Here is a 288,358-nt window from a genome sequence, read left to right on the forward strand (position 1 = left end):
AGAAGTGGCAACATAAGTCGCAAGGTCCGACGTCTACTACAGCGGCCATGTGAAGGTGCGCAAATTCGGTGTTTGATTTGTTGTGGGAGAGAGACTTCATCGCGTAGTACTGTCGTTCACTCCGGTGAACGAGCGTCCCGCAAAATTCACACCAAAGTGCAATTCTTCAACATCTCGCTCATTTGCGCAAACGCCCCTACGGAAGAGAAATACGATGCGACCAAAGATTTCTTCTAAGAGCACATGGAACGTTCCTATGAGCGCTGCCTCCGCGCCGACATGAAAATCGTACTGAGGACTTGAATGCCGGGATGGGCAGCTACATAACGCTGCGTAGCTGTCTCCTGATCGAAAAACACTAAACCAGACCGATCATGTTGTGATAGACGGAAGACACGCTTCTAGTGTTTAGATGTACTTACGATCCGGGGCTCAACATCGACTTGGATCACTACCTTGTTGCAGCTAAACTACGCACACGCCTCTATGCAGCAAAAAAAACGTACATCTACTTACGCAAAGAATTTTCGGTATCGAAAAGCTGCAATCACAACAGACAGCCAGAAGATTCACAATTCGACTCTCACTCCTGCTCTCAGAGAGTACTGCCTAACAATCCGGCTTGCACGAGCAATGGAGCAACATTTCGCACTTTCTTCGAACCACCGCCGAAGAAGAAATCGGGTTCCGGCGAGCCCGAAAAAACAGTTGGTACGACGAGGAATGTCAGCAAGGTTTCAGACAGAGTTACTCGGCGATGCTGGAAAAGATCGTGCGAGCCGCAGAACTTAATCACTCAGGCTGATTTTTTTTTAAAGTGTACAATTGTTGACGTATGCCGATAATATTGGCATCATCGGCCATAACAACCGCGCTGTTAGTTCTGACTTTCCAAAACTGTATAAAGAGGCAAAGCGAATGGGTCTGGTGGTGAACGAGGACAAAACGAAGTCCTGTCATCAAACAAACAGTCAGCGCATCGGTACCTACGTTACTGTTTACAGTTATGATTTTGAGGTTGTAGAAGACTTAGTTTATTTAGGGACCTGCATTAACACCGATAACAATGAAATCCATCGTAGAATCTCTCTTGTCAACAAGAGGGATTTTTTGGACTAAGTAGGCAATTGAGTAATTAAGTCATCTCTCGACGAACAAAACTAACACTTTATAAGGTTCATATCATCCCCGTCCTAACGTATGACGCTGAATCTTGAACGATGACAACATCCGATGAAGCGACCCTTGGAGTGCTTGAGGTTCCGCGGAAGATTTTTGCACCTTTGCAGTTTACGTAGGCAAGTATCGTAGACGATGGAACGGGATGAGTTGTATGATCTTTATGACGACATAGACATAGCGCAGTGAATAAAGATGCAGCGGCAACGCTGGCTGGCTCATGTCGTCCGAATGGATACAAACGCTCCGGCTCTGAAAGTATTACCAGCTGGTGGTAGTAGAGGAAGAGAAAGGCCTCCTCTGCGTTGGAAAATCAGGTAGAGAAGGACTTGGCTTCACTTGGTATGTCAAACTGGCGCCGATTAGCATGAGGAAGGAACGACTGGCGCGTTTTGTTAAACTCGGCCAAAATCGCGTAAGCCGTTATCACGCCAATCAAGGAGAAGAAGAATAATATATTCAATATAATCTGTAGTCACCACCATTAGTTCTAATGGCTTCACATCTTCGAGTTACACTTTATGTTAATTTCTGCGCAAGATGTGGCGATAATCGGTGGGTTCAAGTTGCGCTGGTTAGTGCAAGAAGAAACGCGTTTTGTTACCGCGCCAATCACGTAGAAGAAGAATATCAAATAAATTATATTAGTTTTTATTACAGTTTCGACTATTAGATAAAATAAATCCATACATGTTTATATTTTCTTTAAAAATTTATTTTATAGCTTCAAATCATTATTGTAATATATCATTAACAAAATTGTCTGTGTATTTTAGTAAAGTGTAAACATACATACATACTAGGTACATGTAATTTATTAAAAAAAAAAATTTATAGAGTAGTTGATGTAAATGGAAGACTAAAATTACATAGCCATACATATTTATGTAGATATAAAATGGAATATATTTACAGCGAATGCATTATTGCGTTTATAACAATTAGATTCCAAAGATATCCGTGGAAGTTGTTTTTTTTCTCTTATAGAGACTAGAAGCTAGTTATTGTAGGCAATATTCGTGTAATAAAATTGACAATAAAAGGAAGCACAAAGTAGAAAAAAAGCTTTGTTAGATCTGCCGCTACCAAGAACCGACATATTTTGTTCTACACCTATTCAATGGTATTAGTACTATGACGTAATAGTTAAAAGTAAAGGCTTTATATGAAATGTGTTTAAAATATTAAAAATATTGTGTTATTGCAGCATCTTATAATTTGTGTTAAAAGAGTTTTACATTAAACTATACATTTGTATTTCTTAGTTTGCTACTTTCACGTATATTTTTGTCTGTGTCAAGAGAAGTGTGCGATGCAGAAATTTTTTTTAGCAGGCTCTACCTGCTATAGGAGTGGAAAAGTGTTTTCACGCTATATACATTTTTCATTCATTCAAAAAATCGAATACGACCTAACTAAAATTAATTGCAAATTTAACAGAAGTTTACTTGATTCATTGAAATGCTTATTTTATTTAATTATTTTTTTAATTAAAGGTCCTAAGACTGCAAAATGTGCCAAAACATCGCCGAGCTTCGACGGATGTCTGTGGAACAACTAATACCAGGAGCTCGAGAATGTTGACTTTGAGCTCAGAAAGTAAAGAGGTATTAACAGGTGCATCCCAAGGCATGCCGATAAATAGATATAGCAATTCTTTAATAGAAATCCGACAGTGTTGCTGAGGGTCGTTATGGTGAAATTGGCGCAAAAAGAAAATAAGGAGTCTATAAATGTCATCCGAAACCAAAGTGACCGAATCAATTTAAAAAATCTAAGCACAATTCACTAATCTCTGCTAACAGAAAGTCAGATAGAAAAATGAGCGCCACTAGCACAGGTGATTATCGATCGAAATTGGGTGGCGAGAGCGGTCAAGGTCAATGCGTGCGACTGCTACCACTTGTATGTTAAATGACGAAAACCTCGGCTCAATTCTGAAAATAAGGATGTTTAGGTCGTATGAAATTGTATTGTTGCAGAGTGCGGACCTTTGCACGTTGGCAACGGCGAATATCGCAGGCGATGGAACGATGAGCTGTATGAGTTTTACGACGACATAGACATAGCATAGCGAATAAAGATCCAGCGGCTACGTTGCCTGGGTCATGCCGTCCGAATGGATACAAACGCTCCGGCACTGAAAGTATTCGATACGGTACCATCTGGTGGTAGCAGAGGAAGAGGAAGGCCTCCTCTGCGTTGGAAAGATCAGGTGGAGAAGGACTTGGCCTCACTTGGTGTGTCCAACTGGTGCCGATTAGCAGGAGAAAGAAACGACTGACGCGCTTTGTTAAACTCGACCAAAATCGCGTAAGCGGTTATCGCTCCCATTAAGAAGAAGAGAGTACCGAAAAACTCGTTTGGGTGGGGTGGCCGGCTGTATATTTTATATCCGTCAGGGACTAACCATCATAGAGTTTCGAGGCTAATCCAGTCGAAAATGGGAAGTGTATGGGGCGTTAATGAGGCTAAAACTTGAGATATACAAATTTTAATAAAAAAACAACAACAAAAAAATTAAAAAAAAAAAATCTTAAATCAAAATGTATTAAAAATTAAAACATTTGCCAGCTGATCCACCTCGTAAAGTCATAGTCAAAGAAAACACGCAGAAACTGTCTGAAAGTTGCGTCAAGTGAAGCTGGGCCCAAATTTATGAAGTTGGCGGGTGGACAATATTTGAACAATTTTTTGTTTTTTTTTATTATATATATAGTATATATAATTGGCGCGTACACCCGTTTTGGGTGTTTGGCCGACCTCTTCTTCCTATTTGTGGTCTACGTTTTGATGTTGTTCCACAAATGGAGGGACCTACAGTTTTAAGCCGACTCAGTTATAATTTTTATGAGATATTTTTTATGAGGAGCTTTTTCTTGCTTGCTTGAGGCTTGCCATTGGCTGCCGAGGGGCGACCACTATTAGAAAAATGTTTTCTTAATTTGGTTCACCGAGATTCGAACCTACGTTCTCTCTGTGAATTCCGAATGGTAGTCACGCACCAACGCATTCGGCTACGGCTGCCGCTTTTTTTTATTAAAGTATTCTTGTTTTGTTAATTATTTTAATTTTAACATTTAGATATTAAAAGAAACGCAACTTAGATATAACTGATTTACTGCATACGAATACTAGACCGTACAATTCTTTTGGACAGACTTACTGCACTTACTGTACTTAATATAGTAAATTTACGATTTTTATAATACATTTTTATTGTCTTTCATTACAGTAATTTTCTATTTATTATGTTATTTGTTTCCCTACTACACTTACACATACATACATACATAGTTTTTTACATCTTAAACTACATCACAGTTTTGAGTTTTAGTTACAAAACTTATGCCAGCGCAATTTTGCTGGAGACTTTTTTCTTATGTTATTCTTTTAAATACAGCAGGTCGGTAAATATTTTACAAAATAAAGAAAACAACATTTTTTATAAATTCTTTAAGCGAGTTTATCATCTTGGTGGACAAAAGCTGAAGTAAGGAAAGAGCTTGCAGTGCAGCGAATAGAAACGCCTCGGATCCGTTGCCAGATCGAAGCCATCCACCTTTACGACATTCCATTGATTTCGCATATGCGCATAACTAAATGAAACTTGGTCTGGGAAAGTTTCAGGACGTATGTGCTCCATGGGCTCCAAATGCGAATGGAAATTCTCCACAATGCGCAATGGCACTTTGAGCAGATGCTCTGAAAGTAGGCAAGAGAAAGCATACGTTTAAAATTATTACAAATGCGAATGTTTATAAGTGTGTGTGTGTGTGTGCAAACTCACCAATTATGAAACCCATAGTGACGTCATCGGGGAAACGTATTTTACGTCCAATACTAATAAATTTTCCACCACCGGCTATTGGCAACATTTTCATAGTCAGCGCGCGACTTAGGCAAAAACCAGCACCCCCAGTTGCAAACCAGAAAGAAATCTTCTCTGCCGTTGTTTTATTTTTGTGTGTCATTGGCGCATACTGTTATGGAAGACGATTGAGATAATAAAATATATATTTTTTTGTTTTAATAGCATTTGGTACTTACGCTTTCGAGATGTATTTCCAATGGTGAGAATATGCTAGGCTTGCCCAGATACCAATCAACTGAAGGGCTGTACTCGTCCAAGAGTTTGACCAGCCGTGGAACATTGACATAGTTGTCATCATCGAAATGGCAAAACCATCTGAAAAAGGTGTAAAAAAATAGATTTTAGAGATAATTTGAGACGAAATGCGTACATACATACTATATAACATTTGCAATATGAAAAGGGATTTTTGAATTATAAAAGTACTCATAAGTATTTACTTATTTCAAAAAGTCAATATACTACAAAGGTTGTTGTTGTAGTGGTTGAGTATTATTACTGAAACAATCCTAATAAGCGACTAGCGTTACTGTCGTGTGAGGTCGTGGTGTTTTATCTTTATTTTATTTATTTTTTGTTTGTTTTTGTTTTCTGAGTCAGATCCATTTCCAAGTATACAAGGTAAACTTTTTATATCTCTGTCTAAAATTTCATAAATTTGCTGTAGCAAAGGCTTACCGAAAAAGCAAAGCCTTGCTTTAAGTAAACCTGGGCATTCGCATAAATAGTGTAAACGACTTTCTTTCACCCCCTCCGCCCGACAGCTTCTGTAGATGGGATTAAAAGGAAGGTTAAATCTGGCTGCATGATGCCTTCTATCTTCCAGTAACCAGCAAGGGTTGCAGTGAAACGTTAGCTGCTTGGGCGAGAGTATCCTAACAGATAATTCGTGCTCTGGATGTTGTACAAAGGCCATATTTTTGTTGTGGTGCACGTAGTTAATTGCTTCCACCTCCTTTCGACTAAAGCTTGAGTAGAGTGAAGCAATGGATGTTTTTACTGTGTTTAAAAAAGTAGCAACCGCCACCGCCTCTGTTATGTCTAGTGACGAACCTTTTCTTGCTAGCTCATACGCAATCTCGATACCTTCTATACTCCCATGACTGGGAACCCATATCTCAAGGAGCCACAGTTTAGTGATGAAGGTTTGTTCTTGTGAAAAGGTGAGCGCGAATCTCTAGCATCGACATTAGAAAAATTCGATTTGAAAAAATCGTCAAATAAATTGGCAACATCTAAAAGTGAGTATGTAAATATATGTAACGGTATCTAGTAGCTATGCAAATACACATTCAAAGAAAATTGTAACAAGTAGTTGCATAAAACTAAATGCGGAAATAATGTATGCTTGCCTGCAGCTACTCCACTCCATCAGCAAATTGCCTCATTCACATGCCACATACCACATCAAATTATTGTACAATTGCCAGTTCATTTACAAATATGTGCCTATCTATGAATTTGATACTTGTGCGATTGCGGCTGGCGCATAGTACTCACTCGTCTAATGGTGGTACAACCTTCCATATTGCTTAAGAGCTTCAACGGTTGCAATATTCGATTGGTAGTGTAAAGAGAAGAAAGAGCAGAGCTTGCAGACATCCAAAATACTGCGGTTTACGGCACTTAATGTCTTGCTGGGCTCAAGCCGCTTAGATTGGCAATGACTAACTCAATGCGCCTCCAAAAATATCGGCAACACAGTGGCCCTATATAAGAAGAACCGGATGTGAGCACGAGGAAAAGCTCTGAAACTGCATTTAGGATATCGAGTCATGATATGCAAACCTCTCATTGCTTTACAAGTTGAAAAGAAATCCAGAGTAGCTATTGGATACTTTCAGATTATTGCGTTAACTTTAGACATCACTCGAAGAACGAAGAACGAACATTTGACCAAAATTTGTATTACAAATAATACTTGATTTTTATAATTTAATATTTTGTTTGTAGGACTTTTAAATTGTAATCCGGAATTAAAGTAGAATCAATTGGAATTCCTCAGCCTTTTTGGGATGTTAATGAATTATTTATCAAGAAACAAACTCATCCTCTTTTTTATCTAACTATATTTCGGAATGGTTCAGAGATATGTAGCGATAGGTATAGAAAAGTTTTCTTCCGGGCATAGCAATGGATTTGTGTGACCACTGATTGATCTCTTGATAGGAATAAGACATCTGACCTGACCGAATTTCGTAAATAAAGTCACCTCAGATATGTTTTATGAACTGGCAATTCTAAAAAGACTGACGCCGTAACCGGATGGGTTGGTGTATGACGACCATTCGGCAGTGCCTGGCTTCAAGAACACGGGCATGAAGCACCAATTGATAGTAAACATTTTTTCCAAACCTTTTTCTCTAAGCGGTCAAATGATAATGGCGAATTCATAGATTTACAAGATTTCCTCTTTATATATCATGAAAAAGAAAATTGTGAGGGAAACTTCGGCTATCACGTTGCTTGGGAGATTCGGCAGTCGAATTCTGCACCATCATTGCACGTGTATTCACACACTCGTCCAATCAGTCGTTATTCAGATTGCAACGAAGTGTTATTGATTGATTTTTTTCGTATATCACCCACACATCCCTAGTGACGTCAGTTCATCAGCTGATTCTGTCAAATTCACTCAGAGCCGAATAACGATCTGTTAAAGACCACACCTCTAAAAATCTTTTCACCATGCATGAAAATCTTTTGAAAAAAAAACCATCTACCATTCGGAGATGTCACAAAACTGTAGGTCCTTCTGTTCGTGGAAAAACAGCAAGGCGCACACCACAAATTGTTGAAGCTCGGCCAAGCATTAATCAAAGGGATGCTAATACGGTATTCAACGTTTACATTTTCATAAAAGGGAAGTTAAAGAACGAGCCAAGTTTGGAAATCGCTTTGTCTGTGGACTTCATAGCCGTTGATGGTTAGTTGGTGCGCCCTATGTCTGTTAGATTATGGTGGTAGTCGGTCTGTACGACCAATTATCTTAAACCTTACAGGTTCATTGTAATACCACTGTGCGACACGGGAACCTTATTTATTTTTCTTCGTGGAATCATTTTGTGGCTCTTATGAAGCGCAAGATTGGTCCCATCCCCATGCCAGATAATTCTGTAAGAGAATTGAAAAAGTGTTTACCTGGACAACCCGCTCTGATAAGGCTAAGGCTGAACAATTGAAAAATAAAATGAAAGAAAACTCCTAATGTCAAGGAATATCTGCCAAATAATCAAAGACCGTATACAGAAGCCCCGCCCTTCGAGATATCCTCCCTTCAAAGGCTAAGCATTCCTTTGTCTTTTTTGTTATTTATTTGCGGCCAGAGTAGCGTAGCTGTTACACAGGCGCCTTCATCTTTTCATGACCTATTGAAATATAAATCAATTATTAATTTGCTCGTGGCCACAGAAATCCCAATGGTACTTCTATCACTGAGCAGCTGAAGATTACTACCTTTCCTGGATAGCGTCGGCTTTACAATTTTCCTCAATAACTCTGTGCCCCGAAACTTATTTGGGTATGGCTGCCCTTGAATACGACACTAATATCATTTAGGGCTGTCCAGCATTCCTGTGCAACCTTTGATCTTAGTATAGCCGCATGCATTGGATTACTGGCTGCCTGGTTATCCGAGAATATATTTCTCCTGCGGCATGCATATTTAGATATGTAGCCACGGCTTTTATTTCTAGAACTTCTGCCTGATAGACGCTGCAGTAGTCTAATAGCTCCAGTCCTAATTCCTTCGAAAATACTCCATAGCCGACCTTATCGTCTAGCTCAGAATCATCTGTATAAAATTTTAATTCCCACCTTCTCCATAGTCTCGTGTCTTTCTTGACGGTGTGCTCGTTTTAAAGACTCTGTCGAAGGTGATTCGAGAAATAGAGTGGTCCATTTCTTGTTTGTGACTACTCAAAGATAAGATGTTTGTGCTTAAGTTGAAAGTAAAATGAAATGAATTCTATTCTTCTTCTTAACAAAGGTTAAAAAAGCGCGGTAGTCGTTTCTTTCTCGTGCTAACCGGCGCCAATTGTACACACCAAGTGAAGCCAAGTCCTTCTCCACCTGAACTTTCCAACGCAAAGGAGGCCTTCCTCTGCTGCATCGAATACTTTTACAGCCGGAGCGTTTGTATCCATTAGGGCGACATGACCCAGCCAACGTAGCCGCTGGATCATAATTCGCTTCAATATGTCTATGTCATCCTAAAGCTCATATAGCTGATAGTTCCATCTCTTGCGATATACGCCGTTGCCTACATGCAAAGGTCCAAAAATCTTGCGCATAATATTTCTCTCAAACACTCCAAGCGTCGCTTCATCGGATGTTGACATCGTTCAAGCTTCTGCGCAATACGTTAGGAAAGGTACCACGAGAGCCTTGTAGAGTAGTAGTTTTGTTCGTCGAGATTACCTATTTAGTCCAAAGTAGCAAGAGAGATTATCCGACGGATTTTCAGGGAGTGTGCCGATTGTTTGTTTGATGACAGGAGGTACTTCGTTTGTCCTTGTTTACCATCAGATTCACTCGTTTTGCTTTTTTATCCAGTTTGGAAAAGTCATAACGAGGATGTTATTGTCAATCGGCATACGCTCTTATAAAATATTGTGCCTGAGCGATTAAGTTCTGTGGCTCATACGATCTTTGCAACATCTGGTTAAAGAAGTCTCACAACAGTGAGTCACCCTGTCTGAAATCTCGGTTGGTATCAAACGGCTCGGAGAGGACCTCTTCAACTCTGATGGCGCTGCTGGTATTGAGCAACGTAATCTTGCATAGCCGTAATAGTTTTGCGGGGATACCAAATGAAATTAATTAAGGGAGGTAAAAACCCCAAATGGTTTTGCTATTTTGGAAATCGAGCCAGTTTCTCGCGATACGACTTCGAACTCAGCAGCATCAGAAACCTTCAAAATCAAAGTTTGAGGATTTTGGTAACATTTTTGAGACTTTATCTCAATGTGCATCGGTGAAAAATAAAGCAGACTGCAGACATTTTTTTATGGAGCAAATTCGAAACATCATCAAGGCTGAAAGTGCTCAAAAATCAACGAAAATTTTGAGCGACTTCAAGCTTGCACTTTTCTATACTAAAATTTAACTGCATACTCAAATTTTATTTAGAAATCCTTTTTAAACATTTTGAGATTTCAGTGATGATTTAACGATTTGTTTTTTTAATTTACAGAGTTTGATTACTTAGATTATTATAGTGCTTGTTATAGAATGAACTATATTAAAAAAAGACATGATAATTCAAATAAAAAAAAAAATAGGTAAAAAGTAATAATTTGTCAATATGTGGAGCCTTTAAAATAATTTCGGGGAGTAACCACAACTCAACGGAAACTCAGCATTTTTTAACCGCTTTTAATTAATTACAAAGTACTGCGTTTACGCTGAACTCTTCAACTGAAAAAATCAAGTTACTAAGTGCATGTCTTGAATTGACGACGCTGTCTCGCACTCTTCCACCGGCGACGGGTTTTTCATGTGGCGTGATAAAAAAAATATTCCAGCATAAAGTCGTTATTGAAAAGCACACATTATACATACACATATTTACATATACATACATTTTGAATATGAATTCGAAAGTTAAATTAAACTTTCTCAATAAAATTTGCAAAATTTTAGGTCCTAAAAACGAGTGCATACATACTTATAATATTACGTACATGCATAGCCCAAATGGAAATCTTGCCCACACGCACTATGTAGAAAGCTGGGTAAGGGTCTGAAATGCCAATACCAAAATAGCAACAAAAAAAAAATAAATGTGAAGGTTTAGTCTTTAATGGGATTTGGCGGTTTTGTACTAGAAATTGTTTTTCACTTAGTTTCTCGGCTCTTTCGTGCAGAGTATATACGGCTAACTTATTGCCGTAGCATAAGCATAGAGGATGTCGTTGTAATGACGAGTAACGGTTAAGAGATACAAATTGGAAAACCATTGCTAATATTTACAGAGAAACTTTTTGCACGAGACATTTAGTTGCGTCGCATAATACGAGAAGTACGTACGTGTATATATGTACATATGAATGTAGATCCAAATATATGTATGTAAGTTTTATGTAGCCAGTGTGCGAGAGCACGCAACTTTCAGTGCCTATCACTGGTATCACGGACGGCAGGCACCCAACCAACCAACCAACCAACCAACCATACAGTTGAACGTAATCACATACAGCTTCATGTTTGTATGTACATATATATGTATGTAATATTTTACTGCCACATTCTTATTCTATTCATCTTCTTGTCGTCCCTAAAGTACCAAAGCTTCCGAAGTGAACATAATAAAAATTGATTGACAGCAGGCTATCAAGAGGATACATATGCTAGTACACAGACATACTACACACACACCCCCATATATATATATACGTGTTTATATACACTTAACATGAGACCTGGACAACCCTGCAGGGAAAAGCCAAAACTAGTATGGAGACATTCGTGTTCAGGGCCAGTAGTAAAATGAAGAGTAGTGCGTAAATTAGTTGATTTTTTTAGACACGAAACTTTAGGACTCGTCTATAGGCGCACCAATGCATCGCGATGATTAGAGGATTATGTATCAGAAGATACACTTACAGTGAACCAAAGAGAAACTGGAACACCAAAATTCAAAAAATTCAAATTTTATATACCAGGACGTTCAATAATGTGTGTGACTGACACATAGATGGCGGCACTAGTACTAAATCAATATTTTTTTCGAAAGTTGGCAACCTTTTTAGGCTTACTGTCAAAATCATATGTTAATCCGACCATTTGTTTACAAGTTACAGTGCTTTAAGTGACGCTACTTTTGAGTTTTTAAAAAAAATGAATTCAAAGCAATTCCGTGTGCTGATTTATCATTGTTTTTTAATGAAAAAAAAAATACTGTTCAATGCCAGGAATGGCTTGAAAAACATTATTCGGGCTCTGCTCCATCAAAAAGAAGCATTTGTTATTGGTATGCCGAATTCAAACGTGGTCGTACAGACACCGATGACATTCCATCTACTGGAAGGCCAAATGACGCTGCTCCGGAACACGTTGAAAAAACACTGAAAATCATTATGTCCGACCGTAAAGTGAAAGTGAGGGAGATTGCTGACATTCTAAAGATATCAGCAGGCAGTGTACACACCATAATACACGAACATTTGGGTATGAAAAAGGTGTTTTCCAAATGGGTGCCGCGTTTGCTCACACCGAATCGATGATTCAAAGAGCTGTTTGGACATGTTTTCGCGCAATAAGTCGGAGTTTTTGCGTCGGTATATCACAATGGATGAAACATGGATCCACCATTTCACTCCAGAGTCAAATCGGCAGTCTGCTGAGTGGCATGCAGCCGGTGAAAGCCGCCCAAAGCGACCAAAGACGCAGCAGTCGGCTGGCAAGATTATGGTGTCTGTATTTTGGGATGCGCATGGAATAATATTCATCGACTATCTCCAGAAGGGGCAGACCATCAACAGCGACTATTATATAGCGTTATTGGAGCGTTTGAAAGACGAAATCGCAAAGAAACGGCCTCATATGGCGAAGAAAAAAGTGTTGTTCCACCAAGACAATGCACCGTGTCACAAATCAATGAAAACGATGGCAAAATTGAACGAATTGGGCTTCGAATTGCTTCCCCATCCACAGTATTCTCCAGATTTGGCCCCCAGCGCCTACTGGCTCTTCGCAGACCTGAAAAAGATGCTCCTTGGTAAGAGATTTAGCTCAAATGATGAAGTAATCGCCGAAACTGAGGCCTACTTTGAAGGCAAAGAAAAATCGTTTTACAAAGGCGGTATCGAAAGATTGGAAAAGCGTTGGCATGATTGTATCATCCTATGTTGATGAATAAAAACGAATTTTGGCAAAAAATGTGTTTTAATTAATTAGTCACACACATTATTGAACGAAGGTAAGTAAAAAAAATGTATAAATAAGCAAACATCGAGTGATTTAAGAATATAGTGAAATAGCGCTCCGAAGGGAAAAGGGGGCACCAAATCTCTAAAATTTTGAAAAAACCAAATTAAGTCGACAGTATTTATTATATTGAAAAATTATGAAAAAACCACTCTTTTCCGAGAAAAAGGGGTACTGAAAGAGTTTCCAAAATTATCCCAAATGTAAAACAGTGTAGAATAAACACCTTCAATAAACGAGAAAATTTCTGCAGTAAATATTACCCAAGCACTCAAAAATTCGTCAATGTGGAAATGTTCAAAATGTTCTGCACAATAACGAATAAAGAGACTATGCTCCTAGGGAAAAATGCCTTCCATCAAGGAATAATATGAGTTGAAAGAAATAAGGAGTTGAAATATTAGCAAGCCGAATTATTTTTGGAGCAAACTTATTTTCTCCGACGAGTCGAAATTCAGCTTTAGGGTTTTCCAATAAGAGGTGTTATTTTGATATTCAAAGAAGAATTCCTATTTTCGAATATAAATGATCGGATGTTTATTTCATTATAAAGATAATTGTAGGCCTTTAATAGTGGAAAATAACATCAGGCAAATGACCACTACGACCACGCTTACAGGACAATATCCTTTTCGTGAAATTTTCCATAACCGAATTGCAAAGTGGCTGCCCTATGTCCTCGATAGCCTCACGAAATCCATCTTTGAGGTCTTGAATCGGTCCTGGGCTGTTGGCGTAGACCTTCTCTTTCAAGTGGCCCCAAAGGAAAAAGTCGCAAGGTGTTAAATCACAAGATCTCGGTGGCCCATTGTAATCACCTCTTCAAGAGATAACACGCTCCGGAAACTTTTCCCATAAAAGATCACCTGTTATTGGAAAACCCTTTATTTAGCGACAGTTCTACATGAGAAAGAAAGTGCAGCGCTGAATGCGTCTAAAGTGGGCTGGTTTTTTGTTTTTTTGAAGGCACTATGACTAAGATGAGATATCTAAAAATATTGAAGGAGCATCTTCCCAAAACTCTGAAAATATAAGAGTTACCAGCAAGTCTCACCTTCATACACCATAACTATCCCAAGCATACTGCGCTGATTGTAAGGGAATGGTTGCCTTACCACGTAAAAAAAGTGTTGCCCCATCCTCCTCAGAGCCGAGAGGTGACTACCATTGACTACTTGTATTGACTACTTGTGGGACAACATTAAAAGAGAATTGCGTAAATAGCAGATTAGTGGAAAAGTTCCCTGAAATCAGCTATTCAAGAGATATGGAAATACATTCCAAGAGATGTCGCCATAACTCTTTCACACTCCATGCAACGATGTCTACAAGCAGTAATTAGTGCAAAATTAATGGAAAGGAATAGATTAGGTTAGGTTGAAGTGGTTGTCCACTGTGGGACACACTCAGAATCATAGCCTATTGTAATCCCGCGTAGACAACTTGTCTCCTAAAACCAGTGCGTACTTTACAGAATTTTTATTAAGATCCTTGATTTCGACAGAACTTACTTAGATCTTCCAATTCTGTAAAGAATTGTCTACTTTAGATGGTAAGTATACCTCTGGATAAAGCAGGACAGTAGCACAAAAGGTGCGGAATCGATCGCTCTGCCTCATGTAGATACTTTCTGCAAAAGTCGTGTGTTTGCACACCGAGCCTCTGGGCGTGCCTGCCGATTAGGCAATGCTCCGTTTTAACTGAAATGTGCCTATCTCGTCTTAGTAGAGATTCTGCGCTTCTAGCATTGAGAGTTGGCCACAGTTGTCGGGCGAAATTTAACTAAGCATAAGTAGAATTAATATTCTTTCGCATTTAAACATTTTTTTTCTTCAATGTTTTTTTAAAGAGTACATTTTAATTTTTTAGATTTACCTACAGAGCAAGCTCGAACTAATTGTTGAATGTTTAACGGTGGTGCCTGTGCCTGTACGAAGTTTTACTTAATTTTATGAAAAACGATATTCTGTAGCGACTTTTAGTATCAAAAAGAATAGTTTAAAACGTTGGAATGGAATGGGATGGAGTATTTTTTTTATATTTTAGGGTAGTAAAAACAGTCTTTTAACTGGTATTTTGAATGATGCATAGCCGGACAATTGACATTTCGTAGAATATCACCATGTTAATTGGCGCGTGCACCCATTTTTTAGGGTGTTTGGTCAAGCTCCTCCTCTTATTTGTGGTGTGCGTCTTGATGTTGGTCCTCAATTGGACAGTTTAAGTCGACTCCGAAAGCAGATATTTTTTTTGAGGAGCTTTTTCATGGCAGAAATACACTCGGAGGTTTGCCATTGCCTGCCGAGGGGCGACAGCTATTAGAAAAAACGTTTTCTTCATTTTGGTGTTTCACTGAGTTTTGAGAAAATAAAAATACCCTCTGCTAAAAATACCCTTTGGAAAAAAGATGCAACACAAACTGGTGAAAAGTGCACTGGTAGTATTCTATTTAGTTCGCAGCTACTATTTTTCCCTGCAGGCAACCTTCAAGTGCATACGTATGTATGTGTGCTCAGGTTTAATATGTGTAAGCTGACGAGGGCTTTGAATTCTTGTTGCCGTTGCTCCATTATATTTTGCAAATAGAGGTTTGCTGTTAAAAGCTTTCGGAATTGTTTGCACAACCACACGCAAGAAAATAAAGATGAAGACGAAGGCTGCAGATTCGAACGAAAAAAAAGTGAACTGAGTAACGATAAATTGGTTACACGTCACACAGTGTGGTTATGACAGGCGCACCAACAACAACAGTAGCGGTTATGGTAGCAACAAAAGCGTTTTAAGATGACCACAAAGCGATAAGTGGTGCATTGGTTGGCAGTGTGCAATTTTGGCAGCATTTCTTTTCGGATTGATTTGACAACAGCACAAACCACTAAACGAAAAAAAAAAACAATAAACAATGAGGGAAAATACTTTGACCACAAACCAGTCAGGAGACACATACATACGTATACATACAAATAAATCGTACATACACACATACACACATTGGTAATACTTCAATTAGGCCACTGAACTGTTTGTTTGCTTCGGCAGCCGTCGAACGGAGTAGCTGAGTTGTTGATAGTTAGCAGACGATGTACGATATTTTAGACAACATCAGTCGCGGCATTGGCGTTATCAGCTCACAGCAATCGGACAATCGGATAATGATGATGTATCTCGCACTCTCATCTTTTTTAAGTGGGTGAAGTTCAATGCATTCGAGCGCATTAGTGAAAAAATTCAGATGGAATGGAATGGGAAAAGATGCAATTTGATGAGCTGCAGTCGACAAGGACACGGTGTACAAGCCTCATATTATATTTCGATTGTAAAGCAAAAGGCTGCGTGAAGAGATACTGAATGAATTTAAGTTTTTAGCACCAGCTAAATGCTATAAAATGTTATTGTACTTAACAAGCATTTACTGCGAAAGCGCCAATTGTGATTGGATTGAAACCTGAATTGAATAAACTGATATATTTTTTTGTACCAGAAAATAAAATTTTGTGAGTTGCCAATATTGGCTGCCATCTTGCTGATACTCACAAAGCGATATTCGACTATAATTTTCTCAACTTTCTCCACGGTAGGTTTTCGCAATATTATAAACTCTTTAAAACTTGACTCACTGTTATTTGTTAACACAAAGAGCTGAAGGCACTGCAGCCATGCTTTGCTTAGGGGGACAGATATCTGTAAAATTTCGAAAAAAAAATAAAGGTTTGTTCATAAAAGGTTAATATAATCCTTTAACAATGTGTCAAAAAAATTTTAGAACATAAATTTAAGTATTTCTTATATTATAGATCGTCAACCGTGACGACTCTATTCTTTGCGTTCGAGCGCTGGGAGAGGTATAGTTACGTTGTATTCAAGCTTTAGACGCGTTTTTCTCCAAACTATATTTTTTGAATTGGCGTACACGATAACTCGGAAAGTTATTGACCGATCTCCCTGAAATGTTGCACACATATTTTTCATGATATTACTTTCTATGTGAATTTCCAAGTTTTCAAACATTTTTCGAAATAATTATTTTTTCGAAGCAAAAATAATAAAAAAATTCGTCCCAAAATAAATTTTTTTTAAACATTTTATTCCGCGATTTTTTTTTCCATTTGTTTTAAATTTATATAGAAATTATGCCATTAATAAACAAAAGGCCTTTTAGGTTATTGTATTCGAATCCCTAACGCCGATGCTTCAATGCCAGCCGATTGAGAAGCCCCGCTGCGACCTTCCTGGAAGAATTGAGTGTACATCCGCCATTTTAAATGATTAAAAACATTAAAAAAAATTTATATTATTTTAACGTATAAATAAACTGTATGCCAATTTTGAAAAAAATATATTGACTTCTTCATTTTAAAAATTTTTAATGAAAATCAGGGAGAATATGGCCGTTTACAGGTGTCTGTCCCCTTAAAACAGGACAATGATAATATTTCGTTCTTCTTAACTCACTGTTCGATGATGTGCTTCGAAAGACGTATCGTAAGGAAAATATATGGTCCGGTTGCAACAATAGATGGCAGCTACCGCATGTAAATGTAATACGTTTTATCAAAACCCAACGAAATAGATGGATTGGGAACGTACTGCGCATGCCGAAAGAGCGAAATGCTAGGAAAGCTTTTATTTTAACACCCATTGGAGGAAGAAAAAGAGGACGCCCACGAAAGCGATGACGTCGAATCAGATCTTAAGCAAATGAACGTACACAACTGGAGAGATGTAGCCATGGATAGCATAAAGTGGAGAAAAATTGTTGATGAAGCTATGGTCCACCACGGATTGTGAAGCTAAGAAGAAGAAGAACTCACTGTTCAGACACACTCACACTATCAGACACATTCCGGCTCATTGTAATACCACAAGGGAGATTTGTCCTGATCTCCCGACAATCAATGTGAACTTTTAGGAGATACCTGAGCTCCACATTGCTGAGATCTTCTAGCTCATTAGGTATACAATTTTGCATTGCTGAGGTCTTCCAACTCGTTAAAAAATGTTCTACGTCTGCGTAGAGCAGGACAGTAGCACAGAAGGTGCGAGATCGTCTCTTCCTCTTTTTCGCTCAGACAACTTCTGTAGAATTCATGCGACTGCACGCCTAATCTCTGAGCGTGACTGCCTATAAGACAGTGCCCCATTATAATAGCAATTAGTGTACTAAGGATATGCTTATTTTGATTTGGTAGGGATGTTGTGTCTTTAGCATTGAGAGTCGGCCATAGTTGTAGGAAGATTCCGGGGTGGGTTCGTTACGACATCTCTTATTCATGCTTCTGAAAAATTGACGCAAAACTAAAAATGTTACATGTTTATAGGGATAAACCAATATTAGTTTCAATATTTTCGTTAGGAAGCGTAGCTTCTTCATCGGCCCTACAATTTCCCTCGATGTCGCAATGGGCAGACACGGCCATCTTGTTGAAAGATATGCAGCATTTCATTGCTACCTTAGATGTTGTCGATTGCGTTGTGAGAGATTTTATTGCCGACTGGCTGTCAATGAAAATTTAGATATCATTTCTTAATATCGCTTGACACTGTATCAGTGTCATGGTTTTGATTATTGAATGAATAACTAAATAATCACAAACTTTCAGACAGATTTTTCGCTCCTTAAATTCGACATAGCGAAATTCGTTGAAAACGCCAAGCAACGGCTTGCTCACAAAGCTTTTGGGTGCACACTTTCGAACGAATTGCTCTCAAAAGTGATTTGCGACATGTGATAACTGACTTAAAAAGAAAGCGTTTGAGTATATACCATTTGGGAAACAAATTGGAGTCTCCAGTAACAGTCAGGCTGCACTAATGGCTCTGGAGAACGTAAAGCAAACTTCAAAGATTGTTCAAGAATATAAAAGGAAAAGCTGAATTCTGTTACAAGACAGAAAAGCTTGTACTTATATGAGTTGCAGGACACTGCGGTGTTCAAGGAAATGAAATTGCCGATGAATTCCCAACTGTGGGTCAGCGGTTATCCAAGCAGAGGACAGAGCCAATAACCGAAATCGGTTTTGCAGGAATCATGAATCGGATCAGCGATTATGTCCTGGCTAGAGCGATGCTGCAGTAGTGCAAAGAGTTTTGTGGCAAGCCCGAACAGAAAACTGTCAAACTTTCATCTAAAACTTGGTAGAAAAGACGTTCGGTTGATGGTCGGTATCAATACAAGAGGTCTGCATATGACCACTATTGGAATCATTGAGGGGCCGAATTGCCTGTCTTAGAGGAGGCGGATAGCACTGATGATTTTCTCTGTGAGTGTCCTGCATTTGCTGGAGCAAGGCTTCGAATTTGGGGTTCCGATGTCATGAGAACGAGTAATACTCGGAGAATATTTTCAGATTTGCCAAAGAATCTGGAAAATTCTCACAGGTTTAACTATCTCTGTTTCCGTCTCTATTCTATCTTATGTCTTCTTTCTGTTGCTTCTCCCCTTTCCTCCTTGATTATCTACCCTTTCACTCGCCAGAGCTTTAAATACAATGGACTTTTTAGCCTGAGTGCTTTAGGAGTTCCCCAATCTTTCGGTGCTTCTTGGCTCGACTTTGCAAATTTCAACCCTCGGAGGAGCTTGTAACCTCTAGAGCGCGTGAATAGGAGAGCACTGTAGCTCGACTTTTTTCAAGTTTCAGATTCATATCTCATTTAACCCTCCGTATCTCATTTAAAACTTTCGGTTGGGCCCTCGGGTCTGGCCTTTTTTCGTCCTGTTCAGGGATCCCTTTTAAAGGGTTGTATCCATAAATCGACAGGCGATTAAATTAAAGTCTGGTCAGACCCGGGTGCCCAGCGGAGGGTTTCGACTATAGTTTTAGTTGGAAAAATATATTTTAGTATGTTTTTCTTGGTCCTATATTCACAGAATTCACATAGATTGATAGATCCTGACAACTGTGGCATATAACATTGACCGGAGCAGGTAGCTGTAAATTTTGACCCTGTTTTTTTTCGTGCGTTTATTTGCGGCCTTTAAAATCAAATCATCTAATTTAAATTAGGGTTGAAAATTTAAAATTTTTTTTTCAATAAGAACATCATTATGCTATTTCTTAAAAAAAATAGCAAACATATTGTGAAACTAGGATGTACTTAAAAAAAAATGTTAGTAACTAATACAGAAAATGGAATATAATTTCACTCTAAACAATTGTTATCGCTTATGTTTTTGAAATAGAAAAACAACAATTTTTGAAACTTTTTAAGTTCATTTAAAAATTCGAAATACTAACTAAAGTTTAAAAAGCAAATGCTCTAATTGTTGAACTACAGAAAAAATTTTTTCCCTAAATAGGAAAAATTTTCAGTCGGTCGAGTTCTCTGAATACCTGTTTGAGTTCCTTTTTTTAATTTTTTTTTATTTTTTATTTTTTATTCCTTTGAGTTTTCTTCTTGAGTGACTCTCAAGCTTATTGCTACTACTGTCCTTTGAATAATAAAAATAACAAGTTCAAAAACAGATTGCAAAAATTTCATTGTTGCAACATCGCAGTTGAAAGTGCCAATTTTGCTCGTACCGTGAACATTGACGGCCAGCTGCAAGAAACACTCCACAATGGATTGGTTAATTCTATGACTAACTCTCTCTAACTGACTGGCTAATAGCGCCACTGGTTAGTTATTTATCCGATTGGAAAAAACAGCAAATATTCCTGCATGCCGCTGGCAGTAACAGTAACACTCGCTGGAAATGTTGTGCAACTAGTGCTGTAGCAGTGAGGCAATTAGTGCAATGTGAAAGGCAATAGCACCAATTACAAAAAATAAACAAAAAAATAAAAAAAAACAAGCAAAAAACTGGTGTTGGAGCATAATAAAAAGTTGCATTCCCGAAGCACACACACATATGCACACATACATGCACGCTGTTGATGCTTTTTGTTGGAGTTGCTGTTAATGATGCCGCTCCAGTTGCTGTCGCTTAATTTCCTGTTTGCCATTTTCCGTTTGCTTCCATGATATTCATTTTTTTTTATTGTCCCAACAAAGTGTTGCGTTGGCTTTCAGCTGATTAAACGCATTAAGCTGGGCGTTAAATGGTTTAATGCCTCTGAGTTTGTGAGTGAGAATGCCAACAAATATACACAAATATACATCTGCATGCATGCATGTTCTCACAAAGGTGCCTACAAGCATATATGCATCTGTTGCCTGCTGTCTGCTGCAACATTTAACTTATGCAGTTACAGCTTTTTTCAACCTTTGTAATTTTTGTAACTACTCAATTTAATTACTTTTTCATAAATTCATTTAAATGCGAGTATTTATGTTATTATGGTAGCCATGCGAACAAAAAAAAAAACTTTTCCAATAAGTGGTCAATAATTAAGAATTGGTTATGAGCCAATTAAATGTGTTGTAATTGTAAACCAATAATACTCACACCCACACAAACATATGAAATTACGTATGTGCTACTTATATATGCATATGTCATAAAGGGTATTTCAAAAGTGACGCCTAGATGTCTTCTCTTCTTCTTAATTGGCGCTATAACCGCTTACGCGATTTTGGCCGAGTTTAGCAAAGCGCGCCAGTCGTTTCTTTCTCGTGCTAACCGGCGCCAGTTGGACACACCAAGTGAAGCCAAGTCCTTCTCCACCTGATCTTTCCAACGCAGAGGAGGCCGCCCTCTTCCTCTGCCACCAGCTGGTACCGCATCGAATACTTTCAAAGCCGGAGCGTTTGTATCCAATCGGACGACATGACCCAGCCAACGTAGCCGCTGGATCTTTATTCGCTGCGCTATGTCTATGTCGTCGTAAAGCTCGTACAGCTCATCGTTCCATAGTCTGCGATATTCGCCATTGCCAACGTGCAAAGGTCCAAAAATCTTACGCAGAATCTTTCTCTCGAACACTCCAAGCGTCGCTTCATCGGATGTTGTCATCGTCCAAGCTTCTGCGCCATACGTTAGGACGGGCATGATGAGAGTCTTGTAGAGTGTTGCTCAGTTGCCTACTTAGTCCAAAGTAGCACTTGTTGGCAAGAGAGATTCTACGTTGGATTTCAAGGCTGACATTGTTATCGGTGTTAATGCTGGTTCCTAAATAGACGAATAGACTAATTCGACGCCTAGATGTCAGCAGTGAATAATCCCCAGACGTTAATTTTTGTTGATGTCTTCGGTGACATTTGTCAAGTAGACAGATGTGCAATTTTACACAATGGAACAACGTGTAAGTTTCTAGTGAACGTATTGAGCGAAATACTAAAACCAGCTCACTGATTGGACCTTATCACTGGGGTTTTAGACCTAGAAAACCTACCAGATCTTCGCATTACGCCAAATCCCGGAAAACCCCCCTGAAAAAGATAACCACATAAATCATCTCTTTGTCGATTATGAGGCTGCTTTCGATAGGAATCGTCTATACGCCATAACATCTGATAAGCTCAGTATTCCCGCAAAACTGATTCGACTGTGCAAATTTACATTCAGCAACACTCCAGCTTTGTCAAGGCAGGAAAAGACCTCTTCGAACTTTTCAATATCGAGTGAGGTTTCAGACAAGGGGATCCACGGTTGTGCAATCTCTTCAACTTCCTCCAGGAAGCAGTACTGCGTACAACCGGTGTTCAGCGAAATGGCATTATTTTCATCAAAAGTATGCAGCTCCTTGCATAGACTGATGACATTGACATCAGAGCGAACTGCAAGCGAGATTTTGCCGCAGCATTTTCCATTATTAAAAGAGAGTCAACTAGAGTGTGTCTGACGGTTAACGAGGGCAAGACGAAGTAGATGCTGTGCACTAGAAAATATACACGGGGTATTGGATCCAACATTTTAACGGACTAATATGCTTTTGAGATGGTCAAGTAATTGATATATCTTGGCACTGCCGTCAGAACAACAAACGATGTCAGCCTGGAGATAAACCCACGAATCTCGCTTGCTAATAGGTGTTACTATTGTTTCAGTAGGCTTATGTGTAGCATAGACCTCTCTCGTTCGACAAAACTAACACTCTACCAGACGCTCACCTTACCCGTTGTACTCTATAGCGCTGAAGCACGGGTTGTATCGCAGACTGATGCAGCCGCTCTTGGGGTATTCGAGACCAAAATCTTTTGGAAAATCTGCAGTTCTGTTCGCGTTGGCGATAACTACTACCGCCGAACGAATCACGAGCTGTATGAGCTCTACGACGATGTGGACTTAGTTAAGCTCATCAATATTAAGCGCTTGCGCTGGCTGGGCTACGTCGAGCGTATGGATGCAGAAACGCCAGCAAAGAATGGGGTTCGGATGGCTAGTTAGAGGACCATACCTCCGATGAAAGGACCAAGTCGAGGGTACCCTATCACCGCTTGTTGTAACAAATTAGAGAAGGCGCGCATAGAGTCGCCTGGCGAGACTTGTTGCAGTCGGTCTAAATCCGGTAACGGGTTGTGATCCTTGATCAGATTTTATAAGTCGTTCTTACTTACTTATTACAATAAATATTGCAAAATTCGTGATCTTTTTGATGGAAATAATCGTCCGAATGAGTCGTCCAAAGATTGGTGATAAAATTTGAAGGAACTGGTTCTCTTCAAGATAAAAAAAAGGACGGACAGACCAACAACTCAACGTTTTTATGCTGCTGTCGCGCAAAATGTTGCTGAACATTCGAAAGCTCGACGAATTCAACAATTAGGCATTCATGAGCCGAACCGTTTGGTGTATTTTACCTGGTCGAATTTAAAGGATATAATTTTCCACATATAATTCTTGAGAGCCATATTTTGAAAAAAAAAATAATGAAACCTAAATGAATCTAAATTTTTACACGTTTTATTTGAAAACAACATCTAGCCGCGCCTTTTGAAAGTCTCTTTTTTTTTATACATATATTTACAAGTAAAGTGCCACAAATCTATCATTAAAAGAGTGTTGTTGTGTTTGCTTAAAAAATAATGAGTATTTATGTTGCTTTATACCCATGAATTTTAATTGAATGAGTTATGCACAATCGGTATTTTTATTTGAAAATATTTTTAATAATATAATAATTATTTTTAGTAAATTTCAATTTTCCTATCCATCCCACTCTATTACAGATTTTTCCTACCACATCTGTAGCAAGTAAAGCACGAAGATAAATAGGTGTAAACAGGTCCTAATATATAGCCAACTTCCAAGTGGAAAGCACTTTTTCCTTTATTCTCTCGTTGACTTTGTATTCGTAAGTGAAGATTGTATTCAGGCAACATTTTTAGGATTTAATATATAAAAAATTAGCATTACGTTGAACGGTATGCCAGGTCAGACAATCAAAGATTCAATGGCATTCAAACATAGTCAAGTTAAAGCCGCCTCAAAACTTTATTTTAAAGTGTACTTTGCCCTTGCCATACTCGCTTCCACCAGTACACGCTATTCGATTTCCAAGCTCGTAGCTATATTTAACGGTCTTTGGGTAATCGGCACACACGCAGAAAACCTAGGTTTACCATATAATCCCCATTGCAGAAGCTGTGGGACACTTCAGAGACGGAGACTGTTGAGCACTTTTTCTGAAAATGTCCAGATTTAGCAGCTAGACAGTTAAGGTGACTGGGTATTACTTTTTTCGACCGCCAATCTAAATCTCATCAATCTTCCTCATTACATCAACAGCTTTGGCTGGCTGTAGATATACATATGTGCCTGTTGGAGGTCTTAGATTCGTATCAAATCGGCGCTTTAGTGCTACTTGACGAGTGCCAGACTGGCACTTCAACCATTTCAACTACCTACCTACTTACGCTTCTACCAAAACTAAACCCTGGGTTTGCTGGTTATAGGTTTCAAAGAAATACTGTTTGTAGCAGTTTAAACGAGTTCCGAAGGAATTTTTGCCTCAAGTCGTCACACACCAGAAACTAAGCATCAATCAAAACAATGTATTTCTCCCGGTGAATCTGCTCCAAAGAAGACGAAGACAGTCCTATCAGACGTAAAGGTCATGGTGACGATTTTCTGGAATGCGAACGTTCACTGAACAATACTACAATGAGTTATCATACTGCTTTCACAAAAAATTTAGGTAGGCACGGCCGCATTTGACGAAAAAGAAGATGATGTTTGACCACGAGAACTCACCAGCACATTCCTACAGAGCTGTCGCCGCCAAACTGTATGGATTGCGTTATGAATTGCTGCCGCACCCCTCGTATTCAACCGATCTGGCTCCCTGCGACTTTTTCCTGTTCACTGACATGAAGACGTCGATTCGTACTTACGATCTCGCGAACAGACTGCAGAACTATCATAGGTATGCTGACAGGTCATAATCTATTGGCTGCACATGCGTACAAGATAGGGATTGCTAGCAACGACAAATGCAGGAAGTGCAGAGAGGATGTTGAGGAAACTTTAGAACACCTTCTGTGCGTTTGTTCGAAATTATTAAAAACGCGAATAAGATGCCTGGGAGCCCCACTGTTTGAGGGACGCGCTGATATCCCACATGATGACTACTTTAGGTTTTCATAGAGGTCGGTCTCCATCAGGTATCGCTAGGGACCAAAAGGTCTATGCGTGGCTTAATGCCAACCAGGCTAACCTAACCTAACCTAGCATGAAGATATAAGGCAGAGGAAGCAAGCAAAAGAATACTGTTCCTTTTTTTTTGCAACGTAGCAAACAAAATCACCATAAAATTGCGTTCCGCGTTGTCTCTGCAAATTTTCATAGAAAGGCAATAAGCCACTTCCCTCCGCTAAGCAATACCTAACAGTAATTCCACGCGCAAAGGGAATTGGAGAAGGGGTCGGTTGTCCGAAAGGAAATGAAAAAACGACACCATAAAAAAATCGAGAGAAGCAGATTTTTTTAACAATCACTTCTTAGAACATAAGTAAATTATAGACAAAAATAATATTATAGTTGAAGGCTCTGGAACGAAAATTGGCAGAAAAACTAAAGGTCTTATATTTAGCCTTAATCCAGTGAGAAGGAGTGTATTACAATTATAAAGCACGATGTCACAAGAGTGGTTGAATGGGGCAGCTCAACTTTATATCTACAGAGACTCGAATTCTTGCGATGGAGAGAATTTAAGGGGTTATATACCTTGTGAGCCCGAAAAAATGGACGATTATCATAATTTTTTTTAAATATGTTTTAGAACTTTTATTCAAATGAGGCATATATCATACTGAAGGGTAACTCTCGAAGAATACATTTTGGTGTTTTTATTTTATTAAATGTTATTATTTATTGTTGATATCGCCCCTCCCCCGAGACGCCGTTTTTTAGAAAAGGCTTGCGGTGATCACGGTAGCGCATGAGCAGCTCAACTGAAATCAAAAAAATTAAATGATTATTGTAGAAAAATGTTTTTTAGTGAATCTGAACGGATTATTTACCCAAAAAAAAATGTTTTCGATATGAAAGCCACTTTGCACCAAAAAACGATTTTTGAGGGGTTGAAAAATTAAAAAAAAAAATAATTCCAGCGAACTATGCAAATAATTATAAAATTCAGAAAATTCAAAATTTATATTTGGTTCAGATTCACGAGGTTGTAACTTCGAATAACTAAAAAAAAAAGTTTATGCAAATCTGTCAAGGAGTTTTTGATAAATAATGATCACCGCGACGGTAATTTTCAAAAAACACGACTTCGAGATAATCGCGTCTAAAGCTTTGCGTGCACTTCTCGTTCCAACAAAGGTCACGCGCTACCACGGTCTGTAACTTTTGTTCTAGAGCTCCGATCTTTATGAGTTTTTGAATTTATATTTTTAAGATGATGTACTTTTAGAATATGCCATAAAAAAATGTCTCGATTTTTTCCAACACAAGGTACATATATAACCCCTTAAGAAAAATTTGCTGAAAAGAAGCAAGGAAACGTAATCATTTTTCGATCCCACGACAGTCGGTTCTACGTACCCGCAACGATCCGGATTTATATCGGACCACGGACTGTCATTTCAGCAGCATTACCCGTATATGCATGGGGAATGTTTAGGCTGTTACAGCACCGAAATGATTTTTTTGTTTTTTTATTTTACATTTTTTTTTATTAGTTTTTATGATTTTATATATTTTTTTTAATTATTATATATATTTTTAGTCATTTATATATTTTTTATTTTAAGCGTCTAAATGATTTTATTTGACTCGTTGCGATTTCGCCTTAAAATGTTTTCATTAGAAAATATGTTTTTGGGTCTCATCATTAATTTTTGTTTTAAACAACAAGAGAACTCTCGCGCTTCTATTCAATTTTTTCAAATTATTCTGCTCCTTCAAGAATCTATTTCGAAAAAAATAAGAAAAATACATATAAAGTATTGACTGATTCTGAATATGGGCTGTAAATACCACCAATTGATTTTTTATGTTTTTTATGTACTATGCACAATTACCAATGCGTTTGTGTAGCAATTTAAAAAATTAATTTGAAAATAAATTACGCTATTTATAGCCAGTTAAGCGAATGATTAATCTACTTGCTAAACACCTGGGCACACTGCAACACACTTCAACACGCCACCGCAAACCTCTTACTGTGCGTAGAAAGCAGTTGAACAATGCACACATACATACACACATGTATGAGTGATTGGTTGTGTGCGTAGAATTACAGAAAAAATGTACGTGAAATTATTCACTTCATGTAGACTTCATTATGTTTACAATGTATTTTTAATGACGCCCTTCGATTGACACAAGCTTTTGAACCGCTAAAGTACAAGAAGAATAGGCGAGGAGATACCAAATTTGTTAAAGATGCCCGCCCGCACATTTCATACATACAAACAAATGTATTTATTATTTAAGCGCTTCCCTATTCAAATAACAATCAATCATCATCAGCGTAATCACCAGCACTGCGCCTCAACAGTGAAGATTAACACCAGATTGTCCGGATTCTCCAAATACATACACACAGACGAACTTATGTTTGTACATAAATGGACGCAGACCACAAAACATCAAACAGCAATCATCAAACAGACAACAGACAACAGAGAGCACTAAACATTTTGGGCGAAGGCGAAGAAAGCAAATGAGTAATCTTTAAGAGAGCAACAGCAAATGAAACAAAAAAAAACATTTAAATGTGCCGTATCTAATGATGAGCTTAGAATGTAAAAGGAGGTATTTATACACATTCATATATATTATATGTATGTATATATGTGTGTATGTGTGTTGTGCTGTTGTTCTTTTTTTTATTTCGGTTGAACCTATGTGTGTTTGTTTGCGTATTTCATATTGGAATCCCACTGGGTCGAATAATATTTCTTTTAGTATTTTTTGTTTTGGTTTTTTTTTTATTTGATTGAATATAAAACAAATTGGAGAAACACAAATTAAAGCGTAAGAGGGTGTCGCTTCGGGAAGTCTGAGTACAAGATTTATTTTTGTGGCCTTAGTCACATATATACATATACATATATATGTATATGTGTGTGTGTGCATATGAGTTTTAATTCGGCTTTGTTTTTACCGCAAAAAGAAAAACGAAAATGTGAAATGATAAAATATTGATGTGATGCCTTTAAATATGAATAAATTAAAAGCAAAAAAGAACGAAATGAAAAATTACTCAGCCACACCTTTTGGAGGCAAATCTTTAAATTGGAATGTCCATTTAATCCGCTCACAGAATGAGTTATTTAAAAAAGGAAAAAGCGAAAGGTTACGGGTAAAACTGAGTTATGGTTTAATTCGTTAGCTGTAGCACTTTTCAATTCTCTACATATTTGATTTGTGTTTTTTTTCATTTTTTTTGCTTTCGTACAATAATTCAAAATAGCTTAGGCAGCTGAGAGCTGAGAAGTACCAAGAAGGTTGGCTGCTTCAACAGAAATTTGTATAATTAAAATATTTTTTAACTTTAACACCAGTAGCGGAGAAATATTATACATTTGTATGTAAATACAGTTTGTCTCATAATTCTTTTCACAATTTAATGTATATTAGAATGGTATATTTTAATGTAAAAGTAAAGTAAAAGTAAATACTAATAGAAAGACAACATAATCCAACCATGCAAGTGATGTAAATAGTAACTTTAGCGTGTATGGATCAGTAAGTCTTAACCAAAGCATCGAATAATGGCAAATAAAGAATGTCACTTAGAAGTTGTACAATTCAAATTACTAAGAAGTAAAAATTTAGAATACAAATTTGCATCTATGTAGCTCCTTTATGCATAGCGGTGAGATGCGATTCCTTAATTAAATATGTGGTAGCAAATAAGTGCTTAGACTTAGAAAAAAGTTATGAAAGTATTTTCCACACCTTAGGTGAAGGCGATTTTTATTCTTACTAGATTTTCAAAGGACAAAACGAAGTACCTACTGTCATCAAACAAACAGTCGGCGCACTCGCGTAAGGCATCCACGTCACTGTTGACAGTTATAATTTCGAGGTTGTAAAGGACTTCGTATATTTAGGAACCAGCATTAACACCGAAAACAATGTCAGCTTTGAAATCCAACGTAGAATCTCTCTTGCCAACAAGTGCTACTTTAGACTAAGTAGGTAGTTGAGTAGTGAAGTCCTCTCTCCACGAACAAAGCTAACACTCTACAAGACTCTCATCATGCCCGTCCTAACGTATGGCGCAGAAGCGTGAACGACGACAGCATCCGATGAAGCGACGCTTGGAGTGTTTGAGAAAAACATTCTGCGCAAGATTTTTGGATCTTTGCTCGTTGGCAATGGCGAATATCGCAGGCGATGGAACGATGAGCTGTATGAGCTTTACGACGACATAGACATAGCACACCGAATAAAGATCCAGCGGCTACGCTGGCTGGGTCATGTCGTCTGAATGGATACAAACGCTCCGGCTTTGAAAGTATTTAATGCGGTACCAGCTGGTGGTAGTAGAGGAAGAGGAAGGACTCCTTTGCGTTGGAAAGATCAGGTGGAGAAGGACTTGGCTTCACTTGGTGTGCCAATTGGCGCCGGTTAGCACGAGAAGGAAACGACTGGCACGCTTTGTTAAACACGGCCAAAATCGCGTAAGCGGTTATAGCGCCAATTAAGAAGGAGAAGAATTGAATTGAATTAAACTTAAGGGGGACAGCTACTCCAGTCAACCATTTTTTGCGAAAAACTGAAAGTATTTATCATCTTAAAATAAATTTCATATTAATATTGCTGCTTAAATTAATATAAAATTTTTTTTTTAATAACAAGCGGCTCAAACGTGGCTTCTTTAATTTGCGCCATGGAATGAAGAGTCTCTTGTAATCAATTAAAATGAAAAATGTTTCATTACAAAAAAATAAATCCGTTTTTCACACAGGGAAAAAAGAAAATTTCAAGTGGAAAAGAAAAAAAATACACTTTTTTTATAAATAAATTGATCAAAACAATATTTTTAGTGATAATTAATAAAAAATTTGAGGAACATGCAAAGACCCAGAATATCCCAGTAATTTTTTAAGTTGATATCTTTATTACTTTTTGAGCTATATTCGACAGCGTGGAAAATAACGCATTTCGAGAAAAACGCGATTAAGGTTTTCGTTCTTATTCAAATTTCGTGCGACGCTCATCACTTTACTGACTGTATAGGGACTTTTTAGACTTTCTATTAAGCTTAAAACATTGAAAAGATATTCTTTAGATTCTAAATGAATTTCTAAAGCAAAACACAAAATATGCCAAATTTCAAAGTGCTGAAGGAGCTGCCCCTTAAACACTTAATTGAAGTTGATTGAGAATCACATATTCTGAAAGCCCTAACAAAAACACATTATTGAGGCTATTAATGATTGAAATTTTGAGTCTAAAAATATGACGAGTGTAAGAAATTGAACCAAAAAAAAATTTACGGCAAAAGTAACATAGTTTGCGGTTTTTGATTAAGATAAATAAAAATAAAATATTATGATGAATTATGGCAAAATTTTCTAGATGTATTTAAATTTAACAGCCTTATTAAAAACTCCTTTTAAATTATTCTTCGATCTACAATCAAAATTTACATATCATCATAATGGAGGTACTTTTTGCAATAAGTTTTTTTGAAATTAATTATTTAATTTAATAATTTTTTTCAGTATTTATTGGCATCTCATCATGGAAAGACTTACGCCTCAACAACGTTTACAAATCGTACAATTTTATTACGAAAATCGACGTTCTGTGAAAAGTGTTCATCGCGCGCTCAAGCCAACTTATGATGACTAGTGATGAGGCGCATTTTTGGCTTAATGGCTTAGTGCTGCGGGAAGAAATTGTGTCTCCACATTGCACCTATTCGATAGATTCCCTGAATTTAAGTGGCGTCGTTAAGAAATGGGTTAACGAATAGCAAAATCGTCAAAATTGTGGTTAAGGGAAGATAACATGGCGAATACAGTTAAAATATGATAGTGAATCGAGCTACAGATCTAGACAGCTGTGGACAGACAAGCAATGGCGCGTGTAAAGCTCTAATAAAAATTTTCATCATTCAAAGTAGATTTTTTTATTTCGTAAAGATGTTATTCAAAAACAAAATTCGGTGATTAATTCTGCGGCACCTTGTAAGAGCTTTTATTAGATTAATATTAATTACAAGTGTCTACTTATAATGAAAACTTTCTAAAATCTTATGCACCTAGCCACATACATACATATGTAGCTCCACATACAAATACGTTTATTTTCTTGTGCACAATGCCAATGTATGTAAATTTGGTGACATATGCATATTTAATGACTGTAATTCTAATGACTGCATTTTTAATCAGCGGCAGAGCAGTGCAGAGCATGCAGTTGCCTATATGTGTGTGCCCATGCTCATGTCTGCGAATTCGTATACGCGGCTGTGTGCAGTGTATTTAGGCACAAGTGGTAATTGTTTCAAATTGTTTCAGTACAGGCGTCCACCCGCAAAAGCATACTCAAATCTACATACATACCTCTAAATGTGGAGCACATATTAAGAGGCAGAACGGATGTTGTGCCAACAACAATAGCTATAATAACCACATTCGCATACATACATACACTTAAATGCATAGATGCATACAAAAGTACGTGTGTGTGTGTGTTTTGTGTTCTCATGTTTGATTGCCAGTCTGACTTTCTGAATTACGTGTGGTTCTCTCCTCCAACCGAATCATTTGCCGGCAGCTGCTATATTTCTGCTACTCGTACTTCAGCTTCAGCCACTCGCTTGCTTGCAGCACCATAATGCAATCTTCAAACATCATTGTTGTCAACATTAGCGGCATCATTGAATGCTCCAACGCCCGCTTTATCAACAACAACACAGCATGAAATATAGCAGACTAATTTCGTAATCATGTGGTGACATTGATGCTGTAGGAGATTCGCCGAACATTGTACACGAGAGCCCGCATACGAGCGCTTGTATAGGTGTGTGTGTGTGTGCGTGTGATATTGCTTGTTGATGAGCCAAACGAACTGTCGTTGCCGACCTTACCGCCACTTATTTAATTCAACTATTTATTATTGATGCACGGCAACGGTTAGTGTTGTTGTTTCAATTACCACTGCAACTGTGCAACGTTGCTGGAATATTTTCACTGATGCACGAGTAGTAGCTGGTGGGGGGTTTTGTTGTCATTGTTGCTATTACTGTTGCTGTGATAGCTTTATTTGTCAACAATAGCATACATACATTCATACATGCAAGTGTGCATGTGCTCTTAGGCTGACTGAGTATTACGCATGGATGAGTGTGCATGTGTATGTGTCTATGCTTATGTTGCGATGTATAATAGCATCCGCTTTATATGCGCATACGTACGTACTTGCTCTTCTGTGTGAAATTGCCACCACGTAAAGCCGCAGCGACGCTCTTATATACAAACATACATACATACACTCATCAGTGTCATAAGTGTCCATAAGTGCAAATCCACCAACCAGGCGCTTGAGTTTGTGAGACAAAACGGAAGACACACTGCCAAATGCCGCGAAATAGATACAGATACTGTTAGACCAACATACTTGAAAATGTATGTGTGTATGTGTAAGTTTGTAAGTGGGTTTGAATGCACTTATGGTATAATATGCGCGTGTAACAGCGTTAGACGACAATCGACTACTTGCATGGGAATGGGTGATGTTATAGCTGTGAGAACTATGCGATGGGAACCGATATAAAATCATTCACCATTGCTCATAAGTGACCATTTAGAAATATAATCGAGCAATTAAAACCGCATTTTTTATCTATTTGAAATGCATACCACCTAACCATTACACTAATGGCAATACCCAGCCCAAGAGCTGTAGTGACAAATAATGGAAATAGTCAGATGCTAGAAGGGAGAGAAAAGTTGTAAGAGAGAAAAAATCTGGGGTACTCATTGATGGCATTATGGCCGAAACATACATACAGAACGGTAAATTTCATTAAGCTAAATTGTTAATATCTAACCCACGCATAGTCATTATTCACTGGAACGAAAGCCTTTTTAAAAGTAGACCGCGGTATTGTCAACATTTGAGTTTCAAAAAGCACTCAATTTTTATAAATCGAAAATTTTTTTATTTTTTTTTTTCATAGAAAAAAATTAAAATATAAACATACAATATAATATACATACATACATTAAAAAAATTGTGGAAAAATTTGAAATTATTGAAAATTTGAAATTACTGAAAATTTCTTTAAAATATTGAGTAAAGGTGGCATAAATTTGGTCAACCTGTATGTACGTTTTAACTCACAAATCTCCGATACCTCGGATAAGAAATAGGCTAAATATACTTATATAAAATCGCCATACAGACACAAATGTTATACCAATTTCAAACTTAATGCAGAGAAAATTTACTTTGTAACGAATTCTTTGAATAATAGTCTCTTTTTTTCACCGACATTAAATTATGTTGAGAGATATGTGTGTTTATTTTTCATGTTTTTGTTTTCATTTATTTGCTTTGTTTTTTTATATTCTTTTTTTTTTTTTAATTGTTTTATTTTTTTAACTTTTTTATTTTTTTATTTTATATTTTTTTTTTTGTTTTCATTTTTAGTTTTTGTGTTTGTTATTTCAATATTTTCGACTTACATTCTGTCAAAAAAGTACCGAGAATTGGGCAATAAAATGCAAAATAATTGTTTAATCATCAAAATTTATTTTGTCGCCTTCAAAGCATGCTCCATTCAAAGCAATACACATATGCCAACGCTTCGTCCAGTATCAAAGCACCTCTCAAACGCGTTTGAAAAGATCTTCTTCAGCTCCTTCAGCGAATTCCCCTTAATAGCCTCTATCGACTCAAAGCGGCGTCCGCGGAGTGGGAATATAACTTTTGGGAAAAGGTTAAAGCGGCAGGGCGCTAAATCCGGTGAATGTAGTATTTGTTAGATGATATTTGTCGAGTTTTTGGTCAAAAATGTGTTCACAATATGAGCCTTGTGAGACGGTGCAAGATCCATGAGTTTTCTTTCCACAAATTGGGCCGTTTCTAACACACAATCTCTCTCAAACGTAGCACAACTTCCAAATAATACTATTTATTTACCGTAGAACCATTTGGAATGAATTCCGAGTGCAGAACATAATGGTAATTAAAGAAAACGAGTAGCATGACTTTCACTTTAGACCGACTTTGGTTTGGCTTTTTGGGTTTCGGCTCTTGTGGATAGCGCCATTCAGTCGTATCAGCCGCCTGTTGACTGATTTGCATGTCAAACTTATATACCCACGTCTCTTCACCTGTTATGATGCGCTGAATAAACGTTGGAACCGAATTCACTTGCTCAAGCATGTCTTCAGCCACCTTCTTCCGATGAATTTTTAGAAAGAAATTCAATTTTCTTGGAACGAGTCGAGTGGCCACGCGTCTCATGCCGAATTGATGGAGCAAAACGTTGCAAATTGATTCGTAAGACACGCTAAGAACACGAGCTACCTCCCTCAAACTTAAATGATGGTTTTCCAGCACCATTCCCTTGACTTTATCGCCGTTTTCATCCGTTGAAGACATTGATGGGCCACCAGATCGGGGCAAATATTCCACGACTTCTCGGCCCTCTGCAAAAGCCTTATACCACTCGTGGACCCGTGTTTTTGATAAAACACACTCACCATAGCCTTCCTGCAACATTTTTAATGATTTGGCACTCGAAATCCTCTTCAAAACACAAAATTTAAGACAAATTCTTGGTGCGATATTTTTATCCATATTTAAAATCGCAGAACAACCTGCGGTTGACTGATTAATTAAATGCCAAAAACAAGATAATTGACAGATCAAGCTCAAACTCTGCGACACTATAGAGGACAGTTGTACCAACATTCCAGCAAAAAAAAAAAATTTGACATATGTGCAACGCGCGCTTTTTAAATGAACAGTTCCCGATATTTTTTTGACAGAATGTAAATAAAAATTAACCCTACTTTCGGCAAAAATTGCAACACATTTAGAAGTATTTGATTAGTTTGTGGCAACTCCTGGTAGTAATCGTAACAACCGATTTTTTATTTTTTACAAACGGCAGCGGTTCATATTGTGCTCCCACTGTTACTTTTACCACGCCGTTTTTTTTTCATTCCAACAAAATATTTCTTCTGCGTTGAAATAAAAGTTCAAAATTATTCAATAGTTACACATATAAAATTGCGTACTTGTATTGTGAGCATCAATAAATAATTGAAATTAATATAGGGAACCGCGTTATTATTCACGCACCAAAATTGGTGGGCCGCATTAGAACATCTTATTAAAAATGCGTTAGTTGATAGTGCATGATATCAAAATGCCCCACTACGAGGAGCTCTCAACAGAGATTGAATCGCTTGAAATGCAATTAAACGAGGCATTGGCAATCAGCGCACAACTCAACTCAATCTACTTCTAGCCGAATAAAATCGAGCTCGAAAGCCAAATTCGCGCAGTTTTACGAAAACGACCCGGAACTTTGATTTTTCATCGTAGAGTCACACTTTGAGGCACGAAAAACAACCTCAAACAAATCGAAGTACTGGCACACTGCTGCAAACCTATCAAGCAAAGTCGCATTGCACGTAAGAGAATTGCTTCTACAGCCAGTCTGCGATAAAAAGTATGACAAATTGAAGCAACAACTCAATATAAATTTACTCCGAGCCTGCGAATACTAAATTTGAGAAGTTGATTTCAAACGAACCGCTAATTGATATGAAGCCTTCTCAGGCATTACACAAAATAAAGCCACCTAGCCACTACACAGCTTCGAAGGATGTTGGAGGCGGTTGCATCAAGAACTTATGACTAAAAGCATTGCCGCAAACAACGAGAACAGTCCTGGCCGCATTAAGAGATAGACTAGATGATTTAGCTCAAATTTCCGACCGAATGTGCGAAGTTTCGGATAAAGTGTACTATATATCTCCAGTGTGGAAAAAACTGCTCCGTTGAAACGGACGCTGGAAGCAATACAACAAAAATTGGACAAATATGTAATCGAAACCGGCCGAGAAATAAGACCAGACCGATAGCGTGGCCGCTTATTCAGTACCACGCGAAACGACAAAAAAAGCAACGATGACAATGATTTGTGTTGATATCACCAATAATTCGGAGATCGCGCCAAAAAATGTCGTTCTCCTTTGTTAAGGGGGAAGTCTACTGTGACAAGGGAAAAAACAGGCTTATTTTCCGGATTTTATTTCTAACAAAATATTGCTCGTACATAAAATCTATTTAAACTCTTATCTTTATTATATATTTAAGTTTTTGAAAAAAAAATTTTAAGTCAAAATATTCAAAATGGCCGCTGTGGCACTTCTGCAAGCGCAGGTCCGCTTTTCTTAGGTGCCTAAACGGTGTACATGAAATCTTATGTTTCGGTGATCTAAAACAAAAAAACAAAATATTGTTATCATGTACATAGTATTGACTCTCGTCTGACGTAGGATTATGTCGATAAAAAATTTTGGCGTTGAAAAAAAAATTCTTGAAATTTTTTTCTTTTTTTTTGCCTAAAATTGATGTTACTATTGTTTATAACAATTTAACAAATAACGATATCAAAAAAATCCTATGTCAGACGAGAGACACTATTACAGAGAATATATAATTAAATTTTTAAGCTGATTCATTTATCAGAACTCGAGATATCGTGTACACCGTATACAAAAACTTAGTTTCGAGAAAAATGCGTTTAAAGTTTCAGTTTTCAGCGTTTAAAGCTTTGGAGCGCTTCGGGAAAAGGTCGAAATTTCAACGAAGAAAAATTTAGCCAGCTGTAACACATATTGTACCTTATTTAAGAGGGTTCAAAGTATTTTTTAAGCTAATAAAAAAAAAATCGATTTTTTGAAAAATTCACAGTAGACTTCCCCCTTAATTCAACCTACAATCAAAGATCTAAATCGTGCGTTGTCAACTCAGGCGTCGACACTATTCACATCTTCACCAAAAGCCTCTAGAGCATGCGCATTTCAGAATGGCGTTTACAACATTTTTTAATGTGGAAATCAAATATTTGATTTGGTTTTCCTTTCCCTCTGTCTGATATTCTATCTGTCTTTTACCAATAGCAATTTTATATAAGTGAAAAATATATCTATATATATATATATAATTGGCGCGTACACCCTTTTTGCGTGTTTGGCCGAGCTCCTCCTCCTATTTGTGGTGTGCGTCTTGATGTTGTTCCACAAATGGAGGTTCCTACAGTTTTAAGCCGACTCCGAACGGCAGATATTTTTATGAGGAGCTTTTTCATGGCAGAAATACACTCGGAGGTTTGCCATTGCCTGCCGAGGGGCGACCGCTATTAGAAAAATGTTTTTCTTAATTTTGGTGTTTCACCGAGATTCGAACCGACGTTCTCTCTGTGAATTGCGATTGGTAGTCACGCACGAACGGTAGTCGGCTACTGTGCTCTAAAAGACAAGGCAACTAATCATTTTTATGTATTTACTGCTGACAACTAAACCGCTCTTTGTTGTCATCTCAAAGTGCTCAGTACAAATAATCAAACTACTCATTTTTGTTATCATCAAGTCCTCAGCACTAATAATTATAATCAAACTACACACAAAATTAATTGTTTGTCATATTTTGTTCAACATTTGTTATTTTAATTAAATAATATATGATTTTACAGCGAACTTTTTTCATTTGGAAACGAATGATGTGCTTTGCGGGGTTATTGTTTTAAAATACGTTCGTAATTACGTGCAGTCGCTGTTTTGTACCAGAAACCATGAATATACAAAACTGTCATAAGACCTAAACTCACATACGGGTGTGTAGTCTGGGTGCTGAAATCAAATGAATCCACTCAAATAAGTTGTATTGAAAGAAAAATTCTAAGAAAAATAAAGAGTGGTAAAGCTTCAAAGCCGGTGTTGATTTTGAACTAAATACAATTTTTTTAAGAAATTATTATCATTTCTCTTTACTACGATAATACTAGTACGGCTCAATTACTTATGGAGCAATATATTGGTCAAATGGCAGCCGCGGTCTCGGCGGCACACCACCATTCGATGGTCCAAATTTTCGATGACGCTGAGGCATAATTGAGGTTTATGCCGTTAATGTGCCCTTTAGCTCTTGAATTGTTGCTGGCATATCGACGTACACCTTTTCTTTCAAATAACCCCGAAGAAAAAAGTCCAACGGTGTCAAATCACATGATCTTGGCGGCCAATTGACATCGCCGCGACTTGAGATTATTCGCCCATTAAATTTTTCGCGCAAAAGTGCAATTGTTTCGTTAGCTGAGTGATAAGTGGCACCGTCCTGTTGAAACCACATATCGTCCACATCCATATCTTCCGATTCGGGCCATAAAAAGTTCGTTATCATCTCACGATAGCGAACACTATTCACAGTAACTTCCTGACCGGCCTCATTTTGGAAAACATACAGCCCAATAATGCCGCCGACCCATAAACCGCACCAACCAACAGTCACTCTTTGTGGGTGCATTGGTTTTTCGGCAATCACTCTTGGATTATCATTCGCCCAAATGCGGCAATTCCGCTTATTGACGAATCCACTGAGGTGAAAATGTGCCTCATCACTGAAGATGATTTTCTTCGAAAATTGGTCATTTGACGGCTCTTCAACCACAATATCGCGAACAGCAGGAATATTTTCTGCAGTACGAGTTGTACGAGCATGCACTGGTATTTTCACATATCCTACAGACCCGGTTTGCCCAAACTTTTGCACAATTTTTTCGATTGTACGCACATTTGGACGATTAAATTGACCGAAAAAACACGAAGTGCTCGATAAGCATTTTGATTTGAACGCCTGTTTTCATAATAGGCCTGCTCGATTGTGTATCTTTCCATGGTTCAAATTGAATTAGTCTGAGATTGAAAAATGTCAAGTGAAATGTAGAAAAAAGCTTAACGTTTAGGTGTGGTTCACATTCAACATCGGCCCTTGAAATTTAGCCACACTTTATATGGACGACTTGAAAACGGTACTTATCAGGGTAGCAAATGTAATCAGGTACATAAAAGCGCAAAGTGTGAGATAGTACGGTCATATTCTACGAATAAGCAATGGTAGAACTATAAAACATATCTTCAAAACAAATCCAAAAGCGACAGAAGAAGAGGCCTGCCGAGAAAACGATGGAGAGATGACATCGAAGGCCACTTTGGAGCTATGGGTATATCTGATATCAAACGAAAAGCTGATGACCGAGTGACGTGAAAGCGAATTGAAACGAAACCAATGGCTCTCACCTCGAAATGAGATGGTCTGGTTTTTTCGATTTTTTTTTGTATTTTTAATTTTCTATTTGCCTTAATGCCAGCTCATTTTTTGGCAATTAACTAAATGTACTATTAATTTCTGGCTCAAGCTCATTTTTTTTTTCGATGTGCACACTTCAAGCATGAACACAAAATAAGATAATTGTTTTTGTTGCCAATGTAATGTTCGCGCATTACAAACGAAGAAAAGGTGCGCGAGCCGCTCGCTGAAAATCAAAAATTTGCCAAAAAACGGGCGCCTACAATAGCAAATGGTTTGGCAGATGCGCTTTTCGAAAGTTCTGCTCAACTAAAAGACCATTCGATACAAATTTAATCTACAAATAACAGTGAGAATTAGCCATCATTCAATGGATAATTTGAAACGCAATAAAAATGTGTGGTACGAGCCAATCGCCCAAATACAAAAACAATAAAAATTCACGTAGGTAACTACACTCAAATTCACTGTGAATCGTGAATGAGCTTTTCATTCTCTTGCCGCTTGCGGTTGGAGACGTCAGTCCTCATATACATACATGCATACATACACGGATGTGTGTATGTCAAAGCAAGTGATCTTTGTTAGCGGTACGAGCGCGATGCCGTTCTTTGCATACAAAAAAGCGAGCCCAACTTGCAGCCGACGTCTGACTGACAATAATTCACAAGATAGTTTAGTATGTCACCAATTAGAGAAACGTGATGCCGCCAAATAAACGCAACTAAACACAAAAGTTTACATGTTGATTTGAGCAGAATGCATGTGTGTATGAATGTATGTATGTATGGATGTGCGAGGCTACACAATTATTATTGTAAGCCAACGCAAATGTCGACAGCATATCGATCATCGGTGAGGCTGATAATGACCAATAGTAGTATTGTACATATATACACACATACAAATATATGGACGTATACGCGGCTGGTATTGACGATGCATGCAACATGACTTTCGGATGCTATAGAACGCGAGCAATGAGTACTCACTTTATTGAGTGCCTGTGTGGGCGTGTGTCTAACACATTGCACGCGCTTCAATTGTTCGGTGTCCATTTGTTTCATTGTCAACACCCGATTGCCGTTGGTTTGCGTCGGTGCGGATGTCAATTGTTGTACAATAATTGTATCATTTGTTTATTTTGAGACCAGCAAACGTGCCCCAACGCCATTTCAAAGTCGTACGTATTTATTTATCTTTTGTCTGGATTTTATTTAGAAATTCAAATATGCTGTATGTTTTTGAAAAGTTGGTCAATGGAAAAACAAAAATTGTTTTGAAAACAGCAACTCACCGCTGACATACAAATTTGCCTCAGTGCTCGCAGCAACACTATGTGACGTTCGGTTGCCACTGAATAATTACTATTTATATAATGTTATTAAAAAGAACAACAACACCTTGCCGCACAAGGCATCACACTTTGTTTCGTGAATGCACACACACATACACATATGTACGAGCGTATTCTGATCATTCATCTCACTTCTTATCTGCCCCTTTTTGCGCTTGCCTGTACGAGTTTATCTTGTACGAGACTTTTTGTATGCATATTCGTTTCTCCTGGCTGGCTGTTTTAATAGGATGGCTCAGGCAAAGACAGCAACGTTGAAAGCCAATGTCGTACATTAATCAGGATTGAGAGCAATGTGCCAAACCCAACTTTTTCGAGTTTATGAGCAAAACACGTTTTTAAAGATAATAAAGGCAATGTGTGCAATTGAGAAAGTCCCCGGTAGGGAAATTTGCTTGTTCCCTAAAGGAGATATCCCACTGTGCCTCGATGGTGCCGAATTATCTCTACTGCGTGTGTCTGCATACACACATATAATAATTACACTTGGAACCTTTTCTTCATTTAAAAAAAAAAGAAATTAATATATAAAAAATATTTATTTTACCGCTAATGCGCTCAGAAAAATCAAAACGAAATGTCTTCGGTGCGAAGTGGTGGCAGCTGTGTGGCTCAATTGTGTGAGCTACGTGAATAACGAGGAGTACTGGATCAAAACCAAAAACGTGCATAAGTTAAGAAAATCAAGAAAAGGCATCGAAAAAACAACTTATTACCCGAATGGGTGGGTGCGTGACTAACATTCCGAAGTGCGTAGATGTAAATATCCGTGCAGGAAATACCAAAAAAATAGAAGAAAGTTTTTGCTAATAGCGGTCGCCCCTCGGCAGGCAATGGCAAAGCTTCGAGTGTATTTCTGCCATGAAAAAGTTCTTCATAAAAAACCATTTGTCATTTGGAGTCGGCTTAAAAAACTAGGCTCTCCCATTTGTGTAATAATTTCAGACGCCCGCCACAAATAGGAGGGGGAGCTCGGTATATCCCCTAACAGAAGTGTACGCGCCAATTATATATTTTATTTGATTTACTTTAGGAACATCACAAAAAAAGGTAAAGGTAGGTGCCTGAAAGGCCAAAATAATTGCAAAAAGAGAAGGTGAAATGAGATAAGTAGATAATCAAAAGCAGGCTAGATGTTTTAAGCAGCGCAAAGCGTATCATGAAGAAGCGCAGCTTCATTTATAAAAACATGTTTTTTTATTTTAATAAAGCTGATACACCTAAAATTAGTTACTCGGAAGTTCTGGTTTTTAAAAGTCTTCATTTCTCTAAAAGAAACTTCTCTGAACTTCCATTTTTATCTACCCACAAATTTCTCAAAAAAACAAAATGAATTGGATTTAGCTGCAACTATCATATTAGAATACCTTTAACCCTCCATTGCACACCTTTTTTAAAACCTTCGAAGATCCTTTTTAAAGGTTATATCCATAAAGGGATAGAAAATTTATTTTCGGGAAGCTACCTGGAAACTCAAGTCGTTAGCTATAACAGAAATATATTAAATTCATGTCCAAGTTTGAAAAAGTCTGGCCAGATTTGGACGCCCAAGGGAGGGTTAATAAAACTGGCAGACTCGAGAACTCAATATTCTCTTATAGCGGGTGTTTTTTCAGCCGCATGTTAACTATCGACATCGATAATTATCGGTTAATTCTGGTTTGACAGCTGAGAATGGCAAACTGTGTTGACATTTCTGTTTAGTAAGGTTTGAATCGCTTGATGCTAGAGCAAAGTTTCCAAAGTGTGCAAATTTTCTTTGAAAAAAAAACTATTCGTGAAGTTCAAAGCACGAAGTATTGAAGAAGTAATTCAGCGTCACCTTCGTTTGCGTCGCATTTTTGCTGATTTGGCTTATTAAGATTTCTTATTTAGATTTATTGGAAAAAGCAGCAAAAAATTGGGCATATCAAATAGGTCATGTAACGCGCAGCCGCTTTGGGCATGCGTCGAATATTAAATTCACAAAAAAAACCCATGAAATTATCTACCAGATTATAATAAAAAAATATCGTTTCAAAAATATTTCGTTTTTTTTTATTAAAACTTTAAGTTATCAATCTCTAAACGTTCTTTAAAATATGGCGCAAAATTAATTACCCTATCGGAATACTTATAATTTTGTATTTGACGCTTGTGAACTAAAAGCTGCTTTATACAGGGTGAGCCAAATAAGGCCTACTACTACTACGCAGCAGGCCCATAGTTTGCCTAGCAGTATGCGCAGTTGCTGCATCTTGTTGAAACCACAAATAAGGATACTGCTCCGCCATTGGCCGCAAAAAGTTTTCAATCAATGTTCTGTAAGAAGCTCCTGAAATCGATTCCGGCGTTTCATCCTCATTTTCGAAGAAATATGGACCGATAACTCTAGTGGCCATAAAACGGCCCCAAACAGTACATTTATAAGGGTGCAACTGATGTTGGTGTGTTGCCCTTTGATTTTCAGAGCCCCACAATCTACAGTTTTGATTGTTCACATAACCATTTAAATGGAAATGCGCTTCATCCGACATCAAAACATTATTTAAAAAATCAATTTTGTGTGGCTAAGTGTGTAAAACGAATAGCGTATTGTAGTCGTTGTTGGTGGTCTTGCGGTAGGGTTCGATAATAAATTTCCAACAATTCAATTATAACCTACAAAAGGAGAAAAATAAATATGTAAAAAAATGAAGAAGTTATTTGTGCTTAACATTAGTAGGTCTTATTTGGTCCACCCTGTATAAACAGACAAGCAATGGAGCGCGTAAAGTTCAAAATATTTCCATCACTCAACATCATTTTGCTTTATGTAGCAAAAAAGTTATTCAATAACAAGTCGGGTGATTAATTTTGTGCCACCTTATATGTTCATAGCACGTGAAATACATTTGATATTTGATTTAACTGCAAAAAAAATTGTTTAAAGAGTGTTTTGATATTCGACCAGAGGTAAATAGGTCTGTATTCTCAAGTACATACATATATATCGAGAATTTAGAGTTATAGCTATCATTTATTTAACTCTCACTTTTTTAACTTTGAAAGCTGAAATGGCATACGTACTGTATAAAATATTTAGTTTATGCTTACAAAATTCAAGCATTTTGCTTGTACAGAGCTAGAAATTAAAAATAAAAATGACTTCGAAAATTGTTAAAAATCGAATAATCAACTCAAGCATGAAATTAAAATGAGATAAGTGCCGAACTCCGAAGATTTGATGTCAAAATCCACTATTTTAAAGTGAAAGAAAGGCATTGTCTTTTAGTTAAAGCCAAATCACAATTTCAACGCTAAACCCACTAAGTAACCTATATTTATTCTCAGTAGCAAAATTATAAAAGCACCACGTTTTACAGGTTTTGACTATTTATTACTTTCTTTTTTAATTTAAATGAGTTTTTTTTTTACATATAGCAAACACCAAAATCTGTGCTAGATTTATAAAAATTGAAAAAATGTTCATACAAACTTCAAAGTTTTTAATCGGAATTAAAAAAAAACTCTTCGAATACGCATTTTTATAGCCCGTTAATTTTTAGTACAATAAAGCGCAAGTTTCAATTAGTTAAACATTCTCGTTGATTTTTTATATTTCCCCCCAAACCAACCCCCCACCCACCGATGCATATCAGCAAATTAATTGGTTTCTAATTCACCAAATCTCTTTTTTTAAGTTAAATCAAAGCTTCGTTTGTGCTTAGTATCCGCATAAATATAATTTTTTTTTTAGTTTCCGGTGAATATTCTATGCTTGACCATAAACTAACCTTCAAGCTGTCCTTGCAGGGACAAACGGATAACAAATTCAGGTTTAGCAACACCAGAAACGTAAACCTAAATTTTTTGAAAATTTTTCGGTGAATATTCTATGCTTGACTTTGAACTGGCCTTCAATTTGACCCCACAAGGACACACGGACAACGAATTCATATTGGGCATAATACTCCGAGGGTACTAGTGCCATGAAAAAGCTTGTCATAAAAAACATTCGGCGCTCGGATTGGCATAGGGCCCACCATTTGTGGTACAACATTAAGACACACGACACAAATGGGAGGAGGAGCTCGGCCAAACACTCAACATATATGTGTGTGAATATTTTCGTCTCCTATTAACTTCCCTAAATCCAAATGGTGCATCCTACTGTAAAACTCTGAGACATTTTTTGGTATATGATTCAAAATTGTGCAATAGATAAAGGGTTTTCCAATAACAGGTGTCATTTTGAATAGGATTGCGCGCTATCGAGAGATGATGAACGAGTTTTTAAGGCCGCAATTGGATTGTATTGATCTGGACAACGTTTATTTTCAACAAGACGGCGCTACGTGCTACATAAGCAACGAAACCATTGATATTATATTTTACGGGAAAAGTTTCCGGACCGCGTGTTATCTCTCGAAGAGGTGATCACAATTGGCCACCGAAATCTTGTGATTTAACACCTTAGGACTTTTTTCTTTCGGGCCACTTGAAAGAGAAGGTCTACGCGAACAGCCCAGGGTCGATTCAAGACCTCAAAGATGGAATTCGTGAGGCTATCCAGGACATAGGGCAGTCACTTTGCAATTCGGTTATGGAAAATTTCATGAAAAGGATATTGTCCTCTAAGCGTGGTCGTGGTGGTCATTTGCCTGATGTTACTTTCCACTACTAACGGCATACCTTCCCCTTTATAATGAAATAAACATCCGATCATTTATATATAAAAATAGTATTTTTCTTTGACCAGTGTGACCAATAGTTTCCAGGCTGACGGAAATGTTTTTACTTATTCTGGTTTTACTTTATTAAATTTACATGGCACATAGAATTGAAAAATTATCTAATATTGAATGTGTAAAAACTATATTATGTTGATTTATCAGAGCACTCTTGAAAAGAAAACTGCTGTTACAACCAACATTTTCATTAAAAATATTCTTAAAGTTCATATTTTCGTCAAAGTTTATTGCCGCATACTTCCCCATATTTGCTCCCCTAAGTTTCTTAACTGAATGGACTGGAGAATTTCGCCCTGTAGCTAAGAGGTATTTGCACCATACATACAAACCGGCGTAGATATGTATTTGAAAAAGCAAACACTTCTGATGGTCAGTGGCACCAGCGCCAACGAAGGAAGGCGTGAAGGAAAGCAGCAATAGTTCAGAGTCGTCGAGTCTACTGTAGCTGTGGTTGTAATTGCAAGTTGCTCTGGTCTCCCTGCTGCTGCCGCTGATGTCCGCTTGTTGCAACAAGACGTAATTACTACCTTCGTACCAGCTAATTAACCTCTTTTTCTTGCCATACACCGTTGTTGTTGTTGCTGCTACTACTTGAGCAACAGCTTCTTGCTCGGCGCGCATAAGGAAGGTATACGAGCAGGGTCCTCTAGGGTTCGCAAATGTGTATAGGTGCTACACTTTTGCGCGTTGTTTAAGTTGAACGTCACTTGATGCCACATGAAATGAGTGCAACAAAAACCAGAATTCACCTGCAGTGGCAATTGCTGAACGCACAAGTACTGCCTGGTGCTACAAGACCCGCAACAACTCTGTCCACATACATATGCACATACTCACATATTTGTTGGAGTGCTTGTTGTACTGCACTCCAGTATGCTGGTCTCAAGTTGTTATGTGTAGGTACGTTTGGCAGTTGGCGCACGGCTGGGCACACTTGCCGCCACAACAGCACTAACCACAATACCTCAAAGCTTTATAGGCTGTGTAGTCGCTATTTGACCGTCACGTCAGCTTTGCCGATATAAAAAAGTGCGCTCGCGAAAGAAATACAAATCGCACACCTGTTTTGCTGCTGTATTTTCGATTTTGTTCATCACCACCTACCCTGCCACATTTCCCCTACTCCTCCTCTTGCTCCGCCTAAACGCAATCAGAACTCGCATGTTGCACAGGCTGCATTAAGTGCCTTTAATGATGGCGTCCATCAGTCAACTGTTCCAGAGCTAATTTCTCAAGCGCGCATTAGCCAAGTTATGGACTCTGGGCGATTTCATACACAACCATACATACATACATATATATGTACTTATGCAGCTAAATACTGGTGCATGTATGCTTTTTCAGCTAAACAACAACAAAATAGGCTGTTACTGCAACGTTGCGCGCTCAATGCAGCGCAACATAATGGCAAATTGTCAACAACTTTAAGTCACCAAGCCTCTAAGCGGACCAACGCTGCGATCGGGAGGCGTAGCAGGAATAGCAGGAATAGCTGGATTTTTTAGTTGCAAGCAAACGTTTTGTGCTGTACTTACGGCAGCTAATTGCAGTGTTCGGTTACCAATCTAGCGACGCTGCTCAATGGCCAGTTGCATGCCACACCATATTCAGTGCATTAGTGCACATATTAATTTGCCTTACGTAGAACGCGCAATTTCAGTTGCCACGCTGACACCGTTATGATAGCAATAACAGAGCAAATCCACGTCGACCATACTAAACGCAGTATCTGCCAATTACAATTTTATGATTTCCGTCGGCACCCAACATTAAGTTCTCCCTCCCCTTCTTTACTCTTTTCGATTCACGCTAATTTTTCTTCTTTCGGTGCTGTATCGTTTCAACCCCTTCCCCACTTCCATTTTTTCCAGCTAGCAACTGAAGCAACCAAGCATACTAAAGCGCACCGCAAGCTACGCTGCCACTAGGTGCTGTGCTGCATAGATGACGGTGGCAATGATGGTGACCCCGACGGCGACGGCGACGGCAACTATAGCGGTAACTCCGATGGTATTCACATTTTATGAAGCAATTTTTCTTCTGCCTCTGACACTGCCAGCTGTAGTGGTTCTTGTTGAATTACGTGTTTTTGCGTCTACTAGTGCCACTATTACTTTGCTGCCTGATTCTCACGCACCGACTCTCAGAACTGGAGCAGCGATAGTGGCCACAAAGTTGCATTCGCATTCAATGTCGGAATGCAAGCAATGGAGCTGATGAAGTTGATGGAACTGCATTTACTTATTTATTTAGAAACATGGTTGTGTTGCTTGATTTGATGGTCGCTGCTTCCGGTTGACATTTGTAGTAATTGAAAAACATAAAAACTTCGCACAGTGGATGTTGTCAAAGAAAGGGGTGCGCAACGGCACAAATGCTCTTCAATTTAACGCTTTTATGTGTATGTAAATATGTATAAATATTACATGCATAAGTATGTGTGCTGAAATGAATCAAATGTGCTGGCGTAAAACCGCTTAAAGATTAGAGATAAATACTCTTTATAACTACTGTTTCCGCTTGAACTTTTTGCTCATGGGAATACGTTGGCTTAGAAATATTAAACAAATAGTGCGCAAAAAAATAATGCCAGTATCAGTGCGACTAGCAAAATATTATTGAAATTTTTCAAATGGAAATTGCTTTCCAAATGTTTGCTTTTTCAGCAGGAAATCTCTGAAACCATCACCATCAGGTAACGTTACGGCTCGGGGTGAGCTTAAGCTCACAATTTTCTTCCAGGCGTCTCGTTTTTTTGCTGTTTCCCTCCCTGCAGTTGTTTACGTGCATCTTTTTCAGGTCAATGATGACTTGGCCTAGCCAGTGCACTTTTGGGTGTCTCGTGATTTTGAAACTAGAGGATTATAGGTGGTCAAGGCTTATTGCGGGCGGTCATTGTTCAGGCGTTCAATATGACCCAGCCAACGCATTTTTTGAGATTTAGTGTATTTACTAACATCTTCACCCTTGCATAACCAGAAAAGAGGGGAGAGCACACCACCTTAAGGTGTTCCTCTACTAACTTTTTCCCGAATCTTTGAGTTTTCACGTTTAAATATAAAAAAAATCAAAATATCCGACATGAATCAACAAGAAAACAAAGCATCGAAGACCTAATATCATTGTTTTTTTTTTGTGTTTTTTTGATTTTTGTGTTTTTTTGCTTTGTCGGGACAAACTAGTAAGTACAGCACTCAGACAAACTTAAGTTCATTGTTCTGCACTCGAGTTCCCGTTTTAAATTTCTTTCAATCTACTCGACCTCCAAAGAAATCTGAGTAGATCTTGTTGTACCAAGGAGCCAAGGTGGGCGCTTCTTAACACATCAGTGCCAAAGGTCTTAAGGGGGTATTCTAGTCTAAAGGCCCGAACTTCGAGCATCTTTTGACGGTGAATGAAAAAAAAGCTATTGATATTTTTACTATCCATTTTTTTATCATTTATATATTTATATATTAAGAGCACACAAAATGAATTAAAAAAATAAATAAATTCATGGAATTATGCGTCCTTGAAGTGGAAGAGGAAAACAAAAGGCAGTGTCCTCGTCGTCATGGTTTCTACCCTTGTGGTCATCTGAATAAAAAAAAGATGACAAATTCCTAATTAATATGAATGTCATTATTGCATGACGCAGAAAAAAAAGGACACATTTTTTTCCCCCATAAAATGGCGGCTACTCAAGAATTGAGGTCGATTTTTCCCTAATTTCTAAGCTTTCTCGAATTGTTTACACATATTAAAAAATTGAAATTTCCAGTTTTTCGTACTTCATCAGAAATATATTTAAAGAATATTCATGATAAACTTCAAGCAAATCAGTTGATGAGAACTTGAGATATCGTGCCGACCATATCGAAAGAAGTAGCTTCGAGTAAAACTCGTTTAAAGTTCGCCGTCCGCTCAAACCAGTCTAGCTGTAGCGTCACTAAATTAGTTGTAACTTCGAAAATAATTCGAATTTTGAAAAAATCTTTTAGGGAGATATTTTTTAATACTTAAACTATCGAATTTTGAAAAAAAAAAATTTCTCGATTTTTTCAAATTTCTAGAATACCCCCTTAAGTCTGATTCGAGCGAAGGCCAAACAGACGCACAAAAAGTGGTTCGCCGTCTCATCCTCTCCTCCACATGCTGGGCAGAGTGAACTGTCTGAGAAGCCTACCTTTTCTATGTGCTTTGCCCATAGAAAACGGCCCGTCATCAGTCCAACCAGCTACCTACAGTCCCTTCTGCTTAATGACAGGGGGATCTGCGACAGTCGGTCGGACCTGACAGGTAACATCAGTTCAGTCCATCTGCAGCCCCTCTCAACACGCCAAGCTGACCTCACGAAGCAAGGTATTCCGTGAAGGTCGTTTAAAATTAGCTGTTGTGCCAGAAAACATCGATGCTGTGGCATCCTTGGATGGGTTGACGAACTTGATAATGGCATGAGAAAACTCAAAAGTAAACAACTGGAAGGAATTAACGAAAGACCGAGTTAAATGGAAACAATTTGTACAGCGCGCTCGCATGGAGCTGTAGCGCCGAGCGACGCTTTCAGCAGTAGCATTTTTTGTAACTAATACCAAACTTGTAATGCAACGAAAAATGTAAGCAGACCAGTTGTCTGAAGTAGAGCCAGTTCGAAGTACGAGAAATTCGACTGAGCTTCTTGTATCGATATTTAAAACAAAGTATCTTTTAATAAGAGCTTTCATAAAATCGCAGCTGAGGAAGCGACTCTTGAAATAGTGAAAAAACTGTTCAATATTTTTCAATGCTAATATCCGGGACTGGTTTCCATATAACACAAGGGCAGTGATAAACAACAATCTCATAATCGTTATAAACGGCATCTGAACTGTTTTGGCATTCATTTTAATTTGTTTTAAGTCCCTTTGATCCCAAAAAAATAAATCCAAGTAAATTATCATAGGATCGTCTCTCAACATATTGGAAAAAAAATACCAGCAAAGCACTCACCACTATACCAGTAGCAGTCGAATAGGGTAGCCTATGCCAGCTTATCTTCAAATAAGTAAAATGTTGTCAGTCAATGAAAACATATGACACTTATGAAACGAATGGCTAGCTGGCATGCAGTGTGTGTAAATAACTTAGTAGCAACGTCTATGCCTCCAGTTGCCATATGTGATTGCGCTTAGCTTGGTTCATATCACACCACAGCTCAAATATAGCTCACGAAATGTATATTGGCTATACGTACACACATACATAGACGTAGTAAATAGACGTTTTCACGTTCCTTGCAACATTTTCACTGGCAAAACATTTCTCCAGCACGTACTTTCATCTTTTTTTTTCAATTGACCTCAACCGTGACTTCAATCGCATTGGCAACACATCCAGCTTTATCAATGGTAAATCAAGCAAAGAAAAGCTGTTGCAACTGATCCAAAGAGTCAAGACAAGAACAGTCATGGTTGCACCAACAATTCCACGCCAATTACTAACATTCATGCAGTAATATACCTATTAGGGTGGGTAAATTTTTTTCCGGCCCTCCGAGTGGGGCGTCATAGGAACGTAAACGAGTTCTAAGAGTTATTTGTGAAGAAATATACCGATGTGTTGAGTGGAGTGGCAATGAGAACTATATTCAATCAGCATTTTCATTTTCTAGTATTTTGTTTAGAAAACTAAAAAGTATGTATAAAAAACAAATTAAATGAGAATGTTCAGATGATAGCCTTGTCGCATAAAGATACATCTGAAAAACATAGTCGCAAACGCAAAACCACCGGAAAAGACGATCGACATATATGAAGTACTCCGAGTCTCTTAGTTTACAGAAAGGGACGTAGCAGCACATTTAAAATTTGCCAAAGAACACGTGAATTCACCAGAGAAAAAATGGAGAACTATTTTGCGGACGGATGAAACTAAGGTGGTTCTATTTGGAAGAACTGGGTCTAGGCAGTATATCCGTCATCCGCGAAATGCTGGATATAAACCCCAATAGACGGTCAAGGCAGTCAAACATGGCGGTGCAAAAGTGATGGTATGAGGAAGTTGTTCTTAAAGTGGCGTTGGACCAATGCACTTGATGAAAGAAACAATGGACCAGTAGCTGTATGTGGGAATTTTAGTAAATGTAATGTTGTCATACGCTGAATGGAATATACCATTGAAGTGGTTGTTCCAGCAAGATAACGACGCAAATTACACATGTAATGTAAGGAGTGGTTTCGGATCAAGGGAGTTGAGGTCATATCGTGGCCTGCTCAGTCGTCTGACCCCAACCCGAAAGAAAATCCATGGACGGATATAAAAATAGTTTTGCCGATCGCACGCCATCAAATTCCACAGATCTATGAAACACAGTCCAGGAGGCAAGGAAGCAAATCCCGCTAAAAAGGTGTCACGCAGACGCATAGCTGTAATAAAAAACCGTGGTTATTCAAGCAACGCAAAATAGCTTGTGTTACACTTCTATTATTTTTGGCAATCAGTTGTTGCGTTTTTGTATTCAAGTATTTGTTTTTCTTATGTTTCTTAATATTCAACAACAAATTTTAAATATATGGAGAGACTTTTAGAAATGAACAATTTGTGGTAAAAAAATTATTGAATACAATTTAATTTTTCTTTCAATAAATAAAACTTTTTCTATTCTTTACACTCTTTGTTGAGTGCTTGGCCGAGCTCCTCCTCCTATTTGTGGTGTGCGTCTTCATGTTGTTCCACAAATGGAGGGACCTACACTTTCATGCTACCTCCAAACGGCAGATGGTTTTTTTATAAGGACTTTTTTCATGGCAGAAATACAATCAGAGGGCTACTAGTGTCTGCCGAGGACCGATTGCTATTAGAAAAACTTTGTGTATCAATTTAATCACCTGGTTACGGCGGCTGCCAAGAAACCATAAGTCAAACAATTTCAGGTGGGAAATTGATGGATTTCTGAACAAATAAATAAATAAACAAATTTCTTGTTTACTCAATCGGGAAAGTAGTAGTATTTCCTTAGCAACGTTTTAAATTGCTATAGAGCCGTAAGCAATTAAAAGACAAGTATTAAATATTTTTAAGAAATCATTTTGTTATGTGCTTGACTGTACCGGGAATAATGTTCTAGACTTCCCTTTTTCCTCAGGCAACCGCCAAGGAGCGCAACAGTAAACAATTCTCATATTTCTCTACATTTAAATAAAAATAAAAAAAACTATTTATTTCGATTTATTATTCATAAATGAAAATTAAATTGAATTTATTATAACAAACACATTTTTTTACACTTCCCCATTTCACTCCTTTCCCTACACTCTTAGCCAAAAAGAACATCTCATACCAATTTACCCACCCTAATACTATATCTGTGCATGCCTATATGACTGTTCATATGTATTGGCATTGTACGAGTTCATACATATGCATGTATGTATGTATATATGAAGATTTATGAGCGCTCGAGTGACCAGCGTGCGCTTCCTCATAGCCACCGCCGTTTCGCTCGATTGACGGGCTGACCACAAATGTAAACTAATGCAATAATTTGCCATGAAATTATTATTTTGAAAGGTGATGTTCATGGAACTTGTTGCACATAAACACACAGATCCGCGCATGCAGTTTGTTTACATTATTCGTTTTTTATTCTTGCATCACCATGTTTACTGTTGTTTCTACGAGTATAGGCAATTATTTTTTTCTATTGCTTTGCAATGTTCTCAAGGTGGATCAGAAAGCAACGGTGCTGGCTCATACTCATTCGGGTTTTGACACGACGTATGCCAAGGCGACACAAAGCGCAGAAGGCAAAAAATCAAGGGCACAGGCCGCAGCATGCCACACGATGAATTGAGAGAATATTTTCATGGCCAAGAGAGAAATTTATAACAAAACAGGTAAGGAATCGAAGCATTATATAGATAACAGTCTTAAATTTTTTAAAACTTTCAAAGGGTCACATAATTTTATTTCGTATACCAGCTCGGATAATTGTTTTCTTATTTTCATTTTCACAATGGCTTAGAGACCACATACCGCGACTAACATTTCTAACCAGCTGGTGTTAGCAGAGAAAGACCCCCTCTACGTTAGAAAGATCAGCTGGAAAAGGACTTGGCTTCACTTGGAGGGTGCAACTGGCGCCGGTGAACCGAGATAGAATTAACTGCCGAGCTTTATTAAATTCGGCCAAAATCGCGTATGCGGTTATCGCGCCAATCAAGAAGAACGAAAAGTATATGTCTTTCTATTGGCGAAAAATTTACATACAAATTATTAGGTGCGCAATTAAGTTCTCGCTGTTTTTTTTATGAAAATACAACTCTATTCTGAAAAAATGGTTACAAGTGAATCATTGACAGTATTGCCCATCGCTGGTTACAACTTTTCCACATATTTCGCGTAGATCTCGTATACCGTCGCCATAAAACTGTCCATCTTTTGAGGCTATCCACGGATCAAACCATTTTTTGATGTCTTCATATGAATGGAACTGCTGGTCAGCTAGACCGTGTGCCATCGATCGGAGCAGGTGATAATGGGACGGCGCAATATCTGAAGAATATGGCGGGTGAGGTAGGATTTCCCATTTCAGTGTTTCCAGGTAGGTTTTAATGGGTTTCGCTACGTGAGACCGAGCGTTGTCATGCTGTAGAATCACTTTTTCATGCCTCTCCTCGTATTGCGGCCGCTTCTCGCGCAGTGCTCGGCTCAATCGCATCAATTAGAGTCGATACCGATCCCCAGTGATGGTTTCGCTTGGTTTTAACAATTCATAATAAATAATACTAACTTGATCCCACCAAATACATAGCATAACCTTCGCAGCGTGAATATTCGGCCGAGGCGACGACGTAGAAGCATGATCGGGTAGTCCCCATGATTTTCTTTTCTTTGGATTGCTGTAATGAATCCATTTTTCATCACCCGTCAAGATGCGATGAAGAAAAACCTTCTTTTTTTTTGCCGCTGGAGCAGTTGTTCACAGGCGAAAAAACGACGTTCAACATCCCTCGGTTTTTACTCATGATCCAGGTCCTCTGTTTCTGAATCATTCCAAAGCATGCAATCGCTTGGAAATGGATTGGCGGGTTACTCCTAATACTGAAGCAAGCTCTTCATGCGTTTAGCACGGATCTTTATTGAGCAATACCTCCAGTTCAGCGTCTTCGGTGGTTTTTGGCCTTCCTTCAAGCGGACGGTCGTCAACATTAAAATCACCGTCTTTGAAGCGACGGAACCAATCTGGGCACGTTGTTTCACTTAAAGCAGCATCTCCATAAACTTTTTGTAGCTCTCGATGCGCTTAAGCCGCCGTTTTTTTCGAATGAAAGAGGAAAATCAACACTTCCCGCAAATGGCCATTATTCGGCACAGAATCAGACATCTTCACAAAACCAAAAATATATGACAGCAAAACAAAATCACTAAGTGTCGAAGCAATTTCTTTGTTTATCATACGTCTCAGCTTGGTTTATGACGTTTAGGTTATGTTAAAATCGACTACCACATACTGGTGGCTTCATCTATTGACAAATAGCGGGAACTTAGTTGCGCGCCTAATAAAAAAATTAAATTTTACAAAATTTTAGCAATTTCTTACGTGAGTTACTATATAGAATAACATTTCATGACCTTATCATCTGGTGGACTACTTTCATGGGCATAATTCTGGAGATAATTTCTGATTAATCAGAATAAATGACGTGATGACCCGAAATTGGGATATTTGATTTTAAAGATTATTAAATAAATAAAAATCGTCTTCGATTTTCCATTACTTTGTTTCGACTGTTAAAAGTTCTGTTAAGTTGTAATTTCCATTCTTTTTCTGTTTACCAACAGATTTAGTCAAATAACAAAATTATTTTCTTGCCTTTGATGTACTCATTGATGGAGCCAGAGGACTTCGAAGTCCCCTTTTAAAATGAGGCCGTGAATGGTTTTTGAAAAACAATAAAAATTAGTGCAACGGCGATGATGTGCAAACATCATTTAAGAAAATTAGTATTGAATTACTCTCGATTACCGCAGCAGCGCAAGTGAAAAAAATTGCATGGGGCTCAAGTGGCAGTGGCCCATTAGCTAGCTATAAAATAAAATAAAATCGGTAACAAAATAAAAACTGGCATACACAAACATATATATATATACATATACATACATATATATACATATACTTACAAAGCATTTACACATAGGAAAAATTTTAATTTTCCTGCCACACCGAACATTTCGAAAAAAGAAACCTTTATTCTGTATAGACTGCAATCGCAGTCTCGTATTTACGTATACATGCATCCATACCCACAAACATATCATTTACTAGGTATCACTATGCACTATTTAAGCTAGGTTGAAACAATCAATTTAGCTTTAAGCAATGGCAAAGGAATTTTCACTGAAATCACAACACAATCAATTTAAAAGAAACGGGAATTCTTGTCGTACATTTTGGGAGGCCAAAGTGCCAAAAGCACGAACTCAACCCAAAAAACATGTCAACCACATAGCTTGCAGAAAGAACACAATGAGCAGATGAAAAAACATCGCAACGAGTGGACGGACATACTCTTACATAGCCATAGGTAAGCAGTTATGTAGTAGCAGAAGTGTTGGCTGGACCGCAAATCACTTTCAAGCGATTGCTCATGGGCAAAACGCCACCTTCTCCGCTTGCCTCTTGCTGCTTGCTTTCAATCTAAATTGTAACCGAGTCGCACCTGGGTCCAGAGTCGACACTGGGGCATTTCGAGTGACACCTGGGTATTGTTTGTGTACTTAGTCTCTCCCCCTACTTGCCTACTCGCCTACTTGTCTACTTGTTTACTATTTTGCTTTTTCTTTTTCCAATTAGTTTTGAGCTGCTTTTTTGCTTTGATTTTTCCACACCTCCAATGCCTCTGCTGCCATTTAGCCACTAGCTGGTACAGGCGAGCCGCAGTCGAACTGTCGAATCAACTCCAATTACGGCTCTTACGGATTTATCGTTGTTGTCGTTCAACGTTAGACATGCCACACCAGCAGCGGCGACAACAGCAACCAAAACATGCAATCGCAAAAAATCGCAAATGGAAAAAGAACACACAATCTCGTTGGAATAACTAAAGCTCAACGGTGACAGCTGGCCAACCTCAGTCTCAACTGGAGAGTCGAGTGCGACACAGCTGCAGTGAAAGTTGTAGTCACGCTTTGACCAGTATAATGGGCCAACACCCAATATAGAGCGCATTCAGCCCCACAACAAATGCAAAAAAAAAATTAAAAACAAGCAGAAAAAAAAACAAAAACAAAATAAAAAAAGTTGACACGCAAAGCAAAACAAACTCGTTCAAAGTGCAATAAAATTCATCGATCGCGTCCTTCAGCAAACGCTAATCAATCGCTCATTTAAAATGGTGCAAGCTTTTAGTGTTAGCATGTAATATTGTAGTTGTTGTTGCCTTAATGGCTGCCAACAGTTGGCATTACAAACGCTATAATATTTGCTCAGATACACGTAAATCAGTTAGCGAGTGCTCGTTTTTCCTATGTTGCATGCAAACTAAGCAGTGCCGGCGATACCAATCAACTACACAGTGGGAAAAACTGTATAGATTTCAAGTAAATAGTTTATATCTGTGGCCGTAGGCAATAGTAGCTGAACTCGATTTGGGATAAGAATGGAATTGTTCTCTTAGTAGCACTCTCAAGCTTAGCCGTTCGCATAATTTTCTAATTTTTATTCACTCTTTTCATTTCTTTTTAAATGTATAGAAAAAATAATGTCAAGTTTGTTTACTCGCAAAAGCTAGCAAAAAATTAAACAAAGGTGGCTATTTGCCCAAAATTTTATTTCCATTTAGGCTTCTATAGGCCTCTTCTATTCGCCACACATTTGCCCGCTATCTCTCTGCTCACCTCAGTACGCTTATACCTCATGAAACTGGCATAACTCACTATTTTACAAACAAATATTATATAATTTTACGTAGGTCTATTCCTGCAGTCCCAAGACAAGTTTATTTATACCAGTTGCTTCATCTATTCTCCACTCGCTAACGCTTGGCGAAAAGAAGAGGCCTCATGTCAAACGAACACAGATATGCACTTATAAAGAGTGATCAGATTGGATGTGCTTTTTCCATACAGCGCGCTTAGCAAGCGATTGGTTGCAATATTCAAGCCATCATTGGCGTCATACAGCCTGATCGAATGGACCAATTAACTCATAGCCGCGGCGGATATCCCCTGGATATGATATACAAAAAATAAATGCCTTGAAATTATCTACCAGATTACAGTACATAAAATTCATTCCAACAATGCTTCTGTTTTCTATTATCATTTTAAGCCATCAAGCACTTAAAAAATACCCGATACAACACGAAATAATTATTGCTAAATCCATCTGTAGCGGCCGCCATTACCATTCGGAATTCACAGAGAGAACGTAGGTTCGAGTCTCGGTGAAACAGAAAAACATTTTTCTAATAGCGGTCGCCCCCGGCAGGCAATGGCAAACCTTCGAGTGTATTTCTGTCATGAAAAATCTCCTCATAAAAATATCTGCCGTTCGGAGTCGGCTTGAAACTGTAAGTCCCTCCATTTGTGAAACAACCCAAAAAGGGTGTGCACGCCAATTATACGTCGCCGAGGGGCGACCGCTATTAGAAAACACGTTTTCTTAATTTTGGTGTTTCGCCGAGACTCGATCCTACGTTCTCTCAGTGAATTCCGAATGGTACACACGCACCAACACATTCGACTACGGCGGCTGCCAAACTCCAAGTATTCCAGAGAAAAATGTTGAGGCTTATTTTCGTTGCAGTCAAAGACAACGGCAAGTGGCTTTTTAAGATGGAACCATGCATTGAACCAACTTATAAGAGGTGAAAATTATGTCCTGTTCACGGCTGAGGCATGCTATGAGAATGGACCCCACGAGAGCTCAACAAAAACTAATTGACGCAAAAACATTTGCAACGAAAACAAGAGGCAGACCCAGATCAAAATGGATTAACGAACTAGAAGACGATATGGGGGAAACTCAATGCCAATAAGTGGGAGGAATCAACCAAGAATCGGGGCATATGTATACTTTTCTAAATATTGGCGCGTTTTTGCAGATCGGCTGTTTTGGTTGTTTGCGCTGTGAACAGTGCACAAAAGATGAAGGAGTTCTTAAAAAGGTCAGTTGACAACTTTTGTATACATTTAAGCATCAATGGGACACTATGAAGCTTAAAATACTCATTATTTCAGAATCTCTACTGTCAGCACCTCTGCTATACTTCCCCCTTCTGCCAAAAACCGCTACAAAAACTGCCTATCCTGAATTCAAGATATGTTGCAAAAAATTTTGAATTTTTGTATTTTTTCATTAAATAAAAGAATTTCAAAAATTAAAAAATATGTTTCACATTTTATAAATCTACTACTTTTTCTAAAAATCTGCTACCCCTTTTTTATAATTCTATTAACTTAAAAAATTTCAGCTGTTGTAAAAATTGTGATTTTGTCGTTAAATAAAAGAATTACAAGAAATTAAAAAAATTTCCACTTTATATAAATCTACTACCTTTTTTAAAAATATGCCACTTTTTTAATAATTCTATCAACTTAAAAAGTTTCACCTCTCGTAAAAAAATTGCGATTCTTTTCATTAAATAAATGAATTTAAAAAATTAAAAAATATGTTTCACTTTTTTATATAAATCCACTCTCTTTTTTAAAAATCTTCCACTTTTTCTTTAATAATTCTATTAACTTAGAAAAATTCACCTGTGGAAAAAATGGTGATATTTTCATTAAATAAAAGAATTTTAGAAATTAAAAAAATGTTTTACTTTTTATAGAAATCTACTCCCTTTTTTAAAAATCTGCTACACTTTTCTTATAATTTTATCAGCTTAGAAACTTTCACCTGTTGTAAAAAATTGTGATTTTTTGATTCAATAAATGAATTTAAACATTTTAACAAAAATGGTCCTTTTTTTATAGAAATCCGCTCCCTTTTTTAAAAATCTTTCACTTTTTCTTTTACAATTCTATCAACTTAGAAAATTTCACCTGTGGAAAAAATGGTGATATTTTCATTAACTAAAATAATTTTAAAAATTAAGGAAATGTTTCCCTTTTTATAGAAATTCACTCCCTTTTTAAAGAATCTGCCACTCTTGCTTTATAATTCCACCAACTTAAAAAATTTCACCTCTTATAAAAAATTGTAATTTTTTCATTAAATAAATGAATTTAAACATTTTAACAAAATGGTTTACTTTTTATAGATCGACTAATTTTTTTAAGAGTCTGCCATTCTTGTTTTATAACTAGTTCCACCAACTTAAAGAATTTCATAAGTGAAAAAATGGTGATATTTTTGTTAAATAAAATTAAAATAATGTTTCACTTTTTCTACTCCCTTTTCCAAAAATCTGCTACTCTTTTTTTTACAATTCCATCAACTTAAAACATTTCATCTGTTGTAAAAAATTGTGGTTTTTCATTAAATAAATTAACTTAAAAAATTAGAAAAAGTTCCACTTTTTATAGAAATCCACTCCTTTTTTTAATCTGCCACTTTTTTTGATTCGATCAACTTAAACAATGTCACTTGCTATAAAAAATTGAATTTAAAAAATTAAAAATCTGTCACTCCTTTTTCATAATACTATCATCTTAAAAAATTTTATTTGTTATAAAAATTATGATTTTTCCATTAAATAAATGAATTAAATATTGTATACCATAAAAATTAGTTAACTTGCTTAAACTATCGAAAACGTTTAATTGATCCGTAATCGCGTAGAAACTAAGCTAAGGTCACATGATTTTTAATATAGTTCGCTCAAAGGAAATATATATATGCAAAATAGTCAGTTTAATTGTTATTTTTAAATGCTCTACTAGAAGTACAAATAGTTTCGCAATGTGCACACAATTAATTTATTGCTTTCCATGCGGCCAAGGTTCTGAACCGGCTGCACTACTTCTGATCTCACAACTAAAACTATAAATAACGACCAACATACAAATAGGTGTGGCTTAATGTGTTGCAACAACACAAATACCCAGTTGAAATCCAATGCAAGCAAAACGTCAGTAGTTATAATGTCAATTTTATCAGACCAAATCTGCGTTATGAAAATCTGAATAGTTTAGCAGCCAAGTCATGAACCAGTATTTGCCTTTTTATTGTTTGATTTTTTTAGTATATTTTGCAAACTGTGCAATAGATTTGCCTGTACTGCTGCCCGTGCCCACCTGAAAATCATAATTTGAATATACATAAATACTCGCAAATCAGTAAATCAATCTCTTTGCCAACTACAAGAAATGCGCAACAAAAAGCAATATTTCGCTACAAAGCGCAACTCCAAAGACAGCCAACTCCTTCACTCTTTATTTATTCGCAGTATGCCAAGTATGTGTGCATACATATAAGTATTTCTGCATGCATATGTATGTATGTAGGGTATACATACAATTCAAAATATAATATAATGATTTTTGCGTTCTTTTTCGTATTTGAAAGAGTTGGTCACGTGCACTGTTTGCAGGCAACACGTGCAGAAACCACATACGAAGGCATTCAAAAGCGAATGCCGTCGTTTCGGGATTTTAAAATAGTGATCATGAAATCCCGGAATTTTTCGAGGCATTTCATAATATTATTTTTCAAAAGGACATTAACTAGGTTTGGAATGTCAAAATCAGTAAAAAAGATATTGGCAGTTTAGTGTAACTTAAAAAATATGACAATTAAGAGTCCAAATAAATAAGAAATATTTGAAATAGCAATGTTAGCCTTGCTTTTCAAGTAATATTCAACTGCAAAAATTCGCTTTCATTTTCAACTACAGGGGAGTCATGATTCAATTATAAAAAGTTTGCTCACTTGTGACATTAGAATTCTGACACTCCGTACAAAAGGTCGCATTTAAGAAGGGCGAAGAAAGTGGAAAAATTAAATACCGTTTTGGTAAAAATGGTACCAAACAATGGATTGTTTTTACTTAAATTATAAATGGTACAAACAAAAATTGCCAGGAATGATATTAAAAAATAAGGTTATTAAGTTAAACCCAAATTGATATTTTGTGAATTAATTTTCAAATTGAAAACTGATCATGAAGTTGGGAAGTTTTGCCCATGTGATGTTATCCTACTACTTAAATATTATAGCCCTGATGAAAGCGTTTCAGAGGAGAAGCGAACTCATCATAAATTTAGTTGACTAACAACAAGCTGTGAACATACTCACGCCTTGCTTTACTATCCTATGCCCACGTAAGTTTGGAGTTTTGACCCCCAAGTCGCTATTATTCTTACATTCCTTACTACTTGACAAACTACCCTGGGTATGAAACACAAAATGTTAGAAAATGTTGTTTGTAATAGCGAAGGCTTCTCTACAGGCAATGGTACACTTGCGAGTGTATTTCTGCCATGAACAAATTCATCACAAAAAACCATCTGCCATCAGGAGGCTCTGATTAGTTACATATTACTAAATGAGCTCTTGTTGGTAGCGTATGTATCTTTAAAGTAACCTAGTAAGTACTCCCCCAACCTGTATTTGAAAGGCATCGGATCCAAATTGTCAAAACGTCCATATTTCACATTCATTGCCCCAAAAATATTATATATTCTATGATATCCTGATTTAAGCTGTATGTCCGGATGTTCTCCATATCGTTTTGGTTATGGACATACCGAGCAAGTGCTTATACCCCCTTTTGAAAACGAAATGTTTCTCCTACAAATTTTACTTTTCTTCCATTTTTGCTAAAAATTTGTAGAGTTAGCAACCCAGTGTCTTGCTAAGGGAGCCGATTTGTCAAGAGGGAATGAGAAAGCTGCTTACTGAACAAAGCTTTTATTATTGAATCAGGCAGGGGAGTTGGAAAGGCAATAAGGCAGTAAAGTTTATAACTGGTATCCCACATATCCTCAGCATACGTCTCTTTAGACTTCGTGCGTGCCCCATGAATGGAGTTACGTGGGCTTGAGAATTAGACCGGCATGATTGGTTGCTTGATTAAAGCAGTGATTCATCCAGAATCCAGTGCTTCCGCACCATTTTGTTGCCACATATTCGCCTCCAACTGAATGTCAATGCCAATATTTTACGCAATTTAACTGTGACATACCGACGAACGGCGTCAGCCTATGGCGAAAGTTTATTGTATAGTTGGTAATGGAAGAATCTTTGTGTCTTTATTTTTCTCAATTGTTTTGAAGTGTTATAACATATTCATTTCTATTTGAATAAATAACATATTCATTTCTATTTGAATAAATGAGTGCTATTATAGTCCAGTCTGTGCGGTTAAATACAGTTGTTCGAGAATATCGATCAATGGTTCACCCAGGGTCGACAGTCTCCCCTTTCATGTGTCAGGGAAATCACAGAGAAAATGGGAAATCGTTTCCTTTCTTTCAGGTTGTTTACAACTATTATAGTGTGTGTTGTGAAGGATGCCCATTTTGGCTCCTATTCCCCGATAGACCAGAAGCCAGATATAGCTGTCGTGGGTCCGCAGGCGTCCCGTCGTTTCAGGGTTATCCAAGTTAACGTTAGCTTGAGGTTGTAGGTGGGCCATAACGCTCTACTAATTTTGCTCTTCGTATGGTCTCTCCATCTACAATTCGCAATTCGGAGGTATTTTAGGGAAATTGTATTCTTGACTGCTCGTAATGGTGTGAATACTGATTCTACAAGAACGTTATTCATGACAGATCACCCTCTTGCCAGTTCATCTGCTTTTTCGTTAAATTCCATGTTCCGATGTCCTAGGAACCGGATTAAGGTAACTTTATGATTTTCACTCAAGGTGGAAAGGCTATTCCTACTTTGTTCCATCGCCATAAAGGTTGTTGTAGCTGAATCCAGTGCTTGGATTGCAGTGCTTGGATTGCAGCTTGGCTATGCGATAGAATGGCGATAATGCCCTTAAAAGAGAAATCTGCGATTAGTATCCTACAAGCTTCCCCAATTGCAAGTACTTCCGCCTGCAAGACACTGTAGGTATTAAGAAGGCGCGCAGATTTTTTATTTCTAAGTCTGTGAGTATATATACCAGCTCTAGCACCACAACCCACTTTAAAGCCATCTGTATAGACTGCAGAAGTTGTTTAGTGAGAGTGCCTTACTCCAATTCCCTGAGAGGGAAAGAGAGTGGCAAAATTCCTATTGTATGCAGACGTCCTGCCGGGGCGATGTAGTCAGTCCTCTCCGAGGCATACTGAGCTTGTCGCAATAATAGACTGGCATCACATTACGTTTTTTCCCCCCAGCGACTCACTTTATTTAACCTAAATGCACTAATGGTTGCCATTTTCTTGGTATGTAGATCTCGTGGAATAACGAGTATCCGTGCATCTTGATATGTATATAGATCTACCGGAATGACGTGTGTCAGTGCATTAGGAGCCTCTTTAGGACAAGTTCTGATGGCACCTACCTAAAAACCTTTTTTTTTAATTAAAAATATAGAAATTAAGACGAAAAATTTACTTTCGCTTAAAAATATACGAAAACGGGAAAAAAAATACGAAACCCGGGATCCCAACGGGATAAATCCGGAAGGTGAGATATTCGAAAAAGACACGAGAATTAAATGCCCTAATACATATTTACATACACTCACACATACAGTTGTATATCAGGAATGCCGAAAGGTAACATGCTTGCATGCTTACATACATTAGTACGTTATTTTTCCAATGTGTATGTATGTAAATATGCTATGTTATGTGCATCTATGTATGTAAGTAAACATTTCTGCTGCTTTCGTTATGCAAACATTGCTACACCACTTCGAGTTCTTGGGCATGTTTGCAAAAATATTGGCCACTCGTTGCGGAGCTGCAGTTGCAAACAGTTTGCTTTTATTTATTTGAGTTTGCATTTTGCAGTTATATAAATCTACATATGTATGAGTAGCTCCAGCTACGATATTTTGGCAATATAAAAAATATTATTGAAAACGATTTGCTTACGAAAAATAAACTGCTAAAGCGAAAACTTGTGCAAGATTTCATCGGTCATATTAAAGAAGAAAACCAAATACTTTCGTATTAAACATGTAAAGAAAATTTTCATTGGCCTATAAAATAACAATTCAAGACAACTTGGAGAGGATACGCTCATATAGCACCGTGGACAAAAAGTTCCTATAATTTCCCAGAAATAATCAGAAATTTAAAAATTCAAGTTAATTCCTCAAAAGTGATATGATCGCAGTCAAAGTACACCCCCTTCAATTATTGGACTTACGCCAGCGTTTGATACTGCTTTCGAAAGATTTTTAGAACTTTATTTCCGATATAGATTTTTCCATTATTTGATTTCGGCAATAATTAATCAACTTTTTTCACTTAACTGATGTTTTCACTTGTTTTCGATGTCGACTGCCTGACACTACATTCGTCATCCGAACGATCGAAGGGGCACACGATATCAAGCGTTCTTTAGAAAATCATTACCGAAACAGCTTCGCAATATTTTTAAGGTGTCCGCACCAAAAAGGGATTCTTTTTAACGCAAAATTTAATACAAAATCGTTGCTGCAAGCTCAAATCCATTTCTAAAACTGTGAAAAATTGAATACACGCAGAGGTAGACGGCGTAACTTTTACAAATGTCAGGAAATCGCAATACAATTTGTGAAGAAATGTTAACCACAGATGTGGCAACCTAACAAAAAGAAAAACAGAACTCAAACGAGTTGGTTTAGAGCGTTACCTGGCAGTTGTTCTGAGAACTTTGGTATTTCAGATACTTTTTTCATTACATCTAGCAGGAATTTCAACTCTAGAAGCAGTAAACTTGATATCCTACTAGCCATGGAAGAAATGGCAATATCAGATTCGTGGATTGTCTTGTGTAATTTTGGGTATCAAAGTATTGAGAATTATATTCAAGCTTAAAAAAATGCTATTTCTTAACAAATATATGAATGCATGTTCAGTGCCTACTGATTTTGGAAGGTTAGGTTGGGTTTAACTTGGTTGACCCACTAGATGGCGCATAGACCAGAAATTGATCCATAATGATGTCAAGTGTTAGTATGCAGAGTTTATTTCATATTTTTTCTTTAATACACAGTCCGAATAATTTAAGTAGGCTACTTTTTTCTTTGATCTGGCACATTTTCTAATGCTGAAAATGGTGCAGAACCTAAGCAATTTATTCGTGTTTTGCTAAGTGCAAGGCAGTGTCAGAATAGGTCTTTCAGGGTTCCTCTTCGTCCCCCAGAGTTGACTGCGTTACATATTGTGCATGTATTGTTCTTCACTAGCTTCAATTTGGATTTGATGATTTTGGAAACTATAAATTCAATAACAAATAAACACTAGGATTTCAACCGAAAAATAGATTATTAAATTTCTGCACCCTTTCCAATAACTTTTCTTGCTTTTAAGAGAAATAATGTGTACTAACTTTAGACATTTTCTTGTGGAGATTTGTAATTTTTTAGTTCATCATTATAAAGGGCCCTTCCACAGACGCGCCCAGATGTTATTTCAAAATTATTAAATTTCTGCACCCTTTCCAATAACTTTTCTTGCTTTTAAGAGAAATAATGTGTACTAACTTTAGACATTTTATTGTGCAGATTTGTAATTTTTTAGTTCATCATTATAAAGGGTCCTTCCACAGACGCGCCCAGATGTTATTTCAAAATAAAACATGAAAAAATTAAGATTCTTTCAGGTTTCGCCATTTAAAATATATCATTGAAATGTCCACAACGAGCACTTCTACAAGTAAAATTCGCCAAATAGTCGATTCCTGAACGACGAACGAATTCTTGAGAACGTCGAAATATGGTGGTTGCAGTTCGTGCACCTACACTGTGCGCTACAGCAACAAAAAATCAAGAATTTCGCAATATCCCTTGCGATGTCCTTAAGGATCGACAATTTTTATAAGTTTTAATAATTTTAACGAGTAACTTGGCAAGTATTTACTTGAGTGTTTGCGGCCAAGGTTCTCCGCCTATTTGTGGCGCGCGTCTTGTTGTTGTCCCACAAATGGAGGACCTACAGTTTTAAGCAGACTCCGCAGGGCAAATGATTTTTATGAGGAGCTTTTTCATGGCAGAAATACACTCGGAGGTTTGCCAATGCCTGCCGAGCGACAGCCATTGGAAATAAACGTTTTCTTAGTTTTGGTGTTTCACCGAGATTCGAGCCTAAGTTCTCTCTGAATTCCGAATGGTAGTCATTTTGAAATACCCTTTATAAATACGCCACATTGAAATATTTAAACCCCTTTTTTGAATACACCTGATTTGCAAAAAATAGTTTCCTCTAGAGCAGAAATGTTAGCCCCGATATATAGGGGGCGTGCCATCTGACATATAGGACAAAACGTGAAAACCAATTTATTTTTAAAACCAATTGAGTTAGGGAACGAAAACTTGGCACAAATGCATAAAGTGTATATGGCAAAAGTGATAAAAATTTAAAAAGGGGGCGTAGCCCCTCCTATGTAAACATACAAGCTTAAACCTCATGTCGCGTATGCGAAATAAGTGGATCAGCGGAAATTTAAAAATCTTAACCAATTCCCTCGTTCACCTCCAGACGGACTCGCCTCGCTTCTCTTTCCAGATTGGAAAAAATAGAACTAACAGAGTCGTTCTCGATATCATCGGCATATGCAAGTAATTGTCCGCTCGAGAGAACTGCAAGTGCAAGTATCGGTTCAGATATTAACAGAAGATAATGGAATGCAGACATTCTTTGGAGTGCATCTGGGATGCAAATAGAACAATAACTAAATACATCCAGTTTATTACGAAATTCCTAGTCAGATTTGCAGACCGAGAATATTTGGTGAATGAAGTGCTAACCTTTGCATCAAAACGGACGAAGGTGTTGCCACATGTATACTCGTACATTCATGAATCTGGAAATAACTTTTTATTACGATGGATGTAGGGCCGTCTTACTCTCTATTACCTTTGTGTATATACCTTATATGTATTGTCAGCCAAGCCAATGCATCGTGACAGCTTAGAGAGGATTTTTGAGCAGTCGTATCATTGGCTCATGAGCAACCCTACCACACAACCCCTGCCGCAATCAAAGGCGATGTCAATTGGATACCTCGGAGCTGCGATTTGATGTCGTTGGACCTCTTTGGGGTGCTGTGACGGGATCCTTAAAGTTAATATCTAGTAAGCCATTTGTGAGAAATTGTCACCAACTCGGAAAACTAGATTAATAGTATGTGCTGCCACGAAGCCAATCGAGCTAACTTGAATCAAATCGTATTTCATAAATAATGGGAATGCTTGCTCTCTCGAGTATACCAGGTTGTTCAACAAGTTTTGCGGTTTGATAAGAAGGACATTGCTACTAACCAACATTTTTTTTTGTTATGTTAAATGTAGAAAGTGTATTAGGACCTTTCGCCATCACTTAGTACAATAAAAAGATGGGTTGCTGAATTTAAAGGTAGTCGTACAAGCCCTAAAGACGATCCACGTCAATGACTTCCAAAAACAGCAACAAAATCTCGCTGCAACTCATTAGGCAGGGTAAGCAATATTTTGACTGAAGTATTGGGTTTCAGAAAGCTGTGGAACAAAAACACATTCTAATTCGACTTTCTCAGCAACAGTTTGAGTGTTTTCGAAAGGATAAAGTGGATTTTTTGCATCTATTCATCACTATGGATGAGATTTGGGTCTATCGCCATGATCCTAAATCAAAAAAGGAGGCTAAAGAGTGGAGTGAACGTGGTACTTCGGCTTCGAAATGGGTTCGTGTCCAGAAATGGGTCAAGAATGTACAAGCATCAGTGTTTTGTGATGCGAAGAGAATTTCGATTATAGATTACTTTAAGATTGGTAAAGCAATACATTTTGGAGACCCAGTTTGCAAAAGAAAAAAATTCTTTCTCATAAGGAGAATGCACAGTGCCACAAGAGCATTTTGACTGTGGCTAAAACTCATGAAATAAGTTCGAATTGGTGGAGCATACACCGCATTCGAAAGACTTGGCCCTTGTGATTTCCATTTGTATCCAAACCTAGAAAAATGCAAGCGTGGAAAGCGTTTTTTCATCAAATGATGAGGTCATAACAGCTGTGGAAGCGTATTTTGCAGCTCTTCCAGATTCTCACTTCAGGAATAGAATTCATAAATTGGAATCTCGTTGGAAGGTGTGCATTGATTATCAGGGGACGGAGTGTGTTTCAAGTCAAAATTATGTTTTTTTTATCGAGCCGCAAAACTTATTGAACAACCTAGTGTGCCGTAAAAAATTGAAATTTGAAATTCGAAAATTGCATATATTGACGTTGGCCATAGTTGATCTAGAGTGAGGTCAGAAAAACACGACAGTCATTCGAAAAAGTTCCTCTGGCAAATTCAGTGGGAAATAATCGACGATTTTCATTGTAATGTCTTCAGCTGCTTTTTCCAAATATGCACATGAACACAACATTTCTGTATCTTAACTTCCCATAATTTAAAGGAATTTCTCTGCACTGAAGCCTCTGCCACCAACACATTTGAATGAACTGAACTAAAGTCATTAAATCCTGAGCAAATAGTAAGAATCGATTTTTTTGTCCTTCAATAGCGTTGGTTGATTGCTCGATGAACCAAAGCAACACTAAAATTACATTGCCAGTCGTTACTTTATATCTGTGTCTTCTTTATAGAGCAAACACATACAGGGATATGCGCATATACATAGACATATATATGTGTGTGTATGTAGGTATGTGCAGTACATGGAAGACTTTTGTTATGCATAGACTTCCTCTGGGATTTTCGCATAATTACCTAAGTAGGCACCTGATGCTGCTGAAGTTGATTCAATGGATCGCTTGTTAAGTTAATAGTTAGAAAAGAAGCGTGAATCACCGTAATTATGGAGCCACATGGCTTTGAGCTCGTTAAAGTTGGCAACTGCAATAATTTCGCCATCAATTTCATTAGACAAAGTACGCTATTCTACTCCAAGGAGCACCAATTCAATGGTACCAACGTTGAGTGACGCTGACTGACGCTGACTTGGCGATGCTATCGAATTTGTGGTGGCGATAATGACACGGCGATGGCGACGGCTGCAGTTGTAATCGCAACGAAGGTGTCAATACAATACAAGTGCATTTTTATATACTTACATATATAGGTGTATATATGTATACTAGTGTGTGTTAACGACCCATTCAACTATTTAGTGCAACGCGCCAGCAACAACGATCATAATTTAAATCATTCCGACTTTTGTGGGTGTCTCAAGTAGACTGAAGCATAAATTTGCACTTGAAATTGGAATTGAATAGGAGGTTAATTTTACATTATGCAATTATGCAAATGTCAACTGCATTTGTATACAGCACACCTACTTACACTACCTACACAAGTGCCTATAAGCAAGATTACGCATAGTCAGTGGATACGTCGAATTATGGCATCTCTGTCAAGTGACAAATCGCCTCCAACAGCGGCTGCCTCCATCAACTCGCACTTCCGCAGCGCTTTCAAGCTCATGAACTTTGACTTGCGACACATGTCACAAGCAACTCAAATGTAAATTTGCAACATGCCACAAATGTGCGAACATGCTTGGGTACGTATAAATATGATGGCATGTTTGCCCCATACCTACGTATGTATGTACATGCTTACATGTGTGTGTATGTGTATGCTTAGATGTGTGTGTATGCTGTAAGCCGGTAATTATGCGATCGATCAAATGCAAATCTCCACCACAGGCACTACCAACACTGAAAAGCCAATGAACCAGGGTCTGCCCTGGCTGCCATTATTACACTCGCATGCAACAAGCGCGTCAGCAGTAATGGCTGTGTGCGCTGGGGCGACTAGCTACCTCCTAGTATCTGCAAAGCATTGCCCTGTTTCACTGCCGCTCCAGCATCAATGCCGGTTGTTGCTCTCAATGCAGCTGCTCCAGCTGCTCTAACTAACTATGCAATCCCAATCGCTGCCGCAATTCAATCGATGCTCGAGCCACTTTATCTATTCATAGGTTTTGTGTACTATTCGTATACTGTTGATGGTGATGGTAATTTTATATGCAGATGCGGTCAACAGTTTAGCCGCAATGTTGCGCAAAAAGTTGTTGTTGTGGCTGCTATTGTTGTTGCGGTTGCATCCGTAATGTCTGGGACGCAGTCGAGGGAGCCGCTAATGCTAGCGCTGCCACTGGCGTTGGTGTTGGCCATGGCATAACACAATGGCATTGCGAATGCACAGAGCTGCTAAACATTGCTGGAGGGTTGCTGTGTCGCTGCCGCTGCGGCTGCTGCAATATTTATCCGGCTTTTGTTTGCACTTGTACACAACAAGCCAGAGGATAAAGGCGAAACATCTATCTAGTTTGCGATGATTTAACTTTAAAACAGGGCAGTTACTGTAGGAATATACTTACATTGTTTGCGTATATTTATTGGGTAGGAGATATTGTTTACCAATTTTGACGCAGACTTCACATGAATGAGCACCAAGAGGAAGCTGTTTATTAATTTGACTTTTCCGCATTTATTAGTAAAAGTTACCGGTGACTCCGCTTGCAAAGTGTTCCTCATTTAGCAGAGCCATTTTCTTCACTTATCCAATAACACAACAACGCACTTTGTCGCACCCCAGCCACTCTGGGTGGAGATAAATGGTAGAGCGGATGAGTGTGCAAGGAAATGATCTGAGCCTGACCCTCAGCGAGTGGTAGAGGACATAAGTACTTCTCTAAATGAATTATACACTGTCATTGACCTGAGTGTCATCGTCCAAACCAATAGAAAGTGATCTCTGACTCCTAACTGTAATGTCTCCAAAGCGCTCTGGGCAAAACTGCATCTTAAAAGGACAAAATGTTTGCTTGAGTTCAACAGATAAACTACTAGTGTCCTCACAGGTGCTATAACAGGGCACAGCGCTATTGGCACATTAGCCAGTAGAATGGGTGTACCTCAGAATGACTTCTGCAGGAGTTATGAAGATGAAGAAGAAGATATTAAGTCAGTACAACCCCTCCTCTGTGAATGTCCTGCACTTAAAAGAAGTTGTGTTTTTGAAAGCTTGGGGAATTTGCAAAATGTCTCCCTGGAGTGACTAGTGACCTTTTTAAAGCGATCTAAGTGGTTCCAGCAACTTAGTTAGTGCCCGCTATTAGAAAACCGCTTTTTCTTCATTCTGGTATTTCACCGAGTTTCGAATCTACGTTCGTTCTGAATTCCGAATGGTTTTCACGCACCTACGCATTCCACTACGGCGGACTTGTTACACCTTCTATATATACATCCATATGTACATATATCGTTAACATTTCCCTTCTCATATCATATAGCGACTCCGAATGAGCATGAAAGTGGCAAAGTGTTGAAGTTGTTTGTGGTATTCTTGAGCTTTCACAAATTGGACTAATAGCACTATATCTATAGATATCTACCATAGGGCGTGAGACAAACGCGGCTAAATATGAATAAAATAAAATTTTTAAGAATGCAACTCAAATCGGATGATAACATCAATTTTGCGAGAAATATCTCGATCACAATTTCTTAGTCGATAGAGCTTTGCCAACTAGTGATTCTAGTTTTGTGCACAAAATTTAGTTTTAAACCTTAAAGTTTAATCTTCGTCGATTTGACTAATACTCTTGCCCTTTTTCTAATTTTCTTCGATTCGCTTGCCATATTGGACTCTCTTTTTCTTTGTTAAGGCTTATTGCCATCAAAGGTCGTGTGACAAATTTGTAGCCAAAAATTGAAATTAAAATGGACTGCGGTATATCTTCAAATATGTAAAACAACGTTACCCTTTAAGGGCTAAGTAGATAAGACACATTCCGAGCACAAACTAAATCATGTCTCAGAAGTATGACTGCTTATAATATTTCGAGTCTACGTTCCTCAAGAATATTTCTCTTTTTTTAATTAATATCAGCTCCGAGTAAGAACCAAATCGCACCCTATTTACAATTTTTCGAAATGAATCGACAACAGCGCCCTCTGCTCCCATTTAGATTTTCCAAAATCACTTCAAACAAGCAAAAAAAACATATGTAGGTATTTTGTGTATCCTACCCTCTTGAAGATTATCGGTATGGCATGACGACCGTCGTAGCTGATTGGGTTGGTGTGTGACTACGGAAGTACGTAAAGGGTTTTCCAAAAACAGGTGTTATTGGTGAATGCATTGCGCTATAGAGAGATGATTAACGATTTTTTATGGTCGGAATCGGATGGTATTGATCTGGACAACGTTTATTTTCAACAAGGCGGCGCTACGTGCCACACAAGCAACGAAACCATTGATCTTTTATGGGCAAAGTTTCCGGTCCGTGTTATCTCTCGAAGAGGTGATCACAATTGGCCACCGAGATCTTGTGATTTAACACCTTGTGACTTTTTTCTTTGGGGCCACGTGAAAGAGAAGGTCTACGCCAACAGCCCAGGGTCGGTTCAAAACCTCAAAGATGCAATTCGTGAGGCTATCGAGGACATAGGGCAGCCACTTTGCAATTCGGTTATGGAAAATTTCACGAAAAGAATATTGTCCTGTAAGTGTGGTCGTGCTGGTCATTTGCCTGATGTTATTTTCCACTATTAACGGCATACCTTTCTCTTTATAATGAAATAAACATCCGATCATTTATATTAAAGAATATCATTTTTCTTTGAATATCAAAATAACACCTCTGTTTGGAAAACCCATTAGGTTCGACTCTCCGTACAGTAAACACCAAAATGATTGAAAAAGTGTTTTTCAAGTAGCAGTCACCCCTCGGCAGGCAACGGCAATCCTCCGAGTGAATTTCAGCCATGAAAAAGCTTCTCACAAAAAATATCTGCCGCTCGGAGTCGGCTTGAAACTGTAGGACTCTATGTTTGCACATTTGCCACGTTGTTTCCAGTTGCTGCATTTACTTATATTATAAAATAAGTTCCATAAAACTTCACCACCATTTATATTCAAAAATAAATAAATAAAAAATATGCGTTTCAAACTTACTTCTTGCCACTGGCCAGGAAGACATCCAACTCCGCCGACATTTTGCAGCACAAAGCCTCCTGAAAGTGCCCCTGTGAGCAATTCGTATTAATGAGATGTCCCTCTGTAAATACAAAAATACGAAATAAGAATTTAATGATTAAAGAAACATCGGGAATATCACCGAAAATCAGTTTAATTAGTGATAAATTCTCTAGCAACGGAATATAAGAGCAAAAACACAACGCGAAACAAAAATTTCGGATAAGCGGCAAAAACGGTAGCTAATACCATGGCGCATGCGCGCAGAAACAGACATCCAGGCAAACAAAGCCGTAACTAGAAGTACACAATGCAGAAAGTTCCCAGGATGCCAAGAACGTACCAAGCATGGAGCTTATCTGTGTGGCTTGACTGCGTCCGATACGAAAAACCCGCCGCACAGAAAACATACTTTTAATAGTATGCGCACTCATACCGAAAGTGCGTTCGCCGATCGTTCGCCATATTACGAGTATACACCTTAATTGGACGAAAATTGTTGAAATATTTAAAATCGCCTGTTGGCACAATCCACATGCGTTGCTCAGCTCCTCTGTGGCAACACTTATTAAAAAGCGAAAACGTTTGCTTTGACGAAGATTTACGCACATTAGCGCAATGCGATCGACTGCAAATATAGTGGAAAAAAGAGCCAAACACAAACGTACACTCTAGCCACGTAAGTATGTGTGAAGGTGTGTATGTATGCGAACATTCAAGGGAATGAAATGGCGCAAGCAGCGCTCTATGCGACAGCGCGGCTTCGCAAGTCATCAACAAAGTCAAGGAGCTAGAAGGGAACGCTCACAGGAGGATACACACATTTTCAAAATCCAACGCGCGTTTAACAAAAATTCAGTGGGCATGTTGTAGTCCTAATCAAAATTCCATTTGAATGCTTGAATGTGATGCGGCTGCCGCGAACACTCGTTCATCTCTTGACTGCAACCACAACCACACCTACTGCACGCCGCTGCTTCCAAAAGCCTACACTTCGGACGACTATCTTCCCGATCAGTCAGTCGACTGGCCGACTGGTTAGTTGGCTGGCTGGCTGGCTGGCTGGCTTGCGTTGACTCGCGTTGCGACGCGGTTTGGTGCGAGTCACTTCAAAGAATGCGATAAACGATATTTCGGTAATGACACAAGAGTTGCCGAAACCAGATCCCCTTTGCTGATTTTTAATTTATTATGCGAAACTCAACAATAACTCGAAGGTTGTATGTAGCACCACAGCCAGCTGACAAGGGCAATGAAGCCCGTTGAAGGTTCCTCATTAGTCCGTTCATAATGGTGTATTAATCAAAATGCCACAATATAACAACTACGAATACTACAACAACATAACAGAAATCAAGCGAATTCTGCAGCTTTTCGGGCGGATTGCGGGGTAAGGAAAGTCGATCATTCGAATTGCGTTAAGACGAATATTTTAACTCCGTTAATTTAGCAGGAAGACGTTTTAGTACGACTCGATTTACGAAGTTTCCTTCAAATATTTAACTATCATTCGCTAAGGTTTTAAATGGGAATATAGAATTAATTAATAAAGCAACTTTCAATTTAACGGGTACCAGGCCAAGTTATACATATTTAAGGCTTGTTAGGTTAGCTAAGATGATCAGCCACAAATTGACATAAACTACAGAACACTTCTGAAATATTTTTAAGATATCCTTCGGTGGAGCGTCCATTATTAATATTATACAGTTAACAAATTGGGCTACTTATTATATACCAGCAAGCGTAAACTTCAGCAGACTGATTCAAGCACATTTTCCTTTCAGAATGGAATGAGTCGTCGATAAATAAGCCACGTCTCTATACACTGGCATGTCAATACCACAATGTTGGTACAAGGGTATATAAGGCGAGGTTAGAAGCTCTTCTGTAATAACTCACATCGGTCGGGAAACTGGGAAATGCTTTCACACAAATCCCCAGAGGAAGTCTTTGACCTCGGAAGAAAATAGTGGTTAGATAATTAAGCATGTAGAAAAGTATGCCCGAAGTAATACAAGCAAAAGAAAACAGATCCGCTATATATTAGATTGGGGAAAAATACAATAAATACATTATTTTCTCGGTAGATGGTTAGACTCACCGATTCACCGTTGCTGTTAAGGAAGCAACTCGCACAGGCAGGCCCGTTGTTGACAATGTCGATAAAATCACGGAAATAATCGAAATTGATCGGTATGTTAGTAGTCGTAGTCTCCCCAAGAGTTTAAGATCGACCCTAAAACAGTTTTAAACCGTTTGCTCAAAGCTGGATTCAAAAAGAAGCTCGATGTTTGGGTGATACACCAACTTACACCAAAAAATGTTTATCCAGATTGAATTTCCATTCCAAATGGAATGAAATCGACCTATTTCTTTAATGAATGGTCACTGGCGATAAAAAACGAGTTACACACGACAATATTATGGAAAATGATCGTGTTCAAAGCGTAATGAAGCAACTTGAAAGATGGCCAAACCAGGATCAATGGCCAGGAAGATTCCACTGTGTGTTCGGTAGGACTTGAAAGGAATCATTTATTATGAGATGCTTCCGTATGACCAAACACTAACCTCAGATCTCTACTGTCAACAACTGGATTGTTTGAAGCTAGCGATTGACCAGATCGGCCAGAATTGGCCCACTGAAGAGGTGCTGTTCTCCATCAGAACAACGCAAGGCCATAAACGTCTGTAGTGACCCACCAAAACTTCGGGAGCTTGGTTGGGAAGTTTAAATGTATCTACCATATAGTTCGAAACTGGCTCCAAGCGATTAATACCTTTTTCTCGCATTGCCAAACTTTCTGAGTAATAAGAAACTGGCATCAAGAGAACATTCTGAAAGTCTATTACTGAGCGTCAATAAAGATCAAGACTTCTACGAGGATGGCAACAAATTATACAACAAAACGTTGCATATTTGACCCCAATCGGACAACGTCCGATGTTTTTTTACGTGAGTACTTGCCGGCGACGGTCTAGGCACAGGCGCTCAAAAGCACAACGGATACATTATATTATTGATCAGAACCCAAGATATTTATTTCATTTATTTTTGTATCTAAGTAATTAGAAGTCTTGATACCAATTGGCTGTGTGGCATGGACACATTAACCACTTTGGTAGGACTCAAGACCCTTCTAAACCTTTGCCGTTCTATGGGTCCCGGCACTCGGTTACAATGCAACTCCACATTAACCAGAAAAGATTTATCCGCGTTTTAAGTATTAACCACAGCCACCACGAAAAACCTCCCCAAAGAGTCGTTCTCAAGAACAGGTCAGATTGAACTCTGAGAGCTCCTGCTCTACGCGGTACCGAGATTAAATCTCCGGTCGCACCTTGTACCTGAAGACACTAACAGTTAAGCTTCTATACTGCTCAGGGACTGGTAACCCTAGATTTTAGTCGCCTTTCGCGGTAGACCTCGGGCAAATTCTAACCCCTGACCCACTAGAGGGGCAATCCGAAACACCTTAAATAAAGTGTTGAATATTACCAGGTGTATAAGCTTAAATCTGCTGTTTTTTAGTAAAAAAAAAAAAACATTTTTTTTTATAGAAAGCAAAAAAATAATTTATTCAAAGTATTTGCCCTCGCTAGCTATACATTTTTCCCATCTCTCGGGCACTTTGTGTATACCACGCCAAAAGAATTCTTCATCTTTCGAGACGAACCACTCGTCAAGCCATTTCCGGACGTCTTCGTCCGAATCGAAGTGCTGTTCGGCGAGCGCGTGACCCATCGATGAAAACAGATGATAGTCCGAAGGGGCCAGGTCTGGTGAATAAGCGGGATGAGGTAGCACCTCCCAATTGATTGTCTCCAAGTAGTTTTGGACCATTCTTGACGTGTGCGATGGGGCGTTGTCGTGGAGGAAAATCAGCTTCTCATGTCTTTGTTCATAACGAGGCCTTTTTTCACGCAAAGCACGGCGCAATTTGATGAGTTGTTGGTGGTAGCGATGAGAATTAACAGTTTCACCAGGTTTCAACAGCTCATAGTAAACGACACCCTGCTGATCCCACCAAACGCACAGCATCGTCTTGCGTCCAAAGCGATTAGGTCTTGATGAAGAAGTTGATGGTTGGCCGGGATCGACCCATGATTTTTTTCGTTTAGGATTCTCAAAGTATATCCACTTTTCATCGCTAGTCACCACAAGATGCAGGAACGACTTTCTTTTATGCCTAGCCAGCAAGATTTCGCATGTGTTTTGGCGTCGCTCCATCTGTCTATCGTTCAATTCATGGGGTGCCCATTTTCCGACTTTTTGGACCTTTCCCATGGCACGTAAACGCATGGAAATGGCTGGTTGAGTGACACCTAACTGCTCGGCAAGCATTTTTTGCGATTGGGTATCGTCCTCATCCAAAAGAGCCTGCAATTCATGGTCCTCAACTTTTCTGGGCCGATTTTCACGCTTCTTGTCACTCAAGTCAAAATGGCCGTCTTTGAACCGACGAAACCAGTCTCTGCAAGTTGTTTCCGATAATGCACTGTCACCATAGGCCTCCACAAGCATTCGATGCGATTCGGCAGCCGATTTCTTCAAATTAAAGCAAAAAAGTAGAGCTTCCCGCATATGCTCTTTTTTTGGCACAAAATTAGACATGATTACGCAAGGAAAAAAGTGTGTTGCTGTATGAAATCACTGATGATGTGCAGTGATTGATGTAAACAGGTGTCGAACTCATGCAAAAAAAAATATGGCATTTCTATGGTAACTTGATATGCTCACTAACGCCATCTACGAGCAATCAGCGTATATATATATATATATAATATATAATATATAATATGTCAGATATTTTCGTAAGTTCTAACCAGTTCTGTTGTATGCAGTACAGTGTACTCTTATGTATACATATATACTCCAATAAACATTACGTATCTATAATAACGCATCAAAACACGTCCTTATTCCCATTTAGCGTAAGTTATACCTACATACCAAATTAGTAAAAAAAAAAAAAAAATCTTAAAACTCACACAACTCTATTAATTTTAATTCAATTGCAGTCAAATATAGCTCATTCGACGCAAAATTAAATTTACTATAACAGTGGTGTACTAAAAAAAATCCTCACTAACGGATAATATCGTAAAAATTATGTCAAAGTTGAAAAAATAGAGAAAAAATAAAAAAATTCCAAATACTTTCGTCTACAGTGTCGTCAGTTGTCATTTCAGAAAAATTTTCAACATACTGTCAAAAAGGTTTGTTTTTGTTCTTTCGAATTAAAAAAACAAATTCGAAATCGGATGGAAATTGGCGAAGTTAGGAATGATTCTTCACATCAACCTACTGAAAAACGGTTTTATGGCCATAAAATGAGATTTTGGGGGTGTATTGGAAATTTCTCCTATACCATTTTTCTTAGTTTTTCAAAACCAACAAGTTGTACTAGGTCTCCATAAAAGTATAATTTCACTGTCGCACAGTGTAATTTCAACGACTGATTCAAAATTCTGTTAAAAATGCATAAACTTCGATGCCACTATAGCAATAAAATTACTCAAGTTCAAATTTAACGGAACACGTAATTACATACATATATGACTTTTTTATAATGCTCTGCTGCTGCTCTTTAAACATAGATTTACCTTAACTTAAGTGAGAAAAATTATTTCTGAACATTTTCAAGTTTGCTGCCACCTTCACCAAAAGCTGTAAGTCAATTATGGAAAACTAGGCAGTGGTGCTTAAGCTGCCTAATCAATGTCACGTCTTTCAAGCTGAAATTGCAATAATGCCAAGTAGCCATAATCCAATACGAGCCTTTGCTATGTAATAGAGTAATGGCATTAAACGCCAGAAATCCCTAAGCAGCCTATCTGACCAATGAGCAACGAGTGTTGCATACACAGTTAAGGACTAAAGTCTACAAACAGCACATACAGTGTGTTTAATAACTATAGTACAGGGCATTATTGAAAAATTCTGAAAATTCATTTGATATTTTATTTATATTTGCTCACTTACTTATTCCTATATTTGTTACTTATAAAGGAAAGATACAATGGGTTACTTATAAAAAATCTGCAAAGTTGCTTTGTTACAAAGGCAGGCGACGGATCCTTTGCGGTCTTTAGTGATGCTCTTCAAGTGCTGAGTGGTGTTCAACAAGGTTTCATTCTGTCCCCAACGCTGTTTGGCCTCGGCATCGAAAACGTCCTGAGTGCAGCTTTCAGCACCGAAAATCAACAGAGAGGCATTTAGTGACAGATAAATAATTCCCTTCTCAGGCTACGCCGGTGACATACTCGTATGCTTGGTTGTAGACAAGCTTTTCGACCTGAAGTTAGTAACTCCAGCCATGCAGTAGAAATTGAAAACAACCGGCCTCAAAGTCAATATTGAGGAAGTAAAAAGTATCGGAGACGTTGGTAGCGGATGTACCTCCTGCAACTCGTCTTCACATGGACAAAGGACGCAGGCACACAGGCTCTACTAAACCCATTTTAATGAAACAAAATATAAATGACTTAGAAATGATGGCGTTATCGTGTGAATTACGAACAGTCGCACAAAAACATTTTTTTTTTTTGTGGAAAAAATTTTTGTTTTTTAACAATGGATAAAAAAATAAAATACTCAAAGCAAAAATATTTTTTTTTCGTTTTAGTTTAGAAACACCCAAGAAACATCATTTCAAAAAAGGTGTGGGCGTTAATAATTCACAATCAACAGCTCTCTAAGCTTCTTACGGCGGGGGTAATCATTTATGCATATTTTTCATTTCGCAGGTTGCTCTTAAGTTGGTTAAGTTACATTAAAGTCTACAGTAATTGCACTATAAATAGGAAACAAATAAATTACCAAAACTTGTCGATAACTTCCTGTGCTATAGTAATGAAACGCGCTGTATGTAGACTTTAATCCTTGACTGCATCTATGCACTAGATAACTCAGAAAGATTTGCTCGTGGTGAGCAGTTAATGAAATTACTTAACTACTATTACCGATTATTTCGTCACCTACTCGCCGCCGCCGTAGTTGACTGGCTTTGTGCATGACTACCATTCGGTTGGTTTCAGCTGCGAAACCCACAGGCTTAGAAACGATTCTGCTTATGCCAACTTGACTAAGTTTGAAGTTTAATGTTAGCTAAAAAATTCAGTTGAACTAAACCTGCTTAAAAAATATTAAATCTTAAAATTACTCAAACTTTAGCTACATATATCCCTACCCTAACCAATAGTCAACCACGAGTCTGCAGGTGGGTTAACAACAAAATATCAAAAGTTAGACAAATACAAAATGAGAAGAGTCGATGGCTTGAATTAATCATTGGATGCTTGACCTCTTTTCGATTGCGTATTCTTGTTACAATTTTCTATTTTTATTGTTTCACACAAATGTGGGAAGTATTTATAGTCCACATGTGGCACATAACCGACAACAGCGAGGTATTGGAAAAGAAAACAGAAAAATAAATCATATATCACCTAAATCGGAAACTGATGTGATGACATTTGTAACAAATTCCGCAAAGCATAGAGGTTAGAGGAGAAATGAAGCGTTATTGGTTGACCACTGAACCGAAAGTGCGCTAATGCTGAAGCATGAATCAAACAAACCTGCATACATGCACATGCATACATGTTTGTAAATATGTGTATGTGTATTTCATTACTCTATTCATGTAAAGGGTCATCCAAAAGCCATACGTAGATGTGATATAAAATGACTGTTTGAAATAAAAAATTTAGATTCTTTCAGGTTTCACTACTTTTGAAACTCTCTCTTGCCAGTTCAACTGCTTTTTCGTTACCTTCCATGTTCTGATGTCTCGAGACCCAGATTAAGGTAGCTTTATGGTTTTCACTCAAAGTGGTACGTCTATTCCTTTCTTGTTCCACCAGTTTAGCGGTTGTTGCAGCCGAATCTAGTGCAGCTTAGCTATCCGGAGGAATGGCTAAATTAGCATTAAAAGAGAAATCTGTGATTAGTAACCTACAAGCCTCCCCAATCGCCAGTACTTCCGCATGGAAGATCCTGCAGGCATTAGGAAGAGGTACATATTTTTCAATTCTGTGAGACACAATCTATTTTAGAGCTATCTGTGTAGACTGTAGTGTCGAAGTTGTTTAATAAGAATCCCTTTTTCCATTCTTCCTGAGCTGGAAAGAGGGTGGCGAGCTTCCTATTGTATGCAGACGTCCTGTCGGGATGGTGTAGTAGGTCCTCTCCGAGGTATACTGAGCTTTCCGCAATAATGGACTGGCATAACCTTACGTTTTTTCCCTCCAGCGACCCGCTTCATTTAACCTACGTGCACTCATGGTTGTCATCTTCTTAATATGTAGATCTATCGGAATGACGTATGTCAGTGGGAGCTTCTTTAGGACAAGATCTGATTGCACCGACCATTGCGACACAGGCTGATCTTTGTATTCTGCCAAGTAAATTGATATTGCGTTCTCTCTCTAGAGCTTTCTACCAAATCACTGAGCTTTGTATGCGATATACAACCAATAGGCTGCCATACGAGAATTCAAATTTTCAAGCACTCGCTCACACATTCTCGCATTGAGTTCAGTAATCTCGATCCGAATGTTGTGTTTCTGCTCTGGAATCGTTGTTGGCTTATTCACATAGGCTTTACTTTTCCAATAAAAACATTAAGCGCAAGAAGCTTAAAAAGGACGCAAACAAAACTGCACATTCGGCCTTGGAATGGAACCCAACCGGTACAAAGAGCAGAGGACAGCCGAAAACTACGTGGAGGCGTACAGTTAACAATGAAACATCCAAATCTTTAGCGAATTACGATACATGGCTCGTAATCGAGTGGGCTGAAAATATTTAATTAAGTTCTTAATTTTATAATGTAAATTATGTTTCATTAGGACACGCCAATAATAACAATTTACTTAAAAAAAAAACCCCCTATCTGGTCTGCAAGTCCTTTTTCTATCGTCCAAAGTACCAGTTTTTTGAAACTTTTTCAAGCGCCCGCCATCTATCGTTACGGATTTGAACTAGGTATTATTTGAAGAATGGTAACACTTAGCTGTCATCTGACTTCTGATATTTCTGGCAAAAAAATTACGAATTTTGTAATATTTTGTGCTTAAAAATGTTTGCATTTTTATAATTTTTAGTTTTAATAATTTTTACGAATTCTTCTATCGTGTAAAATTGTGTATCTGTTTACATGTCGAATGTCTGAAAGTCCTTTTTCTATCGTCGAGAGAACCAGTTCCTTGAAATTTTGTCACACACCTTTGAATTGTCGACCCATTCGGACGATTATTTCAAACAAAAAATCACTAATTTTGCGATATTTTGTTCATAAAGATCGACCATTTTCATAATATATTAAGTTTCCCGTTGTTCAATCGTATAAAATTATTCATCTGTCTACTTGACAAATGTCAGACATAAAATATGATACATGAAAAAGCTACCGTCTAGGAATTATTCACTACATCTGACATCTAAGCGTCACTTTAGAAATACCCTTTATAATATATGATAATACAAATCAAAAAACAAAACAAACAGCAACACATTGGCGATAAACAGACGACAGAATTGATGAATGCACACCTGAGTGACATTCGGGCGACTTTTCGTGAATAAGTGAGTGAGTGAGTGATTGAACGAGTGCGTTAGTGATTGACAGCGGTCACCTATCCTTTTTTGGTAAGATTTTATAGGCAATAATCGAAAAATTACCGAGGGATGTCGGTGGTCGTTAAATTCACATATGCAATCACAAAAGTATATACATAAATGCTTATGCGCGATGCTAGAGCAGTCCAACCCAAGTATGTATACGGTAAATGTATGTATGTATGCACGCATGTAATATAAGCCTGTCTGAACTGAATTGCTTCGGATTGCTGTTAGAGCGAACGTCAAATGCGCGCGCACCTCGTAAATCATTGCAATTAAAGAAGTAAATTAAAAAATCCTAAATCGAATTTAACAACCCCCAACATAGTGAACCGTCATTTAAAGCGACATAAAATTCAAATTCAGCTAAACTCGTACTCTTAAAGGCGTTCAAATTCAAGCAGGTATAAAAATAACTGTGGAAATACGAGTAGTTTAGCAGCCGTTGGTGAGCGAACTGGCCAGTTGATTGATGTGTGAGTGGCTTAAAATTGTCGCGTCAACTTATATGACTGTGTTCGTAATGGATCAGCGCCACGCCTTTTGAAAGGCATTCACTTGAGTCATAGGTACGAGTATATCTACTCGAAGTACAGCGAATCGATAAGCTAATGACGTCTATCGATGCCAATCTGAGAGCAGCTAAGATGATTTAACAACATTTTGATTTGAATTTCATGGGATAAGTATTAGTTTAGAAAGTGGTAGTGAAATAATGTACGAGTTTATAATCGCAAATTCTGATGATCAACAAGTTTACGACTTTTCTACCACGTCACCTTTTACTCGTACTCGACATAAATGCAAGCAGATTTACCTCTAACAACCTCTCTTTTATATCTTTATCGAAATCATTTGTGCATTTATATGTGTACTAAAATACATAAACACCATAAATATCGCTGCTAGTCAATGCTGCTGCTTAATGGTTCATTGATTGGTTAACTTAGAGAAACTAAGAAATTAAAACTGAGCACAGGTGCAAGAAATGCAAGAAGCTGCTTCAAAGTATTACTATAATAAATGATACCCTCGTGCACAAGTGCGTGGGTATAAAAGTTAATAAAGAGCTTAAAGAAGTTAAAGAAGTCAGTAACGGGTAAATATATTATTATATTTTATACACTTCTTTGAGAGAAATTGAAGTAAACGATAAATAACTTCTTTAAGGAAAAAAATGAGTCAAATGAGTTCTAACGGGTGATTTTTTAAGATCTATAGGAAAGCTTTTCAAAAAAACACACGTAAAATTCAGAAAAATGCATGTAATTTTTATTTAATATAAATCGATAGTACAGTCCATATAATTTAATGCTTGAAGATTATTTCATGCAAATGTTGACCGCGACTGCGCTTCAAATGGTCCATCTGCTTAGTCCAATTTTGGCATACTCTTTCTAATGTTTTGTCCGGTATCTCACATATAAATGCTTTAATATTGTCTTCCAATGTGTTATTTGAAGCAGGCTTGTCTCCCAGAGACATGAGCTTTAACATAGCCCCACAAAAAATAATCTAAAGGCGTTATATCGCACGATCTGGGTGGCCAATTGACAGGTCCCGAACGTGAAATAAAATGTTCACCGAACTCGCCTCTCAACAAGTCCATTGTTACGCGTGCTGTGTGGCATGTGGCACCAACTTGTTGAAACCACATGTCATGCAAGTCAAGGTCTTGCATTTTGGGCAAAAAAAAAAGTTGGATATCATTTCACGGTAGCGCTCACCCTTCACAGTTACGATACGATTCGCAGTATCTTTGAAGAAGTACGGTCCAATGATATCTCCAGCCCATAAACCGCACCAAACTATGACCTTTTCTGGATACATTGGTAGCTCTTGCAATTCTTCTGACTGATCTTCACTCCAAATCGACAATTCTGCTCATTTACGTACCCATTGATCCAAAAATGAGCTTCATCGCTGAACATAATTTTTCGACTTTAAACTTTCTTAACAGAACACGCATTTTTATATTGTAATAAAATTCAATGATTTGCAAGCGTTGTTCGTTTGTAAGCCTACTCATGGTTAAATGATAGACCAAACCGAAGATGTTTGACAGTGAAACAAAACACGAAACGTGCGTCAGCTGTGTAAAAAAAACTGTTTAAAAAGATAATAGTTAAAGAATCCCTACCAGTATAGATATACACCCAGCTCATAAAGTCGGCGCTCACCCTACAAATATTTTTAAGTTTATTAAAAAGACAATAAAAATTTATAGTTCAAAACAAAGTTTATTTATTTATTTCTCCATTGGATTCTTAAGTCACAAAAGCCAAATAAAAAATAGGTTATTTCACTTCATTTCTGAAATGAAACTTCTTAGGCGTCGATGGACGCACGAGAATGGAGAATAAAATTTCAAGGCTATGGAACGTTTTGGATATTTTCGTTCCACGAGAGAGACAAAAGATATAACTTGTTGTAACAAATGTTGTGAATTTATTTAGATATATATTCTTTCTCTCTCTCTCTCTTTCTCTCTCTCATTCTCTCCCGGGTCTATCCCTCTTTCTTTGACTGCCTTGAAAGTTTCACTTCTGTTATGTGTACTACACTACACGCACTTTTTTTACATAACGGTAATTAATTGAAACACATGTAAGTATAGCAACCAGAAAGTCTGCGTGCAGTTTGTTCTTTGCTAGGTATTTTTCTCGTTTTTGCTCACTTCTCAAACTTTGTTAGTATAATTAACCAGCCAGCGAACTGAGTAGACATTTTATTTAAAAGTGGTAAAAATATGAAAACATGGAAACCAAAGGGGGGGAAAATAGTGTGTCAGAAAGAAACATAATAATAAAATTTGGGAAAGATGGAAAGAGTTTCCAAATATTCTTAGAGATATTAGGAAAATGTCTTCCTCTGTTCAACGCGTAGGAAACAATCACAAGCAAACCGGAAAAAACGTGCAGCAAACATCTAAAAACAGGACTTGTGAAAGAAAATATTTGCATAAAGCTGGATATCATAGGCGAGTCGCTCGAAGAAAGTCGTTTATTCCACTTTTATTTTCACGTGAACAGAAGAAAGCGCATTGAATTTGATAATAATTATATAAATACACCTCCAGAGTTTTTGGAACAAGCAATTTTTTCAGACGAAAGAAAATTATTTATTTATGGGATAAGAGGTCGTCAAATCGTTTGACGCAAATCAGAAATTACTCATGAGAAACAAAATCTTGCTGGATCTCAATCCTACTAAGCATCTGTAACATAGAATTGGACAAGACCAACACTTTTGAATTTGGTTCCATATTTTTTCACTATTTGATGCTTTGAAAGGTCCGATTATCTTTTTCAGTTCTACCCAGAGATGCTCAATTGGATTTAAGTCGAGAAACTGCGGCGGTCATTCCAAATATACATCTTTTCCTTTTTAAACTCGTTTGCTAATTTTGATAAATGCTATGGGAGATTTTCCAGCAACTCCTATCTTAGCGGCATTTCTTCTTTTGCATAGAGAATAGTAACCGTTTACAATATTTTCACATAGTCCACTGCACATATGTATTTTACATTTTATCCAAAATACTTGACCTACTCCTTCCTCCGAAGAGCATCCGACCGCCATTATCGATTTGCCACCTAGTGGTGTCTTCAAGACCGAATCGCAGTATCCTGGAACCCATATAAATAAAATTTCGTTACGTCTTGAAACATTATTAGGCTTCTTCTTACACTCTTGAACAATCTTTGAGGTTTGCACTACTTTCTCCAGGGTTACTTTCAGAATGGCAAAAATTTCCGTTTGAAAAACAGTTGGCATATCTCCTATAGCGTAATGATACTTATTACTGTTAAGTATCAACCGGCACTAGAACCTATTTCATTCTTGAACCTATCGGTGAAGAAAGATTTGTGTAAAACTTAGTCCTAAAATTCAATAGCTTCCTTAATTCCTTGGTGGACTAAGATTGCCGCCACTGAGTGGGTTTGAACCTGACTACCATTCAAATAACATCAATTACCACAGCATCCAGTGCAAGTAGTCACTGATCGGATCGGGTTCGAAATGCCTGGGCACCACCGAATGGTAGTCAGCTCATTCAGCTACGGGGCGAGATCAGTCAAGTAATCATAAGATATTTGAATATGACTACAACACCCCGAAACAAAGTGGTGTTGTTAGTGGTTTTTTCGTATATATACAATGAAATGTTGTACTTGTTTGTTGTATTGTTTTTTGTCAGATCTAATTCTATTTAATTTTTTTAATCTGTTCATAGCATTTTCAAAGCTGTTAATTCTTCCAGTCTCGACCGCAAGAGGTGTTTTCTTGCAAATTGAAACCTTTTTGTGTTCTTCTGTAAACTCTACCAATGGTGAAATCGAAATTTGAAAAAAGATCCAGCCAAGGAGCACCGGAGATTTGGTGGCTCCAAAACACTCAGGCTAAATAGCCCATTGTATTTAAAGCTCAGGAAATAGGGTAGATAGTCAAGGAGGAAAGGAGAAAAGTATCAGAGAAAGAGATAGGAAAGAATAGAGACAGAGATAGAGATAGTTAGTTCTGTGAGAATTTTCCAGATTCTTTGTCAAATCTGTAAATATCCTCCAGCTTTAGAAAACGAATATTACACATCCTCATGACATCGGAACCCAAAAATTGTTGCCGAGCTCTAGCAAAGGCAGGACACTCACAGAAAAAGTGCTCAGTGCTATCCGCCTTCTCCAAGCATGACAAGCACACTGGGTCCTCAATTATTCCAATGGTGGTCGTATGCTGACCCCATGGGTCTTTCCTTCTAAGTTTTAGTAGAAAGTTTGACAGTTTTCTGTTCGGACTTGTCACAAAACACTTTACAGTTCTGCAGCGTTCTAGACCGGACCATTGCTCTTTATGTAGATTGCATACATAATCGCTGATCCAATTCATGATTCCTGCAGAACTGATTCCGATTATTGGCTCTGGAACTTGAAAACCGGAGTGTCCCGGAATCCATATAAGTACAAGCCTGTTTTGTCTTGCGACAGAATTAAGCCTTTTCTTACATTCTTGAACAATCCTTGAGGTTTACTTCGCGTTCTCCAAAGCCTTCAGTGCAGCCTGACTGTCACTGAAAACTCCAATCTGTTTCCCGCTCCATCTCCTCTCGATTATCCAATCGGCTACTTTCAGGATGGCAAAAACTTCTACCAATGGTACTTTTCTGAGTGTTCTAATCTTGAAAAGTTGGAAAAGGAAAATAATGTAATACAAAAATTTTACAATGAAATATGCAACTATTCGAGAATTTACACATCAACGAATTACTAAAAAATAGCTTTGTTCCGTGCACTGGTTTATACTAAACTTGGGAGAATATTTCTGTAAATCAAAATTACCCTTGAGCTCTAAGCCAATACTCTTTAATTGCATAATCACCAGACCAAAATATCTTATTTTGTAAGAGTTTTGCTACCCATCAATTCGAACTATGCCTAGCAGCACTGGCTTCCCCTTGCCGCTAAGGAGGGTCAAACATTTTGCTAATAACCGGAAACTATTTTTTACACTGAGGTAAGTACACAGCAAAATGAAATAAATTGGCGATTTCTGAACTATGCCGGGGTTCAAACTGCAAAATGCAATTTTCAATAATAATTTGCACATTTGGCTCGACTCAATTTTCATAAAATTCTACTTAAAACTGTCAAGAACTGATTGATAGTTCACTCAAACCAGCCATGACTAAAGACGCGACCAGACAAATGAACAAACGCAGCATGGAGGATGCTTTTGATGGACACTTGAATGGCCCAAAATGAAAGGATGAAAAGAGATAAAAAAGAAAAAAAAAAACAAAGAGGAGTGTACTTGTTTGTAGGTGTCTGAATGCTGACTAGTCTGCTTGTTAGTTGGTATGAATTACTTGTAGACTAACAGATAGGCGGCCAAACAAATATATAGGCAGATAAATACGCATACAAACCTACAGACCCGTACCCGTAATATGCATATTTTGGCTGTACATTCAATGGAATACAAAGAAATTTACGTATAGAAACGCGAAAAAAATGTTCACAAGCATTTGCGTGCTTACGGCTATACGGGTATGTATGTAATTTAAGATGGCCTAAAAATCTACGTTAAATTAAAACAGTTTTAAAAATTTAATTTTCCGGGTTCGTATCCAAAAGGTTTTGAATATTTTCTTTTAAATAAAGCAAAGGCTTTAATTGTTTAGATATTTGTGAAGAGAAAATAAAAGAGGAGATTAAATATGGAACCCAACTTTTATAGCAAATTTACGGAAAAATGCAGTTTTATCATGGAAATACTACGGTAAATTTAATGTTCTTTTCATCAATGATATCAGCTCAAGTGGCCAAACCAATCGCGATTTGGCGGAAAAAATTAACTGCGATCATTCTCAATCACCTTCATTTAATGGGATTTACCGAAAAATTGGGAGCCTAGGTGCCTCCAGAAGAAAGTCGCCATCAAATTGCTTCTCAGCATTTCGCCCGCCATCGAGCAACACGCGGTCATAAACATCGAATCGTCACGGAAGATGAGAAATGGTGCCTATACATCAATATGAAACAAAGAAAGGAGTGGGTGGCTCCAGGAGATACGCCAAGGCCGAGAGTTAAGCCGGATATTCATCCAAAGAAAATCATGATATAAAGGGTTTTTCAATAAGGGCGGGTAGATGTTGAAATGGAATAAAATGGCGTTTGCTGTGTGGCACGTAGCGCCGTCCTGCTGGAACCACATGTCGTCTAGGTCCATATGGTTCAATATGGGCCATAAGGAATTGGAAGGGCCACCACGTCTACCAAAAATGGGCGCAATGCGCGCGCCGTTTGCGTTAATGAACACTCATTTTGATAATAAAGTTTTATCATTTAAACGTGCTGTTCAATCGTGTAACTTGCCATGATGATTTGGCATAAACAACTGAATAATAAACAAAAGATTTGACAGATGTCACCAAAACCAAATGGCTGCCACAGGGCACCAATATCGACCCGCGCCAATTGAAAAACCCTTTATATTTGGTGAGACTGGGAAGGGAATGGTGTTCTGGGAAATACTCGAAAAGAATGCCACGGTCACCAAGAAGCTCTATATTGCCCAGCGTGAATGGGGCTATTCGACTGAAAAGATCTGATCAACATGGCCCGGACTCATTTTGCCCAGTCGTCAAAGCTACACTCCAAGAGCTTGAATGGGAGGTCTTTCGGCATTCGCCGTATTCTCCGGATCTTCCACCGACCGATTACCACATTCTCCGCTCACTGTCAAACCATATGACGGGCGTTACCTTCCGTAACAAAGATGCCCTTAAAAACTGGCTCAACTACTTCTTTGGCACCACTCTAGACAATTTTTTGGCAGAACGGCATCAACGAATTGATCGAGAGGTGGAAAGACGTTACAAGCAGCAATAGCGTCTTTATAATTGATTAACTTATTGATGTAATTATTATTTTTTATTTAAATAAAATTCTTTGGTAAAATGCTACAAACTTATTCCCCAACCCAATAATACTTAGAACAAATTCAGCATCAAGCAAAACAAATTTTTTTTGGGCCTTCCTAATGTGCACGTTTATGCATACGAATGAGAGGGAAGGTATTGAAGAAATGCATTGAATTCAATGGGAAACAAAAAACACATTATGAAAACTGAGTAGTTGGTTGATTTAAAATTAGAATTAAAGACTGCGTGGTTGCGTGCCAAAAGCCTTTTCAGCTGGTATCGGAATTTATTTGGAATTGAAGCATGTCCGAATAGAAATTAAAAAAAAATATGGAGTAAGAGTATGGAATTAAAAGGTATCAAAGACTCTTTATATTTCTTAAGTTATTTTATCACTTCAACTATAGAAACTATGAAATAATCTGAAAACACAGAAAAATCAAAAAAAAATTTTTCAATGGGTTTTATAACTGCATACTCAAAACCTTTCTATAAATGCTATTAAAAAAGTGTGAAGATTTGATGAACATTTTCTTACATTTTTTAAATTTTCACAAAGTTTGAAACTTTGATATATAATATACAATATAATTTTGGTAGGATAACGAACTATAATTTTTTATAAAAAAATTACTAAAATTATATAAGAAACAAAAAACATTGTCAAATCTAATGAATAAGGTGGTGGTGGAGGTTTTGCCTGAGTGATACAGCCCAGAGCCAATTGGCAAAATATGTACATGCAAAATGATTGTTATACGGCCACTCCATCTTGCTGCTATGGTCTTCCAAAGGCCAGTGACCAGTTATTGTTGATGTAATTCTGAATATATCTGCTTTCTTAGCAACTTGTCAGTACAGGATTTGTTGAAATTGGGTCACGTTAGTAGTGTTATTTTCCGGGTAGCCGACCTGTGTTAGTCCAACTGTCATCGGCCTGCTGCTGGAATAACGCGAAGATCTCCCTTTTGCCTCACGCCGTGGAGGCAGCCTACTTCTACCGCTTCGGATGCGTCATAGGATGCATCATGCCGTACCCGTTCATCAGCTTTCTCATTTCCTTCTTGTTTCTAAGGCCAGGTACCCAGGTGGGAGTGATGTCTGTTGCGTGCGTTAAAGTATTTAGTTCCCCTTTGCATTGTCTGACGATTTTTGAATGGGTTGTTGGTGACTTTACAGCTAAGATGGTTGCTTGACTAACTGAGAAAATGCATACTTCTTATATGTAGATGTTGCGGATGTTTTTTAATTATCCTGTAAGCTTCTCTTATTCCGAGAACTTCTGCTTGGAAAATACTATTCCGATTCCCCAGGCGAAAGGGCTTAGAAGTTTCTGTGAACAAATTTTTGTTTGCTTAAATATCAAACATCGATAAAGCCTTCAATCAGTGCTTGAATCCGAATCCGTTGTTGCAAATCTAATTTGCACTAAACATTTAAATAAAATTGTTATCAAACTATCGGTAAATGTCGCAGAACGCAGCAACATAAAAAACATAAAAACGAAGACTAATTGTCATGTAAGAGTTTCGTAACAACGTCACAAAACAAAAAAAGAAAAAGAAAAAAACAATCACCACAAAATGCAGCCGCAGTTCGTTCTACCTAATCCAGTAAAAGTATTGTTATGCTCACATACATACATTGTTATTGCGCACATCCATCCATTCACATCGGTACGACTTCTGCTCTTCCGCACTGGCGCATGCGTGCGCGTTCTTCATGCAACTTCGTGGCCAAAGGCTTACTACACACTTCCTTTTCTTCATTTTTTGCAATAAAAAATCTGTTAAAATATCATTTTTACATTTAAAATTTAATCAGTTTTGCCGATAATGTTGTTTGTGTAAAAAAATGCTCCAGCAACAAAATAATAATAAGTATTTGGTTGTTTCCACACAAAAGCGCGTGTGGAGGGAGGTAACGCTGCCGTGCATACGCATAGAAAGCATACCAAGCATACAATAATAGCAACAACAAGAAAGGCACGTACGTATGTATGTATGTATTTGCGCACAGGGGCAGCACTTGTGGTAGCACTTAGGAGTTGAATACTCGACAGACAGTGGCCAAAATTAGGCGGTCAAGTAGGCGGACCAGATTGATGTGAAACTAAATTGGGATTTTACTCAGTTTCCTTTTACCCATCTTTCCTTCACATGCATATCTACATATACATGTATTTATGCATACGCATTTAAGCACGCACATATTAACATACAACCTTACGACGGCATGAAGCTCAAAAAAGTGTTTTGAATGTGTTGAAAGACTTTCGAGCAGATTGTTTTCGAAAAGCAATCTCTGCGGCTTTAGTGGTTTTTTGATAAATTTCATTAACAAACACCGACCGAATTCGTTGGTAGTAGTAATAAATGGCAGGGGGGAGACCAAGCGAACAGGCACTGACTGGCAAACCCCAATGAACAGACAATAAAATGCAAAATACGATAATACAACAAGTTTTTTGCTTAATGCATTTTGGCAGCTGAACGGAGTGGAGTTGAGTGGTTGGCACACATAAAAGGATGCCAACGTAATTCTGAAAGCATTTTACTTTTATTTTGATTTATGATTGAAATTTATTGCATTCGCTTAAATTGTATTTCAATCACCGCCACTTTTAGATCCTACAGAGAAACAGCTTTTTTCTTAGTACTTTAATGCGCACAAGAAAAATTCAGTCTTTAATGCAGGCGAAAATAAACTGAAATAATGCAAATTTCGTAAAACAATAATAATAAAATAAAATTCGCAACAAAAGAAATTAAAAGAGTTTTGAAATTAGCTGCCAAACTGCCAGACAGACTACCTTCGCTTAATCGACGATCTCAGAAGAGTTCATATGAACACTACTTTTGTAATTGTCCAGCCTTAGCTAGGAGTACTATGCGCGAGGAATGCATGCTGTGAGACTTGGAATTACCTCGAGTCCTTTTTGCGCTGTATGTATAGAGGATGAGGTGTAATCAATTCCTTAGCTGCCTTGTTCTGGCGGTGCTAAGATCCAGGCGTCTTGGCTCTCACTTCTTTGCTACGCCTGCTGATATAGCTGGCGTTGACATTAAAAATCTCATGAATTTCATCAGCAGCACAAAGCGGGTGACGCAAACGCAGCACACTCATCGTTCGTAATCCACACACTCTAAACCCACCCTCCTAACCATCCCAGCATCACCTCTCCTGGCCCTCTCCCTGCATCCCATCGGTCTTTCTCTTTCACCGAACCTCCTTCATGATGGCATCACAAAGGACGAATCCGTTTCTTTTCGTCCAAGTGTGCTCATTCCTTGGGCAACCATACCAACCTAACCTAGCTAGGAGTAGAGCAATGTTGTTGGGAAAAATACCATTTTGACTCTCTTACGGAACTATCCGGTGCTGTGATAAAACCTATCCTACGCTTCATAAGAGCGTCTAATTGGCTCCATGAAAACTAACAGTAAGCTTCCCGCGTTACACAGTGGTACCACAACGGACCTACATGGTCTAAGTGAGTTTAGCTACTCTAAGCCGACTGCCACAAAAGCCTAACGTAATCTAAGTAACCTAATTTGCTTGCATTTTACTGGCGAATTCCTGCAACTTAATTGCCACACTTCGTTTGCTTTATTTTCATTACTCAAGAGCACGCGCTTACAATTATGTCGCACAACATGTACTGCATGCTACGAACTACGTCGACTTTGGCTCCCGAAACTCGCTTTTATGTAATCTAATACCAAAGCACAGGCTCATCAGACTTGTGAAAATTGACGCTAGAAACGATGACTGGCTGAGTAGCCAAGTGTGTTTCAGCGCATCCATATAAAAATCAATCGCCTTAGACTATAATAATGCATCACTTTGATAGCTTGATGTTAAATTTCTGCATTACAAATATGATTATGATTTTAAAATTTTAATCACTTTGCACAAGTAGAAGCTTGCTTCCCCCTCTCATATTTGTATACTAAATTATAAAAATACTATATTAAATAATCTAAAGCGTTTCACATTACTTTCCACTTACTTGTCTTCTCCTGGTAATATGGATCATCGGTGTCAGTGAAGAACCAAGTCTGAAAAATATAGATAAAAAATACTAGAGAATTCGGTATAATTAAATAGAAAAAAATCAAAGAAAATGTACTTAGTTGCTTTGCTAAATTAAATACCGACGAGGAGCCGCGATGGCGTAAGTAATTGTGGGAAGCCCGCTGCGTGATAAATATTCATGCTCGCTGACTTCAAAAGGTAAAGAAAAAAATTTGAATTCATACATTTGTATGAATTAGGGTGGTACTTAAATGTTGGAAGAAAATTTTTGCAACAAAGTTCACAAGCCTCAACCCCTACTGTGGTGGAAGATAACATACATATCGGGTATTTTTTAAGAGCTTGGAAACTTAAAATGATAATACAAAACAGAAATATTGTTGGAATTGATTTTTTTATTATAATTCGAATATGATATTCGGCATATGCCCATCTGAGTTATATGACTACCTTTTTTAGACTACTTCTTCCAATAAATCTGGCTGTAAGGCGCCAATGGTGACTTGAATATCAATCAATCGCTTGCTAAGCACGCTGTATGGCAAGTTGCGTCATCTTTTTGGAACCAAATGTCGTCGATGTTTAGCTGATGAATTTTTGAAAACAAAAATTTTGTCAGCATAGCTTGGCAGTGCTCGCTATTCATCGTAACGGCAGCTTCTTCCTCATTTTCAAACAAATAAAGATCGAAGGTGCCACCAGTGCTGTATGAACTTCGCGGACAAATAATTTGTTTTTTTTTTTCAAAGTAAATTCCCACACTTTTAAAGCCTTGTTCTGGCGTTAACGATTCATAATGCCTTGCCAAACCTTGCTGAACATAAATGTTAACATGGTTTGCCATTCTCAGCTGTAAAACCAAAGTTATCGATATCGACAGTTTTCAAGCAGCTAGAAAACACCAGATACATTTTTGTCTCGACTAGAGCCTACTAAGGCCTGTGGCAGAGCGGGTAAGTTTTAGATTCATCTAAGCTGACTCAAAAAAAGTCAATTAATTATCACGTAAAATAAATGAATATAAAATGATTATTAAATTACTTAAGGTCAAAAAAGTCCTGGTAAATTACTTAGTTTAAATACTAAGGTGGTAAAGCGGAAGAATATTATAAAATTATCTGTTTAATATATATATTATTAAAGTTTTATTTATTTTCAAACAGTTTTAATTTTTTGAATCTCTCGGAAGGAATCTGAACTCTGATCCTTATGCGATACCCCTTAACCGTCTTTAATCAGAACCAAAATTTATTAGTATTTGTCATATCTTTGACCGTTCCATTACCAATTAAGAGAATGAGACCGGAAAAAAGGTCATTTGATATTTTCTAAGGATCCCCCTAATGCACTCCCATTTCTGTAGAACTATTGCTATATGTTTACTTATGTACAGTTATATATGTACACATATAACTACAGATATTCGTTTTCTACTTGTGACGAAAAGTCATTTGCAAGACGCCTGAATTTTTCTTATTTTTTCCTTATAAGAAATTCAACAAATCAGATAAGAAAAATTTCCCACACACACAGCCTACTTGTATTGTGGGAAATGTAAAGAATACCTACATGAAAGTAACGCATCGCTGGCTGCTCTGTGTAACAAGCAATACTTCCTTCCAACCAAATTTAAATTTATGCGTTTTCTTCAAAATATGTAGTTTATGTTGGAGTTGATGTAGTGGCGGTGGTGGCGTGGCGGTTGGCTCAATTGGTTTGTTTGACTTGAAGTTGTAAAATTTAGTTGAAACTTACAATATAAATAGGGATTTAGGGGTGGAATATGTTTAAAATTGCATTTTGTGCTTAATTAATACGAATTGGAAACCAAACAATGCAGAGAGTGGGAATTGGTAAATGAGGAGGAAAATGTTTCTGACTAAATATTTGAATGTGTATTAGTAGACATAAACAAGACCTTGGGAATGCACTGAACTTATATATAATATTATCTATTATACTATAAAATATATGTATCACAGTAATTGTCGCGTGCATCCTTCATTAGGTGTTTGGCAAAGTTTCTTCTCCAACTATTGATATTTCCTTATAAATGGAAGGGCCTACAGTTACACACCGCCTTCGAAATGTAGCATATGGTTTTTATAAGTCGATTTTTCGTAGCAGAAATACACTCGAAGGGTTACTATGGCCTTAAGGCCTGCTTCAAAAGTGCCTTTCTACGCGAGCAGGAACAACGAGGCCTGATTGATTATTAGAGAGCCCAATCTGGCATGCGGCAATCGAAAAGGCTCATAGATCCAGAACGGGTAAAGGCAGAAGCAATCCTTAACCTAAGCAGAAAGGACATGAAACTTTACACTGAACTACTAACACTGAACAGAACACTGTAAACTTAATTATCACATGAAAAAGATAGATGTGATAGAAAACGTTTCTTGTTGACTCTGCAAAGAGGCACAAGAAATAGCTGAACACGTTCTAAGCGACTGCCCAGCAATGGCACGCCGCAAACTACCATAAATTACCTGGGAAATGGGGCTATAAAACGAAACCTCCTGGTAGAAATTAAGCCTATAGCAGCTTTAGAATTTATTAATAGCCTAAAACTGTTCGAGGTGGCTACAAGGCTGCACAATACATATATTCAGGTCGCAGTGCACGAACAGCCAATCAATAATAATAATAATAATGGCCTTAAGAAAGGCGGCCGCTATTAGAAAAACCACAGTGGATTTTGCACCCGGGGTGACCGAATGAGAGTCCCGCGCAAGTTACTCAGCTACGGCGGCCGGCAAAACACATATCGCTAAAGCATAATATCTTTATAAAAATTTGAGTTGGAAAATGTGCTGGAAATTTCACAAAAAATTTGCTATATTCTTTTGTATCCGGATTGCAAAAGAACACGCGAGATCGGTTATATTTTACATGTAATTACAGTTGCTCCATTTTTATCTTTTTATTTTTGATATTTAATTGGAATTTCTCAACTACTTTCCAGTGACCCATACACAGAATTAACTTTTGGTACCCTACAATATTAAGCCTCTTATTTCGAGAAGCATTAGCAAGTGGCGAACAGATGAAGCAGCTGGTATAAATGCACATATCTTGGGAGCGCTGAAATAGAGCTGCCTAAAATTACATTTGTTTGTAACATAATGAGTTACACCAGTATTATGAGGTATAACCGTACTCGCTGGCGACGAATCTTGTTCGATAACTTTGTCATTGCTTTCAGATCAGGTTAGCCAAGCAGGGAGATAGCGAGCAGAGAAGTGATGAATATAAGAGGCTTACTATTAAACAAGTCGTGTCTACTTATCCGCTATCAACTCAAACCGGTTATATCAAGGCGCATCTATTAAAAGTGGCACACACTCGTTGTCAATATAGAAAAGGCCCTAAATCAAAAAGAAATAGCCCTATGTTCCTTTATGAACATAGAGGGAGCCTTCGACAACGCAAATTACAAATCCATGGAAACAGCACTCGAAAAAAGAGGTGCAAACCCAATATTAACACACTGGATAAGCCAAATGCTTAATCAGAGGACTATTAAAGCCTCGTTAGGCCAAGCTGAACTTAATGTCACAACAGTAAAGGGATGTCCGCAAGGAGGAGTTCTTTCTCCACTGCTATGGTCCCTACTAGTTGATGACTTGGTGCAGCACCTAAACAATAAGGGATTTATAACCATTGGTTATGCAGATGACATATCTGTTATAATAAAAGGCAACCATGAAAGGACACTAACAGACTTAATGCAAAATGCCTTGAGCGCAACATGGGAATGGTGTAAAAAGGAGGGGCTGTCGATCAACCCTAACAAAACCACAATAATCCCCTTCACAAGAAAAAGAAAGTTAGAGTTTCCTGCATTGAAAATAAATGAAACAGTGATAGAACTAAAGGAAGACCAATCATACTGTATGGGGCACTAGTATGGTGGAGCAAATCTATCCAACAAACAGCGATAACCAAACTGGGAAAAGTACAAAGGCTTGCTTGCCTATGCATCACAGGGGCTATGAGAACTACCCCAACAGCTGGCATAGAAGCACTCCTTAATCTCCCACCACTTCATATAGCAATCCAAGAGGAAGCAGCTACGCAAGCACTCATGCTACACATGAAAGTAAATTTCAAATTGGGCAACCTCACCGGTCACCTAAATATCCTAAATAAAATCAAAAACACCATAAGCATGGCTCAAGTTTCAGACCACATTGACCCAACCCTCTGTTTCACAAAAGGATACACAGTTACCTTTCCTGAGAGGATCGAGTGGAAAACAAACCCGAAATGGATGAATGATGATTCACAAAAACGGTACACTGATGGATCAAAAACACCTTATGGTGTAGGAGCAGGTGTAGTGGGGCCCAGAATCCACAAATCATACACTCTCACCAGGGACACCACTATCTTCCAAGCGGAACTATACGCAATAATGGAAGCAGTAAACATCATGCAACGCAGAAACCACAAGAGAGTAAAGATTAAAATACTCTCGGACAGCCAATCAGTTCTAAAAGCTTTAGATAGCTATACATACAACTCAAAAACCCTCTTAGAATGCCACAAGGCACTCAATAATCTGGCATCCAAAAACAATGTTTCATTAATTTGGGTACCGGGACATGAGGGATATGACGGCAACGAAAAGGCAGACTTTCAAGCCAAAAAAGGGGCAGATGAAAACTTCATCGGACCTAGTCCTATGTTCGGATTCAACAAAAACAACCTAAAACAAAAAGTAAAATACTAGGCCAAAACTCTACTAAATCAGCATTGGAACAATGTAGAGGGTCTTAGACACTCCAAAAAGTTCCTAAGTTTCAACGCTAAAAGAGCCAACATGGCCCTCACGTTAAACAAAAAGAGCATTCGCACTCTCACAGGCGCCCTCACGGGTCACTTCACCTGCAAAAAACACTTACATAAATTAGGCATAACTAACACCAGCACCTGCAGATTCTGCTGCGAAGATGAGGAGTCTATGGAACATCTCATTATCGAATGTCCGGGTTTGGCACATAGAAGGAAAAGGTTTTTAAACAAGTTCATGCTTACAGATGAAGACCTTCAATCACTCCCTCAGAAGGAGCTGGTACAATTCATAAGCATACTTAACAGTCAATAGACAGCATAGGGTGCACAATAGATCAATATGGTCGCAGTGCTAAAGGGCCCCACCTTAACCCTTTACAACCATTAACCATTAAAAGTGGCAGCGCTAGGTCAACAGCAATGTTTTGTACCATACGTTTGATTGTCAAGGCAAAGTATTTGCAAAGTAGAAACCAAAGAATGAATTCGCTTTGCTCCATTTGGGCCGAAAGGAAACACACAAATACGCTGATTTACCGATATCACTTGTAATAGATTGAGTTTGAGTTATATCAACTCAATTAGGATATTTTGAGTAGTTGCTTTCTATGTAATTCGCCAAACTCCCTAGTGTTCTTTTGCAGGTCGGATAAAAAAGAACACTGCTATTATATACTTATTACTTGTTGCACTTTTTCTTACTTAATTTTGTATGTTTCAGTTCGCGTCGTTTTTTTCGCGGGGACAAATAAATTTGTTTAGAGCTTCTTGTGTTTCACTTTATTTACACTCCGTTTTTGACGTTGAGACAATTCTGACATTTTCAGGTTGCTGACAAGTTGTCACGCGAAAACAATGGGTGTTGTAAAGGCAGTTGTCAACATTCGCTGGCAACATCATTTATTTTCACGTGAACAGGAGTAATTGTCAAAAATAAGCAAATCAAAATGAAAAAAATTAAAACAGGAAAATTTTTAATTTAAAAAATTTCCTTATTGAAAGAAGCTGCTCGCATAATGGGTGCAGAAATCATGACATTATTGACTGAGGTGATGAAACCCATCTCCTTTCTCTTATTGGAGTTCTTGGGATTTCTATTATTTACCCATTCCTCCATTAATTCTAGGAATTGTGTCACTTTTCACGAAATTTGAAATAAGAAAATGTAATATAAGCATCGGTGAAAAAATGTTGCTAGCATCATGTTGGCAGCATGTTGCGAGCTTTTTCACAGGCTGAAGAGAGTACAACTTTGTTATGAAATTATGTTTCAATTTCACTCATATTTCACGACCAAGAATTTCATTTCAACTTTGACAGCCATTAGCGTTTTAAGGCTAGTATTGATTTCACAGTCGTGAAGTTTCGCCAGCAATGCATTTGGCTTGCCGTGAATTGTTGCTAGCAACATTGATTGTCAAATAGGAAGAAACGTGAAATGTATGCGCATCACTCCAGAAGATATTGGAAAATTTTGGTAAGAAGAGTTTTTAAAAATATTAACAAATAAATTGATTTGAATTGAATATTCTGAAAAAAATATATATTACAAAAAAATCATTTTAAAGAAGATTTACTTGCACTCTTTGCGAAGACGTTTCGTTTAAAAATGCACTTAAGGCACTTCACACGCCAGTTTTTGTCCAATTTTAAATGACATTTGACAATACGAATAGGCGTGAAAAAATGTTGCTAGCGTCATGTTGCTGGCATCATGCTGCTAGTATGTTGCGCGGTGTTTTAATGGTGTGAATTGAGTACTACATTGCCGTGTAATACATACGAAATTTCATGCATATTTCACGGCAATGTAATTGTGTCGTTTTTGACAGCCATTTCACGTGCAACGCGAGCTTAGTACGCGAACTTTCGTTGAAAAAAAGTTGCCTTTTTTGGTATATTATATTGAAAGAAAACTATTTTGAGATAGGTTTGGTCAAAAATTACAAAACGACTGGATTTTTGTACGAGCATATTGGTCTTTGATTTCACAGCGGAGAACACAGGGCAACGCTTAAGGAAAAGTAAATATGTTTTCCATAAAGACCAAAAACATTCGAATTCAAAATATGATATGAATAGATATAATATGATAGATAATAGATACATTTTTTTTAAATAATCAGTAATAAGTTAGTTGTCTCTGTAGGAATACATATACACGCACGTGACTGTATACACAAATATATTCACCCATACGTACGTATTTAGCTAACAGATATATCCATTGCAGACAGAGTATTACTCAGCAACGACAAATTTTACTTCAGTTGAGTGGAATATTGAATTAAGAAATTGTTGCCAAAACAAGAAAAACTGCAATCGCAGACGACGGGCAAACGTCGTCAACTGACTGACCAACAGAAATAGATTTTAGAGTAGTCGGGCACATACGATTTTTTTTGGTTTTCGGCATGCATGAAACTGCACATCGATACGAGTAAGAGCGCTGCGGTGCATAACATACGTACGTACATATGTGGGTATACAATTTCGAGCAAAAATGGGAGTTCAAAATGCAGCTGTGCAGGCAAAAGCCAAGTAAGCATTCGCCAACCATCAGGCAACAAGTTTGTGGCTCAGCGACAAAACGAGCGAAGAGTTTGTGCAAAGCCCAGCGATTAAAGATAACGCGGCGCCCCATAAAGGAAAAATGTAAAAATACAAAAGGCAAAAGAAAAGCACATATTCAGCGCGAATTCGGAAAAATAAATAATAACAACGGCAAAAAATATTGAACTGGTCTGCTTCTGGCAAAATTACATACATTGCGCCACACAAATAAACGCACAGCCACTCTATTCAAAGGCTTGTCTAGCGCACTTGGTATCTATAGTAAATATTATTAAAATAGAAATTTTTTCTCATTATTATAGTTATTAAAAAAGTATAGTTATTTTGATGCTAAATACTTTAATTAAAGCAGCTATTAATTTTTTTCGTTTCATCATAACCACACATTCGAGCTTAGTAGTCGTATTTAGCGAGTCACAGCAAACAGGTAGCAGCAAGCAGGGTTACAATTTTGATTTTTTCCTATTTATTTGGTCTCCAAATTGTAAAATTTTGTTTAAACTACGCTAAACTTACAGCCTCGCAAATTCAAGCTAAAATACTGCACTTTTGCTACATATTCTGATTAAAGTATCGCCAAAGCTTCAATTTATGTCCAGTTGAGGCCATTCGAAAAATAGTATAATCAGCAATCAAGTTCACCGTTACCTCAACTAATCAAAATATAATCATTTCTCAATTATTTATTCCTATGAGATCAATCACTCGCTTTGACTAAGCGTTTATTGACGAAGCCTCTGCGAGTGCCTCTACAATTGGTAAGCGTGGCTGCAAGCAATTAATTTGATCATTAAATAAATACACAAATAAGCAATGGAGAAGTCTTGAAAAAGTTAATTGGATTTGCTAAGCAAACGCTTGTCAATGGGCGTTTGACGCGATCAACGCTGGATGAACGGGCAGCATAAAATCGCAGCTGCGCAAGTGTTCTGCCGTCACGTACACTGTCTCACTTAACCAAAAGTCTGCAAGTGTGACTTACGCTGCTGCTGCCACCGCATTTCAATGCAATTTCGAGCGATTTTGAAGCATAGGTTTTTGTTGGCGGGTCAAAAATGCCACAATACTTAAACCATATTTTCGCTTGGACTTTCACCATCGCATTGGTGGGGCGAGAAGCAAGTATGGTTTAGCTGGATGGGTACATTAAGGCGGGTCAATTTGCGCGGAAATATTATTTTCAACAGCGTTTTTAGCAGACTCGGATTCTACATCAAATTAGTAGAAAAAAGTTCATTGTAGTAAACATCTAAAGTCAATTTCGAGTGTTTAAAATTTTAAAAGAAGTCACTGCGCCGTTTTGCAATATTCGCAATATGGTATTGAATTTTTCATGTAACATTTTGTTTTTGTAAATTTTTTATGAAAACATAGTTCATTGTATAACAGAAACGTTATAAATCAAAGTTACAAGCTTTGTACAAAATTAAAAAAAAACTTGTCATCAAAATTTTAAATTTCATAACCAGAGCCTTTAAGTTCTTCCATAAAATTTTAATGCATATATTGTAATAAAGTGTAAGTTTGAAGTCGATTAAAAATCTTTGACGATTTCGTAAGCAAGAAAATGCTCAGTGTCGTGTGCAACAAACAATTATTTCTGGCATATATTTTTATTTCAAAATTCCACGGCGCTACAAAGCTACAAAGTTTTATGCATTTTCTGTATATTTTAAAAGGAAAAATTACAGATTTTTTTTTTTTTTGTGTTTGTTATATGCAACTCAAACAAGTAGAAAAAAAATTAGTTTTAACATTTAGCGCCTCTTAAGCTTCCTTAAATAAAAAAATTATATAAAAAATAAATAATTCGTACTAAAAAATTCACAAGTGCAAGTTTGTATTAAGAAATAATAATATTCTTAGCACTTAGGTAGGTAGGTATAATTGTACCCAATTGACACAGCTAAGCCTGCTGTAGGCACATTTTGATATCACCAGGGCTGTCCACTCGTCCCACTCTACACCGTCCTCATTGAACCAACCTGTGGCTTTAATGTATCCAACACTCTTTGTTAGTTTTATATTAGTTACCCCTGCCAAATTATTAAAAAAAAAAACGTTTTCCTAGAATATTTTTCCTTCTTCTACACAGAGCCATGCACCCGCATAAAAAGTCAATATCGGGTGCTCCCAGTATGCTGGCATGCCAGCCTATAAGACCATGCCCTGTTAGAACCCAGAAAAGAATTCTCAGGTTCTACGTGTTAAGTTTCATCAGTCGGCTAGTACGACTCATATTCCATTCTTGCCACGTCATCCGTCTTGTTGCTCAGGTCAGGGACTGAGTCCATAGCACGTTGGCAGATTTGATGGTGTGTCTATCTATTAGTAGCTTATAAGTTGTTAGAGGTATAGATATGATCGCGATTGGCTATCTGAGTTTTTTTTTTATTTCTCAAGTGGTGAGCAAACTTTTCTTTATGACAAATAGGCTTTCCCTGATAGCCACAATTTCAGCTTAAAATACACTACAATGATCTGGTGGCTGAAAGGAAATGCTGGCACTCATCTTCTCAGAGTGAAAGCCTCCGCCTACGTGTTTATTCAGCTTAAATCCATCAGTATAGATACTGACTCCACTTCTATTGTCCGTTACCCCATTGTACAGTTTCTCTCGTTGGGAAAGTTGTGGTAAAGAATGTATTTAAGTGCAGCTCTACCGAGTTACGCAAGTCTGTTGTTTGATGTAAGAAGGGATATTCGTCGAGTAGTTTTGCGTGTCCCTTTCTGTTAATGACGAAGTGAGAAGGTTCTCTCAACCTGAGTGCGAATTGCTGTAGGACTCAAACGGTAGTAGATGCAGCAAGACATTCATCGCTGCCGTGGGCGTAGTCTTTAGTGCCCCCGCTTTTTTGGGGGGTTCTCAATTTGGAAGGCTCGTAATTGGCTTTAGAGCTATGCTGTAGTGGACTTGTTTCCCTAAAATTTTATCCTTATGCATTATATCTACTAGGAACGATGTCGAAATAAATTTGCGCGCCATAATGTGCATACATGCACACATACATACATACATACACGTATACATATACATATGTATATATGGGTACAATAAGTGGCATGCATGAGCAATTGTTGCATACGAGCATAAGAGGTAAGGCGCCAACACGCAAAGCCACATTGTGGCAGGCAACTCTTGACCAGCTCCGGGTCAGCCCAGAAGCTACTGCAAAATACCGTTTGTGGCAGCCACAACCGCAGTGCCTGCGATCAAAGCAAAATGTTTAGCGAAGAAAAAAGCTAAACAGCTAAAGCAACAAGACATAAATCGCGTACTCGTATCGTTGAACTCGTTTTTATTTCAAAAAATTTCCTACTTTTAATTTTTTCTATATTTTCATTTCTTTTTCTCTTTTTCTTTTTCCCTTCATTCTGTGCTTTTCCGCCTACAGCCACTCGTACACGCACACCTACTTATGTATGTATTTTTATAGATGACCGGGCGCTGTTACTTACTTATTCGTTATTATTTTCGTTTTTATTTAGTTATTTTTGCTTTTCAAGTTGTTGTTCCTATTGTTGGCGCGCATGCCTTCTGTGGGGTGCGGTTTGACTTTGGCGCACGTACGCCTCACGGCAGTACAAAAATTCGTTACTCGCTGAACGTTGCCACCGCGCGCACACCATTTCCCATTCACTGTCGGTGCTACAAAAAATGTTATTCTTTTCTTCTATTTTTTCTCGCTGCTATTAGCTGCTGAGTTGCGGTTGCAGCTGCTGTTGCAGGACGACACCCCCGCAAATTACTCACTCGCACGAGCTAGATTTTTATTCATGTTTGCTTTGTTTTATTTTTCGAAATAATTTCGTACCTTTGTTTCCTGCTGCTGTGTGCTCTTTTTGTTAATGTTTGCACATATTTTCGTTTTAATGTTTGTTCTTTTTTTGGATTTTTGCAATGAAGTTTCTAGTTTGTGTTTTTTTATTTTGTTGTTACGCCTGCCGCACTTTGAACATGAAATTGTTGCCCCAAAAGGTACTAATCTAACAGCTGCAAACAGACGTTTCTGTTTGTTTCTAATTTTAAAGCCAACCTCAATTTTACAAAAACGTGACTTGTGCACAAAAAAAAAAGCCTTAAAATAAATTTAATTAAACCAGCTACTTTTTGAATTGAGCTGCATTTGACAAAAAAGTCATAACTGTTCCACTATAAATTAAAAGTATGCTCTTATCAGATACCTCTTTACTGGTTATTTAATAGACTTGTTGCCTTTAACGGAGTCGTTGGTATTATTATTACTGTGCCGAAAAACACGACAGCCCTCTAGCCGTAATCGATAAGTATTTTTAAGGGACGTTTTTTATATTTTTGTCGTTTTGTGTAGTATTCATTAGGGCACGCTTCTGCCACTTGCTTTGTGCAAAGAGAACGCAGAAAATAAGAAAATGCATTTCCTTGCCCTTTCCGCTAACACAACTCAGCCTGAAAATTTCGCCATATAAAACTTAACTCATTATGATAAGGTTATAATTAGATCAAATTGTTTCTTTTTTTTTTTGTGTATTAAATTTCCTAACTAGGTTAGGTTAGGTTAGCCTGGTTGGCAACAAGCCACGCATAGACCTTTTGGTCCCTAGCGATACCAGATGGAGACCGACCTCTATGAATACCGAAAGTAGACATCATGTAGGATGTCAGCGCTTTTGGCGAATCAAAGCACCGCTTTTGTGACGTCCTCCAGACCCTCAAACAATGGGGCTCTCAGGCATTTTAAACGCGTTTTTGATAATGCGGGCAAACGCACAGAAGGTGTTCTAAAGTTTCCTCAACATCCTCTCTGCATTTTCTGCATTTGTCCGTGTTAGCAATCCCTATCTTGTACGCATGTGCAGCCAATAGATTACGACCTGTTAGCATACCTGTGATAGTTCTGCAGCCCTTTCGCGAGAGCGTAAGTACGAATTGAGTCAGTTTTTTGTCGTTATTTCTACGAATGACTTTAGCTGTTTTGCATGTGGTCAGATTAATCCACCTAGCTTCCACTCGCCTTTTCATGTAGTCGTCCATTTCGTTGTATATAGTATTTAGCGAATTTGTTATGTCGTTCTCTTGTTAAAAAGGTAGTCTAAAAGCACTTTTTGCTATCTCATCTACTATTTCGTTCCCCAAAATGCCTTTGCGAACAGGTACCCAATAGATATGCAGCCTATTGTTTGTGGCTAGCCTTTCTATGGCATCCCTGCTCCGTCGAACATTTTTGGACTTAATACAATATGAGCTTATTGCTGCTTGACTGTCCACGTATATATTAATTCTTACGTTCTTTCTTGTTCTAGTGTAGGCTAGCTCCGCGGCTTTCCCCACAGCAAAAACTTCCGATTGGAAAATACTGCTGTGGTCTGGCAGCTTGATAGGCTGCCTTATCCCTAGTTTTGAGCACTCTGAAGTTTTAGAGCCGTCTGTATATATATGAAAAGTTATGTGGCCAGGTTTCATGCCTTTGTGCCATCCCTCCTCTTCTATTGTAGTGCGAAACCTTCTGGCATGCTGAGAATCATTTCCAGCGCCGCCGTTGGAGTGGTTTTCATCGCTCCTGTTAGGCACAGAGCAGCGATGTCCGTTTTTCCGGCGTTTATCCCTACCATTTTAAGTGTACCATTTTAAGTGTGTTATTCATCACATTACTGATGGTGTCCAGGTACTTTCCCATAACTACTATGGCTATGTCATCTGCATATGAATTTCCTAACTAAGTTTTGCTAAAAGAACTGACTGGTTTGCTGTAACCAGCAAAAATTTACCATTTAAAAAGCATTGGCAGAGTAATTGAATGAATAAAAACAACAGATGTTTTCAACATCTAGCTACGAAAGGTGTGTCATAGGAATTTCTAACAAATCTTGGAAATGTTAAATCAATTATTGGTAGCTGCTTCCTACTCTTTCATATAATAACTTGTGCATTCCTCATGCCCGTGATTTAAACCACGTCGTATCTATAGAAGGTGGTGTAATTCGAATAATTGATTTCTTCTGCTTCATTTCGCCCTAATTTAGAAATGCCAGTAAAACGCATGGTGAAAAGATTTCAAATATGAGCTCTTGAACATACCGCTATTTGACTTCGAGCGAATTCGACAGAATCAGCTGTTGGGCTGACGTCACTTGAGGTTGTACACACACCTGAAAACTGAGACTGTGTTGGTGATATACGAAAAAATCAACCAATAACACTTCGTAGCCGTCTGAACAAAGACTGTGTGGACGAGTGTGTGAAATTAGCGTGCAGAATTCGGCTACCGAATCCCCAAGTGATGTAGCAGCCAAAGTTCGCATTACAATTTTCTTTTTCACAAAAGCCAACTAGTAAGCCTGGCAGTCTATCCAAGATAATCCAAGTTATTTTTTCAATATATTTTATCCGAAAACATTAGAAATAAGTCATAAAAATGTTAAAAATAACTGAAGTTATTTGACTTTAAAGAACTCTGTACTAAAATTTTCAGGATGGAATAAAACTCCAAATTGTTGAGGTAAGAAAAATCTTTAAAGCCAAACAACTGTTATATTCAAACCATCCCTGTGACAAAAAATTAATTTATGTTTACGTTTCAGGTGCCTGTTGCGGTTATGAACAAATTTCGGCCATCAAAATGCTTCTATTGCTTGAACGATTGCCCACATTTTGGACATTGAATAAATCTCAAAATTGCACTTTTTTTAATTTTTCAGTTACTTCTCATTATACTCAAGTCTACAATTAATCCAATTTTTAGAAGGATTGACGACAATATCTAAAGTGCTTGAATAACTAGACGGAGGGAGTCGCTCATACGTCATTTAAACAGGGTCGCGTTGATCAACCAACTTCGGCGTTTGGCGTTGAAGTATCACACTACACTAAGCCACTGTGAAACGCTGGTACAGGAGAGTTGTGACCGTTGATCCTTACAGGATGCATTTCTTAAAAGCCATCCAAAGACGGTTGTTGTGTCAAAAATAACCGATGCTGTGCGTCAAGGTTGTCATGTGACATATTTTGAGAAAGAGGCATCTTTGGACATTAGTGGGACCAGCATACATTCAATATTGTATGAACATTTGGTCGTCAAGAAGACTTTTTCTCGTTGGATGCCTCATAATTTGACAATTAGCCAAAAGAGGATTCGTGCCTATTAATAATAATTATGAGTTGCTATAGCACCGCCTGGTGGATGCATACTGCCACGTGCCGACTGATGTAAAAAAATGTTGGAGAAACTCAGCTGCGGTGGTTCAAAAGAGGTCTATGACATCGTAATAGGTGACGAATCTTGGACCAATGCATAGGAGTCGGAAACGAAACAGCGGTCGACCGTATGAGTGTACCAAACAGAGCTTAATCCAACAAAAGTTATTCGTGGGAGAACCATCTCAAAGCAAGTGGACCACTGTTTGTTCGGAAAATCTGGCCATATCGCAATTGTAGGATTAGAGGAACTTAATATAGTAAATTCTAAATGGTGCACAATAATTTTTTGCCAGAAGTTGGCTGACAATTAAGTTGAACCAACAGCCAAAGACAAATCATCCTTCACCAACACAAAGCGACCTCTCACGTATCGACAGACGCAAGATAGTTTTTAGTATCCAAAAGAACGAATTAATGGGTCATTTGGTTTACAGCCCTGATTTGGCTTCTAAAAATTAATTTTTGTAGCCGAAGATCAAAAACAAAATGCACGCTCAACGTTTTTCAACATCTGAAGAAGCAGTTGAAGCCTTTAAACGGCTCGTTTTGGAGGTATCCCCTTCTGGTCCACTGGCCAAAAAACTTTTTGTAAAGTATAATACCACTTGTAAATCGCTGTATAGGTACCATTCCTTGAGACAGATTCATGTACGATGCTGTATTTTGTTTTATGTTGCATGTTCAATTTGCCCATCAAACACAGCGAAAGTCAAACGCATCGCTCTCAGGTATGATAAGACTCAATTAAATAAGCAGAATAGCACAATTTAATTCAAAAAAAAAAAAAAATTAAATTATAGTTTAACTATCAAAACTCGCATCTCCTTAAGTTGAAATTAGTGGCAAAAGTCGCTCGCTTACCTTTCCCCACTGCATACTACCAGGAGGAAAGTAAATCTCAAACACCAAGTGGTTTTATTTCCAGCACAACTTTGAAATAAGTTTTTTATGGGATTACCGCCAACTTAGTGGAACTAACATATTTGCCAGTGGTTCATGAGAACAACTGCGATCCCTCTCCCTTCCATTCCGTTTCATTCATTTAAGCTCTTAAAACTCTAAGTAACTCCTAAGTTTTTAAGCCCCAAGAGGTATACACAAAAAAAAAACCAAAAAAGAATTAAAAACTAAAACAAAGACACGCTGGCATTGTGGCATTGCACCACATCATTAGCTACCGTTAAGTTGTGTTCTGTTTTTTTTTTTTTTTGTTGCTGAGACTTTCCATATTACACCAGCTGCAGGTCTATACGTACACAATGCATACTTTAAGGCGTTGAGGCAGAAAACCTAATTGTCACCTTCTCTTCAATGGTTCCCATACAATTAAAAGTGTACAGAAAGGCATTTGTGGCAAAGTTATAAAGCTTGAGGTAAATCAAGGAAGCGACAAAGAAGCAGAGAGGAGGACAATTTTAGTTGTGCCGGCTATGCCACATTTGCAGTCTCCTTTTAATTTTCACGTTCTTTGATCACTCTCATACAAACGCCAAACATTCTGGGGAAAAATAAGTTTTGTGTTTCCGCTGGTTTCTGATTAACCGCGAGAAAGTTAATTTTATTTTTATGTACCTAAGCCTTGTAAAAGTATGTCATAAATACAATATATCTGTGTGTCAGTATGCCAGTACATAGGTATGACGTAACAGCAATTAAAGCTAGTGTTTGTCCGAAAGAGGTAGTCTCGTTAAGTAATGAAGGCTAGGCTAGGATGCGATTTTTATTTTATTTTATAAAATTCTTATTATTATCCGAAGGATCTCTAGTAGTAGAAATCAAAATTCGCTTCGGACTTCAAAATTTCGTTGCCAGCCAACAAAATTTCGTTGCAACATGCGAATGCAAAATCTATGTTAAGAGAGCGTCTTAAACAGACATTGAGGCAATTGTGGGATGCATTTTTTGTGAGTTTTGGCAAAGTATCGGGCTTGCAGCTGCATTTTTTCTATTTAGATGTTCATTGTCGGGTGGGGTAAGGAAGATGTGAAAATCAAGCAAAAAAGCTTCAGAGATTAAACAGTCTGCAGATCTTTATTATCATATCAACTCCCTCAGCAACAAAAGCACAGACTGCAATGGTTCTAACACATGGGCGCAAGAAAGTCCGGGTATATGGTTTTAGGTTTATTGCATTCACCTCTTTTTCAGTTAGTACTAAAAAAGACCTTAAAAATACAGCTGTTAAAATTCCATGATATTCTATTCATTAGTTTGTGAGTTATTGTGCTAAGAGTGACGCTACTTTTGTTTTTCTCAAAACGAATTTGGATCAAAAAGAATTTCGTGTTTTAATTTTAGACTGCTTCTTGATGGGAAAAAATGCCGTTCAAACGAAGCAATGCCGTGTTAAGGGGAAACAACAATAAAAGGATGGTTTGCTGTTTTCAAACGTAGAGAGGTCGTAGAGAAACCGATAAGGCACGACGCAGTGAACGTCCAAATGAGGTGGTAACACCAAAAAGCATCCAAAGAATCCACAAAAGCATTTTGAATGATCGAAGAGTGAAGTGGCGTGAGTTCACTGGCATCGTAAATATATAAAAAAATGTCTTGGCTTTGTATTACATGAGCATTTGACTATGAGAAAACTCTGTTCAAAGTGGGTGCCTCGTTTACTCACTGTTTACCAAAACAAGCTTCTCTCAAGTCAGTCAAAACAAGGGTAAAACTACTACTACTGGCTGCTCGCAGATCTAAACTAAAATGGTCGCCGGTAAGAAATTTCGCTCGAATGAAGAGTTTATCGCTAAACGGAGGCAAACGATAAATCGTTCCACAAAAGTGGTATTGCAATGTTAGAGTTGCACTGGATTGTGTGCGTTGTTCTTGATGGACATTACATTACTGAATAATCGTATTTTCTGATTTGGCTCCGTGTGACTTCTGACTATTCCCAAATTTCAAGAGACCACTCCGGGGAACGCGTTTCGAGTCGATTGAGGAGATAAGAGCTGAATCGAAGAAGGTGCTGATGGCTATACCGGAAATGGACTATTTGACATGCTTCGGGGATTGGAATAACCGTTGGCGTAAGTGTATTTCATCGAGAGGGGATTATTTTGAAGGCGATGAAATTGATTTACAAGAATAAATAAAGATTTTTCATTTTACAACCAAATTCACCTGACTTTTTGCCCACAGTAGTAAGTTTGTACTTGTGTGGATTCCAGGTTACTCCGGTGTTCACGGGAATGAAACTGCCGATGCATTGACCAACTGTGAATCAGCTGTTACCCTACAGAGCCTCGAGCCAATAACCAAAATCAGTTATGCAGGAATCTTGAATTGGATCAGCGATTATGTATGCAATTTATATAAAAAGCAATGGCCCGGTCTAGAACACTGCAGAACTGCAAAGAGCTTTCTTCAAAACGAATTTCTACGAATTTTTGGGTTCCGATGTCATGAGAATGTGTAATATTCGTTCTCTCAAACTGGAGTATATCTTCAAGTTTATCAAATATATACATAAAGGGTACATGTTTGGCTGAGCTCCTCTTATTTGTGGCCTGCGCCTTGATGTTGTTTCACAAATGGCCCCTCCATTTCGGTTTTAAGCCGACTCCGAAGGACAGATATGTTTTATGAGGAGCTTTTTCATGGCAGAAATACACAATTTCCATTGCCTGCCTAGGGGCGAACGCTATTAGAAAAAACTTTTTCTTTATTTTGGGGTTTCACCGTGACTCGAACCCCTCTCAATTCTGAATGGTATTAAGGCACCAACCCATTCGGCTACGACAGCCGCGGCAAGTTTACCAAGTAGTCTAGAAAATTCTCACAAGTCTAGCTATCGCTATGTCTCTATTCTATCCTTCTTTTTTCTTACTTCTATTCTTCGCTCCTTGACTAACTACCCTTTTACCTTCCAGCGCTTTAAATGCAACGAGCTTTTTAGCCTGAGTGTTTTAGGAGTTACCAAATCTCTTCTTGTTATGGGCCCGCTTTTTTTCAAATTTCAATTTCAATTTGAAACCATTCCCTTTCTGTGGACCATTTCCGACCCAGTCCAAAGAAAGTAATCACTGGTTTTTGTACAAGGGCTCAAAAAATATATCTTCACAATCTCATGTTGCTTGTATGTATAACGCCTACTCCAACTTTTTTATATGGAACAAAACACCCAACACCATCAGCAGAAAAAATTGTCAAAAATCAACGCGATTTTTGAAACACTTGAAACTTGCACTTTTTTATACAAAAATTCAATGACCAATAAAACCGTGTACCCAAAAATTGTTTAAAAATCTAATTACAAAGTTTCAAATTTTGATGAAAATTTGTTGAATTTTTACAAGTTTTGTACGAAGTTTGAAACTTTGCTTTACATGGTTCTTATTTTTATAAAAAAATAATTGAAATTACAAAATAAATAAATAAATAGTGAAACCGTATCAATATGTGGCGTACGCTTAAATTTGATATGCAGGTGAGCTCACAATAAGCGTCTTCGGAGCATCGAAGCTTTCGAGCTGACTTCCAAGGGTTCGTTCATAACCGTAAGTTTTACATGTAAGAAACTCCTGAGCAGATACTGTGGCCTAAGTCAAGTCGAAAGCGTTTGCTCATAACTAATATAAAATATGGAATATCTGTGCGCCTCATATCCTTGAAACTGATAATTTCAGTCTTAAAAAACACAAAATTTTGAATTTCTACTCGCTCATACTATCATACTAAACTCGCTCAATAAACTTTTCACACTTCTTAGAAGTGGATATAAAAAGCTATAGTGTGATTGATAACCATCATAAAAACGAAAGCAAACTTGCATACAAATTCAATTGAATTAATGAATTGCTCCACACCACCGCCCACTGCGCAAAACTCTCCGTCGAACTGCTGTGAACGTTGTGTGGCGTTGAAAGTTATGATTACGGTTGAGTTCAAAACTCTGTTGTCTGCTTGGACTACCGATTAATTAAAGTTGATGAGCCACGCGCTGTGCTTGGGCAATTAAGTTCGTGACTGTCATACGAGTGCATACAAACAAACATTTGCAAGTATTAAATACCAGTATTTCGTTTTTTACATATGCACGTCCGTATGTATGTATGTATGTTAATAATTCCATTGGGCATATTTAACTATGTGGGTATGAGTCAGTTGTTGCCCTGCAAAAAATGCGACTTGTCCCGGAAGTGTGCAGGATTTGGGACTGAAAGGAATATGCCGCTAAGTATTGTCACCTTTAATAGCTTTACTTGAAATGAAAAATCCACGTTTTAAAGCTTTTGCTATGAAGAGACTAGTTGTGTTATTTTGGGCACCCTAATGGGCTTGAAGTGAGACTATGTAGTCGGTTGAATAGTGGTTGAAATATCTTTCGCTGGCTCGCTGAGCTGTTAGCAACGCAATAGCCGCTGGATTATAGCACTGACATATCCCTTTCACGACAGACGGCTCTACGTTGCCGGAACGGCCCGGATTTATATGACCCGTAGCCGAATAGTTTGGTGCGTGACTACGATTCGGAAAGACGGAGAACGTAGGTTCGAACTTTCGTGAAATACCAAAATTAAGTAAAAGTTTTTTCTGATAGCGGTCGCCCATAGGCAGGCAATGGCAAACCTCCGAGTGTATTTCTGCCATGAGAAAACTCCTCATAAAATACAAAAAAAAAACAAATATCTGCCGTTCATTGCTCGCTGATGTAAAAGTAACAGAAAGTTAGCTTAAAGGTCTTACATGTAAAAGGAGACTAGAAAACTTAACTAATTAAGGCTATGTTAAAAATATACATAGTAACTATTGTTAGAGGAGCAAACATCAAATGAATTTTTTCAATCCTGATTTAACTAGAAATTCTGACATTTTTGATATATTTTCTGAGGAAGTTGTTCTTAACAGTGTAGAAGGTCTTTGGTTTCGGAAGATACTTTTCCTGATTTGTTCAAAATGAGGGCAGTCGTCGATTAGGTGGCAGACCGTTGAAGATGGTGAATGACAGTGTTGGCAGCGTGGAGGGCTGGAACCATTGAAAACGTATGAAAGTGTGGCGATTGTGTGCCCTAGACGAAGGCGGACAAATGAGTTGATATCGTTGCAACAGCAATTTAATGGGTAGTTTGGTTTTATCCTGTTTGGATTATTTACGATATAATGATGGGAAGAGGATCCCCAATTGACCATTTGTGCATTATAGTGCCTCCGATGTATAAATTTGTATACGACTTTTTTCGAAATATAGTCGAAAGTTATTAGTGGTTCTTTCCCAGCAAGTTTAGCCCGTTCGTCCGCTATATTGTTCCCTCTTATGTCTGCATGGCCTGGAACACACATAAGTTTTATGCGGTCGCTATTTTTTAATAATTTGCTCCGGATACAGGAGATGATGTGCGTCTTGTTCATCGTGTTCATTATCGAGTAAATGACTGATTTGCTATCCGTACAAATTACTGCTTTCAATAAAAGAGTTTTCAGCGAAGGTAACAACTGCAAACGAGGTGTTAGTATCAATTTTTGACCCATCAGTGAAAAGGGTAAATTTATATTTGATTCTGAATCTCAAACAATAGTCTTCCCATTCTGACATTCTGCTCATCTGTGGTTGAAGTGGTTATTTACGTTTTCTTTTCAGCCTTTTTACTTTCAAACTTCAATGAAGTAATTCGAACTTGTCAAGTTAATACCCAATTCCACCCAATGGAGACTAATCTCGGAATACTCCTCTTAAGCTTTAAATCGCAAAATTGCTTGCAGGGCGCATCCACTAGATTATTTGTGTGTATTTGTGTGTGGTTTTGTTTCACAATATGTGGAAACTCTTCAATTCATTTCAATTAAATTCAATTCATGTAGCAAAATGAAGAAACTCCCCATTTGAAAGGACACAGAAGAGCAAAGTTGCTAAATGCTTATAATTATTTTCATTTGCACTAGCGTTCATTTGTTGTTATGTTTCTGCAACTACCAACAACATACTGTTGCATGAATGCTTGTAGTTAGTGCATTTGTTTATGTCTGCGTTTCCGAGAAATCAATTGGCAATTGAGTTGGGAATGAAATTGTCGCCGTCACAATTAAATTTTTATGCGAATTAAGTCCTTAAAGCTGATGTGGGTTGCACTGACAGATAAGCGCATTTCCTGACTAACGACCACGAATATGTATTTTAATTGTTTTCGAGATTGTTGCACATATTTTCTTACATGAATTTATACATATCCAAGTATGTTTAATGCATGTTTAAAGTTAATAAATCTGCAATCCATTTTCATTAAAACTTCGCCATATGACAACCAACAAATGAGTTGAAAAAATTTACAAAATTTTCAGTTCTTAGTTTTTAATATACGAGTACTACTACTTAATATTTGTTATTGTAGCTACGATTTGAAAAATTACTCATGCATGACCTTTGCCCACGCCTTTTTTGTTTCCTTTGCTCGGGAGCATAGGACCTCGACAAGACTCAGTCTTGCGTGGGTTTCGTTAATCTGTTTTTGATTTCTGACAGGGTAGATGATTCGCCTACATTAGGGGGGAGTGTGGGCAAAATCCGACCGTTCACCGGCTCTCAATAATTTTGGAAGAATCAGTTGATGAAGTATACAAACAGACCAGTAATGACGACGTTTAAAGCAATTGGCCGGCCGCTTCAGAATAATGTGTGCCTGTTTGGTCGCCTGGCACTAATAATTTGCAGTGGACAAAGCTTCAGAATGTCTCTTGAATGTTACCGAAGGTATCACCTGTGCAGGTGCTTGCTAGAACCTGAGCCGCCTCTCAGGTACGTCAATCTTCAACTAATCTGACGAGATCGAGGACAAAACGCACTTACAACTACTCAACCGGACGGTAAACAGACAGCCATTAAACGACATTTATCGAAGGGCACTTACCAGCTTCCTAAACTCCCGCCCTCTGCGTGCCGGCATCAGAGTGCAACCACCACCAACAACAGATGAAGAGCTTCAGCTACGCCGAGAGACCCACGTAATTTTGGCCCAATTTCGTTCTGGTACTGTAGCTGAATACTAAACTCCTACCTATCCAGAATCGATGCCGACATACCCAAAATATGATTGTTGAAATGGCACGTTTCCTGGGTCTGCCGCTAGATGATGGATCTGCCTTTAGATCACGAAAACGACCGATAACTGCATCGCATGGATAGTTTTAGTAAAGGTCAAAATAAAGATTTCCATCATTTAAAATATTTTTTTTTATTTAGTAAAAAAATTTAGTTGATTAATTTTGCGCCACCTACTGCAAATTGATGCAGTTAAAAATAATTTACAAACATAATTGTTTAATTTTTCCAAATTTGATTGGATTGGGTCACTTCAAAACGTTAAATGACGAAAGCAATATTTCCTAATTTTTTCACAAACTTTTAGCTTTTATGCTATTACAAACGCCATGGCAAAAACAATTTTTTTTTTTAATTTCCATACACTAACGCTTAACCTTAATATGCAGGTTTATTTGTATATTACAGATTGAATTTGCCGCTTTTTTTTTACTTTGATGTTGCATTCAAACCACATCAAAATTCAATCAACTCAGGTAAAAATTCATAACTTTGTAATGCATTCTGAGTCAGTAGTTTTACTTGTTTTTGCTTTTTGTTGCTTTGCTGCTTTTCAGTCATCTTTGCCACGAAATCAAATGTGGGGAATTTATGGCGCTACTCTTATATGTGATTTAGCTGGTTTTAATGGAAATTAAAATGCGCTTGCCGCAATTTATGCGCACACTTAAAACCCGATAAATGTTTTTACGAAGAAATGCAATGTTTATAACAGATTATACAAGCACTTATATGTGTGTATACAGGGTAGGCTATGTGTGGTGCAGGGTAGTGATGTACAACTTCTTATTTTTTGTGAGTCAGGGAATATCTGAAGGAATCAAATTTTAGAATATGTAATAATTGTTATATATGGAAGCAGAAAAATAGAAGACTGCGCCAAAATTTTTTTTTTTTTTTCAAATTTTATAACTTTTTTCATTGTCCGAGCGGCGTTTGCCCCAAACTGTCTAGTAATAGTAATAATGAAGGCACAAATGGCCATAAACGTAAAATGTAGGGTTTCTAAAAATATTGGGTTAGGGAATAAGTTAGTGTTATATATTTTCTTTTTTTTACTATGATTTGTTTGCTGTTTGGCAAAGGGTAAATATTCATTCGATAGAACTCTTTCTGCTCGTTAAATTTCAAGGGCCAAGCTCGAACGTGAACCACACCTAAACGTCCAGTTTTTTTCGCATTTTATTTGACATTTTTCAATTCCAGACTAACTCAATTTCAACTATGGAAATATATACAATCGAGCAACGCGTTAAAGTTATTCAGACTTATTATGAAAACGGGCGTTCAAATCAAAATGCATATCGCGCACTTCGTGATTTTTTTGGTCAATTTAATCGTCCAAATGAGCGTACAATCGGAAAAATTGTGCAAAAGTTTGACCAAACCGGGTCTGTAGGAGATGTGAAAACACCAGTGAATGCTCGTACAGCTCGTACGTGGGGTGCCTTTTATATTTCGGGATTTGGCAACCCTGGTGTTGCAATCTGGCAACTGACAGCTGCATCGCAAAGTTTGACAATTTTTGGCTTTTACGTACTCAGAACGTTTTGAAATACCAGCGCTATTTGTGTTGTTTACAGTAACTTAAAAGATTCATCTCGGTGCAAAAATGGAATTAAATCGTGAACATTATTTTTTACAACTTTCGACGTGGATTAACTCAGCAACATTGCATGGATGAACTTAATTCATTTCTTGGAGATGAAGCTCCATGAAGGACCAGTGTTTATCGATGGTATGGTGAGTTCAATCGCAATCGTGGTCGTAGTTCACTCCAAGACGAATTTCGTGAAGGTCGTCCAAAATCAGTTGTTGTTCCGAAAACCATTGATGCTGTGCGCGAACTGATATTGCAAGATCGTCATGTGACCTATCGTGAGATTGAGACAATCTTAGGCATAGTGGGACCAGCATGCATTCAATATTGCATAAACATTTGACTGTCAAAAAAATTTGTTCGCGTTGGACCCCACACAATTTGTCAATCGCTCAAAAAAAGGCTCGTGTCGATTGGTCGAAGGAAATGCTCAAAAAATACGATCGCGGGCCTCGAAACACGTCTATGACATCGTGACAGGTGATGAATCATGGATTTACGCGTATGAGCCCGAAAGTAAACAGCAGTCGACTGTATGGGTGTTTCAAGATGAGCCAAATCCAACAAAAGTTGTTCGCGCACGAAGCACTTCCAAGCAAATGGTCGCCTGTTTTTTCGGAAAAATTGGACATGTCGCAACCGTACCACTAGAACAACGCAGAACAGTAAATTCTAAGTGGTACACAACCATTTGTTTGCCAGTTGTCTTCCAAGAAATTAGGAAAACCAATCGCCAAAGACGGATCACTCTTCACCAGGACAATGCGAGTTCTCACACATCGGCTCAAACAACTGCATTTTTGAGCACCCAAGACATCGAATTAATGGGTCATCCGCCGTATAGTCCTGACTTGGCACCGAATGACTTCTTTGTATTCCCGTACGTAAAAAACAAACTGAGAGGTCAACGTTTTTCGACACCTGAAGAAGCGGTTGCGGCATTCAGAATGCATGTTTTGGAGGTACCTCATTCAGAGTGGCAAAAGTGCTTCGACAATTGGTTCAAACGCATGCAAAAGTGTATAGATCTTCATGGAGAATATTTTGAAAAACAATAAAGTGATTTTCGATGATTAAAATTTGTTTTTGTTCTCTAATCCCGACATATAAAATTCACCCCTCGTACTGCAGAAAATATTGCTGCTGTTCGCGATATTGTGGTTGAAGAGCCGTCCACCTCAACTCGTCGTCGTGCCCAACAATTGCACCTCTCGCGCTCGTCGTTGATGAACATTAAGCATAAAGACTTGCATTTACATGCTTACAAGGTGCAATTGACTCAAGAACTAAAGCCTCTTCACCATTTCAAGCGTCGTCAATGGTCAGAATGTTGACAGGAAATAGCATCAGTGAATGACCAATTTTCGAAGAAAATCATCTTCAGTGATGAGGCACATTTTCACCTCAGTGGATTCGTCAAAAAGCGGAATTGCTGCATTTAGGCGAATGATAATCCAAGAGTGATTGCCGAAAAACCAATGCACCCACAAAGAGTGACTCTTGGTTGGTGCGGTTTATGGGCCGGCGGCATCATTGGGCCGTATGTTTTCCAAAATGAGGACGGTCAAGCAGTTACTGTGAATAGTGTTCGCTATCGTGAGATGACAACGAATTTTTTATGGCCCGAATTGGAAGATATGGATGTGGACGATATGTAGTTTCAACAGGAGGGTGCCGCTTGTCACACAGCTAACGAAACAATGGCTCTTTTGCGTGAAAACTTTGATGGCCGAATAATCTCACGTCGGGGCGATGTCAATTGGCCGCCAAGATCATGTGATTTGACACCGTTGGACTTCTTTCTTTGGGGTTATTTGAAAGAAAAGGTGTACGTCGATAAGCCAGCAACAATTCAAGAGCTAAAGGATGAGATAATTGGGCACAATAACGGCATAGAACCTCAATTATGCCTCAGCGTCATCAAAAATTGGGATCATCGGATGGAGGTGTGCCGCCGAGGCCACGGCGGCTATTTGGCCAATATTTTGTTCTATGCGTAATTGAGCCATACCAGTAGTATCATAATAAAAATAAATGACAATAATTTCATAAAAAAATTGTATTTTATTCAAAATCAACACCGGCTCTTGAAACTTAACCACCCGTTATTTAATTTTTTATTAGTTTTGAGGCTTAGGCAAAAATCAACATTTTCGATTTCTTCATTTTCTGCTCTTCTTTGGTTTTCTGATTTTCACCGAGGCCAAAAGGCTACCGCAGCAGCCATTTGCGACGTGTATGAAGAAGGTGTCACAGGCGAGTCTACAGCACGAAAATGGTTTGCAAAGTACAAAAATCGAAGTCGATATATCGATGTCACGTCTCTCAGGGGAAGATTTTCTGAATTTGATGAACAACATCTTAAATCACTTTTAAAGGTCGGCAAACCAGTTATGAATTGGTGAAAAAATGAACTGCGATCATAAATCGATTCTCAGTCACCTTCATTCAATGGGATTTACCGAAAAATTCGGAATCTGTGTGCCTTCCGAGCTCAACGAAAAAACACAAGCAAAATAGCTTTCAAATTGCTTCTTTATATCTCGCTCGCCATCGAGCAACACGCGGTCTTAAACAGCGTTTTTTGTACCGAATCGTTACGGGAGTTGAGGGATGGTGTCTGTACATCAATATGAACCAAAGAAAGTAGTGGATGGCGCCAGGAGAAACGTCAAATCCGAGAGTTAAGACGGATCTTCATCAAAAGAAGTTCTTGAATGTGTTTGGGTGGGACTGGGAGGGTGTGGTGCACTGGGAAATGCTCGAAAAGAATGCCACGGTGAACAAGAAACTCTACATTGCCGAGCTAACCGCGTGAATGACTTTTCGAATGACTATCCGATTGAAAAGACCTGATCGACATGGTCAAACCATACTCCTTCACGACAACGTCAAGCCCTATATGGCACAGGTCGTCAATGCTCCACTCCAGGAGCTCGAATGGGAGGTTCTTCAGCATCTGCCGTATTCTCCGGGCCAACAAATTGGTCGAGAGGTGGGAAGAGGTTGTAAACAGCAACGGCAAATATATAATTGATTAATTTATTGATATATTTATTGTTTTTTTTTTTTTTTTTTTGTTTAAATAAAAGTCTTCGGTAAAAACGCTACAAACTTACGCCCCAGCCTAATATTTTATAGTTATTAATAAAAACTTGAAAGTTCCTGAAGAGAATGGATCTGGGAGATAATGTATGAACTTTATTAACAACAGGAGTATTTCGAAAACCTTTAAAGATTTTTAAATATCCTTTCATATCTCCACTTTGGGAGATACCTATTAATCTTGAAGCGCTCAAACGAGTCCCTCTTTCTATTAAAATGGAAAGCGGAAGTAACCATAAGTTAGCTGTACTAATGCGTTAGTTTAAGCATGTTTTCATTGCTCCTCTTATACCGACACAGACGAGGCGGTACAATTTTTTTACTTCATTTACTGCCCTTCGTTGCTTAACTTTAGGCCACCAAGCTAGCGAAGCGTAAGTGATTAAAGGTATAACCACTTTAGTGAATGTCAACTAAGTCATTCAGAGACTCAGTCCCCATGCTTTTCCAAAAAGCTTTGTGTAGGCCAAGAATGATCTTGTGGCTTTTTTAGTAACTTTCTCAAGATGCGAGTTCCAAGTGAGCTTTCTATCAAAGTTGATGCCAATATAGTTCGTTTCTATCGGGAGTTGAAGGGTTGATTGATTTATGGTAGGACATTTGATGTTTGTGTTCCTTTGCATAGTGAACACAGTTGCCGATGGGTTAATAGAGAGGCCTTTGTTAATAGAGAGGCCTTATTATGTTCACGGCTTGTTGCATACGGTTAGAAATGATCTTTCATGCCAGCCTACTTTGTACACTACCAGGTTGCCCAACCTTCAGTGTGTACAACTACATATGTATATTGTCCAGTTTGTGGAGAAGTTCATCTATTGCATACTAGCAAAACTGTACGCCTGCAACATGAGCTTCAGGTATATCAACTATAAATAATAATAGTACTTGCGTCAGTTGGTGAAAATATTTACACAATATCCTTTCATCGTCGAGATAATAGCCAACCAAATGCGATGACCAAATACAGAACAATTTATATTCTTATTCATAACAGCGCCAGAGAAAAATGGATAAATTGTATTGTATCTTAGAGATATGAGTTAAATGAGGTAAATAGCTACCGTTGTAGCAGAAATTGAAGAATGGCAGCAACAACAGCGACTACTGATACCAAGAATGATATCAGCGAGAACGTACACATGCATCTGTACTATATACCTATAGTGCAACTAAATGCGGCAATGATGCATATCTTCCATAAAGCAGTATGCGGTGCAGTGGAAAACAAAAGCCGCAGCCAAGTGAGAGAATGTGGGGCCGACAGTAATGCCAATCGTCGGAACCGAAATTCTTGGTAAGAATACTCGTATATACGTACGTATTACTTATACATATATTTATATATGTGCATATGTTGATAGTTTTGTGACGCCATAAAATTATTTAACTACTTTCCAACCGGCAACATTCGGCGAAAACCCCACATTTTTTCCAGTGAAAGAGCGGTGAATTGTATTGTAATATGTATCGGCTTTACTCTTCCGACGCCAAATAACATTCACCAGCCAGTATCGCGTGAGCTACTACAGTGAAACTTTCAAACTCCAATTTGGAAAGTGCGACGCAACGGTAGCCAATTCTTACCACTCCTCACAGCGCCATTCACTACAGCACTGCGAGTGTTTGCTGCTGCACTGCTGCTTTCCATTGTTATTCATTGTTATTGTTTTTTATTGGTTTATACCTTTAGGTTGATAGATGTCTGTGATTCCTGCACCGTTACGCCTTTATACCTGTTCTTTATGCTCTTATTCACAGCGCAAGTATATTTCTAAAATTCTTTTCTTTGGCTTTTAGCTGCTAATAGCTTTATGAAATATGATGCTTTCACCGAACGATTTTCGACATTTAACGGTTCGTTAAATTATCGTCTTACCAGCTTGATTAAACTTAAGCTAAATGCTTTAAAGGCATAAGCGAACAAGCACATTTTAAAGGGTCTACATGAAGGGTGGTAGTGTTGTTTCGATGCTTTGTTAGAGTATTGAATATTTTTTGTACTCGAGTCCAAAAAAACTTACGTGGGTTTCGAGCACGCGGTTAGAGTATTTACTTGTTTTTCCCTCAAGAATTTTTGTTTTGCAATTACATGAAACAGGTTGTAAAGATTTGGCAATGCATGCGCCTCGTAGCTAGAAAGTCGATTCGGCCAAGTAGAGTTTCATAGAGCCATTGCTATAGCTACAACTTTGGTTCAAACGTATTCACTTCAGGGATTCCGTTACATATTTAAAATCAGTCCAAAAGAATAGAGTTTTGTAAACCAGATCTGAGTGGTGCTTGGGCAAAAACAAACACACAAAGACAAAGATCTTGAAAAATTTTCGACTTAATTTTATTATAGCTAACGACTTGAGCTTCCAGGTAGCCACCTAAAATTTGATTTTCTATCGATTTCTGGATGCAACCTTTTAAAAAGGATGCTCTAAAGGGCGAACAAAGACAAGACCCGTGTATCCAACCGAAATTTTGTAAAGCAGGTGTCCAACAAAGGGTTCAACAGTAAGCCATCAGAAGAATGGAAAAATCTTAAAGTCATATTGTCAATCCTTTATAAGGCAGCAAAGAACTTTACCTGTGTGAAGTTCAGAATGACTCTGGTACGAGTAAGTATCGAATAGCTATCTCCGATATTTTTGCAGCATCGACAACAACAACAATAGGTATCGACTAATGAAGGATCGCCTGCTCAACAACTTTTGTGTGTTCCATTTTAGCGGTTCTCTTAAATCCACAACGGAGTGGTGCTGCCATTTGTAGAAAAAACCGCAATTACAGTAGGCTCAACAAAATCGATAGACACCTAATTTAATGCTCATATGTGTAAGTATGTATGTATATATGTATGTTGACTCATTCCACACAGCTGGTCAATTATCGTTTGTACGACAAATATCTATTTGCAGACCCTCGAAAAAAGCAGTATATTTGAATTGCTCATTATTGTTATCATAAATTATTCATGGAACAAAGAAGCAACAAAAACATGAATTAAAGCTAAATGCTACTGCTGATATCAATATTTGCTTTTATATGATTGTGGCTTATACAAATGAGCTCATGCGTGTGTGTACTTATATTCTCGTATATGAAACCTTAAGTGCTCACGAATGTGAATGGGAATGTGAATGAGAATTTGCGAACTTGTGAACATGCGAAAATTGCTTTTGTTGACATCAAAGTGTTTTTAATGACAAACAGTAAAGCAAATAAACAAAGCTGCGCACATAGAAAGGCCGAAAGGAATCAAATTCAAGCTGGGTGCTCACTTTATATTGACGATTGCGAAGCAATAAAAAATGCTCAAGTTAAATGTTTGAATTCAGACACACAAACGCACACATAAACAAATGTATGCGCATACATATAATGAATAATTGCATATAGAGTCACAAAACAAAAGCAAAATTTCCCTTCCCCAAGTGAGTAAATCCGAACAAACACATGAATCTTTGAATGCCATATGGAGGCAAAAAAAACTTGTGTCATAAAAATATTTTATGCTCATAATAATGACACCAGCTCCAGCAGGAACATCAAACGCCAAGAAGCGTATGTCGTTATGTGTGCTTGAGTGTGAATATTTCAAGGGCATAAAACGCGTACGATCTCACATCTCATCACATCTGCGTGGTGGACCTTTGCTACATTAGCAACCGGACTTTGCTGCTGTCGTACCGAAATAAAAACGAATGGGCGGTCTGAATGCTATCAAAGTGTAAAATCGCAACAGCGGAATGTTGAAGTTGTTTTGCTTAAACAAAAGCAGTAAAAGAAAAAAAAAAAACAAAAAACAAACAGTAGACCTAAGTTATTATGAACAAAAGCAATAAAATTCAATGTAGAAAGAAGTTCATAAACTTCGAAAGCGTTTCAGACATTCTACTAATTTTCAGTTCTTCAACATGAGCTGCCACTGAATTAAAGCGCACGCTGAAACAACACAAATGTATGTAAATACAGATGTATGTAGGTAAAAGCAAAAAAAAATTATAATAATAGCAATAATAACAAAAATAAAAAAAAAACTCCAGAAACCTTGTTTACAAAGCTGCACATCTCGCTGCTATGGCAGCCAGTGTTGAATTTTATTCTAAATCAGCCTAAAATTAATGCTTCAACCGACACCTAATGCCATCAATTAAAAAATCATCGCTACAAAACGCTATAATTATCGACAACTTGGCTAGCAACAAAAGCAACAGCAACAACAGTAACCACCACACAAACAAAATGCCCATCAGCAAGCGCCGCTTGGGAGGCAACATCAAATGAGAACTCTTAAACATTTCTCAAACACTTGTGAAGTGTATTCATACTTCATACTTCAGATCAAATACTTTGAAGAGCAGTTAAAGAAAACGCTTTGGGCTATTTAAACACTCACTTCTTGAGAGCCGCCGCAACTGTATTTCTTGCTGCTACTCGTATAATACGGTAGCCACCGCAGCTAAGATGATGCCCTGACCCTTGCTTGCTTATATACATACATACATACACTCCTACAGGCATATATATTTAAAGCCGCATAAGAACCCTGTAGTCGAATGCACTACTTGGAAACTACTTCACAACTAGTATGAGTTGCAGACCGAACTGGTCGGGCAGCTGTCTTTCCTCCATTGAAGCAACTGACCTTTTGAACAAGGGGATGTGCTACGAGATGTCAATTGTCACATTTCGGTCAAAATTATATAACAGCCCGTATTATTTATGTCAAAATAGGCAAACAAAAGACTGGTCCAATTATGGACCAAAACGACTACTTTGAGGTTAAAAGGAGGAATTAAAACGTAAAATAAATTCATGAATATAAAATGAAAACGTTTTTATTAAGAATGATTTTAAATATCAGACATTTTTGTTTAACAGCCTTATATATAATTTGCGCGTACACTCTTTTTGGGTGTTTGGCCGAGCTCCTCCTCCTATTTATGGCGTGCGCGTTGATTTTGTTCCATGAATGGAGGCACCTGCAGTTTCAAGCCGACTCCGAACGGCAGATATTTTTATGAAGAGCTTTTTCATGGCGGAAATACAATCGGAGGTTTGCCATTGCCTGCCAAGGGGCGACCGCTACTAGAAAAAACTCTTTCTTTGTTTTGGTGTTTCACCGAGATTCGAACCTACGTTCTCTGTGAATTCCAAATGGTAGCACGCGCCAAGCCATTCGGCTGCGGTGGCCGCTAATAATTTTAAAATAAATTAATAATTGGCGCGCACACTTCAGTTAGGTGTTTGGTCGAGCTCTTCCTTCTACTTCTGGTGGGCGTTTTGATATGGTTCCACAATAAAGGGACCTTAAGCCTACTCCGAACGGCGGATATTTTTTATGAGGACCTTTTTCATAGCAGAAATACACTCGAAGGTTTAGCTTTGCCTGCCGAGGGGAGACAGTTATAAAAAAACACTTTTTGTTTTATTTGATGTACATACACGGAGATGCGAACCTACGTACTCCCGGCTATGTACTCTCTAGTACGACGGCTAATAATATTAGTCTTACATTTTCTAAGTATGGCTAAAAAGGAAAAATAAATGCACCAATATTTCCCAGATAAGATTTAAAAGTGCAATATTTGAATTTCAAATGCCGAATGTTGCACGATGGTGCCCGCTTCGAGCCTATTGAACCTGTAGCTGGTGTCAGCAGGCGTGTATAATGTTGCATCTTAAATGTTTAATAATCTTTGACGACATACCGAACAACGCTTTTGATACCAGCTCAGGCAGGGAAATGCTTTGGAATTCTATCAGTATACAACGTCTAGACGACCTTGACTACGCCGATGATATCGCTCTCTTATCATGGCATGGCGGATACATGCAGGGCAAACTTAATGACTTCCAAGCGTCCAAGTAAAAAATGTAGGACTGCGAATCAATGTCGGCAAAACTAAGGCCATGGAGTTCATCACCTTGCTCCGAAATACAATAGGTTCAGGAGTTTTGGAGCACTTATTGAAGTCATCAACAGCCAAATCACATTGGATAATGGAGAAAAAGACGATATTGATGCCAAAGCTAAAAAATCCAAGGTAACCTTTGAAATGCGAGTATTAAATATGGCCTACTGTATGGATGTGAAACAGGTTGGCGTCTCTATATGCGACGCAGAAGTATCTTGTGGCCCGACAACTAAGTTTCAAATGAGGAACTTCTTGATCGAAGCAGACAAAAATCAAAAAAGGAAATGGATTGGCCGCACACTGCACAAGGCAGCGGCCGACATAAGTAGAATAGCGCTGGACTGGAACCCAGGAGAAAAGCGTCGCAGAGGAGGGTCTAAAGGATCATGGTGACGTAGCTTTAATGAGCAACTTTTCGAAATTGACGACCAGACACTCTCATGGCGTGAAATAAAGACGAAAGCGAGAAGTAGACAACATTGGCAAACATTTGTTTCGGTACTATTTTCCCAAAGCCGACGTGATAGCGATTTCAAGTACAATATATAGTATTTTTTAATATTCTCATCCCAGCGTCTCATGAAAAGTGGTTTATTGTGTACGGTAATACTTAACACTGTCGCAAACTACTAGTTGTGGATGGAAAAGGAATTGAAAGAGTTAGGAAGAGGCAGCATATCCGAAAAGGGAAAAGGTAGCTAAAATCGGCGGGGTCGAACTTAGTCTCCTTTTCTGGTTTGACAACAAGGTAATAGGTATAGTAAATATTCTTTCAACTTTCGTTGGAGGTCGACCTGCATATATCAATAAAAAAGGTTTTTCGTAAAAGGAGAAAAAGCATATCGAAATTGAGTCACCGAATGCTATTGATGTATACAATTATTCATGGACGGCGTAGACTTAATTCATTCATTACTAGGTCTTAGAATTCAATTACGCACTAAAGTGTGAAACAAAAAGATTTTTTTCCACATGAGTGAAATGTGCCTTGTAAATTCTGGGATCTTGCGGCGCCGCAAGTCGGAGGAATTTGAGTTGTTATTAAGTTTTTTAAACTTCCAGTAAGTCAGCATCTTTGGCAGGCAGGAAAATTCAAAAAAAGGCCGCGTCCAACTGCATTGACATCAAACTCTTCCTCTATCCGACAACAAACAGAGGAGGTGCTCCTTTCAGCGGCAGGAAGCACCAAGAGTATTCTTTGAATTCTGTATATGCGGATTGCGTTGAACAATTCGACGTGAATGAAAAACAGAGTGTTTTCTCAATATGATTGCGCAATTCGTGGCATGAATAAATTGTTTTGTAAGTCTAGTATTTTTCGGACTAGTTCAATTGCACTCAGGAAGTCCTAGTTGTAAAGAAAATAGTACTCTTTCTACTTAGTCGGGTGTTTTGCTACAGGGAAGCTTTGTGAGCAAGAATGTGTTCATTCACGAATACATACACCAACACAGTCTAACATTTCCTCAAGTGTACATACATAAATGTTAAGCTACTGTCTAATAAATGTCGGCTGTTTTGTGGTTTTATAAAGATAACAAAAACATACAACAAAAAAAAAACAGCACAATTAAAACAAAAAACACACTTCAACACCTTCTTAAGCCATCATCATCGTCGTGTTACTTTGATGGCTTCATTTCCTTAGTTGTGCGGGTATTTTGTGAGTAAGTGAATTTTTCCAATGGCGTTTGATGTGCCTGCCTGCCTGCCCTTTACTGTTTCACTCGCGGCTTCTGCACGAATGGTTAGGCTTTTCTGCTTGATTTCAAATGAAAGGAAGAAAAAAAAACGAAAACGAAAACGATTTGCTGTAGATTTAATAATATATTAGCGGCTGTATTTAATATTAAGAGGCGTTTACACTTGACTACACATACTTAGTGCGCGGACTTAATGGGCGCCTCGGTACAGTAAAAATTTGAAATGGTAGCATGAACAGGAAATATATTTTTTAAAGTCGTTATAAACAGCTTAACGCGTTCGCGAACATAAACGATACGTCATTCACTTTTAGTCTGGTTTATATTGATGAGAATGCGCGCTATAACACCCGCATTGTAAAGGTTTTTTTTTTGTTTTTTTAATAAATTTTTAGTATGAATATGGATTTCATAAATTAATCAATTAATTCAGCTAACGAAGGAATTTTATAACGACAGTGAAATTTGGCAAACTTTCAGTCATGGCGTGGAGATGCACAACCAGCCAGGGAATAGGTGATTTGGTGTTTATAGAAGAAAAGATCGATGCACGACAATATTTGAATATTTTAGACAAATAGTGCAACGAAATTTGGCTTTATTGCTGACAACAAACTTCAGTTTAAATTCTATTAGGACAGAGATTCACGAAATAAAGCTCATAAGCTCAGAGTGTGGCTTGGGTTATTGCAGTAAAGTATTGGATACACCAGGCTCAAGCCCAGATATTAATACAGTATAAAATTTGTTCAGTTATAGTAAATGCAAATGGTTTATTTTCCGTATCTAGTTGGGCCTTCATTGTCTCTGCTACTGCCCTTAAGCAATTTCGCATGAAAAAAAACGATTTTTTTTTGTTATTTCGGAAGTCATTTGTTTACATCCATGCGCTCCAGACCATATTTTACTTCTCGTTTGTTGCTATGAGCTCTTTGGCCTATCCGGAATTTTCATACGTCCCATAAATGTTATATAGAGTTGAGGGCCGGTGATTGAGGTTTCGAATGGATTCCTTTACTGTATGGGATTTGTGCTTCGGGTCATTGTCCTGTTGGAAATTTTAACTGCCACACTCAAATCCAGTTTGATTGCTAATTCTTTCAAATTAATGTTTAAAGAAACTAAACATTCGATAGTTATTTCCAAAAACTGCAATTTATTGGACCCATTTGCTGACACACAACCCATACCATCGCCGAGACTTCGCAATGCTTCACAGTTGGAATAAGGTTTTTCAATTACAGCTCTTCATTCGCTTGCGCCATATTTCCTGTTTGTCATTACAACCGTAGAAATTGATTTTACTCTCATTATCAAACAACAAATTCGTCCAGAAATCAGTCGATTTTTTGAAAGCCTACAATACGATTTCGAACTGTTTCTTTTTGTTAATTTCGCTCCTGAATGACTCAGCTATTGTATAGGTTTTCTCTCAAAACACTTCGGACTTTTTCGGCTTGGATATAAATATTGTGGTCGGTTTCCAATGTATGCCGAATTTCTACGGCTGGTGTTTTCGAATTTTTGTCCACAACATTTTTAATGTATCATTCACTGTTTGGAGAAATTTTAGGCGGGCGACCACTTCTAGATTTGAGTGCTAATGACTTTGTCTCAAAAAGGTTTTTTAATATTATTTGCACTTTTGATAAGCTGGTGCTAAGGCACGATCAACGATTTTAAGGATGGAGTTCAAAAAATGTTCCTCTTTTCTTAATCTTAATATTTGCTCTCACATTTCAACACAAATTTCCTTCGCTTAAGAAATTCTTTTTAATTAATCAAATATTTTCTATAACCGCAAACTTTGCCTATCAAAACAAAAGTGAAGCCTGAAGCAGCCTCATATAGAATTGTTTGCATAAAATGCGAGATTTGAAAAAATACCGATCCTTCCGAAAAATATAGCTCCTCAACATTTTTACCAGCTTTGACTACTTATTTATGTATTTTTTAAACTAAACTATTTATAATATTTTATAAAGATATGATCCAATCTAAATATAATAAAGACCATATTGATTCAAGTTTTAAAATGCGTGCATGACTAATAAAGTTTGAAAAATTTGTATGGACATTTTTCATCGGACTTTAAAAGAAAATTTTGGGTATGCAGTTTTATAGCCCATTAAATTTTAATATAACTAAAACCAGTTTCAAGTGGTTCAAAATTTTCGTTCACTTTTTGCTCTGATGAAATTCCTTTTTTTCTCCATGCAAACAAATTTTGCGGATTTGTTATAAGGAGAAAATACGCACCACGAGCAAAAAATTATTAAAAATCAACGGGATTTTCTAGCAATTTCAAACTTGTGTGACTTGCACTTCCACTTTTTAGTGCTAATCCAAAAAATTTAAAAAATATAACTAAAACTAAAAAAAAAACATAAAGAACATAAAAAAAAATTTCAAAACTAGTCAAAATATTGAGGGGAGCTGAGGTCGCGGTCGACCAAAAAACACTTGGAGAAGGTCGATGCTACGCGAACTAGCAGATGCCGACAACTCATGGGACGATGCGAAAACTACAGCACAGAACCGTATACGAAAAGTCTTGTCGAGGTCCTATGCTCCCGGAAGCAGTGAAGAAGGGGGAAAAAATATTTTTTGAGACTTGAGTCAACTTAAGTGAAGGGCTGACCTGGCAGGAAGAAACTTGAATAACCCACAATGGAATTGATTCCAGGTGAAAGTAGAAGTCCCAATGAGCTCTAATGTAATATTTTCTCCTACAAAATGTTACAAAAATTCATAGAATTACTTCAAAGGGAAAAATAAAGAAACGAGAGGAATGACCAGTTGGGCATCGACTATAGCAGTTGATTAGCCAAAATCAAATTGTTTCTCGGATGAGTCGGCGGAATACACGCGAAACTCGCCTATAAATAAATAAATAATTGCCGCATACACTTCTGTTAGGTATTTGGGCGAGCTCCTCCTCCTATTTCTAGTGTTTTGATGTTGTTACACAGGCGGAGGACCTACAGTTTCAAGCCGACTCCGAACGGTAGATATTTTTTTATGAGGAGCTTTTTCATGGCAGAAATACACTCGGAGGTTTGTCATTGCCTGCCGAGGTGTGAGTGTGCCCAAGCTGTTACTTTCAACGAGTTAAAAGAAATACCTATGGTATATGAGGCGATTCGTCCCCTTTCTGTGTTAACCTCGTAACTTCATTTTGTTCGAAATTGAGATTTTTAGTGAAAAATACTCCTTAGTACTCCTGTTACGTAAAACAAAACATACAATGTTCATAATGATAATAGAATTTTTTTCAGAGCGTTTCGATTTTTCTCATATCTACATGTTCGAATTCAAAAACCTCGTATCTACTATAAGTATTGCCAAAAACGTCGTAAAACTTTTCATAGAAGTTAAGTAACTCTAAACATTTTTAACGATTTACTGAAAATTATTATTTTGTAGATAATTAGTTTATGTTTTTTATGCAAAGAAGCGACTGCTTTTGGAGAATCATATCGGTAATAGAGAGCGAAGCCATAACTTTTGGATTACCCGTCGACATTCCATTAGAAATTGATGCAAATTTTAAAATCGATGTGAAAATTACGATACATAACTTATATATATATATAATTTTTATTATATAGATATGTGTGTATGTATGTGTATTGGTTAATTTATGATAAGACGACCAAATAGTTCTCGTTGTGGAGTTGTGCGCTCATTATTTTGCTTACGCCAAGTTTACTCGCTTACTTCTCAAGAGGCCTGGAAAATTTTAAATTAATTAAGCACACCTGCGAAATCAAGCCTATGGGGTGCACGAAGCTTGCAGCCATACCGACTTGGAGCTCAAATTGGTAACTGCCACAAGTTACAGGCGGCTACCAAAGCAAATCTCAGCTGCTTGGGCGCATGCAGCTTACAACGAAGAATGCTTTTAGAGACTTTGATTTATAAACATATGAAAGTACTGCATAATGAGGATTTTTCAAGAAAAATGTAGTCAGTCCCATAACAATCGCCAACTACAATCACAACAATGGCAAAATTTTAGGATATAACCATAAAAAATGTAATGAGTGCAACAGCTTCTACAGTTGTGACAAAAATTACGAATATAATTCACATAAAAAGTGGCAGTTAAGGTGGGCAGAATAAAACTGGCATTGGAGCATTTAATGATGGCCCACCAAAGAATGGGTAAAAAAAAGTTAAGAAAATAACAATAATAAGAGGCCAACTGGTAGAGAGTTTTATTGCCCAGAGCACTGCCGTCATCACAAGTCCAGCGGGCCGGTGACAAGTAGCCTTTTCAGCGGGCAGCGGTGAGAGCCTCTATAAATGGCGGCAATTTACTGGCATAAACGTGCATTTAATGTGTGACATTTACGCCACTGCCGCCAACAGTGTGTGTGTGCGTGTGTGCGTGTGTGTGCATGTATGTGTCTAATTGAATTTCCCGCAAAACGCCTCAACGTGCCTCATAACCGGACAAAGTCAAGAGGCATAATAACAATTTCCATGGATGTTCTTCTTACTTTGTTTCGCACAAAGTCATTTGCTGGCCGTGTTGTTGCCCTCATTGCTCAGTCAGTATTGCAGCCTTTTTTAGCGCATATACAGCCGTATGTATGTACTCGTACTCAAATGTAATTTGCGTTAGTTTTTGTGTACAAAGTTGTTTTAATTAATTTTTATATGGTGCACGCATTTTCATACACTTTAACTACATTTGAATGCTTGCAAGCATACGATGGGCATAACATTCCGGTGGTCATGATTCATTTATGCTTTTATGAATGAATGTGTGTATGTGTGTATCAGGTACTTACTATGTACGTACATGTGTCTGACTTTTAGCAGGAAAGTATGCCTATGTAGCCCTTGAAATTGTTATTGGTGGTTTATTTTCGCATAAAAGTGTGTTTGGTGCCATTTAGTTTACGAGCTAACGTTAACCGAGCAGCCAAACGTCATCTATCACACCACTAATAATCTCGAATCTCTGCCTCATAAATACACATTTTCCAAGAGTGACAACAGCGTCAATCAACAACAACTAAGTTGGCAATTGTAAAGCGAATTTGATTAGCATAGCCATCATATGGGCGTCTGCTATCGGCAGGGAGCCAGAGTACTAAGTAATGTTCTCCTGCAATGCTGTTTATGTGTTGTGTGTCTCTTAGTAAATTGACTTTATTAAATTAACTGTATTTTGTAAAATAATTACTAACTAGAAAACCAAAGTTCAGACAATTTGATACATATTGATGATGAGATATGCAATTACTAAGTAGAATTTTAAAATGAGCAAACGACCCTTTCATGTTCGCCAATGGATGGTAATTTATAGGAAAGTGTGTAACATAATTCGATCCGGAGCAAACTTTATGTACCCGCGCGCATTGTAGTAAAATTTTATTTGGGCAGACTGAGAATGAGGAATAAGAGTTAGAGCTTGTAACATCTGGCGGACGGACGTAAGTTAAGTATTATACATAAAAAAAGTGGTCGTGGCTTACGGGTTGCCAATATTCGACGGACCCATCTGGCAACCCTGTATCTTTTGACAGAGACGTCAGATCGCTTAATGGCATACCGCGTTGGAAGCGTCAGTCCAAACAAATTTTTACCATGGAACAGTACCCGCCACGCGAGCGCTCCCAAATTGTTGAAATTTACATTCGAGAAAATAAGTCAATTGTGAAAACTCAACGTGCGTATAAAAAATTAAATAATGCGAAAAGTGCGCCTTCTAAAAACACCATTAAACGTTTGTACAAAAGGTTTGCGACTGGTGATGCGCTTTCTAAGCCAAAGAGGCCAAATTGCTCTTGTACGGGTCAGTGTTGTGACTTCGCCAAGGACATCCCAAAATCGCTGTTCTCAGCAGTTGGGCATTGCTCGGACCACTTTACAATGAATTTTCCGCATTGATTTGCACTTATTCCCGTATAAGATTCAATTGACGCAAAGATTGTTGCCTGCAGACAAGCCTCGTCGATTGGAATGGGCCCAAAAAACACATGGGTCCGTTGAATATGAGCAACCCTGTACATCTGATCTAAATCATAAAATGTCCGCTGCTATACATATACAGGTAAACTTCGGTTCGGACGGAAGTTAGCGCTCCCTTACGTGCTTTTCCTTTATTTTCTTTTAACAATAATAACAAACAGTTTCTCAATTCTGGTTAATCAGCTTGGAATTTGAATGAATTCTTATAAATCTTGCACAAAATTTGAAACTGTGCTCTGTAGACTGAACTACATATGTCTTATGGACATTAACAAAAATTTAAAACATGAAAGAAAGTTAGTCAAAGAAAGGTCAAAAAAGCGCGTTTCTAATTAGTTGTCAACGGCTGTACAAACATGTAAGCACTTCGTTTTCTATTCACTCAAGTAAAAAGATGACATACATATCACACAGCCATTGCTGACTGATGAACTTGCTAGGAAGTGGTCGATTGAATTGGTCACAAGGGTCTCCTACCCAGACATCGGCATCCCCTTGACTGTTGTTATGGGGATATGGCACAATTTATTTCTCAGAAAAGCGCAGGACAGATGGAGCTCCATTGCTTCGTGTGCTATTTCGAAAATCCTTTGGTCCCAGTATACGCAGGACGCCAAAAGTTCAGGGGACTCCACGTCATTCAATTTCCACACTCTCCGCTGTGTCTACCGGTCATTGAACGATCAGCACAGTTGCAGGAAAGCTAGGTTTACTATATAATCCCCATTGCAGAAGCTGTGGAGGCCTTTAAGAGAAGGAAACATTTGGGCACTCTCTCTGTAAATGCCCGAGTTTGGCAGCTTTGACAATTAAGGTTACTGGGTGCTTCTTTCTTCGACTGCCTGTGGAAGTGCGCCAACCTAAATCCCATCAACTTTCGCCGTTACAACAACAACAGCTCTGGCTGGCTGTAGATTTCTGCCCGTTTGAGGTCTGAAAATGGTATCAAAAAGGCGCTTTAGTGGTGCTTCGGGAGTGCCAGTCGGGTATTTCTACCGTTTTGCCTACAAACTACATGCAGTCATATACACATACTTGTATAGTACAACAACGCATTGATTGATATGCCAGGAAAATTGCTTTTTAACCCAAACACGCGGCAAAAACATTTTAATGAACTATAAACGCATTTTTGTTATTTTTTTTGTTAAGAAGATATGTGGGTGACCTCAACTCCCCACCAATGCTAATACTCCCACGCGCACAAGCCACATACTTATTTACAATTTGTGCTTTGGTTGCCTGTCAAAGTGCTGACAGCCAAAACGGCATAACATAAGGTGATTGATTACTATTCGCCATGGTGACATTTGACATAAAATTGCAACAAATGAATTTTTGTCAATGAACCAAATACGAAAAGCAAATACTGACGAACAGAGAAGCTTTTGTAAGCAAAATTTTCTCAATATACATAAATTTGCTTGTGTTTTTTTTATTTTTTATTTTGCTTCTTTTTTGTTTACTTAGAGAGAGAGAGACAGCGAAAATGTCAATATAGTTGAGAAGACAAATGAATGCGCGTTTGTGACAAACATTGGAATTTATTCATCAATTCAGTGGACCGATGAATGCTGGAAACGAGACAGTCGACAAAACGAAAGCAACAGCAACAAAAGCAATAAAGAATAACAAGAAAGCTGTACAATAAATGACAGCAAAACGTCAACAAATTCATGTAATTCTTCGATAAATTGGTGAGCGTTGCAATAACACTGCCCAAGCGGGACAGCAGCCAAGACAGGTAAGCAAGCGACTAACGCGCTTGTTGTGCACCCAGCAGCTTAACTGACTGTCAGTTGAAATAAGAGTAAAGGCTCGGTGGATGAATTGTTATTGCCAAAAGTGGATTTGGCTGAAGATAGACAGACGAAATGACGGAATGAAAGAGCTGATAAATAAAGGGGTTTCCATTAGCGACATAACATAAGTTTTGCAGACTCCAGCCGGAAAAGTTACGGTGCTTGACATCATCAAGTGATTTGAGGACTTCTTGAGTTAATTGAATCTTCAAAGGGTGTAAGCCAATATATTTGTGGAAAGTTCCGTCACAAGGTGGATTGAAGGATTCAAAATGCCACGACACAATTTGCAAACGACAGATTTGACTTAATTTGAATTGAATCACTTACGGCTGCGATGTTTTCGCTATTTCGGACGGTGCTTTCTCTGACTGGCACATAAGCATACAATAGTAAGTGTGGATGTATGTTGACCTAAATTTGTGTGCTATAGCACGCACAGCTTGTCTAGTGGAAAGAATATTACTTAAATTACTTAAACTTCTTTTTATAATTTTTTAAAAATTTCCAAATATTGCTTGTACGTGAAGCTCATCATGATAAAAATGTAAGCCCTGAGCGATGTTCTGTTTCAGATTAAAAAAGAATTAGATTGCGTTTATGTTTAAATAAAAAAAATGCTATATTATGTCCTTATTGAAAAACCCGTTACGTGTATTCATATGTGCATACATACACACTCATAAAGGCACATACTTATATATATATGCACACCCGCAAGTCGAGCGTTCGCGCTTGTGTTTAAGGAGCACTCATATGCGCATACTAGGGATGCCAAGCCCGGGATAGGTGAAGCTAGTATTCTTCAAGTCCCAAAAAGTTCGGGATTTGTAATTTCTTACGAAGCATATGGATGCCCTTTATTCCTCCCTCGAACAAAAGGAAATAATACTGATAATGATATGAAATGGATACAGGGACATCCACTTTTATAGCGAAAAAGCAGCATTGAAAGGCACAACTCTTCCGTGGTAAGAATTCAGCTGGGTTTTTTGAGCTCAATGCTCTAATCTTGAAGTGACTGAAGCATTTTTATTGGCGTTGTATCAAAAAATATTGAAATATTATGAGTAAACGGCCACCCAGCACAGGATCTGTATATAAATAAGGAAATTAAGATCTAAATTTCCAATTTCAAGTTCAAACCACATTACACAGGTTATGCCCCACACAAAACGGAGTCTGAAGGCTTCAGCTCTATTTTCAAGTTTATTTGCATCGAGTCTTTTTCTGCAAACCCGAAGTTATTGGCTGAAGTCCAAATGTTGCCGATCTTTAAGTGAAACGAGCTACCTCCTATGGTAAGAACTGCAAACGCAGGCCTGCGATGGTTTTAATACTGAAAGAAACCCGCAAAATCCTTCGGATTGCATCAAATTCCGTCCTTACAGCAGCAAAAAATTTAAGAAATGGCAAATGTTGCTGCCAGTAAATTCGCTGTTTGAAGGCCTATTTTAAAAGCGCTACATCTGAAGCATAAAAAATTACAAAAATCAAAAACTACCTTTGAATAAATTTCCTTTCCATGGCTCGGAGTTCTGTTCCAAATAACGATCCCGGTGAATGGAAAAAAGTAGTATTTAGTGAAGAAAAGAGTTTTCAATCTGGATGGAGTGACAGGCTACACTTACTATTTCCATGACTTAAGAAAAGAGGAAAAGTACTTGAGACGACATCACAGCCGTGAAGGTGTTGGTGGAGCCATATCGTATTTTGGCGCGTTCAAATTGAAAATTGTAGACTACAAAATTACAGGAAACAGTTATAAACCTCTATTGGAATTATGTTTTCTCGAAACAGCTGTTAATCAGATCTTTCAACAAGAGAATGCACCTGTACACACTTCAAATGTGGTCAAAACTTGGATTGCGTCCCAAAACTTAAAAACTTTAGCATGGCGACCGTATTCCTCAGATCTGAACATTATTGAAATTCTGTGGGGTTGGCTTGCTCCTAAGATATATGAGAATGGACAATAATTTGAAGACAAAAATGCTTTAATTCGAATCATTAAAACGGCTTGGTCTCAAATTTCATTATTATTAGTTATGATGTTTGGAGAATTTTTACAAATCCATTCATCAACGTATCTACGAAGTAATTTACAAACAAGTTGGCAGCAAAAACTATTAACTCTTACTATGGTCTAGAAATTTCAAAAACTCGATTTTTTCGATATTTCGAAAGTATAGTACCTTAAGAACATATTGTGAAATTGTCATGCGGAAATTCCCAATATTATAGCTCCTGTACCTCAAGCTTTAGGCTGATTTATCTCGAAACAACTTTTTTCGGCACTGCGGGGATGAAAAAAAAAAAAATTCAACCGAATCACTTGAACTTTGAATATGTTATCGTCGTGTATCGTCGCAACTAGAATCATGATTTTATTTCAACTATTTCCTATTTTTTACACTAAAAAACGAGTGAAAAAAATACCCGATTTTACGAACTTTTTTTCAAAAGCACGCCATTTGGGCAATTTTTAATTTTTTCGATTTGTTCTGGTTTCGACCATAACTGCACTTTTTCTGATTAAAAATCTTCTGAATTTTGTGTTTCAGATGAGTAAAAGTCTCGAAATCACCTACGCCGTCCGAATCCGATTTTTCGAGAGGGTCATCTTCAGCGGCATTTTTATAATAATAAATATTGTTTTTAAAATTAAATAAAAAAAATTTTGTATCCCCAATAGAAGTAGTAATATAAACGAAAAGTTGAAATCTTTTTTTTTTAATTGTTGATGGCAAAAAAAATTGTGAAAGTAGGTGAACTTTTCGTGCTCTAGACCACCGGGTCCCCTTATATAATAAATGTAAAGAAAAAAGGTCCTATATTTGGTATTATTTTTTCTTATTTGGTGAGTGCCTCTATTCCAATGAACCAATAAATAAAGTCAAATACGGTCACTTTAATAGCCACTTTCTTCCACAACAATTATTGCCCTTAATAAAGTCTGGTCAAATGACTGGTCTTGCAATTTAAGTTGAAAATTCTTACTGCATGTAATATTTTCTCTCCGAAATGATTTCTTCACTTTCGTAGCCATAACTAAAGAATAAGTTTCATGAACTTTGTATATATTCGTAATAAATATATTTTTAGTTAGTTACATTTGTAGCAGTGCAATCAAAATTACTGATGTAGGTTTCTATGGGATGAAGAAACATTGAGGTAGCTCAACAATTGATTGTACTGCAAATTTTTTTCGGGACCAAATATATAAAAGCGGAAGTCCCATGATTCTTATGCAGGCGCGCGGTATCTTTTGTCAACGTCAGTCGGCTGATGATGAGCGCATGCGCAGTAGCCAATCTCATTGTTGTGAGCATCGGAACATCTTGGCGAATTTCGCTTGTCTTTTCTCCAAAAGAATGCCAACTTTCGATGAAGCGTCTTGTAAAGATCTGTTCCAATCGTATACTCCAATTTTGCAAGATACGTTCCCGGAAATATGGATAAGTGAAGTTCAAATTTGAAGAGAACGAATCGCAGGTACAGACATCCATAATCCGCTTGCAGCCTAGACATTTGCAAAAAAGACGTCTTTCCACATGTCCACCAAATTCTTCGGATAATGGCGGTTTTGCCCGTTACCACGGCAGCAAACGAAAGGTCTTTTTCCACGCTGCGACGCTTGAAATCTTAATTGAGGTCTACAATGAGAGAAGATCGTTTGAATGGACTTGCTTCTATGAGTATCCATCGCATCGTGAATGTTCCGTACCTCGAAGAGTCGCAATGTTAACGGCACATTGATCAGCATTGGGAAAAGGGCATGCAGTTATTAGACTTGGAACGAAACCATGTTGAAAGGTTTTTAATAAGATTGAAATTAAAATATAACGACCTAAACTACTTCTTGAAGGTATGCGAGCATCAGAAAGATTTGGCAAAGTTACTTTTCATTGCAAAATATTTTTAATGTATATTACTCTAATATATTCATTGTATAAAACAGAACAGAAAAAATATTTTATTTCTTTTTACATGTGCAGGGAGCACACGATCCTTAAACACTCAACAAAAAGGCAATTTTTATTTACTAACTCTTTTAACGTTTATAAAAAGAGGTTAATCACATTTATCACATTTTATATTATTTGTGAATGAAATTTCAATCCAGAACCCCCCCTGGTGGGCTGAGTCCTGCGCACGACCCTGCTAATGAACAAATTTTCGTAGCAGAGCTTCCCAAATCTAAATCACGTGACAAATTCCGGGATCCCGAAACTGCAATTACGACAGCCCGAACACCCTCGCTCATAAAAATCGAAAAAATTTGCCTCCCCAATGCATGTATGTGTGTAAATAGTACGAATGCTAAAAATGCACACATTTCTGTATGTACTTACATATTAATATATGCATAAATGCAAAGGTATGTGTGTTCATCAAAATAAAATAATACAATAGAACGGCAAATATTGGTGGATTCGTCAGCCAAAACAGCCTTCACCACCACCACTGCCAAAAGACTACCAATCCAGCAGGCCAGCAATACGCCCAACCAACAAACGGCCGATTTTGAACAAATGATCACGTCAAATCGTAATTTATGTGCACTCCAGCGGCAGCCAAGAGTCGCCTCAAGCCAATGCACTTACAGTTTACAAATACACTAATATTACAGATGCCACAGATACCAGCGTTTGCAACTTCAAGCTGTGTTGGGGGGCCACTTAAATGGACGGCCATACATAAACGAGCCTTCGCATTCAATTGACCATAAGCACACGGATGCATGTGTGGTGGTATGTGCATACATATGTACATGTACGTATGCAGAGGTATTTATGCATGAGTCTGCGCCGCCGTTCGTCTCAATGCACGTATGACGAAATGCAAATTTATGGTAAAACAAAATCAAATTGGCTTAAAGACGGAAATGGTGAATGTGCACAATTGCCGCAAGGACTACTGTGGCTGCTTTCAACCGCCAAAAAACGGCAAGAAAAAAAATGCAAGGCGAGCTGCATAGTTAGAATGCAGAGAAAGCCATTTGTTTTGGTGAATTCATTTTTTTTTTCATACTTTTCTTTTAAACCATTGTTATTATTACTTTTGGCATTTACCACATATTATGCATATACATATGTATGTACATATGTAGGTGCTTGTATAGCTGTGTGCACGTACAAACGCTACGCTGCGCCTTATGTGTGTACATTTGCGCGAGTTTGGCGCGCATGCGCAATAAATCTATAAACTGACATGCCGCTTAATGCCTGCTACTCCACTTGGCGGCAGCATTGGGCATCTGCAGGCATTGTTTGCAGTTTGTGTTGTTGTCGGCAGCCAGTATATTGCGATTTTCTTTGTCTTCAAACATCTCTGAGTTACTGAACATAAATGTAAAATACTATGAAATTCAATTGTTTCCGAAAAGTAACCAACCATTGGTTAAGTAGATTTTCTTGGTTTTCCTTAGAGTTTTCTTTTCAGCACACACTGTTGGGCAGCTGGTCACTTGAGAAGATGTTGGTGATGTTGGAGCTTATTGTTTATCTGGGTCCCAGTGCTGTTTAAAATTCACCTCAAAGCCATAGTCACATTTAATTCGTCTTAACGAGACCGCCACCGAAAGAAAGGCGGCCCCTAAGGCAGCTACGTAAGTAACCGCAGCGGTGGGCACCGTAGTTCGATGGATATGAAATGAACGAGTTGCTTTTTCGAATAAGGCTAAGGACATGCTGTAGCCCTTGGGTATTTGCGAAAAATGGTATTGTGTGGTTGACAGTGGTTGCTTAAAATAGGAATAGCAGTTAAATCGACCTGACAATGCACTGAAAGGCTGAAATAAATTTAAAAAGGAAAATCGGTAATGTTTAATGTATACGAAATGTATATTGATGTATGTATGTATGTATGTATTATACCAACAGTATATCAACAAGCTAACCACATTAAAAGTGAAAATTTGAAAAGGCCTAATGACTAAAAAGTATTGCTATTGGCGTGAAATATTGAAAAACTTTAGTAAGTGCAATCTAAAGTCTGGCGAATAGTTACGGAAGCTCTATGGTATACACATAAAGAACATTCCCAGAGTCATTTACATACCTCGTGTAGCTGATGAAACAGTAGGGTTGAACAAAAAATACCTACAAAAGCTAGAGGAACATCCCAATAAACTAGCCCGAAATTCTAAATGAATTTCACAAACAATTAAGAAAAAAGGCATCTTCAAGCCTGTACAATCTTAATTATCTCATCTCGCACTAAGGTCCGTCCACGAAGACAAAGGAATGTCGGCCATTCCGGCTTTCAGTACGGCCTCATCGCCATGAAAGATAAATGAAGTCTTATGGGAGACTGGAAATTAGGCCTTTCGAGTCCTTTCACCCAATTTCATCACATCCAAGAAACAAAAAAAAAAAAAACGGACAAACTACTAATAAGTGACGACTGAAGCTTGAGAGACTGGAAACTTCTCCTTCTCGGCTCATCCACGGCTATTACACCAAAGAATATGAGGGATAATAGAAACTTTAAGGGAAACCGGAAACTAGGCCTTTCCGGCTCCAAGCTATGAAGAATCGGCGTGTGGAAACCCGTCCTTTCTGACTCCCTCCATTGACACCTATCACACCCGAAAAAGAATATGAGGGATAACCGAAGCTTTAAGGGAGACTGGAAAATAGACCTTTGCGGCTTCCAGCTACGAAGAATCGGATATTGAAAACCCGTCCTTTCTAACATCCTCCATTCATTCACTTTCGTCACATTCACATCCGATTTAATCATATACATCCAATTTTGTTTTTGAATAACTTTTTTACCAAATAAAAAAAAGTTTTTGAGTGATAGAAATCTTTATTTGGACCTTTACGCTATCCATTTCTTGTCTGCTGTTTTACTTCGGTTGTCTGGTCAAGTATAAAACATGACTGACGTAGGACGACATTTGCAAAAATTATAAATTGTCCGATAGGGTGATTGATTTTGCGCGACTTGTACAAGGTTACACTCCACACTCGGCGTCAGTGACCTGAACACAAAAAACCAACAATTTTTTTGTTTATTAATATCATAATTTCTATATGAATAAACAATAAATGGAAAAAAAATTCGCGGAATAAAAAAAATTTATTTCCGGGCGAATTTTCCTACTATTTTTGCTTCGAAGAAATTATTTTTTATAGTAATATCATAAAAACGAAGTGTGAAAAATTTCAGGGAGATCAGTGAATAACTTTTCGAGCTATCGTGTACGCCAATTGAGAAAAACGCGTCTAAAGTTTGAATACATGAAAATCCAACCTCTCCCAGCGCTCGAACGCAAAGAATGGAGTCGTCACGGTTGACGATCTATAATATAAGAAATACTTAAATTTACGTTCTAAAAATTTGTTGACATATTCTTAAAGGATTATATTAACATTTTATGAAAAATTTTTTTTTTTCGAAATTTTACAGGTATCTGTCCCCTTAATAATATTTTAATTAAAGGAGTAACTCGCAGGCGCATTGCTGGTTCAAAAACAAACAAAAAAACACATTTTTTAAATAATATTTAAAATGGAACATGCCGATAAAGATTAAGTTTTGGTCAGCTTTTCATATCAATCAGAAATGGCCCAAACAAAAATGTGCTTAAATATCTCTGGTGACTTTCCCGATAATCCTGCACTTATGTGCCTACTTATTTCTTATCGAAATGCCACATTTTTTATCGAAAGGCGAAGGGTTGTAGAAAAAGTGCGGATGCACCTCCATTACAAAGTTATATCATAATAATAACTCAGTAGATTGTTTCCTTGAGCTTGTCCTAAGCAACGTCATAATCTGAGTTAAGCGAAATAGATGAATAGCCTAGACAGACGGCGGCTTTAATCGGGATTACTGGTGCTGTTAATTCTGATTTGAATTGTATTTGTACAGGCGCTTGTTACGCGGATTAGTGAACAGTTGATTTGTTTATTGGATAGTTTTGTCGGTGAAAGATGGGTCGCAGGCAACAAATGCAGGTATTAGCTGCCCTGATACTAAAAAATAATTGTGCCTACTCCCATGTCGTACCATTTGGCGCGTTAGTCCCATGTCGATGGGTCGGCGACTATTTCTACTATATAAAGGGTGGTTAAATTTTAAGAGGCGATGTTGAATGTGAACCACACCTAAACGCCCAGTTTTTTTCTGCATTTCATTTAACATTTTTTTCAATTTCAGGCTAACTCAATTTCAACCATGAAAAGATACACAATCGAGCAACGCGTTAAAGTTATTCAGACTTATTATGAAAGCCGGCACATTTTCATCTCAGTGGATTCGTCAATAAGCAAAATTACCGCTTTTGGGCGAATGATAATCCAAGAGTGATTGCCGAAAAACTAATGCACCCACAAAGAGTAACTGTTTGGTGCGGTTTATGGGCCGGCAGCATCATTGGGCCATATTTTTTCCAAAATGAGGCCGGTCAGGCAGTTACTGTGAACAGTGTTCGCTATCGTGAGATGATAACGAACTTTTTATGGCCCAAATTGGAAAATATAGATGTGGACGATATGTGGTTTCAACAGGACGGTGCCACTTGTCACACAGCTAACGAAACAATGGCTCTTTTGCGCGAAAAATTTGATGGCCGAATAATCTCACGTCGCGGCGATGTCAATTGGCCGCCAAGATCATGTGATTTGACACCGTTGGACTTCTTTCTTTGGGGTTATTTGAAAGAAAAGGTGTACGTCGATAAGCCAGCAACAATTCAAGAGCTAAAGGATGAGATAATTCGGTACATTAACGGCATAGAACCTCATTTATGCCTCAGCGTCATCGGAGATTTGGACCATCAGATGGAGGTGTGCCGCCAACTTCCATTTTTTATTTATACCATACGTAATTGAGCCGTACCAATATTATCATAATAAAGAGAAGTGACAATAATTTTCTAAAAAAATGTATTTAGTTCAAAATCAACACCGGCCCTTGAAACTTAGCCACCCTTTATATAACGTCAACAGAAAATTAGAAAAAATTGATGTGCTATCTTCTAAGTTTTAACTAAACACTATTTTTATTATAATAATATTTTATCATAAACGGATGGTATGAAACCTGCTCGATGCTGTAGTTTCATAAAAAACGGACCGGACACGAACGACCATCGACATGGGGTTAGGGTTATTTATTAAAAAAAATCTTAAGTTGCAGTTTCTCAAACTGCTCCAAAATATCAAAAAAAAAAAAAAACGGAATACAATTCGAGCGTGTTAGTGTAAACTAACTATGCATCTAGTCTTTATTGTTCTGCTGTTTAAAAGTTTCATTATTTTTCATTCACAATATATAGAAATAATATTAACTAGCATTTTTCGCCAATGTTGGTATCGACAATTCCCCTAAGCCGCATAAATTATGAGTATTAAGTCTGGTTGTTAATCCGTATTAGCCGCACTTAATTTCTGAGATGATTCCAAATTAAGTCGTTAATCCCGATAAATGCTAATCCCATCGTCTGTCTAAGCTGTAAGTAGCGGAGTGCTGCGCAATGCCATTTTTATGTTTAAGCTGATTAATTTTAAATCTTTCTCAACAATTAAAAAAAGGTTTAAATCAAAGCGCAAATGCTCTATGAAACAATCATTCAATAAAATATACAAATTTTAACAATTTTGCAGTTCATTGCAGTTGAATGATTGTAACTAATTAAAACGGTAATTATTATTGGTTGAATAGTTTATAAATATGTAGCACACACACACACATGTATGCTTATCTAAATTAGTTTTATTCCATGCACTAACTTAATTAAAAAGTTAGTTAAAAGGTTTAAAATGTCATAAAAAGTTGCACAAATTCACTCACCAGAGTATAATTTGATTCAAGTGAATTACTTTTTACCTGGAAAAATGCTGTTACATAGAGTTTTAACTATAAAAAGCGCTGTGTATTTTTGCATAGTTATACAGTTATAAAATAATATGTACGTACAGATGTAACTAATCTCATTAAAATGTCATGAGGCTTCTGTTTATCTAACAAGTTATATTAAATGCAATAAATTAAAATTTATATAAAACTATGTAATTATAAAATTGCACTCATTTCACTTAGCAACCATCGCCCAGTTCTCTCCGCTCATATTTATCACATTTATGCCTTTCACTCGACCAACATTGCAACAGTTAACAGAATACACCGAGACGAGCGCACCTTCAATTTAGCGGCTATCACATTGAAGGAAAATACGTTGCAGACAGCACAGATAATTGAAAACTTCATGCGGGTCGATGGATATGAGAGTAGTGACAACTAAAGTTCGCTCGACATCAGCAATCAACGGCATCACCACCAACTAGCCAATAAGAATTTGGCGATAGCAGCCTGGAGCACAGTGTCTCACGATCGTAAAAAGCGTAGTAAAAATATTATCTCTAAAATATCATAAAATGTATTTTATTTATTAAAATGAGAATTAATTATATTAGAAAACAAACTACAGCTTAATATTTGTATTTAATTAAGAGAATGCCGTAAGGTGATGATTTGTAAAAGTAAAAAGGAAAAAGAGATGTTAACTAATATATATTCAATATTACCTAAAACATTTTTGCGTCATGATGTTAACTAGAAGCTGTGAAAAAAGATTGCGAATTTTTTCTTTAATATTAAAAATGTAGAATATAAGACGCAAATTACGCCAACGTCGAAAGTTTTGGGTGCGCGAATTATATTTACATAGATCGACAAAAACATGGGCACTTTCTGCTTTGCTTGCGCAAGCTTGAAACAATTCACAAAGCGGGCGTTGAACCTACAAACTCATACCACGTGTTGATGAGTAGTTAATGAGAAAACATGGAGACAACGACTATTACCTCTCGCAGTTGCTCAGCGGACATGGCTGTTTTCAGGAATACCTGCACCGTTTCAAGCTGCCAGACAGCCCTTTCTGTGCAAACTGCCCGAAAACGCAGAACACATAATGTTTTATTGCGACCGCTTCAGGGTAGAATGAGCTATCCTCGCACAAGCCCTGGCTCATCAACCATCCCCTAGCAATCTCATACGAGATATGTGCGCAGCCAGCGGTAAGTGGGAGACAGTCCAAACGTTCGCAGGTAAGATAATGACGCGACTTCGCAATATTGATTGAGAGCGCAAAGCGATGCAGCAACAGAGAAGGCAGAGAGCTTCTGACTAACCGACGACAAGCACAGGCTTTCGAGTGAAACACTCAATGTATATCGTACAGAAGACTAGACGGTAGTGAGTTAATATAACACTATTCCAACTTTTCCGTTGTCTCTATGTCTCCAATTATTCATATTTAGACATGCCAAAAATGGAGAAATAAGGAAATGGGATGCTGAAAAAAGCCATTGTAGCTGTTAGAAGTCAGGAGATGGGCACACTTTTTGCATCAAAGACTTTTGATGTGCCACGTTTTACATTGCAAAGAAAGGCAAGGAGTAATGCGTCCCCTACCCTGCTTTTAAAAACCCCACTAGGATGTAAGCCAATACTGGACGAAGCCACAGAAAAAGACCTTGTACAATATACATTCGAAATGAAATCAAGACTTTGCGGCCTCACAAGACACAATATTCGTTCCCTGGCGTTTCAATTGACGGAATCGCCAAAATGCCAAACAAATTTTCGGTTCTGAAGCATTTTGGAGGGAAAGGTTGGCTGCATGGATTCCTGCGCAGATACAAAAAATTAGCTTAGTTTTCGCTCTCCAACGGAAACGTCTTTTAATATAGCGATGGGTTTCACAAAAGAAAATGTAAAAAGTTTTTCAATTTACTTGAGCAAGAGTATGAGAAACACAAATTTCCACCAACTGCTATACAGATTGTGGACTTATATTTACCTAAGTTTAATATATGTATATATTTTTTTCAAATAGTCAACCAAGAAGGTCATTAATTAAAATAAAAACAAAAATAAATAAATTTATTGACTTATTATTAACTCTTGTTTGGTGATTTTTTCTAGTGGCCCACTTTACCCGAATACCCTGGGCCACATTACCCACCATTTTTCTTATCATCAACTTTTAAGGTGGTTTCAGTTTTGCCATATTATCAGACGAAAACGATTATATTAGGGTATACTTTGCAATAAAATGTAAAGATAATTCAATATCTGTTAGAAAGAGAAATAGATCGCTTTTTCATTACGATTATTTTGGCAGAAATTAATTTCAAGGTAAAATGGTGCCCACAACACCCGACTTTACTCTACTAATCTCAATTTTTGTTCCAAAAATATCCCATGAATGTTTCTTCCTGTGTCTCATTATTGACGAATGTCAGGTATGAGAAGGCTCTCACGAGAAAGAGTTTCGCATCTAGTCATCTATGATGATAAGTACTCTCCACGCTATTCACCACTCACGTCAGGTAGGGTTGTAACTGCGTGCTGATTGTGTAGTGTTTAGGTCTATATAATTTCTGTATTTCTACAAGGACATTCGCGAATTATCAAAACCTCTTCCATTTGATAATGTGAATAAAAATTGTACTGTACGCTCTCAGTGACATTCCAGGTTTTAGCCAAATTATGCACAAGCCATTTATGCTACAGGACTCGAGATAAAGTGAAATGTTAACATGCACTTCTAATAAATTCAAATAAATTAAAATATGCAAACTATTAAACAAAATTGTTAACAACGAAATATGAAACAAAAAGTATAAAAGAACACAAAATTGAATACCATTAAAAATTCCAAGTCATCTCGAAAAACTCAACCAATCTACAGATTTTACACACTGTTGCTTATAGCGGCACATGGCTGCTTTTTATGAACCTCACTTCTCGTGCTGTGCTCGCTGGTTATAATTGTCCTTTTGCAGTGCCGTTGTCACCAAAGATGGCAGCGGGAACACGATGCTGACAGACAAAGACGCAGAAGATTCGACACCATAATAGAATATAGAAAAATTATAGAAGAAATTGTCTCCAACTTTGATGACAACGACAGCCGCAACAACCAATAAAAAATAACAACAACTATTGTAAAATAGTGTTATGCATGCAGAAGTAGATCGAGCTGTGTGAATTGGTGAAGAATCGATGAGAAGCGGCACAATCGGCTAGGACTAGTTGAAGACAGGGAAAACGCACTGCCAACTTGTAAATGTCGACATACAAAACTAAATAAACATGCAGGTACATACAAATGTGCGAGGTGGAACTATTAAATAACGAGACTGAGGTAGCTGTAGAAGAAATACTCGTAGACTATAGAAGGAATAAAAGAAACTAGCAACCGCTAGCTGTTTAGTCTGCAGCTTTCTCTTTCGAACGCAGTACCTCGCGCTTCTGTAAATAAATTAGTATAGTGATCATCTTCGTCCACACTAGATCTGTTTCCTGGAATTGTTGTAAAAGGTCACATGAAAGTCAAAAAATGCACTACTGAAACATAATTTATTGCAGAAATGTAGGGCAAGAAGACGTGCAAAATTATTCATGCCCGGGTCGCTCTTCTCCATAAAAAATTGCTGGTAATAATGACATATTAGTATTTTTGGCATTGTACACTTTGTCTGGATTTTTGAAGGTAAAAATACCAACCAGACTTACTACGTTCAAGGTCTTGCTGAACTCCGTGAAAGAATAAGGACAAAACGGTTCGAATTGTGTATAGATAAATCAAAGGTTCTCTAACAAAGCAAAGCGCTTGCTCACTGCGGATTGTCTGTCAAGAAACTTCTAGTCAAGTACAACATTGTGCTATGTGATCCAGTGATAATGGAAGACGGAACTTCGAGACACAGAGAAATCTGAAAGTTGCCATCTGAGCAGAATCCACCTTTCATTTGGAAGGAAATTTGATGTCAAATTTCCATTGCGTGAGCAGTGGAGCAATCCAGAATGCATGCAGGGAGGTTTGACGGATATTTTCTTTACCGATGGGTCCAAGAATGAAATGGGGTCAGGAGCCGGACGGTACTTAAACGATAGTAATAAGTATCACTATGCTATGGCAACTGAAATGGCAACTGTTTTCCAAACAGAAGTTTTTGCCATCCTCAAAGTATCCGAATAGATAATCGAGAGCAGAAGGAGCGGGAAACAGATTGGAGTTTTCAGTGACAGTCAGGCTGCACTGAAGGCGCTGGAGAACGCGAAGCAAACCTCAAAGATTGTTCAAGAATGTAAGAAGAACCTTAATTCTGTCGCAAGACGAAACAGGCTTGTAATTATATGGGTTCCGGGACACTCCGGTGTTCAAGGAAACGAAATCGCCGACGAATTGGCCAACCGTGGATCAGCGGTTCCCCCACAAGACCCAAAGCCAATAATCGGAATGCCATCATGAATATGATCAGCGATTATGTAGGCAATCTGCATAAAGAACGATGGTCCGGCCTAGAACGCTGCAGAACTACAAAGTGTTTTGTGAGAAGTCTGAACAGAAAACTGTCAAACTTTCTACTAAAACTTAGAAGGAAAGACGTTCGGTTGATGGTCGGTATTATTACAGGGCACAGCCCATGGAGTCAGCATATGCTCACCATTGGAATCATTGAGGACTCAATGTGCCTGCCGTGCTTGGAGGAGACGGATAACACTGAGCACTTTCTCTGACTATCCTTGACTATCTCCCTCTTTCCAGAGCTCCAAATACAATGGGCTTTTTAGCCTGAGTGTTTTAGGAGCCACCAAATCGCCTGGTGCTCCTTGGCTCGACCTTTTCAAATATCAATTTCAATTTCGATCTAGTGATAAATCAAATTCTCATCAAACTTGGGTATAGCGTACCGAAACTGAAGACTTAGCTGTTATCACCTCAGGTAGCTGAGTGAAATACTCATAAGGACGCTGGATAGATCTATAAGTGGACCGAAATGGTCGGACTGAAAGTAAATCTAGACAAGACTAACTTAGTACTCTTTACAAGGAAGTACACGATTCAAAACTGGTCACCTCTGAGGCTTGGAGGAGTTGAATTGACACCAAACACATCGACTGTAGTTGTGGATAGCGAACTGTCATGGAGGTAAAATGTGAGAGAAAGTGCAAAAAAAGCTTTTACCGCCTTATATGCATGCAAAAGAATACTCAGTAAGACTTATCCTCTCTCAAATTCAGCCAAAAGATCTGCTCACTGATCATTTCTCACAGAGGCTTTCTGATCATAACAACATTCTGGATTCAAACGGAAGGTCAGACTACGAAATTTCACGAGCTAAATTTGGCAAAAAACTTAGCGACGTTATAGAGCAAAATAGCTAGCAGAAAAGCTTACAATCCGTATATTATTCTTACAATTTCTTTACAGTTGGGTCCAAAATAGCGGAAGTTGTCAGCAATTTTTTCTCCAAAAGTCTTTCAGACTCCCTTAATGTAGTATATTTCAAGCTGAAATCTATACCGCAACAAAAACAGCTGAATTGACTCTGGTATTAACTCCTCTTAATACTCGGACAAACATTTTGATTGGTAGTCAAGCATTTATTAAAGCAATTATGGTTACTTGGACTAACTCGAAATGTGTTCAGCAGAGCAGATCCAAAATGGATAAATCTGCTGAAATAGGCAGGTCATTATTTACTAGATACCAGAACACAAAGGAATAGACAGAAATGAGAGAGCCGATGAGCTCGCTAAGGCATGTATTAACTTGCCGAGATTGAGCGCATCAGATATATACCAATCACTGGCCTTTCTGAAAACGGAACTATATGAGGAACTAGCTCTGGAAACGCAGTCGATATGGGAACCCTCAACCTCGTACAAAACTGCCAAATTATGGTAAAGGCTTGGAATACGAAAACTACAAACTTTACTTTATCACTGTCCAGGAAAGACTGGAAAATAGTGGTTGGAGTACCAACGGGACGCTGTCGCACCCCACATCACGTAGCGAAAATGGGATTAGTTCAGAGCGATGCAACGAAGCGAATGCTAGGTCTACATTGAAACGCCTACTGTGCCACTGCTCTACTCTTTGTAAGACTTGAAAATGTGCGTAGGATCAACATATTTTGCATCCGTGATAGATATAGCCAACAAAAGCCTGAACGGCTTGTTAAAACGCGCAAAGACGTGCATTATCTATACTATCTATACTTAATATTATAAAGAGGAAAACTTTGTTTGTTTGTTTGTTTGTTTGTTTGTTTGTAACGAATAGGCTCAAAAACTACTGGACCGATTTTAAAAATTCTTTCACCATTCGAAAGCTACATCATCCACGAGTAACATGGATTACATTTTATTTTGGAAAAAAATAGGGTTCCGTAAGATATTTGGATTTTTCGGACACAAACTGAAAAAAATCATATATATAAAATAAAGTCAACTTTTTGTGTGTGTTCGCTAACCAGCCGCGTCTGCACCGAATTAAACCAAACTTACCCGCATTGTTAAGAAGGTATTGAAGATGGTTTCCGTATAGTTTGGATACCTATTGGTGGATAGGGCTCGAGATATAGGTCAAAACGTGGACCCGGGTAACCTTCGGATGTGTATGTACAATATGGGTATCAAATTGAAGCTGTTGGTGAATGCTTTAGTACAGAGTATTTTTCATGCCGCTCCGTGACTAGGGTCTCGAGATAGAGACCAAAACGTGGACCCTAGAATGTGTTTGCACAATATGGATATCAAATTGAAGCTGTTGGCGAATGCTTTAGTACAGAGTATTTTTCATACCGGTCCGTGACTGGGGCCTCGAGATATAGGTCAAAACGTGGACCCGGGTAACCTTTGGTTGTGTATGTACAATATGGGTATCAAATGAAAGCTGTTGATAAGTTCTTTAATACGGGGTAATTTTCATACCTATTGATGACTAGGGTCTCAAAATATATGCCAAAACGTGGACCCGCCGTGTCTTTGAACCGAATTAAACCAAACTTACACACATTGTTAAGTAGATAATGAAGATGATTTCCGAATAGTTTGAATACCTATTGGTAGATAGGGTCTCGAGATATAGGTCAAAACGTGGACCCGGGTAACCTTCGGACGTGTATGTACAATATGGGTATCAAATGGAAGCTGTTGGTGAATGCTTTAGTACAGAGTATTTTTCATGCTGCTCCGTGACTAGGGTCTCGAGATAGAGACCAAAACGTGGACCCTAGAATGTGTTTGTACAATATGGATATCAAATTGAAGCTGTTGGCGAATGCTTTAGTAAAGAGTATTTTTCATACCGGTCAGTGACTGGGGTCTCGAGATATAGGTCAAAACGTGGACCCGGGTAACCTTTGGTTGTGTATGTACAATATGGGTATCAAATGAAAGCTGTTGATAAGTGCTTTAATACGGGGTAATTTTCATACCTATTGATGACTAGGGTCTGGAAATATATGCCAAAACGTGGACCCGCCGTGTCTTTGCACCGAATTAAACCAAACTTACACACATTGTTAAGTAAGTATTGAAAATGGGTTTCGTAAAGTTTGGTTGGAGCACTGGCAACGGGTACAGCGTTCTTTTGAACCAGCCATAATGTCGCTTACTTTTTTAACGCTTGGGGCGGAACTGAACTGTCAAATTGACAGTGTGAGTTACAATGGGTCAATATTTCTTTCTGATTTGGATGCCATAAGGAAAAAACGTAAATGCAACATGTAAAAATTGTTTGTGAATTTTTTTGGAGTGGATTTTGGAACAGTGAATAATTTCTTACGAAATTTGAGAATTTAATGTGAAATCCGAATGAAATTATGTGGTCGTGAAAAAAAAATTTTTTTCGTTTTTTTTTTTTTTTGAAAAATATAAATGGATAATGGTTAAAAAAGCTCCAATGCTTAATAAAACATATAAATTGAAACGAAAAATTCATGGATGATCAGGAAAAAAGACGATTGTTTATTCATATGCGTTGATTTGAAATTTAAAAACAATCTTCTTTTTTCCTGATTTTCAATTTATATTTTATATTTACTCAAAAACAAATAGAAAAACAAAAAATATTGTTTATGCCAAAGCGCTTGAATAAAGAATAAAGAAATAAATAATACGAAAATCATATATTTTCTGTTCTAAACCATATCTATTCTATTTTAGTGTGCCCAGCGAAGGGGGCCGGGTTTGCTAGTGAATTATATAAAACGTTATCATCGACTCCAGATACATAACACTGACAACACAATGGACTCGAAGAGTCTAACTGAGAGTTTTTTACGGATCAGCTAGCACTACCTAACCTAACCTAAGTACAATATACCAGATCTTGGGTCGTCCAACTTCCATGTATTTCTTTGCTGAGGTGAATCTGCAAAGAGAAAGCCTTACCTGACGGAGGGCATAGCAGGCGGAAGCTATGCCAGATATAGGAAGGCTTCCAGCACTGTTTTGCACATTTCGCATAAGGAAAGATTTGCCAGAATTGTTATAGGGATGGGAGGGAGGCAGATATTGAATGTAAAATTGGTAAATGTGCAAATAAAACAATTTGAAATCGTCAAACGTTTTCCAGCTTCAGCCTCGTTATTATATAGTTACACCTTGTATGTATATATGAATGTAAGTATGTATGTATTAACATATATGTATGTATGTGCCGCTGCACCACAAGAGTATGCGACGCATGCGCACGTATAACTATCCCCCAGCAAGTAAATCGTACAATTTATGGACCGTTGCCGCTGTCGCTTCATTCCACTTTAAATGGTGCAGCAATTTACGAGCTCCTTAGTTGGCGAAAATTGTTGTTACTTGGCGGTTGGCAATTTTATTTCGCCGCTCAAAATGGGATCGCTAACGATGGGCAGTTAAACTGATATTCGTTTCACTTTTTGTTGCAACAACGAGCGTTTGTTACCACAACTTTTATGATGAAAAAATCTGCTGATTAGAAAAGTGTAGAAATGTTTCGTTTAAAATGGACACGCAAATAATTACTTAGACGGAATAGGATCATGCACCTGCATAATTAGAGTTTCATGCGAGTAATCAAAGATAAACTACCATTTTATACAGCTGCAATTATATACGAGTATGTGTAGATATGTATGTGCATGCATTCCTAACAGGGGTGCATACAAATTTACATACAGACATAAGTGTGAGTATAACATTCGAATGGGAATTCCTATGTAAATTGGTTTCAAGCAACTCAGATTTGTATACAAACATTAGAGTTGGCATAGGGATAAATGTTTACAGGCAGGCATGCAACGAATAATGGACATTGCACCTGCCTTACACAGGGTACGTACTATTTATGCACTTTGCTACGCACATGAACAAAAATTTAAATCAAAATTATGTATTGGCCAACACATCGGCGACTCATCATTGATATTCAATGCGCAAACACGCACCGCAAAAGCAGGAAAATATTTTTATTTCATTACCAATGCCGCCGCCTTTGCCGCGCCGCTTTTCCTTTATTTCTCCTATGGTACTTTGTCAAAGCAGCGTGCGCATACATACGCAGATATGTTTATGTGCATGGAATCCCAAGAGTACGCAGTGGAAAACCACTGCAGCGTATCCACCAAGGCGACCACCACCAATACCCAAGGCAATCAAAGCAAAGAAGCAGGCAAATACTCGTAGGTACGTGGTCGACTGCAAGAGCGTAGTGGTCATAGAAGCATTCAATAACCGGAGTGGGGGAGTGTGGCGACGAAAGCAGAAACCTTAGAGTAATGTTTATTTTGACTGGTTGTTGTTTGCCGGTTGCCGTTGGTTGGCTGTTTCTGGTGTTGTTTTGTTATTTTGTTTTTCCTCTTTTATTGGTTTGCTTTTACTTTGGCTGTCATCACTTGCACTGTCATTGCCACAACAGTCCTAGCAATAATAACAACAGCGGCAAAATAACAATCACCATCACCACCACCGCAATCGCAGTGCTGTATTGGTTTACTGCTGCTGCCTTTGGCGTACGTGCTCATCACGTTTATTTGCCATTTTCAAAGGCGTTTATGCGCGTCTAAAATATGAGTTGTTGTCACTGTTTATCCGCACTTTTCCACTAAGCATAATTGTTGTTGTCATTGTCGTTCTTCGATTTTAATTCTCGCCGCGACACTATGCAACAACAACACCAGCAACAGCAACAAAAGCTATGAATGCAAATACGCTGTGGGCAAATAGATATTCGGCAAACGGCAATGAATGCGTGAGTTTGCATTTATTTCGCGCTCGGACATAAATCCTTAAAAATATTCCCTTTTATTATGCATTTGTACAGTGCATCGATAAAGTTAGGGTACAAAAATAAGTGATTACTAAAAATCCTTATCCTCATCATATCACTTCCTTTATCTACCAAGGCAGCTTAGGGACTCACAAAAAACAAATTAATAATTATAAAATAATTGATTGAAATTGAAATTTGAAAAGGTCGAGCCCAGGAGCACCAGGAGATTTGGTGGCTCCTAAAACACACAGGCTAAAAAGCCCATTGTGTTTAAAGCTCTGGAAAGGGGGTAGATAGTCAAGGAGGGAAGGAGAAAAGTATCAGAGAAAGAGATAGGAAGAATAGAGACAGAGATAGAGATAGTTAGTCCAGATTCTTTGGCAAATCTGTAAATATCCTCCAGTTTTAGAGTACGAATATTACTCATTCTCATGACATCGGAACCCAAAACTCGTAGCCGTGCTCTAGCAATTGCGGGACACTCACATAGAAAGTGATCAGTGTTATCCGCCTTCTCCGAGCATGACAGGCACTTTGGGTCCTCAATGATTCCAATGATGGTCATATGCTGCCCCATGGGTTGTGTCCTGCAATAATACCGACCATCAACCGAGCGTCTTTCCTTCTAAGTTTTAGTAGAAAGTTTCACAGTTTTCTGTTCGGACTTGTCACAAAACACTTTGCAGTTCTGATCCGTTCTAGACCGGACCATCCCTCTTTATGTAGATTGCTTACATAATCGCTGATCCAATTCATGGTTCCTGCAGAACTGATTCCGATTATTGGCCCTGGCCCTTGCCAGGTTGGCCAATTCGTCGGCGATTTCGTTTCCTTGAACACCGGAGTGTCCCGGAACCCATATAAGTACGAGTACAATCCTGTTTTGTTTTGCGACAGAATTGAGCTTCTTCTGACATTCTTGAAGAGTTTTTGAGGTTTACTTCGCGTTCTTCAGGGCCTTCAGTGCAGCCTGACTGTCACCAAAAACTCCAATCTGTTTCCCGCTCCATCCCCTCTCAATTATCCATTTGGCTACTTTCAGGATGGCAAAAACTTCTGTTTGGAAAACAGTTGCCATTTCTCCCATAGCATAGTGATACTTATTACTATCGTTTAAATACCATCGGCTCCAGACCCTATTTCATTCTTGGACCCATCGGTAACGAAAATATCCTTCAAACCTCCCTGCATGCATTCTGGACTGCACCATTTATCACGCAATGGAAACCTGACATGAAATTTCCTTCCAAATGAAGCTGTCATGTCGCCTTTAGGTGCCAAAAACAGAGGATACTGTGCAGATAGCAACCTAAAAATTTTTCTGTGTCCCGAAGTTCCGTCTTCGTGCCAGAAACCATATTTATGGAGTCTACACATTGATTTTATTGCTTCCTGTTGTATCTTTAGAGCCAGAAGGAGCAAATCAAGCATATAATTTAGGGCATCACCAGAGGTTGTACTCATGGCAATTAATTGATTACTAAAAATCTGTGTAGTAGCTGCTTCTATTGACAATTCGAAACCATTATTTTTGTTACTTGTCATATAAGCTATGCAGGACTAAAACTTAACTCAAGAAATGAAAAGACGTGCAGTCATTGTCGCTATAAGTGCAAATAAAACCGAGTTAGAAGTCTCTAGTTTTCTTAAGTGCGGCCGTTCGTCCGTTCATAAGCTTCGCCGCGAATTGAAAGCTTCAAGAGGGGATGCAGAATCTGTTACAAAATGTAAACAACAAAAGGAAAGGATCTTAAGACCCTCAGAAACATTAAGCTCCCCCGCAAGACCTTTGATTTTGAAAGGTCGCCGTCCATGATCTTGTTGAATAAATTCTGCAGATCGGTCTGCGTCAGAACGTTCTTCATGTTTTGATAGTGCACGCTTTGGCAGCCCATACATCTTTTAGCAAGACTCTGCTCTTCTGCTCCATCACACAAAGCGTTGGCGACGCAAGTAGGGATGACTGAAAATTTCCTTGACCGCTTAAGTCCCCAGACTCGACTACTACGGGGCGTAGTTGAGCGTGAATCCAATAAGCATTCACACAACACCATTTCTTCTCTGAAAGCAGAAATTAATACCGTAATGGGCAATATGAGTAAGGAGCATTTGTTTCTGGCATGCAATCGTTTCCGGAAGCGGATCGAGGAGGTTATTACAGTGAGTGGAAATTGTATGAAGTACCTAAGTTAAGGTTGTTTATTCAACCTGATTTCAGACTATGTAATTAATTAAAGATGTTGATCCATCAGATACTGTGGCTTTACTGATGGCATCGTCATCCTCGCGAGAAATATTAATGTTTCAAAAGAACTATTCCAAGCACTGCCAATAAAAGCAAAATACTTCGGCTTAAAGATCAACGAAAACAAAACAAATACCTCGCAAGACGCAACACGTTGAGAAAAGCGCCAATTGGTGATCATAAATTTGAAAGCGTGGATGAAATTAAATATCTAGAACAGCTTCTCAGTAGAACGGATGGTACAACGATTGCTATCCAAGACCGTGTGCAGATCATATTTTTTCCACCATCAACTATTAAAAGCAAACTCTTGAGTAGAAGAACGAAAATCCAAATACTTCCTTATATTATATATAAAACACTGATTCGATCAGTGGCAACATATGGATGGAAAACGTGGACACTGAAAGCAGATACAACACAATTACGCATATTGGCAAAAGAAATACTGGGTGCAAAACGAAGAAGGAAATGGTCTCTATCGTGTCAGACTAGAGGAGTTGCTACAAGGTGAATACGTCGTGCAGTTTGTGAAATCGCAGCGCATCCGACGGCTAGGACACATTTGAAGAATTCCAGATGAAAGAATACCTCGCAAAGTTTTGAATGTACAAGTATGGTGAAAAGCGAAGAGGGCGACCGGGGAATAGATGGTTAGTCGACGTCGCATACCGTAGCATGGCTAAGGGCCGAGATGCATGGAGAAAAATTGTGGAAGAAGCTAAGGCTCACACCGAGCTCCAGAGCTCTTCATGATGATGATGCGTTTTACTCTCAAGTTGTCCACAAATACCGTACGCACCTGTAAATACTAATGGCGCTGTACACTTCTTCTTTTTTGTGAGATTGTTTGGGTGTACAAGGTGGCGCAAAATTAATCATCCTATCAGAAGGAGATATAATTTTCGAAAATCGCGTCATACGCCAATCGTTTTTGACACTTGTGAAATAGACAGCTGCAGTGTACAAACAGACAAGCAATGGAGCGCGTAAAGGTGAAAATTAAGATTTCCAGCACTTAAAATCACGTTTTCCAATTAAGTTTTTTATTTAGCAAAAAAGTTATTCAAAAACCAAATTATATTATTAAGAAGCTGTGTTTGATAAATAATACCAAAGGTCCGAAAATGTCTACAACCGAGAGCGCTAGGCACCAAATAAAGCCAAATCAAGAAGGTGGAGCCGTAAATTCAAGGTTGCTGGTAATGTTAATGATAAGTCCAACATGGTTTCGACTAAAAGCAACAACAAATTTATTTGTAAAAAGTCCTCTCCTAAACCTAAGGCACGCACAATAAAAGCTTTCGCTGAAAAGCATAGCCATTTCCATTTGTAACGGGTGGGCCATATAGCGTTTGCTTTTTTTGAGAATGGTAACACAAATGACATGTCAAATGTGTTCATAATTTACTTAAAGGTTTGACATTTACAAAATGGGACGCTATACGCTTTGATCAAAATTTGGAAATATTGAAAACCTATTTCCAAAGTGGTGAGTTTCTTTTTCTTCTTCCGCGGTTACAGTAAATGGCGAGCGTTACCGTGACATGCTCAACGAGATTTTGTTTCCAAAAATTGAAGAAGATGATATGGACGACATTTTGTTTCAACAGGACGGTGCAACTTGTCACACTGCCAAAGTTACACTCGAACTTTTGGCTACCGTTTTTGAATTCCGATATCAATTGGCCGCCTCGGAGCTGTGATTTAAGCCCGTTGGACTATTTTTTGTGAGGAGCCGTTAAGGACAAATGCTATGCGAACCATGCAGAGTCGATTGATGCTTTAAAACACGAAATCGAAGTTGTCATTCATGAAATTGGAGCCTAAACAATCGAAAATGTGCTTAAAAATTGAGTTGATGGATTGGCCTACTGTAAAGCCAGTCGTGGCAGTCATTTGAACGATTTATTTTTTGACAATAAAATTTAAATTAATTTAAAATAAAAAAAAAAGTTTGAAAAAATATTAATTTTTTTTTTTTTTAAAGCCGATTCAAAAAACAAATTTTACATGGCCCACCCTATACAATCAGACGAGTTTTGAAGGATGCTGGCTTCAGAAATCGGAGCACAGGTCAAAAACATCTTTCGACTGACGCGGATATTCAAAAACGCTTAGTAGGTTAGGTTAGATTAGCCAGATTGATTGTCTAAGACAAGAACCTCGGTGGCCCTATGGCCCATTGTGATACCTGCATTTGATTTCCATCCCCACCGATTAGATAGGGTAAACGAAAATTCGAACCGTGATTGGAAGAAGGTTGAGTTTGTCATAGTGAAGTAAGGCATAAGAAGAAGGCATAACGATAAGATAATGCATTAGTGCACCGTAACGAAATTTTATGGAGATCACTGGTGCGGTTTTTTGTGAACAAAATACTTTCACGGCAAGTAATTCAAAAGATCAGTAAATTTTATTTTTATTTTTTTTTTTTTGGTTTTTAATTTTTTTTTATTTTTACTAGTACACTAATACATATGTGGGCAAATATTTTCATGCATTCCTTTCACATAAGTCCCACGCACTACAAAATTCCAATAGGCACCCTTAAATTTCCTATGTAAATATGCCCCACTGGCTAGAGTGTATGGAGATAATATTTTAAAGGGAGCGAAATTCCCACAGATAACCAAAGGATCTGCATACAATTTAAGCATCGTTCAAACAACAAAAAAAAAGAAGCGAAATGAGTTGACTGCGCAACTGCACAACGCATTGAAATATTTTTAACGCCCTCTTCACATGAAGAAATTTAGTTTTAGGCGCATGCAACATGTCGTTGCAAAGGGGGAGAAATGTCACACCATCAAAACATATGGTTCCATTTTCAGATAATACAAATCCCACTGTTGCGCCACAAGTTACATTTCCATCCGCAGGCGAGTACTTGTCGCATTTATTCACTTGTTTATACATATGTATATGGAAATATTCGAAGCGCCGCTCAGCCTATCGCTTGGGAAATGAGGGGAAGCGATAAATAGATGCATATGGAGTTGAATCTTTTGATTTATGAAGTATCAAGCAGAATTCCTTTTCACTTAATTAAATTTCAATAACACATAAAAGAAAGAAGCGCTCAGCTACTTATTCACTTTAGTAATTCTATAAATTGTGGCATGAAAATCCGCTTTTGTTCGCACACAATGACTTACAGGAAGTATTTGTGTTCCACACAGACGAGTATCTACATATGCATACGAACACCAGCGCATATGAGTTGCATAAATGTGTGTGTGTATATGGGCTCGTATGTAAATTCATTTTATTGTGTAAATTTTATTTTATTTTATCAAAGCCAACAAATGGTTGTCGTCGCTCTCAAAAAGACGACCGCTGCAAAGGCATTCGTCTTTGTGTCTGAAGATTTTCGAATTTTATTGAATTGTCTTCGAAACATTTTAGCTTTCAAAAAAAACTAACGACAAAATCCATTATGCAAATAATCGAAACTACAACTAGGTAAGATCACTAACGGCCAGTCGATGGCTGGGAAGTTTATTTCTTGTTAGCACCGAATAAATGTCAATTTAATTTAGTAAACATTGAAAGAGTATATGTTACAATACAATGATTTGCATGATTAAGTGTCACTTCTTGTGTAAACCGCTTATTTCGGTAGTTTTAAAGAAATTTTAATTGGAGAGAAAATACGTATTGAGTCTTTAACTTTATAGCGGACTTCCATCTAAAAGTGGCTAGAATGCAGCGGTTTACCTACTACTTCTCCGTACCGTTAAATTATTCTGATTTTTTTTTAAATATATATATGTATGTATACACCGCGACAAAACGATAGCACTGCACATCAATAGTTTAAACAGTTTTGACTACTTTTTTTGTTTAAATTTTAAAACCCGGGAAGTGCAAGTGTGAAAACAAAGTTTATGAAAAGTCCCTTTGCTGTTGTTGTTATTGTTATAGTCGTTGAGTAATATGGAAATAACCCTAATTGACGACTAGCGCCGTTTTACTATCACTGTTCTCGTGTGAAGGTCTTTTTTTTTGGTTTTTGTTTTTGAGTCAAAACCATTTCATGAGATCTAAGTATACCCGAAAACTTTTTATCACTCTTTCTGAGATTTTATTAGCTTGCTGTAAGAAAGGCTCACCTAAAGAACGAAGTCTTCCTCTAGTTAGACCTGAACAATCGCATAGATAGTGGAAAAGACTTTCTTTCACCTCCTCCGCCTGACACATTCTGCTGATGGGTTGATGGTTAGGTCTGACAGCGTGATCCCCTCTTCCTTCCAGTGATCTGTAAGGTTTGCAGTGATACGTGAAGTCCCGTTGACTTTTTATAGTTTTTTTCCGCAACGGAATGCACGACATTTGGATTTATATTGTATTTGTTACACAATGAGTTATGCATTTTTACAAATATAATACAAATAAAGAAAAAAGTAAAAATAGGCAAAACTGGTCAAAATATGATGTGGTATACAATTCTTGTGTATATAGAATTTTCTCAAATTTAAAACCTTCTTCATTATCCAGATGCCTCGCATTTGTTAGCATACCAAATAAATTGCAACAAACACTCGTCATTTTTTAAGAAGGTACAGGGTTGCCCATATTCGACGGACCCATGTGTTTTTTGTGCCCATTCCAATCGACGAGGCTTGTCCGCAGGCAATAATCTTTGCGTCAATTGAATCTTATACGGGAATAAATGCAAATCAATGCGGATAATTCGTTGTAAAGTGGTCCGTGTAAAGTGGTCCGAGTAATGCCCAACTGCTGAGAACGGCGATTTTGGGATGTGCTTGGCGACCTCACAACACTGGCCCGTACAAGAGCAATATTCTCATCCGATCGCCTTGGTCGTACAAACCTTGGTCGTACCTTTGAAAAATTTCGGGATTAATATTGCTATTTTTTGCCTTTGGTAATTTAACCCTTCATTAGGCACGTGGTCTACAATCGTAGACCACTTCTTTTCAAAGTCGTGCAACTCCTTAAATTTGTCTCTTAAATTACCTAATCTTTTTAATAGCTGTTTATAATTAATCTCTTTATCCAATTAGTGCATTCAGTGCGGGTTTGACGTGCAGTTGTAAATTTTATCAAGGTCTGAACAGTGCTGGTCTACATATGTAGACCACGTGACTAACGACGTTACTTTTTCTTGCGGCAATATTACTTGATATATTAAATATTTGAACTAAGTTCAGGTAAGTTTTGCTTATATTTATTTTACAAAAGTGTGCTAATTTAATTAGTTTCAGATAATATTATGTCTGACTCCGAAAAAAGACGATTGGAAAGCAGCAAAAATCCTGAACTATGGGAAAGATGGCTCTCCGAACTATCAAGTAGTGAAGAAAGTGCTATGGATGAAGAAAACGAGACGGAGGTTGACGAAGATACGGATATCAATGTGAATGCTGCTGAAGAGAGTGACCACGAGACCGAATCGGAACTAGAAGGATCAAGCGATGATGAAATTCTTTCAGACGATTCTGGTGCATCTCATCCCCAAAATTTCTATTTAGGAAAAGACAATGTCACTAAGTGGAAGAAAACCAGACCCAATTTGCAAGTTCGCATTCGTTCGCACAATATAATCAAACTTTTGCCGGGTACAAAAGGTAATGCGCGCAATGTTGAAACAGAAATTGAGTGCCTAAATTTATTTGTGAATGATTCGGTTATAAGAATAATAACCGTTTCCACAAATTTGTATATTCAAAAAGTACGGGTTAACTTTCAAGAAGATAGATTGAATAAAGATGCAAGAGAAACCGATGACACCGAAATTCGCGCTTTCATTGGCATTTTGTTTTTGATTGGCGCTCTTAGAAGCTCGAGAAAAAATCTTCATAAAATTTGGGACAATTCCCAAGGAAACGGGGTTGAATCGTGCTGCCTAGCGATGAGCGAGAAACGGTTTCGATTTCTGATAAGATGCCTGCGATTTGATGACATCAATACAAGACAGCAGAGAAGAGCAATTGATAAATTGGCGTCTTTAAGAGAACTTTTTGAAGTATTCCTGGTCAACTGTGGATGAACAACTATTAGCATTTAGAGGACGCTGCGCGTTTAAGCAATACATTCCTAGTAAGCCGGCCAAGTTTGGCATTAAAACTTTCGCGATGGTGGATGCAAAAACGTCTTACACTTTTAATTTGGAAACTCATGTGGGAACTCAGCCGGACGGACCATACAAACTTAGCAATAGTGCGGAAGAGATAACTCTTCGATTGGTAGAGCCAGTCGCAGGAACTAATCGCAATATTACTGGTGACAATTGGTTACATATAATATTGGGGAACTGTGAGAAAAAATAAACGCGAAGTTCCCAAAGAATTCCTTCCCAGAAAGCATCGTAAAGAAAAGTCAAGTATTTTTGGTTTCCAAGAAAATTGTACACTAGTGTCGTACTGCCCGCAAAAAAAACCGGTAAGTGACTGATATCATCTATGCAACATGATAATGCAATAGATGAGCAAACAAATGATGAAAAAAAAACCAATTATGATAACCGATTATAATCACACAAAAATTGGTGTAGATCTTGTGGACCAATTATGTCAGAAATATAATGTTGCAAGGAATACGTGTCGTTGGCCAATGGTAATATTTTACAATTTACTAAATATCTCTGGTGTAAACGCTCTTTGTGTATATAAAGTAAATAATCCCCAAAATAATATAAAGCGGAGTGATTTTCTTGAAAAATGCGCTTGGGAGCTCATTCGACCACAAATTGAAGTTAGATCACAGAATCCTCGACTACCCAGGGAAATGAGGCAGCGAGCCCAGAACCTTCTTGGCATCCCAAGCATTGCACCACAACAACCCACTCAATCACCAAGTACCTATGTCGGACGTTGTCATATTTGCCCTCGCAATATGAACAAATCATCCCGAAAGTCGTGTATTAAATGCGGTAGATTTGCTTGCAAAAATCATATGAGGGAAAGCTGCACGTAATGTCTCAGTAAGGAAATATAAGCAGTTTTCAGAAACCACAACATATAAGTTTTGCACTGAACCTTTATTTTTTTATTCAAAGAAGTGAATTTTACATATTTTTATTTTAAGTTTTACGAATAATAAAAACTCTTTTGTAAACCGTCTATTAGTTATAAGAAAAAACTTTTATGAATTGCAATAAATGTTAAAAAACACATACATTCATGTTTTTATTGAATTTACAGAAGATACACAAATATTTTAGTGAAAATATTAGCTTATATTCCTCACATTAAATCACAGAATATACTTATGAAGTATTATTAAGAAACACAAATGAATAACACTTTTAGTCATAATATTAAAATGGTCTACGATTGTAGACCACGTGCCTAACCACGTTACAAAAATCCACGTGCCTAACGAAGGGTTAAGTATTTTGGTAAACAAAACCTCCCTATACATAGAAAAAATGCTTACGCAATTCTCGATTTTTCCCTCGAAATTCTCGAAATTTTCCCGAAAATGTATATAATACTTAATTCATATACATATTTTCCCGTGATTTCTAGGTGGAGCATAGTGCCTCTCTAAGATGAGTAGGTGATTGACCTTCTACATCCGAGTCTAGACCCGCGGCTTTCGGCGATGCCGCCCAGCTGGCAAAGGCGAAAGAATATCGTCCTCCCTGATGGAAAAAGTATACCGGCTTGACTCGGTCGACAGAGCCTCGTTAGCAAAAATTGGGGGTACCAAGTTAAAGAAACCTGAAACTCTAGAAATAAAAATAGTGACAGTTACAAGGAATCGGCATTTTACAGTGATCTTAATCATCTAGCTGCCAGACCCGGACATTTACAGAGAAAGTCCTTCTTTGAAAGGTCCCCACAGTTTATGCAATGGAGGCTTCCTGCGTATGCTTCTGTTCGTTCAATGATCGGTAAAGACAGCTACGAGTTTGAAAATTAAATGGCATGGAGTACACAGTACTTTCTGTGTCCCGCGTCTATTGTACTGGGGCGTAAGGATTTTCGAAAGAGCACACAAATAAGGGGAGCACCATCTCTTCTCAGTCAGGAGGATACCGATGACTTGGTAAGAAATCTCTGAGACCAATTCACTCAACCACCTATTCCCACGACAGTCGGTTCTACGTTAGCGGAACGACCCAGATTTATATCCGGCCAAGGACTGTCACTTCAGCAGCATTCCCCATATATGTAAGGGGCCACCCTCATCATCCATTTGCTCATCAGCAATTTTATTTCCCTCTATGTTCCTATGTATGTATGTATTATCAAAAATGCGCTCGAAATTCCTGGAAGCCCCACAGTTTGAGAATCTGGAGAACATCTCAAAAATGAATCTTCCAGAGTTGCTTAGATTTGCTAAAAGCGTTGACATCCTACGTGCTGTCTACTTTAAATCTTTATAGAGGTCAGTCTCCATTTGGTATCGCTGAGGACCAAAAGATCTATGTGTAGCTTAATCCTAGCTAAGTCAACCTAACCCAACCTATGTTGCTATACCCTACAACTTAGAACAGAGAAATGTTATCTGCACATCCAAGAGATTTGATCTCTTCCTTACAGAAGTTTATTAATTTGGATAAGCACCATGGCATAGTCACCGCCTTGATCGCGGTTTGACAATCGCAAAAAAATGTTGATATCCTCCTCGCTTCCACGCTCCCTACAGGAGTGGTAAAGGAGGTGCTCTAACGAGCCCCTTTCTTCTTTGCATACGTCACAAGCGTTGCAGTGAGAGTGATAAAGATATTTATTCGTGTTGCACGTTCATAGCATTATTTTGGTAATCCTGTGGAAGGTTAAGGCTTTCCATATAGACTGTCTTTCCAGAGTTAGTTTTTCGTCTAGTTCCGTCCTCGAAACGGAGACAGTGGGATACTCGTATATATTCTCGATGTACTCATCCTCGATAGGTGCGTGCCTACCTAAGCAAGCTCCTCAACTCTCTCATTTCCCTCTATTCCCTTGTGCCCTGGTACCCAGTTATGGCTTGTCTATTCTAACAAAAAAAATTTAAATTTTGATGAAAATTTCTTGAATTTTTTTAATTTTTGCGCTGAGTTTATATTACATATTTTTGTTGTAGATTAACTTTGTTTTTATAAATAATTTTTTTTTTTCAAGAAATAAATAAATAATCACAACTTTGCAATACACCGGGCTATTATTGCGAAGACAGATGTATGTATGCATACCACTACCTCAACGCGTTTGCTCAATCGAATATCTGCAATTGCAGTCATGATCCAAATCAAATAATTTAACCTCATTAACGCCTTCCAACTGATCCCGATGCTTGTTACAATATCAGCAACCCAAAGGTTTGCTCATAATTAGCGATCAACAATGCCATCTTTAGAAAAAGATTTGACTTTATTTTCCCCAACAGTTAAATTACACCAATTAGGCGCCAACAGCTTCGCCAATAACTTCGCTCTTACCGATCGCAATGATTAACGCCAACCAAGCGCTCTCATACCATACACTCGCCGCCTACTCTCTTTCACTCGTATTCGCACTCACCTGATCGCGCGCCAACTGGAACCACGTCTTGATGATCAAAGCCAAACGTATGTGGTGATAATTTTTTGTTGTCTTGACGCTAATGAAAATGTCATCGAGTTCAGTGATCGGCGGCTGTGGCGTCGCTGTAACGGCACGTTGCCACAAATCGTGCAATAGTTCGCCATTGCGACTACGCCGCGCCAAATCGTCCAGTCGTGCCGCTGCTGTTGCATCCTCCTCATTTACTTCGATGTCGGAAAAATTAAAACTTTTTATATCCTTACGAATAATGTAAGTGGTTTGTGAATGTGTGGCTGTGACTGTTGCTGATGATGGTAAAAGTGGCGGTGGTGCGGGTGCTACCACAGCCCTCGCATTTGCCGTTTGTGCTGCTACTGCTGCTGATGATGATGATGGTAGTTGCTTTGAATGCGCAGCTACTGCCGTTTGCAGATTTTTCATATACTTTCGTTGTTGTTTATGCGCATGTTGTTTTTGCTCCTGAGCTGAAGTTAGCTGCTGTTGTTGCAGGTTAGTCGACTTATGCTGGGTTTTGAATTGTGTTGATAGCTGTTGCTGCACTGCCGCTGCCGCTACTGGTAAACTGGTAAACGATCGAGTCAATGACGTAGGCGCAGGAGAGGGTTGAGTCTCAAGTATAAAGTGTTTCTGCGTTGGTAGCTGCTGGTGAAGAGACAAAAAGGAAAATATAGAAAATATTTATATAAAAATGAAATAAGGATGAAAATAAAAAAGTCAGTGTGTGTTTTTATAATTTTATATGTTCAACAAGTAGCAAATGAGTGGGCTTTTTCTGGAGATGACAACTTAAGTGAGAAAGCTGCTGGTTATTAATGCCGACTTTTAATTCATTAGAATTCATTAGAGGTTCGTAGAACTAGAACCCTTTCCAGAAGCTCGAAGCACAGCTCAACGCCTCCGCACCACTTAAAAAAGATGCATATCGTGGCGCGTTCAACAGCACTGGCTATTCAGACAATCATAGGCCCTTACATATTAGACACACAAATGCATTTTAAATGTTTGTGTATTTAATTTCTAGTGCGTTTACCTACACGGTTTCTGAAAAACCCACACGCTTGAGCAATGCACGGCTCCAAAAACAATACTCGGAGCGCAAGATCTTCGCAGCAGATTGTCGCTGACACACATGCGTCAAACATAAGTTTTATTAGTATGTATGTATGTATGTATGTGCTTGTATGGATGTTTGCACGTGTGCATCTTCACATCAGGAAAGTACATCCGTGGGCCCAGAAACATGAGATTGATGTTGCTTTTGTTTTATTGCCATTGTCGTTGACAGACGTGCCCATTGCTAATGCCTTACGAAATCGCTTGGAGAACATACATACACAAGCGCATACATATGTACATACAGACAAGTATATATTTACTTATTATGCGTAATGCAGGCTGTGGATGTTACTGCCGTTTTGTTAAAGAGGTTGAAAGTAACTTGAGACAGAAACGAAAAGTCAAGCGACAAAAGTTAAAATTTTTGAAATAGATTCAAATGAGCGGAATCTTATTATTCGTATCCACAAAAAATATTGCAAAATAATAAATATATAACGAAATCATGCTCGAGATATCATTGTGACCGACATTTTTTGAGTCCGATAAACATTTTTGGAACAATTAAATATTTATTTCAAAGGAAGGAAGGAAGGAAATACAGAGCAATCGCGTTAACTCGTAATGCAGGGGACAACGAAAATATTACGAGTTACAGCGATTTGGCGGCCGCCATATCCAAATGTTTTGGTATGTGACTACCATTCGGAAGTGCATAGGTTCAATTCCCCGTGCATGAAACACCAAAATTATAGAAATATCTTTTTCTAAAAGCGGTAGCCGCTCAGCAGGCAATGGCAAACGTCCTACTGCCATGAAAAACCTCCACATAAAAAAATGTCAGCTATGCGGAGTCGTCTTAGAAATGTACCTAGGGCCCTTCATTTCTGGAACAACATCAAGACGGACGCCGCAAATAGGAGGACGAGCTCGGCGAAACACCCCAAAAGGGAGCAAATGCGAACAATATATTATTTTTTATAGCGATTTTCAAGTTAGCAGAATACCGAGTACATATGGACACTTTCGGCTGCAGAGTAACGCTTTCACTTTGGCCTATACTGGATGAACCAGGAGCACGAAAACTCAAAAAGCTCTCAAAAGTGTTGCATGAATTCACGGGAACAGTAACCGAAAACTGGGACGCAGCGCACTTCGAAGAATACATTTTAGATTTTTCATATCACTTCTACCTGAACTTAGAAAATCTCACCGCATGGATGCTTAACGAACAATATCCGGTAAGGATACCCAGAAAATTCAAGAGCTGCGACTTTGTCAGCTTTAGAAGTTTGCTTGAAAGCCTTCGATCCACCGGTAGCCACAAGAATCTCGCGACTTTGCATTTTATACCTTATATACAGATTAAGCAGCCTCTCTAGGGTCTTCAACAATGACGAAGATAGACTGATTGATCTGAAACCCAAGGGGGAAACATGTGAGCTAGGCCGGGTCGATTTGTGGGGAGGCAAAAAAATCGCCCATTGCTCTGTGAAAATCTTTTTCTAGAGATCAAAATAAGAAACTTTGCCGAAGGAACCATACCTCTAAAACGAATTCTGATGTCCCCCAATTTGGGTCGAACTTTTAGTGTCTTTTGTGGGGAGGCAAAAAAATCGTCCATTGCTCTGTGAAAATCATATTCTAGGGATCAAAATAAGAAACTTTGTCGAAGGAACCATACCTCTAAAACGAATTCTGATGTCCCCCAATTTGGGTCGAACTTTTTAGTTTCTTTTCTCATGTAAACGCCAAAAATGGTGATATTTTGAAATGATTGTATGGGGAACCCCCAGGGGAGTTCCAGGGGGTGTGCCACTGGCATGAGTGGATCGGCCGTCCAAAGTTAATGGGGGTCGGTCATACATTTGGACTCGATTCGAGCACTCTAAATGGGTCAAAGTGGGATTTTTCGTTCGACCCAAATTGGGGGGCATCAGAATTCGTTTTAGAGGTATGGTTCCTTCGGCAAAGTTCCTTATTTTGATCCCTAGAACACGGTTTTCACAGAGCAATGAGCGATTTTTAAATCGACCCACCCTAATGTGAGCTCTTAGCTGCGCATTACTTGGTATGCACCCCAATCTGCGTAGCTCGCATAAATAAGGAACAACCAAAAGACAAGACACATCCGCAGATGTCTGCAGTTGAACAGGTATGATCCAATCGGGATTAGGTGACTTGAAGGGCTTGAAAGAGTCAAGCGTCCAAGCCAGGCGGCGCTTACTCAATAAGCAGCCATGGATCCGAGGAAGGTTTTGTAGACTGTGCAAGCTGGTATTGTTCGAGTTCGCATTTGCCGGAAAATGGACATTGAGCAGCAATTTGAGTTACTCCTTCCTGCTCATTTCTTCAGGTGCTCTATGGGCGTGGAATTCCTCGAGAGAATACGTTTAAACCACCCTGCCATCTTTCATCGCCTGATGTTGCAGGCAGAAGCTCCTATTGTATATGAGTTTGTTTGATTCCATAAACTAACAGGCAGTTCAAATTTTAAATTTTAAATTTTTTTAAATTTTACTAAATGGACTGCTTTTAGCATATCCTTACTTAGTTTTAACTCATTCAATAGGGCATTAGATAGGCACTTTGGGAAACCAAGTTTGATTATGAGCTCATTCGTTCGTTCGGTTCGGTATTCGTTCCGTTTGGTTCTCATACTGGATATCGAGGATATCACATTCGAACGTTCGCCACAATCTTTATTGGGCAACTGTTTACTTGAATTTTTCCTTTATTAAATTTGTTTGTACATTCATGCATGAATGTATGTATCTGTACGAACACTTATTCTTCTATTTCATCTTTTATTTGCTATGTGCACAGCTGATAAGAATCTTCCACGAACGCGCATGCGCAGCGAACATTTACGAAATTCGAGTACGTATGCACTGAAGTGCACTTACAAAACGGCATGAATACTCGTAAATGCTACGTAGGTGTAAATGTGTTCGTGTGCGTGTACATATCCATATGTAGGTATATATCTGCCTGTTTGACACTTCAAGTGCAAACTTTGCCTAATGTGCACTTAAACGAAACATAAAACATCAAAATAAATGATAACGAAAAGAGTAAACAAACTCAACAAAGGTACAGTCATAAATGCGCCGGCATACATACATACATACATACTTACATATATGCATTATCGGTTACCTTTCTTTCGAATACATACAAACACGTATGTACGAATGCATTTGTGTGTAAATTTATTCCTCAAAGTTAGCTGAGCGCTCGCATTTCATTTTTATCGCATTTCAGATGTTGTTGCAACGCGATTCATAGAATAAACAAAGGCAAAAGCGACGGCAACTGCTGATAGCCAACAAAAAGTGCAATAACAAAAACCAAATACATATGTATATGCCACGGCTACATGTGTATGTATGACCCTATATGGAAGTATATGAGCAGGCGACAGCAGCAGCAACTTCTGATTAATTTCTTCTGATAACAGGTTCATTTGCTTGGCAATGCCTCACTACACTCCACACTTAAAGGCAGATTGCATTGATGTGTGTTTTTGTTGTTGATGTTTGAATTGTTGTTTAATTTGTAAGAAGTGCGCGCACGCATGCGCAGTGCGCTACACTCAGCAGCTCACATATGCACGCACATACAGTGGAATCGCGATAACTCGCATGCTCGATAAGTTGCAAATCGCGATAATTCGTAACTAACTTCGCCCCTTTGGATAATTCGAACAAAATGTATGCAATGCGATACATTTGATAGCTCGAATTTTTTTCAGCTGAACGACTTTGTTAATTGTTAAAATTGTTAGTCGTTCGCTACTGACAAAAATACTCGATGCCGCGTATTTTTTCACGAAATAGCAAAAAATCGCAAATCGATTTTATCCGTCACTTTTTCTTTTGGTTTTTCCAAAGTGTTTTATAACTCCAAATATCAGTAGTTAATGTCCCACAAACCGTACTTTCGCTAACTCGAAAACGGCGATAACCCTTAATATTTCTGTGAATCTCAGGACTACGAGTTATTGCGATTTCACTGTAGTTATGTATATTTAAAAAAGGCATACAAATGTACAATGTATGTATCTACATCCGTACAGAAACTAGTAAGTACTTATCTATGTGCTTATGTGAAGAAAATAAAGCACAGCGGATGCGCAGGCAAATTCAATTGCTTTAGAGACCTAATATCTGATGTTTGCTACACGTACATACATATGTACATGGAGACATACATGTCATAAATGTATTTATGTATATGGGTACAACTACTTAGAAAACACCTACTTCTACGAGGGGGTTGAATAAGTACCCGTGTTGGAAAAGAATACAGCATTTTTTCAAGAATTTTTTTTTTATTTTTCAGCAAAGATCCCTTTTAAGAAAGATACATTTTTCGAACGCTCCGGCCATTTTTTAATCCTTCCAAAAAGTAGGATCTGTCGAACTCTCCAAAATACGGCTCCGTCTCGGCGGTGACTTCCTCGTTTGAACTAAAACTTTTTTCCACGAACCATTTCCTCATGTTAGTGAACAAAGAAAAGTCCCTAGATCAGGCGAATACGGGGGATGCCGCGTGAATTCATAACGCAATTCATACAGTTTGGCGGCGACAATTCCGGATGAATTTGCTTGTGCGTTGTAGTGGTGAAACAGCACATTCTTTTTCGCTAAATGCGGTGGTGTCTTCTTCAACTTTTTCTGAAAGCGGTCCAATACTCTACATAGTATTGTCCAGTGATAGTTATTTCTTTTTCTAAAAAATCCGTGAGGATGACCCCGTCGGCGGCCGCCGTAGCCGAATGGGTTGGCGCGTTATTACCATTCGGAATTCACAGAGAGAACGGTGGTTCAAATCTCGGTGAAACACCAAAGTTAAGAAAAACAGTTTTCTAATAGTGGTCGCCCCTCGGCAGGCAATGGCAAACCTCCGAGTGTATTTCTGCCATGAAAAAGCTCCTCATAAAAAATATCTGCCATTTGGAGTCAGCTTGAAACTGTAGGTCCCTCCATCTGTGGAACAACATCAAGACGCACACCACAAATAGGAGGAGGAGCTCGGCCAAATACCCAAAAAAGGGTGTACGCGCAAATTTTATATATATATGACCCCGTTCGCATCCCAAACAATCGTCGCCATGACTTCTCCGGCCGATGTGAATGTTTTCGTCTTCTTTGGAGCAGATTTACCGGGAGAAATCCATTGTTTGAAATCCACTGCATTGATTGTTGCTTAGTTTCTGGTGTGTAAAGAAGAACTTTCATTAACGTTGATAACTCGACTCAAAAATTCATTCGGATATCCCTTAAATTGTTGCAAACACTGCTTGATGAAGTTAACATCCCATCGGGCCGACAATTTCTTCGTCGCCAATTTATCATGTAAAATATTAATTGCAGTTGCGGTCGACATATGTATGACCTCTGTCACTTCGCGCACTTTCGTTCGTCGATCTGCGAGAATCATGTCGTGGACTTTTTGAATGATTTCCTCGATCAGCCGAGCGTCCTGGTCGCTTCTCATCAAAATTCGTTGAACCAATATCTAATTGTGGTCATATGTGGCGAAGTGTCCCCGTGGACCGCATCCAAATTTGTTTTCATCTTCTCGCATTTTTTCGGCTAACAAAGGTTAGGTAAGTCGATAGTGTTTTTAATTTTTTTTTATTATTTTAGAATGCCACTAGTTTTGTTATGGTGGTGGTGGTGTAGGCGTTGCCTGAGTTATACAGCCGAGACCCCTTTAGCACAAAAGAAGCCATTTTGATACACAACTTGAACCTACAGAACGACTACTTTTTATTAGTCGAAGCATCTTGATTTGACTATAAATTTGCTTATGTTGTATATTTTCTTTTCTGCAGTTTCTTTGAAGTTGACCCACAGAATTCTGTGTCGTAGAGCACACAGGCTTGGGCACTCACACAGGGGGATGGTGGGAGACTGTTTCCTTGGATTCTTCCTGACTGCAACTTCTACATACATCTATCGTTGGACGGCCAGTCAATCTTCCTGCCATGGCCTCCCAGCTGGTCATTCGCGACTCAATACTATACGGCTTTCGACGTCAACTCATGCGAAAATTTTCGATGGGCTTCAAACTGCATATAAAACGGGCACTGCATCTCCTAAGAGTGAATCTCTTGTAAGTGGAAGACGACCTCCGAGAATAACGGTCAAAATCTTCGACTGCTCAGATAAAGGTGGTATCGGTGAAGCGCAAAATTTACGGAGACTCATGAATGACACACGAAATGATGTATTATGAATTAAACTTTAGTGCTTTGCTAGTCTTGTGAATATTGCATAATGATTTTCAGTTCACAAAGAAATCTGTTCGATAGGTTCCACGAAATTTAAATGAGAGTCACAAAGAAGCCGAAGTAAATTATGTTCAATATTTTTGAAGAAAATTCGAGACCGGAGAGTCTAGCAACTTTAATATGAGCGCAACAGGTCAAGAAGCTCAGTTTTTAGGTATGACCCGGAAATCAAAGAGCAGTGCATGGTAAAAAAAAAATTCCCCGAAAAGAGCGAAAAGATCTGTGAAAGCCAGGCAATAAAAGTCAGTAACAAAAGTGAGCAAAAATTGTTGCTGCTCTTGGGTTAGCTTCTTCTCACACTGCTGCAATGACAAGCAACTTCATTGCGCTTTCTGGCATAGAAGAAATTCGTTCATCGCCATATTCTCCGGATTTGGCGTCATATGATTTCTGGTTATATTCAAAATTTTTTGAATATTTGAGAGAGAAAATTTTTGGTAACAATAAAGAGATAATAAATGCGGTTAGTGCTGAACGATTATGAGGACCATTTTCAACAGTTGATTTGCAGCTTAAGAAATGTATTGAAGTTAATGGTGATTATGTGGAGAACATAAAAGCAAATGAAGATTATAACTAAAATATTAAAAAAATCCAATTTAATTAATCAAACTTTTGTTAGTAAATATTTATAGCAGTGTATCAAAGGTTTTTTTAATTAAAAACAAAAAACGCACTGAAATATATTTCCTATAGGAAAACTGTTTGTTGGAGCTACCTTTAAGAATCAACATTTGACTAAAGTGGAGTACAACAGAACTACAATGAAATCGAAGAAATCGTTCAAAGACAAAATGTAATACGTTTTATCAAAGCCCAACGAATTAGATGGATTGGGCCCGTACTGCGCATGCCGAAAGAACGAAATGCTAGGAAAGCTTTTATTTTAACACCCATTGGAGGAAGAAAAAGAGGTCGCCCACGAAAGCGATGGTTAGATGACGTCGAATCAGATCTTAAGCAAATGAACGTACACAACTGGAGATGTAGCCATGGATAGAATAAAGTGCAGAAAAATTGTTGATGAAGCTATGGTCCACCAAGGAAGCTAAGAAGAAGAAGAAGAAGGAGTACAATAGACCAGAATTCAACGGTAAGTTAAACAAAAACTTAAATGCTTAGTGATCTATTAAGTGTCCATTTATTTATGTATGGTGCTGGAAAAACTTTTATAATTCTACTTGAATTCAGTACTTGTAATTATTTTTATCTCTCTCGCATATTTGTACCTCAAAAGCCATAAACTCTTTCTAAAGCATTTATGTACGACTTTTTTATTTAATTATTTATTACTGTTCCGCTAGCAGTTCACTAGAAGTTGTTACACATAAAAACGCATCGTGTATTCCTAATTTCAACTTCATTTCAAGTAAGCGGCACATTAAACGTGTCGCCACAATTTTATATTGGCCGCACGTTGTCATCTCCAGACACAGACTCGGCCTCGCACCGCAGATTCTTATCCACGTACATATCTTTGTGCATACAAACAAACAAAGGTTTGTGGACATGTACCTTTATCAACGAGTTTGTTTTCTTAACAGCCTAAAATAATATTATGGCATTAGCACCGACACGCCCAGCCAAAGCCCTGCCTGTTGAAGAATCAGCGCAGCAGATAATAACTCGTTACACATTAACAAAAATACCCTGTAAGAATTCTGAAGAATACTATGACAGCAAATATAATAAACTAAATAAGAACAAAATGTAGATAGATTTAATGGCCCAGTATATCCTGCTACCCCACAAAGACACTGCGTTACTGGGCGAAAAACAGTTAGATTGGAGTTACTCTCATCGATGAGCGAATTGCCATTCTGAGTGACAGTCAGGCGGCACTCAAGGCGCTGTTATCCTGTGAGATTAAGGTCACACTGGTTCTTGAGTGTATCGAGAAACTAAATCTACTACGAACGCACAATCTCATCCAGCTCAGTTGGGTCACAGGAGACAGAGATATAATTGGGAAGGAAGTAGCGAACGCATTGGCGCGAGAGGCTGCAGCTTCGCCATTAATAGGACTCGAGCTATTCCTTGCTTTGGGAAAACAAGCCATTAAAAAGAAGCTTAGGAGTAAAAATCCAAAGTAAAACTAAGCTAAAGAAGGTTTCTGGCACCAAACTATGGGGCTACGCCAGGCTAAATCTTTTCTGGGAGGGCACAACCAAAAGAGGTTTAAAAAGTGCATAGCTCTCCCCAACGATAAACTGAGAAAGCTCACGGACATTCTCACAGGCCGCTGCAGACTACGCAGTCATTTGCATATGATCGGGATATGGTCCACTGATTCTTGTCGCTTCAGCGAACAATCCCAGGAGGCTTGAATACATCTTCTCCTATAGCGTGGCCATTTACAGTTGGAAGGAAGTCACATACGCTCAATCCAAGCCAGCTGTTTCTTGATGACGAGGGTCTGGATAACGTACTGTGATGAGAAGAAGTCACAAAAGGCCAAAGAACGAAAGGGATGAAGGTGCAAACGTACAAGTAATCTACTAGGAATGCACAAAATACCATGAAGTTAAAGTAGTAATCCATTCTAATCTAAAAAGTAATTTCTATAACTTTATCGTTTACTTTATACAAAAATTTTACACAAAAAGCTCACATGAACGGGTTTGAAACAATTAAAATAAACACAAAGAAACTGTCTGAAGTTGTAGCGAACGCTTCAAATGTAAGACATTAAATCGAATAACGACTTTTACAAAAACCAAAACCCAATAGATCATTGAATCGAATATCCAAACTCCTTAAAAACCTAATTAGTAATTCATCAATTACCCTACCGGGCTTATGCGTGCATATGTACGCATATATAAATACATGTATCTCTGCTTACGTATTTTTTTTTAACTAATGCTCAACTGGATTTTCAAATTTTTTCTGAGTTTTGCGTTTCTTATGCCTAATCGAGTCCAAAAAAAACAAATTTTTAACACAAACTGAGCAACTTTAGCAGCTTCAAATCGCCACTTGGATAGCTCACGTTTCATGCCGAAACCAAAAAAGCAAAAGCTTTCAATCTACTTACATTAGTTACTAAAGCAACCGGGTTTTACAGCCTCAGCGACAAACTCTGACAAATTTAGGTTAGCCAGCGATGCGCTCTGGCATGCGCTTGGCATAGATCCAGACGGTCGCGTCCAGATAAACTGTTTTCACAAGGCGAGGCTGCTGTGCCATTTAAGTGTTTATTATGTTCTTGTGTCGAATATTAAAATTGAAGTTTTCTTTCAAAATAATATCTTTTATATAATTTCATCAGTTCATATACATTTACAGATATACATAGATAGAAGCGCTGAAATGAGGTTTGCGGTTGTTGATGATCTTATCAAAGCGTATTTGTACGTGACACGTGGAAGTACAGTGGTTCAAACGCTTAAACGTACATCTTCAGCGATCAGCTTGAAAACAGATTTTCGAAACGTTGAATTAATTTTATTTCAAGAATAAAATATAAGTCATGTCCCTTAACAATAAATAAATAAAATTAGAGGATACAGAAGTGACTCTTCGATAGCAAATAAAAACCGCCTAGGCCAACGGATGAAACTTAATGATCGCGAAGAATGCATAATTTCAAACAAAATTAAAAAAATTTTTTGTGTCAGCCGTAGAAATATTGAAAACATAAAATGTGGAATACTAATAAAGTGAATTGTGACGAAAGAGTTTAAAATGTGTTGAAAAAATATAACTTCCTTTCGCCCAAGATATCTAAATGTCAGCTTCGCGAAGTAACGAGAAGATGCCACCTAATTATCATCTATACAGCAGCTATCCAGAGTTCATATACATAAGTGTTACCGCGTGGAATTCCACCGGACAGTGCCAGATTGGGACCCTCGCCATTGAAGCGAACTGAGGCTTCGTTTTTGGCTAAATCGAAGCTATGGTGAGCTTAACTTCCACCGAACATAATTCCTGACAAGTCATGGATAGTACCAGAAGTACCTACATCGTCTTAGGATACGTGACACGCCTTTATGTTCAAAATACCATGAAGAGGAGCTTGCAGAGCATGTGTTTTTTGTATGCCCACAATTTCCGGGCTATCAGAGGTAATTTAGCTACACTATCATATGATCCGATAGTACCGTGAAACATATTCGACATTGTGATGTCTTCAAAGTATACGAGGGATAAAATTTCGTCGTCAATCAGCGATATGCAATATGCATTAAAGCACGCAGGCGTATACGAGGTCAGCGGTAGCTAACCGAACGATACTTGATAAAGAAACGGACGCTTAAGTCGAAGTGTGACAAGTATGGTGGGAGGGGATGGACAAGCTCAACTGAGGTGGTTTCCTTTGGAAATAAACAAAACTAGAGGAGGATTAGAGTATATGCAACTGTTTTGACGGACTGCGTGTGAAGAGTAATTGAAGTAGAGCCTAGAGTTTAACCACCTCCCGACGATTTATGTAATTGTAGTACCGGGAGGGGATCGATACAGTGACGGTAGGAGGTTTGGTTCGCGTTAAAGTCCCACACTGAAGGGATGAAGGCTTTCGATGCTTACTCCTCGTAAAAAAAAATGTATGCTCTTGAGGCATATTCAGCAAAAATAATGCAGTACATCCGATATGCCGAGTGAATGGCTGAAGAGTGGGAATTCTTCAGTAAGGAGGCACTAACTGCTTGACTGACGAACGACACTGCCTCGAACTAAGCTAACGCTCAAGACGATTTCAGACGGAAACAAGTCGATACTAACAAATTTGATACAGCAATCTTCCGCTGTGCTCCCAAAAAGCGGAGCAATGAAGACTATCGAAGACATGAAACCTCCATGTGTGAAAAGGGGAGGACCTTGTATGAAGGAACCAATTATGGTCAATAGACGCAAATGCGACACAGATAGAGAGAGCCAACACATCGACTACACAGTTTAATGCAACCTCCATGCGATCTAGCACCCATATAAGCTTGCTAGCGAAATATTCAAATGCGTGCGAAATGGAAGGTAGGCATTTCCGGAACAAATTCGAGCGCTCCATTAGTAAGCCTAGGCCCACTTGGCTATCGAATTTATTTTGAACTCCTGGCAGAGTTTTGCAATTCTCAGCAGCAAAAGGACTCTGGGGTTTGGGAGCGGGTACCGAGGCTTGTTTAGTAATCTCTAGTGTTCAGCTCAATTAAGAATCTTGGAAGTGGCTTCCGACCAATTGGCAATAACTAGACATGAAAATTCACCATCAGCTGACACAGAGCATACAAATTTAATATTCTGGTCAATTGCGACAATTTCACTTATTTCCAACACCTTTGACAAGACAAACACAATCACATGCACATGCATTAGTTGTGTGTACTTCCAAGAGTAAGTGGCACAAGAGGAAGAAACCTATTGTTGACACTTGAAAAGTTTTCTATTACCGCAAAATTAACACTTTCCACACAATACTTGTCATACACATACATATACATGCATATGTACTTATATATGTATGTGTACATGTATGTGTAATCAAAAGATCGCACCAGGTTATATAGCTTAAAAACTAACTGTGTAAGTCTGGTAGCAACGGTGAGTAGGCACGTATGTATGTATATACACAACACTCCAGTCCGCAACAGTCGAGCGGTTCGAAGAAAACTAAGTAGTGTAAACAATACGGAAACATGACCATGGGCGGCAGAAAACAAACTCAAATATACTGAAGCTGAAATGAAATTGACTTTTAGGAAGCATTAATTAACGGCTTTTAGGTCGGGCGTTGACGACGGTTGCAGAGACAGTGGCTGTGGCAATCCGAAAGCGCCGTTTTATGTGGACAATGGGTAAACATACAGTGGGCGAAAAATTACAAATTACAAATTACAAAAAATCAAAAACAAATTTTTCGAAAAAAGTCTAAGTAAAAGCGTGCGGCTGTAAAATAAAACAGATAAGCGTATTTTTGTACCCAGGTACCTAGTTAAAATCTGCTTAATTTCTATATAACTATGTATTTTTTTAATTAATCTTTCGATTATTTCGTATTGGATGCGTTCTTCAACTCCGTTTTTTAAATTTGTTTTCTTATATTTGACTTACTATGGATATGAGTTTTTTTTTAATAAAAATTGTCAGAAATTCACTTTATATCGTGGGTAACATAAAGATTTTGAGATCTCATAGAATTTATACTTCTCAGTGCATATCCGCCAGCTTTTCTTGAATTGCCTGCTGGCAGTCTGACTTTCATAACATGAGTTAAAAGGTGAAACTTGCGATTTATGCAACATGTTTTTGGATTTCTCTTTTTTATATAAATACTAAAAATTGCTAAAACTTGTTAGCCTTGCATTCTACCTTTAGTGAGATGATTTTCACGCGAAAGGAGAGAATTGGGATCCTCTTCACCACTTGCGAGCGCTGAGCAAGTACACAAATTTGTAAGGTCGCAAAATCCTTCTTGTCATCTGTACATCGGAGGCATCCGAAGGATCTTCGAAGGTATACAAAATCTCAGGTCTCGAAAGTTGTGGGTGCTCTCACAGGACACTATCGGTGAGGTATGCATGCTATGAGACTGGGAATTACCTGGAGCGATTTTTGCGTCAGCTGTATGGAGCGATCGCCATAGCCGAATGGGTTGGTGCGTGACTACCATTCGGAATTCACGGTGAGAACGTAGGTTTGAATCTCGGTGTAACATCAAAATTAAGAAAAAGATTTTTCTAATAGCGGTCGTCCCTCGGCAGGCAATGGCAAACTTCCGAGTGTATTTCTGCCATGTAAAAGCTCCTCAAAGCTTCCTCCTGCTCTCGCGGGAATTAGATTTAGGCATCTGCTGGCTTATATGGCAGGTCTTGATATTAAAAATCTCAGCATAAAGCGGTTAACACAACCGCATGCTCATCGTTAATCCATATACATATACTTGGTCTGCCCTGGCAGAAATAAATCTGTATGCTCTATTGAGAATATTGCTGGTGTAGCGCAACCTTCAGCATCGATGTCTCAACATTCTCAACAGTTCATTCGTCGCTTATGAATCGACTGTTTGGTGGATTTTACCTGTAGACGTGAAACTGGAGCAAGGTCAGGTCAACGTTGGCTTATTTTAGGCAGAGTGCCATAAATATTTCTGCCAATTCTTTCCATTCCATTGCCTGTGATATTCACCATCAGCAACGTCCAAAGGTCGAAAAATCTTTGGCAGAATCTTTCTGAACGGACATGATGGAAGCCTTATAAAGTATTACTTTTGATTGTCGAGAGGGCTTTACTAGGGATGGAGGATGGTTCCGTGTTCTGATTGCCATTCGCTTGGGAATGCCCACGGTGATTCTTCTGCATACGGTCCAAGATGTTTGTGAGAAGGCGAAGCATGCCTGGATATCTGGTTGGGCGCCGGGTTTGAGGCTCGCCACGTAGAAATCCTTCTCCAATGGAAACGGCAATAAAACATCGGCCAATCAATTGCCAAAATCTGTGAGAATACCTTGTGGATTTTAGCTTGAGAAGTGTACGAACGTGGTCGAAATTTCAACAACAACAACAACAAGAGAGGCGAATTGAAGAAGGTCATTATGACGGCGTGGGACAGCAATCCGTAGTTCAAAATTAAAGCATTATTTGGCAGCCTGCGAAGTTGAATAGTGAGCTAATATTTGATGCCAGAACAGCTGGGTGAAGTATTAATCGCGATTATTAAATGTGACATTTGGATAAAAATAGAGATTGCGATTAAAATTAGTTCTATCATGGACAACGCAAATATTAAAAAAAAATTGGAAATAAAAAGAAATCAGTATTAATTAATAATTCTTATGAAATATTTATTGTGGAGTAAGTGTTAACAGTTAATTATTAAAACAAGAACGAAAATTTTTTTTACGAAAATTTGTTTGCGCATAAATATTTAAAAAAATTCTAAATTGAAAAAAATCATAATTCTTAAGAAATATTTATTGTAAAGTAGGTGTTAACAGTTAATTATAAAATATATTAAAATACAGAGCGAAATCTTTATTTTACTTTGGTTTTCTTCGAAAAATGTGTATGCGGCTAAAGGTTTCTTACCCACTGTATGTCTGTATGTATGTAAGTAATATCTGTAAATAGTTATGTACATAAGTTTTTGAGTGAGTATGAGTGTAAACATGTAATTCATTTGCCGGTCAACAACCAACGGTCATTGGTGCAAACACCAATGGCTCGACGGCCTAATGCCCGGTGGCAGCACAAATACAAACTGCTCTGATGGCTAAGTCATCGCGCAACAAGTTCAAAACAAATTTTAGCTAACCAAACCACAACAACTACAATAACAAAAAACAAATGTAATAACAATAGCAAAAACTCAAATTGACAATAAACACAAGCAAAATGGAAAGACAATGGGCAGACGAGAGCAAACAAGTCGAGATCTCCGAGTGACTATGGCGTCAGAATAGGTGTAGAAGCGGCCAGAAAATAAGGCCGGTTTGCGACAAGAGAGGATATCTACCACACATGGGAAGAGTTGAAACGCAGTGGGGGACGCGAGAAATGTTGTAGAAATGCAAGCTTCCTTATTTGCTTACGGATGCTGCTGCGGCATACAGCAATCCGTAGAAGGTTCGATTGAAGGCGAAGCAAAAACGCCAACAGCAACTCGGAAAACAGTTACAACAACAGTAGTAATTACACAAAGTAGGCAACCAACGAAGTACATACATTCATACGCGCACACATACATACATATACATACTTTTTTCTTGTTTTTGTTTTTGTTTTTGTTGGTACATGTGTACAAAGTCTCAAAACAATCCATAACAACAACGTAAAACAGATATTTTCAAGCTATATGCTGTTGTTATTTTTACATACTCGTATTAAAACGAGCAAACGTTGCTGTTTGTAAATGTTGTAAACAACACTTGGTAGCAACGAAAAACAGCAAGTGAGCAAACGGCAACAGCTTTTCCATTTATCTCTTGGCTCATTGCCCCATTGCTACGTACCACCTATCGTCACACACGCCAAGTGTCAGACAGTCAGCAGCACCAAATGTTAATTTCGAAGAATAACTTCGTCCACATTTTGAGAAAATAAATAATTCACTGTCAGCGTAAAGGCGTTTATGAGAAGAAGAAGCGCAAGACGAAGAGGCAACTTAAACAAAGTCATGGTGCGAACAGTTATGTACAAGCCAACGAGACAGGTGTCCAACTTTGTTAGCAATACAGCAAAGTGAAGTTTGGCACTTAACAATTTTTTTTCTTTTTCACGAAATGAAATTTTCGCCAAGGCTTATCACTCGCCCTCTCAGTGGGGCAGTTGCTACGCGATAAACAATTTGCTATCATTTCGATGTGTTATGGTAAATCTGAACCTATACACATATGCACGTACATACCTATGTACATACCTATGTGGAGCAGAATGAATTAATTAAAGAACGATTTGCATTTTTAGTGGGGAAAACCTTCTCCAACAGTTTCGCCAAAGTTCGGCGCAGCGAAATTCTGCTAATGCAATATTACATTCGGCGTTGTTTTGTCGATGTCTGTGGACACTCTCGAACGTCCTCGGGTACAGCAGCGGTCTTAGTCAACGAGCTTATTTTTGCCAGTTTGAATGAAACGTTCAGCCAAATACTTACTATTCGCACAGCGATGCCACTTAGACCCGTTGTGAGCCCCAGGGGCGGAGCTACATTTCCCCACTAGCGGAACCATCCTGAGCTTTAGACAAAGCGTAAAAGGTTGTTGATACCTAAAGTGTATAGATCATCCAAATTCGTTAAGAAGCAGGATCCTAAATATCGGTTCCTGCTTATGGCTAGAGCCGGGAATGTGCAGAAAAGGTATTGAATTGTTTCCAACTCCTCCCCGTTCCTACAGCTACGACAGAAATCATGCATGAAAGTGCCTAATCCACTTGTGTGATTTCCTGTAAGATAATGTCCTCTGAGGGCCGCTGCTAAGGTTTAAATTTAAAGTCTACTCAATTTTAAAACATTCTTGGATAGACGTAGATTTAGCCTTGGTCATGTTGCCTAGCAATTTTACAGGTATTCGCACTAATCCATCTTTGGTGTGCAGAATTGATTAGTGCGTCCATAAGAAGAAGCTTACAAGTTGCTATATATTTGGCTTACAGGTACCTTCTCTTGCAAGTTGGTAGATAGATAAGATAGAGTGTAGAAGAAATCATACCTCAGAAATGAGTTTCTTGCCTGCGCATTAAAAAAGAACTTACCTTTTCTCAACATTTTTTCAAGTAAGTCTTCAAGCTTATAATTATTGGATACAAACAACAACCGAACAGTCCCAGCCACCAATGACTCAGGCATTCATCCGATTCGCAGGAAGCCTTGAAGCCTCACTGCTAAGGGAAATGATGCTACCAATGTTCAGTTTTGTGAAACGCTTAAAGACTGAACTGGGCCATAAAAAGACTTGCGAAGGGTTATCTAAAACAAATATGGCAAACCATAACATGATGACATGGTGTATAGATGGATTCCTCACCGAGAAAGTTGCAGACGCAGATGTCTGCGGACCGAGGAAAGAGTATATACAAGCGAAAGTCCACGCATGAGAGAGATACGCTCACTTTAACCATGAACGCAACTACGAGTATAATAACAGAAGTTTAGCTATCTTTGTTGATAGTCAGATAGCAATCAAGTCTCTCAACTCTTTCCAAACTGTTGCTGGAATGTTTTTCTAAGCTAAATAACTTATCTGTGGGCTCCAGGATACATAAGAATTACTGGGAGCCAAACGGCAAATTGGCCAGAAAGGTCCATCTGTCTCATTTTTAGGCCCAGATTAGTTTATAGTCTAGGAAAGGGTAACCCTTTTCTCTTATTCAATAAGTAGAGACAAAGCAAAGAAGATCATACTATGACAATCTACCGGCTTTATCGCAATCAAAATCAATGATAGGTAACCTTAAACTAAACTGATTTAAAGATTGTATGAAATTAAATGAGAAAAAGTTTCGAATCATCACGGGAACTCTAACAAGACATTATAGATGTTATAGATGATCTTGCTAACCTGGGCGTATACTCCAATGGCACCTGAAAGTTCATATACATAAGTGGGACAAATTCAATAAAATAGGGTGAATACTGAAATTTTATGAGGAAGTTGGGCTCAGAAAAGTACTCTGAATCTATGAAGGGGGTACAATAGAATTTGCAAGTAGCAGTACTAAACTCCCTCAAAATAAAAGTAATAATTGAATAGAGACGAAAATCATATTTTTCCGGTTATGTATTTATATATAACTGACTATTACACCCTTTTCGGGTGTTAGGCCGAGCTCTTCCTCCTGTTTGCCGAGTGCGTCTTTAGGTTGTTCCATAAATGTAAGGACCTACAGTTTCAAGCCGACTCTGAACGGCAGGTGGTTTTTTATGAGAGAATTTTTTATGACAGAAATACACTCGAAAGTCAGCCAAGGGCGACCGCTATTAGAAAAAACTTTTTTTGATTTGATTTTTGAATTTTGTTGTTTCATGCACGGAGAATCGAACCTAAACACACTCCAATGGAAGTCACGCCCCAACTCATTCGCCTAAGGTGACCGCTAAAAAAATTCTTTAGCTGTGTTTTTTTTTTTTGTTTGGTCCATTCAGTTGTGAGTTACAGGGTGTTAACAATGGAAGTCAACAAAGAGAGAATTCGGTACATTTTACAGTTTTTTTTTTGGTAAAGACGAAAATACAAGCTGGGCCGCTGAAATTGTGAATGGTGCCGGTACTGCAACAACGAATTACGTGCAATTTTTGTTACGTCGATCCCGTCCAGGAACTGGCAGGCCCATCGTCAAAAATGCCGATGAAATCACAGAAATAATCGAAGTTGACCGGCACGTTAGGAGTCGTAGCATCGCCAAGGAGCTAAGGATTGACCATAAAACAATTTTAAGCCATTTGCGCAAAATAAAAAATAAAATTAATGGATTTCGTTTTGCCAAACTAATATTAATTTTTTATTTTATTTCTTAAAGCTGGAAAGATTTTTATACAAACAGAAAGCTATCCCAACATACTAAAAATAATCAGATATATAAGTATAATATTATGAGTCCATTCAACACTCCGACCTGAAAGATCTATTCTGCCCCCCAATGTATAGTTAACTTCATAATATCTCTACTTCCCATTAGCGATTTACCTAGCGTTACGATGACAAGTTAAAAGCTGCAAAATATCCTAATGACTTCACACAAAGAACTAATTTACCGTTTACAAATATACCCAGCCATTATCGCCAATAATTTACTCGCCACGAAAAGTGATCGCACTTACCGCTTCCAACTTGCAAACGGCAGCGAGCAACTTTACATTCACATACCATATGTTTGTAAAACAACAACAACAACAACAAAAGGAAATTATTCAATTTGTAGGCTCAACAATTTCACTCGAAACACAAGGCAACTAACTTTCCGCGGTCATGCAATATCATACAAAATTTATTGCCTTATCATAGTTTCAATTATTGGAACCAGTTCATTTTACCAATAACTGCCAACAAACCAACAGTCGGGCAACAACGATGCTGCAAATTACAAGGCAACTAGCCGAACAACAACTACAACAAAATTAAAAGTAACCTACGCACCTGCTCTTGCAATCGAGCTGACTGCTGCAGCAACTGTTTGGGCCAGTAGAAGATCGTTGTGGCCAGCCTAACTTGAGCAAGCAAGAACAAGTGCAAGGATGCTTGCTGCATGGCGGCGAGCGAACTGAAAAGAGGCATTCCAGGAGGTACAAAGGTAAGATGCGGGAGTTGGGGCGCAACCACGGCAAAGCTGGTAGTTTGTTGTCTTCCGTATCAGAAGGCAAACTTTAAATTATGTCAATAATTTATCCACTTCAACGACACTGGCAACAACAGCAAACAAGAATAACAACTACTCGAACAATGCAATGATGACGATGATGAGGTGCACCAGCTGCTGCCCCTGCCATCGACGCTGTATTTGCCGCAAAAGCCTACCGAACGAAAGCAAAGAAGTAAAGTTGCGGCTAGAGTTGAAGTTGATGCTAGTAAATCGAGTCAGGAAGACTTTTGGTTGCAGTTAATGGTGCAGACTACAAGTTGAAATAGCAGACAGCAAAAGGAGCAGTCAGGCAGCAACTTGTAATGTGGTGAGCAAAAACCAGCAAATGGTGCAAGATGCAGTCTGGAAAGAAAAGCATGAACGTGTGAGCGAACGAGAGCAGCAACAGCAGGCGTCAAGAGTTGAAGAGCTGAAGCGCTGAAGAACTGAAGCGCTGAAGCGGCAACACGATCGACTGCCAACACAACTGAAGTCACTTGTTATTGTTGCTTTTTGTTGAAGCAGGCAATTGTTTATATTTTGTTGCCGATGCACTTATTGCTTTATTTTTCCTTTTATTTTTATTTTACTTTTTGCTTGCTGTCCCTGTGCCTGTGTTAGCAGTGTTAGCTGTGCGACGGTTCGACGTTGCTGCTGATGTGCCAGAAAGGTAAAATGATTCGTGTTGTGTCAGATTTGTGCACTTGCTGTGATGTTTCTAGCCCGCATAAACAGCTAAAATCTACTTTCGTACACTCTTTAACTACTATGGCAATTTACATCCAAACATACACACCCTATACTTTGCTACCAGTCCGCACAACAGTTTACAGCTTACATACTTAGTTTCTCAACTACGACGTTGGGTGAAAGAAATGTACGCGTTGACTTGATTTTTCATAGAATAAATTACACACTCCGTTTGCTGGTAAAATCGCTAAGAGGTGCACATACGAGTACATGTGGAAGTGTATGGGTCTGCTGATGCTCGTATAAACATACCCATATATTAGCATATGTGGTTATAGCAACTGCAACAATTATGACAGGCTGTATTTAATGAACTCGAACCATGAAACTAATCCAGTTTCTAACTAAAATGCAGAGAACTAAAATGCGCAGAGTCTGCAGTGAATGTGCACACCACTGCAATCACCGTTCAACTATTTATGGATGTGTATAGAAAAGTGAATGCATATATGTATGCATGTACATACTAGGGATGTTGATTTTTTACGAAACCGGATCCCATTATTGCAATGCCGATATCCCAGGATAATCATTATTTTGCAACAACTAAATCCGAAAAATTTCCTCTGTGTGGTTGGCGAAGACTTCTTTCATATAGGGCGGTACGTGAAATGATTAAAGTACCAGACTGGGACTCCCTAAGTTGTACTAAAGCGCCGATTTGATACCGTTTTGAGACCTCCAGCTGGCAGATATCTACAGCTAGCCAAAGCTGTTGATGTGACGGTGAAGGTTGATGGGATTTAGGGTGGCGCACTGCCACAGGCTATGTAAGAGAGGAGCACCCAGCGACTTGCTTGAGATGTCTTGGGCGAACAGCTGAGCCCAGACAGCTTAATCAATAACATGTGTGCATCATATCACTATTGGAACGCAGTTAAAAGTTTTGCAAACAGGATAATGCTGCACCTGCAACTCGATAGGAGGTGGACTGCCTACGAACTGACGACAAGTCATGTGCTCACGACGGTAAAAGACGGTATAATATTACCGCAACATCTTCTTGGCTACAGATGCAAAAGAAACCTCGATAGCGTATAACATACATACGCCCATGTGAGAGGAACCTGAGAGCATGCCACACCTACCACTGGTATGACCGCACCGAGACACTAGAAGACGAGCCTGAAGCATGAAGCTGGCTACAAATATGGTGGTCCCAGACGTGGGTGAATAGCATTGGTCCATTTAATGGACACCGTTCTGGACCTTCCCGAAGTAATGCAAGGTAGTTCCGGGAAGGGAGTCTCCCCAGAAGAGGAGGAGGGATTGTTTTAGTGGCTACACCATTCGACGCGGTTGACGACGGTCCCTGTAAGTGCGAAGGCATTTTAAACCCACCTCAACCATCACAAAAAAACAGTGACTTTAATGGTTTGGCTGCCAATCCCGGACATTTACAGCGAAAATGCTCAATTGTCTCCTTCTCTGAAAAGTCCCCACAGCTTCTGCAATAGGAATTAAATGGTAGACCCAGGTTTTCTGCGTGATTGCCGATGGTCCAATACCGTAGCGGCACAGCTGGAAATGCGTCTTTTGTACCACATGTAGATGGGCGTAGAGTTCACAAGACTATCTGCGTATATTCTAAAACAAGCCATATATATAAGATTTTCGAAACACCATATGAGTAAATGGAGCTTCAGCTGATCTGTGCTTTCCTGAGAAATAAGTTGTGAAATTTGCTTCTAACACCAGTCAGGGGGATGCCAATGGCGGTGGAAGACCTTTGATACCAACTCAGTCGACCTCTTCCTGGCAAGCACAATAGTCCTATGTCTTGGAACCCAGATCAAAGAAATGTTACCTACACATCCTAAAGATTTGATCTCCTGCTTACAGGAGTTGACCAATTTGGATCGGCACAATGGCATCGTCAGAGCAGTAATCGTAGCTTGACTATCGAAAAAACTGTTGATCCCTAAGCATTCTTCATGCCTGCAGTATAATTTAGAGAAACCCCCTGCTCTGACTCCCGATTCCCTCTTCAACCCGTCAGTGAAGACAGAGGTACCAGCATCAATACAGATGCTTTCCTCATTCCAATCTAGCCTTTTTGGAAATATTGGCCTGGCACGATACTCCAATCCAGTTTGTAGTTAGGGAGATCTGTACGACGTTCAGAGAAATACGGTGTTAACTGTCCAAAAAATGCTACCCTTGAGAGATTGCCTTCAGAAGGCATCCTCCTTTAACCTGAGTGCTTTTTGAGCATCGATGGAAGTAACGTGAAAGTTGATGGAAAATAAGTGCAAAACGACTCTAAGCGCAGCACTCGGACAAGTTCCTCATGCTCCGGTGATGCCAATCCATGTAGTCCTTTGCGCCCTTCCCAGTTTGTATGCCTCTCCTCCAAGCTAATGAATGCTTTTGGCCAAGAGAGGTCTCAAGTAACACCAAAACTTTGGCCAAGTCTGTTGAATAGAGTGGATGCTCCAACAATTCGAACTTTAATTCATGAATTTTAGACATTGTCAAAATGCTCTCGAGACTCGGTGCATTGCTCTGATAAAAATAATTTTTTTTTTTTTGTTTGCAAACAGGCTACGTTTTTAGAAATTTTTCCCTTCAGTTAGTCTCAGAAACTTTTGTTTTACCAATTTTCAAATAATCCACTAACAAAATTCCTTTCGCAATCCTAAAAACTGATGCTAACACTTTTTTGGCCGATTTCTGGATACGAACTCGTAGAACCACTTTTTAGCCACTTGTTCTGATTAAAGAACATGGTCAGAGATCCAAATATTATTCATAGTGATGAATCGACGCCCAAAATCCACTTTATCCTTTCAAAAACGCCCTAAATGTTGCTGAAAAAGTCGCATTTGAATGTGTTTTTGTTCCACTGTTAGCGAATGCGGCGCCCATTGTACACATAGCTTTTTGAAACCCAGTATAGTACTTCAGTCAAAATATTGCTCACACTGCCGAATGAGATGCCTAGCGCTCTTACTAAAACCCTTTCAGTCACTTGACGATTTTCCTCTACGATTTCCTGTAGTTTTCCACGATTACTGGTGCTGTTGCCGGTGTTGGACGTTCTTGACGTGGAGCGTCTTCAAGGCAACCCATCTTTCTATTGGACTATTGGCGAAAAGTCCTTATTCACTTTCGACATTCGTTCATAAATTTTCGCACTTTTTAAACCTTCCAAAAATAAAAATTTTATCACCGCACGATACTTGATTTTTTCTTTCGTAGAGGCCAGTACTAAAAGGCTTTTAACCAAAGAATGAATTGACAGATTGAAATGAAACTTCACATACGTGCATATGAAGAGTGAACCAAATAACAAAGAAATAAAATTGGCAAGTAGCAAAGACTTATCTTATAGAATCGCAAAGGAGATCGAACAACCTGGCAATTTTGTGTTGCATTATCATTTTAAGTTCTCAAGCTCTTATAAAAGCACTCCATATTAATTATTATAAAACAAAGGTTGTTCTGTTTTACAGAAAGTCCTAAAGAACCAACTATGTAATTAAAATTGGCTATTTCTCAATTTCGATAAACTTCGGCAACTGAAGCTCCAAACTATAAAGGACAATAAGTAGAACCTATACAGATTTGAGACCTTTGCTATAAATAGAAATTTGCCTATAAAAGCACAAGTATTTATATGTCTATTCGTATAACTCAACCGTTGGTCGCATTGTTTTTCATCCCAACTGTAAACGCTTATATGCGCCAACATTAATTTTCCAAACCTTGAACAGATTTAAGTGACTTTGAACTTAATATTTTCTAAGGTGCAAGCAAACCAGATTTTACTGCACCTCTCTCCATCACTACACACATACTTATATTCTTTACCGTTACCAGAGCCACTTCCTTCTTATGCTATATTGCAACTTTGACGGCACACAAACTGCAGAGTAACGATGAGTTCGTTTAAGTTCGATATAGAAATCGATCACCAACTAACAAAGCGCCACATAAGCAATCCACACACTTAAACCTATTATATGAATATGTATGGATGAATAAACGACTATGCTGAGGTGAGAACAAGACGAAACTAGAGACAAATACTTAAAAAGGTGCTGGAATTGAGAACTTACAAAAGGGAGCAGCAGGAAAAATCACCATCAACTATAAACTGCTCAATTAAGCCGCACACGTGCAACAGCAGCTGCCACACCACCAACAGCGACCATAGCAGCAGCAGAAGCAATAATAGCAACAACAAACAATAGTAGAAGCCTCGGCAATGGTTGCCTTTAGTTAGGTAACCTGAGATGAGTTACTAGTCGTGGAGTGGCCAAGGCTAGTCCCAATCAAATAACCCTGGCAGCCAAGCAGGCAGCAAGATTACTTATCGGGCGAGTGGAAAGGAAGGAAGGAAAGCAATACAATGCCAACAAAGCCAACTTAACCAACGAAACAATACGTCAATAACATGGTAGAAAACAACAACAAAAGGCGCACAGCAGCAATAACGTAAACTAAAGCAGCAACAAACTTACTTGTAAGCGTAGCAGTAGATGAAAGCGAATATCTCATCAGCGCCAAGTGACTGCTAAACGGAAAATACTTGTACTCGTACTTGCAAGAAAGGAGTACAGCACGGACATACCTACATACACACGAACATACTTAAATGCATGTATTAAAAAACATGCAGTTGGTAGTGAGTTGTATTGTATTCTCGGTGCGACACCACATTTCACCGTCAACGCCGATAAAAAATTATCTAAACAATTCAGCGCGCTGGCACACCTCGATTCAGTGTCTTTAACAATTTTACTCCTCATCTTTTTCATTCACCCATTTTTTTTTTCTTGTTGCTTCCATTGGCCATCGCCAACGTTTCAATGCTGCTCGAGGAGTTAAAGTGGCTTTATGCGAGCAGCCGAATACAAAATACGAGTATGTAATACAAAAAATTAACAGTCTTAAAAATGTTTGTTCGTTGTTAGTTTTTTGCTTTTCGTTTTCTTTTTTATCATTGCTGGTGGCTACCATTTAGAAATGTTGTCGCGGCTGTTAGGAGAATTCTTTAGATATGCAAATTGCTTGGCCGCCGCCTGTGTTTGGGCAACACAGAATTTTCATGTTGCATTTTGGCTTAATCATGTACGTTGGCGTCCAAGCGTAATGAACTGAAATGCACGATGAATGGAAGCAACAACTACATACCTACAAGTGCCTGATTAGAGAGAGGGCGATCGAAGTGAAAGAAAGTCTTTTTTTTGTGTTTTTGTTTTTAGGTTTTTGAGGCAGTAGCCCGCGTAGTTGCATCGTTAGATGCATGTTTACATACGACTAACTGGTATTTGGATTATTGAAATGCGTGCATATAAACATATAAATTAAATTAATTTAAACATTCGTATTTAAGTATATGCGAGTCTATGTGGAAATTGGAGCTTTCGAAAGCAGTTTCACTTTAACGGTTGATTAACGAACATTAACGCTTTTTCTTGTTGTGTCATTAAAAAACATTCATAACAGAAAGCGAGAAGAGGCAGAAAAAGAATTGATGCTTTTATGAAAACGTCAACAGGCTTTAGTATAGGTAGGTAGGTAAGATGGCAAGAGTACCCCAGGCACACTTCAAGTAGCACTTACATGCGTCCGTTTTGATACCATAATGTGGACCACTACCTGTGAAAGGATTTAGGGAGGAGAGAACACCGTCTACAGCCATCCAGTGCTGTTGATGTAGTGGAGGAGCGAAAAGAGATCTAGGCTGGAGAATTTCTTCAAGTCATCTCCAAAGGGCACGCTAAGGAATCTCAGGCGCCTAGCCACCGGAGCCGTAAATTTGCAGAGAAAGTGCTCAACAGCCTCTTTCTCTGCAGGATCCCCACAGCTTCTGCAATAGGGGTTGTACGGAATTCCAAGCTTCTCCGCATGAATACCGATCACCCAGTGACCAGTGAACACAACAATGAGTGTGGAAATGGAATGGCGGGGGATTCCCAACACCTTGAGTGTTCTGTTTCTATCGAATTGAGGCCATAGTGTTTTTAAAATATCACACGATGAGACAGACCTCCATCTGTCTTGCGCTTTTTTGAGAAAGAAATTGTGTAGTTCACCTTTAACAACGGTCAAGGGGACACCGATGTCTGAGCAGGGGACAACTGAAACCGATTCTGTCGACCCCTTCCTGGCAAGCTCATCGGCAAATTCATTTCGCCCTATATCCCTGTGCCCAAGAGCCCAGATAACGGAAATGTTTCCTGCACGTTCGAGACGTTTCCGCCTTACAGCAGTTTACCAGAAGATGGCTGCAATACGGCGATGACAGGGCCTTGATCGCAGCTTAACTATCGGAAAAAATATTAATGTCTCACTCGCAACAGCGATTCCGAAGCATTTTGCATGCTTGCAGGATCGCGAAGACCTCTGCTTGAAAAACGCTGCTCGTTTCCGGCAGTTTGAAGGAGACCGAAATGCTGGCTGATTTAGAGAAAACCCCCAATCCCACTCTAGATTCCATCTTGGATTTGTCAGTGAAAACAGAGGTACCTAAATCCGTGCCGACTTTCCCCTCTTTCCAATCTTGCCTGCTCGGAAAGATAGCCCTAGCATACTCCATTCCATTTGACACTTCTCAATTTCAGACTAACTTAATTTGAACCATGGATAAATACACAATCGAGCAACGCGCTAAAGTTATTCAGGCTTATTATGAAAACGGGCGTTCAAATCAAAATGCATATCGCGCACTTCGTGAAGAAAATCATCTTCAGTGATGAGGCACATTTTCACCTCAGTGGATTCGCCAATGAGCAGAATTGCCGCATTTGGGCAAATGATAATCCAAGAGTGATTGCCGAAAAACCAATGCACCTACAAAGAGTGACTGTTTGGTGCGGTTTATGAGCCGACGGCAACATTGGGCCGTATTTTTTCCAAAATGAGACCGGTCAGGCAGTTACTGTGAATAGTGTTCGCTATCGTGAGATGATAACGAACTGTTTATGGCTCAAATTGGAAGATATGGATGTGTACGATAAGTGGTTTCAATAGAACGGTTCCACTTGTCACACAGCTAATGAAACAATGGCTCTTTTGCGCGAAAAATTTGATCGCCGAATAATCTCACGTCGCGGTGATGTCAATTGGTCGCCAAGATCATGTGATTTGACACCGTTGGACTTCTTTCTTTGGGGTTATTTGAATGAAAAGGTGTACGTCGATAAGCCAGCAACAAGTCAAGAGGTAAAGGATGAGATAGTTCGGCACATTAACGGCATAGAACCTCAATTACGCCTCAGCGTCATCGGGGATTTGGACCATCGGATGGAGGTGTGCCGCGGCGGCCATTTGGCCGATATTTTGTTCCATACATAATTGAGCCATACCAATATTTTCATAATAAAGAGAAATGACAATAATGTCCTAAAAAAATTGTATTTTATTCAAAATCAACACCGGTCCTTGAAACTTAACCACCCCTTATTTCACTTGAGTAGAAAAACATTCCAGAACAAAAACTATAAAACCATAATTTTCATTAAGTGCCTTAGGCCGCGTACTCATCAGCCGCCCTTCACATGTAATATTTTACTATTGTATAATATATTTTCCAATGGGGTCTATTACAAATGTTTTATGATATTTTCGTTTTAATTCTATACTCATACATACATTCAGACACCAATCAACTCTAATTTAATCCACATACAAATGCAATAAAAAGCTGTGCTTCAAATTTCTGTTTCCTACGGACATTTTCGACCATTGGTCAGATTAAATGTAATACTCGGAGCCAGCACATACACATACACATGCATACGTTCGTTATTGGAATTTGCATGACTTACACATATCACTTTGCCACATGTCATTGATATACGATTGTGTTTTTATTTGCATATTTTTGCATATTTTACAGGAACTATGATATAAAAGTGCCTTAATCCCAAAACCGTAAGCAAATGCATGTATAGGAGGAGTTATAGGTATATGTATGTATGTGTGAGTATTTCAGAACGTCAGGTAAATTTACGAAAGATTGATTGATTGCAAATACAACTTTGTCGTGCAGCCAGTCAGTCCGTCAACCCAAAATCCGTGACAACTGTATACAGGGGGAGGCAAAAAATTGCATCGATTAAGAGTGAAAGGTGCTGAAAAACAAAGAAAATCAATTTTTAACAAAAACCAGATTTGACGAGCAATTGGTTTCGTACGGCATTGGAAGAGGTGTAGGTAAGATATGTCAGGGTATATTTAATGTAATAGTCACTAAGTAGTAATTCGACTTAAATAGCAGGGTATTCAGCGCGGGTGGCTTTATTCATACAGCGAGCTGTGAGATTTTTTTATTGTATATTGTTTTCCGCTAATGCATAAAATTTAGTTCCAAGTTCTTAGATTTTTACATTATGAAATATGGCCCTTTTCTGCATGATAACTGCCATTTGAATCGAACCCAAGACCATCGAATTTTTAGTTGATTGCCATGACTGTGTATGAACTTCTTCTTCTTCTGTTTGGCGCGCTAACGATGTTTCCCGAGTTTAACAAAGCGCGCCAGTCGTTTCTTTCTCGTGCTAAGCAGCGCCAATTAGACACACCAAGTGAAGCCAAGTCCTTCTCCACCTGATATCTCCAACGTAGAGAAGATCTTCCTTGAATACTTCTTCTGCCTCTGTTACCACTAGCTGATACCGCATCGAATACTTTCAGAGCCGCAGCGCGTGTATCAATTCAGACGACATGACCCAGCCAACGTAGCCGCTGGATCTTTATTCACTGCGCTATGTCTATGTCGTCATAAGGCGCATACAGCTCATTGATCCATCGTCTACGATACTCACCGTCACCAACGTACAGAGATTCACAAATCTTCCACAGAATCTTGCACTGAAATACTCCAAGGGACGCCTCATCGGATGTTGTCACCGTCCAAGCTTCTGTGCCATATGATAGGACGGGCATGATGAGAACCTTATAGAGAAGACTTTACTACCAAATTGCTTACTTAGTCAAAAGTAGCACTTGTTGGCAAGTGAGATTCTCCGCTGGATTTCAAGACTGGCATTGTTATCGGTGTTATTGCTGGTTCCTCGGTGAACGAAGTCATCTACAACCTCGATATCATAACTGTCAACAGTGACGCATGTGCGCCGACTATTTGCTTGATGACAGGAGGTACTTCGTTTTGTCCTCGTTCAGCAACAGACCCATTCGTGATTGTATGAATTAACAAAGCGAATTCCCAAAGAGAATCAAAAGCTTTGATTTTAACGTCAACCATTCACTAGGCAGGGCGCCACTTCCGTATGGGACACACATTTGCGTGTGTATATTTTTTAAGCATAGGTACCTTAATGCATATGCAAATACGGCACTGCTTGAATTGATTAAAAGTAAAATAGAGAATAAAGAAGATACAATGGAGACGTAATCGTAATCAGTGAATCGCAGTGGCCTAACCAACATAACAACAAGTGCAGCACAGAGTTGACATGCAAACCGAGAGACGAGCAAACAAACAAACGAATCACCACCCGGACGGACATGCATACATTGGACAGACAAAACAGAAACAATACGACATCCTGTTGACAACGCATAATTGAGCGCGAGCAGTCGGGAGCCCAGTCAATGAGGTAACCAGACAGTCAGCTAGTCAGCGAGTTGGTGGAGAGTTCGCGCGGCTGTTAGGCAGCCAGTCATGTGCATATTATAATGTGTTCTGCGCTCTACGACAACGTAAATCTCAACGAAATTGTCGACGTCGACGACGGCAAACGTCAAGTACTCGTAGAGTGACCCATCGCGCATTTGGCAGCGTTCAACTGGCTGGTGAAGCAAGCAGTAGAGTTGGACGGAGTTCAAGGGTGCAAGCGGCGGTAAAATGTGGACCACCAGCTACGCTGCGGTAGCCCAGTTTACCAACTTAATTGAGCATACTCGAAATACAAATAAAGAGCTGATATATATATTATATACAATAAAAAATAAAAAAATAAATCTATGTAAGTAGGTAATCCTGCATACGAATAACACAAAAATGAAATTGTTTAAGCAGGCGAAGAATGAACAACTTAAGTCACTGCCTAAGAACTTATCAGCGATGCTAATCGTTGATAAAATGAGCCAGAATATGGAACGACAGGCAATCGCATTGCGCGCAGATGGACAACAAGCAGCGCATATGTAAAACATACATACATACATACATGAATTGCGGTGCATGTGATTGTTGAATGAAGTTGTGAAGTAGCAGGCGCACCGAACACACACAACGCTTCGAGAATTTCGAAAAAGTAGTGGAAATAAACGAGAGGCGAAAAGGCAATGATTTTGTAGTTAGTGCAGCTATTGATTATTAAAATAAAATAAAAAAATAATGCACTTAATTGGCCATTTGATTAGCGCGTCGAAATTTAAACAGCAGCCGCTGCGCCAGCAAACGCCTAGCGGTTGAACAAACGACAATCGTGGCGCGCTAAGAAGGTGAAGTAAACGCTTAGGTAATTACTTTAGACCATTGGTTGCTTTGATTTATTACATTTTTCGCTTTTTGTTATGAGTTTGTTTGGTAGGAATTTTTTGATTTGATAAATTCTAATTTATTATTGACCATTTCACGCATTTCAAGTACACAGCAAAACATTCACTCGCGAAGGCAGGGGGTTGTGGAAAACAAATTTATTGCCCGTATTTAAAAAGTAATTAATCAGACCAATTTAAGGCTATAGCGAAACCAATCAAGTACAAGAATCTGGCAACTCAGTTGGAACAGCATAAATCGCTCAATGTCCGCGCAAGCATATCCAATCGATTTTGTAAATACAAACAAAAATCGGTACGAGTATGTATGTATATGTGCGCGTTCAGAGTGATGGATTTACCACAAAAAAATCAATTCAATTGCCAGCCGAAAACAAAGCCGTTCTATTCTAATCGGTAGCGAACACATTAAGCCACATGCAATAGAAATGTATGTATGTGTTGATATATACATAGGTATACATGGTAGACACAAGGTGGCGCAAAATTAATCATCCTTTCGGAAGATTCATAATTTTCGCAAATGGCGTCGTATTATTTGACACTTGTGAACCAAACAGCTGGCGAGCGAATTGAATACTAAAGGTGGCGTCTCCCCAAAACAGTTACTTTATTTTTCGCCGCTTGGACAAGTCTGACGTCAAGCTACTTTCCAATATAAAATAAACGTACGAAACAATCAAAAGGAGGTGACAATGGTGTTATGTAAAAATATAATAAATATATTTTGTGAAAATTCAGTGAATGCCTTGACAATATTGTGATTTGTAAGATTTAAACTAAACAAACTAATGAAAACGAAGTACCGCATGTTAAATTGAGAAAGCAAAAATTTGCAGTGCTCCAAATGTTCAGACCAAATGCAATTGCGTTTTTATGCGAATTATGCAGTGGCGCCTGCCGTAGCCGAATGGTTTGGAGCGTGACTACCATGCGGAATTCACAGAGAGAACGTAGGTTCGAACCTCGGTGAAGCACCAAAATTAAGAAAACCATTCTTCTAATAGCGGTCACCCCTCAGCAGGCAATGGCAAACCTCCGAGTGTATTTCTGCCATGAAAAAGCTCCTCATAAAAATATCTGCCTTTCGGAGTCGGCTTAAAACTGTAGGTCCCTCCATTTGTGGAACAACATCAAGACGCACGCCCCAAATAGGACGAGGAGCTCGGCCAAACACCCAAAAAGGGTGTACGCGCCAATTATATACACATATATGCGGGGACAAGAAAGTGTATGTGTGTGTGTGTGTGTATAATTTCTTGTGTTTGGTAGTTTCTATTGCTTCCGCCTAGTCTTTCTCTTCTCATACAACTAATTCCCCCTCCTTTTGTTTGTTTATTCATGGAGGGTGACGACGCAGCGAATTCGGAAGTCGCAACCTTGTGTGCTATCATCCTGGTTACCAACAGACAAGCAATGGAGCGCGTAAAGATCAAATAAAAGCTTTCACCACTCAAAATAATTTTTTTATATAGCAAAAAAGTTATTCAAAAACAATAATTGATGATTAATTTTGCGCCATCTATACAAGCGTTAATATCTGCACAAACTTTCAAGTTATAATAACAGTAAACTAATATAGTTATGTTTCTCGGCTGCAATTCGCCAACTTTTGCTTTCACGAAATATAAAAGTAAAATAATAAATAGCAATAAAAATGTGACGAAAGTCAGCTAATTACTTGCAGTTTCCGCCTAATTCAAATTAAAAACGAACTGAAAGCTACCCTTCACCACCATGAACTGGCTGATCCGCTTACTTTTTCAATGCTCGAAATAGTAAAGTAAAGAAAGGTTAGCTAACTTCATTCAACGCCTTCCACGTACTACTTTTTTCTTTATTAGCGATTCTCTAAATAGTGGCAAGGCAGTGAAACACGCGCAGAAAACATGTAAAGCCTTGCAGCTAAAATTGCAATTGCAACTAAAAAAGACCTTAGACATTTTTTCTCTTACAAATATTTTTCCTTTGAAATGCTTCTTAATGCATGTTTTGGAAACTGAAGTATTTCACTAATTTGCAAAATTTTTATTTAAATGCCCTTTCTCTTTTTCCGATTTTATTTGAAAAAAACTTAAACGACAAAATATCTGCCATTTTATTTGGTTGACTTTATCGTCGCAAAAATATTCATGCTTCACTCCGTACTCTAACGGGAGTTTGGTAGGCAGCCGCTGAATTTACGTATCATAGTTCTCGAAAAAAAGAAACCACTTATAAGTAAATGTAACCAGCAAAAATAGTTGCAGTCTGCTAAAGATCATAAAGGGTGATCAGATTAGAGGTACTTTTTCCAATAGGGTTTCTTTGACAGATCACGCGTGACTGCTGTTAGGCTAAATACATCATTTTTTCTGTATTGAATGACATTTCATCGTGGAAAGACCTACACCTCAACAACGTTTACAGTTGTCGTGCAGTTAGTTGTATTACGGAAATCGATGCTCTGCGAAAAGTGTACATCGCGCGCTCAGGCCAACTTATGATGCTCAGCGATGAGACCCATTGTTGGTTTAGTGGCTACGTCAATAAGCAAAATTGCCATATTTTGGGCCGAAGCCATTCAAGAAAAGTCATCAGATCGACCCCCACAGCAGCCGTTTGGTGCAACCTATGGGCTGGAGGAATCATCGGTCCATATTTCTTCAAAGACACGGCTGGCGCCAATGTAACAGTGAATGGCGAACCCTATCGCGCCGTGGTAAACGAATTTAGATGCTGAAGCCCGTGATTTCCACAACATGACGGCGAACGGCGCTACTTGCCATACATCCCGTGAAGCAATGGACTTATTGCGTCTTCGTTTCGGTGCTCAGTGGATTAGCCTTAACCGGCACATATGGCAAAAGTCCTAAAATCGTGGTCCCAGGGGAATAAAGTGGGCGTAAGGGATATAATTTTCAGACTTAAACTCCATAGAAAAGTTATGGGAAATTTCAAAAGAGGATTGGTCGCAATAACGTAGCAAATGTTTACAAAAAACAAAAAATTGAAAAAAATGGCGGACGTTCAAAGACGAAACCCCGTTTTCTGACCCCTTTTTTGATTTTTAAAGGTCCGAAAAAAATACTAAACAATTTTTTGTCCGAATAATCGTAGTCCACACGATAACGAAATTCATACAGAACAATAACCCTTTCGTCTTTTTGATTTTAAACACATGTAAGTCCCGGAATGCGTGTCGCCAGCGACATACCTTTTTTTGGAAGGTCATTTTTTGAAAACCCACAACTTTTTGAACGAACCACATAAAAACTAAAAAAAAATTTTGTTTTTTAACAATAAATCAAAAAATAAAATACTCGAAAAAAACTAAAAAATTGTATTTCGTTTCTGTTTTACACGCTCTTAAAGAACCACCCAAAAGCACCATGTCAAATGAGGCGAGGGCCTTAAGGTATGAATTGTGAAACTAAACTTTAGAAAAGAGAAATAACCTCATAGAAAAGTTACGGGAAATTTAAAATGAGGATTGATCGCAATAACTTAGCAAATGTTTTTTTTCTTAAAATAAATAAAATTTGAAAAAAAAATGGCGGGCGTTCAAAGACGTTCATCAGAGACAGCTAAATTCTGTGCAATTACCAGTATTCGCATTAACTTATTTCGGTTGCAAAACGCAACTGGCGTTACTATAGAAGAAGTAAGCACGCGACGAACAACAGCAACCTCCAGCTTTTGGTGGGAAACCTTCTCTTTTAAACACTGCAGCGCTCGCTCCTGCCTACGTTCGACGTGGAGCTGTTGTTTCTTCGTCAGATAAATATAAGTGTATGGCACCTAAACTCCCATGTCTGAACAGCAAAGGACTTAGCAAAAATAATCCCACGGATGGCGTTGAAAACCATTAAAAAGAAACATATGTGACGAAACTTGGCTCGAATGTTGGCATCAAAACTCAATGCATTAAATATTCTTTTTATTTTTTCAAATTCATGGACTTATCCCCTTTTAATAGGATTTTAAAAGCAAATTTATTGGACAAAATCACTACCTTCAAGTTCTTGCTGTGTGAGAGATAAAGAAAGAAATACCTGATTTGTGGAACGATAATTCTTCAGCTAACTACCAAAAAAATGTGCTGGCTCACTCAACATTGTTTGTCAAGAGATTTCCAGCAAAGTACGCGGGAAAAACTACAGGAGGTTCCCATTTCGCGCTACCGCTACTTGTCTCTAACTGAAATTTGTATTCTCTTTTCTTTTATCTGACTTTCTTACATTAACCTAACCTAACTTTTCCTACTTGATTACTATCGGCGGTAATTTCGGCACCCTCCTCTTAGTTCTCTCACTAATCGCATTATTACATATATATAAGTTCATTTACGTCACGACAGTGTGACGCAAATTTTTTTACGAAATCATTCCTGGCCAAATACAGCAACCCAATATTAGACCAACCATCTTATTCACCGTACCTTGCCATGTGACTTCCAAATTCCGCATTATAATGCGCAATATTTGAGTTGCTTGAATTGGTCAAAGAGAAAGTGGCACACATTTTGACGGTGTTCACAAAAGAAGGAGCTACTGCTAACGCCCAGCTCACTGCCTCACTCATTCGCGCTTACTTTTTCCTAACAAATTAAACAGATTGAAAATGCATAACATCGTCTACAAAAAAAAAATTATCAAAAATCAACGCGAACTTTCAGCCATTTTAAACTGGCACATTATTATACCAAAATTTAATGAGGTTTAAGCTGTATACTCAGGAATAAAGGGTTTTTCAATAAAAGGTATTACAGGTGAATGGATTGCGCTATCGACAGATGATTATCGATTTTTTACGGCCGGAATTGGATGGTATTGATCTGGACAACGTTTATTTTCAACAAGACGGCGCTAGGTGCCACACAAGGAACGAAACCATTGATATTTTACGGGAAAAGTTTCGGGACCATGTTATCTCTGGAAGAGGTGATCACAATTCGCCACCGAGATCTTGTGATTTAACACCTCGTTACTTTTTTCTTTGAAAGAGAAGGTCTACGCCAACAGCCCAGGGTTGATTCAAGACCTCAAAGATGGAATTCGTGAGGCCATCGAGGACATAGGGCAGCCTCTTTGCAATTCGGTTATGGAAAATTTCATGAAAAGGATATTGCCATGTAAGCGTGGTCGTCGTGGCATTTGCCTTATGTTATTCTCCACTATTAACGGCATATTTTCCTTTTTATAATGAAATAAAAAAATATTAAAAAATAGTATATTTCTTTGAAAATCAAAATAACACCTCTTATTGGAAAACCCTTTACTTAGAACATTTCTAAAAGTTCTGACAAAAAAGTTTGAACTTTTGGTAAAATTTGTTGAATGTTTTTAAAATTTTTACAAACTACCTACATTTTTATAAAAATATAAAAAAATAGTAAACTTATGTCACGTAGCTATTACAGTAAGCACAGGTTTATGTGTACCATTTCGTCATCACACAACATTTCACACATACAAATACAGGCACTATGCCGCACTTATCTAGTTCGCTCTATCGCACACATCTATCTTCAGCAGCATTCGAATACAAAATCGATTCGCTTCAAGCTTTAATTGTACCAAGAAATGGAATCAGCCCATCTTTGCTCAAGTCAATAAAAAATTCCCATATTCCTTTGTAATACAACACATTTTCGGCAAAAGAATCCACATATGTATGTGTGTATACATGTGTATGAATGTACAAGGTGTGAGGGCGTCAATTGCAGTCACGAACATGCACGCTAAGCACCTCATAGTCGAGTCCACACGCTTGGACACCAGTCGACAACCTGCAGCCGAGAAATGGCAAGCGACAATGAGGCTACTGCAATGCGACAGAACCGTTGATAAAACAAAACCAAAAAATCGCACAAATTTAAATGATCAACTCGTCCACGGAGTAGGTGAACGACACAAGATGATGGTGGTTCAGCTAACTGACGACCAGCCAGCCACTGGCTGTGCTATTGTTTATGGCCAAGTGGCATGTAATGCGTGCTCAAATAGCGCTCAAAATCACCCGGTATTGCGATGACGACATTGCCGCCGCCACGGAAACACTTGTTTCTCGACGGCCCAGTCACATTCGAAAGAAATTTGCAATTTTAATTCTTAATCGCAGCCGGTGACCAGACCAGCAACGCTAACTGGCGAATGCACCGTCGACTAGCGAAGAATGTAGCCACCCTTCATGAGCTGGTGAGGTAGTGCACGCTGGCGTATTCAGCCATATTCCTGTTGAATTTATGCAAATTTATGCGACAAGGAGCGAACTTTTCTGGCAATTTGTTGCATATGGCAGCGAATGTGAATGTGACGCAGTGGCAATGGCGGAGTCGGTGGCAATGTTGCCAACACATTTGCCGCCATCGTTTGTTCGCTATTTTGAAAGTCCAAAAAAAAACACAATTGTTGCTGATACATAGTTGGGGATAGCGCTGCGTACGATAGCAATTAATTGGACGAACTGCTGGTCCGCTGCCGAAGCAAGCTTGCCGGCTGCCTGGTTGCTCGGTCTGTGCGCCAGTCGTGACAATCAACAGATATATGTGTGGATGTGTGTGTGTATGTATTTATGTATGCATGATCAAGGATTAAAAGTACGCCCACACAATTTAGCATAGAAATGGAGGAATAGTTTTGAGACTTTCAATCACCTTCTATACCTGCATACACCTGAGTGGACAATAATAGCAGCGCGACATATTGCAAAGTTTTGACTATTCATTTATTTTTTAATTTCGTAAGTTCGAATCTCCATGAAACACCAAAATAATAGAACAAGTTTTTTTCTAATAGCGGTCGCCGATCGGCAGTTCTGTCATGAAAAATTTCCTCATAAAACACCCTTTGCCGTGCGGAGTCGGCTTAAAACTGTAGGTCCTTCCATTTGTGGGACAAGATTAGGGCAAATATGGGGAGGAGCTCGGCCAAACACCCAAAAAGGGTGTACGCACCAATAATATATTTTTATAAACGAAAAATTAGATCACTCAAAGTTTCAAATTGTATACAAAGTTTTAAATATTCAACAAATTTCAAATTTTTTACTCGTAGTTAGAATTTTTACAATAATTCTGGGTATGTCCATTCAATTTTCAGAAAATAAAGTAGCAACTTGAAGTGGCTGAAAATTGGCTTTGATTTTTAACAACTTTTTTTTTGTTAACGAACTTTTTTATATAACTTGCAAGGCGCATTCATTTAAGGTGTTGGCACTAGACCCACAACACTGTTCTGTACGTTTGATTGTCAAACCAAAGTATTGAGAAACTAGGAAACAAATAATGAATTCGCCTTGTTTCATTCTGAGCTGACAGCCACATATACCCCGCGAAAGAAAAAAACAACTCAGCTGATTTACCAATATCACCTTTAATATGTAGATTCGCCTTGATAACTAGAAAGCAGACGTCAGGATAGGCAAAAAATGTTCAAAAATTAGCGCAATTCTTACGTCTCTTCAAACTTAGGCTTTACTATACCAAATGGACTATAAAGAAGTATCCTTCAAATTTTTTAAAAAATTCGGATAAAGAAGTTTAAAATTTTGATGACATTTTTTTTTAATTTTGTACAAAGTTTGAAATTTGTTGTAAAGTATATGGTTTTTGCTGTAGTATGAACACAATTTTTATAAAAACAAAACTAAAAAAAGATTCATAAAAAATTAAATAATTTCTAAAACCTTGCAATATGTCGCACTGCTATTATTTTGCACACAGCTGTGCATACGAGTACACATGCACCTATTTCAGACTACCAAGTCTCTGCCTCTGCTTATTGTTAGGCTGTATGGGTGTGTGTCGCTGCTTGCATAAATACGCATAAAATTAAGTGTTACTGCAACACCCGAGCAGTTCAAGAGGCCGAGTCGTTAAAGCGCAAACAGAATGCGATTTAATATTTACTGGATTACCAATGCAAAGGGCCATTCGCCTACACAAATACATACATACACACGTGTGGAATAAACTTTTACACAACCGATATTAGTAATGCCAATACAATAACTTTGTGCAAGCATCGATATTTGCCTTTGCAAAATGTGGGTTCGCAGGCGATCGCACTCGAAATTACGCTCATAAAGTCAAATGACAAAATATTTACTGCAATATGAGTAGCTGGTATTTGTCCTCTGTGTTCTTGTATTACAATGTTTGTTTGAATTTATTGCACTTTTTTCATTCCCCAATTCAAATCTGTTCGTTTGCTTAGCCTGAGCATTGCGCAGCTGCGCTACCAAATGACCACCAAGCGCGGCGAATCGATTTACTTTGTTCATAAGCAATTCCATTATTCTTTATTAATATAAATAAATAAATGAATTGCTTGTGTTTTCTTTGGAATTGTTGTTGCTTGCTAAATTGCAAAGTGGACATATTTGATATTTATTTTATCCGACCACCGAGAAATATGGAAAATTAGAACTGCGAAGTGAAGTCGACACTTTTTGATTAAAATGGTTAATTCCATCAGCAGTCATATTCGCCTAATCCTCACTTCGTGCATCCTTAACTATTGTAAAGTTTTTGCAAATTTCGCAAGCATCTTAAGTTAGTACATTTGGAATTGATACAATTCTAGTTATACTCAAATTAATGGGACTTTTTTCGTCAAATACTTTGATGTAATAATAATAAGACGCAGCCAATTGAGTGTTTGTTGTAATTCTGACAAGTTCAGTAGACCCTTTTTGAAAGATGCACCCTTGAGCAAAGGTTAGTTGAGGTCGTAGCGGTTGTCCACTTTGGGACACACTCAGGCTTACATCCCAAATTTGATCTATCTAAAAGCGAAGTGTACTTTTTAAATTGTCTCTTTCTCTTTTTCAACTCTTTTTCTCTTTTTCCTCTGGGCTTGTCTGCCTATAAGGCAGTGCCCCGTTCTAACACTCGTAGAAATCTGTGTAGCACACACGGCTATGCCTCTTTTGGTTCAGCAGGAATTCTGTGCTTTTAGCATTGATTCTACAGGTGGGTTCCTCACGACATCTTTCATTCGTTATTCTTACAAATTTCTCAAAATTTGTAGAGGTATGCCACTTCATGTGCCATTTTCTATTTTCTCGCTGAGAGGCTTAGTAGCGAGTCTCGCTAGTTTATTGGCTTTACAATTCCTCTGGATTACACAATGATCGGGCGCAATAACCCTTTCATCTTGTTAAGAGATGTGCCACATTTCATGGCTACCTTAGAGGTTATCGACTGTTTTCTCAGAAATTTTATCACCCTCAGGCTGTCCGGCATATCAATTCACAGCACCAGTGCCGCAGTCGTAATTAGAGTTCAACCTAAAAATTACTGCAAAAGCCACGAATGTTTCCGAAAACAATTGCCCGTGTGACTGCTAATGAAACATTAAAAAAGTATTTCCAATGTCTCTCTTTCAGATGTCTCTGTGTGTAAATCGGGACTAAGTGGCAAATAAAGATTAAAACAGTTTTGTGAATTTTGCGTCTTTCACCGTTGCAGCACAAATAAGATGTTTGGCAGCAAGTTCGAGATGTGTTCGTCCCGTCAAGTGAATATTGACAAGCAATGTGTCGTTTTTACTCCGACAATAGGTCTTGGAAGTTGCGCCTATTGACTACAGCGTGAGGCTACGATACAAATGCGATTCTTAAAATAATTTATCGGGCAGATTCTGTAATTCATCCTCATTTTGAACTTCATTGAAATTTTGTGGCAATTTCATTGAAATTCATTGAAACTCCTGCCTTCATTGAAGTTTTTTGCTTGGTACAATTTCTAGCTGTTTTTACAAACAAAGTTATGCAAATTATGTTATAAATACTTAATCTCAAAAATAGTATTCAAAAAGGGGTAAAAATGAGACGAAAACTTTTCCATTTTCAATACATTTATAAACATTACCGAAATGGGGCTATCAAAAAAGTGAGGTTAAGTAAGTGGCATCGCCTTTTTTATTGCATAATGCTCAAATACTAGTTTGATGCTGTGAGGCTGCTTACTGTGAGCTGAACCACATAAAAACTGCGACGACCCCACCTATTGGAACAAAGTAAATCATTAATTGTACAAATTAAATATTTTTTTGGGCTTTGTATAAAAAAATTAAGTAATTTGACATTGTTTTTGTTACTGTTGTCTTTAACGACGATCCACACCTTGAATCGATTGGCTTAACTTGTGGTAACAATAGAGGTTCATACCACATAGATATAAGGTCCAACTCTTATTTAAGCCAGTTCATACGATCGGGAAATCTGAGGAGCACCGAGACTCCTCAGACGATTAATAGCAAAGTATGTCTGATTATGGCGACCGCCGTAGCCGAATGGGTTCGTGCGCGACTACCAGAGAGAAAGTAGGTTCGAGTCTAGGTGAAAGAACAAAATAAAGAAAAAGTTTTTTCTAATAGCGGTCGCCACTCGGCAGGCAATGGCAAACCTCCGAGTGTATTTCTGCCATGAAAAAGCTCCTCATAAAAAAAACATATCTGCCGTTCGGAGTCGGCTTGAAACAGTAGGTCCCTCCATTTGTGATAGAACATCAAGACGCACACCACAAATAGGAGGAGGAGCTCGACGAAACACGCAAAAAGGATGCACTTGTACAAAAGTCTACGTAATCCTTGCTTAAAATGCAATCGGCTTCATAGTTATAGTAACTGTTCTCTTCCGTCTAGCGTGAGGAGCTTCTGCAATCCTTTCACTTCCTCTTGCAAATAGAAGCTTGACTGTAGTACAGATGATAACATCTGGCTCATTCCATAGCAGAGTGGATTATCTTTGAGAACACGAACGTGCTTCAGGAACAGCCTTATTTCTGGCAGTCAAAGTTTCTTGAGGTCGCACTTTTAACCCTTTTGCACGTTCTTCTGCTAAATTGGTGTAAGAAGCTATGTGATCCTTACATTTTAGATATACGAAGAATTCAGAAGTTCTAGGAAAAAAATAACGGAGAACATTTTGGTGCAACATTTTAATCTTCTTACTCCACAATCGATGAGTATTTTGTATCTTTTTTGCGAGAAATAGTTAAAATACTCCAAACAGAGGGAAATAGCGGGTTAAAAAGTACCACAGAAATATTTGTCATAAGATTCTACTATAAGTCTGTTAATATACCAAATTTCAGTTTAAATGCCAGAAGTAAGCGATACCGGAAAATGTTTACTGTAACTTAATTTTATTGAAAACAATTTTTCCAAACCACATCAACGAAATTAAGCCTCGTACATTATTTACCTTTTTGGACTCATAGAATGACTGCTCATGTCAATTCTTTTTAAAATTCCTAAAGTTGCTGGGTGCACTTCCATGCCACGTTTGATGGTGACATCTCAGTTGCTCAACTTCCTAATAAACCTTTCTATGTAATAAGCCAACGGCTAAAAATATTCTTTCTGCAAAATACTCTTCTACGCTACTATTTTAGAGTTATTTCCAAATTTCAATAATCGTCAGCTGCTTTGTTGCCGCAATGCATTGTCAACAACCTTTTGTTTCGTTTTATATTAGTATGTCGCGATAAATCGCCGACGGCAAAACAAGCTGGCTTACTAGCAAAAGTTACGCACGATGCAAAAGCGTAAGTTCACATTGATTTGCACTGCAGAAAGATGTAAGGCGAAACTTGAAAAAAAATGTTTTGTTGTAAGGGTTTCCAAACGACGCACCTAAATTTTGTTTTAAAATAAAAAAATTAAAAATTTTGATTCCTTCACGTTTCACTACTTTTATTCAAAATACGACTCTTAACAAATATGTCTGACAAATGCAAAATTAAAAAGGACATCATTTAAATGTTTATAGACTATGAATAGTCTGTAGGTAAAATCTGCCAAACATCGATTCATGAATGCCTAATTGTTGAGAACGTCGAGATATCGATATTGAAGTTTGTGCACCAACATTTTGCGCTACACCAACAATATTCTCAATAGAACGCCAAGTTTTTGGTCGGCCAGTAATTTTTCGGTACTCAACAGAACCAGTTTCTTGAAATTCACCAACCTTTGAATGGTGGACTCATTCGGATAATTATTTCGACCAAAAAATAGGAATTTCGCGCTATTTCGTTCTTAAGCATCGAAAATTTTCGTAACAAATTTAAATAATTTTAACGCGTTGTTCCATCGGTCTCGTATAAAATTGTGCATTTGTCTACTTAATAAAAATCAGAGATGAAAAAAGTAGCGCCTATTAATTATCATATTTACTACTGACATTTAAGAGCTTGAGATATGGTAAGAAATTGTGCTTTATTTTTAACATTAAACTTACGACGCGGCAGTAAATTTTACACTCTTTTCCGTTTCTACATCTCTGCAGCATAAAATAGCTGTTGAAGTAAAGGGTTAAACTTTCAATTACTGCAACAATGCATTTGTATGGTGGGTGTAGGGGCGTGACACCAATCATTATCTCCATTAGAAAGAGAAAGAGCCACCATTTAACTGTGTAGGTTCCAACCTCTTAGGGTCCCTATTGAGTCTACAAAGAAAGCGTAAAAACTATGTTTTTTCACGACCGTATTTGCTTATTGTTAACCGAGCAAGTATTTAACTAAAGCTTTATAGTTCATAATATTTATGAAAATGTGTTATGTAAAATATGTAAGCGCCACAAGCGAAAACTTTAACTAGAAAATCGCGCGATTTGTTAGTCCAAATTTTCAATAAAATATTTATAAAAATATTGTTTTACGCGATATTTTATTCCCAAGTTTTACTACTTATGTATACAAATTTTTTTTATCCCAACAGCGCCGCAGACAAAACCTTGGACTTAAAAATTTTGGATTATTTATAAAAATATTGTTTTATCGTAGGCCAAAGGTTAATTTCACTCATTTCAAAAACAACAAAAGGTCTATCAAACTTAACTTTCTGGGGTTTTCCAGCGAAACGGAAAAATATTTAAAAAAATAACAATAAATAAATTTTATTGAAAAAAAAATTTATAAAAAAATTATATTTCAAAAAACTCTTTGAATAGCGGCTCGTCATCTCTGAAAAAAACGTCCGACGTCCGGTGGCCTTCGGATCACGAACACGCTCAGCATCATATTCCTCAATCAATATGCAAAGGATTTTCCAATAAGAGGTGTTATTCCCGTAAATGATCAATGGTTTCGTTGCTTGTGTGGCACGTTGCGCCGTCTTGTTGAAAATAAACGTTGTCCAGGTCAATACCATCCAATTCCGGCCATAAAAAATAGTTAATCATCTCTCGATAGCGCAATCCATTCACCGTAACTGTTGCTCCGGCTTCATTTTCGAAAAAATAAGGTCCAATGACTCCGTCAGACCATAAACCGCACCAAACAGTCACACGTTGAGGATAGAGAGGCTTTTCAACAATAACTCTTGGATTTTCTGAGCCCCAGATCCGACAATTTTGCTTGTTGACGAAGCCACCGAAGTGGAAATGGGCCTCATCACTCAAGATGAATTTTAGATGGAATTTCGGATCATTTTCATGCATTTCAACGACCCAATCAACAAAGGCACGGCGTTGTTGAAGATCGGCCGGCTTGAGTTCTTGTGTTAACTGGATTTTATAAGCCTTAAGACCCAAATCGTTTTACGTTTGTGGAATACTTAATTCCAAAGAATGACGAGGAATGGGCAAACCTAGGTTTTCTTCAACACTTTCGGCTACAACATCAATATTATCGGCTGAGCGACGTATACTGGTTTTATTCGTCACATCACTAACTTTTCCCAACAGCTCGAATTTTTTCACCAATTTCTGTATTGCGGTCCGACAAGGTGCTTCACGATGACCCAAAAATGTTCGAGTTTGACGAACCGTCTCTGCCAAATTTTCTCCATTTTTATAGCGAATTTTAATAATTTCATTGCGTTTTTTAAGCGTGTATCGTTCCATTTATATTAATGGCGTAGTTTCTACTTGTCAAATATCAAAAATGACAGCTTCAAAAGTGACATCTACTGAAATAGCGGGCAAAATAACACCTGTTATTGGAAAACCCTTTATATAAAATTGGTACCTTTGACTGGCTGGGTTTCTTCTTATTTCGTATTATTCTTTTCTCATTATCGTTGATTTGACAGTTCATTTTGCACTGTACGAGTATTACCAACAACTTATTACAAATAGGAGGAGCAGCTCGGCCAAACACGTAACAGAAGTGCACGCGGCAATTATTTACTTTATTTTTTTTTATTTACTTTTTTATTTTTTGGCAATATAATACCAGCATTTGTAGTCATATAATTTTAATAAAATACGAAGTATTATTTAGTAAGCAAAAGCTTCAAACCAAATGTTCAATAAATAAAGGCTGCTTATAGGAGAATATTGTTGCTTTTCGGTGTTTATATTTAGGAAATATAAGCGCATTTTTTTAAACGTATGCAACTTGCGCATTTTTAACGTTGAATGTTGCTATCAATTCTTAATGGTAATTTATAAAAAGTATATTACTATAAATCAAAAGGCTGATATATTGACTACATTTGTGCGTAATAATTTTTAAACTCGCTCCACGCACTTAGCAATTACAAGCAGACCTTTCGTGGTAGCAATGAAAAGACATTTGTGTTGTGAAAAGACACCTATTTTTCAAAGAAAACCAAAAAGTTGTATAGTTTCATTTCCGCACTCTGTAACTGGCATTAATTTAGATTCATTTATTCAAATAGCTAAACCACTACAACACAAAAACGTCTATTTCATTAAAGGAAAACGAAAATGCTGTAAAATTTACTATCACCTCTACATATTCATACATTCGAAATTTTTCCGTATAAGTGAAAGGATAACATAACAAAGGATAAAATAATAAAATTGTAATCTATCTCTTTCACTCTTAAGACAGTTGGTTAAATTTTTCCTTTTGCCATATCGAATTTTCGAATTTTCTTTCGAATACACACACATTTATAGTATGCGCGTGTGCGCCGAACAGCTGATTTTAACTACTCCTGCATCTTCTTTCGACCGAATGCTATAAACACTTTTTTTCACTGGTACATGCACAACACACAAACACACACATGCATGCACCATACTTTTGTAATACATCTGCCTTTAAGAATCTGTGCATCTGTGCATCTGTGGATCTGTTGAGAATGCCCACGCATTAAGGCAACTAAGGTTTGCACGTGCATTTGAATTTTTTGTATGTGTGAATGTATTGAATGGATTGTATGTAAGGATGTAGATATGTTTTTGTGTATATATATGTATATGTATTTATGTATACATCTATGTTTGTATATCTGCTAGTTGCACTCTTGCACTACCCACCTGTAAATCAGGATATCCGTAGGCGCTCTGATAAAGCACCAGTGTGGTGTAAATTATTGCCACGGCGAGTGTCATTGCTTGCAGGAGACGCTTGTAACGGTGCGGCATTGACGGCAGGATTACACTCATTATTTTAGCCCAAAACGTTAGTAGGTAGCAATATTGCTGATTTTTGTTGTTGCGGCCAAACCGATACACTTCTAAATGCAATGAAGCGTTGCGCTAGCTTCATGAGTGAGTTGGTTTTTGTATTTGTATACTTTTGTTGGTTTGTTATTATTAATCAATTCAAATTGCACAGTAAATATTTTTTTTAATGTACGTTTGTATATTTAGTATCACTTTGTTGCTGTTGTTTTTTTTTGTTTTTTGTTGATTAAAGCCACAAATTAGCTTATAATTAGCTCGTTGGCTGTGCGCTTCGAATTGTTTGCTTTCAATTCGCCGATTTTCCGTTCAATACAAATGATTTTTTTAAATGCATATACATACATATGTACGTATGTGTGTATGTATGCGACACTGCTGCACAAGCAAGTAGACACAATTTCCTCACAAGTTAGTTTTCCATTTCTGTTAGCACTTCACCAAATTCAATTAGCAAGCATTTCTTTTCAACTTCGAATAACGAAAATTCCCTAAAAACGTAATGTAAAATGCGCGCGCATGCGTACACTCTATACCGTGGTGTAGCAAGGTCTGATCGCGACTGATTGTTACCGCCTGGGTATCCAACAGATATCCCCTATATTTGTGGTATACCATACAACAACAAATGTGCATGCAACAATCCCACACACGCACACGCGCCTACATAAAAGTATCTAAGGCCGTTTGCTGTCCATTAATACATAAAAGCGAAAAATGTACGAATGAGGAAAACAAAACAGAAATCTACAAATAAAACAATACAACGTCACGATCGTGTCGCACTGGAAGTGTGAGCACAAGCGTGAGCAAGTTGTTCCAATTGGAAGCACAGAACCGGCTCTATGCATCAGAGCGAGTTGACTATAGGGTGCTCCCAAGTGGCTATCTCTCGCACAGACGTTCGTGATGTGTTCGTCACAATCGACTCGTATCTCAGCAGCACACTTTTCGTACTAAGTAAACCAACTGCAATTTTCCAATAAGAGCAGCAACTGTCGCGTTAAAATGAATATTAAGTCGGCGAGTAGGCAAAGAGGGCAGCTCCCCATTTCGCCTCACTGCTGGTCGTGGCCAAGAAGGCGCTCTTGCTGGGTACTCGTTCGTTTGCATGTATGTATGTATGTACGTAACATTTTCTTACTGCTGGACATTGCCTTGCAATTCGTTATGCGCCGCTAGCTTTCTTTCTGCTTTAGAAAAAGTGGGTATATATATAGGTATGTGTGAGTGAGTATGTGTGTGTATGTGCGAATTTATGTGTGTTTCTATTGTTCAAGCTTTAATCCGCTCTCATTTCCCATTTGCAATTTTTCTTCGCCCCATCTTGCATCTTCACTACACTTTATGCCTTGGCAAGTTACTCCATTCGGCCAACAGTTGCTGCAGCGGAGATCGTCAGTAGGCGCCTGGAGGCCTCAGCATTTCCTTTTAAATGTTTTTCTCATTCTTTTTTGCAGTAGAAATCAAGATGATGTTTTCGTTTGTGGGTTTGTTATTTGTTTTGCTTTTTCACTAATAATGCACTTTTTAAAAAATTCCCTAATTTATCACTCAGATAAGTTGCTCTGGGCTGAGAATGCACTGTAGGCATAAGCAAATTAATTTGTTTAATGGGTTTTAACGAATGAAAGGCTGTTGAAAGTATGGGATTTTGAGGTTTCTGAATGCGATTGCTTACTTCCATTGGAGATGAAACAACTGTTACTTTCTTTCATTCATTTCGAAACTAGTAGTCAATCAACGACGACTCCCTTAACCGATTCTTGTTTAAGCTCATGGTAGTGATTTTTTTCATTAGCCTTTTCTCTTCCGGAGTTGTTCTACGTTTTAATGCTAGATTTATGTTAAATATTGGAAGTGAGAATTTAATATGAAAAACGTAACTTGAGTGTAACAATTAAGGTTTTGGGAGCCCAAAGACGAGCTCCATGTAATGGTCTGAACATTATTGAAAATCTATAGGGATGACTAGCTCGTAAGGTGTATAAGAATTTATCACAATTTGAAGAAAAAATGCTTGAATGCGAATCATTACAGCGGTCTGGCCTGAAATTTCATTAGGTTATCTGGAGAATTTATACAAATCCATTTATCAACGTATTCATAAACAAGGTGGCAACGCAAACCATTAAGCTTTAAATAATAAATGTAAAAAAAAATTCCTATACCTGTTATTATTTTTTCTTATTTCGTTAGTGCCCCTATTCTAGTGAACCACTAAATCACACACAGTATTACAGCTGCTAAAGTTTTACTGCTGCGAAACACCGTTAGATGGAATAATATTTTGATGCATGTTTATTTTCGAACAAAGTACAGTCTTCACTTGAGCTAACCTTGTATTCGATTTTCTTCCATAGAATTTATTGTATCGAATCAAGGGAATCGGACTGTAGGAAGTGGTCATCATCATCATTCATAGCACTACAGCTCGTTATGAGCCTTGGCTACCTCCACAATTATTCTCCATGCATCCATGTCCATAGCCAGACTATGGTAGTTGGTCGCTCTTATGCTTCTTAGATCGCCCTCGACGTCGTCTAACAATCGCTTCCGCGGCCATCACCTTCGCTTTTTCCCGAACTTGCGTGCATGTAGAACAAATGTGTCCTAGCTATTGGTAGGAAATAGTAATTCCCCAGAAATCTGAAGCACATTTTCCGCAGTTCAGGGCATTTACACAACAAATTTCTTATCCCTACAACTCCGAACTTGACGGCCATATGGGCATAGTGCAGGTAGAGGTTCTCAGAAATTGCATTGGCCTGCGTTTATTGAGTGTTTGCCAAAAGGAAGTAGCTAATCCATGCAAGTAAGTAGCTAATCTACCTAGCTTACTTCTCAACTTGTAAAAATATGTAATCAAGAAGTTCTCTCTCAAATCATTTCCTCGCCCGAAATGCCCCAATGTGCCGGTATCCTGCTCGAATTGTCGTCATGACGTTATGCCGAAGAGAATATTATTTAGAGCTCGGCTTGAAAAACGCTGCAGTAGCCTGACAGAATGCAGACTTGCTGTGTATCCTATTACACTGCGCACATTTGCATTTTCCTTGATGCTTAGAATAGTATTAGCATTCTAGACTCTTTGTTGAGGAGCTGAACGTTGAAGTAGATGCTCACAAACTAATATTTACAACATTTGCATGTGTCCACCCTCAAAATACTTGCAGATTTGTTGCGGAAGTCAAGACTCAGAGGACGGAAGACCAACCCAAGCCATTGACATAGGCCGCGTTATAATATAAAATAATTCCGGACCGCACCGTGTGAAAGTTTTATGTGAAGTTGTTAAAGGAGAATGAAACGGATCCCGCGAAAAGTTATGCGTATCTCAAATATCACTTTGGATCCGTTCCACATAGAAAATAATATAATATTACATTATATATCTCGGGCACTGGTTTCGTAAAGGGTACTAATGTGCGACTTGAAAACTGATTTTGGGACATGAAGTATATCACTTTTTACAGTCTATCTCCCTATTTGAATCCCTCTAGCGGTGAAACTGTTAACCGCAAGTAGAGACTAGGTACCTCATTAGGTGAGAAACCCCAGTGGAAGGAAAGAGAACAAAAGAAGTGCGTGATCTGGCTCTCTTAGAGGGGACTGGTCTTAAGGCTGGCATCCTTTTCCCAGTATTTATTGTCGCGAATCCACAACAACAGCCTCGGTTAACTGATACCATCAGAAGATACCGACCCAAGCAACAAATTAAGGATTGAGATTTACGTTTTGTACAAGCAATGATCTGCACAAGACTGTGGTGCTATTGATGATGATGTTCTTGGGCACAAGTACTTTCCGAAAAGCACAAGTACATACATATATAGAGATCCTTTATGAACAATTTGTGCTCTAGTACTCGCAATACTCGCTCCACTGTGCATTAATATGCGTCAGTAGAAGCAAATTTGCATATGTTTGCCCAACAGAAAAAGATTGCATCGCCCATCATTTAATTTTAGTTGGCTGTGCTTCTCTTTCTGGCCGTTATCCATGTGTAGTTTCCGTTCGCTTTCGCCTTCGTCTCACGTCTTACATATATACAGACTCGTAGATTAGGATGCCTCAACATTTTTTTTTCTTTCTGATACCTCCAAATTTGTTTTATGGCCAAAGAAGTAAGTCTGTTACATTAATTAAGAAAAACTGCTGCATCTGTAACTTAAATAAAATTAAAACTAAGCCGACATTTTCTAGTCAATTTTATCGGCGTGCAGTTTTTGGGAAGAACTTTGTAGTCCACTCTGAAATTGTACACATTTTTTAACGGTATCGATGATCCATTGGAGAATTCCTAAGAGCTTTGTTATTGGTGCTTTACGATGTAGGCAATTTATAAGTATATTGGATGAATAATATTGATCTTTTTTCTGGTCAAGTCAATGCTGCATATTAATTTTAAGGCCCTCGCCTTATTTGATGTCTTGTTTTTGGGTGTTTCTTTAAAACCGTATAAAACGGAAACGAAAAAAGATTTTTTATTTTTGTTTCCAGTATTTTATTTTTGATCCATAGTTAAAAGATAAAAATAAAAATTTGTTTTGGCCTTTTTTTTGTCAACCTTCAATAAATGGTCCTCCAAAAAAATGGTAGGCGAGGCGGATTCCGAGATTCACAGGTGTCTGAAATCAAAAGGACAAAAAGGTACTTGTCCAGTATAAATGTCGTTATCGTCTGAATTACGAACTTAAAAAAAAATAAATTTTGAAAAAAGGCGGGCGTTCTAAAATGGTAAGCCGTTCTTTGACCTTTTTTTACTTTAACCCTAGAAAACTAAACCTTTTTTTTAACGCTTAGAACTAAAGCTCGCCTATCAGGCTACTTTTTAAAAAAACAAAATTCTTCTCTAATTTTTGTTAAGTTTTTGTGTTGAAAAACATTTTATTTTTTGAGAGTTGGAGTATTTAACTATAATATAAAAAAATATTTCATCAAATTGTTTTTATAAGCCAATTATGTACTTACTAAATTAACACTTAATTTTTTTTTTTTTGCAAAGATATCATTTAGAAAAAATTTTATAATTTTTTTTTCTTTAAAACAAAAACATAAAATTCATATTTTTCTTATAGCTATTTGTACTAAGTTTCATAAAAATAAAGAATTTCAAATATATTATTAACATTTTGTTTTGTACATAAAAATTAATTCAGACCTTTTTTCTTATATCACATGTATAGCAATTTGGGGATCTATGTTCCAGGCAGTATGTTCTATTGCATTTTGACCAATAATAAACACTCATACGTTTCTTGCTTGATGGACAGTAATTGCACATTGAGCTTTTCCTTTTATTTATTTGTGATTCAGAGTTTTCTTGCTGCCCTTCGGAGCTATGAATGGAGTCGGTTATTGCTTCACGAACTCGTTTTTCCATAGATGGTCTTTCTTGAAGTCTCATTGAGAGCCAGTCACAGCACAAATCCTTACTAAGATCCTTCATGAAATCCCTTCTGCTCATTGGCTTTATTTGTTTTTGGTCACAGTTTGAAACATAGAGAATATAACTATTCAATACTCCCATATTTATCATACCGTAAAACATACACAATGGCCAACGCCTGGTTTTGCGGCTGCAGCTGGCATGACAACACATCTGATCAAAAGTGCCAACAGCACCTTTTGTTGCATTATATGATTCAATAATTACAGGTTTTTTTGATAGTGAGTTAAGTGTGGGTTCGTCGTGCATAGTTGAAATTAAAAAAACAGTTTTATGAGGCTTTGCTTTATAGCTAACAAGACTTAACTTATCATGGAAACCGAACATGGATGTTCCAATACGACGGGATGTATTATGCTTGAACTCATCTGGAATTTCTTTTTTGTTAGTAAGGATTGTTCCAATTAAAGTTAACTTATAAGGATCCGCTAATAGCTGTTCTGCTAATGTTATGGAAGTGAACCAATTGTCTACAGTTATGTTTCTATTTGTTCCATGTATAGTTCTAGTGAGAAGCAGCACAATTTTTATTCCGTATTTAGCTGGTTTGTTTGGTATGTACATTCGGAATGGACATCGACCTCTAAATGCTAGTAGCTGTTCGTCTATTGTCACATATGACCCCGGTTTAAAGTTATCTCTACATTGCTGAATAAAAATCTCCCATATGTTTCTAATGGGAGCAAATCGGTCTTTCTTCTATTTTCTCGTGTGTTCCGATCATCAAAATGAAGGCAATTTATAAAAAATCTGAAACGTTCCATACTCATTGTAGCAACATTTTTAGATCCGCAGAGCAAAGGATCAAAAAGCTCTTTAGTTGACAAATGGTTGTTCTTTAGCGCACCACTTAAAAACAAAATTCCAAGGAGAGCGCGAAGTTTTTCTGTTTTAGTTAATGATGTGGTTGTGGTTTGTTTTTTGTAATTATTGGATTTAACTTTAATGTCTTCGTTGGTATAAAGAAGAATTTCTTCAATTATATTTGGTGTGAAAAATTTTTCAAAACAATCTAAAGGCTTTGTAACGTCACTAAATTCTCTCTTTGATCCCGGTAAAATATGAACAATATTCCTCGCTGGAGTTCTACTTGAGCTTCGTTTTGTAGAAGACGGTTCAGTCGACCAAATGAAATTGATCTTACCTCTTACAATAGCTTCGGAAGGCTTGATTATTAAAGAGTCATTAGGTTGGTCATTACTTTGTGGCACGTCTATAGGTGAAACTGCAACAGGAGTCAACTCTTGCTTGCCTACAATTACAATATATTTTCAACTTCATCTTCAGATTCAATTTGAAAGTTGGGATCAATTAGACTATCGTCTGAATCGAAATCCTTTTCTAAATTGTCCTCTATTTCGCTTCCATTTAGCGACAGCTCCTCCAGCCATTTTTCTATTTGGGAGTCAGAAGTACACATCTCTAAGCGAAAAAGCCATTAACATTATAGCTACTGTCGCAAAAAAAGAGAAATATTTACAAATAATATGTAGTCAGAAAAATACCTTTAATACTAAACCTCGCCTCTCAGGCAACACGAATTAATATATCTCCGTAACAAAAAAACTTTGCGCAATGAACGTTCGCCCACAAACTCACACAAGAGACTACTATAATGGTTTGAAAGTTCGTGCTGCCATTTGCATTCAATCTTAATGAAATACGTAAAAATGACAATCTTTGCGCCTCAGAGGCGGGGTTTAGTTTTCTAAGGTTAAAGGTTCGAAAAAAATTCAAAATTTTTTTTAAATCGTAGTTCGCACAATAACGACATGAATTCTATGTTATTTAAATTTTATTTTATCAAAATCCTATAACTGTGTCCATTGCCCATGTGAAGACCATTTTTTGAAGGCTGATAACTTTTTGAGCGAACCAAAAACAAAATTCTATTTTTATTATTAAACAATGAATCAGTAGTTTCAGTATTATTTTTGAAAATAAAGTACTGAAAACAAAAATAAAAACACTTTTTGGTTCTGTTTTACATCCTTTTAAAGAAACACCCAAAAAACACCATTTCAAATGAGGAGAGGGCCTTAAATGTAATACATTTTTTGTAATTTATTTTTATAATCTTTTATCTATATACCTTTTTCCCCTTTTTTCCCCTTGTTCACTCCTCTCGGGAGCATAGGGTCTCGACAAGACTCAGTCTTGCGTTGGTTTCGTTAATCTATATTGATTTCTGACAGGCTGCCGCTAATACTGCTATATATCTATCTATTTCTAATTCTAATCTATTTTTTTTTTATATTTACTCGTGCCACCAACGTTCTGAAAATCACCAGTAAATATTCAAATGAAAAAATAAACTTTTCCGTAGATTTGGTATAAAACGCTTACAGATCGATATTACTAATCTCCTCTTTTAATTTCCTCTCACAAACGAACCCGCAATGATACCTTATGTTTTATAATATTAAAAAACCAACAAAAAAATTTATCATATTAGAATTAAAAAAAAGTTAAATATTAAAAAACAATATAAATATTAATCTCATTTTTTTTTAATTTTTTATAATTTTTATTTTTCTTTGCGCCACCATAATGTACATATGTACAATAGCGAATAAGCGAAGCTTTGCGCTTACTTACGCCCAAGTATTCTTTTATGTCGTACGCATAAATTATCTATTGTTTTAACGGTGATATTCATCATTTTTGTTTCACCTCGATCGTTCTTCATTCGGCTGTGCGTCTTCTTGCTTTTCTTGCCTTCTTCTGGATTTTTACTATTCTTATGTTTCTAGATGAGGATTTTAAGTTTTAGAGATCTTGCTGTTGACTTTTCTTTTAAAAATTTAATTGCTACACAGCTAATAACTTGCATGAAATCGGAATTTAAGACAAGAATTTTTGCAACTCGTGCATGTACATATTATATTTTGGCTTAACTCACAAGAAAGTTAACTGGCTCTTATGGAGACACAACCAATCGTCGGCAATTCTACTATGCCACGATGATTTCAGTTGGCTTAGATTTTGATAAAAATCTTTGCAGAACAGCAAATGCGGACTTAATACTCGACATTGAGAAATAAAGGATTGCGACTGAGCCACCCTTACAATTAAGCAATACTATGTACATACATACGCTAACTCTTCCAAAACTGACAAGTAAAGTTTGATAATGTTGAGGTTTAAAAGTTTGAAAATGATGGAAGACTTTTTTTCTGGCGGCGGTCGCTACTCGGCCGAGTAGGTCAGTAGTGTATTTATGCCATCAAACAGATCCTCGTCTGTTTGTAGAAAAATGCTTGATATGATATTCGTAGATAACGGTAGTCAAAACCGAGGTGCTACTAACGTTAAGAAGTTAGAATGTAACTGCTAGTTTATTTATAATTTACTATTCCCGTAGCAGAAATAAACAAGATACTGAGCCAAATTTGAATAAGAACTTTTGAAAAATTTGGATATAATTTCCGATTTTATGTGAAATATACCTAGCAGAAGACGAAACTGCATTTCATTCCATATGGGAATATCCAGCCAAGGTTGATAGATTACAAGATTTGGCCATCTGAAGCAAAATTGTGAGAGTAACTTCGGCTGTCACGTCATAGAAGATTCAGTACCAGAGTTCTGCCTGCTCATTTCACATGTATTCAAACACTTATCCAGTCAATCATTCTGCAGGAGGCAACGAACTAGCAGGAGTAATGGTTGTGTTGATTTTTTCGTATATCACGAACACGTTGTTTCGTAAACAAACCGTTGTCATGACCCCCGGCACTTCAGCAAATCAGCTGATTTCCTCAAAATCGCTGAGAGCCGATTAACGCTCTAGTGTTGGTCACACCTCTGCAAAGAAGGAACAACGAGTGTTAATCTGAACACCACGAAGTGAGATCCTTATCAATTAGAAAGTGTTTTTTTTTGTTTTTGGGCATTGTGGGATGGCTAAATTTGATGTATTTTGCAGTATTTATTTTGTATTTATTTAAAAGAGTAACAGTTATTAATAACTATTCCACTTACGAAATACGAGGTGTGAAGTCGTCTGAGTTGCAAAAAGGGCAGTCTGGTTTGGCTGTGCCGTTTAGGATATGGACATGGGTGGCTATAGTGTGACCGATTCGTAGGCGTGTAAATATCTTGAGGTTCTTGGAAGACAAGTGTGTTGATATCCTTTATGGGCTTGATGCCAGTAGGGTTGTATTTTTTGTAGTGGTGTTGATAATTAATCCATTGGTTATTGTACGCATCCTGAAGAGATTTTAGTATCATTTTCCGAATATCTTTGGTAGTAAAATGTGCACTGAAGTGAAGGGGTTCTTGGGCAGCTTTTTTGACTCTAGTATCAGCGCACTTGTTGCCTTGTATTCCGGCATGACCCGGAACCTACATGATCCTTATAGAATTTTTATTTGATACGATATTATTTCGGATTTCAGTGATTATTAGAGTTTCGTTAGAATGGTTCAATACAGCGTCCATTACGGATTTACTATCGCGGCAAATAATGAATTTCCTGTCTTTGTTGGAGGCATAAACTACCGCTTCAATCAATACAGCTGCTTCCGCTGTGAATACTGAGCAGTAGGAAGGTAAAGCCCCGACTGAGATTGTGACACCAAACTGGTTTGTGACTGCAAACGACGTACTGGTGACTGTTTTAAATCCATCGGTATAAACGAACTCCCATTCGTTTCTTAAAGGAGCAACGATTTCATTGAAATGTTGAACGTATTCATTAGGGGAAGTGGACTCTTTGAGGAATTTTAGCAAATCCGCGATAAAAATAATTTTTGGATTCAAGCCTGGTGGGAAAACTGGAATTGGTTGCAAAATCGCATCTGTTGTGACATTCAGTTTGTGCTTTAGTTCAATACAACGTTGTTGGTGGGCGGTTTGCGGCTATTTTTCTATTGTTGCTTCGCTGAGTTTACCAGTATATATACGTTCCATATATTAATTCATAATTTATTTATTATTTAGTCTATGAGCACAAGCTTCTTAAAGACTCATTACAAGAAAAAGTTGAATAACTATCGAACATGATTTCAATTGGATATAAAGTAACTAAAAATACATTTTTCGGAGATGAAAAATCTAATTGGATCTGATGAACCCGAGATTGAATTAAATTCACTTAAGCCTCGAATAAGAGGAGCATTACGCGAATACTCCGTTTTACATTTAGCACCACAGCAAGGTAAAGAGCTACGAAGATTTTACTGTAGTATATTGTAATGAATCCTTTTCAATAGAAATGAGCAGTCAATACTGCTATTGACGATGTTATAAATAAATGAAAGCAAGAAAACTGATCTTCTTACTTTCAAAGACTTCAGGCTAATCAAAAGCAAACGCGATAGGTAAGGATTGACTCCACAAGGCTCAAAAATCTGTTTTGACCCGTTCAATTTTGTTCACGTAAATTTTATGGCATGGTGTACAAATGAAAATCGCATATTGCGAATTGGATTGAACAAACGACGTATTTTATAATTATAATACAATTGAATACACTTAATGAAGCCAAGTTCTTCTCCAACTGATCTTTCCAACGTAGAGATGGTCTTCCTCTTCCTCGAATACTTGCTCTTCCTCTGTTACCACCAGCTGAATCTAATCTAATCTAACCAGCTGATACCGCATCGAAAACTTTCAGAGCCGGAGCGTTTGTAGCGATTCAGACGATATGATAATAAAGTCATAGTTCCAGGGCGTCAATGTCCTTTTCAAGCTCAAATGCGTCATCTGGTTTCGAAATTTTGGAAAATTCGTAAATCTGAGGGCAAAAAGTAAAGTGAATTTGGTTGTAAAATGAAATATCTTTTATTATTCTTGTAAATCACTTTCATCCCCTTCAAAATAATCCCCTCTCGATGAAATACACTTATGCCAACGATTTTTCCAATCCCCGAAACATGTCAAATAGTCCATTTCCGGTATAGCCATCAGCACCTTCTTCGATTCAGCTTTTATCTCCTCAATCGACTCGAAACGCGTTCCCCGGAGTGGTCTCTTGAGTTTTGGGAATAGCCAGAAGTCACACGGAGCCAAATCAGGCGAATACGGTGGTTGCGGAACGATATGCGTGGAATTTTTGGCGAAATGGTCACGAAGAACGAGTGCAGTGTGAGACGGTGCATTATCGTGATGCAAAAACCAAGAGTTGTTGGCCCATAATTCTGGTCTTTTTAGACGAATTGCTTCAAGTAAACGACGCATAACGCTCAAATAATATTCCTTATTAACAGTTTGGCCAGGTGGAAGGAATTCATAGTACACCACACCACGAAAATCGAAAAAAACTGTCAACTTTATTTTTGAACGACTTTGACGTGCTCTTTTCGGTCTGGTCTCGCCTTTAGCACGATATTCGCTTGATTGGTCGGTTGTTTCAAGGTCGTAAGCATAAATCCAAGTCTCATCTTCCGTAATGATGCATTTGAGCTTGTCCTGATAATATGAAAGCATTGTTTCACACAGATCAACGCGACAACTTTTTTCCAAGAAATTGAGAGTTTTCGGTACCAAACGAGATTTGACTTTTCGTAGGCCCAAATGGTTTTCACAGATCCTTCTGATATTCCGATCATATCAGTAAGGTCTTTAACAGTCAACCGACGATTTTTTAGCACTAACTCCTTCACTTTATTGACGTGTTGGTCATCTGTTGACGTCGATGGTCGTCCGGAGCGCTCCAAGTTATCAACACGTTCTCGACCCTCTTTGAAGTCTTTGTACCACTTATAAACATTTTTCTGCGACATGGTCGAATCACCAAATGCCTTCTGCAACATGTTAAACGTTTCCGCAGCCGAAATTTCATTCCGCAAACAAAATTTGATGGCACTTCTCTGCTCAATCAAATCAGACATTGTAAAAATCGAAAAATGCACTCTTGTCGTTTGGTAAACACAAGCGTAAATATATTACTGATAATGACATTCACATGAAAGTTGGCCCAGATGTTATTAACAGTGCTGCCAACTCATGAAAAAAATAACTAGAGCGAAATTTTAATCCCGCGAAGTTTGACAAATAAATTCACCTTACTTTTTGCCCACAGTAGTATATTCCGGCTTAAGCACATTGTTGTAAGTCGCCAGGCTGTATGCCTCGGGAAATTGTGTGCCTAAAAAATTCAAGGAAAAAAATGTGTACACAAAGCACGGATTATTCAGCCATGGCTAACTATACACCCCACACTATCATTATTACTTCCTTTAATTTACTTTCACATTTACTTTTATGAGTTCAACTTTTCTTCCTTCTTCATGATTCCTATTCTCGATGCCGCAATTCATTTGCTAACTTCATTATTATCAGCGGCCTACTTCCAAGTTTTCTCTCCTTATGCCAATCGAATAAAATCAATAGTGGAGTTCACGAATCAAAGCAACCACACTGGCAAAATAATACAAAAGTAAATTTGCTCCAAACAACAACTTGTCATAAATCCTGTGACAAATTTTACAATGCAAATGACGAAAACAAATTCGCAGAAAAAAGTTCCGTTATCGTGGTAAATTTCATTCCATTTTGTGGCAAATTTCTCTTCTTAGCAATGGAGTGGGGAGCTAAGAAAAATCGCATTATAGTGATTGCATTACAAAAGTGTGGTAAAAATGCAAGTGAGATTTACGAACAAAAGAAGTCGTCGTGGGTGGAACCAATACAGCCATAATGGCCCTTCGGGAAATAGTTCACAGAACACCCACTAGAAAGAAAAAAATCATGTCCAGGGAAGTGAATGTACCACCAGATCCATGTCAAGACTAATTAGAGAAGATCTTCACATGAAAGCTTTCCGTCACTCAACTGGTCATCTTTTAAAAACTCGTTTGAAGAAAATTAGATTCCATAAAAGGAAGCAGCTTCGTCGGAGGCACGCGATCAACGGCCATGAAAATATTCTTTTCACAGATAAGAAACTTTTCACTCTTGAAGAAATTTTTAATAAGCAAAACAATAAAATCTATGCTAAAACTTCTAGAGACACAAAAAATATTGTTCCAAGGGTTCAGCGTGACCGCCATCCAACCTCCGTAAATAAAAATGTACCGGAAAGATGTCTTAGAAGGTGGGGAAAGCAGTTGAGCAGTACTCTCCTCAATGCGTTGGATCTTCCAGCAAGATTCCGCTCCAGCCCATAAGAAAAAACCACATAGCAGTGGCTAAAACACAATATTCCTGGGTTCATAGCAATAAAAGAGTGGCCGTCTGGAAGCCCAGATCTGAATCCCTTGGACCATAGTTTATGGTCTGAATCGGAGAATATGACCCGTCGGAGACTTCACTGAAATTCGGAGACTCTCACATAATCTTTAGTTCGAGCAGTGACGTCAATATCCATGCAAACCGTGCGTACTGCAATAATTGATTAGCCTAATCGTCTGAAGGCTTGTGTAAAGGCAAATGTTGACTACCTCGAATGAAAATTAAAAAAACGTTGTTTAATATTTCTTCTCCTTCTTAATTGGCGTGATAACCGCTTACGCGATTTTGGCCGAGTTTAACAAAGCGCGCCAGTCGTTTCTTTTTCGTGCTAACCGGCGCCAGTTGGACACACCAACCTGATCTTTCCAGCGCAAAGGAGGCCTTCCTCTTCCTCTGTTACCACCAGTTGGTATTGCATCAAAAACTTTCAGAGCCGGAGCGTTCGTATCCATTCGGACGACATGACCCAGCCAACGTAGCCGCTGGATCTTTATTCGCTGCGCTATGTCTACGTCGTCGTAAAGCTCATACAGCTCATCGTTCCATCGCCTGCGATATTCGCCGTTGCCAACGTGCAAAGGTCCAAAAATCTTATGCAGAATCTTTCTCTCAAACACTCCAAGCGTCGCTTCATCGGATGTTTTCATCGTCCAAGCTTCTGCGCCATACGTTAGGACGGGCATGATGAGAGCCTGGTAGAGTGTTAGTTTTATTCACGGAGAGAGGACTTTACTGCTCAGTTGCTTACTTAGTCCAAAGTAGCACTTGTTGGCAAGAGAGATTCTAGGTTGGATTTCCAGGCTGACATTGTTATCGGTGTTAATGCTGGTTCCTAAATATACGAAGTCATAGCGAAAGAGCGGAGACCTAGCAGTGGAAAAAAGCGTTATTTCGAAGCTGAACTTCACTTTGAGATGCTGCAAAGCTGTCCTGTACGTAAGAATAATACGTCCAAGAAGTGTGCAAAGGTTTACGACCATGTAAAAAGATTGCAGGACCCATTTGAAATGACAACCAAAATAAGAATACGCAAAAATTATACAGTCAAGACATCCATGAATATGGCTGTGTAGTGATGGGCAACGAACGCTTCATCAAAGCAGAATATCAGATTTAGCACGCTAAGTTTTATACTGCAACGAAGAGAGGCGGAGGACCAGGCGTCTATAAGCTAAAACTATTGGATAAGTGCCCTAAAAAATGTTTGGTTTGCAAAGCCATCTGCCAGTGTGGCATGAAAAGCAAAACGTCCATTACGACGGGTACTAAAAGTCATGAAATTTATATGAAGGAGTGTTTGCAAAAACATTTGCTGCCATTCATAAAGAAACATAAAGGTTCAGTTCTTTTCTGGTATGATCTAGCATCGCGACATTATAGTCGTCTTGCCATGAACTGGGGTGCAAATCGCAAGGTAAGTATTGTGAAAAAGGACCACAACCCACCAAATTGTCCACAATTGTAATCCATTGGAAAATATTGGGCAATTGTTAAAGGAAAAATTGCTAAAATTGAAAAAGGAAAAGAAAAAGCACTTTGCAGTGAATTGGTGGCGAGCAGCAGTTAAAGTAACACAAACTGACGTACATCCCCTAATGAGAGGAGTCAAATCTAAATTGCGCAATTTTTTTCAAAGTTTTTTTTCGTAAAAAAGCGAATTGTATGAAGTTTTTGTTTGCAAAAGAAGAAACTGAAATAAAAATTATTTTGATGACTTACATAAATTTTATGTTATAAAGATTTTCGTCTGACCAATATTTTTCGTGTTTTTTTAATATTCACTTTTTGTGTTTGCCAAAATCAGCTGTTTCATTAGCTCTTAACGCTCTAACGCTGCCACAGTGCGCTCTTAAAGTGTTCGGCTATTCTGCTGCTAAGCAAATCTACCAGATTATTTGTCCTGCTTCCTGAATACCACTAATATCAAATCGTAATTTTTCTTTTTTCCTAGCCAATTTTATTGACATCTCTCTGAGCCCCTATTCAATTGCCTCCCACACACATTTATGTACACATGTATTGTATGTATGTTTTATGGGTATTTGTAGAGCTTGGCATGGGCCAAGTAAGAAACAAGAAAACTTACATACATACACTGAAGAATATTTTGTTGTTGTGGTTTCTTTGTTTGCTATCAGCCGGTAGACCCTTCTTTATCTCCTCTTCTCCTCTCGTTTTATTTCGGCATGTTTGCCTGTCCTACCGAGGCTGCCATTCTGGGCAGGCAACTCGCATAATTATTGTCGCCGTCAACGTTTGTTGTCAACATGGGCCCAGTGTTGTTGTTGCAAGCTTTGCTGTTTGGTGTTGTTGGCGCTGTCATTTCTTGCTGTTGTTGCTGCCATAACTGCTTTAGTTATTGCATTTACGCTGTTTCGTTTATTTTAGTTTTATTTTTTCTTTGCTGCTGTTGTCTCTGTCATCGTTGTCATCGAACGCATATTTTGCGCTCACACTTTTTTCCAATTTCTCTTTGTTCATATTGGTTTTTTTCCGTCATTCGCTGATTTTTTTGTTTTGCTCTACTTCTCGCCTCCTTCACTAACAGTTTACTTTAACTGTCATATTCCAAGTACAATGCGGCTTCAAGGATAGGCATTCGATGCGAAACCCCCGCCCTATCATTGAGTTCAATACCATAGGAAGCGGTTAAAAGCATCAGCCTACACTTAAATCAACCAAAATACCTTCGCTTGCTTTGGATATTGTCCTTGTTGCTGCATCCCTTGCCAACGCATTCCAGTCTTGTGTCATTGTGGGCGCACAATCTTTTGCACAACATCTCGCGGCTCAAAGCCTTAGTTCGGCTTGTTCATTTGCCTCGGCCGTTTTTTGTCAGCCGGCAATGGCAAGCAAACAAGATCGACGAATGCTTAAACCTTAGCAACGCAATCGAAGTGTAGATGAACGACAATCGATTGTCCTGCACGCTTCATTTATTTTGCATGTGCAGTGCCAAGTTGCCTGGCTGCTAAGTCGAGCATGTGCCTTTTGTCCCGCTTGTGCCGGTGGCATGCCAATATTTATTGTTGCTTCAGTAGTCATGCGTACTTATCGCTATGTTAGTGGTCGCCCTACGTTTTCAGACGACATTGTCTCGCTTGTGCCACAACTACTCATATCTGGCATATTGCTGTTGCATACAATGCAACCTCGATTTGCATGAGCGTACATACATACTCGTATATATAGCTTGGCCGTCCATATGTACCCCTTTGGAAATGCGTAGGGTACTCTCATAAAAGAACTAGTCCCTGGTGACCGATTTCGTAACTTTGTTCTACAGGCGTAAAGGGGCAACGCAACTGTTGCGATCAGCTTTCAACTGGGACTACTGAGTAAATGAGTCCAGTGGATGAGAGTGGCCATAAACAGCGTCAATCTTTTTTTATATTTTTGTTCACTCCGCTCGGGAGTATAGGGCCTCAACAAGACTTTTCCGTCATACACGATTCTCGGCTGTTGTTTTTGCAAACTCCCATGTGATGTCGGCATCTGCTAGCAGGTGCAACATCGGCCTCCTCCAAGTAATCTCTTGCCGACATCTGTCACTCTCGTGATGCGGCTCCTCATATGTAGGATGGGCTCCTCATTCGTTGACCTCCACAGTGCGCCGTTCCTGATCCTGTTCGGGTAGAAAATTCTACAGATAATGCGTAGGCATTTGTTGACGAAAGATTGTAGCCTCTGTATGATGGTGTTAGAGACCAGCTCTTTTGCGCACTTCCCTACAACAATACTGACTTCAAACTTAAGCTGAGTAATCGCAGTTTAGTGCACCTGGAGATTTGCGAACTCGCCGATGCCTTAGCGATTTTGCGCGAACGCCCCCTTGCTTTGTTTAGCCTACAGTTGACATCTTTGTCTACTCCGCCGTCTGTTATGATCGTACAGCCGAAGTAGCAGAAGCTTTCAACAAGTTTCACCGGGTACCCGTCAACCATAATAAACTTTGCATTATAGCCTTCGTTTTGGCGATGTTAACTTCCAATCCGACAGTGCGTGCCAGCGTGACTAGTCTGTCCACCTTCGCTGGTCTATCAGAGAGTTTGTGAGTGAGGAGGTAGATGTCATCGGCGAAGTCCACAACCTCAAGATGTCTAGCGAAACCCCATCCGATGCCTCTTAAGTGCAGAATCAATAGGCTCATAACGTCATCTAGAACGAAAGGGAAGAAAAGGGGAGACAAGGAATAACCCTGCCTTACGCCTGCGTTGGTAGTGATTCGCTCGTTGATATTGCCGTTGCGTAGCACTGCCAGTTCAGAGGTATCGCAAAGGGCTCTGATGAGGTGGATTATCTTAGCAGGAACTCCCTTTCCACTCAATACAAGCCATACTGAGTCTCGTTTGATTGTGTCGAATGCCTTCTTAAAGTCAACGAACAGTATGTGAAGCGGGGAACGTCACTCAACGCTTGGGCGATGTCAGGCAAAGCTAACTATTTATGAATGAAAGTAAAAAGTAAACGAAATGAAAAAAAAACTGAATTCCGATATGACCTACTTTGTTCTGCATTGCTCATGCGATCATTGTATTTACTGACTACGTGAATATCATTTTGAAGTGCTCAGGTTCGAAACCCTGGGCACGAAACACCAATTGATAGAAAAAGCTTTTTTCTAATAGCCGGCACTCCTCGATAGGTAATCTTCTCATAAAAACTCGTCTGCCATCTTTAGGCAGCTTAAAACCGCAGATCCCCCGTACTTTAAAAAGGTCAGTATGAATCATTTTACAAATAAAGAAATATGTGTTCAATAAATTGAAATAAAAACAGTTGTACCTTTTTGCACCACATTTCATATTATAGTTGTTTATTTGGCTCAAATCATTTCGACTGCTGTAGGCTATTCGATTTGATAATTCCTTTGTGGACTTTTACCCGTATGCATTGCAAACAGCCGCTAAACTTATTTAAGCTTAAATTTAGTTATTTTCCAAGCGGAAGTTACATCTTCGATCTCTGTTATATAGTCGATGTCTGTTATGTATTCCATCGATTCTGAATACTTCGGTAGCAGAGGCATTTCAAGTCATCATAAACAGCGCTTTTTGTACCGAACCGTTACGGAAGATGAGAAATGGAGCCTTTACATCAAAGAAAGAAGTGGGTGGCTCCAGAAGATACGCCAAGGCCGAGGGCCAAACCGGATCTTCATCCAAAGAAGATCGTGATATTTGTTTGCTGGACTGGAAGGACATGGTGCACTGGGAAATCCTCGAAAAGAATGTCACGGTCAACAAGGAGCTCTACATTGCCCCGGTACACCGCGTGAATGAGGTTATTCTACTGAAAAGACCAGATCGACATGACCAAACCATATTCCTTCACTACAACGCCAGTACCCATGTTGCACAAGTCGTCAAAGCCGCACTCCAAGAGCTCGAATAGAAAGTCCTTAGTATTCTCCGGACCTTGCACCGACCGATAAGTATCTTTTCTGCTCCCTTTCAAACCATATGAAGAGCGTTACCTGCGATAACAAAGAGGTTCTTAAAAATAACTTGGTGTCGAAACCAAACGATTTTGGCGGAATGGCATCATCGAATTGGCCGAGAGATGGGAAGAGTTGGTAAAGAGCGGGGAGTATATAATTCATTAACTTATTGATATAATTATTGCTTTCTTGTTTAAATAAAATTCTACGGCAAAAAGCTACGAACATATTCCCCAACCCAATATATCTTTTAAGAAATAAGGGGATGCATTCTAAGATAAAAAAATCACTATTGAGTTAAAATGCTTCCGCTGCGTAAGTCAATATCATATCTCAGCAAAATGAAATGAATTGCTTTATGCTTAAAACCGTTAGGAAATATTGTAAACTTACTACCAAAGTCAATGTTGTGTGTCCCAAATAGTGAATTTATTGAAAATTAATCAAATTAACTTTTCTGGCGAAGCGCATTTTCAACTCGGTGGCTATGTTAAGAGCCCTAAAACTCTCATTCATGTGATGGCCGATAAGCCAATGCATCCGAGAAAGTGGTAGTTTGATGCGGGTTTTAGAGCGCTAGCATCATTGGCTCATGTCCGACCCTGCCACTCAGCCTCTGCCACAATCGATCTTTTGCGTGCCAAGCTTGGTTTTTTCTAAGTTTGCCGTGAAGGACCGTTGTGTTGTGAATCATTCATTATTGATTCAGATCCTTAAGACGAATATCGAGCAAGCCATCTGTGAGAGCCGTCACTAAGGTCTTGCAAAACTGGTTTAATAGGATGTTATCTCACGAAGCCAGCCGAGGGAGCCACATTAATGAAATCGTGTTCCATGACTAATAGAAATGTTTGCTTCGCATAAACCACTAATTTATCGAAACCTGAAGGAATCAAAATTGAAACGTCTTTTGAAAACCCTTTTATTTGGAATAATTGGCCAAGATATGGTTTTTCAAATATTCAAATATTCAACTCATGCTCTGCTCCAACTATTTAAAAAACTCTATTTTAAGATGTCGAAAAAGAGGATGCCGTTAGGAAGACCCATGTCAAAACTGTCATGCTCGAAAAGGTGCAAGTAAACTTTTAAATGGATTTCAAGCCCAAAAGAGACATTGCAGAAAACTTCATTAAAAGTTGCCTGGAATAATTCCAAAAGCGGAAGTTTTCCTTATCTTCACTAAACCGCTAAGATCGTCGAGAACGACCTGTAAGCAACTTTAAAAAAAGTAAAATAGTTGCGAATTAAATAAGTAGGTACCCACTAGGCACGGACTATAAATTAAATTGATTAAGAATGGGTTTGGGTGGAGTACTGCAGCTGCTACTATCCGCACAATGTGTTAGCATGAATATTTACAAGAGCATGTAAAGTACAATATACACCTGGATGCACTCGTGTAGGCCTCAGTATGTTTGTGTGTGTGTGCATGTATGTACGTTCCCATTCAAACTCTTGTAGGCTTGTAATTCACTAGGCAAATACAGCAGCTTTTCAGTTCAGTTCAGTTCGGTTCAGTTCAATTCAGTTTCAGCTCAAGACCAAGCCTTTGTTGCAATGCTCCAATTTTGACACGCTTCACGGGGCACAGGACCCCACTAGTTAGCTGTAAAGCTGGGTGCCCGTGAGTGTGGCGCGGCAAAGCAAACGATGCTAACAAAGTAAATGTCTAATGCGGCGATGTGGCCTTTCGATACGCCAGCGCACACTTTTCGAATGGACAACTGAATTACAACTCAAAAGCAATAGCAACAACAACAAGGGTGAAACAAAAATTCTCCTGCTAAGACAATAGCAGCGATGTGAAGAGACAAACGAAAGCAAATAGCCACAATGTGTGCGCCTGTGCCAACGCTTACGATTGAGTTCGAGCTCATGATCGTCGTTGCTATTGCTGCCCTGCGGTTAGGTGGAGCCCTTGCGCGTGCGCTAACTCGTGTTCGCAGACAATCATGGGACATACGCTGCTTCGCATGCAGTCCACAGTGCAGCACGAGTGTGCTGAATACGTTTTCATTTTTCGCCTTGGTGGCGTCACAAACCCACACAAATGCTGATCTAGCGTGGAGCTGAGGTTAGTGCTAGGAAGGCGACGGGCGTAGAGGTGGGTAGTTGAGGGCAACGACAGCCAGCCAACCAGTCAACCAGGCTGGTGATTCAATAGCTACGGGTTCCAAAATTACCCCCGGTAGCGATGAATAAACTTGGTGAAGTTCAATTGTGCATCGACCACGCGCTAAATATGCCCCCCACATGCCTCGGAATACTCCGCAACACCCCGCGACGTCACAACGAAATGAGAGCGTTTTGGTTACTGGCACAGCCACAGTGATTGTTGTTGATTGTAATTGTACGAAGTAACAGCAACAACGGCGAATGCAAATAAAATACGATGAGGCGTGCAGCAGCTGCGCGAATAACTACCGCTTTGCCAATGCATAAATATGCATTATAATAATGAAAGTGAGTATGTGTGTGTGTGCATATGTATGCGTTTGTGTATGTATGTACGTTTGTATGAATCTGCATGAGTAAGTGTGCAATAATCGTTATTACTGTTGCATACTTCGCTGTTGCAGTTATTATTTCCCCTCTTATTGTTGTTGTTTGTGTTGTTGTTATTGCCAGCATACGCTTTTGAAAAGGCAAATCAGAAACCGCCCAGAAGGTGAATTATTCTAATCTGTTGCGCTAGCGCTACACCGACAAAATAGTGGACACCGGCGGTGATTGCAATTTGCCCATTCGGTCCACTGGCAGAAGCAGAGCACAGCAGTGCGGCTGGTCTACGCCAAGACGCCAAAGCGTCAAGCCGTCACCATGCCAATTCCAACCACCACCACACTTTAACTGATTTTGTAGTTGTAGTTGTAGCTACAGTTGGTGCTTGTCTACTCCGCGCATTTGAGCAGCTGCAATTTAAATGACCGCAAATTCAACTGGGCGAATGGGTGCGGATTAAATTATTGCACTACAATACGCCAGCGAATGTAATTTTCTCTTGCCGTAACAACGCATATCAATTGGGGTACACAGCATTAGGCCCCTGCCCGCCCAGTTGTAACTACAAAAATAATTGAGTCGAGCCACCTGAATAATTTACTAGCTCGATTCTGCACTACGAAACATTTTGCGCTAAATCTATGCGCACGTCCACCTTCTAGATGTGGCCTGTAACAGCGTGCCACTCGCATTGCAGCACTTTGTTCACAAAACTTGTTTTCACGCCTTGGCAGCCGCTGCGGCTTAGTACGTCATTAGACATGTTGCACAAATATAAAGTAGACGCTGAAGTTTTTCATTTCGCAGCGGCGCATTAATATCGCTTTGAATTTAGTCCATTTCGACCAGCCAACCATTTGTTGCACATTGACCGTTGTTGTGGCGTTTTGTTGTTTTTGTTATACAGCTATTTGTGCTTTGCGTACATTGGAATAGTTGTTGCTGCTGTGCACCTTGGCTGTCAGTCGGCTGCTCGGTTGGTCGGTTGTTCGGTTGGTTGATGGTGTGCGCGATTGATGTCCAAGATGCGCGCACTTGACACTAAGCAGCTTCAGATTAATATCAGAGCATCATTCTTTGTCCAACTCAGCGCTGCATCCAGCACTCAGCATTTGCTGCATTCACTACGGCACACACATACATACATACATACTCGTATGTATGCATGCATAAAATATTATTTGCTTAGTGTCAGCGAAGTGCGCTTAAGCGTTGGCCCCGAGAATGTGTTCCGGGAAGCGATTTTGTGTAAAACAAGCACACATTTTGATGACCTGCAGCTCGGCTGCCTAATGGCATGCGTTCGTAATGCGGCGTAATGTCGGTAGCCAGTCTGATAATGCAACGCGTTCGTGGTAATCTACATTTTATCTTGGGTACCAAAGTGAGATTTGATTGACTTGTGTAAGTACATTTCTGCATATCACTTTTCATTTATGGTGCATTTATTTTTACTTTATCTTTTTCTTGAATCGTTACAAAAAGTAGCTTAACATTTCATAGTATTACACCTAGCAAAGTTAGCAAGTAGTATTTTTCGGAATAATTAAATGATAACATACAAAAAATTAAAATTGTACAACGTATATGGCTTCTCTAAGTGATAGAGGCGGTCGCCGTAGCCGAATGTGTTGGTGCGTGATTACCATTCGCCATTCACAGAGAGAACGTCGGTTCGAATCTCGGTGAAACACCAAAAATGAAAAAAAAAACATTTTTCTAATAGCGGTCGCCCCTAGGCAAGCAATGGCAAACCTCCGAGTGAAAAAGCTCCTCATAAAAATATCTGCCGTTCGGAGTCGGCTTACATTGCATCAGTGGCGCCAGCAAGAGGAAGCGGGCGACCGCGAGAATAGCGCAGACGTACGAAATTTACCGAAGTCCTCATCCATCTGTGCGATCCTTTTTACAGAAAAATGTGAAACACAGATGGCGCTCCCATCATTAAGACGGCGTTGTTTCTAAGCAACGATAGGTGGGCATTCCCATTACTTAGGACTCTTAGGAAAACAAAGTGCTGGAGCATCCGGGTTTATGTGCTCTTCTAGCCTTCTTTCATACTTTGCAGCAAAGATATGAATAATGTTGACAACCTTGTGCAGATCGGTATTCCTTATATACCAAGGACCATTCATCATGCCGCTTTGTACCTTATTTTGTTGACTTTGAATGATTTCGATGTTTGTTGCAGAGGTACACTCCCACAATTGAACGCCCTATGTCCATACTGGCTATAAGACTTCATTGAAAAAAAGTAATTTGTTTTGTATTGACAGTTTAGAGTTTCTGCCAATCAACCACTTAAGCTTTTTTGATTTTATGTCAACTTCGCTAGCTCTTATTTGGACATGTTCCTTCCATTTTAGCCTCGTGTCCAATGTCATTCGCAAGAAAAAGTCACAGGGGGCCAAATCTGAAGAATACGGTAGCTGTGGCATCATTAGTGTGTTGTTTTCGGCCAAAAAGTCGCGTACAAGCAACGATGTGTGAGCAGGGGCGTTATCGTGGAGACGTACAATAAATAAAGAAACACCCAAATCGTTTAGCGAATTGCGACACATGGCAAGTAATAGAGAGAGCTGAAAATGTTTTGTAGACAGGTTAAGTTTCTAATTTTATAATATAAATTATATTCAATTAGAACACGCCAATTATAAAAATAATACTCAACGTGTTAATAATCCTTAGTGCAAACTTATCAAGCGGATAGACTTCATTTTTTTACGACAAAGGAGTGAAAATCCATGCTTTATGTAAGGAAGAGAATCCTGAGGTTGAGATTGCCAATTTGGTAGATGTTTGCGTTGCGCAATCAAATTTACTATTAAGTGATTTGCAGTGACAAAATCCGACCACAATAAATCAAAAAGAAAGAGAAAACGCCTCACTGGTGAACGGAAAGACCGAAAACTTTTACGCGAGTCTCTCAAAGATCGTAAAAAATCTACTTCAGCGCTTGCAGCTGGCCTGCCAAAAGAAATTGGAAAATCCGTTAATGCTCGAACAGCTAGAAAAAGGCTTTTAGAGCAGGTTTAAAAGGATTCAAAGTCCGAAAGAAGCTGTGGTTTTCAGAAAAACATCGGAAAAATCATTAAAAATAAAGATACTTACATTTCATGGAAGGAAAGGGTCGAATGTTCTGTGGTCTGATGAATTGAATTACGAGGGAGGCTTAGCTTACATAATTTTAAAATATCAACAAACATAGCTTTTTACCCTAGTCCAATTTCGAGGAAATAACACAAAAATTATAAGACGATTTTATTTTCCTTTCCTACAGGTATTTGGAGCACCTGGTGTGCCGTTCTGGGCGACGGATTGGCGAGGAATACCATCGAAATTGCGTAGTACACACTGTTAAGCATGCGGGAGGCAGCGCTATGATCTGGGGCTGTATGGCTGCTAATGAATGTATTTTTGCCTTCGTTAGCGCACATTTTTGGCGACATTAATTTAGATGGATTTCAATTCCAACAAGACAATGCTCTTAATCACAAAACCTGATGCGTTGGCTTCGAGACAAAAACATTGTGTTGTTAGAACGGGATCTAAACCACATAGGACACATGTGGGATATTTTAGAAGGTAAGATAAAGGATCACAGCATTACATAAAAAAAACAGCTCTGAGAAATGCTTTAATTCACGAGTGGAGCGCCAAAAGTGCAGCCGAATGGTCACAGGCACAGAGGTTCTGTTATCAAATCAAAGGGTAGACCTACTAAATATTAATATTCTTATCCCTAATTCCTTTCATTTGTATTGATTTATTAAGAAAAGAACCCCTGGTACCGGAGCGTTTGTGTTCTTTCGGACGACATGACCCAGCCAAAGCAGCCGCTGGATCTTTATTCTAGCAGCATCTCTACTACTAGCAACAAATTACGCTGTGACGATGTGAAGCAATCGTTAATAATAATTAAACAAACCAAAAACAATAAAATATTCCACCACACCAATTTCTATAGAGAAAAATCTTTCAAAACAGTCTCGACAGTTGATTGTCGATTTTGCAGCTAATCGGCCATATGTGAATGGGTAGATTAATTTTTGTGGCTTTATTGCTAATCACTGCAAATAAGAATGTACTTTTAGGTGAGTTGAAAAGTAAATAAATTTTTGAAATGAATGACAGAAAAATATTTCATTTCGATTATTAGTACGATTATTTAAAACATTACACTAAATTATTTCTTGGACAAAAAAATGTGTTGTTTTAAATTTTATATATCTTCATATGCTCATGAAATTCAAATTTAAATGATGTTATTCTATTATATTTTGTCTACTATTCATTTACTCTTTTTTCATCTCAGAGTTTGTCTTTCGATTGATTGTACAGAGAAACAATTTAAGTAATGCTAAATTGGATTTTTAGGATGTATTACACTGATGACGGACTCTATCAACATTTATACTCGTCTAAACCTCATTGCGCACATCTTCAACGTTTGAAACATACAAACAAACACACATGCTGGCATGTTATGTAAATGGTGATCAATTTAGATGTTACGCATTTCAAACGCAATCGAAATTAAACAAAGGAAATTCAAATTGATTGAGAAATATTTATTATTTTTGTTAGAACCATTCATGAAATTTGTTTTCTAAACCCCTTCTAAAATCTAAAGCTTTAACTCGCTTAAACAGGGGTAGGGTAAAGGTAGTAGCATATGCCGATGACTTGGTCCTAATGGTCTCAGGTCCCTTCCCATCAGTAATGGCTGAAATTTTGGAAGATACACTGGCTACAGACAGTAGATGGGCTGCCAGTTGCGGTCTCAGAGTCAACTCTGACAAAACGGAGTTGACGCTATTCACCAGAAAATACAAGCCTCCACCTTTTAAGCTTCCTAGACTTAACAACCAGTGTCTTACTCTTTCATCGGAAGTCAAGTATTTTGGAGTAATACTTGACCCCAAGCTCCACTGGAAGCTGCACATAGAAAATCGAGTTAAGAAGGCCAATATAGCTTATGCTATGATCGTCAAAAAATGGTGTCTCAAAAGCGTGTTTGGTGGCTAGCTCTTCAGAACGGCTACAACACCACTAAATTAGAGAGAGTGCAGAGAACTGCATGTGTAGGCATCACTGGTGCTTGTAGAACATGACCCACTGCTGCGCTCAACGTTATTCTGCCCTTACTTCCTGTGGATCTGCAGGTTAAATCCATTGCTGCTCAGAGTACTATTAGACTGAAGGAGTTTGGCCTTTGGAGACAACTCCCTGTTGGGCATAGCAGCATCTTGAAGCAGATCTCCCCTTCCTTCTCTGATATTCGCACCGACCTCTCCATCCGCAAACTGTGCTTTGAGGGTTGTGCTAGGGCTATCTTTCCGAGCATGCAAGATTGGAAAGAGGGGAGAGTCGGTATGGATATAGATACCTCTGTTTTCACTGACGGATCCAAGATGGAGTCTGGAGTGAGAGCGGGGGTTTACTCTAAATCAGCCAGCATTTCGGTCTTCTTTAAACTGCCGGAAACAAGCAGCGTTTTTCATGCAGAGGTCTTCGCGAGCCTGCAATCATGCAAAATGCTTCGAGATCGCTGTTGAGAGGGAGACATTAATATTTTTTCTGATAGCTAAGCTGTAGTCAAGGCCCTGTCACCGCCGTATTGCAGCTGTCTTCCCGTGAACTCCTGTAAGGAGGAACTCAAACGTCTCGAACGTGCAGGAAACATTTCCCTTATCTGGGTTCCTGGCACAGGAATATAAAGGGAAATGAAATTGCCGATGAGCTTGCCGGGAAGAGTTGACAGAACCGGTTTCAGCTGTCCCCTTCTCAGATATCGGTGTTCTCTTGACCGTTGTTAAAGGTAAACTACACAATATTTTTTTTTTTGAAGCGCAAGACAGATGGAGGTTTGTCTCATTGTGTGCTATTTCGAAAACACTATGGCCTCAATACGATAGAAACAGAACGCTCAAGGTGTTGGGAATCCCCCACCATTCCAATTCCACATTCATTGTGGTGTTCACTGATCACTGGGTGATCGGTACTCATGCGGAGAAGCTTGGAATTCCGTACAACCCCTATTGCAGAAGCTGTGGGGATCCTGCAGAGAAAGAGACTGTGGAACACTTTCTCTGCAAATGTCCGGCTCTGGCGGCTAGGCGCTTGAGATTCCTTAGCGTGCCCTTTGGGGATGACTTGAAGAGATTCTCCAGCCTAGATCTCTTTACTCTCCTCTGCTACATCAACAGCACTGGATGGCTATAGATGATTTTCTCTTCCCTAAATCCTTTCACAGGTAGTGGTCCACATTATGATATCAAAACGGCACGTAAGTGCTACTTGAAGTGTACCTGGGGTACTCTTGCCATCTTACCTACCTACCTATCCATACGTAAACACCAATTTTGAATGACTCGCGACTGGAGGACTCAATTGAAGCTGGTTTATCCACAAAGAATTTAGACTTTAAACACCCCCACAAATAAAAGTCCAAAGGTGGACATCACACGATCTTGGTGGCCAATCCACTGGTCCGAGACAAGATATAAATTGCTCACCGAAATAAACGCGCGGAGAACACGGACTTCGAATTCCGGCATTAAAGAGTCATTTGTCATAGCGCGTTAGCGTTCGCTATTCACTGTTACATTATCGCCAGCCTCGTCTTTGAAGAATTATGGACCAATGATTCCTCCAGCCCATAGGCTGCACCAAACGCTTGTTTTCAATGGATGTAATGGCTGTTCTTGAATGCTTTCAGCTTCAGCCCAAATACGGCAATTTTGCTTATTCAAGTAGCCATTTAACCAAAAATGGGCTGAACACCATAAGTTAGCCTGAGCGCGCAATGAACACTTTTCACAGTGCGTCGATTCTTCTGTACGATTTGTAAACGTTGTTGAGGCGTAAATCCCTCCGTGATGAAATGCCAATGAATACTGAAAAAATTATGTATTTAGTTTGACAGTAGTCACACGTGATCTGTCAAAGAAACCTTATTCGAAAAGTACATCCAATCTTATCACCCTTTATTAGATTATAAAATTTTAACAGTATTGCGAGTTGCTCAAGAAAGATTCAATAATCAATAGTGAGTAATAAAAAAATAGTAATATATTATATTTTTCACTTCCTCAACTTCGTGTTTTAATGTTGGGAAGAAGTCAAAACATAAGCTTCTTTACAATTAACACGCCAAGAATTGGCTGTAATGCAATTCATTGGTGAAATAAATCCTATTAATTGTAACCGAAAGATGTACGCATGCGTACTCGTACGTGTGTATGTATGTGTTTGCGCTTGTACTTACGAGTACCAATGAAATTTGTACCAACTACAATCAATTCCTTTTTTCCAAGCACGTAACATTGACCAAACAATGATTTGTTGATTTCTATAATTTTTTCCCCTCCTTTTCCCTCTGCCTGAATTAAAAAAATCAGCAAATCATGGACAAATGAAACCCTGTATTATTTATTGTATTGTGTAGAAAACATATTTCACGGTGTATTTACAGAATTTTCACGTACTTTTAATAATTAACAATTCACCATTTCGTTCACCTCTTTTCCTGCGCGATCATCATGAAATCATCACCTTTGCTTTGGCGTTGACTTGTCCCTTGTTGTTGTTGCTTTTGTTTACGATACGAATATTTAATATTTTCTTAATTCCTTTGTTGTTATTGCCGCTTACACACCGCTTTATTGAACAACATTTTGATCAGCTTTTTGTTGTTGTTCATCACTCTCTATGGCTTTGGCGCTGCATTGTTCATGCAATTAGCCACGAAAGTCTTCAGGTGGTCCCCGTTAAATTGTGACCTCAATAATTCCATCGGACATTGAAGTGAGAATAGAGGCAAGCGGCAGCAGTGAATAAGTATTTACATACGTGTGTACGTGTGTTCGTGTGTCTGGTGGTGGTATGCTGTGTCGGTCGGAGCGAGCAATAAGTTTATCTTAGTCAGTTGTTGATCCTGCTGCTGTGCTGACAGTTATTGATCACTATCGCTTTTCGGGGTGATCGCATCTGAAATTGGTTTTTCACGTTTTTGTTTTCTTGGCTTCCCTGTATCCCACTTTCGGCTTCCAATGCTCTCCAGCAGCAACGTGGTGAGTTCATTGAGTGAACTAGCGAAGACCTCAAAGATGATATGCCACTTACTTATAGTTATTACTAATAATATTATGGTTTATTTCGGCTAGAGGTATTGCGCGGGAAAAGTAATTAAAAAAGCTAATTAGCTATGAATGATTGTCCAAAAATACTTACATTTACGAACATTCTACACTTCTTCTTAATTCTCAATTCTTCGCTGTGATCCATATTTTATTGTTAAGAGTTATATGAAAAACTAAAGTGTAGCAAATTTTAGAAAAGTGGTATTAGCCGTCTTCGATTCGGCACTTCTCTGCTCGTTAATTTTGCATGTAAAATCAACAACAAAGTTTTGAATAAGGTTCGACTATAGTTTCCCGCTCTAAGTGGAAATGGCAAGCGTCGCTCGCAAGCAATTTCTGTGCCAAACTCGGACGGGGGACGGGAATGGCGTAGTAAAGAAAGTACGAACAGTACAGGGTTGCCCATATTTGACGGACCCATGTGTTTTTGGGCCCATTCCAATCGACGAGACTTGTCCGCAGGTAACAATCTTTGCGTCAATTGAATCTCATCTAGATTGTTTTTCATTAACGCTATTAAAGTGTGGAACTCATTACCCGACACTGTGAAGGCTGGACTTAACAGATCTAACTTCAGGGCACAAGTCTATAATTATTTTAAAAGTGTTTGATTGCATTAAAGTAGCGCATTACATTTCTCTTTACATTCTCTAATTACTTGTACTACTTTTGTTTTTTTCTTTTTCTTTTCTAAATCCTTCTTTTCTTTTCCTACTGCTTTTTTTTTCTTCTTATTATAATAGTTAAGTTAAATATTCTTATTATTATAGTTAAGTTAAATATATTGGATTGATTTGTAAATGAACTGGTGTAAAATTTATATTAAGAAACTTGTATGTTAAAAACATTCCAGTTTTTTTATAATATTGTTGAAGTACTATCAAAAGACCTTAGTCTTACTATGTACTATTTGTCTAAATAAATAAATAAAATAAATAAATGCAAATCAATGTGGATAATTGTCGTAAAGTGGTCCGTGTAAAGTGGTCCGAGCAATGCCCAACTGCTGAGAACGTCGATTTTGGGATGTCCTTGGCGACACACTTTTCACATTATTTAATTTTTTATATGCACGTTGAGTTTTCACAATTGACTTCTTTTGTTGAATGTAAATTTCAACAATTTGGGAGCGCTTGCGTGACGTGTACTGTTCCATGGTAAAAATCTGCTTGGACTGACGCTTCCAACGCGGTATGTCATTAAGCGATCTGACGTCTCTGTCAAAAGATACAGAGTGACCAGATAGGTCCCTCGAATATTAGCTACCCTGTACTAACTAATTTGAATAGCACATAGATTCCGACAACTGTGTGCACCAAAATATGTCTTAGTTGTTCACGAATATATATATATATATATATATAACTAGCAAACCCGGCCCGTTTCGCTGGGCACACTAAAATAGAATAGATATGGTTTAGAACAGAAAAGATATGGTTTTCATATTATTTATTTCTTTATTCTCATACTCAAGACGCACACCACAAATAGGAGGAGGAGCTCGGCCAAACACCTAACAGAAGTGTACGCGCCAATTATTAATTAATTAATTTAATTCTCATACTATTTATTTATTTATTCAATACCACGTTTTGGTCTCTATCTCGAGACCCTAGTCACGGAGCGGCATGAAAAATACTCTGAACTAAAGCATTCACCAACAGCTTCAATTTGATATCCATATTGTACAAACACATTCTAGGCTCCACGTTTTGGTCTCTATCTCGAGACCCTAGTCACGGAGCGGCATGAAAAATACTCTGGACTAACGCATTCACCAACAGCTTCCAATTGATATCCATATTGTACAAACACATTCTAGGGTCCAAGTGTTGGTCTCTATCTCGAGGCCCTAGTCGCGGAGCGGCATGAAAAATACTCTGAACTAAAGCATTCACCAACAGCTTCCAATTGATATCCATATTGTACAAACACATTCTAGGGTCCACGTGTTGGTCTCTATCTCGAGGCCCTAGTCACGGAGCGGCATGGAAAATACTCTGAACTAAAGCATTCACCAACAGCTTCAATTTGATATCCATATTGTACAAACACATTCTAGGCTCCACGTTTTGGTCTCTATCTCGAGGCCCTAGTCACGGAGCGGCATGAAAAATACTCTGTACTAAAACATTCACCAACAGCTTCGAATTGATATCCATATTGTACAAACACATTCTAGGGTCCACGTGATGGTCTCTATCTCGAGGCCATAGTCACGGAGCGGCATGAAAAATACTCTGAACTAAAGCATTCACCAACAGCTTCCAATTGATATCCATATTGTACAAACACATTCTAGGGTCCAAGTGTTGGTCTCTATCTCGAGGCCCTAGTCACGGAGCGGCATGAAAAATACTCTGAACTAAAGCATTCACCAACAGCTTCCAATTGATATCCATATTGTACAAACACATTCTAGGGTCCACGTGTTGGTCTCTATCTCGAGGCCCTAGTCACGGAGCGGCATGAAAAATACTCTGAACTAAAGCATTCACCAACAGCTTCAATTTGATATCCATATTGTACAAACACATTCTAGGCTCCACGTTTTGGTCTCTATCTCGAGGCCCTAGTCACGGAGCGGCATGAAAAATACTGTGAACTAAAGCATTCACCAACAGCTTCCATTTGATATCCATATTGTATATACACATCCGAAGGTTACCCGGGTCCACGTTTTGACCTATATCTCGAGACCCCAGTCACGGAGCGGCATGAGAAATACTCTGTACTAAAGCATTCACCAACAGCTTCGAATTGATATCCATATTGTACAAACACATTCTAGGGTCCACGTGTTGGTCTCTATCTCGAGGCCCTAGTCACGGAGCGGCATGGAAAATACTCTGAACTAAAGCATTCACCAACGGCTTCCATTTGATACCCATATTGTACATACACATCCGAAGGTTACCCGGGTCCACGTTTTGACCTATATCTCGAGACCCTAGTTACGGAGCGGCATGAAAAATACACTGCACTAAAGCATTCACCAACAGCTTCCAATTGATATCCATATTGTACAAACACATTCTAGGGTCCAAGTGTTGGTCTCTATCTCGAGGCCCTAGTCACGGAGCGGCATGAAAAATACTCTGAACTAAAGCATTCACCAACAGCTTCAATTTGATATCCATATTGTACAAACACATTCTAGGCTCCACGTTTTGGTCTCTATCTCGAGGCCCTAGTCACGGAGCGGCATGAAAAATACTGTGAACTAAAGCATTCACTAACAGCTCCCATTTGATATCCATATTGTACAAACACATTATAGGCTCCTCGTTTTGGTCTCTATCTCGAGGCCCTAGTCACGGAACGGTATGAAAAATACTCTATACTATAGAAATCATCAACAGCTTCCATTTGATACCCATATTGTACATACACATCCGAAGGTTACCCGGGTCCACGTTTTGACCTATATCTCGAGACCCTAGTTACGGAGCGGCATGAAAAATACACTGCACTAAAGCATTCACCAACAGCTTCCAATTGATATCCATATTGTACAAACACATTCTAGGGTCCAAGTGTTGGTCTCTATCTCGAGGCCCTAGTCACGGAGCGGCATGGAAAATACTCTGAACTAAAGCATTCACCAACAGCTTCCATTTGATATCCATATTGTATATACACATCCGAAGGTTACCCGGGTCCACGTTTTGACCTATATCTCGAGACCCCAGTCACGGAGCGGCATGAGAAATACTCTGTACTAAAGCATTCACCAACAGCTTCGAATTGATATCCATATTGTACAAACACATTCTAGGGTCCACGTGTTGGTCTCTATCTCGAGGCCCTAGTCACGGAGCGGCATGAAAACTACTCTGTACTAAAGCTTTCACCAACAGCTTCCATTTGATACCCATATTGTATATACACATCCGAAGGTTACCCGGGTCCACGTTTTGACCTATATCTCGAGACCCCAGTCACGGAGCGGCATGAGAAATACTCTGTACTAAAGCATTCACCAACAGCTTCCAATTGATATCCATATTGTACAAACACATTCTAGGGTCCACGTGTTGGTCTCTATCTCGGGACCCTAGTCACGGAGCCGCATGAAAAATACTCTGAACTAAAGCATTCACCAACAGCTTCCATTTGATACCCATATTGTATATACACATCCGAAGGTTACCCGGGCCCACGTTTTGACCTATATCTAGAGACCCCAGTCTCGGAGCGGCATGAAAAATACTCTGTACTAAAGCATTCACCAACAGCTTCAATTTGATATTCATATTGTACAAACACATTCTAGGGTCCACGTTTTGGTCTCTATCTCGAGACCCTAGTCACGGAGCGGCATGAAAAATACTCTGAACTAAAGCATTCACCAACAGCTTTCATTTGATACCCATATTGTATATACACATCCGAAGGTTACCCGGGTCCACGTTTTGACCATTTTGCCGGCAATTATTCGAATTTTTCTCACCTTTTAAACCTTCCCTAGACCTCCACGAATAATTCAAGACCAAGATAAGATAAATCCGTTCAGCCATTCTCGAGTTATAAGCGAACATAGGGACAGATTTTCACATTTATATATATAGATTGTATATAATCGTCCTCCTATTTGTGGCGTGCGTCTTGATGTTGTTCCACAGATGGGGGGACCTACAGTTTCAAGCTAACTCCAAACGGTAGATATTTTTTATGAGGAGCTTTTTCATGGCAGAAATACACTCGGACGTTTGCTATTGCCTGCCGAGGGCGACCGCTATTAGAAAAAGTGTTTCCTTCATTTTTGGTCTCCCATCGAGATTCAAACCTACGATCTCTCTCTGAATTCCGAATGGTAGTCACGCACTAACCCATTCAGCTACGGCGGCCGCCTTGTTGACAAATACCTCATAAAATATAAAGGATGTAACTCAACATACAGTTTAATCCATCAAAAAGAGCTCGATTCAGGATAAAATTTTACAATTTGCGAATCAGAATCTGGATACTCTTTGGGTTCTAAAATTTATGCTGGTCAAGAAAAATACAGTGAAAGGGAAAATCCGCTTCCGAAAGTATAGTTTTTGCAGATGGACTAAACTGATGTTACCTATCAGGTCCGACCGACTGTCGCAGATCCTCCTGTCATGAAGCAGAAGGGACTTCAGACACCTGGTTGGACTGATGACGGGCCACTCTCTGTGGGCGAAGCTCATGGAAAAGGTAGGCTTCTCAGACAGTCTACTCTGCCCAGCTTGTGAAGAGGAGGATGAGACGGGGGATCATTTTCTGTGAGTCTACCCTGCAGGCTTGAGGTCTTTGGCACTGATTTGTTAAGAAGCGACCACCTTGCCTCCTTGGTACCACATGATCTACTCAGATTTCTTTGGAGGTCGGGTAGATTTAAAGAAAATTAAAAAGGGAATCCGAGTGTAGTACAATGGACTTAATTATGTCTGATCGCTGCACTTGCTAGTTGTCCTGACAAATAAAAAAATACAAAAAGTATAGTCTTGTACCTAATAGAACCATTTTTGTGAAAGGGATGCACCTTATTTATCGAAAACTGGTATTCATCTCCAAGTTGATATTTAAATTTAAGGAAAAATAAAATAAACGTTGTGGGGACTGTTAGGAGATTTCGAAAAAACATGTCAGAGAAATGTGCTGCACTAAAGCTTGAAAAAGAAGAATACCAAAGTTGCTCATCTCGAGGTTTACTGTGTTTTCTGTAGCACTTGCTAACAAGTGCTACTTTGGACTAAGTAGGCAACTGAGTAGTAAAGTCTTCTTTCGGCGAACAAAACTAATACTCTAGAAAGCCCTCGCAATGCCTGTCCTATCGTATGGGTCATGTCGTCGGAATGGATACAAACGCTAATTCGAAGTATCAAAACGAGGATAAAGGTAACCGCGAGTGAGTTCGATATAAAGAGTTTTACCTTACCTTAGGTAGCTATGATTACGAACTGGTTCGCCGTCCATATACTAGACAAAGTTCCACGGCACCGGTTTCAATCTGAAAAACTAACAATACAATACTACTAAGCATTTTGTTTTTGCAAGCATTCCATGAAAACTTATTACCAGAAATGATCTCGTAATAAGTTTCCGACCTTTCTTAGCCAAAGTTACGAATTATTTAAACAACTAAATAATACTTGATATTATGTGATGTGCCATTGGAAGCTAAAACTTAACTCCATCTTTCAGGCAGCATGCAGATTCCTTTGTCGAAAAATTCGAGTTCTTTTGACTTGATCCACTCATGGGCCAAGTTTGCGATGCTCTTGTAAGAAGTGAACTGCTCTCTAACGAGGGCTGACTGCATTGATCAAAGCAGTGGTAATCCCAAGGTGCATTGTCTGGGGGATACGGCGGGTGAGGCAAGATTTTCTTTTTCAGTCCCTCTAAATATTCCTGAGCCGATTTAACAACGTATGTCCTGGCGTGTTATGCAGCAAAATCAATTTGTCATGTCTACCGTTCCATTCTGGCCGCTTTTCTTTGAGAGGTCGATTCAAATGCATTAGCTGCAGCCGTTAACGATCGCCAGTATTGGTTTTAGATGGTTTAAGGACAGATGACACCCTTATGATCCCACCAGATGCACCACATAACCTTTGACATGGGCATTTTTTTCGCTGTCGATGGACCTGGTTCACCTGGCAGGCTCCAACATTTTCGACGTTTAGAGTTATCATAATAGATTCATTTTTCATCGCCAGTGACGAGGCGATGCAGAAAACCTTTTCTTTTCTGCCGTTCAAGAAGCATCTCACACGCCACCAAACGTCTCTCAATATCGTTCTCCTTCAATGGATGTGGTTCCCAGTTTCTGGACTAACGTCCAACTCTTTAGACATATCATCAAGCGTTCGACATGCGTCTTCATCCAATAAATTTTGTAGTTGAGTATCTTCGAATTTTTTCGGTACCCCGTCGCGATCTTCATCACTCATGTCGAAATTGCCACTTTGGATTCGTCGAAACCACTCTTTACAAGTTGTATTTGATGGAGCGTGATTACCGTAAATATTGACCAATATACATACGACACGTTTCAGCTGCACTTTTCATTAAGAGGTAATGCTGAAGCATGACTGAAATGCTGCAAATGCTGTTTTTTCGAGGCAAACGTAAACATTTTTGACGTCAGATAAAAAAGGATCTTCACGCTTCAGACGAATGTCAACTACTGCGATCGAAACGTCACATATACACCTTTAAATCATCAGTACAGAATGACTAATTCGAAATGCATACATACAGCCTGTCTAACTTGAGCTTGACCGCCATAACTTAAAAACTAATAGGACTATCAATAAGTTCGTGCGGTTTTACAACAGATGGCGTAACTTGATTATTATTCCATCGATCCACATTTCCAAACATTCATTGGAGAGCTACTGTCGTAAGGCACAAACGTCAGTATAAGTTTTTTATTTGAAGCGTAAACAACAATATTTTTACCACACTTGAAAATGTCGAATTTCGTGCCAAATAATGTGTTTTTGCGGGGAATTCTTCTTCATTATTTTAATATGAAGAAAAAAGCAGCCGAAAGTCATCGTATCTTGGTGGAAGTTTATGGTGAGCATGCTCTATCTGAGCGAACGTGCCAGAAGTGGTTTGCACGCTTTAAAAGTGGTGATTTTGGCTTGGAAGACGAAGAACGCGAGGGTACGCCGCCAAAGTTCATGGATACCGAATTGGAGGAATTGCTCGATCAAGATCCGGCTCAAACGCAAGAAGAGGTTGCAAAAACTTTGGGAGTTGATCAATCAACCATTTCCAAACGTTTAAAAGCCATGGGAATGATCCGAAAGGTAGGCCATTGGGTGCCGTATGAATTGAAGCCAAGAGACGTTGAACGCCGTTTTATGGCATGCGAACAACTGCTTCAACGGCACAAAAGAAAGGGTTTTTTGCATCGAATTGTGACTGGCGATGAAAAGTGGGTCCATTACGACAATCCAAAACGTCGGGCAACGTATGGATACCCTGGCCATGCTTCAACATCGACGTCGGCGCAGAATATTCATGGCCTGAAGGTTATGCTGTGTATCTGGTGGGACCAGCTGGGTGTTGTGTATTATGAGCTACTGAAACCGAATGAAACGATTACGGGGGATGTCTACCGACGACAATTGATGCGTTTGAGCCGAGCACTGCGAGAAAAACGGCCGCAATACGCCGATAGACACGACAAAGTTATTTTGCAACATGACAATGCTCGGCCACATGTTGCACAAGTGGTCAAAACATACTTAGAAACGCTCAAATGGGATGTCCTACGCCACCCGCCGTATAGTCCAGACCTTGCGCCATCCGATTACTATCTCTTCCGATCGATGCAACATGGCCTGGCTGACCAGCACTTCCGTAATTACGATGAAGTCAAAAAATGGATCGATTCGTGGATTGCGGCAAAACCGACCGAATTTTTCACAAAGGGAATCCGTGAATTGCCAGAAAGATGGGAAAAAGTAGTAGTAAGCGATGGACAATATTTTGAATATTAAATTTGTAACCATTTTACGTCAATAAAGTTTCAAATTTCGAAAAAAAACCGCACGAACTTATTGATAGTCCTATTATTTGACGAATTCGATTCAAACAAATTACATTATATGGGCTTATAATGTTTGTTGTATGCTATAGGTATATTTAATTTATAGTCACCAGCGTTAGCTATAATGGCTTAACATCTTCGAGCCAGAATTTCTGCGCAAGTTGCGGAAGTAATCAGCTACACATCAAACGAATTTGTCTTAATAGCCATTTGAGCGTCAATATTGGTTTTCCTTAGAATTGTTGCTTAATTATTGCCTAAATATTTTCAATCGGGATCACATCAGGTGACTGGTAAGATCAATCCAACGTTCAAATCCCAGTTTGTTGTTTCCACTTTACACATCTTGCGCTTCGATGCTTGGTATCTATGTCCTCTTGTAAAATCCAAGGTTTCATCTTCGCAGTTGATTGCAATAATGCATTTAGGTACATTTTATTCATCAAAACTGCTTTCAAATTTGCGGTAAACACAAACGAAAGGCCAACTCATTTCTTGGAGAAGCAGTCGCAAACATGAAGCTTAATTAACAGTTTGTTGAAGTTATCGATTATCAGCTGTGCACCAGGACCGACATATGCAACTATTCGCCCAAAACGAAGATACATCCGTGAAAATTATGTTTGCCCAATTCCGTTCGGAATTTGCCTTAGCCCATGGAATTTTTTTTTTTTTTCAATTTGTGATAATGAAAGTAGTGATTCTTTCAATTTACTCCGGAATTCGAGATCTTCTGCATGTCAATGTCCTCGAATCATGTATTTGGATACATTAACACTACAATGCCTTAAAACTGTTTCAGCTTCACCCATCAATAACTTTAGCTTTGTCACAAACAAATCAATGATCTGTGTTTTGGGCCTCGTCCGGGGAAATCGCAAATGATGCGGTTGCAATGTTTGTTTTTTATACCAGTTTAAAAAGAAAAAGCGGAACAGAGCAAAACGCAGAAAAGTGTGAGTAAATAATTGGCTAACAGAAGAAGAAGAAAGATACCATGCAAAACTATTAAATCATCTTGAACTTTCGGGTTCTAGAAATTAACAAAACATTTTCCATATGGACGTGCAGGCTTGTAACTACATTCTCTCGCGTGCAACTGTTAAAAAAAATACATTAATGCGAGGCAAAGCTAAAGGGTTTTCCAATAAGAGTTGTTATTCCTGTGAAAGATCAATGGTTTCGTTGCTTGTGTGGCACGTAGCGACGTCTGGTTGAAAATAAACGTTGTCCAGATCAATACCATCCAATTCCGGACATAAAAAATCGTTAATCATCTCTCGATAGAGCAATCCATTCACCGTAACTGTTGCTCCAACTGCATTTTCGAAAAAGTAAGGTCCAATGATTACGCCGGACCATAAACCGCACTAAACAGTCACATGTTGAGGATAGAGAGGCTTTTCAACAATAACACTTGGATTTTCTGAGCCCCAGATCCGACAATTATGCTTGTTGACGAAGCCACCGATGTGAAAATGGGCCTCATCACTCAAGATGATTTTTCGATGGAATTCCTTATCATTTTCATGAATTTCAACGAGCCAATCAGCAAAGACACGACGTTGTTGATGATCGACCGGCTTGAGTGTTTGTGTTAACTGGACTTTATAAGCCTTAAGACCCAAATCTTTATGCAAAATACGGTGTAATGACGCTTGTGGAATGCCTAATTCCAAAGAACGACGAGGAATGGCCAAACCTTGGTTTTCTTCAACACTTTCGGCTACAACAGCAATATTTTCGATTTCCGGCTGTTCTTCAGTGACGTGCACGGGGTTTTATTGGTCACATCACTAACTTGTCCCAACTGCTCGATTTTTCACTAATTTCTGTTTGGCGGCCCGACACGGTGCTTCACGATGACTCAAAAATGTTCGAGTTTTACGAACCGTCTCTGCCCAATTTTAACCATTTTTATAGTGAATTTTAATAATTTCAATGCGTTCTTTAAGCGTGTATCGTTCCATGTTCATTAATGGCGTAGTTTCTTCTTGTCAAATATCAAAAAATGGCAGTTTCATGGACTATTCAAAATAACACCTGTTATTGGAAAACCCGTTATAAGGACTTGAAATTCTTGACAAATATTTCACCCAGTCCTTCGTCTTAATAGCAGTAGAAACATGTTCAGCTATCTTTTCCGATTCGCGAGCATGTTCGTCGTCTGTAGTCTACTCAAGACATGCTGTATGTTCAAGAATACCGAATATCTTTCCAACTTCGTCAAAATGAGTAACCAGATGTGTGCACGAAAAATGGGTCTCAGACAAGATTTGGAGAACCGCGTTCAATAGGACTTTATGATAATTTGGGGTGTTCTACTAATTTTCAGCGACACCTAAACCTCCTGTACTGTTGGTTAAGGCATTACATACTTCAATAAAGTGGAATTTTAATTTTAGATTCGTCTACGTGAATGCATTTTAACCCAATGCAGAGTAAAAGTAAATACAAGCATTGTTGTAATAAGTTGTGTCAATAGAAGCGAAATTCTCATAAACTGGGAATGTTCTTGATTTTGAAATGGAAGTCGTTAATTTCAATAGCAAATACAAAAAAATCCATCCGTCGAATTATTCACCAAAAAAGTGCGGCATCGCTCTATGAGAAGAATGCTGTTAATTTACAAAACTAATTAACACGAATTTTATAGCCTTTTAACCGAAATGTACTTCAGAGCTCAACAAAAGAGATTTAATGAATAAACAGATAGGCGCATACAAGTGCAAATAGAAAGGCAAACATAAATACTGCGCTGATGCGTTGTTATAAACAATTGAATCAAAGAATTCACAACAATATGTACAGGTGTATGTGGGTACATATATGCGCTGCCTGTCGGTGTCTTCCAAGCATTTATTTAAGTTTATTTACTTTTTCCAAATGTCTCTGAGTGCGCCCAAATAGAAGATTAGTCGAGAGGGACAGCAGTAGATTTCCAGAAAACTTACTTTGTTTTCAACTACCATTCAAACGCATATAAGTGTTGTATGTATGGGTACTATTGCTGCAAAGCCATTACCAGTTGCATTGTAAATGGACCGTCGGCAGCTACCAAGTCAGCCAATCGCTGAACGTATCATTTTGATATCTACGCATGCGCATCATCAACAACAATGCTTGGAAGACTGCCGAACTTATTGTACATAGCTGCATACACACATACTTATGCATGTACATACGTGCAAGTTTTCGTCCATAGTGATGTTATAACAACAACATCAGCCGCAATGTTTGGCAGCTGACTGATAGAATAAGTAACGTAGGACGTACACGTAACGCCGAAGCATTTTGTGCCTACGTACGCATGAAGTATTTTAAAAGAGTTTTTAAGAGGGGAATAATCATTTTGTATCTAAATACAAATGCACACTTACGTATGTGCTGTTCTTTCAACGTCAACACGTTGTCCAAAATTTAAATTCTTATCAGTGCGAAGTAGATGAACGGGCAGCTTTTTGAAATTATTAAAAATTACTACCCGAATTTCAACTGGGCGGTCACAACTGTAAAAGCGCACGAATTGTAGTGAATTTTCAATCGTAATAATCATCCCGCCAGACAGGTCTCGAATTGTCACACCCGTGAACTTATGGGCAATCGTGCGAGAAGGGTTAAATAAGTATTCGTGTTAAAAATTAAGACACGATTTTTTCAAAATTTTTTTGTTTTTCAACGTAGTCGCCTTTTAGAAAGATACACTTCTCCCAATACTCCGGCCATTTTTTAAACCCTCCAAAAAATAGGATTTGTCGAACTCTTCAAAATACGCCTCTCTCTCGACGATGAGTTCCTTGTTTGAACTATTTTTTCCCCCCTCGAACCTTTTCTTCATGTTAGAGAAAAAGAAAAACTCGCAGGGAGTCAGATTGGGTGATTACGGGGGATTCGGCAGCAATTCATAACGCAATTCATGCAGTTTGGCGACGACAACTCCGGATGAATTTGCTGGTGCGTTCTCGTGGTGAAACTGCAACTTCTTTGTCGCCAAATGAGACCGTGTCTACTTAAATTATTTGTGACAGCTGTCTAATAACGCACTGTAGTATTATCCAGTGATCGTACTTCCTTTTTCTAAAAACACATTAAGATGAGGACGTTCGCATCTGAAAAAATCGCCCCCATGACCTTTGCGACCGATGGGATTGTCTTCGCCATATTTGGAGTAGATTCACCGCGAGAAATCCATTGTTTTGATTGGTGCTTAGTTTCTGGTATGTAAAGATGAACCCCGATTTCATCAACGCTGACAACTCGATGCAAAGGCCCCTTCGGATTTCGCTTAAATTGCTCCAAATACTATTTTGCAGCCACATTCACCGTGAGCAATCGCAGCACACATCGGGCCGACAAATTTTTCATCGCCAACTTATCGTGTAAAATATTAATTGCCATTCCGGTCGACGCACCTAAGGCCTCTATTACTTCGTGCACTTTCGTTCGTCGATCAGCGAGAATCATGTCGTGGACTTTTTGAATGATTTCTTCGGAACCACGCCTGCCGGCCGTCCTGGTCGCTCCGCATCAAAACGGATGTTCGTCCACGTTTAATTTCGTTGGACCAGTATCTAACTGTGGTCATAGATGGCAAATCGTCCTCATAGGCAGTTTCCAACTTTACGTTTATCTCTTCGCATTTTTCCCATCCAAAAACAAAAAGCGAATTACCGAACGATGCTGCTCTTTTACCCGATGCAATTTCACACAATAGCGCAATTCGTTAAAACTAAAGGGTGGTTAAATTTCAAGGACCGTAGTTGAATGTGAACCACACCTAAACGTCAACGGCACCGTTGGACTTATTTCTTTGGGGTTATTTGAAAGAAAAGATGTACTAGATAAGCCAGCAACAATTCAAGAGCTAAAGGATGAGATAATTCGGCACATTAACGGCATAGAACCTCAATTATGCCTCAGCGTCATCGAAAATTTGGACCATCGGATGGAGGTGTGCCGCCGAGGCCGCGGCGTCCTTTTGGCCGATATTTTGTTCCGTCATAATTGAACCATACCAATATTATCATAATAAAGAGAAATGGCAATAATTTTCTACACCGGCCCTTGAAACTTAACCACCCTTTATAATTTAAAATAAAGTTTTATGGGTGGTTTAATTTTTTAAGCCTCAAATTTAAAGAAATTTGAATGCACAATTAAATAGTTTTGAAACTCTTTTTTCATCCATTTTTTTTTTTACTTGTTTAGCTCAATTGGTCATACAGAACGATGGCACCAGTCCGACTTTTATGACCAGCAGAAGGCAGGAAGTGATTGATATGACATTATCTAACGATAAAATATCAGATCATATCACTGGTTGGAAAGTACTCGATAAAGATTCGCTGTCGGACCAGCGCTATACGAGTATAGAGTTCAGGCTTGCGGCCGAGACAATCTCGACCCCAGCAGGCCGGAATCCTCAAAAAGCGGATTGGCCACGATATGAGGATCTCACTAAAGAGGAAATCCGTGATGTTCCCAAACTCCGGACAATAACTGGGATTGAAGAAGCCACAAAATCATTGGGCGAACTTTTATCGAATGTTAGAACAAGGTGTGCCCGGAACGTACGAGAAGAGAGGGTGAGACAGTCCCTTGGTGGAACGCCGAGCTCTCGAAACTCCGGAAAACTTCCAGGAAACTTCTTAACAGAGCTCTTAAAACTCAGTTGGAAGAAGATTTGACTGCCTACCGAAAGCTGAGGAAGGAATATAAAAAGAAAACTAGATCATCTAAATTGGACTCTTATAGAACCTTCTCACTGCAGGAACGGAAGAGTTCAGCGAGGTTATGCAAAGCCCTCCAAAGAGACCGAACGGCTAGGCTAGACTCACTGCTCAAACCAGATGGTACTTATACGGACTCAAAATCAAAAGTGTACGATGTTCTCTTTTCAACACATTTCCCTGGCTCCAGGAATGTCGTTGGTCAAAGCTCTATCGATCAATCTGATTATGCCAATATAATTACCAGCAGACGTGATTGGTTTTTTGCATCCAGGATAGTTAACGAGGAAACGATAAGGTTCGCCTTCTCGTCATTTAAGTCCCCAGGACCCGATGGCATTTACCCAATCATGCTCAAGCGAAGCGGAGAACAACTATTAAAGGCTTTGAAAAGAATCTTTACTTCATGTCTTGCGCACTCTTATGTTCCACAACTGTGGCGTTTGGTGAAAGTTGTATTTGTCCCAAAGTCAGGTAAGGACAGCTACGCTTTACCAAAAAGTTTCAGACCTACAAGTCTGGCATCGTTTATGCTTAAGGGTCTGGAACGTATGGTGGAGAAACACATTAGAACGAGGGTTCTAAGTCGAAACCCTCTCAACGTCAGACAACATGCTTATCAAAGTGGGAAATCTTGCGAATCGGCTCTGCACTCTGGATCCACTCTATGCTATCCAAAAGACTACTTACCATGGATAGAGAAAGCGATGAAGAAGTCAGGGTTGAGGCTAAGAAGGGTTGCCCACAAGGTGATGTACTCTCTCCCCTTCTAAGGTGCTTCGTGGTGGACTCTCTTCTTAATGATCTGCAGGAAATTGGACACATCCAAGCCTACGCAGACGATGTGTGCGTATTAATCTCAGGACGATCACTTGAAGCTATATGCAATAAAATGCAGGTAGCTCTAAATAAGATTGAGTATTGGTGCAAATTACATGGTATTTCGGTGAATCCTACAAAAAGTACCTTAGTCCTTTTCTCTGGGAAACTCAATATGGAAGGCCTGTTACTACCCACATTGAAAGTGTAACACTGCAACTGTCTTCTGAGGTTAAATATCTAGGAGTGATCATAGATAGTAAACTTACCTGGAAAAAGCACGTCGAGCAGAAGGTCTCTCGAACACTAAAAGTCTTCTGGCAGTGTAAGAGAACCTTTGGCAAGACATGGGGTCTAAGACCGGCGATAGTGCACCGGCTGTACATCACCCTGATTAGACCCATTATTACATACGCATCTGTAGTATGGTGGAAAGCTACAATGGTTAATTCCAGAGTAAAACCCCTAAACAGGCTACAGAGAAGTGTGTGCTTGGGTATCACAGGTGCCATGAGCACAACATCTGGTGATGCCCTTAATGCCATTCTGAACTTCGAAAGGAAGCAATGAAGGCGGCGTACAGGCTCAAGTTACACGGAGTCTGGGGAAATGAAGTAAGCACTGGCCACTGTCAGATATACCACCAGTTGTCGGAGCGGTGCACACTGTTCTCGATGCCGGTGGACAATCGCGTGCCTGTCGTTAGCTTCGGTAGGAAGTATGATGTTTTGATTCCAGATAGAGATCAATGGTTAAGTTCACAGCACCTATTAACGGGATACCAGCACACTTTCTACACCGACGGATTCAAAACCAGCGATGGAAGCGGGCCTGGATGGTACTTAGACGAAGACACTAAGTACTCCTATGCCACAGGACAGATTGCCACGGTATTCCTTACGGAAGTCGATGCCATCTTGAATGTGGCGTACTGGCTAATTGAGAAAAAGTGGCGGGACAACAGTATTGGAATTTATAGTGACAGTCAAGCTGCACTGAAAGCCCTTGCTAACGCATGCTGCTCTTCAAAGTTGGTCGGTGAATGTAAGACAAAACTGAACAGTGTTGCAAAACACAACAAAGTTAGTCTTATTTGGGTGCCTGGACATTGTGGTATTGCAGGGAACGTGTTGGCTGATAAATTGGCAAATGAAGGCTCTGCAAGTATGCCACTAGGCCCTGAACCCTTCCTAGGTATCAATTCCGCATCGATTCAACTATGGATTGACGACTTCATGAGGTCTACTCACAGAGGTCGTTGATCTGAGTTGAACTCGTGCAGAGTAGCCAAGTGCTTTGTGAAAGAACCAAACAGAAAAACAGCGATCTTCCTCCTAAAACTCAGCAGGAAGGTCCTGAGAGTACTGGTGGGTGTAATCACAGGCACAACGTCTGTGGTCAGCATATGGCTACCATGGGGATAGCCCGATATGCCTACCCTGTCTTGAGAATGACGACACTGCAGAGCATTTTCTCTGTAGCTGTCCTGCATTTGCCAGAATCAGACTTAGGATATTGGGTTGCAATACACTGAGTATGGACAAACTTCGTACTCTTCCGGATCTCTTAAAATTCTTCAATGAATCCAAGAGATTTGTGGAAGACTGACCTCAAACTAATCTATCCGTTTTTACCATTCACCTTCTATCTTCCCTATCTCTATTCTTTCTACTGATTTCTATCCGGGTGTAGTACAATGGTCTACTGACTGAGTGCTTGGACTTGTCCAACCCCCCACAAATCTAATCTAATCTAGCTCAGTTGGACTAGGATCGTTTGCATCCAGAATGAGCGATTTCATTAACTAGTATTATTCGGAAGCAGCAGCTGACAATTAACGCTTCATAGGACATCGTCATATCAAAAATATCAGTTGCTAATATTGAAAAAGATAGAAGCAGAACTACTTCAGCTGCATAGTAAAGTCCAAAGTCCAAGTAGTCCAAAACTAGTGGGTAAGCCTGTGCGGTAGTTATATGATTCAATACAGGCATACACGCATGCATACCTGGGTATGTATTGAATCATATAACTTGCATCAATAAATTTCAGACTCGAGCTGCAGCTCATAAACATAGGTACATTTGCGGGCATCTACGAGTATATATGTACATGTGAATATATATGTGCAAGTGCCAAGCGAGTGTTATTGAACGCCCTAATACGAGTACGACGACTGCTGCAACATTGATGAACGCATGCGCAATCAACAGAAACTGTCCGGCTAGCCAACCAATGCTTCGTGTTGTTCATTTGCGCCTCTATTTTTGTACGCATTTCACTAAGTTTGCAAGTTTGTTCAACACATTTTATGTCTTCTTTTTTTGCCAATCAGCGCCAATTAAAAACTTCACGGTTGCATGCTGAGAGCATTCTTAAAGTGCGCGCTTTCACTGTGGCAAATTCAGCCGTCATTCTCCTACTTGCTTCGATTTCATACCCTACAATAAAAATGAGAAATCTTCACAAATTTAGCTGATCCATTCTACTCTTTTCACTGATGCAAAATCGATATAAAATTGGCCAGCTATAACTCGACTCTCGGGTTTTCAAAAAGGAAATAGTTTTTAATAACGTTGCGTAGGTTAGGTTAGGTTAGTCAGGTTGCTTGTCTAAGACAAGACGCTCGGTGGCTCTAAGACCCATTGTGATATATGTATTTGGTTTCGATCCCCTAACTATATTACTTAAAGCTCTTAGATATTTTTAAAAAGGTAACTAGTCCGCCCATTTTGCCAGGTCTACAAAGAAATAATCGCCAAGATATTTGGCACGACTTCTTCATCTCCAGAACTCCAGTAAAAGTCAATATGAGATGCACCCATTATACTGGCTAGGGAGCCAAAGGTGACGGTGGGTTACAATCAAGCTGTACCAAGGGCCTTTGCTAACCCATTCTGTTCTTCGGAATTAGTCAGTGAATGTAAGACAAAACTGAGCAGTGTTGCAAGCCCCAACAAAGTTTGAGTTATTTGGGTGCCTGAGCATTGTGGTATTGCAGGGAACGAGTTTGCTGATAAATTGGCTAATGAAGGTTCTACAAGCATACCACTAAACCTAGAACCCTTCGTTCCTACAACAGTCGGTTCTGTGTAACCCGAACGATCCGGATTTATATCTGGCCAAGGACTGTCACTACAGCAACATTCCACGTTTATGAATGGGGAATTTTTATGCTGCTACAACAACAACAACGCTGAACCCTGCATCGATCCAACTATGGATTGATGACTTCATGAGGTCTATTCATAGTAGTCGTTGGTCTGAGTTGGGCTCCTGCAAAGTAGCCAAGTGCTTTGTGAAAGAACCAAAACGGAAACTAGCGGCCTTTCCCTTAAAACTTAGTAGGAAGAACCTGGGAGTATTCGTGAGTGTAATCATAGGGATCAATGCCGGCCTAATATGCCTATCCTACTGTGAGAATGAGAGCATTTTCTTTGTAACTGTCCGGCGTTTTCTATAATCTAAGGCTATTGGTGTGCGATGTTCTGAGTATGGATAAAGTTCATTCTCTTCCCTTTCCCCGGACTTCTTAAGAGTCTTGAATGAATCCAAAAGATTCGCGGAAGAGTGAACTCAAACCAATTTTCAGTCTTACCTTCCAAATAATATCAATCCTGTCTCTCTATTCCTTCCATTGTAATCTATCCGGTTGTAGTACAATGATCATCCTGATTGAATGCTTGGACCTGTCCAACCCCACATCAATCTAATCTAATCTAATCTATCGCCTGATATGGCTCGGGTCTGCCAGTCTTTTCTGTCGGGTATTCGTATTTTATAGTATTTGTTCTGATCTATCTTGGGAACCAGATACTCTGTTTTCGATGCGTCTTGAAGGTGTTCCGCAGAAGTGCGTGTTTTCTTTTAATTAGCATGACTGTTGCTTTAACGCTGAGAGCAGGTATATGTAGGATCACTTCCAGCGCCACCCGACGCGTCGATCGGAGCGCAGCTGTTACTCCTACACAAGCTAATCGTTGGACTTTTATGAGATTCCACCACCACACGAAAGCTCTACTCATTATCTCATACACTCATTATCTTTCTTAAAGGGAAATCATCGAAGACAGGAATCATCGGTATTTAATTAAATAATTCTAGTTGAAATTCAACTGAAGTGGCACCAGCTCCGCAATCGTGGAATTTACTACAGGGTTGATGTATATGTGCTTGTATGAGTATTTGCGATATATACTAACAAGTACGAATGTATGCATGCATAAATGTATAACCATCGATATGTCGCTCATTGGTTGGCATTGCAAACAAATCGTTAATATTATTATAGGCAATTGGTGTTGTTGAACTAAATGCACTAATCAGTAGTAAGCACTTAACACTGCATGATCGACCGCATTCCAGCCATTTTGACTTAAGGCGACGATTGCATGACCACACAGTGACTAATTTGAATTATATAGTTCTATATGTGTATTTTGTAATTGGCGCGTACACCCTTTTTGGGTGTTTGGCCGAGCTCCTCCTCCTATTTGTGGTGTACGTCTTGATGTTGTTCCACAAATGGAGGGACCTACAGTTTCAAGCCGACTCCGAACGGCAGATATTTTTATGAGGAGCTTTTTCATGGCAGAAATACACTCGGAGGTTTGCCATTGCCTGCCAAAGGGCGACCGCTATTAGAAAAATGTTTTTCTTAATTTTGGTGTTTTTACCGAGATTCGAACCTACGTTCTCTCTGTAAATTCCGATTGGTAGTCGCTCACCAACCCATTCGGCTACGGCGGCCACCAGTTCTTTAGACTTCACTAATCCAATTCCTTCATACAACGCAAGGTACGCATTAGTAAATTAAAAATCGATACATAGTAGATGAAGTATACTTTCACTCTGGGATAGTTGATTCGGCTTTAATCTTAGAGTAGGTACATAATTTTCACATACGTCGAAAAATTATTCGTAGTAATAGTTTATTCTTCCTAGAGCGGGTTGGAACTGCTTATGTCTGCAAAGCACTTAAGCACCACACAATCTCAGGTTTTTCCGACCTCTGTCTATTATGTCAGCAACTTAGCTGATTCCTTCCTTAAGGGAACCCGGTGTTTTTCGATATTTCGAAGGCATAGTGTCTTGCAGAAATCCCCAATATTATAGCTTCTACAGCCCATTAACTAGGTAGAGAGCGATATGTGCGCTCCTGTGCCTCAAACTTTTCGAAACGACTTTTTTCGGCCTGGTGTTGGTTGGTTGTGCTAGAGTGGTGATTTTTCCAGAATCCAACTAGCGCTTCCGCACCATTTTGTTGCCACATCCTCGTTACCAACTTGTTTACCAGTTATTTACGGCATGACTATATCCAGTCTGTGCGGTTTAAGAACCTTATTAAATTGTTAACATCTAAGCCAGATTGTTATTCGAGACTCTCAAACAGCGGCTTGCCCAGGATTAACATTCTGCCCTTAATAGGGCAGGGCATTCACAGAGGAAGTGGAAGATTGTTTCATTTTTCTCCGGTTGTCTACAATTGTGACAGTATGTGTTGTGAGGAATGCCCATTTTGGCTGCTTGTTCTCCGACAGACCAAAAGCCAGTTATGACTGCCGTTAGTCTACAGGTGTCCCGTCGTTTCATTCTTATTAATGCGGACGATTGCTTGAGGTTGTAGGTAGGCCACAACGTCCTGTTATTTTTGCATTTCCTCTGGTCTTTCCACCTACAATCCGCGATTCGGAGGTATTTTTGGGAAATTGTACTCTTGACTGACCTAATGGTGTGAATACCGATTCTGCAAGATTGTTATTCATGGCAGATCCCCCTCTTGCCAGTTCATCTGCTTTTTCGTTACCTTCAATATCCCGATGTCCCGGCACCCAGATTAACCTTATGGTTTACACTCAAGGTGGTAGGTAAGCCTATTTCTGCTTTGTTCCACCACTTTAGAGGTTGTTGTAGCCGAACCCAGTGTCTGGATTGCAGCTTAGCCATCCGAAAGAATAGCGATATTGCTCTTAAAAGAGAAATCAGCGATTAGTAGCCTGCAAGCTTCGCCAATTGCCAGTACTTCCGCCTGGCCTGGTGTTGTCAAAAACAAAATCTATTCAACCGAATCGTCTGAAATTTTAATATTTTATTGTTCACAACATCAATGGCCATCACACGTACTAGAATCACTTTTTTATTTCCGTTATTTCGTATTTTTTTTATTAATATAAAAAACTGAAAAAAAAACGATTTTTAGAGTTTAAATTCGAAACCGCGCCATTTTGTCAATTTGTTTTTTTTTTTTTCTTCTAGTCCAGGGCATAGCTAAAGATTAAAGATTGATAATTTTTTTGGGTTTTGTGTTTCAAATAAATAGAAGAGCCAAGAGACCGTCCAAGTCCAATTTTTCGGGAGGGTCAACTTCAGCGCCATTTTTAAAATTATTGAAATTAAAAAAGTTTTTTTTTCATTTTTGTACGTAAAAGAAGTTAAATAAAAAGCCTAAAAAAATTATATATCGTTTTTCGTTTTTTTATTGTAAGAAAAATTCTTGAAAATACCTTGAATTTTCGAGCTCTAGACCACCGGGGTCCCGGTTAAGAGTTAGCTTTTGTATTCCCTCCACTGAGTTACCACGCACTACATAGATGGCAACATCCGTGATTCGCTCTCTAGCTCTCTGTGAATTTGACAGAATCAGGTGCTTTACTGACGTACTAGATTTATTGTTTTTAATTTTTATTGTTATTTACAGCCGAATTTCCTCCACAATGACGAAAATACTCTCTCGAAAGTCGCAATCTTGTAATATTTATAACAAAATAAATAAATACCAATTAAATAAAACATAAATAAATAGACAAAACTTGGGAATATGTCGCACTGCATAAGTGTATGTACCCACACATGTCAAAAATAAACCCCTCACCCCTTGTAATCATAAATTGTGACATAATTTTTTAAATTTAATTTTAACTAATTTTCACTACAAATTTAGTTCACTCTTCAATAAGTAACCACATGAATTAAAATTTCTAACTTTATAAGATATTCAGAAAAAATTATAAAATTGTCATAACTGTTTAATCAGAATTTTTAGAAATCTTTTGACTAGACAATTCTATAGCCCATTCAAACGCAATATATGCAGACTTGCACAAAAACTTGAAATCAATAGTCTATTTTATTCGCTTTCTACAAAATCGCTTAAAGCAAATATTTTTGTATGCAAATCGCTGGACCTTTTCTACTTGGTACGTACTTTATCTACAACATACATACATAAGCAACTGTGCATCTACATATGTCTCTAGGTATGAATATTCCCCGCCTCATTTGTCGTAAACAACTTCACTCGCTCGCGTTGCTCCTCATTATTTGTGCGGTGTCAATTGATGTGCGTGATATGCCCACCAACAGTGCGTTGATAGCAACGACAAACTCCACAGCTGCACGATATCCTGGCTAGAAGCACTCAACACTACAGCAACGTGGTATGCAATTGCAAAGGAAATGAGTACCCAGATTACAGACATTCGAGCGATTCAAATCCAGTTCGATAGCGAAGCAAGGCATTTGCATGTGAGGCAACGTACACTTTAACGTCTCTAAAGAAAATTGAAGAAAAATAATTTGTGGACACGAATTGTAGAACTAAAGATACCTACGAGCATTTGCGACCTCTTTTTTTACTATGCGTGGAAATACTGGAAAAGATACCTCAGGACTTAGTAGGTATATAAATAAATACTATATTTTTGATAAAAATATTAGGATACAGTGGAAGCGATACCCCTACATCGTGAGATATACAAAAATATCTAAACAGGTTGGCCCATTAGAGACTCCAATCTGCTTTCACATTCCCTTGCAGTTGAATTTTGTGAATCTACGCCGAATCTAAGTCCGCTATTTAAATTATCATATGTGGCTTACCATAGTTTCGAGAAATATCTCTGTAATCAGGAACCTAAGCGGCAATAATGATGACCTGTGTGGTCAGTTGCTTTTTTCTCGGATTGATTATGTCGCTCTATAATATTTCGATTGATACTACAGTCGCCAAATAGCCGTTGATCTTGATGTCAAAAAAGAGTTATACCAAATGAAATTCGGTACTGGGTCTTTCTTTTAGCTGAAGTGCGTTCAGATTGTGCATATTCCGGTGACTGGTCGATTCTCGGATTGACCTCATAGTCATAATTGAGTATGAAGAGTTATGTTACTGGTCCACAGCCTTTATTAGATTTACCTAAATGTGCAACTATGCGATATTTAGATTAGTATCCAAAAAGTTTCACTTATCTGCGTCCTCAACTTACAATTCTTTTACCTCTTCTTCTTCTTCATAACGGCATAAACTATTTTACTGAATTCAAAAAGTGCCAGTCGTGGCTTACGCGTGTTATTCGGCACCTGTTTTAGACTTCAAGGGTTCTTCTCCCTTTTACCTTTCCAGCGAAGAGAAGGTTTTGAAAGCAAGTTTACATAGTATTGATTACTTACAAGGCCCTCTACAATGAGAAGTCGTAACCCCCGAATATTTATTCGATGGAAATATTTACAAACATATATCGTTAAACAGTTCACCGAGCTCACCGTATCATTTTCTGCGTTATTACATATCCATCATCCATTACACATCCATAAATCCTCCGCAGAATTTTTTCCACGTACACACCAACGTTTAAGCTTCTAGGATATAAAATGGAACGGACTTGGTGAGGGATTCACAAGGTATGCATTTTGTTTGTTCCTTCCTACTTAGTTTAGATTCCCGCTTCCAAGACACTTTCCTGAAGATACTTCGTCTTGCACCCCGTTCACCACTACACCGAATTACTTTTGCCCGTGCAGGTCCTTGATGAGTGTTCGGCTGCTCCAATTTGTGGTACGCGTCTTCAAGTTGTTTCAGTTGTTCAGTTGTTGGATTTTTATGAACTACTTTTTCATGACAGAAATTCACTTGGCGAATGTTTGTGATTGTCTGCTGAAGGGCGACTTCTTGTTCTTCTTGATAGGCGCGTTAACCGTTTGCCCGATTTCTCGTGCTAACCGGCGTTACTTGGTCCAACCAAGTGAAGCCAAGTCCTTCTCCACCTGATATTTCCAACGCACAGGATGCCTTCTTCTTCCTCTGTTACCACCAGCTGGTATCGCTTCGAATTTCTTCAGAGCCGGATCGTTTGTATCCATTCCGACGACATAATCTAGCCATCGAAGCCGCTGGATCTTTATTCGTTGCATTACGTCTATGTTGCCGTAAAGCTCATAGAGCTCATTGTGCCATCGCCTACGATACTCGCTGTCACCAATGTGCAAAGGTCCGAAAATCTTTCGCAGAATCTTTCTCTCAAACATTCCGCACATTAGGACGGGCGTGATGAGAATCTTATAGAATGTTAGTTCTGTTTGTCGATAGAGGGCTTCACTACTCTTACTTGCTACTTAACCCAAAATAGCACTTGTTGGCAAGAGAGATTCTCCACCGAAGTGCGACTGCTATTAGAAAAAAACATTTTCCATCATCTGGGGTTCTATGCTGACAGAAGGGTTCGAGATCGGGTTTAACCGAATGGTAGTCACGCAGAAGCCCATTCGTCTACGGCGACTGCCGTATAACTGGTATTTATTTTATTAATTAATACAATTTTGCACAGAAGTAAATCAGTGTGAGTCACTGATCGCGCATATCGGAAACGAATATTTTCATAGTTGAAGTTCAAGCTGACCGATTCATTTATCTAAGTACATACAAGTAATTGTACATCCTCACGTGTATACGAATGTACCCATGTATGTATGTGCCAACCAGTATAAGCAAAGTAGGCTTCCGAGCAGATGCTAGCAGTGCATGACAGCCGACTAAGAGGCGATCGACAAACTGGTAGGCTAATAATTGCTGCTGTGAACCCACTTACTTTCTCGCCATTTAAGCGCACACAAAACGGCCGATATTGCAGAATGTACTGGAATATAAGCATATGTAGGTATATACATAGATATACATACAAATGTATATGAGTCAAACATATATTGAAGATCTGTCTGCTGGCATGTGGGACTGCTCAGGCATATGTAATCAGATACAACCAACCGACCAACCAGTTTCTCGCGGTGATTTGCTGCAATGATTAATTGCCACACACGCACTTTAGTTATGTCGACATGTATGTATGTCTGTGCATATGCACTCGGACTCAAGTCCATGCATGCAATGGCAGTTGAATAATCTCAATGCCACTCAGCGGTTTCTTATGCATGAAATGATAGATGAACTACACAGAACCTTATGCTCCAATGCTTATAATCTGGGTGCTTTAGATATCGCTACTAATCCTCAAAAAATATATCGATCACCAATCTGGTACGGTCTGTCAGAAATGGTTTTGTCTTAAGGGTTAGAATTTGCCATTGTTGACCGAAAGGATCTCCAAAACTGGTTACGAGTGGTCACGACACACTGATGAATCGAAGAAATTTCAGACTTTGAAACTTAATCTTTGCTATGGTGAAAAATCGGTAACAAATGTTTATCATAAACACTACACATGTTTGGCCCTACCACTTTCAAGGATGTGGATCTGGATGTGTGCCATGATTTTTCTTGCCAGCTTCACCTTTCCCATTAAAGGATCGGGCAATCCCGGGGCATGCACTCAAGTCATATTTCATTGCCTTATCTATAGACTTTCCCCATAAAATATATGTATAATTCTAACAGAGTAAGAAAACTGTGAGAAATCGATTCATCCAAATAAGAGTAGCCAACACAATAATCTTTGAAACTGGGGCGAAAAGATTATGTGTCACTTCAACCAACTGATGCCTCCAAGAAGGTGTTGTATGGAGTGGTCATCGATGAGTTTTACAAACATCGATCATCTCGCGTACGAGGTTCAGTGCTTTGCTGACGATCTAGTTATTATTGTGAGGGACAAGTTTGACTCTACTATAGCCGATCGCATGCAATTAGCTCTTGACATTGCGCAAGATCGGTGTCAAGAGAATAGGCTCTCAATAAACCCGAAGAAAACATGTGTGGTACCCTTCACCCGAAGAAGGAAACTTTGTTAAGGGACGCAAGCTTAACTCTATCCGGTGATATGAAATATCTGGGAGTAATCCTTAATAAAAGATTGACCTGGAAAAATCATTTATCGTACACAACAAATAAAGCTTTGAGAGCAACATATACGTGCCAAAGGTTTTATAGTAAAATATATGCGGCCAGAAATGTTGGCGTAGTCTTATAAGACAATAATAGTGCCAATAATCACCTACGCCACTTTGGTATAGTGGCCAAAAGTAGACCAAATTAAGACTCAGATAACACTTAACAAAGTGTAGCCTGTTTTTTACCGTAACGAAAGCAATGCGAACTTGCCCTACAATGGCTTTAGGGACTCATTCCACCCCACCTTATAGGCAAACGGCCGGCAGGTAGTGCAGTCCTAAGTCCTAAACTATTTGATCTGAAAGAAGGCAATCTTACAGGGCATATAAGAATTCTAAGTTCAATCCTGAACTCTCCGTGCATGACGGTCTGTGAGAAGATGGAAAGAAAATAAGAATTCTCCAAGAATTTCAAGGTGGTCATTAGTACTCGCTCAGCATGGAGAAACAATGAAATATTTTTAAAATAGAGTGCACAGGTGTAGTTTACTGATGATTCCAAAATGAAAGACGGCAGTGCCGGGGGTGGAATGGTTGGACCACACGTCAAGAAGGCAATTGCAATGGGAAAAACGACTTTCATTTTTCAGGCGGCGGTCCATTACCTTAGAGCTATGAGCCAGGGAATATCTTCGTAGAAGTACGCGTGTTGTCAATATCAACATTCGCTATTGACGTTCAAGCAGCTCTAAAATCGTTAGATAGCTTCTCATTTCAATCAAGGTTTGTCCAGGAATATTTTAAATTACTCAAAACTCTATCACCAAGAAACTTTGTTTCTCTGATGTGGGTACCGTGATATGAGGGGCACGCAGTGCATGAAATTGCGGGCACTTTAGCGAAAAAGAGTGCACACACTCCCTTCATCGGTCCTGAATATTTTTGCGGGGTAAGCAACAGCTTGGGAAGTGCCTTTTTATGTGAGCGGGAACAATGAGGCCTAATCGACTACTGGAGATCCCAAACGAGCATGCGGCCATCGAAAAGACTAATTGATCTAAAACGTATAAAGGTAGAGGTAATCCTTAACCTCAGCAGAAACACTTTTCAACATGCCAACAAAGCCTGATAAGTTAGGTTGACCTGGCTGGATCAAAGCCATCACATAGACCTGTTGATCCGTAGTGGTACCAGATGGAACTTGACCCTTACGTTTTCTTGTAATAAGCCAGCGTCTTTTGCGAATCTAAGTAAGCTCTGAAGCTCTAACCCTGAGGGACATTCTAACCTCTCATATTGTAGAGTTCCTAAACACTTCATAACTAATGCAAGGCAAGAACATTGAAGGTGTTCTAGAGTTTCCCGGTTTTCTAGTTCATTGCAAAATCTGCAGCTATCATTGTTGTGCCGCTGTGCTGTGTGCCGCTAACAAATTGTGGCCTACGATAGTTCTGCTTTCCTTTTTAGACCGGGCTAGTACGAATCTGTCGTATTTATCTGCATTTTGTGTACACATGATTTTCGCGGTTTTGCAAGTGTTTAGATTTCCCCACCTTCTACCTATCCGTATTTTCATGTCCGCAGCGATGTCTTTGTATACCGTATTTAAAGGTTTCAGTATTTCGTTTCTTGTTCGAAATGTATGTAAACACCGCTTTTGGCAATCTCACGTTTCCTGCAATACCCAATAGATGTGTAACCGCCTGTTTGTGGCTAGTCCCTCTATGGCTTCCCTGGTCCTAAGAACACTTTTAGATGAAGTTTCATATGAGTTTATTGCCGCTTGACTGTCAACGTATGTATATATTAATATTGGAGTTTTTCGATATCCTTGCTGGTGCTATTTCTGCAGCCTTTCCTACCGCTAAGACTTCTGCTTGAAAAATACTGCAATGGTCAGGGAACTTAATTGGCCGTCTAATGTTCAGCTCTGCGCAATAAATCTCTGCACCTATTCCATCCATCATTTTCGAGCCGTCAGTAAATATATTAAGCGTATTGCGGCAAGGTTTCATACCTCTTTTCCACCACTCTTCTTCCATTGTTGTACGGAATCTCTTCACCGAATTGTATTTCGAAGTCATATAACCCGTATTGGTCCGATAGCTCATAAATATTGAGCTATGTCCGAATATTTTACAGGTAAATTCACCCGGTGTGTTAAGTCTTGCAGCAGATCTAGCTGCTAGACCTTCTGCCGCAATATCAATCGGTAGTAAGTTGAGTATTCTTTCAAGTGCTGCCGTAGTAGGAGTAGTTTTAATTGCTCCTATCACAAAGCCTAACAGGTATATGATACATTCAAACATTTTCTTTCTCTCCACTGGCAAGTGTATTCTAAGTGATAAATTAACTGATGCTGGGAAAATTGGGAAAATTAATATATTTTTTGGGGAAAAAAAAATTTGGGAAAAAATTTTTTTGGGAAAGTGATTTTGGGAAAAATGACCCCCCACCACTGAGATTGGGGTACAATTTTCCCAAAATCACTTTCCCAAAAAAATTGTTTCCCAAATTTTTTTTTCCCAAAAAATAATTTTCCCAATGCCATTTTTCCCAAACTAAAAATTTCCCAATAAATTTTCCCATAAAATATTTTTCCCAAAATATCGTTCGTCTGTAAAATATCGCATATACATTTGCAATGAATGGGCGAGTACATTTTTTATTATTTGAAAAGAAATGATTTTTTGCATTCAATTAATTCCGCCATAATTAGAAATTTTGACTTTAGGCAGCAAATTTTGGCTCATGAAATTTTGACACGAAAAGAATGACGTGAAAAAACTTGTTTATATGAGTGAAGTTGGATACATTCGTTACCTTGTCTTTTTATCCGAATTGAAAAATGTATATTGAAAAACTTTTTCGAATCTTTTTCGATTACTTAAGTATAAGATTTTTGATTATTATATACACTCATATTGTCGGAATCGTCGAAAAATGTGAAATAGTAGAATAATAAAAATTAATTTCAGTAGTATTTGTTCGGGAAAGCTATCTATTGGAAAAAAGTTATTTTGGGAAAACATGCATTCGGGAAAAAACAATAAAGCGGGAAAAAATATTTTTGGGAAAAAAAATATTGGGAAAATTATTTTTTGGGAAAAAAAAATTTGGGAAAAAATTTTTTTGGGAAAGTGATTTTGGGAAAAATGACCCCCCACCACTGAAATGCTATATGAAAAAAATCGGTCACAACTAATGACTGATAACTAAGGAAAGGCCACTTTCTTCTGTGCGATACTTATTCTATGTATTCTTGTACGACTAATCCGTACAGCGAAAATTTCAAAACTCCAAATTGTTTTTACCTGGTAGTGTGACTAGATAACGCACTCAAACCCGCTAAATAATAATCCTTTTTTTTATTTTTGACTTCCCTAAAGTAGTGCTTTTGGGCATTGGGTCGTGAAGCACCTTCCCCTTGGCGCTTTAACGCCAACGCTTCTGCTTATGCTTCATTAGACAATATCTTTTGATTGTTAAGTTCTGCCCAATTTTTGGTTATCAGTCCTTTTGTGTAAAAATTGTATAAACTGTATAAATTCATACACAGCTTTCACTGGATCTGTGGCGACCACACATTTTGATTGTTCAATACATTTTTCATCACCTACACGAACATATTCAGTTACCATCACTACCTCTCTTCAATTCTGCATAACAGCAAGCAATCATCTCTGTAAATTTGACACATCAAGTAAATAATTTTTGTGAAACCTTTAAGATTAGATTTTATGTTATTTTGTGGTTAGAAACAAATCGTGACCGATAGGGACAAAACCAACTGCTACCAGGTTTCATAAATATCTAACAGTGTTTTTTTTTTTTTAATTCACCTAAATATTTGATGCCTCATCTCTCATTAGGAACCAATTTGAAATATGTAAACAATTACCCCGAAATTGTATAAATTGTTTTGCGGTAAGAAGACGAACAAAATTGGCACGGGATTCAGTTACAGTGGTCCCAAAAAACTAAGCCTTACCTATACCGAGTCTATATATAAATTTTCAGGAAAGTGTATGTAACGGTACGTATCATGATATGGTACGTCAAAATGCTTCCATGCGGATTGAAGCTTGAGTGAAAGTAACGGCTCATACGATTCCAGGTGCTCCGGTATTCCTTTGAAAATATACCGAAATACCTGAATAAACAATCACCACTGATTTTGGCTTACTCCATACACAGGGAAAGATCTATGATGAATGTGGGGCTCATGGCAAAAGAGTATTTCTCTGAGTCCAACTTCCTCATAAAGTTGTAATATTTGTCTTATTTAATGCAATTTATTTCCTGCTCTGATAAAATTAGTTTCTCCAGGTGCTTGTGTCACTTATGTATACTTTATTATGTGCTGGGCACCATGCCAGCATGTGCTGGCCGGTTTCAACTTTCTCCCTACAGAACCTGCAAGTTCCATTCAAGTTCATTTTTAGTTTAATAAGAGGATAATTCAATCAACAATGCTCTTTCAGAGTTTCTGTGATGATTCTAAAACTATTATTATGCAATTCCATACAATCATTAAAACATTTTAGGCGGCCGCCGTGGTCAAATGGGTTGATGCGTAACTACCATTCGCGCCAATTATTTATTTACGAGGCGTGTTCAAAAAGTATCGCGAATTTTGTATTTTTTCGAAAATTATTTATTTATTCATTAATATCTATTTTGCCCCCTTCAAAGTAGTCCCCGTGAGATATTATGCACTTGTGCCAAAGTTTTTTCCAATCTTCTCGGCCTTTTGCGAACATTTTGTACCACCGATAAACGTTGCTTTGGTCCAAAGTGGCTTCTCCGTAAGACACAATCAACATTCGGAATGCATCCGCGCACTTAATTTCGTTTTTCACACACAATTTGATACAGGTTCTTTGATCCATCTTTTTAAATAGGTAAAAATCGAAGACGAGCCGAAACACGTGCAAGAAAAGCAGCTGTCAAGAATTAACTGAACATTTAAAATGGCCGAACTCGTCGACATGAGTGAGAGACATGAGTACCAACATATCGCCACAAAAAAATCGAAATTCGAATATACGTAACCTGCAAAAATTCAAAATTCGCGATACTTTTTAAACGCACCTCGTATTTATCATTGATTTTGATTGCAATAAATCCGGTATACTGTCCTAGATGATCCTCTTCTCTTTCCTCTACTTCCTCAATACACTGCGTTAAATAACACTGGGGCTTATTCACAAGTTTTCTCAAATTATTTGTTTCTTATTTAATTTTAATAATTTAGTTTGAAAATATAGTTCATTCTGCTATAAAAACCATATCATTCCATGTTTCAAACTTTGTGTAAATTAAAAAACAAAAATTAAAAAAAATGTATTCAAAATATAAATTTTTTATCAGAATTTTTATACCAGTGAATTTTACCACAATAAAGAGCCAGTTATTCTTGATAGTTCTTTTTATTTATTTATTTATTGAAAATAGTAATAACTATAATTTTGATGTATTTACAAATCACAACGTAAAATATATACTCCAGATTTCGGTCGACCGTCATTTGAAAAGGCCAATCAATAAATTCGCATCATTTCAAATAATCAGGAGCCAAATCAGAAACTGATGTCTAGTAACTTTATGCGCGCAAGTCGGCACCTATTGGGGTTCATTTTTATTCTGCAAAAATATTTATGAATATTTGAAGACATAAGTATATATAAGTAAGTATATAAGCATACAAATTTATTTGTTCAGTAAGGACAGCCTACTTCTGTTGCTAGAATAATGCATGGCATCACCTTCTGCTTACCTACTGTTAGTTTACGGCCAACAGCTGCTTAGCTTTGCAGCAAAGCATAACCATCGCCTACGTCATCGTTCGATCGTTCGATCGTAGCATCGATGATCACAATCGGAAGCATCGTTGCACGTGTTTACAACCATGTTAACCATGTAAACTTCATACAAACTACTCGCCCCATACTGGCAGCACTCGCTGGCATCTGAACACTTACCACACTAAAGGGCTAAAGAACTTTTCGTGATGCGGTGATTGTCATAAATTTATGTCACTACAAATGTACCGACACTACCATAAGAATCAACGAACCGCATAGCCACTGTCCTCATGTCGTACGCGCATAATAAATAAATATTTTTTTTCATATATGTATGTATGCACAAAATGTTTCATACGAGTTTGACTATCAGTAAAGATCGCACTACACGCGCAAACAAAGGATACAGTCGTTTCGTTAATATATTGCCCAACTAATATAATCCAGATGATAACATTTAATCTATGGTTTAAGTACATCATAAAAGATTAGGTATGTTGGGTAATCAATTTGAGTGTTACCAACAACACTAAAAGGCTGACATCGGGGTCGGGGCGAACTTTATACACCCGCGCATGAAAAAATTTTAGTAAGATTAAATTTAGTATCGCGGCGTTTTTGATTGAGCATTTGCGGACAACTATACTTTTGAATTTGTCAAGGAATTTATACATCTTGTCACCGTCCTTACCACAACAAACAATGTCAGCCTGGAGATAAGCCGACGAATCACGCTTACCAATAGGCGTTACTATGGTTTCAGTAAGCCAATTTGTAGCAGACACCTCTCTCATCCGACAAAACTAACACTCTACAAGATGCTCATCTTACCCGTGCTACTCTATGGCGCTGAAGCATGGGTTGTATCGCGGACTGATGCAGCCGCTCTTGGGGTATTCGAGAGAAAGATATTTCGGAAAATATTCGGTCCACTTCGTGTTGGCGATAACTACTACCGCCGAATGAACCACGAGCTATATGAATTCTACGACGATGTGGACATAGTTAGCGCATCAGTGTTCAGCGTTTGTGCTGATGGGTCACGTCGATGCAGATGCTCTAGAAAAGAAGGTGTTCTGATAGCACTCCCGATCTATCCGTGGTCAGAAGAATCTCGCGACTTTGCACGTTTGCGCAATAGCCTGCTATCAAAATCCGACTTGAGCTTAACAATCTATGATAAATTACTCGACACAGTCGTTACACTTTCAAGCCATCGGCATATAAAAGAAATGTATAGCATTTTATACAATAACATAGTGCGGTTAGATATGCCCTTAATAAATAGAAGGGCGGAATGACAGAAGACGAAATGAAAAGACGAGCAGAAGGAGTATCCGCCACGACGAGAGATATGGTAAAATTTTAGTTATGTTGAATGAACAATTTTTGGAAAAAAGCTCTTTGCATTCCATCATCGAGGCAAAATGAGATGCAATGGAGGACACTAAATCGAAAGCCAAGAAGATCGAGTGTATAAGCGCACAATAAGTGACATAATTTGTCAAACGCTTTACTGAAATCAATTTAATGGTTCCAACTCGTTTCACATCCTCCTTATTCTCGAGACTTGACTTTCTCGGATCCCTCGAACTACTATTTATTGCTCAATTTAAAGAAATAACTGGCGGGAAAAAGATTTTATTTAGACGAGAAGGTAATTGTTGAAATACAGGGCCCGGTAAACTTCAGATCGCTCGCTTAGCTGATGCACGGGCATCAGCTATATTGTAATTGGCTCAATGACAGTCCAGACTATGGTTTACTAGGGCGCGGAAGCATGAAAAAAGCATGAAAAAGCGACTTGAGCGAAGTCCCCAACAAAGTCCCAATCAAACGGCAAAAGAACTGAAAATATCTGACCGTGAATCCGTCGCATGCTGAAAACTAACCGCAAGGTCAAGCCTTACAATATCCAAAAGGCGCATGATCTCACACCAAAGCAACAACAAGTCAGACTCGAGAGAGCGAAGGAGTAGCTTCGCTTGGCCGAAAGCGGTCAATTTCCGAACATTGTGTTTTCTGACGAGAAAATTTTTCAAATTCAGTAATTCGTAAACTCCCAAAACGATAAGATTTATTTGACCGACCGTCCATACGAGAATTTGAGTCGTCGCTTTGCCACCAGGAGACAGAACCCGCCACAGGTACTTATTTGGGCCGCTGTAACTGCAGATGGGTGCTCTCCAATCGTTTTCATCGAGCCTGGCGTCAAGGTAAATGCGAAATATTATCGGGAAAGTATTTGGAGGTTGCTTTGAAGCCGTGGGCAGACAAACATATCGGTGGCAAATCATGGACGTTTCAACAGGACTGGGCACCATCTCACAAAGCTCGAGTGAACTGTTATTAACAAAGCACAAGGACAATCGTTACACTTGTGGGGATTAAATTTGGAGAATCCATGCTTCTCACATGGACAGCTCTATGTCGCTTGCTCACGTGTCGGAAAACCTTCTGATTTATTCGTCTACGCACCTGATGAAAAAACAAGAAATATTGTGTATCCCACAGCACTTCAACAAATATCGAATTGAAACTAAACTTTGTAATGTCACAATTTTTTCGAAATAAACAAAATCAATAAAATGGCTTAGAATGAATTGAATATTTGTCTAATGATTTTTCTTTAAAGTTGTTTTTCTTACATTTGTTTTCGTTGTTGGCGTAGCAACGCGCGCCGGGTACAGCTAGTTTTATATGTATAAGAAATGCCATCAAATTTTCTTCATTGAATACTGAAACATGGCAATTTTTGATATAAAAAAAATTTACTTTTTCAATGTGGAACTGCCCTATACCAAAAGTGATAGGTATTCTGAGATAATTAAATTTTTCTGCGATTTATCTGTTGCACGATCATTTAGAACATTTTATTATACTTCGATGTATATGTAAATGTCTGAAGAAAGTTATCGCACCCATCCAAAATTGTATTAATTTGGTGATCCATCAAACTAAAAAATGACTAAATGCAATTTAAATTACTAAAAAGTGGCCTTGATTAGCATTGCGTGCAGAAAATGCTCAACTTTCATACTTCTAATAAGGCGCGCAGACAAAAATAATAAATTCAAATTAATCGTGCACTTGAGCAAAGTCAGCGTCGATCAGTTCGATTTGCACCGTTATACGTACGAGTACACAGTGTCTGCAGACTCGTTTGTTGCAAGCAGGTCACGCAATTTGCCACGAAATTGAGCAGCCACTAGGTAAAGACTCTCCCAATCATTCTAACCCAAAAGCAAAACTGATTTACATTCTAACTGCGAGTATCTGAAATCAGCGAAGAAAAGCACAAAGGCAAAACGGCAGAAGGCACAAACAATTATATGAATGTGTGAATATGTTAGTCAAAATGATAAAAATGCAGGCCGAACCTTTTAGGCAACTCTTAACCACAATAATTAAGGCCTGCGGCCACAATTATTTGCCATATCATGCAAAAGAATATATTGGCACATGCGTACAGAGATGTTAGAATAGACCATATATCATAAATTTATATGCGTACACTTATGTGTACATTTATATAGCGTACAGACATACTGATAGGTTAGGTTAGGTTAGGTTGAAGCGGTTGCCCGCTATGGCGCACACTCACGTTCATAGCACATTGTGATGCGGCGCAGATAACTTGTCCTTACCTCTCCCAAAAACCAGTGTGTGGTTTTAAAATTTTTAAAATATTCCTAATTTCCAACTCTCTAAAAACTTGTATTCCTAAAATAGGTCTCAACTAAGCCAAGCCAAAGCAATGAGCATCACACTCGACGAGAGAATACAAGCAGGATTTAACGCATTCTAATCACTTAATAAACGTTTTAAATCGAAGCTGCTGAACAGACCTTGCAAAATTTCGCTGTATAAATCAATAGTCCGACCAGTTCTTTGCTATAGATCGGAGTCTTGGACAATAAATGAAAAAGACAAAAACAAACTCCAAGTATTCGAGAGAAAAATTCTGAGGCTCATTCTCGGTGCAGTCAAAGACAACGGCAGGTGGCATATAAGATGGAATCATGAACTGGACTAACTTATAAGAGGGGAAAATATTGTGCGGTTCATCAAAGCTCGAAGACTAAGATGGCTAGGCCATACCATGAGAATGGACCCCACGAGAGTGCAACGTAAAATAATTGACGCTAAATCATTTGCAACGAAAACAAGAGGTAGATCAAGATCTCGGCGAACTAGAAGACGACATGGGGAAACCTAAGTTCAACAAGAGGAAAGAATCAACCAAGTATAGGGGCAAATGGAGGTATTTTGTGCAGCAGGTCAAAGCTCACGCAGAGCTCTAGCGCCAAATGATGATGAAGATGATAATACTACCCAAAATGGTAAATCTACGTCTGGATAGAGCAGGACAATGGCACAGGAGGAGCAAATCGTATATTCCTCTTATGTTTGGACGCCAATCCTTTGGGCATGTCTGCCTATTAAGCAGTGCCATGTTACAATGGAAATCAATGCGCTATGACTGAGCTGATTTTGGCTTAGCAGAGATTCTGTGCATTTAGCATAACATTTTATAATTTCCTGAAAAATAAGTAGCTTGAGCGGTTGTCAGATTATGCCTTTGTCATTATCTGTGTATTCATAAGTCAACTTGATGTTGGTCTTGCAGTTGCTCTCAATATCACAAGGGCCAAGAACCCAACTTACCTTCAGGTGAAATGACTCAGCCATCTCCTTAAGGTATTTGCTGCATTTGATGGCTAGCTTGGGGTTGTCGCCTACTCACACTGTACCAGTGACACGGCTTTTATTGTTGCCAAGAGTTCAGCCTGAAAGACACTGCAGTAGTCGGACAGCCGTAAAGGAGATCCCCAGTTGATTGGAATATACACTGGGCGGAGGGTCCTACCCCCGCGCTTTGAGCCATCAGTGTGTACATAGTTGGACTCGTCCGTTCCCACTCTTTCACTGAGGATAGTAGTGTCGCCAGCGTTATAGGCGGTTGCGCATAGTTCACCAGCCGAAATGCCAGCTAGGATCTTACCGTGACCGTAGCCCATATTTGATCACTTACTTAAGGTGTTCAACTTTATTGCCGTACTATGAGTGATAATACTTACATATGATTGGTACATATGTACAACCCTTAGCCAGGGTTTGGCCGAACTTATCCTCCCAATTATGGTTTGCGTAGCGTCGTTCTACAAATGCAGCGCGTTACAGTTTTGTGGTGCCTCCGAACAGCAGATGCTTTTTATGAAACGCTGCTGCATACCAGAAATGCACTCGAACGTTTGCTATTGCTTGCCAATGCGCAGCCGGTATTAGTACAAACTTTTTCAATAATTTATTGTTTTATATCGACCATTGTATTCGAACCCACTGAGAGGTATTCACGTGCGCCCACCTCATTCTTATACATACGTTTACATATAAGCACATATATAAGACACGCGTGGTATCAACATTGATTATAAGGACATAATTCCAACGTACAGCAATCATCACGTTGCAAGCTCATAGTAGCCACTATACATAAAAAATCGCAGGCGGCTCCGTATGATCAATGCGCGAGACACCATCGCGACGGTGAACATTGGTAATGCGACACTTTAACTGGTCAAATATTCATGCACGCACACATAGTCAAACGCACTATCAACCGAAATCTTGCCCGACGACATCCTGAAATCGCCGATCTCGACCAGCGACAACTTCGTCGTCGACGGCATTGCCGTCAACTGCATACATAATTGTTGATAAATGACGGCAGCCAGCAGGGAGCCTCATAATGAACCCTTCGGTAATTAATGCAAAGTGAAAATATGTGTTCATACTTATTATTCCCAACATGAAGCAATTCACCAAAGCGAGTAGCCGTTCCAGTGGAGGACTAGCAGAAGTTGCCGATGAGCTACAGTGTGTCTGCAACATGACAGATTCTGCGCAAGATTTTTGGATCTTTGCGCGATGGCAATGGCGAATATCGCAGGCGATGGAACGATGAACTGTATGAGCTTTACGATGACATAGACATAGGGCAGCGAATAAAGATCCAGCGGCTTCGTTGGCTAAGTCATGGTCACAAAAGCTTCGGCTCTAAAAGTATTCGATATGGGACCAGCTGGTGGTAGGAGAGGAAGCGGAAGACCTCCTCTGCATTGGAAAGATTAGGTGGAGAAGGACTTAGCTTCACTTGGTGTTTCCCACTGCCACCGGTTAGCACGCGAAAGAAGCGACTGGCGCGCTTTGTTAAGCTCAGTCAAAATCGGGTTGGTGGTTATCACGCAAAAACATTCTTAGATCTCCACATTTAGCAAGTTCTTGCTTATCTTGGCTCAGCGCCAGTACAAAAATTATCCGTACATGCTTACTACGCTCCTCGTGTTTATTGGGTGGGAGTAAAAAATATCCATGTCTTGGCGCAAAAACTCACTCTTGTCCACCAATCAAACCGCTTATCAACTGCGCCTTAAGATGTGAAAAATTCAAAAAATATGGCCCAGTCAATGGGTTCCCCAAGTACCCTGGACCTCGTCTAAATTGAGAGTTGCTTTAATAAAGCCAATAATATTCCTTAAACTCCATGCAACAAAGTCCCTGAGAATCATACCACCAAAACACATTTGATTGATTCAATCATAGACGAGCGATCTAGATGGAGATCCAGATTCTTCATTCACATTAGTTTGATTTGGCAAAAGACATCCGATCTGGAAAAATCTTGTTTAAAATATTATATATTTTTTTCAATTATTGTCTATTTCTGTAAGTATTTTAGGTGCATTCTAAATATTTTCAGTTCCTCCTACGAAATAAAAATAACCTTCAGTAATTTTGCCTTCGATTTCACTAGAATCGCTCTAGTTTGGAACCGGTTGACTTCACTACATGGTAAGTGCGAGTACATTTTTGATCCACACATTCATTAGTATACACTTACATATACATACATGCATACATGATTCGTATACACTGGCGACTAGTTCGAAAGTATGATGTGCAACAAATTGATCGCAAGATCCGTAGCGATCAGACGCAATTAGCTTTGCACTGAAAAACTGATGTTTACTGTTGTTGTAGCTGTTCAACTAAGTGACGCGCTATGGCATCTGCAAGTTACATACGAGTATTGCTGTGCACGTATTGTACAATGAAAACCGCCAATATGTATGGAATGTGTCGCATAATAAACTTTGAATGGCAATCTGTGAGTTTTCCCCCCTGGTATACCCTTTATGTAGGAGCAATGGCAGTGGAATTGGGTGTAGGTAGTTTTGGTTTAAATTAAATGGATGCCCATGCAAGGGCTCACTTGAACGAGAAACACAAATTTCGTTCCTTTTAATACTATTTAGAAGACACAAGATCAAAGAAATGAATCAGAGGGTTAAGCTTGAGAGTTGTGGAGAAAACCAAATGATAACTACTTACGGTTGTGTTAACCTCTTAATACTTCAAGTGAAATTCAAATCCAAAACTGATATATCCGCAGATGGAACAAAGAAGTGAGAGCCTAGATTTGTGAATCTCAGCCAAGTGCAAGCAGGACAGTTGAGTAGAACGTTGCTAAGATGATTCCACCACATCATCCAAACAGTTGCGGTAGAAAAGATTCGAAATAATACGAATTCAGAAGATCCACAAAATTCGAAAGCTGCGACTTTGTCAGCCTTGGAATTTGGTTCTAGGGCCCTCGGTATACCCATGGCCAGAAAGATCTCGCACGTTTGCACTAATGCAACGCTCACTCAATTTATAAGAAGCCCAACTTTCCAAAGACAGACCACAGGCTTTTAATGATGGCCCAGTCCACTCCAACCCCTCGAGGGTCCTCTGACTAGTTAGGTCATCTGCCCAGCAATGTTCCAGTGACCAGGAGCCCAAATGAGCCTGATGTCGAAATATTCAGATGCCTCGTCTGAAGAGAAGTCAGGCATTTCGCTACTAATTTCTGGTGCTTTAAAAACGAGCTAGCGGCCTTAAGTGCCGCTTGGCTGCCGAAGAAAATGTTAACTTCCCTGACAGTAGTTACACATCTAAGCATCCAATTAACTATTTCTAAAGGGTTTTCCAATAACAGGTGTTATTTTGAGTACCCTGCTATTTCGGTAGATGTCACTTTTGAAACTGTCATTTTTTGATATTTGACAAGTAGAAACTACGCCATTAATGAACATGGAACGATACAGACTTAAACAACGCATTGAAATTATTAAAATTCACTATAAAAATGGTGAAAACTTGGCAGAGACGGTTGGTAAAATTCGAACATTTTTGCGTCATCGTGAAGCACCTTGTCGGACCGCAATACAGAAATTAGTGAAAAATTCGAGCTGTTTGGGCAAGTTAGTGATGTGACGAATAAAACCCGTGCACGTCGCTCAAGAACAGCCGGAAATCGAAAATATTGCTGTTGTAGCCGAAAGTGTTGAAGAAAACCCAGGTTTGTCCATTCCTCGTCGTTCTTTGAAATTAGGCATTCACAAACGTCATTATTATTTTGCATAAATATTTTGGTATTAAGGCTTATAAAGTCCAGCTAATACAAGAACTCAAGCCGGCCGATCATCAACAACGTCGTGTCTTTGCTGATTGGGTCGTTGAAATGCATGAAAATGATACGGAATTCCATCGAAAATTCATCTTGAGTGATGAGGCCCATTTCCACCTCCTTGGCTTCGTCAACAAGCAAAATTGTCGGATCTGGGGCTCAGAAAATCCAAGAGTTATTGTTGAAAAGCCTCTTTATCTTCAACATGTGAATCTTTGGTGTGGTTTATGGTCCGACGGAATCACTGGACTTTACTTTTTCGAAAATGCAGCTGGAGCAACAGTTACGGTGAATGGATTGCGCTATCGAGAGATGATTAACGATTTTTTATGGCCGGAGTTGGATGGTATTGATCTGGACAACGTTTATTTTCAACAAGACGGCGCTACGTGCCACACAAGCAGCGAAGCCATTGATATTTGATCAAAATAACACCTCTTATGGGAAAACCCTTTATAATTGCAACTGCCTCCGCTCGTAGATTACTACCCAACTCTCCCGTAAGGCTTCGAATATGAATTGAAAAAGTACCACTCCCAGTGAGGTATCGATCAGTCACCGAAGTTAATGCTGTTAAGTAGACGCCAAAGCATGGACAAAATACTTCACCTCCAAAGAAACGATCGCAGGAAGAGGCAGCGGCTGAGGCATTCAGAGGGTATGCGGAGCCAAAAGAGAGACAAAGAGGTCTTTCGCAGAAACAGTGAAGGAATATTGTATCAGGACGGTGATAAATAGATTGCAATTCCCATGGTATTGCGATCGCTTAAGCAAACTGAGTATTGGTGAAAAACAACTTACAGAAGGTATACGGGGATATTCTGAGAGAAAATCTGGGAATTTCACGCATATCCTCTGACACGGAATGGCACATTACCAACACGGTTAGAACACTCCCAACTAACTCCATGCGGATCCCGAAGAGTTTTGATAGATAAAACTAAGCAACACTTAAATATCATCCAGCGAGTCGCCAGCCAGAATTGGAGGTTTAATTATGGCTTCCAAGCTTTGACGATCCACACACATCAGCAAGGGCCCTTCATCCGCCGCAATAACGGGGAGCTTCGACTGTAGATAGGATGGTGGCCAATCTTTTTGAAAGGGTTACCCTAGTTGCAACGGAGGAATACATGGAACTATCTAGAGTAGATCGCACTCATTCATGTACCATGGTCATAAAAGATTGGCTGATACTTAGAGCGATTGCTAATGCCTATGTGTATCGCAAAGTGGGCAACCTCTACAACCTGATTTAACTTAGTAGGGATTTACAAATCGTCCCCTTAGTATTAAAATAGCCTATAAATTTTTTGACGTTTTGAGAAAATGAATTTCAAACTTTTTGTCGAAAGTAGCTTTCACTCAAATCTCGTTATGTCTGTAAATATTTATTATTTTGACCCACGTTTTGACCCACTTTGTGGAACTAGAATTTGACAAAATTTTGACCACATATTAAATCGACGATGGAGAATCCAAAAATTCAATAAAAAAATAATAGCCTATGAGCACATAGGCTATTGTTATACTAAGGGGACGATATATTCATTGGCATTTGAGGAATAAGGGCCCATGCAACTTTTCACAACGTTTCAAGGTAAGTAATTTACCATGTTTTACACTTTTTACCCGCTTTAGTACCAATCGATAAACAGTGCTTCGGAGCTTATTATATGCATATTTTCTTGAAGTTTTATGGCAAGTTTTAATAGCCATTTTTTAAGATTTTCTCGCTATCTCGCTATTTTAGATGTGAGGCACTTTTTCTTCCTTTATACCTTTTTCCTCTCCAGGAGGAACTTACAATTTTACGCCGACTCCAAAAATTAGACAGTTTAAGAGCAGTTTTTTTATGTCAGAAATACACTCGGAGGTTTGCCATTGCCAGCCAAGGGGCGACTGCTATTAAAAAAAAGTATTCTATCATTTGCTGTTTCATGCACGGAGATTCCTACCCATGCATTTTCGAATGGTACTTACGCACCAACCCATTTGACTACGGCGGCCGCACTTACTAAATAATATTTTTTTTTTTATTCCCAGTACAATAGACGTAGAGCTCGTGGGACTCCATGTCATTCAATTTCCAAACTCGTAGGTCATTGAATGATCAGCACACACGCGTAAAAACTAGTTATCGCAGAAGCTGTGGGGAACTTTCAGAGAAGGAACCAGTAGAGCACTTTCTCTGTTAATGTTCAGGCTTGGCAGCTA

At 38.6% G+C, this 288,358-nt stretch overlaps 1 protein-coding gene across 2 annotated transcripts; it reads right to left on the bottom strand.

Annotated features, from left to right (window-relative positions):
* Positions 1-1,945: 1,945 nt before the first annotated feature.
* On the bottom strand, positions 1,946-216,517 carry LOC128861451 (fringe glycosyltransferase). 2 transcript variants are annotated; one of them, XM_054099590.1, is made up of 7 exons: positions 215,812-216,517; positions 169,206-169,868; positions 94,707-94,755; positions 73,623-73,725; positions 5,230-5,368; positions 4,970-5,162; positions 1,946-4,884 (listed from the first exon to the last, which is right to left on the bottom strand). In XM_054099590.1, the coding sequence occupies exons 1-7, from the start codon at positions 215,938-215,940 to the stop codon at positions 4,649-4,651; spliced, it is 1,512 nt and encodes a 503-aa protein (XP_053955565.1). In that variant the 5' UTR covers positions 215,941-216,517; the 3' UTR covers positions 1,946-4,648. The 2 variants fall into 2 exon arrangements, with proteins under 2 accessions (XP_053955565.1, XP_053955564.1); XM_054099589.1 differs by having other exon boundaries at positions 169,206-169,871.
* Between the last annotated feature and the right edge of the window lie 71,841 nt (positions 216,518-288,358).

The sequence above is a fragment of the Anastrepha ludens genome, chromosome 4 (assembly GCF_028408465.1).
Source record: "Anastrepha ludens isolate Willacy chromosome 4, idAnaLude1.1, whole genome shotgun sequence".
In the NCBI taxonomy this organism is placed as follows: domain Eukaryota; kingdom Metazoa; phylum Arthropoda; class Insecta; order Diptera; family Tephritidae; genus Anastrepha; species Anastrepha ludens.

Excerpts from the sequence above, each read along its gene's own strand:
- LOC128861451 (XM_054099589.1), bottom strand. The coding sequence starts at position 215,940 with ATGAGTGTAATCCTGCCGTCAATGCCGCACCGTTACAAGCGTCTCCTG. Across the intron at positions 94,756-169,205 it reads TCCAGTTGGCGCGCGATCAG|ACTTGGTTCTTCACTGACAC; the intron begins GTGAGTGCGAAT and ends TATATTTTTCAG. Across the intron at positions 5,163-5,229 it reads TGGAAATACATCTCGAAAGC|TATGCGCCAATGACACACAA; the intron begins GTAAGTACCAAA and ends CTTCCATAACAG.